Source organism: Trachypithecus francoisi, unplaced genomic scaffold, assembly GCF_009764315.1.
Source record: "Trachypithecus francoisi isolate TF-2019V2 unplaced genomic scaffold, Tfra_2.0 Lachesis_group5, whole genome shotgun sequence".
NCBI lineage: Eukaryota > Metazoa > Chordata > Mammalia > Primates > Cercopithecidae > Trachypithecus > Trachypithecus francoisi.
In genome coordinates, this window is record NW_022681470.1 from 18,957,850 (window position 1) to 19,213,403 (window position 255,554).

Below are 255,554 nucleotides of genomic sequence, written 5' to 3' on the forward strand. Positions count from 1 at the left end.
CTGACAGGATGATTTGGAAAGGTTTTGTGTGTGTTTGTGGGTTAGTGCAGAATCTCCATTAAACACAAACTGTATGAGATGAGTCTTCACCTCACCAGTCATGTCCATACCTTGTGATTTAACTTCAAGTTCTTCATGAGCATAGTGGGCTTTGCATTTTTTTAAAGGAACATATTTTAATGTAGGATAATTTGACTTTATAGACTGCCCATCAAAACTCCCAAATTCCTAGAAGTAACAAGAGGGATGTGTGCATGTGCCTGTGTCCACTCGAGTGCTTGAGGGTGCGGTCACACTCTAGAGATTGCGCTCTTTTCTCCGAAGGGTAGGCGTATGGGACTTGCACCGTTTTGTAGACGACATACTTAGTGCGCAGCAGCGCTCTGTTATTCTTCCATATCTGACATGGAATAGTCACAGGTCTTGAATATGCTCCATAGATTCAGTATCCTTAGGTTCTAGCAGGAGGGTATAGCCATAGATATAGAAAAATATTTTTTAAAAACCTCCAAAAAAGAAATAAGGATATTTAATAAGCATGTAGGTAGTACTTACCATGGGCCAGAAACTGCTCCAAGAGGTTTATGAAAATTAACTTATTTTATCTCAAAAACCCTCTGAAGGGAGTGTATTTTTATCCCCATTTCACAGATGAGGAGTCCGAGGTGCTGAAGGATTAAGTCACTTGCCAAGCATCACAGCTGGTTGTCGAGGAGGCCGGATTGTAACCTGGGCATTCTGGCTACAGAGCTCCTGCTTTTATCCCTACTGTGTTGTCTCCCTTCATTCCTGCAGTATCAGGTAAAGACGGAACTGAATTAGGAGTATCCAAATGTTCCCGGCCAAAGTTACAAGACTCTTGCTTCCCTCTGCCCAATAAACTAGCAGCAACAAGCAGGATTAGGACCTGGCAGTAAGAACAGACCTAAATAATATATGGCTAAAAGAAACTTCAGGCCATACGCAGTGGCTCATGCCTGTAATCCCAGCACTTTGGAGGCCAAGGCGGGCAGATCACCTGAGGTTAGGAGTTCGAGACCAGCCTGGCCAACATGGTGAAACCCTGTGTCTACTAATATTAAAAAATGAGCTGGGCCCACACGGTGGCGCATGCCTATAATCCCAGCTACTTGGGAGGCTGAGGCAGGAGAATCACTGGAACCCGGGAGGCGGAGGTTGCAGTGAGCCGAGATCATGCCACTGCACTCAACAGAGCGAGATTCCGTCTCAAAAAAAAAAAAAAAAGAAAGAAACTTCGGAATATTTTGTTACTCTGAACCACAGTGATAAATCCCTGAAATGTGTATAAGGTGAGAAAGTGTTTAAGCAGCTGAGGCCAGACATGGTGGCTCACACCTATAATCCCAGCACTTTGGGAAGCTGAGGCAGGATTACTTGAGCCCAGGAGTTCAAGACCAGCCTGGGCAACATAGTGAGACCCTATCTACAAAAATTTTTTTAAAAATAGCAGGGCATGGTGGCTCACTACTGTAGTCCCAGCTACTTGGGAGGCTGAACTGGGAGGATCACATAAGCCTGGGAGGTTGATCCTGCAGTGAGCCATGATGACACCACTGCACTCCAGCCTGAGAGACAACACAAGACCCTGTCTCTAAAAAAAAATTTTTAATAAAATGTGAAAATAACCAGCTGAAATTTCTTAGAATGACAGACTCAGAAAATCGGACTGTAATGTTAATTTAGCAAGAGACTGGTCAAATGGAAGAAAATTAAAGCAATGAATAAAGATGAAACAAGGAGCAATTTAAAGTTTTTGTATTCAAGATTCAGCTTCTAAGGATATGATTACCACTTTCTGTTTGTTTTATTTACATGTTTAAAATGTCTTGGTGGCATAAGAAAATGTATTGAGCATGGTAGGCTTCTGATTTTGTTATTGCCCAGATTGGTGTTTTAAGTGTATAGATTAAAAGATTAGTCTGTGCTTCAACTTGGCTCTCAGTCACATATTTTAGAAAGGTATTCATTACCCAGCCCAGACCAAAAATTCTTTTTTTTCTTTCTTTCTTTTTTTTTTTTTTTTTTTTTGAGACGGAGTCTTGCTGTGTCACCCAGGCTGGAGTCTAGTGGCGCGATCTCAGCTCATGCAACCTCCACCTCCCTGGCTCAAGCAATTCCCCTGCCTCAGCCTCCTGAGTAACTGGGATTACAGGTGCACACCACCATACATGGCTAATTTTTTGTAATTTTAATAGAGACAGGATTTCACCATGATGACCAGACCAGTCTCGAACTCTTAACCTCAGGCAATCCACCTGCCTCGGCCTCCCAAAGTGCTGGGATTACAGGAATGAGCCACCGCACCTGGCCAAAAATTCATATTATTGACACCTACATAGCAGCAAAGTGAGTCTGAAACTGCATTGTGCTAAACAGAAAGTCTCTATTATAGAATTTAAGGAACACACTTTTTTTTTTTTGGAAACGAAGTCTCACTCTGTCACCCAGGCTGGAGTACAGTGGCATGATCTTGGCTCACTGCAACCGCTGCCTCCCAGGTTCAAGCAATTCTCCTGCTTCAGCCTCCCAAGCAGCTGGGATTACAGGCATGTACAATCACACCTGGCTAATTTTTGTATTTTTAGAAGAGACGGGGTTTCACCATGTTGGCCAGGCTGGTCTCAAACTCCTGACCTCAGGTGATCCACTTGCCTCGCCCTCCCAAAGTGCTGGGATTATAGGCGTGAGCCACCATACCTGGCCAGGAACACAAATGTTTCTTGTCAATTTGACCAATTGAAGGACAACTTATTAACTTAGCTATGATCGACTGAAATCTCTAAAAGAAATTTTTATTTAATCTTTTTTTGAGACAGAATCTCACTCTGTCTGCCCAGACGAGTACAGTGGTGTGAACACGGCTCATTGCAACCTTCGCCTCCTAGACTCAAGTGATCCTCCCACCTCAGTCCCCAGGTAGCTGGGACCACAGACTTGCACACCATGCTAGGCTAGTTTTTTAAATTTTTGTAGAAATGAGGTCTCTCACTATATTGTCCAGACTGGTCTCAAACTCCTGGGCTCAAGCAATCCTCCCACCTCAGTCTCCCAAAGTGCTGGGATTATAGGCCTGAGTCACTGCACCTAGCCTAAAAGAAATTTGTATATAAAAAAGTGAGTTTCTGCTATGAGTGGACATTGTATCTGTGGGTAGAAATATAGTGGAAAGCAAAACTGGTATAGTCCCTGACTTGAGTTTATAGTTTAGAGAGGGAGACAGGTTTTTGTTTTTGCTTTTGTTTGTTTGTTTGTTTTTTGAGATGGAATTTTGCTCTTGTCACCCAGGCTATAGTGCAATGGTGCGACCTCGGCTCACTGCAACCTCTGCCTCCCAGGTTCAAGCTATTCTCCTGCCTCAGCCTCCCGAGTAGCTGGGATTACAGGTGCGCACCACCACGCCCGGCTAATTTTTGTGTTTTTAGCAGAGACGGGGTTTCACCATATTGGTCAGGCTGGTCTTGAACTCCTGACCACAAGTGATCCACCTGCCTCAGCCTCCCAAAGTGCTGGGATTACAGGCGTCAGCCACCGAGCCCAGCTGAGAGACAGGTATTAATCAAAAACACCATAAAGATATAATTTCAAACTATAGTAAGTACAATCCAGTGTGTTATGGAAATACATACCAGGGGATCTAATTTAGATTAAGTATTCAGGCCGGGCGCGGTGGCTCAAGCCTGTAATCCCAGCACTTTGGGAGGCCGAGGCGGCGGATCACGAGGTCAGGAGATCGAGACCTCCTGGCTAACACGGTGAAACCCCGTCTCTACTAAAAATACAAAAACTAGCCGGGCGCGGTGGCGGGCGCCTGTAGTCCCAGCTACTCGGAGGCTGAGGCGGGAGAATGGCGGGAACCCGGGAGGCGGAGCTTGCAGTGAGCCGAGATCGCGCCACTGCACTCCAGCTGGGCGACACAGCGAGACTCCGTCTCAAAAAAAAAAAAAAAAAAAAAAAAAAAAAATAGATTAAGTATTCAAAGAAGGCTTCTCTGAGGAAGTAGTAATTAAGCTTATACCTGGAGGATAAGTAGGAGTCAGGCAGAGTTGAATGGCGTGCAGACCCCAAAATGAGAAAGAGACTGGTTCACTCAAAGAAGCCCAGTGGGACTAAGGCAGTATAAGAGAAGGTTGGACAGTTGGCAGGGCCTTGGGCACCAGCGGGAGTTTGGTTTTATCTTCAATGGCATGGAAGCCATTGAAGGATGTTGAAGAGGACAGTGATATAATCCAGCCTATCCCTGAGTGTCATCAGTGACAGGAGGACAGAGACAGCAGATTTACAACCGCAATTCCAATTTAACATCAGGATAACTCAACATTCACTGAGCCTGATCTGTGCCAAACACGTCAGGGCGCAGCTGATGATGGATACCAGCAGCCCATGGGGCAATCGACTCAATGAGGCCTCCAACCAGTAACTCATAAGGACGTGAATCCTGTCACCAACCACTTGAGTGAGTGTGGATGCAGATCCTGCCCAACTTCAGCTTTCAGATGAGACCAAAGCCCTGGCTGACACCTTGATTGCGGACTTGTGGCAGGCCTGGAGGCAGAGGCTCCCAGCTCAGGCATGCCCAGATTCCTGACCACAGACGCCATGAGGTGACCAGGTGACTCATACCTGTAATCCCAGTACTTTGGGAGGCTGAGGCAGGCAGATCCCTTGAGCCCATTAGTTTGAGATCAGCCTGGACAATCTGGTGAAACCCTGTTTCTATTTAAAAAAAGAAAAAAAAATTAGCTGGGTGTAGTGGCATGCACCTGTAGTCCCAGCTACTTGGGAGGCTGAGGTGGGAGGATCACCTGAGCCTGGGAGGTTGAGGCCACACTGAGCCAAGATTGCACCACTGCACTTAAGCTGGGTAACAGTGAGACTGTCAAAAAGAAAAGGAAGGAAGGAAGGAAAGAAGGAAGGAAGGAAGGAAGGAAGGAAGGAAAGGCAGGCAGGCAGAAGTGATGAGATGCAGCAGTATATAACTATCCCATCTGTCTGGCTGCACAGCCCATTCTTTTTACTGCTATGCTATAGAAAATAAAATAATTACTAATTTTTTTAAATCACTGGCAACTGTAAGGAACGTAAATTGGAGGACATAAGAATGAGAGCAAGGAGACCGGTTACAATCGTCATAAAAGGAAGGGACAAGGGTGATGTGGACCACAATGGAAGTGGAGAGCATGGACAGGTCCAGTGAGCACTTTAGAGGCAGGATTAGCTGGACGTTGTATCAAGGTTGAATGTGGGACGGGAGGAGAAAAAAGAATTATGGCTGACCCGCATCTTTCTGTTATGAGCAACTTGGATAGGGCTGCCATGTATTGTGGTGCACAACTACAGAAAGAGGAGGTTCAGGGAAACGGATCAAGAGGAGGTTCAGGGGAAAGGATCAAGAGTTCAGTTTTCAACTTCCTAAGTGTGAGATGCTTTATCAGAGAACCACGTGAAGATAGTAGATAGGCACTTGGGTAGACATACCTGGAGCTCAGGAGAAGTCTGGGCTTGTGCTCATTTGGAAACTGTTTCCGTTTGAGTGCTTTCTGCTACAAGGGACCGAAATCTGACTCCAGGTGGCCTTTTTAAGTAAGGAATTTTACTGGTTCACATAATGGAAAGTCTGAGGGCTCAGGAGGGTTTCATGTGCAACTCACTATGAGCCCACCTCTGTTCTATACCCCACCTGTGCCCTCTTCCGTGGCTGGCTTTTCCCATGGTTGTAAGAGGGCTACCAACTGCAGCTAGGGCCAGTCCTCACTCATGTCTAGGGGGAGTGTGAGCTCCTATTCTTCACTCTTAAGAGCAGCCCCTTAAACCTCTCCAGTTTGGATTAGGCCTTCAGTCATTGAACCAGTTCCTGACAAGATATGGTCATACTGGCTTATAATAAGTTGAGGGCAGTCCCCCAATCCTGACATAATAGGGGAAAGTGAACATTGGAGTCAAGCACAATATCTTCCCCAAGAGTCACTGGCATGTAATTGGAATTTGAAGCCTTGCAAATAAATGTGATGACCAACAATAACAGGATAGAGAGAGAAGGGATAAGAACTTAGACGTATGCTGTGGAGTCCACTAAAACTCAAGAGATCAGAAGGGAGTAGCCAACAAAGGAAGAAAAACAGAAGAAGGCCATATAAAACTATGAGGCACTTAAAAGCGTATCCCTGTGACCTTGAAATAGGAGGAAATTTCTTTTTTTTTTCTTCTTGAGACAGAGTTTCACTCTTGTTGCCCAGGATGGAGTGCAATGGCGCGATCTCAGCTCACTCCAACCTCCACCTCCTGGGTTCAAGTGATTCTCCTGTCTCAGCCTCTCTAGTAGCTGGGATTACAGGCACCTGCCACCATGCCCAGCTAATTTTTTTATTTTTAGTAGAGATAGAGTTTCACTACGTTGGCCAAACTGGTCTCCAACTCCTGACCTCAGGCAATCCACCTGCCTGAGCCTCCCAAAGTGCTGAGATAACAGGTGTGAGCCACAGTGCCCGGATTTTGTTTTTGTTTTTGTTTTTGACAGATTTCTGCTCTTGTTGCCCAGGCTGGAGTGCAATGGCGTGATCTCAGCTCACTGCAACCTCCGCCTCCCAGATTCATGCAATTCTCCTGCCTCAGCCTCTCAAGCTGGGATTACAGGCATATGCCACCACACTCGGCTAATTTTGTGTTTTTAGTAAAGACAGGACTTCTACATGTTGGTCAGGCTGGTCTTGAACTCCCGGCCTCAGGTGATCTGCTCACCTCTGCCTCCCAAAGTGCTGGGATTACAGGTGTGGGCCACCGCGCCTGGCCAGAAATTTTTAAATAAACGAAAAAGCACTAACCAAAAGGGAAAAGATGGATTCAATTGTAAAACATCTCTTACTCAAAGACACCACAAAAAGAATGAAAAGGCATGCTACAGAATGTGAAAAGATGCTTGTAAAACACGAGCAACAGCAAACTAGTGTCTAGAGAGAGCAAGCCCAGTAGGATGTGCTGTGATTGTGGCATGTTCTGCAGGTCTGCTCCTTCCTGTAGAATGTGATGTTGGCAGGGGACTGTTATGTTGTTGTGTGCCTTTGTATGGAATGTGACTGCAGTAGAGGAACGTTCTACAGCTCTGTCCTGTCCTATAGAATGTGATGTGAGGATAGGAATGTTCTGGAGTTCTGTCCTGTCCTATAGAATGTGATGTGAGGATAGGAATGTTCTGGAGTTCTGTCCTGTCCTATAGAATGTGATGTGAGGATAGGAATGTTCTGGAGTTCTGTCCTGTCCTGTAGAATGTGATGTGAGGATAGGAATGTTCTGGAGTTCTGTCCTGTCCTGCAGAACGTGCCATGAGGATGGGAATGTTCTGTAACTTCTGCTGTCCAGCAGAATAGCCACTAGCCATGTGTTGCTACTGAGCATGTGAAATATTGCTTATACAACTGACCAACTGAACTTATTTTATTCATTTAAATTTAACCACATTAGGCTGGTCGCCGTGGCACACACCTGTAATCCCAGCACTTTGGGAGGCCAAAGTGGGTGAATCACCTGAGGTTAGGAGCTCGAGACCAGCCTGGCCAGCATGGTGAAACCCCAGATCCACCAAAAAAATACAAAAATTAGCTGGGTATGGTGGCACATGCCTGTAGTCCCAGCTACTTGGGAGGCCGAGGCAGGAGGATCACTTGAACCCAAGAGACAGAGGCTGCAGTAAGCTGAGATCCGTGGGCGACAGAACAGGACTCCGTCTCAAAAAAAAAAAAAAAAGAGTAAGAAGGAGATGAAGAATGGAGAGAGGATTTGGGGTTGCAGACAATTTCAGGCAGCTGAGGGGAGCAGAGATGAAGAGATTACTGAAGGTGGCATGGAAGCAAGAAATAATTGTTCTGTCTGCTCGTTGGTTTTGTTTTGGTTTTATGTATTTGTTTTAATGAAGGTTCCTAGAGCAGGGACTTTCACACTTGTTGACTTCAACCCACATTTGAAGACTTCAACCCACAGTAACAAATGTATTTCACACTGTGTCCTGACATACACATATGCTATGTTTACTGAATCTAAGACTCCTTTGATTAGAAGATGCATTGTTATCTTATGTACCATTTTTTAAAACTGTCAGATGATGAAGAATGCTTTCTCTTCACTTAGAATTTAATTTTATTTTATGTCTGTGTTTGCTATTTTTTTTGAGACAAGGCCTCACTAGATTGTCCAGGCTGGTCTCAAACTCATAGGCTCAAGCACTCTTCCTGCCTCAGCCTCCTGAGTAGCTGGGACTACAGATGCACTCCAGCACACCCACCTTATTTTATGCTTATTTAAAGTCCTTTCCTTTAGACTGTACATTGTTTTTATGATATAAGTGAAATCCACTAGTATTGGTGTTCCTAAAACTTCCTCACACCAAGTCCAACTTTTTGAATTGGTTGTCAGTGTCTAACTGTTCCCCTCTATGCTCCCCAAAACCTTGATCTTAGCGGAAGGTGTTAACAGAGACTTTCATGCTTTACATTCTTTCCTTAAATTGTCATTCAGTATTTTTCTGACCGAGCTAATGAAGATGGGAGTGATGCAGTCCCACCACCTGGACTAACAACCCACGTCAAATGTCACAACCACCCTCTGGCAAGATGCCATCCCATAATACGTCCTATCCTCTCCTGATTTCAGAAATGTTCCCCCAAATTTTTAAATTACATGTGAGGCTCAACAAAGGGTAGTATATAAGAAAACCATTTCTGGCCAGGTGCAGTGGCTCACACCTGTAATCCCAGCACTTTGGGAGGCTGAGGTGGGTGGATCACTTGAGGCCAGGAGTTCTAGACCAGCCTGGCCAACATGGTGAAACCCCGTGTCTATCTACTAAAAATACAAAAATTAGCCAGGCACAGTGGTGTGCACACCTGTAATCCCAGCTCCTTGGGAGGCTGAGGCACAAGAATCACTTGAGCCCAAGAGACAGAGGTTGCAGTGAGCTGAGATTGTGCCACTGCACTCCAGCCTGGGCGACAGAGTAACTCTGTCTCAAAAAATATATGAATAAATAAATAAACCATTTCTATGTGAGATGTACTGTGAGATAACATTTTTAATATTGGTCACTTCCCACTAATTAATTCCATGGCCCACAAGTGAGGTCATTATGTGCAAGCTGGAAAGGGCAATAGGGACCAGCTGAACACCAATAAGCAGTGTGCAGAGTGGGGAGGGAAGTGGGGACAAGAGGCTGGTATTGGAGTAGGCTGGGGTCAGAAGTCCTGGGGGCAGGCCTGGCCTTGAATTACCAAGGCTCCTCCTCAGTGTTCCATGTGGGAAGAAGGAAAGAAAAGAGACAGGGAGGTAGGTTGTAAATAAAAGAATAAGCTTGTGAGACCATTCAGTCTACACTCACTTTAGTCAACGTGGTTTATTTTGGTTCACTCAGATTAATGCTTATGCATCTTTGTTCACAACATTCAGCTTTGATAGCCTTTTTTAAAACAAGAGGGTAGGTCGGGCGTTCTGGCTCACTCCTGAAATCCCAACACTTTGGGAGGCCAAGGTGGGCGGATCACTTGAGGCCAGGAGTTCGAGGCCAGCCTGGCCAACATGGTGAAACCCCGTCTCTACAAAAATTAGGTGTGGGCCGGGCGCGGTGGCTCAAGCCTGTAATCCCAGCACTTTGGGAGGCCAAGACGGGCGGATCACGAGGTCAGGAGATCGAGACCATCCTGGCTAACACGGTGAAACCCCATCTCTACTAAAAATACAAAAAACTAGCCGGGCGAGGTGGCGGGCGCCTGTAGTCCCAGCTACTCGGGAGGCTGAGGCAGGAGAATGGCGTGAACCCGGGAGGCGGAGCTTGCAGTGAGCTGAGATCTGGCCACCGCACTCCAGCCTGGGTGACAGAGCAAGACTCCGTCTCAAAAAAAAAAAAAAATTAGGTGTGGTAGTGCGTGCCTATAATCTCAGCTACTCAGGAGGCTGAGGCAAGAAAATCGCTTGAATCTGGGAGGTGGAGGATGCAGAGAGCCGAGATCGCACCTTTGCACTCCAGCCTCGGTGACACAGCGAGACTGTCTCTAAATAAACAAATAAATAAAAAATAAATAAATAAATAAAACAAGAGGGTGATGGGCTCTAGAGAGCTCAACTGATGCTGGCTATTGTCTGGTAAAAATCACAGTAATTCTAACTCCTTTTGCCTGGACTTGATTTTCACATAGCTCAGCAGCCTTTGCTGTCCATCTGGTCTAGGAAAAACCATAGTATGCACAGTTTACTCTCTGCAGCACTGCAGACACTGAATTCAAATATTATGAAATGCGCACATCTATAGAAAAAAGCTGGGCTTTTTAAAAAGGGAGGGAGGAAGGGAGTTTTACTTGGCTTGCTGAGTTTGGGCTGGTGCAGGGAGAGGGGTCCGGTGTTTATTTGCAGAGTATGGAATGCTAAGGCCGGACAGGTGACATGTGCTGTTGAATTCCAGCTTGAGTGAGGTGTGCCCGTGGCATTGGGTAAGTCCTTGGCCTCCCTGAGCCTGTTGGCTCACCTGTGAATGTGGACATATTTATACCTACCAGGTATGTTGGCAAGATTAAATGACAGAAAGAATATAGGCCCCACCCATAGCACATACTCAGTGTTTTCCTGCCTCACAATAACTCAATCATCTGGGGTAACTTCTTCAAAATATGGAGGTGGAACTGTGCCAGAACAGTGCGGGAGGAAGGAGAGCCTGCTGGGCTTGACTTGGTCCTCCCTGGGATTTTGCTGTGCTTCCCAACCTTCCTGGCTGAGGTCCACCACCGTATTCCCTCCTCTAGTCACCAGCTATGTCAGGCGCTCTGCTGGGCAGCAGGGATTCAAGAGCACAAGCGGACCTGGCCTCTGGTTCCGCTAAGCTGTAGTCCAGGTCCCTCGTTTCCTTGACGCTTTGTTCTGCTTTTGGCTATACAAGAAGATGCTCAGTCTGAATTGACCGTGGGTTTGGGAGGTGGGGAGAGTTGTAATATTTTGAGAAATCAAGTGAAAAAATGAAGGAATGTTGTTAAAATGGTAATTTTTATGTGATTATATTTTCCAAGGATAAAAAATTAAAGAAAAGATCAAGCACCCTTCATAGGTATGCATTTAGTTATTATGTAAAACCCTCTGCTTCCTTAGATCATATAAAAAATTCAATTCAAGTCTGAGGGAAGAAAATAATTGAGGTAGCATTTAAGAGGGTTAAACTTTAATAGTCAAGTGACACCATAATGTAACTTAGAAATGGTAAGTGAAAAGTCTAATCTCTTACTAAAAATATGGGAAAGCCAACAATGTTGCCTTGAGAAAACATTAAATTTGGAAGGTCATTTGAGGTAATGAAAATTGATTTTGGTGATATTTGCGCAATACTGAATATATTTAAAACCACTGAGTTGTACTGTTTTGTTTGTTTGTTTGAGACAGAGTTTCGCTCTTGTTGCCCAGGCTGGAGTGCAATGGTGCCATCTCGGCTCACTGCAACCTTCACCTCCTGGGTTCAAGCAATTCTCCTGCCTCAGCCTCCCTAGCAGCTGGGATTACAGGCATGCACCCCCCACGCCCAGCTAATTTTTGTATTTTTAGTAGAGACAGGATTTCGCCATGTTGATCAGGCTGGTCTTGAATGCCTGACCTAAGGTAATCCGCCCGCCTCAGCCTCCCAAAGTACTGGGATTATAGGCATGAGCCACTGTGCCTGGCTGAGTTGTACATTTTAAGAAGAGGAATTGTATGGTATGTGAATTCAACCTCAATAAAGTCGTTAGCCCCCAAAATTGAAAAAGTAAGATGCAACGGCCTGTAATTGGCAATAATTCAATAATGCTTATCGAATGATAGAGTAAATGAATGTATGGCAAAAGATAGCTATTCATTTATGAAACAAAACCAGTCTGGGTTCCTTTTGACTTTGAGGAGACTTCAACTCAACTACCTGTAGGACTTTTAAGGATGAATTTATTGGAAGAGGATCACAAATATTAACTCAATGCACCAACTTTTGTGTTTTGAATTATTCTTGTTTCTTTTGATGTTTTTTAAAATGAGACTTATGCTTCTAAAAGTATGTCCAAAATTTTTTTGAAAGGCAATTTTTAATGCCTATCTACTCCGTGCCATAAAATGCTCTTTCTTGATTAAGCCAGTATTACTGGATTTATCAATGTCTCAAAGTTTGTGACTTTCTATAAAACAAAGTTCAAATCTGAACTAACTCACAAGTTGTTCTGATGGCTCATAAATTTATGTTGGTAAAATACTTTTGCCTCCCAGAATAAAACCAGACCAGGTGCAGTGGCCTGTAATCCCAGAACTCTGGGAGGCTGAGCTGGGAGGATTGCTTGAGGCCATGAGTTCAAGACCAGCCTGGGCAACATAGTGAAAACCTGTCTCTACAAAAAAAATAAAATAAAATAAAATAAAATAATTTAAAAATAGCCAGACATGGTGGCATGTGCCTATAGTCCCAGCTACTCAGGAGTTAGAGGTGGGAGTAGCATTTGAGCCCAGAAGTTCAAGGTTGCAGTGAGCCATGATTGTGCCACTGCATTTCAGCTTGTGCAACAGAGGGAGACCCTGTCTCTAAAAATAAAATTTAGATTTTAAAAAAGAATAGGCCAGGCATGGTGGCTCATGCTTGTAATCCCAGCACTTTGGGAGGCTGAGGCGGGTGGATCGCCTGAGGTTAGGAGTTCAAGACCAGCCCGGCCATCATGGTGAAACCATTTGTAAAACGATTTGTAAAAATACAAAAATTATCTGGGCATGGTGGCAGGCACCCATAATCTCAGCTACTCAGGAAGCTAAGGCAGGAGAATCATTGCTTGAACCTGGGAGGCAGAGGTTGCAGTGAACAGAGACCACGCCATTGCTCTCCAGCCTGGGCGACAAGAGTGAAACTCCATCTAAAAAACTAAATAAATACATAAAGCCATAGGTAAGTATAACGAGGGACAAGATACTGCAATTTCTGCTCAAGCTAAGAAGAAAAAGGTAAAGCAATTTGGGGAGATATCAGGCTATAAGTCAATGCCCAGAAGCATAGTGTGCTGTACACATAGGAATCTACTTCACGATCATTACCTTTGCTAAGGGCTAGTTATATAAAGGCACAACAGAGAAATCAAAAACAAACAAACAAACAAACCCCGTCTCCCAAAGGAGAGAAAACTGTCTCTTTAGTTAGAAACATTTCTCTTTCATTATAAACTTTTTTGAATCCTCAAAAAAAAGTTCGTGGATTTTGGTGCCGTTGAGAACCTGTCACAACCAAAGGTCAGCTCACTCTTTGGAGAGCCCTCTTTCTTTCTTATCTTCCTCTCTTTCTCGGCCATTTCCCACATTGTTTTCAAGCTGTATGTCTTTTCTTTCCTTGCTGAGTTCCCAAATCGTGATCATCACTTAGTATCTGACTTGAGACTCTGTTAGGGGTGGGGTCCTGCTGCCTGAAGCACAAAGCATGGCAGGGTCGGGTTCTGGCCTGTGGTTCCCAGCAAAGGCACTGAAGACAGGCAGCTCTTCCCTGGCGTTCTGCCCTAGCACAGAGTGCGCCATAGATCCCATGAATGGCTGTCCTGTGAACAATGAGAGGACAGAAGGGAGCTGTGCAGGCTTCCTTCCAGCTGCAGACGCCAAAGCACACAGAGGGCCTGCTGACTGCAGCTGGGGAGTCCTGAAATGGCCTTGCATTTATATGAAGTGCCCATCCAAGCCGTGATCCAGAACAGTGCCATTATAAGGACACCTGAGATTCTCTCATTAACTGCAGCACAGCCTCTTGCCAGTGTCTCTCATCCCACTCTGCTGAGCTCTGAGCAATATTTAAATGAATTGGAGGCAGGCCAGGAGTTATTTTCCCTTCCCCTCTTCTCTATTTTCTGACTTATTCTCCCAGGGCTTTCTGTTCTCATGACACAGTTTTTACAGCCAAAGGTCAGTACATTTTCTTTTCAAAGGTCCTGTAGATCCTCCTCGCTCCTGGCATCCTTTCACCTTCTTGTGAATGATGAAGGTGAAATAGAAAAGGTGAACCTTTTGAGAAGGAGGAAACACAATTTCTCGCCTGCTCTCCCAGACACTTCATTTCTTTGCTGCCACACTGTGGCAGCAGATTTGCCTTTAGGTTACAATCAATGTTAAGCCAAAACAAAGCTATAGTAAAATGCTAATAGATTCTTGGGCTCTGGGACATTTTCAGAGGGAGGGTGGGAGTAGACACAAGAAGAAATCAGGGGCTGGGCATGGTGGCTCATGCCTGTAATCCTAGGACTTTGGGAGGCCAAGGCAGGCGGATCACCTGGCCAACATCAGCCTGGCCAACATGGCGAAACTCCACCTCCACTAAAAAAAATACAAAAATTAGCTGGGTGTGGTGGCGTAAGCCTGTAATCCCAACTACTAGGGAGGTTGAGACAGGAGAATCGCTTGAACCCAGGAGGCGAAGGTTGCAGTGAGCCGAGATTGTGCCACTGCACTCCAGCCTGGGCGACAGAGTGAGACTGTGTCTCAAAAAGAAAAAAAAGAAGAAGAAAGAAAAGAAGAAATGAAGAAATCAGGGAATAATAAAAGCTACCACTTGTAAAAATACATATTGTGTGCCAGGCATTGTGTTAGATACCAGATATTCATTGATAAGTTAGGTAGAGGTGGTGTTCACCTGATAACTCCATTTTTCAGTTAATAGATGCCCTGCTTATAGTGGAGCCTCAACATCATTGAATTGAAATGTTTGCTAGTAGGTTGAACATCAGCAATGTTTGCTCTAGATTCTCCTGCTTGTGTGTGCAATAGTTCAAGAAATTCCTTTGGACAGTAATACCGTGGATCTAGCCTCTTAATGAAGAATACCCAAAGTACTCCTGGCAAAGAAACTGGCAATCACTTTGGGAGGTGGAGCATAGCCTCCTACCTCTAGATACAGTGTTCTGCAAATTCAAAGAGGAGAGATTTTATTTTATTTTATTTTATTTTATTTTATTTTATTTTATTTATTTTATTTTTTATTTTATTTTATTTTTTGAGACGGAGTCTCTGTTGCCCAGGCTAGAGTGCAGTGGTGCAATCTCAGCTCACTGCAACCTCTGCCTCCCGGGTTCAAGCGATTCTCCTGCCTCAGCCTCCTGAGTAGCTGGAATTACAGGCGCCCACCACTACGCCCAGCTAATTTTTGTATTTTTAGTAGAGACGGGGTTTCACTACGTTGGCCAGGCTGGTCACAAACTCCTGACATCAGGTGATCTGCCCGCCTCAACCTTCCAGGGTGCTGGGATTACAGGCGTGAGCCACAGCACCTGGCAAGAGGAGAGTGTTTAAGTGCGGTTCAGAAACTATGAGAGAATTTAAAATGCTGTTACACTTAGCACTACTTCAACTAAGCCCTCCAACTGTTCCTAGATGGCAGCCACTTCAGAAAGAAGTTTATGAGTCCTATTTGATGGAGAGTGAATATTTCACACATGTGGATTTGTTCAATTGGTACCTCCATTATTCAGTTAACAGAGAGGCTGACCTTGCACATGATAGCTACTCAGACATCTGTTAAACTGAAATGTTTGCTAAGCCTGCCTGATAAATTGTTTGGGTTTGCTAAGCCTGCTTGATAAATTGTTTGGGTTTTGCTGTTTCTTGATAAAAATGCCCAACAGTTTAAGAAATCCCCATTAACATTAATGCCCTGGATCTAGACTAATAAGGATACACAAATTTCCTCTCTCTCTTAAACTCAGTTTCTTTAAAACATTGCTCAAAATCAAGTTTTATGGAAAACTTCATCACTTAGTCTGAAATGTAACTCTGATTTTTGTCATGTTTCATGTGGTCTGATCAGATGATATGGCCCCAAACATCAGCATGGCCAAATATTTTCCTTAATCACTCTTATAGTGCTTTAAGACCACATGGTTGGCCAGGCACGGTTGCTCACACCTGTAATCCCAGTACTCTGGGAGGCCGACGCGGGCGGATCACCTGAGGTCAGGAGTTTGAGACCAGCCTGACCAACATGGAGAAACGTCATCTCTACTAAAAACACAAAATTAGCTGGGCATGATGGCGCATGCCTATAATCCTGGCTACTTGGGAGGCTGAGGCAGAAGAATAGCTTGAACTCAGGAGGTGGAGGTTGCGGTGAGCCGAGATCACGCCATTGCACTCCAGCCTGGGCAACAAGAGCGAAACTCTATCTCAAAAAAAAAAGAAAGAAAAAAAAAAAAGAAAAACACACATGTTATGGTGGAGATATTTGCCATGTTTTTCTGCCTTTCTATGAGCCTGACGCAGTCAGTGAGGAGGCAGCCAACCTTTCCAGGTATTTCAATGTTCTAAGGCCTCAAAGAATCCATTTATTAAACTATAAACTCCCTAACTCAAGCTACAGCTCCTGAAAAGGCGGGAGGGTGGGGTGGGAAGAGCAAGGTCTTCACTGCAGAGCAACTTGGGGCAGCACTGTGACTGACAGCACTTGTCTGGAGTCAGACCCATCTACATCCCAGGGCCACTACCTACTTAAGCAAACCACACATGATTTCTGTGCCTCTGTTTCCTCATCTGTAAAATGCAGATTATCAGGCTGATGATATTATAAAAATTATATTAGTGCCAGGCTCAGTGGCTCACACCTGTAATACCAGTACTTTGGGAGGCCAAGGTGGGAGGATCACTTGAGGCTGGGAGTTCAAGACCAGCCTGGGCAACATAGCAAGACCTTGTCTCTAAAAATAAAAAAAAAATGACAGGGTCATGCCTGGATGATGGGGGTCACACTTGGGTCATAATAGGTTGTGGTAGTGCACACCTGTAGTCCCAGCTACCTAGGAAGCTGAGGCAGAAGATTGCTTGAACCCAACAGCTCAATGCTATGGTGAGCTATTACCACACCACTGCACTCCAGCCTGGGTGAAAGAGCGAGACTCTCCAGCATGGGTGACAGAGAGAGATCCTGTCTCAAAAAAGAAAAAATAAATAAATAAATTATATTAGATCTATAATGGGTTAGCTTATGAAAAGCATTCAGTAAATTACCATTGATAGCATCACTCCAGCAAAAGTCACTTCTCTGGGCTTCCATTTCCTCACATGTGAATTGGAAAGTTTAGGCAATCATGTCTAAAGTCTGTTTCAGCTATAATCAAAGTGTCTGGTTATAAATAACACCACTACAAGCAAAGAACTGATAGGCATCGCTTTTTCTCTATTCCAGTACACAGTATCAGAGCCTAGACAACAAAGGGGGACTTCATCTCTACTAAACATTTTTTTAAAAGTTAGCCAGGCATGCTGGCACACACGTACAGGCAGGAGGATCACTTGAGCCCAGGAGGTTAAGGCTGCAGTGAGCTATGAAAGTACCACTGCACTACAGCCTGGGAGAAAGAGTGAGACTCTATGTCAAAACAAACAAACAAACAAAAAATATATAAAAACAATACATAGTATCAGTACTTTCTTAAGTTTGTGATTTTAAATGCTGTCTCTTAAGTAATCCACTGAAAGAAGATTTTTTTTCTGCTGCCTGATGATTGTAATCAGCGCTATATTAGTCTAGGGCTGCCATAACAACATACTACAGACTGGGTGGGTTAATCAACAGAAATTTATTCTCTCTAGAGGTTCTAGAGGTTCTAGAGGCTGGAAGTCTGAGATCCAGGTGTCAGCAGGGGTGGTTTCTCCTGAGGCCTCTCTCCTGGGCTTGCGGATGGCCGTCTTCTCCCTGTGTCTCCACATGGGCTTCCTTCTGTGTGCATCTGTGTCCTAATTTCCTTTTATAAGAAAACCAGTTATATTGTATTAGGGCCCATCCTAATGGCCTCATTTAGCATTAATTACCTCATTAAAGGCCCTTTACAAATACAGTCACATTCTGAAGTACTGGGAATTAAGACTTCAACATACGAACTTTTGCAGGGGACATAATTCATCCTCTAACTAAAGTGCTAACAACAGTGTCTATGCTTAAAAGAGATTGCAGCAGAGTTCTTTACATCCCTCAAAACATTGGTATATTAAAATGATGACATCATGCTGATCCCAGCAGGATGAGCAAGAAGTGGCAAACATGCTGGAGGCATGCTGTAAGGTCTCTGTAAGACCTGCTTTGGAAGGTGAGAGATAAACCATAGAAAGATTGAGGGGCTTGCCTCATCAATACGGTATTTAGGGGCATGGCGGTCCGGGGCATACTGAGATACTCCTGCAAAGCAAAAGACAAAATGCTACTTTTTGCATCCCTCACCACAAAGAATGAAGCCTCACTGGATCCTGGAGGCAACAGTTCCACACTCAGGACTACTTTTCCAGTCCACATGCCAAGTGACACAGAACACTCCTCACTTTGAATGTGGCCTAGACAGGAAGGAGCTCTGCCGCAGGCCCAGGCTGCAGGCAAAGAAGTCTTGCTTTGGACCATATGGTTGGGCAGGCCCAAAGATGCTGGAGGTACCAGTAGTGGAGGATATTCAGTAAGGAGTTGATGCCAAGCTCTAGAGGGAGAGTCACAGTGCAGGCTCAGAGGACCTGGAACAAGGATATCCTGTCTGTTACTGGGCCCTGGAAGAGACTGAATGTTTGACCATGGAACAGCAAGTGCCTGTGAATCCAGAACTGCTAGTCATGACTTCTGGCTTCTGACAAACTCATTAAATCATAAGATCAGAGAAGCCCAGACACAATCTATCATAAAATGGAAATCATACATCTGGACTGAGTTCAAGCAGGACAACAGGGTACAGGTGAGCCACATGAGCAGGTAGCCAGACGTTGGTCATCCACCATGGTCACACCAGTACCCCTCCCTCAACTTGCACTAATGGCCATATGCAAAGAGGGGAGGGCCTCATACTACCACTTGAAGCAGGAAGAAAATGCGTGAAATTGACTTATCTTGGGTTGGCTCAAGCCACAGGTGGATGGCAGCACCACTGTAGCCACACTTGGGGGTGACCTTGAAAGACAGTGGAGAGAGGAACCCTTCCCAATGGGCAAAACATTGAGCATGCACCTGGGTATGTGTGTTGTGTAGAAAGAAAAGCAGCCCAAGATAAAAACACATCTGGACTCATGGGAAGCAGCAAGTGACCTGTGTCAGGGACCTGGAAGGCCAGGGACATGGAGGTCTGGGGAAAAGGCATTTGTGTGGGCATATGGGAATGGGTAAAAAGAGGGATGATCTCTGAAGTACATGCTGTGCTCAGTGGAAAGCGTCCACCTCTGAAGACGCACCGATAACTGCACAGACAAAATGACTTCCCCTGTTGACATTAGCCAACCCTTGTCATCAGCCACCCCACAAGTGGAAACATAGGCACATAAATGGAGTGGCCATATTGCCAGAGATGGACGCCACACATGGGCTCATCTTCATGGACAGTCAGTGCCCTTTCCTGTTCCTGATTTTAATAAACATGCCTCTAGCGTTTCTCTTTAAAATGCTGGTTTAGAACTAAGGCATATAGGCTGGGTGCAGTGGCTCACTCCTTTAATGCCAGCACTTTGGGAGGGAGACCAAAGTGGGTGAATCACCTGAGTTCAGGAGTTCAAGACTAGTCTGAGCAACATGGCAAAATCCCATCTCTACAAAAAAATACAAAAGTTAGCCAGGCATGGTGGCATGCGCTTGTGGTCCCAACTATTCGGGAGGCTGAGGTGAAAGGATGGCTTGAGCCAGGAGATGGAGGTTAGGAGGTTACAGTGAGCCAAGATTGTGCCGCTTGCACTTCAGCCTGGGTGACAGAGCCAAACCTTATTTAAAAAAAAAAAAAAGGAGCTAAGACATACGTATTTTAGCACATTAAGAAAGGGTACATCAGACTGGGCACAGTGGCTCATGCCTGTAATCCTAGCACTTTAGGAGGCTGAGGTAGGCAGATTGCCTGAGCTCAGGCATTCAAGACCACCTTGGGCAACATGGTGAAACCCCATCTCTACTAAAATACAAAAGAAAATTAGCTGGGCATGGTGGTGCATGCCTGTAGTCCCAGCTACTTGAGAGGCTGAGGCACAAGAATTGCTTAAACTCAGGAGGCGGAGGTTGCAGTGAGCCAAGATCATGCCACTGCACTCCAGTCTGGGTGACAGAGAGAAACTCTGTCTCCAAAAAGAAAGAAATAAAAAATATACATCAATTTTTATTTTCTTCATGTTTTCAAAAATCAGAAATATGTTGAATTATTTTTCAGATTCTATGGAGGTAATCATATTTTTTCTTAAATCTATTAATATAGTATATGGTATTAATGCATTTCCAAATAGTGAACCAACCTTGCATTCCAGGATCAAATGGTATTTGGATATGATGCATTATTTTCTTAATGAGGTGTTAGAGTCTGTTTACTAATTTTTTTTTAAATAGGATCTTGCTCTCTTCCCTGGGCTAAAGTGCAGTGGCACAGTCATGGCTCACTGCAGCCTCAACCTTCTGGGCTTAAGCAATCCTCTCCCTTCATCTTCCCTCACTGCAACCTCCACCTCTCGGGTTCATGTGCACTGTCTCCTGGGTTCAAGCAATTCTCCTGCCTCAACCTCCCAAGTAGCTGGGATTACAGGCATCTGCCACCACACCCAGCTAATTTTTGTATTTTTAGTAGAAACAAGGTTTCACCATGTTAGCCAGGCTGGACTCGAACTCCTGACCTCAGATGATCCTCCCACCTCAGCCTCCCAAGGTGCTAGGATTACAGGTGCAAGCCACCATGCCTAGCCCAAATTTAAAATCTCTGGATTATGAATGCTTAACTTGTATTTAAATTATAATTTATTTATTTAAATTCTGTAATTTTTATTCATAATTTCCCTTTTAAGAGTTGTTTAATAGAAACGTGTTTTTTAAAAAAAAATTTTCGCTGTTAAGTGTACTTTTATTTTCTGATTTGTTATTAATTCTGAATTATATTGGATTGTAATCAGAGTGTGTTGTTATGAAACTTATGCTTGTTAGTGACATAACGTGATTATTTTTTGTGATCATTATATTTGCACTTGAATCTCTATTATATTGGGGTATAAAGTTAAATATATATATCCATAAACTCCACCTTATTGATTTTGTTGTTTAGATTTTCTGTGTCCTCATTCACGTTTAGTCAACCTTGGTCTGTCTTCTAAGAGTGACATGTTAAAGCATGCTGTCGTTGACATACTTCCGTTTCTCCTTGCATTTCCTGTTCTTTTTCCTTCCAAAGGTACTCGTTGTTGGTAATTGTGGCTTTAGCTTTAAAACATGTGCTTCTTCATATTTGATGCATTTTGGCTTAAGTTCTACTTTAATATCAAGACCACAGCAGAGTCCGGGCATGATGGCTCATGCCTGTAATCCTAGCACTTTGAGAGGTCGAGGCAGGTGGATCACTTGAGCCCAGGAGTTCGAGACCAGCCTGGGCAACATGGTGAAACCCCATCTCTACAAAATAAATACAAAAACTAATCGTAGCCAGGCATAGTTGTGTGTGCCCATAGTCCCAGCTACTTGGGAGGCTGAGGCAGGAGGATCATGTAAGCCTAGGAGGTTGAGGCTGCAGTGAGCCGTCATCGCACCATTGCACTCCAGCCTGAGTGACAAAGCGAGACCCTGTTCCCCACATCTCCCCCCAAGAAAAGACCACAGCGTTTGTTTTCATTTCCCCATTTCTTTATTTTTAGCTTTTTTCTTACATGCAGAATATAATTGGTCTTGTTTTGTATCCAATTGGAAATATTTTCATTTCATAGATTAATTCCATTCCCATTTATTTAATTTTTGTTAAAATTTTACTGTGTACATGATTGTTTGCTTTGTTTTCGCCCATGTGATGTGTTTTCTTTGCTCTATTTTAAAATTTTCTCTTGGCATTTAGGAATCTTTGTATTTTTCAAGCAATTCTTTGATATCTTTACACTTTTCTTCCCTTTTTACTATAATATATAGGAGATTATCCTTTATTATTTTTTATTTTTTAATCAATAAATTTATTTATTTTTGAATAAATGGTATACAATTTGAAAGCTACAAAGGAACACATACCCTTATACTTCAGATATTTACTTCCCCCCAGAGGTCTTGGTGTATCCTCCCAAAGATATTCAATGAACACATGAATATAAGTGCAAGTATGTGTACATTGATACATTTTTAATTTTTTACACAAATATAGCTATATTTGTGTAATATGTGCTTTGCCTATTCATCCTGTGTGTACAATACAGCATGCTGTACACACAATCCTGCACCTTGCTTTTTCATTGTACATGTTAGGGTATGGTACCAAGTGAGCACATGTACAGCTGCCTCGTTCTTTCTGAGGATTGCATAGTCTTCCATTGCCTGGGTATACTACAAGTTATGTAACTAATGCACTAATGCTGCAAAGTAGTTTCCAGTCTTTTTCCAGTCTTTTGCTATTACCAACAATATTACAGAAAGTTTCTTTGTATATATTTATCATTCTACATATGTGGGAGTTTAAATGTATCTTAAATTCCTAGAAGTGGCACATTTTTTGTTTTTTTTTTTAAATTTTGAGATGGAGTTTCACTCTTGTTGCCCAGGCTGGAGTGCAATGGCACTATCTCGGCTCACTGCAACCTCTGCCTACTGGGTTCAAGCAATTCTCCTGCCTCAGCCTTCTATGTAGCTGGGATTACAGGTGCCTGCCACAACGCCCAGCTAATTTTTTGTATTTTTAGTAGAGACAGGATTTCACCATGTTGGCCAAGCTGGTCTCGAACTCCTGACATCAGATGATCCACCTGCCTCAGCCTCCCAGCACTTTGGGAGGGTGCATGAGCTGCCACACCCAGCCGGCACACCTTTTAGAATGACTCATATCCAAAACTGACAACACCAAATGCCGGTGAGCATACGGAGCAACAGCAACTCTCATTCATTACTGGTGGAAACCCAAAACGGTACAGACACTTTGGAAGACAGTTTGGTAGTTTCTTATAAAATTAAATACACACTAACCATACAATCCAGTAACTGCACTCCATGTAATCTACCCAAATGAGCTGAAAACTCATGCCCGAAAAACCTGCACAAAGATGTTTATAGCAGCTTCATTCACAATTGCCAGAACTTGAAAGTCACCAAGATGTCCTTCAGTCAGTGAATGGATAAACAAACTGGTACATCCAGACAATGAAATATAATTCAGTGCTAAAAAGAAAATTAGTTATCAAGCCACATAAAGACATGGCAGTAACTTAAGTGCATATTACTAAGTAAAAGAAGCAGCTCTCATAAGGCTATATGACTTCAGTTGTATGACATTCTGGAAAAGAAAAAACCATAGTGACAGTAGAAAGATTAAAGGTTGCCAAAGGTTAAGAAGAAGGGAAGGGCTGGGCGTGGTGCCTCATACCTGTAATCCCAACACTTCGGAAAGCTGAGGTGAGAGATTCGCTTGAGCCCAGTATTTCAAGACTGGCTTGGGCAACATAGATAGGGGTTTACATATAAGACCCCATCTCATATATATATATATATATATACACACACATCCATACACACACACAAAAAAAAGAAGGGAAGGGTAAATAGGCAGAGCAGGGAGAATGTTTAGGGCAGTGCAGCTGCTCTGTATGACACTCTCAAGGTGAATACATTTGTTTCCCTTAGAAATGAATAAATTTTTGAGCTCTATTGCACAGCAGGATGACTATAGTTAATAATAATGTACTGTGTATTTCAAATAGCTAAGAGTAAGTTTCAAATTTCTCACTACAAAAATAAGTGGGGTGATGGAAATGTTAATTAGCTTGCTTTTAATCATTTCACATTGTATACATTTATCAAAACATCACATTGTATCCCATAAATATATACAATTATGACTTGTCAATTAAAAATAACATTAATTAAAAAAACAAGTGATAGGGTATGGACGCTTTTTCTATTTGTCTGAGTCCAACCTCAGACTCTTAACATATGAAAGAATACTGTATCTAATTTTTTTCAGCCACCCCGCTATGTATCTAAATATTGTAAAACATATAGAAGCAGGCTCACTGTCTTGTTTGTAGTAGAAGAGTCCTGAGCTACATTTCATTACACCCTGCAAGGTTCTTTGTGTAGTCTGAAATCTGGATGGCTGTTGAACATACTTGCGGTAAAATGAAGGTAAGTGTTGTAACAGATATGATCAGCAAACTGACTATCCAAAGCACCCTCAGTAACTCAGTTGCTTTTTTGGCCAAAGGTGAGTAAATAGACAAATACTGAACATCTACTGCAGTATTATTCAAGATACTGATGCCAGGACTTTGTATCCGTTTGCTAGGGTTGCCGTAAGCCATAACAAAGTACCAGGAACTGGATAGCTTAAAAAAACAAGCAGGTAGCTCAGCCTGTAATCCCAGCACTTTGAGAAGCTGAGGTGGATCCCCTGAGGTCAGGAGTTCGAGACCAGCCTGGCCAACATGGTGACTCGGTCTCTACTAAAAATACAAAATTGGCTGGGCGCGGTGGCTCAAGCCTGTAATCCCAGCACTTTGGGAGGCCGAGATGGGCGGATCACGAGGTCAGGAGCTCGAGACCATCCTGGTTAACACGGTGAAACCCCGTCTCTGCTAAAAAAAAATACAAAAAACTAGATGGGGGAGGTGGCGGGCGCCTGTAGTCCCAGCTACTCGGGAGGCTGAGGCAGGAGAATGGCGTAAACCCAGGAGGCGGAGCTTGCAGTGAGCTGAGATCTGGCCACTGCACTCCAGCCTGGGCGACAGAGCGAGACTCTGTCTCAAAAAAAAAAAAAAAAAAAAATTACAAAATGCTAAAAATACAAAAATTAGCCAGGCCGTGGTGGTACCGGCCTGTAATCGCAGCTACTCAGGAGGCTGAGGCAGGAGAATCACTTGAACCCGGGAGGCGGAGGTTGCAGTGGAGCCGAGAGGCACCAGTGCACTCCAGCCTGGGCAACAAAGTGAGACTCCGTCTCAAAAAAAAAAAAAAAAAGTCTCACAGTTCTGGAGGCTAGAAGTTCGAGATTAAGGTATTAGCAGCCAGATGCAGTGGCTCACGCCTATAATCCCAGCACTTTGGGAAGCTGAGGCGGGTGGATCATGAGGTCAAGAGATCGAGACCATCCTGGCTAACACGGTGAAACCCCGTCTCTACTAAAAATACAAAAAATTAGCTGGGCGTGGTGCCAGGTGCCTGTAGTCCTAGCTACCCAGGAGGCTAAGGCAGGAGAATGGCATGAACCCCAAAGGCGGAACTTGCAGTGAGCTACTGCACTCTAGCCTGGGCAACAGAGCCAGACTCAGTCTCAAAAAAAAAAAAAAAGAGAGAGTAAGGTATTAGCAGCAGGGCTGCAGGGGAGTCCTTCTGTGTCTCTTCATAGCCTCTGGTGATGTGCTGGCAATCCCTGGCATTCCCCCTGGCTTGCAGCTGCATAACTCCCACCACCTCTGCCTTCCTCATCACATGGCGTTTTTCCCTGTGTGTGTCTGTCTTTGCATAGCTGTCTTATAAGGGCACTCTGCTCCAATATGACCTCACCTTATGTGAACTAATTGTATCTGCAATGACCTGATTTCCAAATAAGGTCACATTCTGAGGTCCTGGGGAGTTAGGAACTTCAACATATCTTACTTGGGGGGACACAATTCAAACCACATCAACCTTTCTTTGGGCTCTTTTGGGAGAAAGTGAGAGAAAGAAATGTAAAAGCTAAAGATGCTGAAGCCTTCTATCTACAGTGCACTCACCTGCCTAAGTCATAGAGCTAAGAGGTTAAGGTGACAGCCTCAGCATTCACTGTAATCACACAGTACAGGTGAGTTACCAAAAGCTTCGATCCTAACCTCGTCAGAGGAATTTACAAAGCACTCCTGTCCCATGTGGATTCCACGCCTTTGCTGTGCATGCTTTACCGAGCTGCTTGGTTCATCTTCCACCACCGTCCTGACACCCTACCCTTGACATGATGAGCTGCAGGCTTGAGTTGAAAGAAAAAGAATGTACCAATAAGGGTCAAATGACATCCCCAATCAGCTTGCAAACTCCGACCAGAGAGCCTTTGTTTTGCTGCTTGTGCTATCGTGTACCGTTCCTGCTGTCCACATGGGTTCCCTCCTTTGCCACACTTAGAGAGGGACAAGCACCCACGGGTGGAATTGCTCTTGAAATAATCCCAACAGCTCTCAAGTTACATCAAAAGAAGTCCCTTTAGAATTCAATACCTGTTAGCCACTAAACCTATTAAGAGTCTATTCAGAGGGCCAGATTTTACCTCTTGGTTCAGTCACATCTCCACCAAGAGCCTTCTGTGTCTTTCTTGTGGGCAGGACTTAAACTTTTGTTTGTTATTCTCTTGGCATTAATACACAGTCCTTTCTTATTTTGCTCTGGTATTTTATTTATCCAATCACATCTAACTGGCTTGTTTTATTCTTTTCCAAACACACCTTAGAGCATTTTTTTTTCTTTTTTTTCAGAGGCCTAGGAACTTTATCCTAATTTCTAAAGAGGCAGTGAAGGGTTGGACGTGGTGGCTCATGCCTGTAATCCCAGCACTTTAGGAGACCGAGGCAGGCAGATTACCGGACGTCAGGAATTTCAGACCAGCCTCGCCAACGTGGTAAAACCTCTTTTCTACTAAAAATACAAAATTAGCCAGGCGTGGTGGTGTGCACCTATAATCCCAACTACTCAGGGGGCTGCGGCAGGAGAATTGCTTGAACGTGGGAGGTGGAGGTTGCAGTGAGCCGAGATTGTGCCACTCCACTCCAGTCTGGGTGACAGAGTGAGACTTTGTCTCAAAAAAAAAAAAAAGAGGCAGTGAAGGTATTCTTATTTTCAAGTGAGAAGAGAAGGTCATAGAAATACAAAGCAATAATTCATATATATGAATTATATATGTTATATAAACTATATATATAATTAGAGTAGGTCATCTTTCTTTTCCTTTTTTTTTTTTTTTCTGGCTATATAGGTCCAGGTGATCCTTTTGCTAATATTCACCCCCATTGTAAAAAAGAGCCATTGACTTTTTTTTTTTTTTGAGACGGAGTCTTGCTCTGTCACCCAGGCTGGAATGCAGTGGTGTGATCTCTGCTCATTGCAATCTCCACCTCCTGGGTTTAAGCCATTCTCCTGCCTCAGCCTCCCCCGTAGCTAGGATTCCAGGCACCCACCACCACACCCAGCTAATTTTTGTGTTTTTAGTAGAGATGGGGTTTCACCGTGTTGGCCAGGCGGGTCTCAAACTCCTGACCTCAGGTGATCCGCCTGCTTCAGCCTCCCAAAGTGCTGGGATTACAGGCTTTTTTTTGTTTTTTTTTTCTCTTGAGACAGGGTCTCACTCTGTTGCCCTGACTTGAGTGCAGTGGCCCGATCACAGCTCACTGAAGCTTTGACCTCCCAGGCTCAGGGAATCCTTCCACTTTAGCCTCCCAAGTATCTGGGACTACAGGCACACATCACCACATCCAGCTAAGTTTTACGTTTTTAGTTTTTGTACAGATGGGCGGGGGGGTGGTCTCCCAATGTTGCATAGGCTGGTCTCAAACTCCTGGCCTCAAATGATCTTCCCACCTTGGCTTCCCAAAGTGTTGAGATTATAGGCGTGAGCCACCACACCTGGCCAAATTTTGTCTTTTAATCAGCTACACTTGAGTTATTTTTCTATTGACCGGAGGCCCTAGAGAGCAATGGCAGAAAAAGGCAGTGGGATGCCATGCCGGGGAAGGCAGGAAGGGAAGGCCAGTCTGACATTTCCTGGCCTTTGCAGCAGCAGGAGTTTTCTGGAAAGCGGGTAAGAGAAAGATGAAGCTTAGGTCTGGGTTAAAATTGTCACTTTCTCTCCAACTGGGAGAGTGTCATTCATTGATGTTTCTTCAGCTGGACTCAAAGAAGAGGTAGCAGGATGCATGATGAGGAATGATCCCACTTTTCAGAAGTCACTGCATAACATATTTGCTAAAATGAACACGCTTATTCATAAATATCAGTGGAGCAGATTTCACACTACACCTGCAATTCTAGAACTTCTGCACTGATGAGACTAGCTTGAATTGTAGTCACCTTGGGGGCAGGAAAGTAGAGAGGGGTGTGGGGGAGGCAGGCGAGACTCCATGTCCCCTGGGTTTAAGATGTTGGATTTTAGAAGATTACATGCTTCCTGTTCACTTCACAGGCCCACTTAAGGCCCAATTAACCCCACACTTTCTTTCTTTTTTTTTTGAGGCGGAGTGTCGCTCTGTCGCCGGGACTGGAGTGCAGTGGCCGGATCTCAGCTCACTGCAAGCTCCGCCTCCCGGTTTACACCATTCTCCTGCCTCAGCCTCCCGAGTAGCTGGGACTACAGGCGCCCGCCACTTCGCCCGGCTAGTTTTTGTATTTTTAGTAGAGATGGGGTTTCACCGTGTTAGCCAGGATGGTCTGGATCTCCTGACCTCGTGATCCGCCCGTCTCGGCCTCCCAAAGTGCTGAGATTACAGGCTTGTAACCCCACACTTTCTATTATCGATCCTTTCCCCACCTCACTCCTTACCTACCAGGACCATATACTTAAGGCACTCTACTGGGGACAAAATTTAAAGATGTGCTAAAAAGTCTCATTAATCAAATAATGCAAAATTTATTTTAATTGAAAAATTTTTTAAAGTCAGGTTTTGGGAGGCCGAGACGGGCGGATCACGAGGTCAGGAGATCGAGACCATCCTGGCCAACACAATGAAACCCCGTCTCTACTAAAAATACAAAAAAAACTAGCCAAGCGACGTGGCGGGCGCCTGTAGTCCCAGCTACTTGGGAGGCTGAGGCAGGAGAATGGCGTGAACCCGGGAGGCGGAGCTTGCAGTGAGCTGAGATCTGGCCACTGCACTCCAGCCCGGGCGACAGAGCAAGACTCCGTCTCAAAAAAAAAAAAAAGTCAGGTTTTATGAGACTTCTGAAAAGAAATGGGATTGTTTTCATCCTGCATCTTGCTACCTCCTTTGTTTTGTTTTTGTTTTTGTTTTGAGATGCAGTCTTACTGTGTCATCCAGGCTGGAGTGCATGGAGTGCAGTGACGTCATCTCAGCTCACTGCAACCTTCACCTCCTGGATTCAACCAATTATGCTGCCTTAGCCTCCCCAGTAGCTGAGACTACAGGCATGCACCACCAAGCCTGGCTAATTTTTGTATTTTCAGTAGAGATGGAGTTTCACCATGTTGGCCAGGCTGGTCTCGAACTCCAGACTTCAAGGGATCCGCCTGCCTCGGCCTCCTAAAATGTTGGGATTACAGGTGTGAGCCACCGCCAAGCCGCTACCTCCTCTTTTTCTTTCTTTCTTTTTTTTTGAGACAGTCTTGCTCTGTCTCCCAGGCTGCAGTGCAGTGTGGCACCATCTCAGCTCACGGCAACCTCCACCTCCCCGGTTCAAGCAATTCTCCTGCCTCAGCCTCCTGCGTAGCTGGGATTACAGGCGCGCTCCACCACACCTGGCTAATTTTTGTATTTTTAGTAGAGACGGGGTTTCACCACGTTGGTCAGGCTGGTCTTGAACTCCTGACCTCGTGATCCACCTGCCTCGGCTTCCCAAAATGTTGGGATCACAAGTGTGAGCCACTGCGCCCGGCCGCTACCTCCTTTTTGAGCCCAACTAAAGAAACATCAAGGATTGATATTCTCCAGTTGAAGAGAAAGTGACAACTTTAACCCAAATCTAATCTTCCTCTTACTTTCTCTTTCCCATTTTCCAGCTGCCAAACTAAGGGCAGCTGCTGTCAGTTTTTGTAAATAGTTTCCAGGGTTGGGATTAGAGCGAGAGAAGAGAGGCAGGATTGTGAAAGGTCAGGAATGGATACTCAATTAAAATTTTTGATATTTTGTTCATTATGGATTTTTAAAATTAATTTTGAGTTTTAAAAATATTGCACGAAAATATTTATGTTGATTATTGAGGTTTTCTTGTTTTATGAACCCATAAAATTTGCAATTGACAGTACCCTATCCAGGTCCAGTAAAAATACCTAGGAGTCCACAAAAATCTACCCACGACTTACTGTGCCCCAGGTATATATCCCCCACCATGAAGTCTCCATAAAGTGTCCCAGTGAGTTTTAATGTTCTCTCCTGTCTTTCCATGCACGTGTATTAAGATGCATTGCCTTCTGATTGGTGTTTTTCACTTCCAGCAGCGGGAATGCCTCGACCACGTCTGTTTTCAAATTTCTGCTCTAGTTAAGAAACGATCTCTGGCCCAGAGCGGTGGCTCACGCCTGTAATCCCAGCATTTTGGGAGGCCGAGGCGGGCGGATCACCTGAGGTCGGGAGTTCGAGACGAGCCTGACCAACATAGTAAAACCCCGTCTCTATTAAAAATACAACATCAGCCGGGGGTGGTGGCGCATGCCTGTAATCCCAGCCACTTGGGAGGCTGAGGCGGGAGAATCACTTCAACCTGGGAGGCGGAGGTTGCAGTGAGCCGAGATCGCGTCACTGCACTCCAGCCTAAGACACAGAGCAAGACTCCGTCTCAAGAAAAAAAAGAAAAGAAACGATCTCTTCCCTTCTGAAAGTTATATACATTTCACTATTCGCCAACCACCTCCTCCACGCCGTCCAGAGCTGAGCTGACACGCAGTGAAGTCCTCTCAGTGGTCCCTCCGCACCTCAGCCCTGTGCTTGGCAGCGAGACGGGTGACAGGGCCGCCCCAGCATGGGTCTCCCGGGCCGCGGACCCGCCCCACGCCGTGTCCAGAGCGCTGTCCTCCCGCCCCATCCTTGTGCTGGCCATCGTGTGGTCGCGTCTGCGCGCTCCGCCGGTCTGCCGGCGTGAGAAAGAGCTCGTGCGGCTCCCGAGTTCAGACCAGAGGGGACGGCGAAGCGCGAAAAAAATTCCCTGCGCCCAGTACGCAGGCGCAGCCGTGCTCCTGGGCTTCCTGGGCCTCGGACCAGTTGGCGCGCCTGGCGCTGCTCCGCCAGCGGGGAGTTGGGGGCGCTGCAGGGAGGGCACCCGAACGGGTTGGGGGCGCTTGGAAGGGTGGCTTGCATGGTCCGGGTAGCTGCAGTCCCCGGGGTGGGGCGGAGGGGCGCGGCACCGCGCGGACTAGGATGGGGCGGGGGCGGGCGCAGCCCGGGATGCAGGCACGATAAGGCGAGTGACAGCCAGCAGGGAAGGGCGGGCGCCACCGCGTCCACGCCCTTTGCTCGGGGCAGGTCCGGGAGGGTCCTCGGGCTCTGCGCGCGCCTGGCCCGCGGGCTGAGGCGTACGGGTTGCACGCAGCGCCATGCGCGGCCCCCCTGCCTGGCCGCTGCGGCTGCTCGCGCCACCGTGCTCAGCCGAGCCAGGTCGGCTACTGCCGGTAGCCTGCGTGTGGGCCCCGGCCATCCGCGCCCCTGGATCCCTATCGCCGTTCACTGGCCTGAGGCCCACACGGCTATGGGACGCGGGGCCGGCGCTGCTCGGGGGAGTTGGAGCCGCGCGCCGCTGGAGGAGCGGCTGCCGGGGCGGGGGTCTGGGCTACTCTGGGGGCGGCCTGGGCCTCGCGCGGCTCATGGGGCTGTGGGCTCGGGCCCCCGGCAGCTGCACGTGTGGGGCTTTTGCTGGGCTGTGCGCTCCTCGGCTCCCGCGCGCCGGGTTCCCGGGCGGTCCCGCAGCCGCTGCCTGGGCAGGGGACGAGGCCTGGCGGCGCGGGCCAAGGGCGCCTCCCGGGGACAACGGGCGGCTGCGCCCCGGGGCAGCCGAACTCCCGGAAGCCCGGAAGCTCCTGGGGCTGGCGTACCCTGAGCGCCGGAGGCTGGCAGGTAGGGCCCTCCCCGACCACTTCCCTCCGCCGGGCCGCTTCTTCTCCACGCGCGGGGTCCCGGGGCGCCGAGAGGAAAACGGCCGGGCCGCAGAGCGCCTGTCACCGCCGCCTCTCCTGGGCCACACCTAATCCCGGAGGAGGGAGGGGATAGCTCTCCTCGGAGTAGCGTTGTCAAGATTTCGCCTTAGCTGGGGACTCGTTTGCAGATTTTACACTTTTTTTCTTGTTGACACACATTGTATATGTCATTATTGGAATCTTTGGGTCTGTGCGCCACCAACTTAGTGGGAGTATCTGTTTTGGCTTAGGCAGCAAAATGAGCTGGAGGTTTTTCCTTGGAAAAAAATAAATGTAGCCAAAAATATGCCTTTTTTTTTTTTTTTTTTTTTTGAGACGGAGTCTCGCTCTGCCGCCCAGGCTGGAGTGCAGTAGCCGGCTCTCAGCTCACTGCAAGCTCCGCCTCCCGGGTTCACGCCATTCTCCTGTCTCAGCCTCCCGAGTAGCTGGGACTACAGGTGCCCACCTCGTCGCCCGGCTAGTTTTTTGTATTTTTTGGTAGAGACGGGGTTTCACCGTGTTAGCCAGGATGGTCTCGATCTCCTGACCTCGTGATCCGCCCGTCTCGGCCTCCCAAAGTGCTGGGATTACAGGCTTGAGCCACCGCGCCCGGCCAATATGCCTATTTTGTTATTAGGCATTTATACTTTTTTTTTAACCAAAAAAAACTATTTGCTTTAAGCGAGTCTGTCAAGCAGTCACCAATGCTTTCACACTCATCTCTTGTGCTAAGTGGTTAGCAGGAAGTTATAGCACTGTGTTCAACAGTCCACACCAACCAGTCATCTGTTCAGTAATGGAGTAACTTTTTTTAAAGAAGCCAAAATGAATGTTTTTAGAAACAAAATTTAAATAGAACAGTTTTCTATAGCTCCTCATTTTTTAACCATTAATTGGAGGAGTGTTTAGATGCAAGGGCCTTGTAAGATCTAAAATTTTTTTGATTTCTCTAAATTTTCATTCCTTCTATAAACATTTGTTGAGCCGTCATTCTGAACTGGGCCCTGGGGTTACAGTGGCACGCACAAGGAAACATGGTTCCCGCTTCTGCTGGGGCTTCTGGCTTAGTGGGGAGAAGCATCTATGAACTATTCATATGTAGAGAGATCAACCTGCACCTGTGGGCTGTGGAAGGGGGCCTGTGAGGTTGTCAGGTGCAACACCAGAAAAGCATTCTTTGCTGCAAATCCATTGCTTTAGAAAGGACCCCCCTGAGTAGTGATTTGGGATTTAGAGTAGGTTTGCACAGTGGAAGAGAGCAGTTAGGGTGGCGACTTTTCATCTGCCAGTTACTATGAAAGCTTAGGGGGACTCTTGGTATCACTCGGGTATAAAGAGAATTATTTCATTTTTCAGTTGGTTGAGTGTAGATTTTGATGTAAAAATCTTTCTTTTTCTCTCTCTTTTTAAAAACATTGGAGACTAGGAGCTCTCACTGGACTTTGAGCTGCTTGAGACAGGGACTGTCTGATTCATCTTTCTGTCTCCAGTTCTGAGCATGTGCACAGCACAGAGCAGGCACTCAGAGCGCCTTCAGTGAAGAAATACATGACCATACCACCAGGCACAGAGTGAGGCCTTTAGAAACCCTAAGCATCATAGGGTGCGCCCACCACTTCTGTATGTGACTCAAAGTAAGTGTAAGGGAATCCAGTTCTGTTTTGTTTGTGAAATACTAGATGTCAGGAATGGTGTTTAGATGTCAGGCTTTGGTGGTGCCTACAGGTGCCCAGTCCTGCTTATCCCATGACCATTGTTCCTGTGAGCCCTTACTCAGTCCCCCGATATCCTGCCATGCTAGTATGTTTTGGTGACAGCCTTAAACAAGGCAAGACTGTGTCTCCTTTTTTCTTTCTGCCTTTTGTTTTTCTGAGATAGGGGTCTCACTGTGTTGCTGAGACTTGTGTTGAACTCCTCAGCTCAAGCAGCCCTGCCTCTACCTCCTGAGTAGTTGGGACTACAGGCATGTGCCACCACACCCAGCTTGTACCTTTTTTTTTTTTTTTGAGCTGGAGTTTTGCTCTTGTTGCCCAGGCTGGAGTGCCATAGCATGATATCGTCTGACCACAACCTCCGCCTCCCAGGTTCAAGCAATTCTCCTGCCTCAGCCTCCCAAGTAGCTGGGATTACAGGCATATGCCACCATACCCAGCTCATTTTGTATTTTTAGAGACAGAGTTTCTCCGTGTTGGTCAGGGTGGTCTTGAACTCCCGACCTCAGGTGATCTGCCCGTCTCAAAGGTGCTGGGATTATAGGTGTGAGCCACCGCACCCAGCCTTCTTTCTATTTTAAGAACAGGATATATTTTGTTCCACCACATTGAGAAATTATGAACGTATAATTTGAAGAAACAAGCCTAGGGTTGCCACAATTTTTTTTTTTTTTTGCTTTCAAACAGATAAATACATATTATATGTTATGAGGATATCTGATAAAAAGCCCTTATTTAGATGTATGATTTCCTGAGAAGTCATTATATATTAAAGCCAGTTAGGATCAAGAGGAAGTAGGGGTCATTGTTAATTTGTAATTTAAAAAAAAATGTATAATTCTAAGAGCAGCCTGAGGTGTTGGCACATCTCTTTGAAATGCTGGAGGTAAAGAGCAATTGTGTGTGTGTATTTTCTTTTTTTTTTTTTTTTTTTTTTTTGAGGCGGAGTCTTGCTCTGTCGCCCAGGCTGGAGTGCAGTGGCCGGATCTCAGCTCACTGCAAGCTCCGCCTCCCGGGTTTACGCCATTCTCTGGCCTCAGCCTCCCAAGTAGCTGGGACTACAGGCGCCCGCCACCTCGCCCGGCTAGTTTTTTGTATTTTTAGTAGAGACGGGGTTTCACTGTGTTGGCCAGGATGGTCTCGATCTCCTGACCTTGTGATCCGCCCGTCTCGGCCTCCCAAAGTGCTGGGATTACAGGCTTGAGCCACCGCGCCCGGCCGTGTGTGTGTATTTTCTAATCAAAACACTAAAAAAGCTGAGCTGAAAAGGAATTGCAATGTTAATTTGTTAATTTTTAGAAAAATACAAAAATCTTTTTTCAAAAACACAGCTTTATATTTTAATAATAATACCTCCATCTGTCTCAGCATTTTGCTGAATATGCCTCGTAAATTTTGTGAACAGAAAACTTTGATAAGTAGTTTGTATCAGAAACTTTAAAAACGCAGTCTACCATGAACTATGTACAGACGTGCGCCGAAAGCAGCTTTAGCATCACTGTGTTCCATTCCTCTCCTAAGGCAGGGCTAACCGCCCCTTTGGGGAGGGATTTGCAGCTATCTTCATACAGATGTAAGGTCCCTTTTCACTGATAATTCTCCATCTTATCACTCTGGCCAGAAGGAATCTTAAAAGATGCAGGTGCTTGAGGAGGAGCAGGGTGTGGACTGATGGGATAAGCGACACTGCGTCAGAACCCTCTGGCTGTGCCTGGCAGATAGAGGAGACTGACCTGAATGAGTTAGGGGCAGGGTTTTAGGAACAAATGTGGGCCCCTACAGTACTGTGAGATTACAGCAAAGCTGCCTCCTGGAGGTTCTTTATGTGGGGGGCTCCGGGGGTGGGCAGCATGCCTTCCCCACACCTCCCAGGCAGGCTTCTCGTTAAACTGGACTGTACACGTCTATTCCCTCCACTGGGGCGTGTTCAGTTGGTGCCTGTGTGGAGGACTCGGGAGGGCTCCTCTCACTGCAGTTACTGATAAGGGTGTGTGGTTTGAGAGCAGGACTGCTCTGAGAACCTGAAGCCTGCTGACAGCTTTTGCTGAGTTTGTAGTTACATTTTATGAAGATGGACCATGAGTGACCACAGTGAATATAATGACAAAAGCTGTGGGTATGGTGGGCAAGGAGGCCAGAGTAGCTACTTCCTGAAGCCCAGTGAGGATGGAGATCCCACAGGGACAGTGCCCTGTGGGGGCTGGGGAGGATGAACCTTTGAAATCGGAACTGCCCCCGAAAGCCAGGGATGTGTGTGTGCTACGGAAATACATTGTTTCAGAGAAACTGAGCCTTCTGTAGCTGTGCTGTCACACCAGATTCCAGAGAGAAAAAATGTAAAATACCTTACCAATTTTTTATGTTGATCATGTGTGGGTAATATTTTGGATATATTGGGTCAAGTAAAATGTCATTAAAATTAATTTTACATCTTCCTTTTTACAATGTGGCAGCTAGAGAAGTTTAAATTACCTAGGTGGCTCCCATCATTTGTCTGTTAGAGTCCACGGCGAGCCCCCCATGGGTCATGGGGCAGGTACCCCTAACTGTTTTTTTTAATTTTGTCTTTGGGGTACCCCTAACTCTAGAGCATGCTAATAGCATGGACAGAGACAGTCTGATCTCGCACCAGACACATGGGGGCTCGGATCTTCTCCAGATTTCCAGAACCTGGAGTCTCTGGATTCTTCTTCTATTCCCTTCTCATCTGTTAGCCCCTCATGTCCTCACTTATTCTTTACCCAGCGCAGATGCTGAGTCCCTTCACTCAGCCTCCATCTCCCCTACACCCTTGACTCCTGTGTTCTCCAGCACATCGCCTGCATCTGTGGAAATGTGTCCCAGACTCCAGCAAACCCAACGTGTCTAAAAACCAAAGTTACGTTTCTCCACAAAGTATCTTTCCTCTTCTGTCTCTAGGCTCAGTGAGAGAGACTGCAGTATGAACCTCCTGGCCTTGGCCAGAGGCATGGGTCATTCTTACAATGATAACAATAGTAGTTAAGATAATAGTTAATATGTCTTGTGTACTCAGCCCTGGACATTGTACCAGATGCTTTGCATATGTGTCTAGTTCACTCGTAATTCTATTAGGGAGGGATTCTATTAGGGAGTATTCTATTTTTACTGCCATTTTTCAGATGAGGAAATGGCACAGAGAGATGGAGTGACTTAAGCAAGGTCAAACAGCTAGATGGCAGAGCTTAAAAGGAGGATTTACGATAATGAACGCCTAACCTAGGAGGGCTGGTTCTGAGGTTGAGTTGGTCAGGGTTCCAACCCAATCCTGACCACTCAACCTCAGAACGCCCCCCCTAGGTTAGGCCTTCATCATCCTAAATCCTCCCTTTAACCCTCATCTTATCCTCATTTTTCAGAGAGGAAAAATGCTCACATCCAACCAGTCATCACGTCCTAGTTCTTAAAAATTTCTCCAGTCCTTTTCTCTGCCCGTTGTCCCTCTGTCCCCAACCTACTTCACCCTAAGTTTGCTTCTCACCTAGGACTCTGGAACAGCGCTCTCATGGCGACTCCTTTCACTCTGTGGCCGGAGTGGATCATTTAAAAATGCAAATCTGGCCAGGCACGGTGGCTCACGCCTGTAATCCCAGCACTTTGGGAGGCTGAGGCAGGCGGATCACCTGCGGTCGGGAGCTCAAGACCAGCCTGACCAACATGGAGAAACCCTGTCTCTACTAAAAATACAAAATTAGCCAGGCGTGATGGCATATGCCTGTAATCCCAGCTACTCGGGAGGCTGAGGCAGGAGAATCACTTGAACCCAGGAGGTGTAGGTTGCAGTGAGTTGAGATCATGCCATTGCACTGGGCAACAAGAGTGAAACTCCATCTCAAAAAGCAAAAGCAAATCTGGCTGTATCATTTCCCAGTGTAAAGCCTTTTCAGGCCAACCTTGCCAAAAAATCCTTCTGTTCTATCATCTAGAGCCTTCATTTCATTTCTCAGTTCTCCTTCCTGTGCACCCATGAGGTCTCTGCCCCTGCTCCATCCTGCTAGGCTTTCTGCTCCGTTCCGTGGCTCCCAGGTGAGGCCTGTGCTGCTTCCTCTGCTTGGGACATGGGAAGACACCAAGGACAGGTTTTGTCGCAGAATGTGGTTCTGCATTGTGTAAACGGGGAGACCTTGCATAGGCTCCCTCTCTCTGTGTTCGAGATTCCTCTCTGAAAAAGGAGGATAAGAGGAGGGTGAAAGGGAGGATTTAAGATGATGAATGCCAGATCCTTCAGATAATGGTGAGGGCTCTGAAGTGCTGCCTTTGAGTTCTTGAATGACAGTGGGGATTGCTGTACCTGCCTGATACAACCAGATGGGTGCCGTGTTCAGCAGTGGCAGGTGGTAGGCACAGTGTACAGCCTCCTCCAACCACCCCCAACCTTTGTCCTTCTATCCAGCCCTGATGTCCAGCAATCTGCATTTCAGATTTTCCTTCCCCATTCTTTTGAAGGATATTTGTTTCCATCTTTGCCGCAATTTAGTAGAATGAGGTAACAAAGATACTTGAAGGTATCTCTCAAGAAATAGATAATGGGAGAAGTTGCTGGGGCCACATCAGGCAAGGGTGGGGGCAAGCAAGAGACTTAACTATGGAGAAAAAGTGTGGGAGAATTTCAGAATTGCAGTATGCTCAGTTGTGTCCAGGGCTTGTGGTGGAATCTGAAATGATGTTTATGGAGCAAGTCTAAAGTATTCATTAATATCAGAAGACAGTGATATGTAGTCAGATCTTCATTAACAAGAATCCGCTTAACTAAAAGCTGAAAAATATCTTTTGTTTTACATTTCTTATTCAAGTTGGACAAAGAAGCAAATGTCAACAAAACAAGCTGATAATTTTTAAATGATTATTAAAAAGTAAAAGTGTGGAGAGATATCCTGAAATTAATTTGGATTCAGCTAAATTACTTTCTCTTTGTAATCAGCATCATTACTATGTGAGAACAAGACTCAGAATCATAATCAGGGGGCATTTCATTCATGTCATGTAGATTCTTATCGTAGAATCATAACTGATTTAGAAAACTAGAGGAGGAGGGAAGAGGTAGACCTTTATATAGCAGGTCATGCACACTATGCTTTCGGAGTTACTCACTGAGGCGAAAGAATAGAGATTAGCTACTGATGAAGGACAAAAGGAGTTTTCTGCTGAATCCCGAATTTGCCAGGATGACTCCTTCTGGAGCTGTCAGTTCATCAAGGCTGAGGTATTCGGAACCTCAGGTTAGACACTCTCCCCGTCCTTTGGGCCTTCGGGCCCCCTTGGGCACTGTTGGAAGAAGCATGGTGCTTTGAAACAAGACCCCGGGCTTTACGTCAGAATGAAGTGGCCCTTGCCCAGCTTCCTATTTTTCAGTTAGATTGTGATTGTGGGTTTTTAAGCCAGGCATATGAACTTTATGAGCTGCCAGAGCTCACATTTCTGCTTAGGTTATTGAAGAATTTTGATCTGATAGATGTTATTGCTCTATTGCCAAAGTTCAATTTATTTGTTTGTTCATTCAACAAATAGTGATTGAGATTTTCCTATGTGTCTGTCAATGTAGGCAATCGGTGACAAACCAGGCTAAAATCTTTTCTGTCCTAATGGAGAGAGAAACTAAAGAAACAAATGAAACATTTAGAGTGCTGAAAGGTAGGAGCTTCGAGAACACAAATGGAGAGGGAGTGAGGTGAGCAGTGTAGGGTGTCTGTATTTTAAGTGAGGCTGTCAGAGCAGGCCTCTTTGGGGAGGGGACTTTAGAATAAAGACCTTAAGGAGGGGCAAGAGCAATTGTTCAAAATGTTCCCCACTTAAAAAGGCCTATGTTCTTCCTAGAACTCTGTCGACTAAATGTCCAGTTGGCACTGAGTTTGCTCTGGACTCTTTATGAAGGTTATATAAAAATAATACTTTTGGCTAGGTGCAGTGGCTCATGCCCGCAATCCCAGCACTTCGCAAGTCTGAGATGGGAAGACTGCTTGAGGCCAGGAGTTTGATACCAGCCTGGGCAACAGAGTGAGATCCCCGTCACTATCTTTTAAAAAAATTCATTTCTCTCATTATGAATGCAGTTATCTGTGATATGTGTTGTTACTAATTGGGTTTTCTTTTCTATTTTTTATTTTTTGAGACAGAGTCTTGCTCTGTCACCCAGGGTGGAGTGTAGCAGCACGATCTTGGCTCACTGCAACCTCCACCTCCCAGGTTCAAGCAATTCTCCTGCCTCAGCCTCCCAAGTAGCTAGGACTACAGATGCGCACCACCACACCTGGCTAATTTTTTGTATTTTTTTTTTAGTAGAGACAGGGTTTCACCATGTTGGCCAGGGTGGTCTTGAACTCCTGACCTGAAGTGACCCACCCACCTCAGCCTCCCAAAGTGCTGGGATTACAGGCATGAGCCACTGTGCCAAGCCAATATTTCTCTTCTGATAAGACTCTTGTTTGCCTTTTTTTAGGTGCATGAACAATTCTGTTCGTATTTATTTTCATATCATGTTGATATTTCCCAAAGCAATAATATAATATTAAGAAGCAATATATCACGTTTTATTGACATTTGCTTCTTTGTAATGATCCGTGAAACTGTTTTCCAAGAGTTATCTAGAATGGGTTGTTTGTTTGCTTAAGGCCTACAGCGCCTTGTATTCCCAGGCAGTTTCCCATCCAGGTACTAATGAGGCCTCACCCTGCGTAGCTTCTGAGGTCAGACAGGATTGGATGCGTTCGGAGTGTATGGCCGTAGACAAGAGGGTTTTGAGATACTAGATGTAATCAAGGGCTTTAACTAGACAGCTTGATCTTCAAGTTACAGTACAGTTAGATGCCAAGGAGTATTGCATGTATAGCATGAATGGAGGAAAAATGTGATCTGAGATGAACACCAAAATCAAGAGACAGGGAGGGAGGGGCTGGCCAGAACGGGTTCCGTAGTTGGCTCCCAGTTTTTGTTGGTGAGGAAGAGTTGATCAGACTAAGAAGTCATCTTCTCTGGTTCAGATATGATCACTCACTTCCTTAGCCTGCTTGTTCTCACCTGGAACCATTTGGTTCTTCCCTTGAGTCAGGGGTTGAGGAGCAAAGAGGAGGAAACTGCTAGAGACTGAGATCAACGCATACTCTGAAAACAGCTTATTTGGCAAGGAAACCTCCTGGACTCAGCACCCCAGCAACAGCCCCTTTGCTGAAGCACCCTGAGCATTGAGAGTGCTTGTGTTTTCTAGCTGCGGTTGGATTTCTCACGATATCCAGTGTTATCTCCATGTCTGCCCCTTTCTTCCTGGGGAAGATCATCGATGTCATCTATACCAACCCCACTGTGGACTACAGCGACAACCTGACCCGCCTCTGCCTTGGGCTCAGTGGTGTGTTTCTGTGTGGTGCTGCCGCCAATGCCGTTCGTGTCTACCTCATGCAAACTTCAGGTAACAGTCTCTCCTCTCAGGGATGTGAGTCATCCTGAAGAAGATGTAGAGTCCTGTGGGTTTGTTCAGGCTCGAATCTCATGTGCTCCAGGCTCCATTCTCTTCCTCTCTTCCTGGCATCCCGTTAAGTGGGGATAGAGCCCAATGACTGCCCAGATGTTGGAGGTACAGATTATTTTAGATCAAGCACTGTTCTCAACTCTTCTGTTACAGTTGAAGTTGAGCTGTAAGGGCAATAATGTTGGTCTTACGGGAGGTTTGGAAATAAGCCCCTCAGGCTGGGTGCGGTGGCTCACGCCTGTAATCCCAGCACTTTGGGAGGCCGAGGCGGGCGGATCACGAGGTCAGGAGTTTGAGACCAGCCTAGCCAACATGGTGAAACCCCGACTACTAAAAATACAAAAATTAGCCGGGCGTGGTGGCGTGCGCCTGTAATCTCAGCTACTTCAGGAGGCTGAGGCAGGAGCTCACTTGAACCCAGGAGGCGGAGGTTGCAGTAAGCCCAGATCACACCACTGCTGGGGGTCCTCCAGCCTGGGGGACAGAGCGAGACTCCATCTCAAAAAAAAAAAAAGGACAAAAGAAAATGAGGCCAGGCCGGGCACGGTGGCTCAAGCCTGTAATCCCAGCACTTTGGGAGGCCGAGACGGGCGGATCACGAGGTCAGGAGATCGAGACCATCCTGGCTAACACGGTGAAACCCCGTCTCTACTAAAAAATATAAAAAATTAGCCGGGCGAGGTGGCGGGCGCCTGTAGTCCCAGCTACTCCGGAGGCTGAGGCAGGAGAATGGCGTGAACCCGGGAGGCGGAGCTTGCAGTGAGCTGAGATCCGGCCACAGCACTCTAGCCTGGGCGACAGAGCGAGACTCCGTCTCAAAAAAAAAAAAAAAGAAAATGAGGCCCCTGGCCATGAAGCTGGACTTCTGAGGCTTCCTGAAGGCTTCAGAAACCCATTTACATGCCCCATGCTTGTGTTTCTCCTTAAGTAGCAGCTGGGATGATAACTTTGTTAGTATTTCTGTGAAGAGATCTCCTTGGTACAGGCAGGTCACTGCCACAATAATGAGAGAACTCGGGACACCAACTGGAAGTTGGTTGCTCTCCATTTAACTCTGTGGATGATTAACTGTTCTTGCCATTTAAAGGTTCAATACAGGAAAAGGTTTCCAGGGAGGAACAAAATGAGCTTTTGGAAGTTAATGTAGTAAAACTTCTTTGTAAATAATACCTTAAAAAACTCTCGGCCAAATGTGATGGTTCACGCCTGTAATCCTAGCACTTTGGGAGGCTGAGGCAGGAGGATTGCTTGAGCCCATGAGTTTGAGACCAGCCTGAGCCATATAGCAAGACTCCGTCTGTACTAAAAATAAGTTAGCTGGGTGTAGTGGCAGACGTCTGTAGTTTCAGCTACCTAGGAGGCTGAGGTGGGAGGATGGCTTGAGCCACAAGGTTGAAGCTATAGTGAACTATGATCATGCCACTGCATTCAAGCCTGGGTGATAGAGCAAGACCCAGTCTCTTAAAAAAAAAATTTAAAAAGTAAAAATAAAAAAAGCCTCTGAGTCATGTTATATTTATTTTATTCCTATATCCTCTCACTAGCCCCCACAGTCTGTAGTTAATAAGAGAAAAGTGCTGTTAGTAGTGCATGACAGTTAATGTGCCTGGTTTGGGAAAGGCTCTTTCTCCCCATGGGATACGGTGCAGCAGACACGCTCAGAGGCTGCATTGCTCAGAAGGGTTACAACTCCAGGCCAAGCTGCTGCACAGTAGGTGGCTGTCCCATAATGGTAATGGATGTCTTTACCCCTGGTGAGCCTGTTCGTGTTTGCTTTTGCAGGTCAGCGCATTGTGAATAGGCTGAGAACTTCGTTATTCTCCTCCATCCTGAGGCAGGAGGTTGCTTTCTTTGACAAGACTCGCACAGGAGAATTGATTAACCGCCTCTCATCAGACACTGAACTCCTGGGGCGCTCAGTGACTGAAAACCTCTCAGATGGGCTCAGGGCTGGGGCCCAGGCTTCTGTAGGCATCAGCATGATGGTATGTTGGCCTGGTTCCCCTTGGTACCTTCCTGCCAGGGCTTGGCTTGCACCAGGCCTCTCAAGTGTGAGATGAGCTCAAGGTGAGCGATTCGCATCATTCTGTAAGTGCCTAGAGCCAAAAGTGCTATTGCAGAGGCTGCTGGAACATGGGGATTGCCTCTACCTGCATGGCCTGTTGTACCTTCATTTCTCCAGAATGAGTGATTATCTGGAAAATGGACTCTTGTGTTACTGCTGGGTATTCTAAGATGTGTGAACCCGGGGTATTATGGCAGAAAAGAGCATCAGGTAGAAGGAGCACTGGGTACTACCCTGTGGGTGGCGCCAAGCAGTGACTAAATTCCATTCCTCTGTGTGTATAAGTCGAACTGTGCTGTTTTAAGGGGAGAGCTCTTCATTCCCACGGCCTTTTTTTCCTTTCCTTAACTGGGTGGCTTGTGCCTGTCCTGTCTGCTTGCCTTACCTCTCCAACCAGTATTTCTATTTAGCCCAGTGCTGCAGGTCGGTAGAGAGGCAATGCAAGCCACATATGTGATTTTAATGTTTCAGTAGCCACATTTAAAAAAGCAAAAAGAAGCCAATCAGATTAATTTTATTTTTTTAATTTAATTTTTTTTTTAGAGACAGAGTGTTACTCTGTTACCCAGGCTGGAGTACAGTGGCAAGATCATAGCTCCCTGCAGTCATAAACTCCTGGACTCAAGTGATTCTCCTACCTCAGTCTCCCAAGTATCTGGGACTACAGGCCCACACCACCAAGTCTGGCTAATTTAAAATATATATATATATTTTTTGTAGAGGCAGGATCTCTTTATGTTGCCCAGGCTGGTCTCCAACTCTTGGCCTCAAGTGATCCTCCTGCCTCGGCCTCCCAAAGTGCTGGGATTACAGGCTTGAGCCACCATATCTGGCTGAGATTAATTTTAATAATGTTTTGTTTAAGCCAGTATAAACAAATTATTGTCATCTCAACATGTAATTAATATCAAAATTATTAATGAGGTATTTTATATTATTTCTTTCATATTATAGTTGACCCTTGAACAATGCAGGGGTTGGGACACTGAACCCCACACAGTCAAAAATCAAAGTATAACTTTTGACTCCCCAAAAACTTAACTACTAGTAGCCTACTGTTGACCAGAAGCCTTACTGATAACATAAACAGTCAATTACCATGTATTTGGTATGTTATATGTATTATATACTATGTTCTTATAACAGAATAAGCTAGATAAAAGGAAGTGTTATTAAGAAAATCATAAGGAAGGTAAAATATATTTATTATTTATTAAGTGGAAGTGGATCGTCATAAAAGTTTGTTTTGTTTTGTTTTGTTTTTTGAGACAGAGTCTTGCACTGTCGTCCAGGCTGGAGTGCAATGGCGGGATCTTGGCTCACTGCAAACTCCGCCTCCTGGATTCAAGTGATTCTCCTGCCTCAGCCTCCCGAGTAGCTGGGATTATAGGCGCCCGCCACCACACCTCACTAATTTTTTTGTATTTTTACTAGAGATGGGGTTTCACTATGTTGGCCAGGCTGGTCTTGACCTCGTGACCTGCCCACCTTGGCCTCCCAAAGTGCTGGGATTACAGGCGTGAGCCACCGTGCCTGGCCCATCATAAAAGTGTTTATCCTCATTGTCTTCATACTAAGTAGACTGGGAAGAGGAAGAAAAGTTGTTCTTGCTGTCTCAGGGGTGGCAGAGATGGAAGAAAATCTATGTTTAAGTTGACCCATGCAGTTCAAACCTATGTTGTTCAAAGGTCAACTGCATTTCCAAATCTGGTGTGTATTCTCTACTTATGGAGCATCTTAATTCGGATGCTAAATTTTCATTGAAAGTACTTGATCTATATTTAGATTTTACAAAATGTACAATTGAAAAAGTAGTTTGACATAGTCATTTTTTCCAGACATACTTAATAGTTTGCCAATAACTGAATGGAGTATAGGCTTTTACATTTTAATTAAACCTAAATACCATTAAAACTTCAGTGTCTCAGTCATACCTGCCACATTTCAAGTTTCCAGTGGCCATGTAAGGCTGTCGTTTTGGGCAGTGCAGTTCTAGACCTGTGGAATAAGAACTGTAAATAGTCCTTTCTCGCAAGTGGAAAAGCTTGGATTTTATCCTTCGTGTCCCATGAAGCACTCAGTTCAGAGAGGAAGGTTGTGTTGCCTATTAGATCTGACTTACGGAATGAAAAACAGCTTTGCAAATTAGCCGGGCGTGGTGGTGCGTGCCTGTAGTCCCAGCTACTCGGAGGCTGAGGCAGGAGAATGGCATGAACCCAGGAGGCGGAGCTTGCAGTGAGCTGAGATGGTGCCACTGCACTCCAGCCTGGGCGACAAAGCGAGACTCTGTCTCAAAAAAAAAAAAAAAAAAAGAAAAGAAAAACAGCTTTGAAAACTCATGATTTTCCAGCTAAGAGAGAAGCAAACCTCTGGAAGAGGACCCTTCCTGCACTAACATGCCATTTTCCAAATATGAATAGTTTGGGGGATCAGGAAGAGTTCAAGCTGGGAAAAAATCACTTGGGGTACTTTTCGTAACAAGGAAAGGGAATTCAGTGTAGGATCAGATGAGCAATTCAAAGGGGTCTGTTTGGGCTGCCATAATAATACCACAGACTGGGTGGCTGAAACAAAAGAAATGTATTTCTCACAGTTCTGGAGGTTGGAAGTCCAGGATCAAGGTACTAGCAAAATAGCTTCATTCTGAGGCTTCTTCTCTTGGCTTGTAGGCAGCTGCCATCTTGCCATGTGCTCACATAGTGGAGAGAGAGTGTGCTCTAGAGTGTCTCTTATAAGGACACTAATCCTGTTGGATTGTGGCCCCATACTTATGACCTCATTTAACCTTAGTTACTTTCTTAGAGGCCCCATCTCCAAATACAGCCGTGCTGGGGGTTAAGGCTTCAACACATGAATTTCAGGGGGAAACATTCAGTCTATAAAAGGGCCTCAGGAAGTGGCTTCACCTAGCATCTGATCTTTGGCTCTAGGGGATCAGAAATGTGACTTTGTTTCTCCTGCACAAACTCATGGACCTGACATAGGAGATGTCCAATTATGAGAACCTGATACTGTGTATGCCATACTGCCAATGTATCAGTTTACATAGTGGGCCTTCCTACTATTAAGTTGTGTTTCTGCTATTCCAATTTTGTGTGTGTGTGTGTGTGTGTGTGAGACAAGGTCTCACTCTGGTGCCTAGGCTGTAGTGCAGTGGTGTCATCTTGGCTCACTGCACCCTCCACCTCCCGAGCTCTAGCAATCCTCCCACGTCAGCCTCCCAAGTAGCTGGAACTACAGGCGTGCACCACCATGCCCGGCTAATTTTTGTATTTTTTTCTATAGAGACAGTGTCTCACCATGTTGCCCAGCCCACTGGTTTTGAACTCCTGGGCTCAAGCGATCCACCCACCTCAGCCTCCCGAAATGCTAGGATTACAGTTGTGAGCCCCCATGCCTAGCCCATTTCTGCTATTCAAAACACTTCATTATGGTGCCAGGACACTGTATTAGTCATCAGAAGGTTTTTTGGGTTTGTTTTGTTTTGTTTTTTTTTGAGACAGAGTCTTGCTCTGTCTGGCTGGATCTCAGCTCACTGTAAGCTCCGCCTCCTGGGTTCAGGCCATTCTCCGGCCTCAGCCTCCCGAGTAGCTGGGACTACGGGCGCCCGCCACCTCGCCCGTCTAGTTTTTTACATTTTTTAGTAGAGACGGGGTTTCACCGTGTTAGCCAGGGTGGTCTCGATCTCCTGACCTCGTGATCCGCTCATCTCGGCCTCCCAAAGTGCTGGGATTACAGGCTTGAGCCACTGCACCTGGCCAGAAGGTTTTTCATTAAGTATGGAACCACAGTGAAGGAAGGGGGTGGTTCTGGGACAGTTCTAGGAGAATCTTGATGAACTGCCTGCCCCACACAGAGGACACCTGTTCAGTTTGTTCATTTGACATCAGTTGTGTTCAGGCCCCAGAAGTGTTAGACCTGTCCTCTTGGTCTCATGTCCTGATGGTGACCATCAGAGATATGATTATGCTCCGCGAGGCTCACCCCAGGTGTCCTGATGGACTTGTCTTCTCAGGGTGGGACATTTGTGTACACATCTGCTTGCCCCTCTGTGAAGGTGCCAACCTCCTTTCTGCCTCAGGGTCTTTATGCAATGGCTCTTCCCTGTGGGTGGAGAGGTCTTCCAAGATCATGTTACATCTGAAGTGATACTTTCTCTCTCTTATACTTGTCTATTATCTAAGTCTCATCTCTTCTTTCTTGCATGAAAACTCTGTGAGGGTTGGTTATCTCCCAGGTGCCTGGAATAGTGCTTGCACTCAGTAACATAGGCACTCAGTAACAACTTGTTGAATGAGTAAATGAATGAGTGAATGATTGGTTGATCCATCCACTTACATGTCAGTTTGCGGCTTTTTGTTAGTATTATTTAGCCTTGTACTGATTATACTATTTTCTGTGCAAATGAGATATGGTAGATTTTAGGAATTTGTCAAAGAGATGCTGGTACTATTGAAAGTACAATCACCAAATTGCAAGGTTGACAGGGAAACCCTCTGTTACTTACTTCTAGAAGTTAGGTTATCCTTTCAGCAATTCAAGTTGCTAGAAGCTTCTCGGTATGTTGAGCCCAGATCCATCCTACAGACTTCAGTCCACTGAGCCATGAAAGCAGCTTTAATTCTTCTTCGACTTGGTGGTTGTGCCCTCCAAGTCCTCTGTTGACTGTTTGTCATGCAATGTGTGGTTTTTGTTTTTGTTTTTGTTTTGAGACAGAGTTTTGCTCTTGTTATCCAGGCTGGAGTGCAGTGACTTAATCTTGGCTCACTGCAACCTCCACCTCCCGGGTTCAAGCAATTCTCCTGCCTCAGCCTGCCGAGTACCTGAGATTACAGGCGTGCACCCCAACACCCAGCTACTTTTTGTATTTTTAGTAGAGATGGGGTTTCACCATGTTGGTCAGACTGGTCTCGAACTTCTGACCTCAGGTGATCCACCTGCCTTGGCCTCCCAAAGTACTGAGATTACAGGCGTGAGCCACTGCACCCTACCCAGTGTGAGGTTTTTTGGTAACTTCAGCATCTTGGTCATTTTGATGGGACATGTTGCTCTGGTTGTTCAGTGCCTGCAGGTGGTTCAGACCTGAATATACAACTCCTGATATGGTCTGGAGTGTGGCGCAGAGTGGGCCTCTGCCACACTCATTCTGTCTCTTCCCACTCTGTTGTTAAACAGCATGGTCTAATCTAGTATTGGCCTGAGGATTCTTTCTTCAGCAATTGCTTGTCACATTTCTTCTGTGTGGCATGCTGAATATTTATGGGGTTTTGTGAAGAATAAAGATGTCTGAAAAATTCCACCCAAACAGGATGTAACAACTTGGGGATAGTACCTTCAAGCCTGCTGTTAATTTAAACACTCACACACACACAGACACACCCCTACACACACTCCCCTATCGTAGGTAATGAGAATGTCTTGCCACCCTATGTAACAAACACCTCTCAATTTTTTTTGTTTTTGACAGTTTTTTATCTCACCTAATCTGGCCACCTTTGTTTTGAGCGTGGTGCCTCCAGTGTCAATCATTGCTGTAATTTATGGACGATACCTACGGAAACTGACCAAAGTCACCCAGGATTCCCTGGCACAAGCCACTCAGGTAAAAGCCCCTTCTCATCCGCGTGGTTTCCAGCAGAATGGGGTCACGGCCAGGATCCTAGATGGCAGATCCTAAGGGATGTGCTTAGGTTTTTCAATAAAGTGCCTTCCTTTCCTTTCATTAGAAATTACCCCAAGATCCCAGAAACTTAAACTACTCTGTTTTCTAGACTAGGTTTCTACCCATATCTCAAAGTAGATCCAACTCGACTAAACATTTTGTGGAGTCCTCACTTCTTACTATCACTATTTCTTTTCTTTTTTCTTTTCTTTCTTTCTTTCCTTCCTTCCTTCCTTCCTCCCTCCCTCCCTCCCTCCCTCCCTCCCCTCCCTCCCTCCCTCCTCCCTCCCTCCCTCCCTCCCTCCCTCCCTCCTTCCTCCTTCCTTCCTTCCTTCCTTTCTTTCTTCCCTTCCTTCCTTCCTTCCTTCCTTCTTTTCTTTCTTTCTTTCTTTCTTTTTTTTATTTTTTATTTTTTATTTTTTATTTTTATTTTTATTTTTTTTGAGACGGAGTCTCGCTCTGTCGCCCGGGCTGGAGTGCAGTGGCCGGATCTCAGCTCACTGCAAGCTCCGCCTCCTGGGTTTACGCCATTCTCCTGCCTCAGCCTCCCGAGTAGCTGGGACTACAGGCGCCCGCCACCTCGCCCGGCTAGTTTTTTTTTTGTATTTTTTAGTAGAGACGGGGTTTCACCGTGTTAGCCAGGATGGTCTCGATCTCCTGACCTCGTGATCCGCCCGTCTCGGCCTCCCAAAGTGCTGGGATTACAGGCTTGAGCCACCGCGCCCGGCCTTTCTTTCTTTCTTTCTTTCTTTTTTCTTTCTTTCTCTCTTTCCTTCCTTCCTCCCTCCTCCCTCCCTCCCTCCTCCCTCCCTCCCTCCCTCTCTCTCTCCTCTCTCTCTCTCTCTCTCTCTTTCTTTCTTCTTTCTTTCTTTCTTTCTTATTTTTTGAGACAGGGTACATGAGAAAAGTCTTTTTCATGCACTCTAGGCTAGAGTGCAGTGGTACAATCACAGCTCAGTGAAGCTCTAACCTCCCAGGCTCGAGTGATCCTCCCACCCCAGCCTCCTCAGTAGCTGGGACTATAGCCACATGCCACCATGCCCACTGATTTTTAAAATTTTTTGTAGAGACAGGGTCTTACTGTGTTGCCCAGGCTGGTTTCAAATTCCTGGGCTCAAGTGATCCTCCCACCTCAGCCTCCTGGAATGCTGGGATTACAGGTGTGAACCACCATACCTAGCCACTATCACTATTTGTTATGGGACAAAACAGTTAATCAGGTTTTGAAAATAGTTGCTAGATAACACTGTGTTTCATTAATTTAATAAATCTGGCTTTGCAATGCTGTGCAACGTTATCTTTTCAAAAATTAAAAATGGCCCGGTGCAGTGGCTCGTGCCTATAATCCCAGCACCTTGGGAGGCCAAGTCGGATGGATCACTTGAGGTCAGGAGTTTGAGACCAGCCTGGCCAACGTGGAGAAACCTTGTTTCTACTAAAAGTACAAAAATTAGCTGGACGTGCTGGTTCCTGCCTGTAATCCCAGCTGCTTGGGAGACTGAGACAAGGAGAATTTTGAACCCGGGAGGCAGAGGTTGCAGTGAGCCAAGATTATGCCATTGCACTCCAGCCTGGGTGACAAGAGTGAAACTCCGTTCCAAAAAAAAAAGAAAAATTAAAAATAACCATTATACTTTCACGGTACAAAAACCATGCATGGGGCTGGGTGCAGTGGCTCACGCCTATAATCCCAGCACTTCGGGAGGCCGAGGCAGGCAGATCACAAGGTCAGGAGATCAAGAACATCCTGGCTAACATGGTGAAACCCCGTCTCTACTAAAAATACAAAAAATTAGCCGGGTGTGGCGGCAGGCGCCTGTGGTCCCAGCTACTCGGGATGCTGAGGCAGGAGAATGGTGTGAGCCCGGGAGGCGGAGCTTGCAGTGAGCCGAGATTGAGCCACTGCACTCCAGCCTGGGTGACAGGGCGAGACTCCATCTCAAAAAAACACACAAAAAAACATGCATGTTTATTGTTGAAAAATTTGAAAATAGAAAACAAAAATACGCATAATCCTGTCTTTTAGAATTAACATTATTAACATTTTGGAGTCTGTCTTTTTCTCTGCATAAAAATGTATTTCTGCATCTACATATGCTCCTATTTTTCTGTCTATATATATGATATGTTTAGGTATAGTTTTTTCCCCCAAAACTAGGATTGCTTTGTGTACTCTGCTGTCACTCTTTTTTGACTTAGTCATGTATCAAGAGTGGTTTTCCATTGATAGTGTCTTTTAGGGAGTTCTCACTTCTTACTATCACTATTTCTTTTCTTTTCTTTTTAATAAATAAATAAATGAAATGAGAACCACATTTTATTTTTGCTTCTAGAAGCTCTTGAAATATGACCCTTCTCTTCCTGAAATGTATTTATTATTCTCCCAGCTAGCTGAGGAACGTATTGGAAATGTAAGAACTGTTCGAGCTTTTGGGAAAGAAATGACTGAAAGAGAGAAATATGCCAGCAAAGTGGACTATGTGATGCAGTTAGCAAGGAAAGAGGCATTCGCTCGGGCTGGCTTCTTTGGAGCAGTAAGTAGATAATTTTGGAAAAAGTGAAAGTGGCAGATGTTAGAATGGTGAGCGTTTTATTCTGTGGTGTTCAGCATAAGTAGAAAATGATTTTAATTTTTAACATTTTAGTCTTAATTTCAAGGCTGAGAATGACTTTCTTTAAAATATTTTTGTGAAAAAGGAAGAAAGAAGTAAATGTCCTTAGAGAAAAGTCAGTGCATGGTGCGATCGGACACGGATTATTTGTGCGGTGCAGGCCAGCAGCATCAGCGTTGCCTGGGCCCTGATCAGCCTCGCTGAGACTCAGCTCCATCGCAGATCTGCTGGGTAGGAAACTGGGGCCAGCAATCTGTTTAACAGGCCTTCTGGGTCATTCTCATGCCAGCAAAGTCTGAGGATTAACCAAAATCACCTCAATGTGTTTCAAGAAAGAAGTATAAAAAATCAATCACAATGCACTCAAATAGGACACGGAAATAGAAAATCACCATGAGGGCAAATTCAAGATATGTGTAAACTGAAAAGAACTTCAGAGACAATTCCATCATTGCTGTGATTAACAGATAAGGAGCAGCGGCCCGGAGAAGGCTGCCCCTATGCCTAAGACAACCACACATGCAACCAAGGTAAAAGCAGGCCACAGATACAGGAGGCCAGCTCCTCAGGCTTGTGTCCTTGCCCACAACATCTCATTGTATTATATAAACCCACGTAGTAGATATTTGTTTCCTCTAGTTAGGGAAGGAACCTTTAGTATTACTTTTATCCTTTGCAAACTGAGTAGATGGGATAAAATCGGGATCTGATGGGAGACAGCTTATTGGTTTTCATGGTGATTAGATTGTTTTCTTCATTATTGCAATATTACAAAACCATTTTTAATTTGAAACTCAGGTGAAATTAATATTTTGGAAAAATCTTGCTGTGACAGTTGAATGAAAAAGGTACATTACAGGTTGTGTTCACACTTTTTGCATTCTGGGTCCTTGATCCCCACCTGACTTCTGTGTTTTGTTCATTCGACAGACTGGGCTCTCCGGAAACCTGATTGTGCTTTCTGTCCTGTACAAAGGAGGGCTGCTGATGGGCAGTGCCCACATGACCGTGGGTGAACTCTCTTCCTTCCTAATGTATGCTTTCTGGGTTGGAATAAGCATTGGAGGTAAATAATTTAAATAGGCTTGGGGTGTTACAAATTGAAAATCAGAGCATCATTTCTGAAATAGAAACTGAAATTTCACATTACTTCAGTTAACTTCGACTGAAAAAACATTTCCTAGAATGTTATTATTCCAACTGGGCTTTTAAAGAAGTAAAATGAGTGTGACCCTCCGCAGAAGACAAGCAAACACCTCCTTGGTTGGGAAATTTGGGGATCTTTGCAGGCCTCAGCATTGCTCTGGAGTGGTATTTCCCAACCTGTGTCTTCAGACTGTTTGTTCACTTGCTCACAGGTGCAAGCAGGAGGAGGACAGCACTGAGCAAGTGTGGACACAGAAACCCATAGTCCTGTGTTAGTGATGGTTTCGTGATTAGCAAATCAGTGGAGAATAAAATTCCTTTTGTACAAAGTCAACCATATTCAAAACTAATGAGCAATCAAAAAGTATTTATAAATTATCAAGTGCATGAAACAGAGTTGCTTGCTTTTATTAAGACCGTCAGAGTTCAGCTTTTATTTTTCATTCCCGGATGAAGGAAAGCAGGAATGCATCCCCAGTCAACTTGGGACAAACGATTTCCTAGTTTTTGTTTCCCTTCTTGTCTTTGAAACTCAAGATGGAAGGGTCAGGTAAGTAGCTTAAGGTCTGATTAATGGAATATTATCAGGTATCCTATGGTGTTGCTTCAACCAGAGGGTTTTATTTTCAGGGTTTTTTGTCTAATTGTTGAAGGTAGAGGCATTTCTGTAGACATCTGCAGGCAAGTGAAGATTTTTTTCTGGAATGATATTTTCAGAGACCCCTGAAAAAAGCGTTTTAGGGCCGGGCGCGGTGGCTCAAGCCTGTAATCCCAGCACTTTGGGAGGCCGAGATGGGCGGATCACGAGGTCAGGAGATCGAGACCATCCTGGCTAATACGGTGAAACCCCGTCTCTACTAAAAAATACAAAAAACTAGCCGGGCGAGGTGGCGGGCGCCTGTAGTCCCAGCTACTTGGGAGGCTGAGACAGGAGAATGGCGTGAACCCGGGAGGCGGAGCTTGCAGTGAGCTGAGAGCCGGCCACTGCACTCCAGCCTGGGTGGCAGAGCAAGACTCCGTCTCAAAAAAAAAAAAAAGAAAAAGCGTTTTAGTTCTGCTGGCTGGTCTTAAATAAAAACTGATTAAGATGTTTCGGGGTGCTGGATGGTTTGGGAAGCAAGAAGGCAGACTGGTTCAGGAGGACCCACAGACAGTATGTAGCTCTTCCCTCTCCATTTCTTGGATTAAGCCTGCTAAGCTGGAGGTTTCACACCCCATTATGGTCCTGTTCCCTTAGGTCTTCTGTCCTCCTTCAAGTGGACTACCTACCCCTCTTCCCTTCTCCCTGGCCTTTCTGTTCACATTCCAGATTTCCTCCCTGGCCTCCCCTCATCTTAATGTTTTCTGCCACATTTGACATAATCTTTCTCAGCCCGTCCTCTTCCCTCCTCTGTACCACTTGGCATGATAGAAGTTATTTCTGTTTGTGGTTGTTCTATTGTCCTCTCTATTCACAAGGGGCAAGTTCACAACTGTGTCTTGCACAGAATGGGTTTTAAAACAGTTCTAATCCATTGCTATAGTCAGTTACCACCACTGGTTATAGGAGGTGCTCCTAAGGCTTTGTCTACATGCAGAGATTGGGTAATTTGGCTTTCTTAACCACAGGCTAGCCCACAACTCTGGTCAACTGTCTTGTTCAGGATCTGCCATCTGGTGCGAGGAGGGATGAAAGAAAATATGGGTAGGTCAGTGTATACCTGTTGCCACCGGTTCTTCCACATTTATAACATAGATGCCTGAGGTGATAGGAATTTAATCCAGCAACTTGATTTAGCAGGTGAGAATTCTACCACTGAACCACCAATGCCCAACAACTTAAATTGGATTTTAAGTGCTTGTTTGTTTATTTAGAGATGGAGTCTCGCTCTGTCGCCCAGGCTGGAGTACAGTGGCATGATCTCGGCTCACTGCAACCTCTGCCTCCTGGATTCAAGCAGTTGTCCCGCCTCAGCCTTCTGAGTAGCTGGGACTACAGGCACATGCCACCACACCTGGCTAATTTTTTGGATTTTTTAGTAGAGACAGGGTTTCACCGTGTTGCCCAGGCTGGTCTTGAACTCCTGAACTTCGGCAATCTGCCCGCCTCAGACTCCCAAAGTACTGGGATTACAGGTGTGAGCCACCGCACCCAGCTGTGCTTTTATGTTTTTAAAGTAATTTTATACTTTTATAGAATCACTATCCAAAGTGATTCTATAATAAATCTACAAAGCAAGAAATTCTATTTTATTTATTAAATAAGAATTTTTATTTTGATTTCGGCTTAGAAGGGCATACTAGGGGTAAAAACCCCAGTGATTCTAAGTACATTCTCTTCTAAGATGAAGTCAGAAGTACTGTATGAAGAAAAGCAAAACCTAACCATTTTCAAGTTTACAATTCAGTGGTGTTTAGTACATTCACAATGCTGTGCAACCACTACCTCCATCTAGCTCTCAAACAGTTTCATCACTGAAAAGAAAACCAATACTCATTAAGCAATCTATCTACATTACTTCCTCCTGCCAGCTCCTGGCAACCACAGTTTGCTTTCTGTCTTTATGTATTTACTTATTGTAGATATTTCATATAAAACGGATCATACAATATATGTCCTTTTGTGCCTGGCTTCTTACACTTAGCATAATGTTTTCAAAGTTCATCTACATTGTAGCACGTATCAGTAGGTCATTCCTTTTTTTTTTTTTCCCCCGAGACAGGGGCTTGCTCTGTCACCCAGGCTGGAGTGCAGTAGTGCAGCCTTGACCTCCTGGGCTCAAGCAGTCCTCTCACCTCAGCCCCCTGAGTAGCTGGGACTTACAGGCATGTGCCGCCCTGCCTGGCTAGCTTTTGTATTTTCGTAGAGACAGAGTTTCACCATGTTTCCCAGGCTGGTCTTGAACTTCTGGGCTCAAGCAGTCTACCCGCCTCTGCCTCCCAGAGTGTTGGGATGACAGGCATGAGCCACCACTACTGGGCTAGTGGGTTGTTCCTTTTTATGGTTGAATGTTACATTGTAAAGAGAGATCACATTTTGTTTATCCAGGGCCATTGTGCTTTTGTTCTTCAGAGTCAAAGCTCTTTACTATGTTAAACTACTTTTTACTGTTTCCCTTTACTTCTTTTTTGTTTTGTTTTGTTTTAGAGACAGGGTCTCACTCTGTCTCCAGGCAGGAGTGCAATGGCACAATCCTAACCCACTGCAGCCTCGACCTCCTGGGCTCAAGTGATCCTTCTGCCTCAGCCTCCTGAGTAGCTAGGACTGCAGGCATACACAACCATACTCAGCTAATTATTTTTTTTTGTAGAGACAGGGTCTCGCTATGTTGTGTTGCCCAGGCTGGTCTCAAACTCCTGGGCTCAAGTGATCCTCCTGCCTTGGCCTCTCGAAGTGCTGGGATTATAGGTGTGTACCACCATGCCCAGCCTTAATTTTTTTCTTCTTCCTTTCTTCCCTCCCTGCCTTCTTTTTAAAAATTAATACCATTTTCAAAGTAGTTTTACATTCATAGCAAAACTATGTAGAGAAAGGGGTGCATACCCATGCCCCCCTATACACACAGCCTCCCTATTAACATCCCCTGCGGAGTGGTACATTTGATACAATTAGTGAATCTACAGCCGGGGGCAGTCACTCACTTCTGTAATCCCAGCATTTTGTGAGGCTGAGGCGGGCTGATCACTTGAGGCCAGGAGTTCGAGACCAGCCTGGCCAACGTGGCAAAACCCTGTCTCTACTAAAAATACAAAAATTAGCTGGGTGTGGTGGTGCATGCCTGTAATCCCAGCTACTTGGGAGGCTGAGGCAAGAGAATTGCTTGAACCTGGGAGGCGGAGGTTGCAGTGAGCTGAGATTGCGCCACTGCACTCCAGCCTGGGTGACAGAGTGAGACTCTGTCTCAAAAGAAAAAAAAAAAAGCCTACATTGACACAGCATTACACCCAAAGTCCACAGTTTACATTAGGGTTCACTCTTGGTGTTGTACATTCTATGGGTGTGGACAAATGCAAAATGACATGTATCCAACATTACTGTACCATACAAAGTATTTTCACTGCCCCAAAGATCCTCTGAGCTCTGCTTATTCATCACCCTTCTGAAACCCCTGACAACCACTGATGGTTTTTACTGTTTCCATGGTTATGCCTTTTCTAGAATGTCATATAGTTTTAATCATACAATATGTAGCATTTGATTGGCTCTTTTCATAGAAATATGCATTTAAGATTTCTCCATGTCTTTTTATGGCTCAATAGCTCATTTATTTTTAGCACTAAATAATATTCCATTGTGTGGATGTACAACAGTTTATTCATTCACCTATTAAAGGACACTTGGCTGCTTCTAAGTTTTGGCAATGATGAATAAAGCTGCTATAAACATCCATGTGTAGGTTTTTGTGTAGATAGAAGTTTTCAGCTCATTTAGGTAAATACCAAGGAGTACAACTGCTTGATTGGATGGTAAGAATGTGTTCAGCTTAGCACAGTGGCAGTATCATAGGCACTGAGGTTTATCCGAGGCATGATTATTGCTAATTGAAAACTTTTCCCAGTACCCTGCTGTGATGACTTGCAGCGTAGTCAGCATTGGCAAGGTTTTTTTTTTGTTTGTTTTATAAAGGGAGTCTCATTCTGTTGCCCAGGCTGGAGTGCAGTGGCACCATCTTGGCTCACTCCACCTCCCAGGTTCAAGGAATTCTTGTGCCTCAGCCTCCCAAATAGCTAGGATTACAGGCATCCGCCACCATGCCTGGCTTTTTTTTTTTTTTTTTTTTGAGATGGAGTCTCGCTCTGTCACACCGTCTAGAGTGTAGTGGCGCAGTCTCGGCCACTGCAACCTCCACCTCCTAGGTTCAAGCCATTCTCCAGCCTCAGCCTCCCAAGTAGCTGGGACTACAGTTGCGTGCCACCACGTCCAGCTATTTTTTTTTTTTTTTTGTATTTTTAGTAGAGAAGGGTTTTCACCATGTTGGCCAGGCTGGTTTCGAACTCTGACCTCAAGTGATCCACCCACCTCGGCCTCCGAAAGTCCTGGGATTACAGGCATGAGCCACCCACGCCTGGTCTAATTTTTGTATTTTTGTATTTTTTTTCTTTTCAGTAGAGATAGGGTTTTACCATGTTGGCCAGGCTGGTCTTGAATTCCTGGCCTCAAGTAATCTGCCTACCTTGGCCTCCCAAAGTGCTGGGATTACAGGTGTGAGCCACCACACCCGACCAGCATTGGCAATTTTTGACATCTCTATGGAGACTGAATGAATTTTTTCTTACAAAAAAATTTTTAGTTTTGTAAGAAACTCCCAAACTGCCTTCCAAAGTGTGTGTCCCATTTGCATCCCCACCAGCAAGGAATGAGAGTTCTTGTTGCTCCACATCCACCCCAGCATTTGGTGGCGTCGATGTTCTAGCTTTTAGCCATTCTGATAGATGCGTGATATTTCATTGTTGTTTTAGTTTGCATTTCCCTGGTGACATATGATGTTGAGCATCTGTTCATATGCTTATTTGCTCTCTGTATATCTTCTCTGGTGAGTTGTCTGTCTGTTCAGGACTTTTGACCATTTTAAAATAAGTCTTCATGTTTCCATATTGTTGAGTTTTAAGAGTTCTTTGTAAATTTTGGGTAGCAGTCCTTTACTGGATAGGTCTTTTACAGATATTTTCTCCCAGTTTGTGGCTGGTCCTCTTCTTTTCACATTGTCTTTTGCAAAGCATACATTTTTAATTTTAATGAAGTCCATCTTCTTTCTTTCATGGATTATACCTTTGGTATTGTATCTGAAAAGTCATCACCAAATTCAAGGTCATCTATACTTGCTCCTGTGTTGCCTTCTAGGAGTTTATTGTTTTGTGTTTTACATTAGGTCTGTAATTCACTCTAAATTAGTTTTTGGGAAAGGTGTAAGGTCTGTGTCTAGATTCCTTCTTTGCATGTGGATGTTCAGTTGTTCTAGACCCATTTGTTAAAAAGACAATACATATATTGCCGTTGCATCTCCATTATATTGCGTTTGCTTCTTTGTCAAAAATCAGTTGACTATTTGTGGGGTCCTATTTTTGCCAAATGCATTTTTAATTCAGCCTAAAAATTTTAGTCCATTGTATCCTGCATAAATATTCATACCATAGAATATTCTAATTGTTTTTTTTTTCAGTATCTTCACTGAGGGAAAATGTTACAAATATATGTCCTCACATTTGATGTAGACCATTGCATTTGGGTTTTAAGTTGTTAAATAATGGTTCAGGCCGGGCACAGTGACTCACACCTATAATCCCAGCACTTTGGGAGGCTGAGGCAGGTGCATCACTTGAGGTTGGGAGTTCGAGACCAGCGTGGCCAACATGGTGAAACCCCGTCTCTACTAAAAATACAAAGATTAGCAAGATTAGCTAGGCATGGTGGGGGATGCCTGTAATCCCAGCAACTCGGGAGGCAGAGGTTGCAGTGAGTAGAGATTACACCATAGCAGAGCAAGACTCGTCTCAAAAAAAAAAAAAAATCATGGTTCAAAGCTGACTTTAAAAAGTGATCGCTAGAGGCCAGGGAAGGAGACACACACTTGTAATCCCAGCGCTTTGGGAGGCCAAGGCAGGAGTGTTGCTTGAGCCCAGGAGTTTAAGACCAGCCTATGCAACATAGTGAGGCCCTGTCTCCACACAAAAAAATAAAAATAAAGAGATTGCTGGAATGTTTAACATTAACCAAATTTATTTCAGTGTTTGCTACTGTGAAAGTTTTTTTTTTTTTTTTTAGACAGGGTCTCGCTCTGTTGCCCTGAGTGCTGCCAGAGTGCAGGGGTGCAGTAATACCTCATTGCAGCCTTAACCTCTTGGACTCAAGCGATCCTCCCGCCTTAGCCTCCCAAGTAATTAGGAATATGGGCACATGCTACCAGGCCTGGCCTTAAAATTATTTTTTGTAGAAACAGGGTTCTCTCTGTGTTGCCCAGGGTGGTGTTGAACTCCTGGGCTCTAGCAATCCTCCCACCTTGGCCTCCCAAAGTGTTGAGATTACAGCCAGGAACCACTTTGCCTGGCCTCATTTTTATTTTATTTTATTATTTTTTTTACATAACATAACATTGTATTAGGTATTATAAGTAATCTAGAGATTACTTGAAGTATATGGGAGAATGTGAGTAGCTTATCAAAGTTGTATTTATTGATCGCCTGAAGATGAGGTATTATTTTGTGGATTTGTCTTTAAAATCAACATTGAAGTATTTTATATTTTTTTAAATTATGAGATAGCATTACAGTTAAATTGCTCTGCTTTTAACTAGGTAGACTTCCTCTGCAGCATTGTGATTTTAATCCAGTGGTTGATGAGTATGACTATATATGTTTTTCAGTCCCTGATCACATTAAATCCTTATTAGAAATCAATGAAATGTGGCTGGGCGCAGTGGCTCATGCCTATAATCCCACACTTTGGGAGGCTGAGGCGGGGTGGATCACCTAAGTTCAGGAGTTTGAGAGCAGCCTGGCCAACATGGCGATACCCCATCTCTACTAAAAATAAAAAAATTAGCCAGGCCTGGTGGTGTGCACCTGTAATCCCAGCTACTTGGGAGGCTGAGGCAGGAAAATCACTTGAACCGGGGAGATAGAGATTGCAGTGAGCCAAGATCGTGCCACTGCACTCCAGCCTGGGTGACAGAGTGAGACTCTGTCTCAAAAAAAAAAAAAAAAAAAATCAATGAAACTGGAGGAGGAAAAGCCAAAGGAAAACTAGAGTATGAGATAACGGAATTTTGAGTATCAGTTCCCAGGAAGCTGCTTCAAGTTGTTTTTTGAAAATATTAGTAACAGATTTCATATTACAAGCAATTATTGTCACTGCTCTCGGAGGTGTGGTGGTCAGTGCCGGTGCCAGTGGCGGACATGTGTGTGGATTCTTCTTCTCGTCCTCAGGTCTGAGCTCTTTCTACTCGGAGCTGATGAAAGGACTGGGTGCCGGGGGGCGCCTCTGGGAGCTCCTGGAGAGAGAGCCCAAGCTGCCTTTTAACGGTGGGTCTCAAAACGGGTTGTTTCTTTGCTAGGATTAGACAAATGTGGCTTTGAACAATGAAACTAGCTCTTCCCCTGCCTGTGAGGGAGTGAGGGATGAGCCACAATAAAGGTGTGGCTCCTGCTGCGTGGCGGGCGGGGCAGGGGGTGGTCAGGTTTTCTATGAGAAGGGGAGGGACAGCTGCTGTGGCACTGTTGTGGGCCGGGATGCCCCTGGATGCATGGGCTGGCCACATAGTGTGCTGCCCTCTGTTCCCCTCCCTGCATCTGTGCATTACTGCCAAGGGCAGGATGGAAGTCACTGTGGACCAGGGCTGTGACTAGGAAGGGTCCCGGCTAGTCCACCCAATTGATCTTCCCTAGTGATTCTGACATCTCTGTGGAGGGCTAGGGTGGGAGGAAGGGAGGAGGAATCAGACATAAGAAAATATCTAAGTTTCTTGGCTTTTTGGGGTGCAGTAGGGGAGGCTGGTACTCATTGGCTGGAGCCATCTCCTTATCAGTGACTTCCCTGGAGCTGTAGGGTCTAGACCAACTAGCCAGGAGTCAGGAGAAATGGCTGAGTAGTAACCACTCCTAACTGCTTATTGACTTCCTAGGACATTGTTAGGTAGCCCCAGGTCCATAAGTGAAAGCCAAATATTCTCCAATGTGATAGGCCTAGGAAATAGACCCAACTGAGAGAGTTTGAGTGGTGTCTGCCAAAGCAGAGCAGGTGAACACCAGGGCAGAACAGACCTCTGACCCCCTCCAGTTCTGCAGCTGTTGGGCGGTGCTCCCCTATTCATCATAACTTCCAAAATATTTATTCGGGGTAGGTAAAATAAACTCTGGAGCTACACAGGGGCAGTGGCACAGACAGAAGCCACTGGATTTGAAACCAGACTACAAGGGTGGATCTTAACTCCACTACTTGTTAGCTTAACCAGGTTGTTGTCTGTGGCCTTCAGTGTCCTCATCAGCAAAATTGGAATCAATTTCTACCTTGCAGGGTTGTCAGGATCAAATAAGACCATCTATGTGTAGTACTTTGGATATAGTAGGTGCGGAGTTGGCACGTGGTAAGCATTTAGCCTGCTTCTGACTTGCCCTTTAAGAGCTCATATGCCAGCACTAGCTATGATAGAGTCACCCATCCATAGCCAGATGAGTAGGAGAACTGAGTTCAGCTGTGAATTTAATTTTTTGCTTTAAGTAATTAATATTCCATTTTATGTTTCAGAGGGGGTCATCTTAAATGAGAAAAGCTTCCAGGGTGCTTTGGAGTTTAAGAACGTGCATTTTGCCTATCCAGCTCGCCCAGAGGTGCCCATATTTCAGGATTTCAGCCTTTCCATTCCATCAGGATCTGTCACAGCACTGGTTGGCCCAAGTGGTTCAGGCAAATCAACAGTGCTTTCGCTCCTGTTGAGGCTGTACGACCCTGCTTCTGGTAAGTGATTCACCACACTATAGCACCAGGGGACTCTCCCGAGCTCTGCTCTCACTTTTGTGCCCTGGGAGACGCTCAAACCATGCAGATACCTTCTTTTGTGAGAGTACCTTCAAACAAACAGAAGGTGTCATTTGCAGGGGCATGACAGCTCATACAGAGGCCTTTAGAGCATTTTCTATATAATGTGTCCTACCTGTTCAAGCCCAGAGTGACTTCCCCAGTTCTACGTCCTCATCTCCCATGTGGGTATCTCCTCTGGACATGCCCTCTACTGGGAGCAGGTGGACGAGGCTGTGCTCAGCAGCCAGGAGAAAGTGCCGGGGCTGCTGCTAGACATCCCTACACACCAGCAGCACCCTGGAGCACCGCCGTTTGCCAGCGTGCGTGCTAGGCGCAGGAGTGATGGGGAGCTCCTGGAGAACCTCTGCCTCTGCCTGTGACCCACTGAGTGCTTATTATAACACAGTTAACTTGGCAATCAGTGATTCGCTTCTTTTTGTTTCACTGTGTCACCCAGGCTGGAGTACAGTGGAATGATCTCCGCTCACTGCAAGCTCCGCCTCCTGGGTTCATGCCATTCTCCTGCCTCAGCCTCCCGAGTAGCTGGGACTACAGGCACCCATCACCACGCCCAGCTAATGTTTTGTATTTTTAGTAGAGTTGGGGTTTCACCGTGTTAGCCAGGATGGTCTTGATCTCCTGACCTCATGATCTGCCCGCCTTGGCCTCCCAAAGTGCTGGGATTACAGGCGTGAGCCCTCATGCCCGGCCAGTGATTCGCTTCTATGTGACTTTTCCATTGAAACTATTTTGAGCTAGTAGGGATTTTTGTAATGGATGATTTCTCTCATTCTGGTTTTTATTTTATTTTTAACGGGATTATAAGATCTTTAAGAGCAAAGATTGTCATGATTTTACTTCTTTATATCTTCCCTATAGTAGACAACAATATCAGCAAGCAAACAACTCTTAGTAAAAATCAAATCATGAATTTAGAAGAGTATTTTGGCCGGATGTGGAGCCCCACACCTGTAATTCCAACACTTTGGGAGGCTGAGGTGGGAGGATCACTTGAGGCCACAAGCTGGAGACCAGCCTGGGTAACATAATGAGACCTTGTCTCTATTAAAAAAAAAAAAAAAATTATTTAATTTAAAAAATGAAAAGAATGTTTTGTGTCTTTGTGCTTATGCTTTTTGGTTAAAATAATGTGGGAGCTGGTTACATGTCAGATAAATATGTGACTTGCAAATCCTGACCCACGGAATCACTACCTGTGTTAAAATGGGGCTTACTATATACTGTTTGCCTCTGGAATTACTTTCTTGATTCACCATTGACTTGCTATAAAATTTGGAGTTTAAAAAAAATCCTAGTTAGCCAGGCACAGTAGTTCACACCTGTAATCTCAGCTCTTAGGAGGCAGAGGTGGGAGGATAGCTTGAGCCCAGGAGTTTGAGACCTGCCTGGGCAATATAGTGAGACCCTGTTCTCCACAAAAAGGAAAAAAAAGACAAAAAACAATCCTATTTAGGTTGCTGTAATTTAAGTAAAAATACTGAGTCTCTAGTTGCTTCATCACAATGAATAAATCCAGGACAAAGCAAGCTGCAGTTAAATGTCTGCCACGTGTAGTCTATAGAGAGCTCTGTGCTTTTTCATCAAAGACCTCAAGTTTTTGCCAGTTTGTGAAAGTTTCCCCCTGGCTCCTATAATTCCACAACATTAACTGAGAAGAAATGGCATTTCTTATGCTGTCACTGTTGTCATCATCCCCAAGTATTGTTGAGCACCCTCAATGTGAAGAATTATGTTACTGAAAGTCATAGAGATAGCGTCTGATTATTTAAAAGCTCTGCCATGGTATCGACCAGATTCTTAGTTGCAGACAACAGATTCCTCACCAACTAAGCTTATGCAGAAAGGGATAATTTTAAGGAGTAATAAAAGAGCTCAAAAATCACTGGCAGGGGTGACAAAATAGATTCTAGATTGTACGTCCAGGACAGTTCCCAGAACTCCACCCCAGAACCAGGCCTTCAGGGTAGCTGCTGACACTGGCATGGTCAGGAAGCTGCAAATTTAGGCAGTTGCCATCGTGAGTACCAGATTCAGAACTGTGCCACCTCTGCCAATATTCGTGCCAGCAAGTGGACACCTCATGACTTGTCCCTCCTTTCTTAATTAAAGCTTTGCACAAGTGCATCTTATCGGTGGAATCCTAAGTCACTAGGGAGTTTTGGGAAAACTCCCTCCAACTTCCGGGGTACAGGAAGGCAAGCTGGACAGATGGACTAGGTGAGATAGTCATCCAGCTACTATCGGGAGGCAATAAGTTGGACAATCCAGAAAGAACCTTTTAGCTTTGAAATGCCATGAAATATGTTAGTTTTAGAGTCCATCTGGAGGTTTTCCATACATTTTCATCTTTAAAAAATGAGTCTGGAATTTTCCCACCGGATCTTTTCTGTGTTGATCATCAGCCTCATCACACTCAGTGACTCTTTCCTTTCCTCTCAACAAGGAACTATTAGTCTTGATGGCCATGACATCCGTCAGCTAAACCCAGTGTGGCTGAGATCCAAGATTGGGACAGTGAGTCAGGTAAGAAGAGAGGCTTCCATTTCTATTTCACTTTCTTTTAAAATTACTTTTTTGTTTTTTGGTTTTTTTTTTTTGTCTCGATCTTCTCAAGAGAGAAGCAGTGGAAGTCTTCGGGATGTATTAAGCTCATCTCACATGGCAAGTTGCTTAGGTTTGCAAGTAGCACTGTTTCCTGAAAACCCTAAACCCTTGAGCAGGAGCAAAACATTGACTTGTTGAAAGCTGGAGACTGCCATTACTAGATAGTCTAGAGGATGGGGAGGAAATGATAGAAGATTTTATTGACTCTTTTTTAGCTTTTATTGATTCTTCCCCACTTCCCATTTTTATCACCAGCCACAGTCTACTATTCTGCATAATGAGTTTCAGGGAGAAGTGAGCAAAGACTGGCAAGAGCCAGAGTCCTCCCTGCAAAGAAGCTGCAGATTTCAAAGCAGAGTGTTAATGTAATGTGGTCACTTTGATAAGGCCATTTTCACAAGACCCTTTGGGGCAGGGAAATGTTGCTGCAGCTGTTTTAATTTTTATTGAACAGGCTGTGCACACAGCATACAAACCTGAGCCTCCCCCCATTTCTGAACCTCTCTTTGTAATTAGCCCATCCTCTCCCCACTCCACTTGGGTGAGGGCAGGTGGACAGTGATGGGTGCTCAGGAGTGTAGGGACATCAGTGGTGTATATTATTAGGGAAGGAGAAAAGAGCCTGGAAGTTTGCTTATTTTTTAGGACTACTTCATACAGTTCTGTCAGAATTATTTATTCCTATCTGGTTTGTGTGTATTTCAAAAAGTAATGGATGGGGATGGATTCCCCACTTTGTCCTGAGCGGAAGGCAGGCAGCTGGAAAATGCAGAGGGACTCGGGGTCTCCCGGTGCCTCCTGATTCCTAAGGCAGGGGACTGACATTTATGAAGTTCCTACGATGTGCCAGGTGCCTCGCGGGCACCTGCTGTGAGGTCTCATTGTCTGCAGCATGGTGAGAACTACAGATGATAAAATCCTGTTTATGGCAAAACATAAATTTTAAAAAAGACTGCTAGGTCTCAATTTATTAGACATGTTGGAAGTCTGTTGAAATTCGTGATATGTTTTATTTCCAATTTGTAGGAACCCATTTTGTTTTCTTGCTCAATCGCTGAGAACATTGCTTATGGTGCTGATGGTCCTTCCTCTGTGACCGCTGAGGAAGTCCAGAGAGTGGCTGAAGTGGCCAATGCAGTGGCCTTCATCCGGAATTTCCCCCAAGGGTTCAACACTGTGGTTGGAGAAAAGGGTGTTCTCCTCTCAGGTGCATTTCTTTACTGCTTTGTAGCAAAATCTCTATATCCAAAGAACTTTTCACATGTTTCTTGTTTTGTTTTTTGTCTTTTTTTTTTTGAGGCGGAGTCTCGCTCTGTCTCCCAGGCTGGAGTGCAGTGGCACGATCTCAGCTCTCTGCAAGCTCCGCCTCCCAGGTTCATGCCATTTTCCTGCCTCAGCCTCCCGAGTAGCTGGGACTACAGGCGCCTACCACCAAGTCCAGCTAATGTTTTGTATTTTTAGTAGAGAAAGGGTTTCACCGCGTTAGCCAGAATGGTCTTGATCTCCTGACCTCGTGATCCGCCCACCTTGGCCTCGCAAAGTGCTGGAGCATGAGCCACTGTGCCCAGCCCACATGTTTCTGTATTGCAGTATTATTTTCTAATTAGGTTTTCATCTTTAGAGTTTTTGAAATTAGCCTTACCACTTGCTCTCTTACATGTGGAAAACTCCCCAGTCTTTCTTTTCACTTTCTACCCCATATGTGTTCCAAAAATTCTGAGTAGTACTCAGCCACAGCAAGCTTTTTTTCATCTGGAAAAAACAAAACAAAAAAAAACAAAAAAACTGTGCTTTGCAACCTGAGACCCTCAAAAATTAAAGAAAATAAGATAAGAAGTGGCAGGATGATTTGCCCAGGGAGTCAGGGAATGTGCATCAGGAACAAAGCTGAAATTGAAAGAGTTATTTACTCCCTACATACTAGACCAGGGTTTGACAAACACTTCTTTAAAGAGCCAGAGAGTAAATATTGTGGGTTTTGTCCAGGCACGGTGGCTCATACCTGTAATTCCAGCACTTTGGGAGGCTGAGGCGGGTGGATCACTTGAGGTCAAGAGTTCAAGACTAGCCTGGTGAGCATGGTGAAACCCCGTCTCTACTGAAAATACAAAAAGTTAGCTGGGCGTGGTGGTGGGCGCCTGTAATCCCAGCTACTCGGGAGGCTGAGGCATGAGAATTGCTTGAACCCAGGAAGCAGAGGTTGCAGTGAGCCGAGATCGTGCCATTACACTTCAGCGTGGGACACAGAGCAAGACTCTGGCTCAAAAAAAAAAAAAAGAATCGTGGGTTTTATGGGCCACATATGATTGCTGTCACACATTCTTCTTTGTGTGTGTGTGTTTTTAAAAGAACTCTAAAAATGTAAAACACATTCTTAGATTGAGGGCCGTGCAAAAACAAGCCATGGTTCAGGTCAGGCCTGTGGGCCATAATTTGCTGAATGGACTCACAGCTGTAAGGCAAAGTAAGCGGTTCCCTGTGATGTCAGACCACACCTATCATTCTGGATCACATTATGGGTGCCATATTTTGAGGAGAGAAAAGACTTACTTTGTATTTCTTTAAAGTGCAGAAATGGAACCAATAAGTAGAACTTAAAGAGAAATAAATTTTCAGCTAAACACTTTTTTTTTGTCCGTGCAAATATTGAAATGTTTCCTTGCAAGATAACAAGCTCCTGGCCAGGCACGGTGGCTCACGCCTGTAGTTCCAGCACTCTGGAAGGCCAAGACAGGCTGATTGCTTGAGCTCAGTAGTTCGAGACCAGCCTGGGCAACATGGCGAGACTCTCTATCAAAAATACAAAACAATAGCCAGGTGTGGTGGTGTGCGCCTATGGTCCCAGCTACTTAGGAGGCTGAGGTGGGAGTACTGCTTGAGCCCAGCGGGGCAGAGGTTGCAGTGAGCTGAGATGGCACCACTGTACTCCACCCTTAGTGACAGAGTGAGTGAGACCCTGTCTTAAAAAAAAAAAAAAACAACTCCTTGTCTCTGCTTGAGCAGAGGGTGGGTGCCTCCTTATCACAGTGAAGGCTGGCAGATTAGACTAAAACAATAGTCTTTTCCAATGCTAAACTTTTCATTTGAAGTTAGACCACAGAAAATATAAAACAAAAGGGTTTTAAGCTTATTGTATATGATTAAAAAACATACATAAGCAGTAGATGAAAGTGCATCTTTGATAGATCTGAGATGTTCCAGGAGTAGAATTCCTCTCTGCTGTGTAAAAGTGAACTGCTACTCCATCTCTGAAATGTATCTGAGAAACGGGGCAGAAAACCAGTTTAAACTGCTTGTGGTGAAATTATTGAACATTGAAGTATGAGGCTTGTCCCAAGAGCACATCACCTTCCTTGAAACAGATTCTGCATGTCTTTCCCTCTGGTAGGATCCTCCAGCTCTGTTTCTCAGTGAAGTAACCAGAGGTTCCAGTCTGCTCTTACTTTCTGGGAGGAAGACAGAGCACCTAGTAATAGATTATTCCCAGTGTGCTGACTGGCACCACAGATGACTCACAGGGGACCTAAGCCATCAGCAGGCTGCTCTAAGGACATACCTCAGGGCACTCAGGCATCCTCACCAATCAGAGGCTCAGGAGAGGGTTTTCCTCACTGCTCTCTTTGTGTGCACTGGTTTCCTGTTTGAGAGCAGCATTTAGCAGCACCACACACCTCAGATGTAGAGGATGAACCTCTCTTATATGAAATAAAATGATGTCCAGCAACTACTGTTGATAAGTATCTTCAGCCAATAAAATCAACCAAAAAGGAATGTTTTTTATCCCCAGAAGTGGAATTGGGTTTTATAAACAATGTAAGTTGGGAGGAGTGAGCACTCTGAGACTTTCCAAGTGTGACTTAGGAGTAGCGTCCCTGGAGAAGAGGAGGGAGGATGGGGTGAGACAAAGATAGGGAGGGAATCAACACAGATCCTGCTGACTCAACTCCATCCCACCTTCTCCCACACCTACTTCCAGTTTGTTTCCTCACTTTTAGTAGAATTTGAGCTTAAAAAGACAGGGAGGATTAGAGTGGCCTACTGTAATTTTCAGTGTCATACATACACACATACTACTATTTGTTCCTCTAGAGGAGGGGAAACAAAGAACATCGTAAAGAATAAGTGCTATGTTAGCTGGGCATGGTGGCACTGCCTGTAGTCCCAGGTACTGGGGAGGCTGAGACAGGAGAATCACTTGAGCCCAGGAGTGAAAGGTTGCAGTGAGCCATGATTGCACCACTGCACTCCACCTGGAAGACAGAGCAAGACTCTTACCTCAAAACATAAAAATAAAAAATAACTGCTATAATGTGGGAATATTAGAATTATCAGTCTCAGCACCATTGATGTCCTTTGCTCCCAGACATTTCAAGTGTACTTGGGAAACCTGCAAATATCTTGAGTTTCTGGTTTCCTTGCTACATTGGATATTCTGCTAGGGAGGAAGTGTGTGTAGCGCTGAACAGCATAGATCTTTACATGCTTTTAAGAGCATACCCCTTGCACTGTGTAGGTTCAGATCTCAATTCCATTACGTACCAACTGTGAGATCTTGGTCATGTTACTTTGTATCTCAGTTTATCATTTGTAAAATGGGAAAAATTATAGGGTCTATCGCATAGGATTTTTTTAAAAGATTAGCCAGGCACAGTGGCTCACAATCTCAGCACTTTGGGAGACCAAGGCAGGAGGATCTCTTGAGTCCGGGAGTTTGACACCAGCCTGGGCAACAGAGCAAGATCGTCTCTACAAAAAATTTTAAAAATTAGCCAGGTGTGGTGGTATGGGCCTGGGCTCCCAGCTATTCAGGAGGCTAAGGCGGGAGGATCAATTAAGCCCAGGAGGTTGAAACTACGATGAGCTGTGTTCATGCCGTTGCACTCCAATTGGGTGACAGAGCAAGACCTTGTTTGAAATTATTTAAAATAAAAACATTAAATGAGATAAATGCATGCAGTGCATATAGAAAATGCCTGGTATTGGCTGGGCACTGTGGCTCCCACCTATAATCCCAGCACTTTGGGAAACTGAGGTGGGCAGAATGCTTGAGCCCAGGAGCTTGAGACCAGCCTGGGCAACATGGCAAAATCCCATCTTTACCAAAAATTAGCCAGGTGTGTTGGTGCACACCTGTAGTCTCAGCTACTTGGAAGGCTGAGGTGGGAGGATCACTTGAGCCCAGGAGATTGAGGCTGCAGTGAGCAGTGATCACGCCACTGCACTCCAGCCTGTGTGACAGAGCGAGACCCTGTCTCAAAAATAAAGAAAAGAAAATACCTGGTATATAGGAAGTCCTCAACAAATGTTGGCTATGATAATAATTGTTATTAATTTTGGGATTGATATATTTTAAACCTATATTTTAAAATAAGTTTCTGGTCTATCTGTGTCAGCTATGACTAACTAGAAGAAGCTTACCTTCAAATTGCTATATGGTTTATCATAAAAGCCTATTACTAAGATTTTTTGTTAAGGCTTTCCTTTTTTAAATATTGTCTTTGTCAGGTGGGCAGAAACAGCGGATTGCAATTGCCCGTGCTCTGCTAAAGGTAAGCCTGAAGCAACTTGGATGTTTTTAAAATTAGGGATTATTTTTATTAGGGACCTTGTAATTTGTAATTTAGTATTTATCTTCTTCCTTTTCTGTTTTTTTTTTTTCTTGGAGGGGGAGGGTGACAGTTCTGGTGAAAGGTAAATTAGTGTAGTGTATTGTCCGAATTTAAGAAGTGTTTCTTAGGTATCATGAGCCCAGTACTGTGCTAAGGTTGTTGGAGGTAGAAGAATGTAACACATGGACCCTCCATCAAGAAGCATACACTCTAGCCAGTGAAACAGTGATTATTAATGCAAAATATAAAACAGCACAAGTATGCATATTTGTACAATCTGTAATCAGCTGCTAAAATGAATAGTACAGACTTGAAGTACTTAGGCAAGATTCCTAGAAGGAAAGGGAAGAGCCATTTTAGCTGAAAGGCAGGCATTCTCTTTTTAAGGAAGCAATAGCCTTCCCTTTGTTATACAACTGTTCTCCTCAGACTTATAGGTGATTTTTTTTTTTTTAAAGCAGCTTTACTGAAGTGGAATTTACATATGTAAAATTCATTTATTTTAAATGTACTTCTAGTCACTTTTTTTTTTTTTTTTTTGAGACGGAGTCTCGCTGTGTCACCCAGGCTGGAGTGCAGTGGCCGGATCTCAGCTCACTGCAAGCTCCACCTCCCGGGTTCACGCCATTCTCCTGCCTCAGCCTCCCCAGTAGCTGGGACTACAGGCGCCCGCCACCTCACCCAGCTGGTTTTTTGCATTTTTTAGTAGAGACGGGGTTTCACTGTGTTAGCCAGGATGGTCTCGATCTCCTGACCTCGTGATCCGCCCGTCTTGGCCTCCCAAAGTGCTGGGATTACAGGCTTGAGCCACCGCGCCCGGCCTCCAGTGACTTTTAGTAAATTTGCGGAGTTGGTTGCACACAAAGTCCCGTTTCAGAACATTTCCGTCACCCTAAAAAGATCTCTCGTGCCCACTTGCAGTCGTTCCTTGTTTTCAGCCCCAGGATGCCATGAATCTACTTTCTGTCTAGATTTGCTTTTCCAAACATTTCAGATAAATGGAATCAGACAATATATGGTTTTTGGCATCTCGCTTCTTTCACTTAGTACAGGTGGAGTGTTTTTGAGATTTCTCCAATTTGTAGCTTGTATCAGTACTTTATTCCCTTCTACTGTTGAGTAGTATGGATGGATCCCTATTTGTTGATTTGTTCACCAGCTGATGAATGCTTGGGTCATTTCCAGTTTGGGGCTATTGTGAATAATATATGAAGACTAGTAGCCACCTTTTTGTGAGGGTGTGTGTTTTCCATTTGCAAAGCTAGAATTGTAATGTTTTATCGACATCAGATTAGTAGTTTTTTTTTTTAATCTTACATGTTAGCTTTTCTTTTTTATTATTATTTTTCTTTCTTTCTTTCTTTTTTTTTTTTTGAGACAGAGAGTCTCGTTCTATCACCCAGTCTGGAGTGCAATGGTACGATCTCAGCTCACTGCAACCTCCGCCTCCCAGGTTGCAAGTGATACTCATGCCTCAGCCTCCCAAGTAGCTGGGATCACAGATGCATGCCACCACACCAGGCTGATTTTTGTATTTTTAGTGGAGATGGGGTTTCACCATGTTGGCCAGGCTGGTCTCAAACTCCTGACCTCAAATGATCCACCTGCCGCGGCCTCCCAAAGTTAATTATTTCTAAATTATAAGCAGGACCTTGAAAATTATAGACTGTATCTTTCTAATTTTATTTTTTATTAATTTTTAAATTTGTGACAGGGTCTCATTCTGTCACCCAGGCTGGAGTGCAGTGGTGTGATCATGGCTTACTGTAGCCTTGACCTCCTGGGCTTCAGTGATCTTCCTGTCTCAGCCTCCCGGGGAGCTAGGACTATAGGTGCATACCATACCAAACCCAGCTAATTAAAAAAAACATTTTTTTTGGTAGGGATGGGGTCTTGCTATTTTGCCCAGGCTAGTCTTGAACTCCTGGGCTCAAGCAGTCTTCCCCTCTTAGCCTGCCAGAGTGCTGGGAGTACAGGTGTGAGCCACCATACCCAGCCTTACTCATTTTATTATTTATTTATTTATTTATTTATTTATTTTTTATTTATTTATTTTCTGAGACAGAGTCTCAGTCTGTCACCCAGGCTGGAGTGCAGTGGTATAAGCTTGGCTCACTGCAACCTCCACTTCCCAGATTCAAGTGATTCCCCTGTCTCAGCATCCGAAGTAGCTGGGATTACAGGCACGTGCCACCAGGCCGGCTAATTTTTTTGTATTTTTAGTAGAGATGGGGTTTCGCCATGTTGGCCAGGCTAGTCCCAAACTCCTGACCTCAGGTGATCCACCTGCCTTGGCCTCTCAAAATGCTGGGATTACAGTCGTGAGCCACCAGGCCCAGCCACCTTACTCATTTTAGATTCCCATCTCACTGACCAGCAGGATAAAACTGTGCTATAAACGATAGCTGGTCTAGTGATTACTCTGATGATCATTTAAAATAGTCCCTAATTCTTTCATTTATGTACTTATCCCAGACACTTAATAATTTGTGGGGTTTTTAATAACAGTTTGAGATATAATTCACATACTACATAATTTGCCCATTTAAAAAATATAATTCATTGGTTTTTAGTTTATTCAGTGTTGTGCATCCATCATCTCAATTTTAGAACATTTTCATCACACCCCACCCCCGCCAGGGACTCTCTACTCTTTAGGAGCCATGCAGCTCCCCTTCCTTATTTCCTGCATTGAACCCAGCCCCAGGTATCCACCAATCTGCAGAAGTGCCTGTTGTGGACATTTCATATAAGTGAACTCATACACTGTGTGATCCTTTGTGTCTGGCTTCTTTTACTTAGCATAAGTTTCCAAGGCTCATCCACAATGTAGCATGTGTCAGAATTTTATTCCTTTTTATTGCTGAGAGTTTGTGTTTTTCCAGTAAAATTGTTTTATCTTTTCCTTTTTTTTCCTTCTTCAGAATCCCAAAATTCTTCTCCTAGATGAAGCAACCAGGTGAGGATATCTTAATAACATATGGGATTATGTGTATTAAACCAAATTATTCTTCAACAAAACATTTTAATTCTGTACCTCAAAGTGATACAACTGAAAATGCTTTTTTTCCCCCCTTTACTTTAAAGTGAGGGAGGCTGAATTAATAGTGACAGTTGAAAAGGAGTGGGCAGTCTGAGTCCTAGTTGAGGGTTCTAGGTCCACTTCAGACATGGTTGCCATCAATCCCAATCACTCTGTAAGCCGTAACTGTGCAGAATGCTTTTCTCCTTATATTACAGTATAGTTTTATGGAGATCAGAAAGTCCCAAACAATTGAAATTTTGATCATAGTAAAAATTCATTGCTCAGGAAGGGCTGCAGTGTGTGTATCAGGAAGCACATGAGCCTGTAGTGTAGGTGTCACTGACGTCTTTGCTTTCTCGTGTATGCTCCTGAGCAGTGCGCTAGATGCTGAAAATGAGCACCTTGTTCAAGAAGCTCTAGATCGACTGATGGATGGAAGAACGGTGTTAGTTATTGCTCATCGTCTCTCTACCATTAAGAATGCTAATATGGTTGCTGTTCTTGACCAAGGAAAAATTACTGAATATGGAAAACATGAAGAGCTGCTTTCAAAACCAAATGGGATATACAGAAAACTAATGAACAAGCAAAGTTTTATTTCAGCATAAGGAAACAATTACTGGTAAACAACATGAGAGACTTTAATGCAAAACAGTGTTACAGAAAAAAAAAAAACTCAAGAGACTGTATGAAATATGTAAACCATATATCAAGTTATTTGAAAAATACCTATTTTTTTCAAAGTGTGTAAAATATTGTTTTGAAATGTACCTGTTCTCAAGATCTTTTTATTCAGAGTTTTAAAAATTGTAACTTTTTAAATGTCTATAGCACTGAAGTTATTTTCAGGTTCTATATTTTCTTTTATTGTGGAATATTTTAATTAATACAGCATGGCACCTCATTTTCTTTTGCCTACTGTTAAAGATTAAAGCTATTGTCAAATGACAACTTTAAAAAGGGAATTATACATAAAAAGCCTGATTATTTTAGGCCAGTTTACCAATCACTGTGTAATTCTTCTGGTAGTATTCTACCTACTTTTAAGTCTAATTTTACTAGATAGAGTAATAGAAAATGAAAATTTAACCCTTTATTCTGATAATCTCGTGAAGCAAACCTAACTATTTAACATCAGCTGGAAAGAAGGGAACATTTCTATTGCCTGTCTCCTTTGTCTTCAAAGGTGTGAGAGTTGAGGAATATGTGTTCCTGTGGGAACTATGTTTGAATATGTGCAGTTTTCAACATTGTGGCACATGAAAGCCTGACAAGTTTTTAAAAGGGCAGAAGCTTTATTTTTTGAACAGGAAAATGTATTTTTTAAATTCACATGTTTGTATGAGTACTTTTGGGAAGCAAGGCATGAACTGCTAGGTATTACTAACAATGAATGATTTTTGCATTTAAGTTGTTTGAAGGCTTGTATTTTGAAAGATATCTGTTACAAATTTATATTTTCAAGACAAATTGAATCTTATTTTGGAATACTTTTGGAATTTCATTAATAAGGCTAAAATCTGGGGAATATTTTCAGCCTTAAGAAATTTAAGTTTGGAAGTCCTTGCTATTCAACAGAATAACAAGAAACCTTCAGAATGTATCACTCTCCTGAAAAGAAGATATTAAGAAGCCCTTTTATTTATGGTTATAGTTTTATTTATAGTCTCAAAATTCCTAAAGCAATGCTACAACCATTCAATTTGCCATATTTTGTGTCAGTGCTATTAATTTGCTGTTGCCTCAAGAAAAAGTGCTTTTTCTCCTTTGATGAGGCTAGACCCTAAGAAGTAATTAAGCCAATGGAAATCAAATGGAAGTTTTCCCATGAACTAAGCATTTATTAGTTCCCTGATTAGACTGGAAGAAGAAACTATTTCATGAAAAGCATGGAATATTATATTTTATTCTTCATAATTAATAAAATTGATATGAATGTAGTGTTCTTTGAATTAGTAAACAGTACAGCTGTGACAATCATTTTTAACAAGCTCTACTTGTATTCTTTATAAAGTGTGATTTTCAGAAAGCAAACAAAACACAATTACAAGGTTGAATCTGAGGAAAATAATCCTTGTGCCATAGAAGTATTTACAAAATTGCATTTCATTGTTATGTTTTATTTTCTGATACATGATGTTCAATTATCTCTTTAGGTAATATTTTATATCATAGATTAAAATTTATAGTGAACTTTATCTGTGTCTGTCACTTTTTTTTTTTTTAATGACCCCGGAACCAAAGATGCAGTCTGTCATTTCTTATAAAACTTCTCACTACATTGTTTCTTACTAGAATTTGGCTGCGGAGATTCAGGAATAAAGAAAAGACTAACATTACACATATAGAAAAACATGTTGTAATTAAAAGTTCCATTCATTCCTCCGTATCAAGTTTGTTAATGTCATCACCTGTTTCCTACTTACAAATGTTCTGTTGAGTTGTTTCAGTGCAGTAAATAAGTATCTCCTACCCACATCAGGGACAAGGCACTGTGCTGTGAAGTTGATGACAGATGAGGAAGGCACAGTTTCTGCCCTCAAGGAACTTCTAGTTTGGAAGGAGCGGTAAGGCAGGGGAAAATTAATAACAAGAATGCAGCTAGGCACCATAAAGAGGTGTAGTTGTAACACTGTTCTGGTATCACTTTTTTGTCTCCAGAGTGTTTGTATGTTACATTTGATACTTTGACAAGCCTGTAATTTAGACAAATATTTATCTTCCCCATTTCACAGAGGAGGAAATAAGCATAGGCAAGGTGTGAATTAATTCAGCATTAAAGACATACAGTTTCAGGCAAGAAGTGGTGAAACAAGATATTAGTGAGATAGGCAGAGGCCAGCTCAAAGCTATGCTGAAAATACTACCTTTTGTCTTAGTCCATGGAGCCTTTGAAGGGATATGTATCTTCATGTAAACAATTTAGAAAATAAGCAAAAAAGAAAATTTACCTGAAATCCTCCATGTGAAGATAAAATTTCACATTGTTGACTGGGTGTGGTGGCTCATGCCTGTAATCTCAGCACTTTGGGAGGCTGAGGCGGGTGGATTGTGAGGCCAGGAGTTCGAGACCAGCCTGGCCAACATGATGAAACCCCGTCTCTACTAAAGATACAAAAAATTAGCTGGGCGTGGTGGCAGGCACCTGTAATCCCAGCTACTTGGGAGGCTGAGGCAGAATTGCTTGAACCCAGGAGGCAGAAGTTGCAGTGAGCCGAGATCGCACCACTGCAGTCCAGCCTGGGTGATAGAGTGAGACTCCATCTCAAAAAAAAGAAAATGTTCACATTGTTGAGCTCAGCGTTTTGTTATATACCCTCCCAGGCTTGTCTCTATGTGCAAGGTCTCCCCTGACCCTGGGCCTGACAGGTTCTCAAAGAATAATCGCAAGTTAAACCATTGTAGGTCAAACCCTTGTTAAGTGCACTCTTATAAAAGTAGGGCTCCATTTTGGGAATTCATCTTTTTTTTTTTTTTTTTCTTGAGACAGTCTCACTCTTACCCAGGCTGGAGTGCAGTGGCGTGATCTTGGCCACTTTAACCTCCGCCTCCTGGATTCGAGCGATTCTCTTGCCTCAGCCTCCCGAGTAGCTGGGCCTACAGGCGTGCCCCACCATGCCAGGCTGCTTTTTGTATTTTTAGTTGAGACAGGGTTTCACCATATTGGCCAGGCTCATCTCGAACTCCTGAACTCAAGCGATCCGCCTGCCTTAGCCTCCCAAAGTGCTGGGATTACAGGCGTGAGCCACCGCTCCCGGCCTGGTTTTAGTTTATTTTTGATAAGCTTTGGCAGTTTTATAAAATAAGATGAATTCCCGGCCAGGCGTGGTGGCTCACGCCTGTAATCCCAGCTACTCAGGAGGCTGAGGTAGGAGAATCGCTTGAACCTGGAAGGCAGAGGTTTTAATGAGCCGAGATTGCACCACTGCACTCCAGCCTGGGAGACAGAGTGAAACCTTGTCTCAAAAGTAAATAAATAAATAAGCGAAAACCAGTACAAATGTTATAAAACAAATATAGATGAAATAATTATGTGAAAACTGCATTGTAAATGTTCCTTTGGAGTGTATTTCTGAGGCATCATGGGGTTTTCCTGGTCATCTCTGTCCACTGAATTCATTCAATAAACATTTACTGAGCATCTTCGATTTTGCTAGGTCCTGTGCTAGGTGCTGACTGTGCCTCCCTCACAAAGCTAGTGCAAGGGTTGGCAAACAGCTGTTTTTGTATAGCCTGCAGGCTAAAGGTAGTTTTTACAGTTTTAAATTGTTGGAAAAAATCAAGAGAAGAATATCTCATGACACATTAAAAATACATGAAATTTGGCCAGGCTCACGCTTGTAATCCCAGCACTTTGGGAGGCCAAGGCGGGCAGTCACGAGGTCGGGAGATCAAGACCATCCTGGCTAACGTGGTGAAACCCCATCTCTACTAAAAAAAAAAAAAAAATTAGCTGGGCATCGTGGCCAGCACCCGTATTCCCAACTACTCCAGAGGCTGAGGCAGGAGAATGGCGTGAACCCGGGAGGCGGAGCTCGCAGTGAGCCGAGATCACACCACTGCACTTCAGCCTGGGCAACAGAGTGAGACTCTGTCTCAAAAAAAAAAAAATCATGAAATTCAAATTTTTAGCTTACTCCTTCTCGTACGAATTGTCTACGGCTGCTTTCACACTACAGCCACAAGGGGGAGGAGTTGTGACAGAGAATACATGGCGTACAAGCTGAGGTGCCTGACAGAAAACCTCACTGATGCCAGAGATAGTGAAAAAATTCTGCACTACTTGAAGGACTTCTAAACCACACTGAAATTTAGAGCCATCTCAAAAAGTTCCATTGACAGGATTAGATGAGTGCCCGGAAAATGACTGGGTGTGGGTAATTTCCATATGTGTTCTTCATTGTTCCTGTGCCTCTCCATTTTAACACACTAATTACCATGCTGTGAGAATGGGAGTCTAGTAATTCCACCACATCGGCAGGGAATCATTCTGGCTGCTTTCCTATTGTCGACTGCAGTTGTTAGTCCTACATAAATTAAAGTTTGATCTTAACTGCAAAGGTGATATTTTGGGAAGGACGTACAGAGGAGAGGCACATCTCCAAGTGGAACCACAAGTTGGCTGGGCGCCTCACACATACACACATGTCTACACTGGGGAGGTATTTTTCTATTTATTTTAATAAAATTTAAATGCGCTTATATTGCATGTAGGGGAAAAGAAATACCTTTTCTTCCCATCTTAGGTTCATGGCTAAGGCCCTTATAACAAAAACCAGATTCACAAGAGAAAAGCATGCAAACTTATTTAAAAGTTTAACGTGACATAGGAGCCTTTGGAAATGAAGACCCAAATAAACAGGGAAACTTGTGCATTTTTATGCTTAGGTTTGATGAGTGGACAACTTGCGGAAAGGTATGACTGGACAAAGGTCTGATCTAATGTAATAACTGGGGGAACTTGGTAAAGCCTGTTTGTTCAGACTCTTCTCTGTGGCGCTGTGTCTTCAGAGATAAGGAAGGGTGTTTCTCTCCTCCAGGTATGGGGAAGGCATCTCTCAAATGAAGGTCTTATGACCTGCTTTAGGGGAGAAGGGTGGAAGAAGGTCAGAGAATGATCTTCCTACTTCTACTGTGTTCTCAAATGCCAAGGTGCCACATTTTGGGGTGGTAGGTCCTAAACCCTGTCACTGCACACACTTTTTTATTCTATATATTTAAGGTGCACATGATGTTGATATGTGTATGCATAGTAAACTATAGTCAAGCAAATTATCCTATCCATTATCGTCCATAGTTGCTTTTTGGGGGGTTTTTTGAGGAAAGAGTCTATAAAATCTCCTCTCAGCAAATTTTTAGGATATAATACAATGTTGTTAACTATAATCCTTATGCTGTACATTAGATCTCTAGACTTATGCATCTTACGTAACTGCAACTTTGACCTAATTCTCTGCACATACTATTTTTAACCAAACTGCTTTTTAGAAAATTTGCACGAATATTTTCCTACATCGTTAAGTGTTCATTACTCACATCCATATGTATTCTTTTAAATACAGCTTTTCATAATGCTTTCTTTTTTCAGACTCAGGACCTTAGTATTTTTTTTTTTCAGTTTTCCATAATGTGGATGCACTATAAATCTATAGTTGGCCATTTATGTTACTTTCTACTTCCTTCACTATTATAAACAATATTGTCTTTGTTATTTGATTTTTTTCACATAAATTTCTAAGGTGAAATTGCCAAGTAATTATAAGGCTTTTTGATAGAAATTGTCCTCTTAAAAGATTGTACTTTTACAGTCCCACCAGATAGATATGTAAGCAGTGCTTGTTTCCCCACAGCCTTTTCAATATGAACTGCTACCATTTTTTTTTTCTACTCTGTTGCCCAGGCTGGAGTGCAGTGGCCGATCTTGGCTCACTGCAATCTCTGCCTCCCGGGTTCAAGCGATTCTCCTGCCTCAGCCTCCTGAGTAGCTGGGATTACAGTTGTGCACCCACGATGCCCAGCTAATTTTTGTATTTTTTTTCTTTTTTTTTTGGAGATGGAGTCTCGCTGTGTCGCCCAGTGGCGCAATCTCAGCTCACTGCAGCCTCTGCCTCCTGGATTCAAGCAATTTTCTGCCTCACCCTCCCGAGTGGTTGGGACTACAGGTGTGCGCCACCACACTCAGCTCATTTTTGTATTTTTAATAGAGACGGGATTTCACCATATTGGCCAGGCTGGTCTCAAACTCCTGACCTCGTGATCCACCCGCCTTGGCCTCCCAAAGTGCTGGGATTACAGGCGTGAGATACACACCCGGCCACTGTTACCATCTTAAAAAAACATCTTTGGGAGGGTAGCGGGAGGAAGAGCATCAGAAAAATAGCTAATGCACGTGGGGCTTAATACCTCGGTGATGGATTTGATAGGTGCAGCAAACCACCATGGCACATATTTTATTTTATTATTATTATTTTTTGAGAGGAAGTCTTGCCCTGTCACCCAGGCTGGAGTGCAATGGCGCGATCCTGGCTCACTGCAACCTCCGCCTCCCAGGTTCAAGCAATTCTCCTGCCTCAGCTTCGTGAATAGTTGGGATTAAACGCGTGCACCACCCCACGCCTGGCTAATTTCTGTATTTTTAGTAGAGACGGGGGGTTCACCATGTTGGTCAGGCTGGTCTCGAACTCCTGACCTTGTGATCTGTCTGCTTCGGTCTCCCAAAGTGCTGGGATTACGTGTGTTAGCCACTGCGGCCAGCCTATTTACTTTTTGAGACACAGTCTCGCTCTGTCGCTCAGGTGGGAGTACAGCAGCACAATATCAGCTCACTGCAACCTCCACCTCCAAGGTTCAAGTGATTCTCCTGCCTCAGCCTCCCAAGTAGCTGGGACTACAGATGCGCACCACCACGCCTGGCTAATTTTTTTTTTTTTGAGACGGAGTCTTGCTCTGTCACCCAGGCTGGAGTGCAGTGGCCAGATCTCAGCTCACTGCAAGCTCTGCCTCCCGGGTTTATGCCATTCTCCTGCCTCAGCCTCCTGAGTAGCTGGGACTACAGGCGCCCGCCACCTCGCCCGGCTAGTTTTTTGTATTTTTTAGTAGAGACGGGGTTTCACCGTGTTAGCCAGGATGGTCTCGATCTCCTGACCTTGTGATCCGCCCGTTTCAGCCTCCCAAAGTGCTGGTATTAGAGGCTTGAGCCACCGCGCCCGGCCTAATTTTTGTATTTTAGTAGAGACGGGATTTCACCAGGTTGGCCAGGCTGGTCTGGAACTCCTGACCTCAGGTGATCTGCCCGCATTGGCCTCCCAAAGTGCTGGGATTACAGGTGTGAGCCACCGCCCCCAGCCTCTAACATTCCTTTATTAAATTCTTTTAACTACCTAGCTTGAGGGTACCATCTGTTTTCTCTAGGATTTTTTTCTTTTCTTTTTTTTTTTTTTTGAGACAGAGTTTTGCTCTGTTGCCCAGGTTGGAGTGCAGTGGTGCCATCACGGCTCACTGCAACCTCCACCTTCCTGGCTTAAGCAATTCCCCAGCCTCAGCCTCCCAAGTAGCTAGGATTACAGGTGCACATCACCATGCCCAGCTAATTTTTTTGTATTTTTAGTAGAGACGGGATTTCATCATGTTGGCCAGACTGGTCTTAAACTCCTGACCCTCAGGCAATCCACCTGCCTGGGCCTCCCAAAGTGCTGGAATTACAGGCGTGAGCCACCACGCCCGGCGTTCTCTAGGATCTTATTTGACAGAGCCTAAAGGCCCTTCATAGTCTCTCCTTATTTCTCCAATTTCCTTTACTTTTAGTCTTTCAGATTGATTTGTTTGTTTAAAGTCCCTGGTTCTAATCCCAGCTACTCAGGAGGCTGAGGCTGGAGGATCACTTAAGGCCACAGGAGTTTGAGACCAGCCTGGGAACTATAGCAAGATCCCATTTTTTAAATTGTATTTTTTAAGAATTTAAAATAAAATTTCTTGGGAAGACAGGATCTCGCTGTGTTGCCCCGGGGCTGGTCTTGAACTACTGGCCTCAAGCCATCCTCCCACACCTTAGCCTTGCAAGGTTCTGGGATTACAGATGTGAGCCACTGTGCCTGGCCGTGAGACCCCATTTCTAAAAATGTACATATAAATAAAAAATAGGCAGGTGTGGTGGTACATGCCCATGGTCCCAACTCTGAGGCTGAGGCAGGAGGATCACTGACGCCCAGAAGGTCAAGGATGTGGTGAGCTTTGATCACGCCACTGCACTCCAGCCTGGGCAACAGAGTAAGACCCAATCGCTAGAAAAATAATAAAGTAAAATAAAAATAAATCAATTCCCTAGAATGCACCAAGTCCTTTGCTGCTTCAGGACCTTTGGCCAAGGATCCTCTGCCTGAAGTATTCTTCCTCGTATGCTCTTATGCTTCATGTCTCAGGTGAAATGTCCTTTTCTCCCAGAGGCCTTTATAGACCTCCATCCAAAAATAGGTAGCCCCAGTGATTCTCTCTCATACACTTTGCTCTTTTATTTCATTGTACGCATCTCAGCTTGTAGCTGGATATTTGTGTTCATTTTTTCAGTGTCTGTCTTTCTCATTGGTCTGTAATCTCCATGAGGGTGGGACCCGTTGGGCTTTGTTTAGTTATAAACCTTAGCACTTACCACATAGCCTGACAAATAGTAGGTACTCACCAAATCCATAACAAATGGATGACTTTTAGTGCTGTCTGCTCACTATCCTTCAAGTCATACATTTGGACTCCAGGAAAGTTCTTGCTCAAAGGTGCCAGCAAGTCATTCTAACTCCTGCAAACAACAGCTTTTACAATAGGATGGTGGGGAAACCACTAACCAGTCCAACAAGGCACAAGAATAAAATTGATCCCACCAATCCTCTCAGACACAACTACTAATAATACTCTTTATTGCCTATTTCACACCCCTCCTTGTAAGAATGAAACAGGAGGGAAATGCACTGGGCTCTCAGAGCCCTAAGACTCAACAAGCTGCCAAGTTGGATTAGACACCCAGGTTGGAGAAGGAGTAAAGCAGCTAGCCTATGGAACCTTGGCAAGGTAACTGCTCAGATGCCACTGACATGCATAGATCGATGACTGGCTTCCCAGGGGAATGTCAACAACTGACACCCACACTGTGGTCTCCCACATGTGGATACATCAATGTTTACTTAACCATTCCCTTATTTCAACATGTGTTGAATGAAAGTCTACTATATGTCTGTTACTGTGTGCCACAAAGGTAACAAAGTCACTGCTCCTGCTGCTTTTAAAAGACATTTAAAAGGAGGTACTTGAGAGACAGTTATGAAAACAAACTATTATGCAGGATAAAAATACAGTCCACACAAAGGAGCGGAGAAGACAAAAAGGATAAGGGCTATCTAATCCTGTGGAAGGTTTCAATGAGAAGGCAGCACAGAACTGACTTGATGCGTAAGGTAGGCGCCTTCTGGACCAACAAGGCACGGAGTGCATTCCAGGTGAAAGAAACACGTACATGCTCATTGGAAGGGGATTTGGGTTTTTAAGTTCTTGGAATGTGGAGTACAAGTGGGAAGTGGTGGAAGTACAACACGGACAGAAAAGCCAACCTGACTTAGATCACATAGGACCTTGCAAAGGAGCTTAGCAAATAACTACTGGCAATGGTCAGCCACTGAAGCATTTACAGGCCCAAGAGCAGCATTAGGTTTGCCTTAATTCATTGGGTTGGCAGCGAGAAGATAGAGTGGAGTCAGACCAGACACAGATAAGGAACCATCTCCCCGTCTCTCGTCTCTCCCACTCCCTCCCGCTGGCAGTAAAGAGGCTACGCAGTGGTTGAAGAACAGTACCAGAACCAGAGCAGAGGCGGTGCAAATGTGTGATCTAACACAGATACGCAGGAGCTACAACGTACATCAGGATCTTAGGGTGGAGGTAAGTGTGAGGGATGACTGAAGATAGAGCTCCTCTCTTTGCCTTGGACAACTGGCCAGTCTTACCAAGCTGGAACAGAGATGGTGGCAGGAGAGGGGTCCTAAAGGAAAACATGAATGCGCTTTTCATAAGCGGATTGTGAGGAGGCCGCAGGACTTACAGGTGAATGTGTCCCCTAGGGAGCTGATTTGATAGGGGTCTGGGGGTTTTGAGCTGGATCCAGGTTAGAGACACGGATTTATGGCGTCACTAGCGTGGATGAAACTGTGCAAAGTTGAATGGGAAAATGGCAAACCTAGAAAACAGCAAATATCAGTGCGATACCAGTGTCAGCTTTACGGCTTTTCTCCGTCCTCAGCTTGGACTGAGGAACATCTTTCATTTCACAAGAGGCTCAGGTGTGAAAAGAGGCTGCGTTCAAGCTGCTGGAGGGCCAGTTCCAACTAGGCGCAGTCAAGAAGGAGGCCTGGCTTTGCGACTTCATGTCCCTGGAAGCTCTGCACTCCAACGGTTCTGGATCTGGGGCCACCAGCCGCCTTCCCGTCCTCCCCCGCGGGCTGGGCGTTGCCCTTAACGTCACGATCACGCCCCCGCCAGCGCTCCGACCGCAACCCGCGAGAGCCACTGCGTTTGACGTCATCATCGCGCGCCATCCCTCCCCTTAGGCGTTTAATCTCCGCGCGCAGGCCGCCCTGAAGCCCGACGGCCGGATCCCTGGTTGTCTTAGTTGCTGCTCCTTCGAATCATGTTCCCAGCCGCCCCTTCTCCGCGGACCCCGGGTCCCGGGTCCCGAAGGGGGCCCCTGGCCGGACTCGGGCCCGGCTCCACGCCTCGGACGGCCAGCAGGAAGGGTCTGCCCCTGGGGTCTGCAGTCAGCTCCCCAGTGCTCTTCTCACCGGTGGGCCGGCGTAGCTCGCTAAGCTCGCGGTAAGTGATCTCCTTGGTTGGGTCTGGCAACCAGCGGACTCACCGGCCGCAGTGGGCCGGATCGGTTAGTGTCTTCAGACGCCTTCGGAACTGGGGGCGGCGGAAGAGAATGCCAGAGTATTGGAAAATAGACGTTTTCCACTCTTGCAAGTCATACCTGCTTCACTTTTTGAGTTGATTCCCCACTTTGCATTTTTCATGAATACCTTTGTGCAGAAGTGAAGTACAAACCGGATTCGCATCCGTGGTTACCCACTTCCCACCTACTACCGCTGTGATCTGGCGTAAGTCACTCGTGATTTTCTTCATCTGTGAAATGGCGATAATATATGTCACCTGAGCCAGAGGAGTTAGTATGAATTGCCACGGTGCAGATGTAAGGTGATGGTGATAATGAGGACCTGCAACCCTGAAAGATCATTGTTTAATGCCTAACGTACCAACTGACATTAATATCTGATGATTGGTAATTAAAGGGTTTCTAGCTACGGAATTTAACTTTCTAGGTAAATTATAGGGAAAAGGCTTTACGTAAGTAAGATAAGAGTACTGTGGTAATGTAGTTACTAAAACTGGTTTGGAACACCAGTAAAATCACACACATCCTTCCCCCCGCCCCCCAACACACACCATGTTCATAATTAACCTAAAACTTTAGAAGATAACGTGTTTCTGCATAGTTTTCTCTGAATTCATCTATAATAAATGAATTTTTCGCTGCAGGAAAACACTGAGTATTGTGTCTTGAAATTATGGTTAAAATTTATCTGTAAAATTTTGCAGTACTTTAAAGGAGAAGTGGTTTTTAAAGAATACACTGTATCTTTGACTTTTTTTGGCATATTTTGAAAAGTACTTTACAAAGTGCTGATCTTGGCATTGTTTTCTATTCCTTTTACGAAAAGTTGGAGAATAAAAGCGTACTTTATTTATTATGTGTGTTGTTTTGTTTAAATCTCTTTTTTCTGGTGATCATTTGAAGAAAAACCTTTGTTATCCTCTGTCAGGAAACGAAGCCCTCAGCCATTCTGTATGTGCATCTCCTCATTTAATTCTCATAAGACACAGAATAACTTATTCTGGTGGCTTTACAGTATTCTAAATGTTAAGAAGAGGGTGAGCAGGAAATAAAGTTTTTACTCTGATATCTGCTGTTGAAGACCATGTAACAGCTGATGCTCATAACCTGTTTGATTTCTTGCTTGGTTGTACAGATCTGATAGATTTTTTTTTTTTTTTTTTTTTAAGAGACAGGGTCTCACTCTCTGTCGCCCAGGCTACAAGCTGGTGCCACAATGCCTGGCTAATTAAAAAAAATTTTTTTGTAGGCCGGGCGCGGTGGCTCAAGCCTGTAATCCCAGCACTTGGGGAGGCCGAGACGGGCGGATCACAGGTCAGGAGATCGAGACCATCCTGGCTAACACGGTGAAACCCCGTCTCTACTAAAAATACAAAAAAAAACTAGCTGGGCGAGGTGGCGGGCGCCTGTAGTCCCAGCTACTCGGGAGGCTGAGGCAGGAGAATGGCGTAAACCCGGGACGCGGAGCTTGCAGTGAGCCGAGATCCGGCCACTGCACTCCAGCCTGGGCGAGAGAGCAAGACTCCGTCTCAAAAAAAAAAAAAAAAAAAAAAAAAAATTTTTTTGTAGAGACAAGGTCTTGCCATGTTGCCCAGGCTGGTCTTGAACTCTTGGTCTCAAGCAGTCTTCCCACTTCAGCCACCCAAAGTGCTGAGATTATAGGCATGAGCCACTGCCCTGGCCATATCTGGTAGATTCTTAAAACCCTAAAGCCAAATGAGAGCTTAAATCTCATCTAAGCCAATATTTGTAAAATATATTTGACCACAACATATGGTAAAAGCTGATGTTTTATATTGTCTTTCAAAAATATTGATTGAGGCCAGGCGCGGTGGCTCAAGCCTGTAATCCCAGCACTTTGGGAGGCCGAGACGGGCGGATCACCAGGTCAGGAGATCAAGACCATCCTGGCTAATACGGTGAAACCCCGTCTCTACTAAAAATATACAAAAAACTAGCCGGGCGTGGTGGCGGGCGCCTGTAGTCCCAGCTACTCGGGAGGCTGAGGCAGGAGAATGGCGGGAACCCGGGAGGCGGAGCTTACAGTGAGCTGAGATCCGGCCACTGCACTCCAGCCTGGGCGACAGAGCGAGACTCCGTCTCAAAAAAAAAAAACTATTGATTGAGATCTGCAAAACGACCCACTTTTTGAAAAAAACACTGGTCTAGTTAAGCCTTATTTCACAGCTAAAGAGGCAGAATTATAAGGAGTTTAGGTGAATACAGGCATGCATTTTATTACTAGAGCATATGGAATTGAAGCCAAGTTTTCCTAAATCCTTTTTTTACATGAAAAATATTACATTTAATTACATGATAAATATGAGCCAGTGTTAATTTTTTTAAAGAACTTATTGTGAAAATACATACATAAATAATTAGGATAATGGAAAATTTTAAGTTATAAGTAAGGTAATTAGACTTTTTTCTTTAGAGGAACACCAACACGAATGTTCCCACACCACTCCATAACTGAGTCTGTGAACTATGATGTGAAAACGTTTGGATCTTCTCTTCCTGTTAAAGTCATGGAAGCCCTAACATTGGCTGAAGGTAGGTGTCATCTTTCCATTTACCTATATTAGCAATTTAGGATGGAGCCTAGATGCGGCATAGAGGTTAAATTTATGTTTTCTCATGTATACCTTTACGTAAATGGAGAGAGATGGGTAGCCTTTTTTTTTTTTTTTTTGAGACAGCGTCTGACTCTGTCACCCAGGCTGGAGTCGTGGCACGATCTCAGCTCACTGCAACCACCACCTCCCAGGTTCAAGCGAGTTTCCTGCCTCAGCCTCCCAAGTGGCTGGAATTATAGGTGTGAGCCACCATGCCAGGCTAATTTTTTGTATTTTTAGTAGAGACAGGGTTTCACCATGTTGACCAGGCTGGTCTCGAGCTCCTGACCTCCGGTGATCTGCCCACCTTGGCCTCCCAAAGTGCTGGGATTACAGGCGTGAGCCACCGCACCCAGCGACCTGTCTAGTTTTTTATTTTATTTTACTTTTTTTTTTTGAGACAGAGTCTCGCTCTGTTGCCCAGGCTGGAGTGCAGTGGCGTGATCTCGGCTCACTGCAAGCTTCTCCTCCTGGGTTCACACCATTCTCCTGCCTCAGCCTCCCGAGTAGTTGGGACTACAGGCGCCTGCCACCATGCCTGACTAATATTTTGTATTTTTAGTAGAGACTGGGTTTCACTGTGTTAGGATGATCTTGATCTCCTGACCTCGTGATCCACTTGCCTCAGCCTTCCAAAGTGCTGGGATTACAGGCGTGAGCCACCGTGCCCAGCCCTAGTTTTTTACTGTAATTGAGATATATAATAAATTTGAGAAGGAGAGTGAGTTCATTTGAACACAATCAAATTAAGTCTAATGGTTTTAGGTATTGTACAGTAGTCCCCCATTATCTTTGAGGGATATCTTCCAAGATTCCCCAGTGGATGCTTGAAACCTTGTATAGTACCAAACCCAAAATATACTCTTTTTTTTAATACATACACACCTATGATAAAGTTTAGTTTATAAATTAGGCACAGTAAGAGATGAACAGCAATAACAAATAATAAAGTGGAACAATTATAACAATATACCAGCACTACTCTTGTATTTTGGGGTCATTAAATAAGAATACAAGCATTGCATTACTGCAACAGTTGATCTGGTAACTGAAACAGCTACTAAGTGGCAAACAGCTGGATAGTCTCAGGGGTGTCCAATCTTTTGGCTTCCCTGGGCCACACATAAAATACACTTAGCCTAACAATAGCTGATGAGCTAAAAATAAATAAATAAATAAATCTGTGTGTAAATCTCATAATGTTTTAAAAAGTTTACAAACTTGGGCCGCATTCAAAGCTGTCCTGGGCCACACATGTCCCTGTGCTGTGGGTTGGACAAGCTTGGTGTATACAGTATGGAAATGCTGCACAAAGGGTTGGTTCACAACCTTTAGACAGGGCAGTATGAGATTTTTATCACTTTACCCAGAACAACATGCAATTTACAACTTAGGAATTGTTCATTTGAATTTTCCATTTAATATTTTCAGACTACAATTGACCACAGGTATTTGAAACTGCAGATAAAAGGGGAAAATACTGAATATGCAAAATTCAGTCCTGTTTGAAGAGTTGATCAGGTTTATGAAGCTTACCATTAAAAAAACCCCAAAACTGGCAAGTTATGTTATTGGGTTTCATAATACAGTAAAATCAAGTCCTACCTCTATTTCTGGATCCTATGTAGTATCCCAGAGGCTGTGTGCACAAATTTATGATGTTACCATTGTGGTGGTGTACCTTTAGAACAGTCTGTTGGCAGAGAATTAGTGTGGAATTTTGACAGATACAATCAACACAAGCTTAGAAAGGCAACTTTAAAGATGAGCAGTTGGATGACACTGGAAGAGCAAAGTTCAGAGCATCCTTAGTATCTGCTGAAGTCATTTTTATTAAGGATTGAATTCTAGATCTTTGTGATTTTTCTGGAACAGCGTTTTTTAAATTGTAGGAGTGACCAAAATTTAGCAGTTCTTGACCAGCATTTAAAAAAAGAAGAAATAGAATGCATCTCGTATAATGTTTAGTAAATTTTCTTTGTTTTACTTAAATTGTATATGGGTGTATCATGAAGTAAAATATTATACTGTGAATAACTCTGTATTTACTGTATATATTACTGTTAACAGTAAAAAAAAAGCTGAAAATACTCTGTTTTAGAAGAAGGAATATATCTCATCAACTGGAACTTGCACATCTTGCCTATAGGTCCTTGGGAGCTTTAGGGATAGTTGTTTTCAGACAACTAAACTACCAACCTCTGTATACATTGTTCTGTTTTAAATAAATAAATAAATATACATATTGCGTGTATATATATGTATATTTTTCTCCTCTAAAAATTTCAGTTTAAATTACATTGAAACCTTTTAACGTACTCCTGGTATTTTAACAGACTAGATTAAATAACACAGCCCCACATCTAGAAATTCAGAGAGTCCCTAGGAGTCAGGATATATAAAACAAAGAGATGCGTCAACTTGAAGAACTCTTCCGCACTTAGAAACCTGCCAACTACTGTTAAGTCAGCCCTTAAGGGCACACCAGTCGAAGATCTGGAGTGATTGTAGTGCTTTCAAGAAAAAGGAAATTACTGAGCAGATAGTTCAGTTGAGCAAAAAGTCCTCACTTAGCCTGGGCTTGGTTTGATATTTTCACTTGTACATTATGCCTTTTACTTCACCCTTCTACCTTTCTTTAAAGAGCAAAGTTCGACTTAATAAAATTTCCAGGGCTGTTAACACGTTTGTGGAGGTTTACCACCAATACTAAGACGTATGCTAATTTAGTTTTGTCACTTAATAGAGAATGTAACTCTTTGTATCCATGTAATAAATAGTTTATCATTTCTTTAAGGAGCTCTTATTTGAAAATTATGTGCGTTTGAAGGAACATTATTTTCCTTGAAATGTTTTATGTAGTTAAGGAGGAGTTTATTATTTTTGTTACTTTATCGATATAAATGTTGCTAAATATTTCTTTTTTGTTTGTTTGTTTGTTTTGACATAGAGTCTCGCTCTGTCTCCCAGGCTGGAGTGCAGTGGCGCGATCCCGGCTCATTGCAACCTCTGCCTCCCAGGTTCAAACCATTCTCCTGCCTCAGCCTCCTGAGTAGCTGGGATTACAGGTGCACGCCACCACGCCTGGCTAATTTTTTTTTTCTGTTTTTGGTAGAGACGGGTTTTCATCATGTTGGTCAGGCTGGTCTCAAACTCCTGACCTCATGATCTGCCCACCTCGGCCTCCCAAAGTGCTGGGATTACAGGCGTGAGCCACCCCGCCCAGCCTTTTTTTGTTTTTGTTTCCGCTTATTTATTTTTTGATGTGGAGTCGTGCTCTCTTGACCAGGTGGAAGTGATGTGATCATGGTTTACTGTAGCTTCAGTCTCCTGGTCTCAAGTGGTCCTCCTGTGCCTCAGTCACTCTAGTAGCTGGGAAGTGCAACACCAAGCCTGGCTGTTTTTTTTTAGAGACAGAGTCTCACTTTGTTGCCCAGGCTGGCCTCAAGCAGTCCTCTCACGTTGGCCTCCCAAAGTATTGGGATTTATAAGCATGAGCCAGCATGCCTGGCCTAAATATGTCTTATAGGAAATAAGCTATCTGGTCTGTTTGTAACAAAAAAATTAAGGAATATTAAATGTCCCAAATACAACTGTTGCCTTTAGATATGTTTCTTTTTTTTTTTTTGAGATGGAGTCTGACTCTGTTGCCCAGGCTGGAGTGCAGTGGTGCGATCTTGGCTCACTGGAACCTCTGCCTCCCAGGTTCAAGCGATTCTCCTGCCTCAGTCTCCTGAGTAGCTGGGAATACAGGCATGTGCCACCACACCCAGCTAATTTTTTGTAGTTTTAGTAGAGATGGAGTTTCACCGTGTTAGCAAGGATGGTCTCTATCTCCTGACCTTATGATCCACCCACCCTGACCTCCCAAAGTGCTGGGATTACAGTCATTAGATATATTTCTAAAGCTGGTTATCAGAGTTAAATAGATCTGTTGTTTTTGGTGTTGATAATTTTGGAATATTCAAAAGTATTTGTTGTGAATTAGTCCTTTCTGAGTGTGCCAATTACTTTTTTTTTTTTTGATAAAGCGTGTGGTAATAAAGATTTATACTATATGATTAGTCACTCACCTCATCTTTTCCTTTAGTCGATGATCAGCTGACCGTTAACATAGATGAAGGTGGATGGGCTTGTCTGGTGTGCAAAGAGAAGCTCATTATTTGGAAGATTGCTCTGTCACCTATTACTAAGGTAATGGCTCTTTAGAGAGCTGGAAGGAGATGGAGGAGAGGAATGCCAATTGACTTTTTTTACCCTAATTTTTTTACAGTTGGAGGATAGTTAATATGAAACTACTTAGGCATTAAGGGTTTGCATTTTCATAGTGATGTGAAATAATAAGCATGCATACGGCCGGGCGCGGTGGCTCAAGCCTGTAATCCCAGCACTTTGGGAGGCCGAGACGGGCAGATCACGAGGTCAGGAGATCGAGACCATCCTGGCTAACACAGTGAAACCCCGTCTCTACTAAAAATACAAAAACTAGCCGGGCAAGGTGGCGGGCGTCTGTAGTCCCAGCTACTCGGGAGGCTGAGGCGGGAGAATGGCGCAAACCGGGAGGCAGAGCTTGCAGTGAGCTGAGATCCGGCCACTGCACTCCAGTCCGGGCGACAGAGCGAGACTCCGCCTCAAAAAAAAAAAAAAAAAAGCATGCATACACATTTGTATATTGGGAAAAAAGTTTCCCCCTTTTAAAGATCTGTGTTTACATTTAATAAAATTAGAGACATTGAAATTTTCAATGAATATTGTGCTAATCCGTCTGCCTAATGAAGTATCAGACTAAATGCTATCCATATAAGCAAATGAACTTTGAGTTTGCATATTTCCGAGAAGATAGAATTATGTTTTGTTGAACCTACTGAATGATGCTTAATAAAATAAGAAAATATACCAATTGCTAGTTAAACTTTTCACTTGTCCACTTCCAACAGTGGGATTATCATTTGCACGTCTAGTAACTTATCCTCAGCAACCTTTTTCTGTTCGTTACAGCTTAGATGCACTACTCTCTTCCACCACTCATTACTCACTTGGCCACGTTCCATTGGAACTCAGGGCTCCTGCTTACCTCAACTCTTCACTTCTGCTGAACTGTGTTACTGCTGCCTAGAAAAGGGTATATGTGGTTAGGAGTAATAGGTGAGGGAGAAGTCCTGGGGGACATACTGAGTTAGCTGAGGGATCCTGATATTTGGCTGAGAGTCTAAGAAATATTTCCTAGGTAACTTGGTATAATTACTCTTTGTTCATGCTAATTTTAAATGTCAAATAAACAAATCAGTAGTCGATTGGGAAAGTTCCATAGGAAGCCTAAGCACTTCTCTTAACCTTATTTAGCCTTCTCTTAAGTGGACTTTTCTAGCCCGGGAAGAGGTTAGGATAGTTGTTCTTCAGAGTTTGGTCTAGCTTTTTTTTTTTTTTTTTTTTTTTTGAGACGGAGTCTCGCTCTGTCGCCTGGGCTGGAGTGGTGCAGTGGCCGGATCTCAGCTCACTGCAAGCTCCGCCTCCCGGGTTTACGCCATTCTCCTGCCTCAGCCTCCCAAGTAGCTGGGACTACAGGCGCCCGCCACCTCGCCCGGCTAGTTTTTTGTATTTTTTTTAGTAGAGATGGGGTTTCACCGGGTTAGCCAGGATGGTCTCGATCTCCTGACCTCGTGATCCGCCCGCCTCGGCCTCCCAAAGTACTGGGATTACAGGCTTGAGCCACCGCGCCCGGCCCAGAGTTTGGTCTAGCTTTAAGTTTTCATGATTCAATATCTCTTAAGATACTTTGTTTTAAAATTACTGAAAGCCTGATTAAAAGGAGATGTGAGAAGAAAGAATATTTGTAGAATGGTGTTTCCAGCAATGAGTCAGAATCTAAAGTATGCAGAGAAGGGAAATCAGATGCATCTTCAAAATATTGGATTTGATGTGAAAGATTTTCTGTTTGGGTTTGTTCTACAGTTATCGGTTTGCAAAGAACTTCAGCTGCCATCTAGTGATTTCCACTGGAGTGCCGACTTAGTGGCTCTCTCTTACTCTGCTCCCTCAGGTGAAGCACATTCTACTCAGGTAGGTGACTTAAAAGCTTATTGAAATAAGCTTTTTACAGTAAGGACATCCTAAAGTTGAAGGAATCATCCTATTTGATTTTGAGACATAACTATAAAGCTATAGAAATCAAGACATTGCGATATTGGCAAAGAGAGCTACACACATAGGGCAGTGTAACAGAACAGAGAATACAGTTACAGATCCACATAAAGGCGCCCATTTGATCTTTGACGAAGGTGCAAAAGCAATTCAGAAAGAATGGTCTTTTACAGTGATTTTTCTCTGTATCAATGCATAGTGTAGGAACATTTGTAATTTTAAAATTACAGATGACCAATTTGTATTGTATTGAATTTTCCCTTAAACCTCATACTTTGTTATAAAGATTAATTTGAAATGGGTCATAGATCTAAATGTAAAACAGTAAAACTTTTAGAAGAAAACAGGAGAAAATCATTATGACCTGAGATTAGAGTTCTTGGAAATCACCAAAAGCATGATCCATAAAAGAAAAGTTTGATAAAATTAATATTAAAATTAAATAAAAATTTAAAGCGTTGCTTTGCCAAAGACAAGAAAATGAGGAGACAAGCTACAGAATGAAAGAAGACATTTGTAAATCATGTATCCAGTAAAGGACTTGTATCCAGAATATTTTTTAAAATTCTAAAAACTTGATAAGAAGACAATCCAGTTTAAAAATAGGGACTAGGACTTGAACGGACACTTTGTGAGGACATAAGGATGGCAAATAAGCACATAAAGAGATGTTCAGCATCATTAGCCATTAGAGAAATGCAAACCAAAACCCTAGTGAGTTCTTATTTCTGATTTTTCTTGATCAAATAGTAAATTGTTCTGTTTTTTTGTATCAGTGTCATCAGACTCCTGGTTTTGGGGTTCTTCTTTTATTGTGATTGCCGATTGTTGTGATCTTGTTTTGAGGCTGTTGCTGTCATGGTTGCCACCAGAGAAGGATCCATCCGCTATTGGCCAAGCCTTGCTAGTGAAGATACCTACACAGAGACTTTTGTTGATTCGGGAGGTGATAAGACTTACAGTTTCCTAACAGCAGTGCAGGTATACCATGGATATTCCTTTATGTTTATTGGAAAGCTGTGATTTGGCTTGGAAATGAGATTTTTATTTATTTTTTAAAATAGAGACCAGATCTCCTTATGTTGCCCAGGCAATTCTCAAACTCCTGGGCTCAAGCAATAACTCCTGCTTTGGCCTCCCAAAATACTGGGCTTACAAGCATGAGCCATTGCACCCAGCCGTGGAAATGAGATTTGATGACTAAAAATGTGGAGTTTTGAAGAGACTATAGAGACCAGGGAGGAATCAAAAAGAGACAAGGAAGAGAAGAATGTAAGGATCTATGATTTGAACAGTTAGACGGGCTCTAAAATACCAATTTCAGATAGTAGTTTGTGATATGCATTTCTTTTAGAAACATTTTATGAGAGTGGCTTGTTTTTAAGCCACCATCAGACACTATAAAGAATGGTTTGCATTATCTTCTCTGTAGGTTCACAAAGAAACAAAATCTGGCTGAGCATGGTGGCTCATGCCTGTAATCTCACCACTTTGGGTAGCTGAACTGGAAGGATTGTTTGAGGCCAGGAGTTCAAGACTAGCCTGTGCCACATAGTGAAACTTTGTCTCTACAAAAAAATTTTAAAATTATCTGGACGTGGTGGTGTGTGCCTGTAGTCCCAGCTGCTCAGGAGGCTGAGGCAAGAGGATCTCTTGAGCCCAGGAGATTGAGGCTGCAGTGAACTATGATCTCACCAATGCACTTCAGCCTGGGTGACAGAGCGAGACCCTGTCTCTAATAAAATAGCAAACAAAAAATATAAATAAAAATAAAATCTGATAACCTGATTTGTTGAATCTGAAATATGAGCGTGTAGTTTAAAAATCAGAATTTAAGAAACATGGACTTTTTTTCTGCTACAGAAGTTTTTTTGTTTTTTTTTTTCTTTTTTCAAGACACAGTTTTACTCAGTCACCCAGACTGGAGTGCAATGGTGCAATCTCAGCTCACTGCAACCTCTGCCTCGTGGGTTCAAGCAATTCTTGTGCCTCAGCCACCCAAGTGGCTGGGATTACAGGTGCGTGCTGCCACACCCGGCTAATTTTTGTATTTTTAATAGAGACTGGGTTTCACCCTGTTGGCCAGGATGGTCTCTATCTCCTGACCTCAAGTGATCCACCCACCTTGGGCTCCCAAAGTGCTAGGATTACAGGTGTGAGCCACCATGCCCGGCCAGTTTTTCTTTTTTCTTATGAGAGTTTTTCTATGTAGGATTAATAATATCAACTGAATGGATTCTGAAATGTATTACTTTAATAAAATAACAACATTCTATTTTGTATTCTTTTAGATTTATTTCAATTACAATGATTTTTCTCTGTATCAAAGAATTTTTTTGTTAGTTTTCTTTATCTTAGCGTTAGATGCTAAACTGAACTGATCTCATATTTTTTCACAGGGAGGAAGTTTTATTCTGTCCTCGTCAGGAAGCCAACTAATTCGGTTGATACCTGAGAGCTCAGGAAAGATTCATCAGCATATCCTGCCTCAGGGGCAAGGCATGCTTTCAGGAATTGGTCGGAAGGTTTCTTCTCTTTTTGGAATTTTATCTCCTAGTAGTGATCTCACAGTAAGTTTATAAAATAACTATTTTACAAGCTTATTTCTTAGTTAAATCAGTAAGTTGAAAGTATGCTCTGAAGTTAGTGTTGCCTCCATATGGACGAAAGTGTATACAAAATAGAACCTTTGATCTTTTTAGTGAACTGTTTTTATTATGATGAAATGAGTTCATACTAACCTTTTCCCATAACTTGTAACAGTAATATCTTTAAATCAGATTATCTCACAAGTACATTTTTGGAACTAAAACTATTATGTAAAATTTAAAATGTGTTTCTTAAAGATTAATTTGACTTTTTAGATTTAACTGGAAGCGTGTCTCTACTGCCATGCCTCTAGCTGTCTGTGTGGGTGACTGAAATCTAGATCTGTTGGTTGGATTTCTCTGCCCCATACTCTAGTATAGTGAAGGGAGGATGATGGCAACTAATATTTATGGACCATCTACTCACTGCTCGGTGCTCCGTAGTTGTTATATTCATATTGTGTAATCATTGTGACAACCTGTAAGATAGTGCACTTTCCCTCCAGTTTACAGATGAGGAAGCACCCTCAGCGAGAAGGTGTGTAACTGCTGAGTGGCAGAGCTGGGAGTAATACCCAGGCCTGCTCTTTTTACTGTGCTGTTGTCCTCTTGTTTCAGATAATTATCATCACCTGCTTCCTTGAATGTTCTTTAAACCTAAACTTAACATGTTTAAAAACAAATTTATTGTATTCTTTCATCTCTCCTATTGACTACTCACTTACCCCTATAAAACTCATTTCTCTTTTGATCTGTTTTTGTTAAGAGCACCATCACTTTTTCTCAGTGACCCAGGTGTAAAACCTTGTTATTTTTTGTGTCTCGCTCTCCTTCTATAGCAAACTAGTTATTTACCAGGTGCTGTAGATTTAACTTCTATCCAGTCTGGTTTCCATCCCCATCTTTCTGCTTTTGATTGTTATGCCCTAACCTATATTCTTGATAAATTTTACCTAAATTCCTGGTACCTGCTCAGTTTGCTTACTGTTGACCTTTCTGCCCCATCGCTGATGGGTTTTAACACAAAGCAATCATGTATATCCAGCTTTAAAAAGCCAAATATCTGTACTTCATGATTAAGCGTATACTGAAAAGGCAAAATAATACTCTTGTGTGTGACTACATACATTCTGCCAAATGCATTCGAACACAATTCTGTGTTCAGAAGCTATTGATAATATCTCCCTTGATTGCTATACTTACAGATTCACATTCAGCACTCTCTGCTGTATGTCCCTGATTTTTCATTATTTTTTATTTTTATTTATTTTTAAAAATAGAGACAGGGTCTTACTGTGTTGCCCAGGCTGGTCTCAAGCTCCTGAGCTCAAGTGAGCCTCCCTCCTTGGTATCCCAAACTGTTGGAATTATAAGCATGAACCACCACACCTGGCCTCATTATTTTTCAAAAAATCCTTATTTTTGCTTCTTTTCGACTTGTCATCTTCATTCCGATGTTAGAGGATGACTTCTTATTCTCTAAAGACGCTGTAACTTTCCCACCTTTCAGCTCTGCTCTTCCTGGGCCTTCCACCTATATCCTTCCTCTAGAGTCCAACGTTGCCCTCAAACTCTATTTCAGGATCACTTCTGCTGCTGTTGTTGTTGTTGAGATGGAGTCTCACTCTGTCGCCAGGCTGAAGTACAATGGTGCGATCTTGGCACCTTTGCAACCTCTGCCTCCGGATTCAAGTGATTCTCCTGCCTCAGTCTCCCAAGTAGCTGGGATTATAGGCGTGTGCCACCACACTCGGCTACTTTTTTGTATTTTAGTAGAGATGAGGTTTCATCATGTTGCCCAGGGTGGTCTTGAACTCCTGAGCTCAGGCAATCCACCTGCCTCAGCCTCTCAAAGTACTAGGATTGCAGGGGTAAGACACCACACCTGGCCCAGGATTATTCCTTTCTTTAAATCCCAAAGGAAGAATTCTGCTAGGATTACTAATCACATATGTGAAATTTGAGTTTTAAAACAATAATTCCTTAACATTAGAATTTAATCTATGAATTTGACTTCTTTTTCTTTTCTGAATAGCTTTCAAGTGTTCTTTGGGATAGTGAGAGATCAAGCTTTTATAGCTTGACAAGTTCAAACATCAATAAATGGGAATTAGATGACTCTTCAGAAAAACATGCATACAGTTGGGATATAAATAGAGCCCTGAAGGAAAACATTACCGATGCTATTTGGGTAAGAAACAATAATGTTCATCTCTGTAATTCACGCTGTGGTTGTATGATAATGCTGGTTCCCTTAATTATGCATTTCAACACATTTCAGTGTAATAAACAACATAATGTATAGTTATCAGATTAAGTGGAAATGGGGTAGTCAATCTCTAGAAATATTGGAATTGCTGGTTTACTTGCTTAGCAATTTTTTTAAATGTATACATTATTCATTCATCAACTGAGTTATCATGGGTGAAGCACTTCACTAGGTGCTAGGGGTATAAAGGTGAAAATAAATCATTCCTACACTCAAGCTTACATTATTGATATTTTCATGTAGGGATCTGAAAGTAACTATGAAGCTATTAAAGAAGGAGTCAACATTCGATATTTGGACTTGAAACAAAACTGGTAAGCAATTAATTTGTCATAAAGAACATAGATAAGAGTTTGGAAAAAATAAGTTGATGTTTATTATAAAATGATGCGCAATCTCACTGTCTGCTCTTTTTTTGGAGACAGGGTCTCACTCTGTCACCCAGGCTGGAATACAGTGGTGTCATGATAGCTCACTGCAGCCATGACTTCCTGGGCTGAAGTGATCCTTCTGCCTCAGCCTCCCAGTAGCTTATACTGCAGGCATGTGCCATCACACCTGTATGATTTTAAAATTTTTCGTAGAGATAGGGTCTCACCATGTCACCCAGGTTGGTCTTGAACTCCTGGGCTCAAGCAACCCTCCTGCCTCAGCATCCCAAAGTATTGGGATTACAGGTGTGAGCCGCCATGCCCAGCCTGTTCTTTTACTGCTGATCTTCTCATGCTAGCTATTAAGCTTTACTGAATGGTCTTGCTGTTGTTTATTGAGTGATACTAGTTCATTTGGGGAATTGAGACATTTTTCAGCCTTAAATGGTATAATCTTACATTGGTATCTCATTCATTAGAGACAAAGCTTTTCTGCTCTTACAGCTAGAACTTCTCTTCTTTGCTGCCAAGAGATACCTGAGACCCTGTCATTGCCCACTGCTGTGGGTGCCCCATGGTGTGATCTTCCTCTTATTGGATGTATCAGGCACATGTTTCCCACTCTCTGTTGCTCAAGGAGCTTTAGGCCTACGTTTGTGGCTATGCTGAGTTAAGGATGGGATAAGGCTTTGTCTCGTTAGTACAAATTAGAGCTTTATCATAGTTCATACTCAGAGTAAATTTCCTCATAGAAACAGTGCTCTAAGTGGTGCATAGGATGCCAGGTTAGTCTGATAAAGCTAATTATCCCATGTTACTATTTAACTTTAATGCTCAAGGTCACATGGAACTTAAAAACCATTTGTAACATTGCTTGTAGTGAATCCAAATATATAACTAGTAACCCTTCAGAAGACAACTTCTCAGAAGTTGAAGACTATTTTTTATGAGTTTTAGAGTAATTTTTACTGTTCTTGTTACATGTTTTGGGTTAGTAGAACAAATTCTACTTGTTCCTTGGAGAGACATTGCAGTTGTACTACTTTGTGTAATTTTTCTCTCTGTTGGGCTGTTTAGACTCTTAGTAGGCTCCTTTACAGTCTGGAAACCTTATTAAAGCTATCAAAGAGATAAAAGTAATAGTACTGTTTAATTTCTGTAAGCATTTTAATTAAATACAATTTACCTGTTTTTATTTGTCTTTACCAGACTTTTGGAAATGTAGGACTACTGCTAGGACAGCCTGCTGTGGGCATATAATGCAGACATTTTTCTTTTTTATTTTTTTTTTGTGACTGAGTCTCACTCTGTCACCCAGGCTGGAGTGCAATGGTGTGGTCTTAGCTTACTGCAACCTCCTCCTCCCGGTTCAAGCGATTCTCCCGTCTCAGCCTCCCAAGTAGCTGGGACTACAGATGGGTGCCACCACTCCCGGTTAATTTTTGTATTTTTAGTAGAGACGGGTTTTCACTCTGTTGGCCAGGCTGGTCTTGAACTCCTGACCTCGTGATCCGCCCGCCTCGACCTCCCAAAATGCTGGGATTACAGGTGTGAGCCACCGCGCCCAGCGATGCAGTCATTTTTCACGTAATTTTCTGAATTGGAGGCATGGGGTTGAGAATGAGAAGCATGCTTAGGAATTGCTATGCAGGGTCCACCCAGGGCTTCTCTCCCCCAGTGTCATGCTGACCAGCGGGGTCCCTGTGAGGTGCAGCCCTCATCCTCCTTGACCTTACTCTCCACCTTTACTCAAAATGATCCAGTTAGTACTCTATTATGTCCTTGAGGCCTCGTGATCAGAACTGTACAGAGAATTTCTCATATGGGTCCATTTTCTTTATTTTAAGAATAGTGTCTGTCTTCCTCATAGTCACTCACACCTACTGATTTGTTGTCCATTTGGGCAGAGCTACAATCTGAGCTTATAATTTCAGTGAGTAGCTGGGCTGGGTGGCTCACCACTTTGGGAAACCAAGACAGGAGGATTGCTTGAAGCTAGTAGTTCAAGATCACCTGGTCAACAAAATGAGACCCTTTCTCCACGCAAATAAAAATAAAAAATTAGCCAGGCATGATGGCGTGTACCATAGTCCCAGCTTTTCAGGAGGCTGAGGCGAGAGGATCACTTGAGCCCAGGAGATTGAGGCTGCAGTGAGCTATGATCCCACCACTGCACTCTACCGTGGGCAACAGAGAAAGATCTTCTTTCTGAGACAAAACAAAAATAAATAAATTATTTTACTAGATGATTACTAATACGAAGTTTAGATATCTTCATTTTAGATATAAAGTTTGGAATTTTTTTAACCTTAACTTCATTACTTTGGATATACTTACATAAAAACTTGTCAAGCAGGAGGATCACTTGAGGCCAGGAATTCTAGGGCAGCCTGGCATTGTAGAGAGAGGGACACTGCCAATATGTTACAAGTTTGGGCCAATATTCTTTTTTTAAAATTGATTTAAAAAATTTTTTTATTTCATGGGTAAGTTCTTTAGTGGTGATTTCTGAAATTTTAGTGCACCTGTCACCTGAGCAGTGTACACTGTACCCAGTATGTAGTCTTTTATCCCTCACCCTCCTTCCCACCCTTCCCCTTCAAGTCCCCAAAGTCCATTATCATTCTTATGTCTTTGTGTCCTCATAGCTTAAACTCCCACTTGTAAGTGAGAACATATGATATTTGGTTTTCCATTCCTGAGTTACTTCACTTAGAATAATGTGGACCAGGCCGGGCGCGGTGGCTCAAGCCTGTAATCCCAGCACTTTGGGAGGCCGAGAAGGGCGGATCATGAGGTCAGGAGATCGAGACCATTCTGGCTAACACGGTGAAACCCCGTCTCTACTAAAAAATACAAAAAAACTAGCCAGGCGAGGTGGCGGGCGCCTGTAGTCCCAGCTACTGGGAGGCTGAGGCAGGAGAATGGCGTAAACCCGAGAGGCGGAGCTTGCAGTGAGCTGAGATCCGGCCACTGCACTCCAGCCCAGGTGACAGAGCGAGACTCTGTCTCAAAAAAAAAAAAAAAAAAAAAAGAATAATGTGGACCAATATTCTTGAATTCCTTTCAAGAGTCCAAGCAGAAGTGATAAAGTTTGGGGAGCTAGGGGAAGAGAACCGTGAAGAGGGAAAATGAGAGCTGTGCTAGGATTGCTTGCTTTGAAATGTCATGTCATTTAGTTACTTGCTTGGTTTCTTGTTTTTAATTGTCAGTAGAGGGTGCTTTGCCACCCTTTTAATATTTCTGAGACTTGAATGAAAGTTGCTAGTAATAGGGCTGGACGCGGTGGCTCATGCCTATAATCCCAGCATTTTGGGAGGCTGAGGTGGGCGGATCACCTGAGGTTGGGAGTTTGACACCAGCCTGACCAACATGGAGAAACCCCATGTCTACTAAAAATACAAAAATTAGCCGGGCGTGGTGGTGCATGCCTATAATCCCAGCTACTCGGGAGGCTGAGGCAGGAAAATTGCTTGAACCCGGGAGGCGGAGGTTGCAGTGAGCCGAGATCACACCACTGCACTCCAGCCTGGGCAGCAAGAGTGAAACTCCACCAAAAAAAAAAAAAAAAGTTGTTAGTAATAGATGTTTTAGAAGAGCTAAAATAGGAACCATTTAATTTATTGGGGGCAGCAAGTTTGCTAGACTTAAGGGACAAATAAGCTTTAAGATGCAAAATGGTTTGTTTTTACATATACAGCAGTTTGAAATTTCTATAACCGATTGTTAAAAAGCCTTTACATATATATGTATATTTTTAAACATTAGAGACAGGGTTGCCCTGTTTGGTCTTGAACTACTGGGCTCAAGCGATCCTCCTGCTTCAGCCTCTCCCAAAGTGCTTGGATTAAACACATAAGCCACTGTGCCTGGCCTAAAATTATTATTATTATTTTTTTAAGAGTCTCACACTGTTGCCCAGGCTGGAGTGCAGTGGTATGATCTTGGCTCACTGGAACCTCTGCATCCCAGGTTCAAGTGATTCTCATGCCTCAGCCTTCCGAGTAGCTGAGATTACAGGCACATGCCACCATGCTGGGTGTTTTGTATTTTAGTAGAGATGGGATTTTGCCATGTTGGCCAGGGTGGTCTCGAACTCCTGGCCTCAAGTGATATGCCCACCTCGGCCTCCCAAAGTGCTCGGGTTACAGGTGTGAACCACCACACCTGGCCTTTTAAATTTATTTTAGAGATACATGGTCTCACAGTGTTGCCCAGGCTGGTCTTGAACTCTTGGGCTCAAATGATCCTCCTATCTCAGCCTCCCAAAGTGTTGGGATTACATATGTGAGCCATCGTGCCTGGCGGTAAAATTTTTTTTTTTTAATGTTTTTCCTCTGGACAAAAGCGAGTAACCTTTAAATAACTGAGTACATCAGGGACTGGCAAACCTTTTCTGTAAAGGGCCAAAAGTAACTGTTTTAGGCTTTGGTGGCCATATAGTCTTTACTGCAGCTACTCTATTTCACCAATAGTATCATGAAACATCCCTAGAAAATGCATAAATGAATGTGTATGGTTGCCTTCCAACAAAACTTCATTTATAAAAACTGGTTTGAGATCAGTTTCACTGGAGGGCTGTACTTTGCTAATCCCTGGATCAGATAGTTGTTTTGATCTTTTTTTTAAAGTCCAGTTTATTGAGCTATAATTTATATAGAGTAGAAAATTTACCCTCTGTAGTGTATAATTCTACAAAATTTTTTTCTTCTTTTTTTTTTTTTTAAATGGAGTGTTACTCGATCACCTAGACTGGAGTGCAGTGGTGTGATTTCAGCTCACTGCAACCTCCATCTCCCGGGTTCAAGCAGTTCTCCTGCCTCAGCCTCCCAAATAGCTGGGACGACAGGCATGTGCCACCATGCCTGGCTAATTTTTGTAGAGACGGCTTTGCCACATTGGCCAGGCTGGTCTTAAACTCCTGATCTCAGGTTATCTGCCCACTTTGGCCTCCCAAAGTGCTGGGATTACAGATGTGAGCCACCGCACCCGGCCCTAATTCTACAAATTTTGACAGATACATAATTTAGTCATTTAATCACAACAGTCAATACAGAACAGTTGTATAACCCCCCAGATTCCCTTGTGCCATTCTGTAATCGACCCCTCCATCCACCCTTAGCCCCTGGAGACCACTGATGTGGTTTCTGTCTCTATAGTTTTGCCTTTTGCTTAATGCCATAGAAATGGAACATACAATGTAAAGCCTTTTGAGTCTGGCTTCTGTCACTTAGCATAATACATTTCAAATGCATTTGGTAATTTTTTTTTTTTTTTTACTACTGAATAGTACTCTTTTGTGTGGATATACCACCATTTGTTTATCTGTTCAGCAGTTGGAAGACATTGGGTTGTTTTCAGTTTTAGGCAATTATGAATAAAGCCACTACAGTCATTGGTACACGGGTTTTCGTGTGAACATATTATTGGTTTTTGTTTTTTTTTTTTAATTTTCTCTTGTATAGGTATCCACGAATGGGATTGCTAGGTTATATGGAAGCATATGTTTAATTTTATAGGAAACTCCTAAGTTGTTTTTTAGGGAGGCTTTACATCTTTATTTTTTATTAATTAGTGATGGGCTGGTGATTTTGGCAGCAGCATGGCACTCAGCAGACAATCCGTGTCTCATCTATTACTCTCTGATAACAATAGAAGATAATGGTTGCCAAATGTCAGATGCAGTTACTGTAGAAGTCACTCAATATAATCCACCTTTTCAGGTAAGATTTATGTTGGTTAAATTAAAAAGCAATAATATGTTGAGTATTTTTCTTTTTTTTTTTTTTTTTTTTTTTTTTTGAGGCGGAGTCTCGCTCTGTCGCCCAGGCTGGAGTGCAGTGGCGCAATCTCGGCTCACTGCAAGCTCCGCCTCCCGGGTTCACGCCATTCTCCTGCCTCAGCCTCCCAAGTAGCTGGGACTACAGGCGCCCGCCACCTCGCCCGGCTAGTTTTTTGTATTTTTAGTTGAGACGGGGTTTCACCATGTTAGCCAGGATGGTCTCGATCTCCTGACCTCGTGATCCGCCCGTCTCGGCCTCCCAAAGTGCTGGGATTACAGGCTTGAGCCACCGCGCCCGGCCTGTTGAGTATTTTTCTAACTATTTCAGGGTCTTATTTATTTGTTTGCAGAGTTTTGCTCTGTCACCCAGGCTGGAGTGGAGTGCCTTGATCTCAGCTCACTGCAACCTCTGCCTCCCCTTCCAGGTTCAAGTGGTTCTCCTGCCTCAGCCTCCCGAGTAGCTGGGACTGTAGGCGTGTGCCACACGTTATTTGGGTTGACGGTCCCAAATTTTTCAAAAAAAAAATGAATTATGCCCAGCTACTTTTTATAGTTTTACTAGAGACAGGGTTTCACCATGTTGGCCAGGCTGGTCTCGAACTCCTGATCTCAAGTGATTCCCCCAACTTGGCCTCCCAAAGTGTTGGGATTACAGGCGTGAGCCACGATGCCCGGCCCATTTCAGGGTCAAATTTCTTGACAGATTTCATCTGCAGGACTTGGCAATATTTTAAAATAGATTGTTTCTAGACATTGTTGCATTTTCTTTGCCATCTCAGGCTTGTTCTTTTGCTTAGTTGGCTAAAGGAAAATTAGAATGGAAGCAACTAGCAAAAAGCAGTTTGTTTATTCTGCTCTAGGTCTTTGGAGGGATTGTCATCTCTGTATTTAAGTAGAAAGAAGGTATTGATTAATTTCAGGGTGAAAGGAAGGAAGAAACCACACTGGGCATGATGCATACATGCCTATAGTCCTACCTACTCAAAAGGCTGAGGCAGGAAGATCACTTGAGCCCAGGAATTTGAGGCTGTTGTGTGCCATGTTCACACCTGTGAATAACCACTGCATTCTAGCTTAGGCAATATAGTGAGACCCCATCCTAAAAAAAGAAAAAGAAAAGAAAAGAAAGTTGGTAGGAATTAGGGTTTGGTTTAGAGCCTTGCATATTATAGAAAAATCCCCCTTTTTACCCAAAGCAAGATTATATTTGTATTCAGCAGTGTTACATAGTCATCAAAGTTCTTGTAAACAACTGAAAGACAGGCTTTCTAATTTTAAGTTCATTAATAACAATTAAACGTGTTTAATAACATATTCGTGAAGAAAAAGTTGAACATCTATAAATTTATTTACTCTTACATGGTATCTAATTCTGTTAAATCCTTGTTTGTTTATTTTTGAAGAGGGAAAGTCTCGGAGTGCAGTGATATTCACAGGTCCGTCAGTAGTGCATGGTAGCCTCCAACTCCTGGGCTCAAGCAGTCCTCTCAGGTAGCTGGGATTACAGGTGTGCACCACTGTTCCTGGCTTAAATCCTCACTTTTTTTTTTTTTTTTTTATCCTTACTCTTAACATGACTTGTTTAATTGAATTCTGTAAGAAAATCTTTTGATTTGTTCTTTTATGTCAAACAGAAATAAACTTTATCGTGTGTTCTGATTATGCAGTGTGGAAAACATGCTCAGTGTTAGAAAAAAATTCAGCCAGGGCAGAAGTTTATAAAGAGAATTTGAGGATTAAAAAACAATTCTAGGACCTCACATTTAGTGTTTCTGTAAAATTACTTCTTTAATAACAGCTTATTTTTAGCATATTCTAATTTTATTTAATGAGATTTATTTTTATTTCTGCCTCTGATTTTATGTGTAAACAAATCAACTAAGTTTTCTTGTCATTAATATCTTGCCAGTAAAGTAAGAACCAAAATGTTTGTTTATCAGGGATCATTTATAAAAAATTGCCAGTTCTTAATACAATGAATTAGTGCTTTCATTTTCTCCCTTGAATTTGTCATAGGCTTCTAGTTATAGTCATCATCATGGAAATGTTTTCAAAATTTGTTAATTTTGGACATTAACAAATTAGGCCAGGTGTGGTGTCTCATGCCTGTAATCCCATCACTTTGGGAGGCTGAGGTGGGTGGATCACCTGAGGTCAGGGGTTCGAGACCAGCCTGGCCAACATGGTGAAACCCTGTCTCTACCAAAAATACAAAAAAATTAGCTGGGTGTGGTGGCATGCGCCTGTAATCCCAGCTACTCAGGAGGCTGAGGCAGGAGAATCATTTGAACCTGGGAGATGGAGGTTGCAGTGAGCCAAGATTGCACCACTGCACTCCAGCCTGGGCAACAGAGTGTGACTCTGTCTCAAATAAATAAATAAATAAATTTTAAAAAAATAAGCAAATTATAAGCAAGTTAACAAAATATGTGTCTAATTGATGTTTATAAACTTTGTAACGTTTTGTTAATCATCTCATGGGTAGTGTTTAGATTTTTACAAAGAAAATAGGTGAATTATTTTATCATTTTTATGAAATGTACAAAAATGAATTTAAAAAATCATACAAACAAATATTTTTGTTTTACTTCTTGTTAAATGTAATCTTAAATTTAACTTTCAGTCTGAAGACCTGATTTTGTGTCGGTTGACGGTCCCAAACTTTTCAAACCAGACTGCCTATCTGTATAACGAAAGTGCTGTCTATGTGTGCTCCACAGGAACTGGGAAATTTTCTCTTCCCCAGGAGAAAATTGTCTTTAATGCACAAGGTATGGTAGCAGTTTTAGAAAGCATGATGGGTGAGCTCGTTAGTCATTCTGAGTGCTTTTTTTCTCTTTCCCGAGTGTCACTTCAAGCATGCTGCCCTCAAATGTTACTGAGACATTTCATACCACAACTACAGCAGCTGAAGCCACAACCCTACTGAGAAACCAAAAGGGCACTAGAATTTCCAAACTATTATATTCACTGGCAAAAGTAGTAACATTTGTTCCAGGAGAAGATGCCAAGAAGCAAAGAACTAATGCCAAGAGAAGTAATTGCTCATTCCTAGTTAGTAAGAGTGACTTATTCTGAGTTGATGCTCTTTAACTTTTCCACACCCCTGGATAAGAGCCTCAGGTGCTGGACTCATGCAGGTGGGCTGGTCAGGATTAAAGAGAAACCAAGCAGATACTTAGCTGAAGGGGTTGGGCAGAGGACAGAGTCCAGGTAGGCAACAGCATGGAACCCAGGTTTTCTAGTCCCAGCACAAGAACCTTGACGGAGGGTGGGTAGGCTGTTACTAAGGCGCAAGGTAGGCTTAGACTTTTTTATTTTTTTTTCAGTCCCCGTTGACTGATGTGATAAGTTAAAGTCAGAATTAAGCAAGAGAACTCCACAGGATTGAAAAAGCTCTTCTTCTGAGTTTTGCAGAATGAATAATTTTCTTTTTTGGCTTACTAGATTGCTCTCTGGCAAGGCTAGTTTTTATTGTCTTTAAAGCTGAAAGACACAGAGCCTGCTTCTTCAAATAGCAGCCGGTTCTTAACATTTGATTCTGGGATTTAAAGGATGAGTTTGAAGTAGGAATAATACTGTAAAGGAAAAAATGTGCTTAATATATCATCAAGATGATTTTCTGCCCAGGGTGGTAGATTTTACAAAGCATTTTGTTGTTGTTGTTAAATGTATTTGACTCTGTGTTTTTCTTTCTTTTAGGAGATAGTGTTTTAGGTGCTGGTGCGTGTGGTGGTGTTCCTATCATTTTTTCTAGAAACAGTGGACTGGTGTCTATTACTTCACGGGAAAATGTGTCCATATTGGCAGAAGACCTGGAAGAGTCCTTAGCATCTTCATTTGCTGGACCAAACAATGAAGTAATGTGATTCTATAAGATTTTGAAGTTTTTATGTTATTTATTTTTTAGAGATAGGGTCTCACGCTGTCACCCAGGCTAGGGTGCAGTGGCACAATCATAGTTCACTGCAGCCTCTAACTCCTGGCCTCAAGCAATCGTCCTGCCTCAGACTTCCCAGTAGGTGCCTGGCTAATTTGTTTTGGTTTGGTTTGGTTTTTGAGAGAGTCTCACTCTGTTGCCCAGGCTAGAGTGCAGTGGCATAATCATAGCTTACTGCAGCCTCATCTCAACCTCCCGGGATCAAGGAGTCCTCCCCTCTTAGCCTCCCAAATAGTTGGAACTACAGACATGCGCCATCTCACCTGACTGATTTTTTATTTTTTGTAGAGACAGGATCTCCCTATGCTGCCTAACCTGGTCTCAAACTCCTGGGCTCAAGCATCCTCCCGCTTCAGCCTCCCAAAGTGCTGGGATTACTGGCATGGAGCCACCGTGCCCAGCCTAATTTTTATTTTTATCAGATTATTTTATACAAATGGTCTCAACACTGAGACAGTTTTCAAAGACTTAACGATGCAGACAGTTCTTTTTGTCTTCCTCATCCCCTCTGTCCTCTTTGCCTGAAGCAACTACGTTTAAGCCTTTTAGTGATTTATTCTGGTGTTTTTCTCCATATATCTAAGTAATGTACATATATTCCTGTCTCCTGATTCATCTGTTGATTTTCTACTATAGAAAATGAGGTTTTGGGTTACCTTATACTCCTTCCTCTATCATTCTAACATAAATTTTTTCCGTTGTAATGACAATGTGAATATTGTTTATGGTTTGCTGAGCCAAATACTGATTACATTTCCTTTATTATACAACTTTGTGTGACTCTTGGAGTGTGTCATGACCTCATTTTATATTTTCTCACTTTCCTTTCATATGTGACTTAATCTTTTTACACACTCTGGGAGTTCTGTAGAGTGCCCCTCAGTGTAGTTTTTCTCAAAGTCAAGTCTCCACAAACCTTCCATCTGCACAGCTGTCATCCCGGAACTTCTCTCTTCCACAGTCCTCAAATCCTCAGGAGCTGTCCCTGCACCATGCATAGGTGGCCTCATCTCCTGTCGGTGCTGCCATTTCCCGTTCCTTCTGCTTTCTGTCTTCCTTTGTTGTAGTTGGAATCGCAGATATTTCCATGGAACTTGTATTTCTGTTTCTTTTTATTCTGGGATGATTTTTTGAGAGGAATAGCCGGGTAAAAATTACCAATTTTTTTTTCTATTGTCTTGAAACCTGAAATATCCCATCCATGAGGTTTTTATCATTCATTTACAGAAGACTAAAAATAATTAATACTGTTTGGGGTAATTTCCATTTGAATAGTGTATGAAATATACAGACTACCTCTATAATTCAAAATTAAAATGAGTATAGTTTTAAAGGAAAGTAGCACTTTTTTACTTTTTTTTCTTTTCACAAAAAGGAGTAATACTTTGGTTATTTTGTAATTGTATGGTTATTGTAATACTGTTACACATTCTGAAGCAATTTTATAGTGTTCCATTTCTTTAAAATTTTTCTAAATCCTTGTTTAAATTTGTAATCAACCATTATGCTTAGGTAGTATACACTGTGGTGAGTCATGTAAGAGCAAACCTGTAAAAAGATTCTGTTAATTATGACGAAATCTCCAAATTGTTTTACTTAGAGCATAATCCCCGAATTACCTGTACCTTTACTGTATGACTGGTTGGTCATTTGGTGCTTTATAGTGTTTCAATAAGTATATGAATGACTGGTATAGACCAAGCTTGTTCAACCCATGACCCATGGGCTGCATGTGGCCCAGGATGGCTTTGAATGCAGCCCAGCACAAATTCGTAAATTTTCTTGAAACATTAATTTTTTTTTTAAAACTCATCCGCTCTCATTAATGTTAGTGTATTTTATGTGTGGGCCAAGACAATTCTTCCAATGTGGCCCAGGGAAGCCGAAAGATTGCATACCCCTGGTACAGACAATATGGCAAACAGCTTGTGTATATACAGAGTTGCTGTCATAGGATGGGTACAGTTTTTAGTCCAATAATTAGGAATATTCAGATGCCTTTACCTCTAAACTATGCTTTGTTATTTTGCAGAGTATGATTTTTGAGACCACTACAAAGAATGAAACTATAGCCCAGGAAGATAAAATCAAGTTGCTGAAAGCTGCCTTTCTGCAATACTGCAGGTATAACATGTTTTTTAAATTATGGATTATTTTATGTGTGAAGATACGTTTTACTGACATGTGCTATTTATTTATTGACTGGTGGGAGCAAGTTGGAGGAATGATGCTATCAAGAGGAGAATTTTTTTTGAACTTTAGCACTTTAATAGACTGTTCTTCTAAGGTTAGTAGCCATGGGAGGTTTCCAGCTAGCTCGGCTAGGGAAAAAAACATGGGATCTAACATACTCTCTCCACTTCATGAAAAACAACGTACCATTAAAAATGGTGATCATGAAGACATCTTGCAAGGGTCTTTTATGAATAATGTTAAGGTGCAAATAAGTTGCTTACCAAGTTTTTTCTTTTTTTTTTTTTTGAGACACAATCTCACTGTGTCACCCAGGCTAGAGTGCAGTGGCGTGATCTCAGCTCACTGCAACCTCTGCCTCCTGGGTTCAAGCGATTCTCCTGCCTCAGCTTCCCAAGTATGCGGGACTGCATGTGTGTGCCACTACGCCTGGCTACTTTTTTTATTTTTAGTAGAGACGGGATTTCACCATGTTGGCTAGGCTGGTCTCAAACTCCTGACTTTAGGCTGACTCCTAAAGTGCTGGGATTACAGGCGTGAGCCACCACTTCCAGCCACATACAAAGTTTTATTGGTAATATGAAAGAATTATGGCCTGATGTAGTGGCTCACACCTGTAATTCCAGCACTTTGGGAGGCTGAGGCAGAAGGATCTCTTGAGCATGGGAGTTCAAGACCAGTCTGGACAACATAGAAAGACTTCATCTCTACGAAGAAAAAGTTTAAAAATAATTAGTGGGGATGGTGATGCATGCCTCTAGTCCCAGCTACTCAGAGAGGCCGAGTTGGGAGGATCATCTGAGCCCAGGAGGCCAAGTCTACTGTGAGCCATAATCACACCACTGTACTCTAGCCTGAGTGACAGATCAAGACCCTGTCTCAAAAAAAGCAAAATAATTAGACCTGGCCTATTAGTTGAGTTTTGCTTTATGCAAAATCACCACAAACCTTAGTGACTCATTTAACATAGCTGATGATTCTGCAGTTTGACTCCTGGGGCTGGGCTTGTGGGGGGTAGTTTTACTGTTCTGAGTAGACTCACTCATTTTCGTCTGCTGCAGGGCTGACTGCTCTTTACCGTACTCACATTTTTGGGCCATTGACTGGCCAGCTCGCTTTCTACTTTCTGTGACATCTCCTCAACTAGCAGGCTGCCCTGGGCTTATTCACGTATCACAGGGTTCTAGAGTGGCAAGAGAGCAAGTGTCACTCTAAGTCTTTGCTTAGATGGCGTTTGCTAGTGTCCTGTTGGCCAGAGCAAGTCCAGTTGTAGTGAAAGCGTGCCTAAGCAGATGCGTGTATGGGGTGGGGAGTGATTGTCCTCACTTGGTCACACTTGCTGCTCTAATTCTCTTCTGGGTTTAAGGCGAATGCAGATTTCAGTTTATCTTAGATATGTATTCTGCTCGTGTATTCTGGTACTTTCCTTTAAAGGTATGGCAAATTCACATTTGAATAAATACTCAGGAAAATGGTGATCCAGCCCCGCTGTGCTCTCTGTTGTTAGCTGTGGGAAACTTTGGACAGATTGCTGAACATTTCTGCCATTCTGTTTGTATTTCTTCCTTTTTGAAGTATTGAGTGGGGAGCGAGTTAGAATGGCTAAAGGATCATTAGTTTATCGTCAGATCTTTGTTTTGAAGGAATATGCTGAGTTTACTACCTTCATTTCCCCCAGTTCTCAGCCCATGATCCCGTAATCCCACTCATACTGGTGTCTGAGGCATAAGGGCTCACTCACAGAGACAACAGATTCCGAAGTGCTTTTTACAGTTCCAACATTATGTGCCTCATGAACTACAGAGCTTAGTTTGTCGCCAGAAGGGGGCATCATTAGGCAAGTTTTTTGTTTCCTTTTAAAATTGTGTTCTTTTAATCTTGTTCTTTTACATGGTTCAGTCTTCAAAAATCTTGGTTGAAATGCTGAGTTTTTATCTTTCACAAGTTTATCCTGTAATGAAAATTCTGTCAGATTTGTGGCATCTCAAAATGTAAATGATAATGCAGCAAGTGACTAGTCATGAGAGTTGTTTCCTGTGGCTGCCATAACAAGTCACCACAAACCAGGAGCTTCAAACAACAGAGGTGTCTTCTCTCACCGTTCTGGAGGCCAGAAGTCTGAGAGTGAGGCATGAGCAGAGCCCTCTCTCTGAAAGCTCTGGGAAAGGATCTGTCCTCACCTCTCTCAGCTCCTGGTGGTTGCTGGCAATCCTTGGCTTGTAGATGTGTCACTCCAGTTTCTGCCTCCATTGTCACATAGCTGTCCTCACATTCACGTGGCCTTCTTTTTTTTTTGAGACAGTTTCAGTCTGTCACCCAGACTGTAGTGCAGTGGTGCGATCTCGGCTCACTGCAACCTCCGCCTCCCTGGTTCAAGCAATTCTTCTGCCTCAGCCTCCAAAGCAGCAGGTGCGCACTACCATGCCTGGCTAATTTTTTGTATTTTTAGTAGAGACGAGGTTTCACCACATTGGCCAGACTGGTCTCAAACTCCTAGACTCGAGATCCGCCCACCTCAGCCTCCCAGAGTGCTGGGATTACAGGCATGAGCCGCCATGCCCGGCCCACATGGCCTTCTTGGAAGGACAACAGTCATTGGATTTAGACTCATCGTAATTTAACACATTGTATCTGCAAAAACCTTATTTCCAAATAAAGTTGCATTTTGAGGCACTGGGTAGATGTGAATTTGTGGGAGACACTGTTCAACCTGGTGTAGTCATCTTAAGATTTTTTTTTTTTTTTTTTTTGAGACGGAGTCTCGCTCTGTCGCCCAGGCTGGAGTGCAGTGGCCGGATCTCAGCTCACTGCAAGCTCCGCCTCCCAGGTTTACGCCATTCTCCTGCCTCAGCCTCCGGAGTAGCTGGGACTACAGGCGCCCGCCACCTCGCCTGGCTAGTTTTTTGTATTTTTTAGTAGAGACGGGGTTTCACGGTGTTAGCCAGGATGGTCTCGATCTACTGACCTCGTGATCCGCCCGTCTCGGCCTCCCAAAGTGCTGGGATTACAGGCTTGAGCCACCGCGCCCGGCCAATCTTAAGATGTTTTACAGGGGAAAATTAATTAGGCACAAGAAGGGACCCCTGGTCTAAGTTCTGAGCAAGCAGTAGCCTCAGGAACAGTGTCATGGGCCCTGTAGCACAGCTGTGCTGAACTTATCCTACCCAGCATGGGTGAAGTATTGTGGACTTAACAAGGGATGATTTCTGGGGAAGTGTCAGCTAGCTCTCTTAAAGATGTAGACTCCTTACAAACAGAATTGTGGTGCCTTTAAAGCAGGATTTCTCCACCCCATTAACATTGACATTTGAGGCCAGACTTGGTGGTTCACACCTGTAATCCCAGTACTTTGGGAGGCCAAGGCAGGCAGATCATTTGAGGTCAGGACTTCGAGACCAGCCTGACCAACATGGTGAAACCTTGTCTCTACTAAAAAAAAAAAAAATTAGCTGGGTGTGGTGGCACATGCCTGTAATCTCAGCTACTCGGGAGGCTGAGGCAGGAGAATCGCTTAAACCCAGGAGGCAGAGATTGCAGTGAGCCCAGATCCCGCCACTGCACTCCAGCGGTACAGTGTAGGCTGTTTAACAGCATCACCAGCTGTTTCCTGCTAGATGCCATTAGCACCCTTCCCCCCAACTTGTGATGACCAAAGTTATTGTCAGACATTGCCAGATGGTCCCTGGGGTCACAATTGGTAGATAACACTTTTAAGTGTTACTATCTGTTTAATTTTTTGCTAAGATAGTATTACTGTTTTTATAGCATTATTTCTTTGAAATTAATTTTTATGTTATTTCGGTTTTCATTTTACTTAGCCCAAAAAATACAAAATCTTTTGTTCATGAGAGTTTTGGGTAACTTTTTCTGTAATTTTTTATTAAATCTTGCCATAGTCACCTTTGTATTTCCATAATCTGTAGCATGACTGGGTCACCAGCTTCACCCTGGCCTTTCATTTTTTCAAGAGTTTTTCTGCGTTTCTCCAGTCAGCTGTGTCTCCTGTTCTACCAAGGGACCATGACAGCCCTTTTCCAATCTCCTCCCACTTCCCTCAGACTTAGCAGAGGACTTAACTTCATACTTCACAGAAATCACAGAAGCCCTTGATAAGAGCGCCCTGTACCTCCTAGCTTACTAGCTATGAATGTATCTGGATCCCAAATCCTCTTCCTCTTTCCCTCCCAATAAAGTAGGAAGGTGTGCTCTTCTTCCTATCAGAGATTGCTCTTTGTTTTGAAGGCCACTCTCTCCTGCTTCACTTAAGACTACATCCTTTCAGTTCTCCCTCTCCTCTGTCTTTTGACCTTTCTCGTGCTGGCTCCTTCTCATCAGCAATTAATCATATGTAGTCTGCCATTTGTAAAAAGAACAGTCTTTGACTTTGCATCCTTTGAGCTACCACGTTATCTGTTTGTTCCCGTTAATGGCTAAACCACCTGAAATGTTGTCTACATTCGTTATTGCCGACCACATTCCCCCTCTCTCTACTCCCTTGGTGATCTTTTCTCCTCCATGGCTTCATTTGCTGAAGAAACAGATGTACCGTGAGCTGGGCCATTATATGAAAATGGAGTGTCCAGCAGCAGTATATATTTCACAGGCATCTGCATTTCAATGTATCCAAAACTGAGCTTATCTTCTCCAAAGCTTATTCTTCCATCCCTACCTCCTGCTCCAGTGACAGGCACTACTATCTCTTCAGTTCAAAGCAACAACAGAGGAGTCATCCTTATACAGGCATTCCCCCTTACTCACAGGGAGATATGTCTTAAGACCCCCAGTGAAAACCTGAAACTACATATAGTACTGAATCATATATATACTGTGTTTTTCCTATACATACCTATAATGTTTAATTTATAAATTAGGCACCCTAAGAGATTAAGAACAATAGTAATAAAACAACAATAACAATATACAATTGACCTTTGAACTGCGTGTGTCTACATAATATGCAGGCTGTTTTCAACCAAATGCAGATCAAAAATTCACAGCATGTTTTCATCCAAAAGCAGATCAGAAATTCACTTACCTATACAGAGGGCCACCTTTTTGTACACTGGAGCTCCACACAGCCAGCTGCAGGACTTGAATATGGGTGGATTTTGGTGTATGTTGGGGGTCCTGTAACCATTCCCCTATGTATACTGAGAGATGCTGTACTGTAATAAAAATATGTGAATGTGGTCGGTCTCTCCTTCTCTCTTTCTGTCTCTGTCCTCTGTTTTCAGACTGCAGTTGACTTCAGGTAACTGTGACTGTGGGAAGTGAAACCATGGATAAGAGGTACTGTACCTCTGATCCAGCAGTAACCTTCTAACTGGATTTTTCTCTTTCCTGTCTTTTCCTTTCTGCAGTAACCTCCTAACTGGATTTTTCTCTTGTCTGATCTGACATCTGATCCCCTCTCCATATGATAGAGCAATCTTTTGGGACACTGGAACAGACTGTGACACTCCTTTACAGTGCCTGTCCATCGTCCTTGGTATTAGGTTCAAACCCCATAACATGGTTTACAAGACTGTGTCCTCTAATTTTGTGATTCATCCCTTCTCAGTATCCCTCAGTTCTTCAGATGTGCCATGGTTAATCCCCTGGTGGGTTCATGGACACCCTGGTTGTCCCCTAACCTCTCTAAGTTAGAAGAGTCTGCTGCTTTTTATGGGCTTGCCCTTCCTTTAACTGGTTATCCTGCAAGCTTTTTTCCAAACTCTTGCTCCCTGGGTGATCTCAGCCTCTCCCGTAGGCTCAGTTCTCTCCTGAGATAGAGGCTTACTTGCTGACGAATGTGGATGTATGTTCTGTGTGTAGCTATATACCCCTGTCCCAATTCTCCCCAGCCTTCCATGACCTCCTCTTTACCAGTTAGGAAGTTTTCCCCATCTCTGTCAGTTTTTATCACCTGTGTCATTGCTTGTTCAATTGCCTGGACTATTTTTTAAGTCTTTTTATCTTTCTGTGTCCACAGCCTAGCACGTTGTAAGTATTCCATGTGTATTTATTGAATTAATGAATGGATAATAGTTTTCTCCCTTTTAAATAAATAAATTTTATTAAAAGTAACTTTGAGCCAAAACCTATAAATGGTTTTTAGGTTACATTTAACTTCACAATTAACTTTAATTTTTTTTTTTTTTTTAATTTTTATGGGTACATAGTAGATATATACGTTTGTGGGGTACCTGAGATATTTTCATACGGGCATACAATGTGTAATAATCACATCAGGGTAAATGGGATATCCATCACCTCAAGCATTCATCTTTTTTGTGTGTTATGAACATTCTAATTATGCTCTTAGTTACAGTACAATAAATTGTTGACTGTAGTCAGCCTGTTGTGCTGTCAGATACTAGCTCTTCTTCATTCTGTCTATATTGTTTTACCCATTAGCCATTTCCACTCCCTGCCACTGCCACTTCTCTTCCTCCCTACCTTCCTACGCTCTGGTAACCATCACTCTGCTGTCTATCTCCATGAGTTCAGTTGTTTTAGTTGTTAGCTCCCACGAGTAAGAACATGTAAAGTTGGTTACATGCCTTTCTGTGCCTGACTTGTTTCACTTAACATGTCCTCCAGTTCCATCCATACTGTTGCAAATGACAGGATCTCATTCTTTTTTTTTTTTGGCTGAATAGTACTCCACAATTAATTTTTTTTCTTGGTGACTTTTGAAAATATTTTGCCTTCCTTAATACTTGTGGTTTCTGATTTTATTTCAGAAAAGATTTAGGTCATGCTCAAATGGTGGTTGATGAGCTCTTTTCCTCTCACTCTGATTTGGATTCTGATTCTGAACTAGACAGGGCAGTTACCCAAATCAGTGTAGACCTGATGGATGACTACCCAGCGTCTGACCCACGGTGGGCTGAGTCTGTCCCTGAGGGTAAGAACGTTTCAATTATGGAATGGTGTGTTTTGAACATACTCTGGTTTCTGTATTAGAGGCATCTCTTAAAGCGTGTTTTTTAGCTTCTCAAACAATTTAATACTAATTCAATATTTTTAAAAATATTATAACCTTCCTTATAGTATGTTTTGAAAAAGGCTCAGAACAGGTCTAAATAACAGAATAAGAAACTAAAGGAACATTGGGGCAAATCCTAATTATTCTATCTGAGGCAGATTAATTAGCTTTACTTAGCTTTCCTGGCTTTTATTTCAAAAACAAAATTGGTAGCATAGGTAGACAGTTGGCACTTAACTGCCCCCCAGTTTGTTTTTGTTTTGTTTTGTTTTGTTTTTTTTGAGACGGAGTCTCTCTTACTCTGTTGCCCAGACTGCAACCTCCACCTCCTGGGTTCAAGTGATCCTCCCACCTCAGCCTCCTGAGTAACTGAGATTACAGGTGTGCAGCACCACGCCTGGCTGATTTTTGTATTTTTAGTAGAGATGTGATTTCACCATGTTGCCTGGGCTGGTCTCGAAGTCCTGACCTCAGGTGGTCCACCAACTTTGACCTCCCAAAGTGCTGGGATTACAGGTGTGAGCCACCATGCCCAGCCTACTTACCCCCAAATTAAGTAATTTTGGCATAATCAGTATATTTGACTAATAGAAATGGTCCATTCCCCTAAGAGCAGCAGTGATCAAATGTCAATATGTAGAAGTAGGCGAGACATGTCTTGCTGCCTATCCCAGGTGACTGCCCCTCTTACACTTACTTCCACTTCAGCAACTTGAGGGGAACTCTGGGGTCCCCAGGTGCCAGGGAACTGTCTCAAACATATTTCTCTCCCTAATTATCCTACTTCTTAGCAAGTTCACTAAACTGCATTAGAGATTTAGGAAGAAAACATCAGAGTTCATCTCCTTTCTTTGACTGTTTTTGTTGGTGCTGTCAAGCTTAAATTGTTATAAATGATTAAACTAAAAATAACATATTTTGCCTTTTGAATAAATACAGCATGAATTATATCAAGCCTCCAGAATTTTCTCCTAAATTTTTAAAACTCCTGAGTAATGTTATAAATAATTGTATTATAAGTCGATATTTTTCTTTTGTATAGACTTTCTTAACTTCTTTTCTTTTCCTTTTCTTTTTTGAGACAGAGTCTTGCTGTGTCGCCAGGCTGGAGTGCAGTGGCGCAATCTTGGCTCACTGCAACTTTTGCCTCCTAGGTTCAAGCAATTCTCCTGCCTCAGTCTCCCGAGTAGCTGGGACTACAGGCGCATGCCACCATGCTCAGCTAATTTTTGCATTTTTAGTAGAGACAGGGTTTCACCATGTTTGCCAGGATGGTCTTGATCTCTTGACTTCGTGATCTGCCTGCCTTGGCCTCCAAAGTGCTGGGATTACAGGCGTGAGCCACCATGCCTGGCCTTAGCTTTTTGTTTTAATAGCAGTTGTCCACTAATATTAAAATAGCATAGTTGTAAAACCACTACGTTCTATGTTTAAGTTTTATCACTATGTTTTAACAGAAGCACCTGGGTTCAGCAATACGTCACTGATTATCCTTCACCAGCTGGAAGACAAAATGAAAGCTCACTCTTTCCTTATGGACTTCATTCATCAAGTAAGAGCCTGGGGTGCTAGGCACAGGGCAGACCAGGATGTCTGTCTGCTCTACCTTTGTCAGTCTCTCCAACACAGTGGGAAGTCCCTTCTCTCTATTTTGAGGTGTTTCACTGGGTGGGGCATGACTAGTATTTTCCATTTTCTGTGCTGATTTAAAAGTCCATAATTCCTGGGCTGGGTACAAGCCTGTTAATCCAGGTATAAGAAGCATGATTTCATTCGGATTTCCTGTGTGCATTTGTGGAAAAAGTTTTCATGAGTCGATTTTGTATTTGACAGATTTTTACATATGACTTTTAGTTTTGAGGTGCCATTAGAATCAAATCCTCATTTAAAGTATTCCTTTTCTTTTTTGTGTAAAGGTTATCCTCATATATATTGTGCCTTAATTAGAAAATGTTTTTGCTACTGGACAGAATTGTTACATAAATTCACCCATTCTTGCCTCATCATTAAAAGTGACTTGCAGACATATTACATAGCCAAATGAATGAATTTCAACCTGTTTTGGGTTTTGTTTGTTTATTTTTTGAGACAGGGCACTCTGTCGCCCAGTCTGGAGTGTAGTGGCACAGTCTTGGCTCACTGCAGCCTTGACCTCCTAGGCTCGAGCAATCCTCTCAGAGCCTCCTGGGTAGCTGGGACTACAGGTCTGTGCCACCATGCCCATATAATTTTTTTTTTAATTTTTGTAGAGACAGAGTCTTACTACGTTGCCCAGGCTGGTTTGGAACTCCTGGGCTCAAGCAGTCCCTGCACTTCAGCCTCCCAAGGTGCTGAGGTTTACAGGCATGAGCTACCAGTCTCTTCCCTGATTGTTTTTCAAACTCAGTAGTGCCTACTCACTACTATACCTGGCTAATTTTTTATGTTAAGGAGATTCTAGTGAGTGCTGTCCAATCCAGTGCTTTCTGTGATCATAGGAATATTCTCCTAGTGTGACGTCTAGTGGGACAGCTGCTGGCCACGTGTAACCTGAACAGTTGAAATGTGACTAGCAACTGAACTGAATTTTAACTTATTTAAACAGCCACCATGGGCAGTGGCTACCTTAATGGACAGTGCAGCATTGGATAATTTCAGAAATGACTGATTGTTCCTAATCCCACATTCTTTTTCAATTTTGTGCATGGTTTGCTCCTGTCTACTCTTGTATCGCCTTGGCAAGAAAACTCCAATCATTCATTTAGTCCCTCTCTTTTTTTGTTGGTATTTTAGGTGGGATATGGATTAATGAGGAAAAAACACATTTTCTCCCGATATGGTCGCGTTTAATTAGCCAGGTGTATCAGTTAACTATTACTGCCTTATAAACCATCCCAAAACACGGTGGCTTAAAACAATTCTGTGGGTTAGTCAGGCAGGTCTTCTGTTGGTTTCACCTGGAATCACTCGAACTCCATTTAGGATGCACTGAGCTGGAGAGTCTGCATGCCTCTTCCCGCTTTCTGACAGTTGGTTCTAACTGTCAGCAAAGGCTATGTGGTTCTCCTCCATTTAGTTGCTCATCCTGCTCCGAGCTGGACTGGCTTGCTGTGGTCTCAGTGGATGAACATAGAAGCTGTAAGCTTCTTAAGGGCTCATCTCAGATGTCACATAATGTTACAGTAAAGTGACATTGGTCGAAGCAAGTCACAAGCTCAGCTGGGATGAAAGATTAAATAATTGATTATACCTCTTTTTTGCATGTGTGTGACAGGGTTTCACTCCCACCGCCCAGGCTGGAGTACAGTGGTGCAATCTCAGCTCACTGCCACCTTTGCCTCCTGGGCTCAAGTGATTCTCCTGCCTCAGACTCCCCAGTAGCTGGGACTACAGGCGCATGGTGCTGAACCTGGCTAAATTTTTGTATTTTTTGTAGAGAAGAGGTTTTGCCATGTTGCTCAGGCTGGTCTCGAACTCCTAAGCTCAAGTGATCCGCCTGCCTCTGCCTTCCAAAGTGCTGAGATTACAGGTGTGAGCCACTGTGCCCAGTGTGATTGTACCTCTTGATGGGAAGAATGGCAAAGTCATTCTCATTGGAAGAGGATGTGCATATTGGGCCAGGAGGAACTTGCCCTGACCTGATTTGGCACACTGAGAGCATGGATGTATCAGAGGCCCAAAAGCCATGAGGGCATGAGCACTCACGGCTCAGCCTTCCTGGGTTCCAGAGAACCCTGACAAAGTCCCACGGCTGCTGGTAGCAGTATCTGTCCCAAGGCAATCTGTAGCTAGTTCTGAAAACCCCATTCCAGCCATGCCTTTTATGTTTCTATTTCCTTTACTATTTAGAGCTCATTTTACTAATCAGGAAGAATTTATGTTAATAATCAGGAAAGCCGGGCGCTGTGGCTCACACCTGTAATCCCAGCACTTCGGGAGGCTGAGGTGAGCAGATCACAAGGTCAGACCATCCTGGCTAACATGGTGAAACTCCGTCTCTACTAAAAACATAAAAAAGCCGGGCGCGGTGGCTCAAGCCTGTAATCCCAGCACTTTGGGAGGCCGAGACGGGCGGATCACGAGGTCAGGAGATCGAGACCATCCTGGCTAACACGGTGAAACCCTGTCTCTACTAAAAAATACAAAAAACTAGCTGGGCGACGTGGCGGGCGCCTGTAGTCCCAGCTACTCGGGAGGCTGAGGCAGAAGAATGGCCTAAATCCAGGAGGCGGAGCTCGCAGTGAGCTGAGATCCGGCCACTGCATTCCAGCCTGGACGGCAGAGCGAGACTCTGTCTCAAAAAAAAAAAAAAAAAACATAAAAAAAAAAAGTTAGCTAGGCGTGATGGCGGGCGCCTGTATTCCCAGCTACTTGGGAGGCTGAGGTGGAAGAATGGCGTGAACGGAGGAGGCAGAGGTTGCAGTGAGCCGAGATTGCGCCACCGCACTCCAGCCTGGGCGACAGAGCGAGACTCCATCTCAAAAAAATAATAATAAATAATAATAATAATCAGGAAAAAGCATAACTGGATACTTCTAAGGAAAGTTTTTTTTGGTTACAGGGTCTGTATTGCCCAAGATGGAGTGCAGTGGCACGATCACAGCTCATTGCAGACTCAACCACCTGGGCTCAAGCAATCTTCCCACTTCTGCCTCCCCAATAGCTGGGACCACAGGCACTCACTACCACGCCCGGCTAATTTTTTTATTTTCTGTAGAGACAGGGTCTCATAATGTTGCCCAGGCTTGTCTCAAATTCCTGGCCTCAAGTGCTCCTCTTGCCTAGGCTTCCTAAAGTGCTGGGATTATAAGCCTGAGCGACTGCACCCAGCCCTAGGGAATACTTCTGAATATAGAGAAATATTCCTTTTCTCCTTGAGCCAAACTTGGCATCTGCGGGGCCATATCCTCATTCTGAAGGGAGTGGAAGTAACACCAGTGCCTCACAACAGTACCCTTGCCTCTAGTTTTCTGATGTTGAGGAAAGCCTCTGTGTTCATACATTGTGTCTCCATACAATACAGAAGCAGGGAGGTAATCTGATCATATTCACTGTGTGACTAGAATGATTTTTTTTTTTTTTTTTTTTTTTTTTTTAGTTTTTTAATTTTTTTGAGACAGGGTCTCACTCTTGTCACCCAGGCTAGAGTGCAGTGGCATGATCATAGCTCACTGTAGGTACAGCCTGCCTGGGCTTAGCTAATCTTCCCATCTCAGCCTCCCAAGTAGCTGGGACTACAGGCATGTGCCACGAAGTCAGCTAATTTTTGTATTTTCTGTAGAGACGGGGTTTTACCACATTACTCAGGTGATCGCCTGCTTCTGCCTCCCACCAAGTGCTGGGATTACAGGTGTGAGCCACCATGCCTGGCCTAGAGTAGTTTTAATCTAGAACTGTTGCTTCCCTGTCAGTGCCACAATCAAAGCAAAGTAGAGCAGGCAATTGGGATAACCTTGCGTGAAAACTACACCTAAAATTTTTTTTTTTTTTTTGAGACGGAGTCTTCTCTGTCACCCAGGCTGGAGTGCGGTGGCGCAGTCTCTGCTCACTGCAAGCTCCGTCTCCTGGGTTCATGCCATTCTCCTGCCTCAGCTTCCAGAGTAGCTGGGACAACAGGTACCCGCCACCACGCCTGGCTAACTTTTTTTTTATTTTTAGTAGAGGCTCCTACCTCAGCCTCCCGAGTATTTTTATTTTCACTGTGTCCGCCAGGATGGTCTCGATGTCCTGAACTCGTGATCCGCCTGCCTTGGCCTCCCAAAGTACTGGGATTACAGTTGTGAGCCACCACGCCTGGCCAACTACACATAAAATATTTTTGAGGGAACCAGGAAGTAAATTCAAGTCAGGAAAGACCATGTAACTTTTATTTTAAAATAATAAGGTGAACAGGTTGAATACATTAGGATTCAGTGAAGTATTCCACAGTCATTAAAAATAATGAAGAATATCTAAATGTGTTTTAAAAAATACGATACTATCAAATAAAACAAAGTACAGAACAATATATATAGTGTGACCCCTTTTGTATTATAAAACAGATATCTCCTAGCATGTAAATACTGCAAGAGCATGCAGAAAATGAAGGATAAGAAAATCAGATCACTTATTAACGAAAGAGAATTATACTTAAAGTGTGAAAAAGTATTCATTATTTATGCCTGTCTTTTGGCTTCTTCCAAGTTCAGGTTATTGTAATGTCGTATGCAATGAGAAAGTTTGGGAAAACCCCTAGAAGATCATAACACAGCACAGATGGGCACCAAGCAACTCAGTAGGAGATGCAAAGGGTTAAAGACGTCTTCACCCTCCCGGCAGCGTTAGGAGTATGGAATCAATCCTTGAAGGTGGAGGTTGCTGAGTTTCTGATTCCCGAAAGTCTGGAATCTAGGGGAGTTAATTGATATAGCTAGCAAAGGGCAGTGTGAGGCTAGGTGCAGTGGTTCACACCTGTAATTCTGAGAGACCAAGTCAGGAGGCTCACTTGTGGCCAGGAGTTCAAGATCAGCCTTGTAGAGACCCCCATCTCTACAAAAATAAAATTTAAAAATTATCCTGTTGTGGTGGTGTGCTGCTTGGGAGGCTGAGGTGGAAGATGGCTTGAGTTGAGGGTTCAAGGTTAGGGTGACCTGTGATTGTGATTGTACCATTGCACTCCAGCCTGGGCAACAGAGCAAAACCCTGTCTCAAAAAAGGCGAAAAGAGCAGTGTGACTGTTTTGATAACCATAAACAATAATTTGGGAAACATGATATGTAGAGACAATAGTAGTGGACAGAAGCCCTGGAGTGTCCCTGCTCTTAGAACAGGAATATCTGCACTTCCTTGTGGGTGTTACTGGCCTGGGTGAAGTGTGCCTGTGTGTTAGAAACAGCTAAAACAAGAGACAGCTGGAGGGACTTGCTGGGGGAGAGCTGGGGCCAGTGACTGCCCAGGGTGCTTCTGGGGAAAATACAGCTATGGTATTTTGTATGTTACCATAATTGCTTTCTAAGAATATATGTTTGCCTTTTTGCAAGGTTGGCTTATTTGGACGTCTAGGCAGTTTTCCAGTTAGAGGGACACCAATGGCCACTCGACTGTTGCTCTGTGAGCATGCCGAAAAGCTGTCAGCCACCATTGTTCTCAAGAACCACCACTCCCGGCTTTCTGATCTCGTCAACACGGCCATATTGATTGCTTTGAACAAGAGGGAGTATGAAATCCCATCCAACCTGACTCCTGCAGATGTCTTTTTCAGGGAGGTAAGATGAGTCCTCTTTCATGTGGCTGTGTAAAACTATGCCATTTAGTGATCATGCCCTAGGCAGGAAAGAGGGTGAGGACAAGTTAAATCACAAAAGATCTCACTGAAATGTTAAATTGGACCCCAGATTTTCTGGCTAACGTATCAGTATCACTCAGAAGTATCATTTATCAGTTACCTATAAAGAAGAGCTTGCAAAGTTGACTGAGAAGTGCTCCCTGTTGACTTTTTTCCCCCTTAGTAACTATCTCCAGGTACCTATTTGCTTTGCGTGCTGATCTTCTCCTTTTTTTTTTTGAGATGGAGTCTCACTCGGTTGCCCAGGTACCTCCGCCTCCGGGGTTCCAGCGATTCTCCTACCTCAGCCTCCCAAGTAGCTGGGATTACAGGTGCCAGCCGCCACGCCTGGCTAATTTTCATATTTTTAGTAGAGGTGGGGTTTCGCCATGTTGGTCAGGCTGATATTGAACTCTGACCTCAGGTTATCCACCCCTTCAGCCTACCAAAGTAATGGGATTACAGGCGTGAGCCACTGCATCCATCCTGATCTTCTCCTTACTTTGTCTCTCGATCTACTGTTTTGTTTTTTTTTTTTTTTTTTTTTTTTTGAGACTGAGTCTCGCTCTGTTGCCAGGCTGGAGTGCAATGGTGCAATGTCGGCTCACTGCAACCTGTGCCTCCCGGCTTCAAGCAATTCTTCTGCCTCAGCCTCTCAAGTAGCTGGGACTATAGGCCTGTGCCACCACACCCAGCTAATTTTTGTATTTTTAGTAGAGACCCTGTTTCACCCTGTTGACCAGGCAGATCTACCCTTGACTCTGCCACAGCCAAGTGACCTTCCTGAGTGGGCTCCCTTGCCCTCCTGCTTCTGCCAGGTCAGATGAATGGGAGGCCCTGCCAGAAGGCCGGAAGTTGGAGTAGTTATTCCCCCAGCTTTCTTCCTTGCCTGTGCTCACTTTATATTGGCTGTGTACTTCTGTCAGGGACCATGCCTCCTGTCCAACTGCTTTCTCTTATTTCCAGTAGCTGTCCCCTCCTCTTGCCTCTTCAGGCCCGAGGTTGATAATGCCTCATCTTAGGGTGCTGCCCCATCCCCTTTTGGACCCCTTAATCTTGTCCACACCTTTGCAAACAGTCCCTTCACTGAACTCCTCAGCTACCTCCTAGGATCCTGTTGCTACACTTTACTTGTAAAATCAGATTTATTTTCAGAGAAAAAGTAAAGTCTGCTACAAACTTCAAAGACAGAAATGGTTAAGATGCTGGTCAGCCAGTGACAGCTGGACATTGTGGAAATAGTGTCACAGTCCTCACGCTTTTGTGAAGCTTCACAGCCTGTTGAGGCAGCAGGGTAGACTTCACTGTCTCCCTTTAAAGGTGTGACATCAGGACTTAGACCTATTGTCTTAGACTGCAGAATGATCTAGTTTTAGCAACAGTGCCAACTCTTCCCTCAGCTCAGTGAAATTTGGAATTCCTTATGCATTTGAGGAACTTCAAACTCTATTTGGTGTCTCAGATTTTGCTTCCTTCCTCCTATAGCCTAACTGTATTCTAGCATGTAACACATTATGCCAACAGGTCTCTTTTTCTTAATGTTTGATGTACTGTAACCTAAGTTTGATGTACTATAACCTAAGTTCAGTCTTCTGTTGATTCCATAAATGTGTTTAGTGTGAATTCTTTGTTTTTATATACGTTTGGGTTAGTTCCTAGGGAATGGAAGGAAAAGTACTTTGTTATGTTTTGTTTTTAATCTAGAGAGTATGCCAGAAATCTGAAAGAAAAATCACCTCAAGCTTCATGATCTAACAAATCAAATTGTTGTCTTTTTTGTGTCCTTTTTGGTCTTTATTCATACATAGTTTTATATGATAAGACAATGAATTTTTTTTTTTTTTTTTTTTTGAGACGGAGTCTCGCTCTGTCACCCGGGCTAGAGTGCAGTGGCCAGATCTCAGCTCACTGCAAGCTCCGCCTCCCAGGTTTACGCCATTCTCCTGCCTCGGCCTCCCGAGTAGCTGGGACTACAGGCGCCCGCCACCTCGCCCTGCTAGTTTTTTGTATTTTTTAGTAGAGACGGGGTTTCACCGTGTTAGCCAGGATGGTCTCGATCTCCTGACCTCGTGATCCGCCCGTCTCGGCCTCCCAAAGTGCTGGGATTACAGGCTTGAGCCACCGCGCCCAGCAAGACAATGAATTTTTAAAAATTAATGACAGACTGCTTGTAAGAACTGAGCAAGAGCCTAGTTTATTATTCTGCATTTGTATCAAAGGGCAAAGTGTAATTGTCAATGCAGTGTATGTACATGTTTCAGTTAGCTGAATTATTAGAGAAGGGTCTGGAAATTATCAGTTGGATACATAATATAGAATAGTATTTTAGGAATATGATACAGCAAAACTAAAAATGTGATTGGCTCCTCAAAAGAATGTTCCATATGAAAAATGGTAATGTTTAGGACTGTTCACATCACTATTTATCTTCATTTCTCATGATGTTCATTGGTCTTCAGCTTCTCTGGGGTGTAGTTCTAAAGGTTTTCTCCCCTGTCATAATCATCATGAAAAGAGAATATAATAGCTATGTACGTATAGTAGTTTTTCTTTTTACCTGTCCTTCCCCTTAGGGGTGACAAAGTACCTTTCTAAGGAGTATTTGTGTTTTGGGACGAGCTGGTTAACCAAAATCAATCTCTGATTGGTGGGCCATATAGAAAGATATTTTGACTTGGCAGCCCTGATAGAAAGTAAAACAATACAGAGCCTGCCTGAGGGTGCACTCTCCACTTTGCCTCTGTCTCCAGTTTGGGAAGGCCTTGTACCTCCCAGGGCTCTGGAAAAGCAGAGCTCACTGCTTAAGAAACAGACTATGTTGACACGGCATATGAGCAATATTTGAAATCACTGAATATATACATGATAAGATAATTTAACAAGTGTTTTGGCATTTTATGCGCCTTTATGTTATTTTCTGTCTTTTATGCTTTCCTTTTTTTTTTTTTTTTTGAGACAGAGTCTCATTCTGTCCCCAGGCTGGAGTGCAGTGGCACAATCTCTGCTCACTGCAACCTCCGCCTTGGTTCAAGCAATTCTCCTGCCTCAGCCTCCCGAGTAGCTGGGACTCCAGGTGTGTGCCACCATGCCCAGCTAATTTTTGCATTTTTAGTGGAGACGGGGTTTCACCGTGTTTGCCAGGATTGTCCTGATCTCTTGACCTCGTTATCTGCCCACCTCCAAAGTGCTGAGATTGTGGGCGTGAGCCACCGCGCCCGTCCATTATATAGGCTTTCATTGTGTTTTTCATGTTAACAATGTAAAATATTCTTATGCTTAATCTTACAAATTAAATGTGCTGAAGATTTCTTGCCTGGGCTGTTAGGATGCCTTGGCTAACATCAGAAATGCAAAAGGAAGAACAGGGTTTGCAAAAGGGAGGGATTTTGTTTGGGTCATGTTTTATCTGTGACTATGTATCTTGTTCCTTCAGCCAGTTTGTGAGGTCCTTGAGGGCAGCTGATCTGATTTTTCTTTCCTCTTATCTCTGTCCGTTGCTATGCAAACTCTAATAACGGGGGCAAGCTCAAATGCAGACTTGAAACAGGAGTTTCAGTGCCTGATGGTATTTTTGCATTGTTACCTCCATGTATTAATTAATGACAAAGGAAGAGTTAGAAGTTATGTATTTAGTTCATTATTCTCTTATGTTGCTTCTATTCTGCAAACATTTCTGTTATGTCTGAAGAAGGGGAATTCCTCAAAGAAAGAAATTAGCAAGTTGATGTTTTGAGGTCATTATTTTAGTCTAGTAGTGCATTAGTTTGGGGATATGACGTTGTAAAGTGACGTCATCTGTAACCTAGTGCCATTTAAAGGTGCCCGGAGCAGAGTAGCTATAATAAATAATATCGTTGTTTAAAGAAAAAAATCTACTTGGTAACAATCCAGAATTTGCCTGTTTATAAGACTTACTTGGGCACTCTTAACTTTTAAAAGTTAGGAGATCTGACTTTTCTTGATTTTTGAATTTATTTTTACCATCAACTGTCAATAAATTTTCTTCCGTCTGTAGGTCTGAGGATATGGCTTAATGAGTACAACTCACTGGGTAGTTGTTACCCATCACCATAATTTTTGTTGTAAGTAGTTGACTTCTGTGTATTCTCTCAGGTGTCCCAAGTAGATACCATCTGTGAGTGCTTACTGGAGCATGAGGAGCAAGTCTTGAGGGATACACCTATGGATGCCATTGAATGGGCTGAAGTGGTGATCAATGTGAACAATATTCTCAAGGTACAAAAATACAGTAAAGGTTTCAGCATTTCAAAGCCCAGAGCATGGATAGACAAGGAAGTGGTTTCCATATTCCTACTCTGTATTGCCGATAATTTGTAAGGTTGTAGACATTTGTTAATCCCAAAAAAAGTTAGAAAAATGTCAGTCATCTTATTATTAATCAGCTAATGAATATTTTTAATGTTAGCCTGGTGCCTATTAATAAATTTCTATAATCCTGAGTTTCTATTTGGTAGAATAATAAACCTTTCATTTGGGAAGATGTGTTTGTATCTTTGCAGTTTTTTTAGTTGGTTTTTTTCGGAGAGAAGGTCTCACTGTCACCCAACCTAGAGTGCAGTGGCACCATCGTAGCTCACTGTAACCTTGAACTCTTGGGCTCACAAGTTCCTCCTGCCTCAGCCCCCACGAGTGTTGGGATTACATGCCTGAGACACCATGCCTGATTGCAAACGTATTGTTAATGTAACTGTCTAAATATTTCTCATTTCTATTTTTTTAATTACTCAAAACCTTGCTACTTTTACTATTGACTAAAGTGTTGCATTTAATTTTAGCTAGTGGACTTATAGTAATGATTTTCCTACTTTGGTGACTATTGTTTGCCAAAACCTGAAGTTAAATTATGGAGTAAAACAAACTTTAGAAGCAGAAAGAACCAAAAAGTTATCATGCAGATCTGTGCTGACTTTTTTCTCTTATTTTCTTTTCTTTTCTTTTTTTTTTTTTCATTTTTTAATTTTTTTTGAGACATGGTCTCACTCCATTGCCCAGGCTGGGTTTGCAGTGGCTTGATTATAGCTCACTGCAGCCTCCACTTCCTGGGCTCCAGCAATACTTCTGCCTCAGTCTCCCAAGTAGCTGGGACTGCAGGTGCACACCACAATGCCCAGGTGATTTTTAAAATTTTTTTGTAGAGAGGGGCTCTCACTATGTTGTCAGGCTAGGAGCAATCCTCCTACCTCAGCCTCCCAAAGCACTGGGATTACAGGTGTGAGCCAACATTTCTGGCCCCTGAGTATTTTTTCTTACTAATTTACTTTGATGTCTTAAATTATCTTCAGAAATACTGTGATCCATCACCTTTTGCGTGTGATAACACATTAATTTTTTTTCCAGGATATGCTGCAGGCTGCTAGTCATTATCGCCAAAATAGAAACTCTTTGTATAGAAAAGAAGAATCACTAGAAAAAGAACCTGAATATGTTCCATGGACGGGTAATATACTGATTTATTAATGGTTGTTCAAAATATATTTCTAATGACCCATCATTTTTAGAAGTTGTGTTATTCCCCTAGTGTAGGTTTGTAACTGAAATGAAAATGTGCCATCTCCAAAATGAGCAGCTCTTGCCAAAATCACTTTATTCTTCCCTTGCTCTTATTTATTGATCTCTCTATAATGTATGTATTTAACTGGTACTTTTGCATTTACTAGGTTTTAGTTTAAATAGTTATTCGTAGAAGCAGGTCCTGGCCTCGGAGGTATGAACTATATTTTGTGTTGATTTAATACAAGAAAGTAAGTGGAGTAGTGAAGTTGCATTAAAGGAATTTGGATGGAAGAAGAATCATGTTTACCTGGCTTTGCTGAGGAAATCTCTTTAGAGAAGATGGGGTTCAAGCAGGGCATTGACAGGTATCACCTGAATCCCTGTTTGATTTAATTTTCTAGCAGTGATGAAGAGGCATAATTTTTATGCAGTTAGTCTTTCCCTTAGCCGTCACTAGAACCCTTACTTAACCGTATTATTTTGTGTAATTTCACAGCAACGAGTGGTCCTGGGGGCATCCGAACAGTAATAATACGCCAGCATGAGATTGTCCTGAAGGTGGTTTATCCACAGGCAGACAGCAACCTCCGAAACATCGTGACCGAGCAACTGGTAGCTCTGATCGATTGCTTCCTGGATGGTTATGTTTCTCAGCTTAAGTCGGTGGATAAATCCAGTAATCAGGAAAGATATGATAATCTGGAGATGGAATACCTACAGAAAAGATCAGATCTCTTATCTCCTCTTCGTAAGTTCATGATACTTGGCAAGAGTTTTAAATTTGCTGAATGGATGACAGGGTCGAATAGTTAATGCAATATATTCAGTGTAGTTATGTTAATCCAGCTGTAATAAAGAACTTAAAGCAAATATGCACAGCTTTCTGTTCTCATGTATTCAACTTTTGTTCCAGTACTATCTAGGTATAAGAACCATAGATGATACTGAAGATGATTAATAAATACATAAATAAACAATATGTGGAGACTACCCTTGAAGAGCTTAGCATCACAGACCTTTACATGAGTAACTGGATTGCAAAGTAGAGCCTCATGAGGGCTGCTTGAGGGGGACGGATAAATAGTATGGCTGTTCAGCCAAGGACACATTATACTCCAGGCTAGGATTGGGAAGAGTTTGCTTTACTCTTACACGAAGGAAGGGAATAGCATTTTGGGGAGGCAGTGATGAAACAAGGGTCTGAATTTGCATCTTTTTTGTTGTTGTTGAGGCAGAGTATCACTCTCTCGCCCAGGCTGTAGTGCAGTGGTATAATCTCAGCTCACTGCAACCTCTGCCTCCTGGGTTCAAGCAATTCTCCTGCCTCAGCCTCCCAAGTAGCTGGGATTACAGGCGTGTGCCACCACACCTGGCTAATTTTGTATTTTTGGTAGGGACAGGGTTTCACCATGTTGGCCTGGCAGGACTTGAACTCCTGGCCTCAGGTGATCCATCCACCTCAGCCTCCCAAAGTGCTGGGAGCCACCACACCTGGCCTGAATTTGCAGCTTTAAGGAATTGATGTGAATTGTGAAACTAAGTGCCAGTAAGTGGGAAGGTTTCCATTCCATTAATGATTCTTGATTTATAATAGGAATAAAGATAAAATTTCAAGTCATATTTTTTATTACAGATTTTAAGTTTTGTTAACAGGATTTTTTCCCATCTGTTCTCATTTCCACAGTTACACTAGGCCAGTACCTGTGGGCTGCTTCTCTAGCAGAGAAATACTGTGACTTTGATATCTTGGTACAAATGTGTGAGCAGACTGACAACCAGAGCCGACTCCAGCGCTACATGACCCAGTTTGCTGATCAGGTGATGAGTGTTGGGTGTGTGGCCACTGAGTCCTTTAGTGGCCTTTTCTTGAAATGGTCTTGCCATTTCAAATCTGTAATCGGGGCTTTTGGAATATGATACGATCTTTTTGTAGTTAACTGATGAGAAGATACTAATTCGTATGTTGTGTTTCTTTGTAAATTTTGTGCAGTAGTGAGATCACAGCTCACCACAGCCTCAACCTCCTGGGTCCAATCACGTCTCCCACCTCACCCTGTCCCACACCTCCCGCCTTCCAGTTGATGGGACCACAGGAGCTCGCTACCATGCCTGGCTAATTTTGTTTATTTTTTAGTAAAGACAAAATCTCACTATGTTGCCCAGGCTGGTCTCAAACTCCTGGGCTCAAGCCATCCTCCTGCTTCAGCCTCCCGAAATGCTAGGATAACAGGCTTGAACCATCGCCTGGCCACACAATTCTTTATATATAAATATTACTGAAAGATTCTTTGACCTTTGGAAAATATGTTATAACTTTCATTTCTGTTTATATATTTTCTAGTTATAAAAGTACTTAGGTACATGAATGTTGATAAAGTTCTTAAAAATTGGATAGAAGATATTCGGGAGCATAGAACACTACTTTAAGAGAGCTTAGCTTTACATACACCTAACATTCTCATTTTCCTTGAGGGATATTATGCTTCCTGTTTAAAAAACAAAGTTCCCAGCCAGCCTCAGTGGCTTATGCTGTAATCCCAGCACTTTGAGAGGCCAAGGCGATAGGATCACTTGAGGCCAGGAGTTTGAGGCCAGCCTGGGCAACATAGTGCGACCCTGCCTTTACCAAAAAAAAAAAAAAAAATTTTTTTTTAAACATGCCAGCACACGCCCATGGCCGCACCTATTCAGGAGGCTAAGGTGGGAGGATCATTTGAGCCCAGGAGGTCAAGGCAGTGAGCCAAGATTGTGCCACTACACTATAGCTAGGTGACAGAGCAAGACCCTATCTTTTAAAAAAAAAAAAAAAGTTTCCATTGTGACACTATCTTAAGTGAATTTAAAGTTGTTTCTTAAAGCCAGTCTAGTCAGTTGATTACTATGAAAAGCTTATTTTTTTATTACTGTAAAAGTGATACTGTATAAAATTTAGAAAACCACTATAAACACAAAAGATAAAAATCACTCAAAATGCCACCAGACAGAGAGAACCTTTTAAACATTTGATTTATATTTTCAGTCTTTCCACTCTATGTATTATAGACAAACATGCTTTGTCAATTGCTTTTTTCACTTGATACATTGCAAACATTTGTTCATGTTATTAAATATTCTATAGCAGCATTTTTAATGGCATTATAGAATTTCATTGACTGGGTATGACTTACTTGATTAACGATCAGTTGTTGGGCTGGGCACGGTGGCTCATGCCTGTAATCCCAGCACTTTGGGTGGCCGAGGTGGGTGGATCACCTAAGGTCATGAGTTCGCGGCTGGAGGTTGAGGCAGGAGAATCACTTGAACCCAGGAGGAGGAGGTTGCAGTGAGCCGACATTGTGTCACTGCACTCCAGGCTAGGCAACAGAGCAAAGACTCCGTCTCAAAAAAAAAAAAAAAAGTCGTTGTACATGACTTATTTAGTATTTCAAAACATTGCTAAATAAATATTTTTTGCACTGATCATGATTTTAAAATTATTTTTATGGATTTTCTTTCTCTTGACATTTTGATGCATTTTTGCATTTTTTCTTATATTTTCTTTAGCATGTTTAAATGTTATTTTAAAGTCCTTTTGTGCTTACTCTGATCATCTTTGAGTCTGTTTCTGTTGCCTGCTTTTGTTGCTTGAATCATATTTTTCTGCTGCTTATATCTGGCAATTTTTAAATTGTATTTTAGACATTGTATATTTTTAAAACTCCATAGTATGGAAATTGATGTTATTTGTTCCCTAGTGGATTTTCCTTTTTCTGTTAGGCAATTTAGAGGAGAGGAAGATTACTCAGTCCATTAGGAATAAAGGTGGCCCAGGACTCAGTCTCAGCTTTTGTAATATTCATTTCATTTCTGGTTTCAGAAGTCTTTCATGGCAGGATCCCTGCTTTAGGGGAAGTATCTCTTAAACACTGTGAGACTGTAGGACGTCTTGGTCTTCCTCTCCAGCTCAGCCTCCACACTACCCCAGCACTCCACAAATAGCCAGTGGGGAAAACTGGCTGGGCATTTGGGCCTTTCTAGATTCTGATGTATCGTGCCAGCCCATGTGGCCAGCTGGCACATAATTCTGGAATGTTGCAGTCTCAGTGCTGTCCCACAGAGCTTTCTGTGATAATGGCGCTGTTGATATGTGCTGTCCAAATGGGAGCCACTGGCCAAATGGGACTACTGAGCACTTGAAATGTGGCTAATGTACCTGAGGAACTGAATTTTAAATTTCAATCTAATTTTTGATTTAAGTTGCTACCATATTGGCCAATGCAATCTAGATTCTGCCATTAATCTTGTCAGTGATCTTGAGCGAGGTGCCCTTTCTGAATCTGAATGTACACATTTGTCAAATGAGGTGATTGAATTAAGTGATCCTACAATATAGGAAATTATTGTTCAGAACAGGTTTTCTGTTTTGGGGGCCTTTAGAACAAAGTTATGTTTTGTTATCAGAAATGTATTTTTTAAAACTATTATGAATGAATTATATGTTCTGTTATTTGTAGAATTTTTCAGACTTTCTCTTCCGTTGGTATCTGGAGAAAGGAAAGCGAGGCAAATTATTATCTCAGCCCGTTTCTCAGCATGGACAGTTGGCGAATTTTTTGCAAGCTCATGAACATCTTAGCTGGTTACATGAAATTAATAGCCAAGAATTAGAAAAGGTAAGAAGGATTTTTATATGGAGCAGATGTGTGCAATTTAGGTAGTTTTAATTAGTTTTGTTTTTAGTAATTAAAATACTGTTTACTGTCATACACCTGAGAAGGGGTTACTATCCAAAATATATAAGGGAGCTGGGCATGGTGGCTTATACCTGTAATCCCAGTACTTTGGGAGGCTGAGGCAGGTGGATCTCTTGAGTGCAGGAGTTCAAGACCGGCCTAGGAAACATAAATACAAAAACGTTAGCCAGGTGTGGTGATGCACGCCTGTAGTGTCAGCTACTTGGGAGGCTGAGGCAGGAGGATCACTTGAGCTCTGGAGGTCAAGGCTGCAGTGAGCTGAGATTGCACCATTGCACTCCAGCCTGGGCAACAGAGTGAGGCCTTGTCTCAAATGAATGAATGAATGGCAAAAGAACTGAATAGACATTTCTCAAAAGAAGACATGCAGATGACCAGCAGATGTGTGAAAAAAATGTTCTGCATCACTCATCATTAGGGAAATGCAAATTTATACCACAATGAGACATCACCTTACGTTTGTTCAAATGGCTGTTATCAAAAAGGTGAAGGTAACAAGTGCTGGAGAAGACACGGAGAAAAGGGAACTCTGATGCACTCTTGGTGGGAATGTAAGTTAGTACAACCATTATGGGAAACTGTATGGGGGTTCCTGAAAAAGTTAAACTTAGAAATACCATATGATCTGGCAGTCCCACTTGTGAGTATATATCCAGAGGAGTTGAAGTCAGTATGTTGAAGAGATACCTGTACTCCCATGTTCATTGCAGCATTTTCACAATAGCCAAGTTATGGAATCTACCCAAGTGTCCGTCAATCAGTGTAAATGATAAAGAAGATGTTGTATGTAGAATACACAATGCAGTAATAGCCTTAAGAAAGAAGGAAATTCTCTCATTTGCAATAACATTGATGAAGCTGGAGGACATTACACTAAACCAAATAAGCCAGACACAGAAAGGCAAATACCACATGATCTCACTCATATCTGGAATCCAAAACAGTTGAACTCATGGAAGCAGAAGAATGGTGGTTGTCAGAAGGGTGAAGGGATTTTATACACACACACATAAACACACATACACATATCCATATATACATATATAAGGAACTCAGCTCAGTTGCAAGGAAACAAATAACCCAATTTAAAAATGGGCAAAAGGGCCAGAGAAGTTGGTCAAAGGGTACAAGTTTCAGTTAGGAGGAAGAAGATTATTTTTGTTTTTGTTTTTGTTTTTTTAGAGACAGAGTCTCACTGTGTTGCCCAGGCTGGTCTCGAATTCCTGGGCTCAAGTGATCCACCCACATCAGCCTCCCAAAGTGCTGGGATGATAGGCATGGGCCACTGCACCCAGCCAGGAAGATTTCTGCTACACATTGCACAGTATGGTGGCTAAAGTTAATAATAGTGTATTGTACATTTTAGAATTTCCAAGAGAACAAATTTGAAATGTTCTCACCACAGTAATAGGTATTTGAGGTGATGGGCATGTTAATTCGCTTGATTTAATCATTCCACATCACATACATATAACATTACTTTGTATCCATAAATATATACAATTATAATTCGTCAGTACACAATAATTTTTTTAAATGTAAAAGCATTTATTATGGATTATTTCGAATGTGTACTCCTATTCTCTCACATAATTTGCATAAAACTTTCTTAATTTGTGATGATACTGCCATTACGTCTAATATCTCAATGAAAATATGCAGTCCATGCTGGGTGCGGTGGCTCATGCCTGTAATCCCAGCACTTTGAGAGGCCAAGGTGGGCAGATCACTTGAGCTCAGGAGTTTGAGACCAGCCTGGCCAACATGGTGAAACTCCGTCTCTACTAAAAAAAAACAAAAATCAGCCAGGCATGGAGGCACATGCCTGTGATCCCAGCTACTCAGGAGCCTGAGGCAGGAGAATCACTTGAACTGGGAGGCGGAGGTTGAGTGAGCTGAGACTATACCACTGCACTCCAGCCTGGGTGACAGAGTGAGGCTCTTTCTCAAAAAAAAAAAAAAAAAAGTAGTCCATCATGATTTGACATCACATTAAAATCACAAAAATTTTAATGATGTGTCTGTAACAGTCATTGGCCTTTTTGCAATGAGTATATTGTTAAATATGCAAATTATGAGTAAAAACACACACATTAATTTTAAAATTTGTTCTTGACATGATGTTCAGGTGAATATGTAATTGTTTTAGAGCAAATGTTTTGTACATGTCTCTTTTCCCAGTGCTTAGTGAGGATGGTTGATATTTTGCTGTGTGATTACTCTCAATGTTATGGTACTGCTCAGTTTTTAGGTTTGCTAACTGTTGACTTTTCATTCATTGATATGGCTTAGGGGAGAAAAACAAGTTTGGGGTTTACTTACCTTTGTTTCAGCTTGAATTGGTACTCAGTATCTTACAGTGGTTTGCATATTTTATTGTAGGCTCATGTAACACTTCTGGGTTTGGCAAATATGGAAACTCGTTACTTTGCAAAGAAGAAAACCCTTCTTGGCTTGAGTAAATTGGCTGCATTAGCTTCAGACTTTCCAGAGGATATACTGCAAGAAAAAATTGAAGGTGAAAGAATTTGAACAAAAAGATTTACAAATTGGTCGTGCCATCAATTAACTCATGATGTGTTCCTATCATCAGTTAGCAGGATCTGTCTGTTAGAAACAGGACCTGTCTCTAAGAGGAATGCATTTAGTTAATGTCCAGGTGTAGTTACTCAATTATATACTTGGAATTTTTTTAGAGAAAAGTTATTTGGGCCGGGTGCGGTGGCTCAAGCCTGTAATCCCAGCACTTTGGGAGGCCGAGACGGGTGGATCACGAGGTCAGGAGATCGAGACCATCCTGGCTAACACGGTGAAACCCCGTCTCTACTAAAAAATACAAAAATCTAGCCGGGCGAGGTGGCGGGCGCCTGTAGTCCCAGCTGCTTGGGAGGCTGAGGCAGGAGAATGGCGTGAAACCGCGAGGCGGAGCTTGCAGTGAGCTGAGATCCGGCCACTGCACTCCAGCCTGGGCGACAGAGCGAGACTCCGTCTCAAAAAAAAAGAAAAGTTATTTGTATTTTAAGAATTCCTAAAGAATGAATTCAAATGGTTTTGAATGGAGAGGTCTGATTATGTACCCTTAGTGATACATATTCCAAGGTCAAAAAGAATTACAAAGCAATCTTGACCTTTACACTGTGGGTTTGTTGTAGGTAGTGTGGTATAGGTGCAATAATTCTGAACTATTTTGTGTATATTGTAGATGAAAACTATTACACGTAGTACAGTTGACCCTCCATATTCTTGGATTCCACATCTGTAGATTCGACCAAACATCAAACATATTTGGGGAAAAAAAGAATTAAAAATAATTCGACAGCAGTTAAAATTACAACAACAGAATTAACAAAAAATTAAAACAACAAAAATAATGCAAAATTGAAACAACAAAAGAGTATAAATTTTAAAAAACCAGTACAGTATAACTGCTATTTACATCTCATTGACTTTGTATTAGGTATTATAATCTAGAGGTGATTTAAAGTGTATGGGAGGATGTATGTGGGTTATGTGCAAGTAACTACCATTTTTATATAAGGGACTTGAGCTTTTTGGTATTCCCAGGGGTCCTAGAACCAGTTGTCAGCAGATATTGAGGCATGACGGTATTATTTTTTGAACCAAGGAGAAAGGAGATACAAAGAGAAAGACAGTGAAGAAGAACTCTGCATTACTGAATTTGCATTGGAAATACCAGATAGAATCTGATTTTTAAAAACAATGTATTTTCTTGTTTGAGGTGATGGATATTCTAATTACCCTGTGATCATTACACAATGTATACATGTATACATGTACATTGTACCCCATAAATATGTATTATTATTGTGCATCAATTAAAAAAATACATTGGCTGGGTGTGGTGGCTCACGCCTGTAATCCCAGCATTTTGGGAGGCTGATGTGGGAGGATTGCTTGAGCCCAGAGATCGAGACCAGCCTAGGCAACTTAGAACCTGTCTCTACAAAAAATTTAAAACTTAACCAGGTGTGGTGGTGTGCGCCTGTAGTCCCAAGCTGTGGGGAGACTGAGGTGAGAGAATCACTTGGGCCTAGGAGGTCGAGGTGGCAGTGAGATGTGATTGTGCCACTGCCCTCCAACTGGGGCAACAGAGTAAAAACCCTGCCTCAGGGAAAAAAAAAAAAAGTCTCTCTCTCTCTATATATATAATATATATAATATAAAATATTATATATTATATATAAAATGTAGATATAGATAGCAAAATGTGTATCTATAATAAAATTGTGTGTATATATGCAATACACATATATATACATTTTATTATATATACACACACACATCTTGTCTCTTGCAGTGACACACCAGTAGCATGAGTATACCTAGTTCCGTATTTTGGTTTCTGAGTACCATTTTACAGTAAAAGAAATGAGGGCTAATTGAAGAAATCTTGGAGAGTCTTACTGGGCCAGAAAGCAAGGTTAATGTACAGATACTAAAAGAATACAAGAGCCTTGAACAGCTCCCACTGTTCAAGTTTGGGGACAATTTTAACATCGAAAGAATGGTAGTAAAGGGTAGATTCCACAGTCTATAAAAGAAAATTCATGAATCTACAGTGATTTTCAAAAAGGGAAAAGGTCAGTGAAATGCTTCTTTACAGGAGAATGCCAACTAATAAATGTGGAAAGAATGGCAGAAGTCACTATTACAACCACAGTGAATAACTGTCACCAAAGGATACTGAGACCATTGTGTTTAGGGGCTAGGGGAACAAGATATTCCCATGTTTTTGGAGTATCAGTAGACAGATCTAATAGACCCTGTCATCAACCACAAAACAAACCCACATTGTGTACTTCTGAAGCAATGTACTACCATCATCTGTGTCCTGTTCTTGCCAAAATGTTCACCATGATTCTAACCACACGAGAACAATCAGACATAACCTGCTGGTGAGACATTGTATAATACAGTTGCCCTAGACTCTTCAAAAATTTTACCAATATGAAATGAAAGACAAAGACAGAGGCTATTTTAGATGAAAGGAACCTAAGAGCCATGACGCATAAGCAAATGCAGGGTGAGATTCTCGATCCTGAATCACCCTCAGAATAACCCTAACAGTTATGGTGAATGTTATGGAAACAAGTGGGAAAGTTTGAACATACTTAATATTAGGTGATATAACTGAGTTGATGTTAAATTCTATAAGTCTGATGATCATATTGTGGTTGAATGTCCTTGTTTTTAGGAGATGATGCTGAGTATTTAGAAAGGAAATGTCATGATGTCTGCAACCTTCATATGCTAAAAAAAAATTACCTGTATACATAGAGAAAGCAAAAGGGACAGAGTGTTAGCAACAGATGACTCTAGCTGGAGGATATAAAGTGCACATTGGCATTTAAATTTTTTTTTCTGTAGATTTGGACTTTTTCTGTTTTATTTATGTATTTATTTATTTTCTTTGAGACAGGGTCTCACTCTGTTGCCCAGGCTGGAGCACAGTGGCACAGTCATGGCTCACTGCAGCCTCGAACTCCTGGGCTCAGGTGATGCTCTTGCTTCAGCCTCCCCAGTAGCTGGGACTACAGGTGCATACTCCATGCTCAGCTAATTTTTTTTTTTTTTTTTTGAGACAGAGTCTCGCTCTGTCGCCCGGGCTGGAGTACAGTGGCACGATCCCAGCTCACTGCAAGCTCCGCCTGCCGGGTTTACGCCATTCTCCTGCCTCAGCCTCCCGAGTAGCTGGGACTACAGGCGCCCGCCACCTCGCCCGGCTAGTTTTTTGTATTTTTTTGTAGAGACGGGGTTTCACCATGTTAGCCAGGATGGTCTTGATCTCCTGACCTCGTGATCCACCCGTCTCGGCCTCCCAAAGTGCTGGGATTATAGACGTGAGCCACCACACCCAGCCTGGAATTTTTCAAAATAAAAATTGGAATGGGGAATTTCAGCTATGTGGTTTGGATCAAGTATATGCAGATATGGATATCTGGTTTTGTGACTTATCCACAGAGTCCAGCCTAAGATCTGGGTTTAAATTTTACTGCTGTCATTTTTTTCCTTTTGAGGGAGTGGATATAGTAGAAAGAATCGGGATTTCAAATATTTTCTCCAGAACTTACTAGCTTTGTGACCTTGGATAGTTGATTTGTGCTCCTTCATCTGAGTTTGTTCATCTATAACAAGGGTAGTCGTAAGGATTGAGGACACTATCTTGAGAAAAATGGCTTACATACATTAAGTACTCAGTAAATTCTAGATATTAGCCCCTTTTATTATTAAAATTATTTTTCACTGTTTGGGATAATCTTCCTTCAATCTTTTTATTTTTTGCACTAGTAGTGTCTCTTCTAAAAAACGTGTGTTTGTATTCTATAGGACTGGCTGATAGTCTGAGAGGGGAAGCCATATTTTAGCCTGGCCACCAGAGATAGATCATGTTAATCAAAGTATTTTACCACAGGGCTTTCCTGTTTCTTCTTTCTCCCTGCTTTGCATTTGATCACTTCTTAGCTTTTACTTCTTAACACAATGGGAACATTTGCAGGTCTCAGTGATTCTACAGACTGTTAGCACAGTGTATCTAATCAGGGGATAGGCTTTTTAAAAATAACTCTTGTAATTAAGTAATTCCTCATGGAAAATGTGTAAATTATAGAAAAAATACAATAGGAAAAATAAGTTGTCTATAGTCCCACCTCCCCAGAGATAACCACTGGTACTGTTTTGTAGATATCCTCCCAGTCTGTTTTTCTAGGTATAGAAATGGACAAAAATGTTCCATTTAATTTTTCCAAAACCAGGATCATGGGAAATGCTGCCAGTATTTGAATGAAAGTATCTGTGCTTTGGTCACTGTTTTGCTGTGAATGCTACTTATTATGAAGCTACCTAGCAGTTCTCACCCTTTCCTGCAACTGAGCGCATTCCCTGGGGCGGAGCCAGGTCATGGGCTGCAACCTGGGGAGTTTATGGCAAACAGAAGCCCCTGTTACCTCTTCCAGTGGAGATAACCCTTGCTGCCTAGGATATGTGCTGTATATTCTTCCAGGTCTTGTTTTTCTTGATAGACTCATGGTAGCTTTTATATCATTTCCATTTGTGAGTGAAACTGCAGTTAACCCTTGAACAACATGGGTTGGAACTGCATGGGTCCACTTACATGCAGATTATTTTCAATCAATATATTTCGGAGATTTTCAACAACATGAAAATACTCATAGATATACACCATGTATAACTGTGTAGCCTAGAAATACCAAAAAAAAAAACCAAAAACAAAAACAACAGAAAAAAGACAGGTTCTATGAATACATAAAACATGTAATCTATTTTATCATTTACTACCATAGAACATGCACAGATCTGTTATAAAAAGTTAAAATTTATCAACACACAAACACAGACCTCACATAGCACCATTCACAGTGGAGGCAAATGTAAACAATGTAAATACATAGCGTTAAATCACGAATGCCTGAAATTAACTGTAATGCTGTACTTACTATAGTAATTTCATAGCCATGTCCTGTTGCTATTGTGGGCAAGTGTCTACTTGTTCAAGTGTTACCAGTATTCAATTAAAACCCCAATTAAAGTGATGATCCAGTTAAAATTATTCTGGTCATCTCTGTGTGAGAAGTTTGTTGACACTCCAGTAAACTGCCTATTGCAGCAAGAAGTAAATTTCCTATTGCAGTAAGAAGTGATTTCTCATAGTTCTCAAGTATTTTTTCCTGTGTTTAGTGCAATACCATAAACCTTTAATAACATCTTGGGACTCATATGAAGTGCCACTAAGTGATGCTTGGCATGCTCCCAAGAAGCATGGGAGAGTCATGACATTACAAGAAGTGGAATTGCTTGATAGGCACCACAGATTGAGGTCTGCAGTTTTGGTTGCCCCCATTTCAATATAAATGAGTCTTTCTTAATGACCATTGTTTAAAAAAAAAAAAAAAAGGAAATTTATGAACCTGGCAGCAGCAGTTAAGTTTTTTGGAAGTCAAAAGTTACCCTCCCAGCACTTTGGGAGGCTAGAACAGGAGGATCACTCAAGCCCAAGAGTTTGAGACCAGCCTGGGCAGCATAGCAAGACTCCATCTCTTTAAAAAGTTTTGCTGGGATTTTTGACAGCACGGGAGCTTAGTGGCCCATCCTCCTTGTTATTTAAGGGCCAACTATATACTAAAAATTCCAGTGGGAAAAATTTTACTGAATTATAAAATATGATTGAGAGATCTCCACATTTAGGAAGTTTATACCTCATGAAATAGCTATCTGCTTTCCCACTTCTTCAAGCAGTAGAACGTATTTCCTTACCTGTTCTCTCCCTTCCTATTTCTCGTTGCTGCGATAATTTATAGGACTTTGATCAAACCATGGATATGTTGTAAACATAACCAGCAATCAAGAATAAGAATTAAAAGCATTCTAAGATCATTGAATAACGATGGGATTACCTCTGGAGCTATTTTTTTCTTTTAAAATTCAGATTTGTTTTATGACAGCAAAAATGAGAGCAAAAGTCAAAGTTCCATCATTTTCTCTTTCCCTCTCTCTCATCTTGAATACTAGAAATGGCTGAGCAGGAACGCTTTCTACTGCATCAGGAGACCCTACCTGAACAGCTGCTAGCGGAGAAACAGCTACATCTCAGTGCGATGCCAGTATTGACTGCACCACAACTCATTGGTGTATGTGCTTTTCAAATCCTTAACACCGTTTCTTAAACTCAAAGCATTGTTGGTGTTTGTTGGGCCATGTAGTATAATTCCTAAGAGGAGTTATCGTTCTACTTCCTACCTTCCAGAAAACTCTCCTAGAAAAATGTTTTTGGAAGCTGTTTGGGAACAGAAAGTTCATTAGAGAACAATTCATCAGCATCTGCCTCCCCATACATTCCACCTAAAGGTGCTGTATCTAGGCGACCAGGAGAAATTACTGATATTTTGCTTTTCTAGTGTAGGACAAATAAGTACCATGAGATAACTTTTATTTCCCCCACAGAATTACTTTTCAAGCTCTTCTATAAGAAAAAATAAATTAAGGAACTCAGTTTACATGGTCTGGCAGCGCTGTCCTTACCCCTTTCCTCTGCAACCCAATACATCCCGGAGGGCAGGACCGGAATACGGGCTGCAGCCTAGAGAAAAAGCATCTGTTTGCCAGAGTGATGTTGTAGGATCACCTTAAATTTGTCCTATCTGTATGAAAAAGAAAGCAAACAATTTTTAAGTTAGCATTTTAGCCATTATTGGTAGCAGATTTCCTGTTATAACTGAATTTACAACAGCCTTTCCTGATAGAATATATATTTAATTTAGAAAAGCAAGATACTGTCTATTGTAACTCACTATTATATATCACTAAGAAAAAAGTAGTGCCAATTTTACTCTGATACATCAATTTTAATACCACAGTCCAATTTCAGAGATGGTGGGGTAAAAAGGATGTTTAAGAATAACAAAATAGTATTTTTTGACTGCTGTAAGACAGTGAAAACAAGCAGATAGCTTTTTTTCTGAAATGGTCTGAGTATTGTTGCTGTTAAAGGATTATATATACAATTTTTTAAAAGGAAGATGGGAAAAATTCAAATTGATATTTTTAATAAGGCAAGTATTTTTCTGACCATAAAAATTACAGGAAATTTGAATACAGAAATGAATACGCAATCAGCTGTAATCTAACCAGGGATAAGTGTTGGTAACATGTTGATATGTTTTTTATATTTTAGGTAAATATAGATCAACTGTACACTTTATTATAGGTCTCAATTTTTTTCTTTTTTTTTTTTTGTTTAGAGACAAGGTCTTGATGTTGCTCAGGCTGTCAGGCTGGAGTGCAATGGCATTGCCACAGCTCACTGTAGTCTTGACCTCCCAAGCGCAGGTGACCCTCCCACCTCAGTCTCTGGAGTAGTTGGGACCACAGATGAGCACCACCATATCCAGCTAATTTTTATACTTTTTGTAGAGATGAGGTTTCGCCATGTTGCCCAGGCTGGTCTCGAACTCCTATTCTCAAGGAATCTGTCTCCCTCAGCCTCCCAAAGAGCTGGGATTATAGACATGAGCCACTGTGCCGTGCCTAAAATACGCGTTTTTTAAAAAGACAGTTTAAGGTAGATGCAATTCAGTTTCCAAATATGAGACTGTTTTTACTATAAAAATATAGCTGGCCAGGCGCAGTGGCTCACACCTAAAATCCCAGCTTTTTGGGCCAAGGCAGGCGGATCACTTGAAGTCAGGAGTTTGAGACCAGCCTGGCCAACAGGTAAAACAAACCTCTTCTCTACAAAAAATACAAAAATTAGCCAGGTGTGATGATGGATTCCTGTAATCCCAGCTACTCAGGAGGCTGAAGCAGGAGAATCGCTTATACCTGGGAGTCAGAAGTTTCAGTGAGCCTAGATTGTGCCACTGCAATCCAGCCTGGGTGACAGAGCAAGAGTCTGTCTCAAAAAACAAAACAAACCGAAAAACTACAACTTCCTTACAAGACATAATGACTTCTTTTCTCCATAAATGTCTCTAGTATTAGTTATATGATTGTATACAGTAATCTTCTACCTTATTTTAACTTGTCATAGCTATATATCTGTGAAGAAAATAGAAGAGCTAATGAATATGATTTCAAGAAAGCTTTGGACTTGCTGGAATATATTGATGAGGTAAGTAAAACCATTTGAGATGATCTCAGGCAACTGAATACATTTATAAAAAGAGGGAGATGCCTCTTCTAGTCAATCATGAAAATGAATTAAGCAAAAAAGACTGTATCTGTGGTTCAACTACCTTTAATCCTTAGAATGTATATAACTCTTGGGAAAAGCTGTCAATATCAAGAGACTCCTTTCGTGATAATTCTCACACATTCCTGGATATTTTTTTTTATGCACAAGTACTGCTTTTAAAAGTCCTGAGATTTTTTTTCTGTTTCATTTATTAAGTCATTAGTTTCTGAATCTAATATATGACTCTATCAATTTATTCTGGCTGGGTGCAGTGGCTCGTGCCTGTAATCCCAGCATTTTGGGAGGCCGAGCCAGGTGGATCACCTGAGGTCAGGAGTTCGAGACCAGCCTGGCCAACATGGTGAAATTCCACCTCTACTAAAAATACAAAAAAAAAAAAAAAAAATTAAATGGGTGTGGTGGCGCATGCCTGTAACCCCAGCTACTTGGGAGGCTGAGGCAGGAGAATTGCTTGAATCCAGGAGGCAGAGGTTGCAGTGAGCCGAGATTGTGCCACTTGTACTCCAACCTGGGTGACTGTCTCAAAAAAAATATATATATATATATAAAATCTTCATAGTATTAATCCTAAGAGTAGCTGTTTCTTGTGTTTCAATAGGTTATAGTGAAAATTCTGTAGGATAAGTAGTTCTATTACCTGTCCATGCAATTGAAAGTAATTTGGTAGATTCTATAAAACATAATATGTTGACTTTTACATTACCTTATTTTAAAATGTTACCCCTCTCAGGCTGGGCGAGGTGGGTCACACCTGTAATCCTAGTACTTTGGGAGGCCAAGGTGAGCGGATTGCCTGAGGTCAGGAGTTTGAGACCAGTCTGGCCAACATGGTGAAACCCTGTCTCTACTAAAAATACAAAAAAAACTAGCCAGGCATGGTGGCGTGCACCTATAGTCCCAGCTACTCGGGAGGCTGAGTTAGGGGAATTGCTTGAACCAGGGACGCAGAGGTTGCAGTGAGATGAGATCGCGCCACTGCACTCCAGCCTGGGCAACAGAGTGAGACTGCGTCTCAAAAAAAAAAAAAAAAACACAACTCTTAACCTCTCAAGGTTGCTGATAAAATCATCACAGAGTAACCTGAAAATAATTCATAGATATTAATTGGCTTCTATGTATATAGTATTAGCATAATGAAAATTTAAGCACGTACTTCTTTCAAAGCCAGGATTTAATCAGGATTTTTTGTTTTGCTGTGAAGGAAGAAGATGTAAATATAAATGATCTCAAACTGGAAATCCTTTGCAAAGCTCTTCAGAGAGATAAGTAAGTACTCATGGCATCTCTTCTTTGGAAAGTATAGAAACTGCTTTTCCGGCCGGGCGCGGTGGCTCAAGCCTGTAATCCCAGCACTTTGGGAGGCCGAGACGGGCGGATCGCGAGGTCAGGAGATCGAGACCTTCCTGGCTAACACGGTGAAACCCCGTCTCTACTAAAAATACAAAAACTAGCCGGGCGAGATGGCGGGCGCCTGTAGTCCCAGCTACTCGGGAGGCTGAGGCAGGAGAATGGCGTAAACCCGGGAGGCGGAGCTTGCAGTGAGCTGAGATCCGGCTACTGCACTCCAGTCCGGGCAACAGAGCAAGACTCCACCTAAAAAAAAAAAAAAAAAAACACAACTCTTAACCTTCTCAAGGTTGCTGATAAAATCATCACAGAGTAACCTGAAAATAATTCATAGATATTAATTGGCTTCTATGTATATAGTATTAGCATAATGAAAATTTAAGCACGTACTTCTTTCAAAGCCAGGATTTAATCAGGATTTTTTGTTTTGCTGTGAAGGAAGAAGATGTAAATATAAATGATCTCAAACTGGAAATCCTTTGCAAAGCTCTTCAGAGAGATAAGTAAGTACTCATGGCATCTCTTCTTTGGAAAGTATAGAAACTGCTTTTCCGGCCGGGCGCGGTGGCTCAAGCCTGTAATCCCAGCACTTTGGGAGGCCGAGACGGGCGGATCGCGAGGTCAGGAGATCGAGACCTTCCTGGCTAACACGGTGAAACCCCGTCTCTACTAAAAATACAAAAACTAGCCGGGCGAGATGGCGGGCGCCTGTAGTCCCAGCTACTCGGGAGGCTGAGGCAGGAGAATGGCGTAAACCCGGGAGGCGGAGCTTGCAGTGAGCTGAGATCCGGCTACTGCACTCCAGTCCGGGCAACAGAGCAAGACTCCGCCTAAAAAAACAAAAAAAAAAACAAGAAACTGCTTTTCCTCTGCTGTCACCACACGACAGTCAATACAGAAGACTTCTGTAACCAAACGTGTTGGGATTTCCTGCCTCCCACACTGGGCAACCAGTGAGTTCTGTTGGTGGACACCTGCTGAATGTCCTTTAATTTAGTTCCGTCCTGACACTGTCTACAACCACAGGTTGAGGGCTCAGACTGCCCCCGACTTCGATGCCAGTCTAAGCCCCAGGTGGTTTTGCCTGTGCTTCTCACCGACCAGCTATAAATTGGGGTTCCCACAACCCCCTCCTTGGGTTTAATTTGCTAGAGCAGCTCATAGAACTCAGGAAAACGTGCCCGCCAATTTATTATAAAGGGTATTGTTACCAGAAAGGGATCCCGATCCAGACCCCAAGAGGAGGCTTCTTGGATCTCGTGAAAGAAAGAATTTGGCGTGAGTCCACAGAGTAAAGTGAAAGCAGATTTGTTAGAGAAGAAAATAAAAGAATGGCTACTTCTTACACAGAGCAGCGCATGGGCTGCTTGACTTGAGTATACTTATGGTTGTTGATTATGTGCTAAACAAGGGGTGCATTATTCATGAGTTTTTCTGGAAAGGTGTGAGACATTCCCAGAACTGAGGGTTCCTCCCCTTTTTTTTTAATTTTTATTTATTTATTTTGAGACAGAGTTTAGCTCTTGTTGCCCAGGCTGGAGTGCAGTGGTGTGATCTTGGCTCACTGCAACCGCTCCCGGGTTTAAGCAGTTCTCCTGCCTCAGCCTCCCAAGTAAATAGGATTACAGACATGTACCACCATGCCTGGCTAATTTTGTATTTTTAGTAGAAATGGGGTTTCACCATGTTGGTCAGGCTGATCTCGAACTCCTGACCTCAGGTGATCCACCCACCTCAGCCTCCCAAAGTGCTGAGATTATAGGCATGATCCACCTCGCCTGGCTCCTCCCCTTTTTAGACCATATAGGGTAACTTCCCAACGTTGCCACGGTATTTGTAAACTGTTATGGCGCTGGTGGGAGTGTCTTTTAGTATGCTAATGCGTTACAATTAGTGTATAATGACCAGTGAGGACAACTAGAGACCACTGTCTTGGTTTTGGTAGGTTTTGGCTGGCTTCTTTACCACAGCCTGTCTTATCAGTGGGGTCTTTGTGACCTGTGTCTTGTGATACTAGTCCTGCTGACCTCCTGTCTCATCCTGTGACTAAGAATTCCTAACCTTCTGGGAATGCTGATTCTAACACATCTGAAAGCCTCACATAGAATACAGATGAAGAATTAATAGGGTGAGGTATGGGAGAAGGGGCTTGGAGCTTCCAGACCCTCTTTGGCCCTCCACCTTCCAGGAACCTCCACCTGTTCAGCTATTAGAAAGCCCTTCTAACCCTGTCCTTTTTCATTTTTATGGAAGCTTCGTTATGTAAACATGATTGGTTAAAGTTAGTGACCAACTTAACCTTCAGCCCCTCTTCCCTCCCTGGATATTGAGGAATAGGATTGAAAGTCCCAACTCTAATTATGCTCTTTCTGCTGACCAGCCCCTATCCTGAAGCTAGCTGGGGGCTGCTGGCTATCAGTCAATTCATTAGTATTAAAAAAAAAAAAAGACATCTCTGGAGATCCTAAGGATTTTAGGAGTTGCAAAGCAGGAAGTAGGGTGAGGAAGAAGACTAAATACATATTTCACAGTATCACAGGAAGATTATGATATTATATGTCAAATGGTTTTATAACCTAACCATATTGTAACATATATTATGACAATTTTAATGGTTACATTAGTAATATTTATTTAGCCTTGGTCTTCTCTATTTTAATAATTAAGAATAACCTAAAGACTTAGGACCACTGATATAATAAATCACTACTTTTGATTTTAAAATTTAGATTGTCAGTTTGCATAGAAATACACATCCCTTATTTTCTTTATTTTTTGTGGTGGGGTTTCACTCTTGTTGCCCAGGCTGGAGTGCAGTGGCACAATCTCAGTTCACCGCAACCACTGCCTCCCGGGTTCAAGTGATTCTCCTGCTTCAGCCTCCCAAGTAGCTGAGATTACAGGCATGTACGACCACACCTGGCTAATTTTGTATTTTTAGTAGATACAGGGTTTCTCCATGTTAGCCTGGTCTCAAACTCCTGACCTTGTGATCTGCCCGCTTCGGCCTCCCAAAGTGCTGAGATTATAGGCGTGAGCCACCATGCCCGGCCACATCCCTTATTTTCACAGAAGCAAGGTTTATCATGCCAAACGAGACTTGAAACTATGATTTTGTTTTTATTTATTTATTTTTATTTTTATTTATTTATTTTTATTTTTTATTTTTTTGAGACAGAGTCTGGCTTTGTCACCCAGGCTGGAGTTCAGTGGCACAATCTTGGCTCACTGCAAGCTCCACCTCTCGGGTTCACACCATTCTCCTGCCTCAGTCTCCTGAGTTGCTGGGACTACAGGCACCCGCCACCACGCCTGGCTAATTTTTTTATGTATTTTTAGTAGAGACCGGGTTTCACCGTGTTAGCCAGGATGTTCTCAATCTCCTGACCTCGTTATGCACCTGCCCTGGGCTCCCAAAGTGCTGGGATTACGGGCTTGAGCCACCATGCCCGGCCTATTTTGTTTTTTAAGTTACTACAATTTGAGGGTCAGTGCCCTTTTCTAAGGCATTAAGTACTACTTTCTCTTTTTTTGTTGTTGTTTTGCTTTTTGTTTTTGAGACAGTGTCTCGCTCTGTCACTTAGGCTGGAGTGCAGTGGCTCAATCTCGGCTGGCCGCAACCTCCGCCTCCCAGGTTCAAGCGATTCTCCTACCTCAGCCTCCTGAGTAGCTGGGAATACAGGCATGCACCACCACGCCCAGCTAATTTTTCATATTTTTAGTAGAGACTGGGTTTCTCCATGTTGGTCAGGCTGGTCTCTAACTCCTGACCTCAAGTGATCCATCTGCCTCGGCCTCCCAAAGTGCTGGGATTACAGGCCACCTCTCCCGGCAAGTACTACTTTCTCACTATCATATCCTTTCTGCAGAGGAGGACTTCCACCTATGGAAATGGTGTTTATGTTACGATTCAATGGCAAAGACTAAGAATAATCAGTTGAAGGAATGAATTCTTTCCAGGAAAAGAAGTTTAAACAAAGCATGACTTGAATGCTAAAAGCCTTCTCCTAGTCACAATTTTCCTTTTTCCTGTGGTAAAATATTATAGAAGAGCTATTTTTACTAAACCATTTCTTCCCTCCTCTGATCACTCCAAAGTAGTTAAAATTGCTGTGAAGTTTAGTCTTAGAGGTCAGTCCCTGAAGCTTCTAGCTTTATGCCTACTTGATTGTTTTGTCCCTTCCCAGTCGTGCAAAAGGATGCTATCATTTTGATTAGAATTCCTTGTCTTAGTTTCTTGTTTAAAAATTTTAAAGGTATCATGTCCATTGATTACAGAGCAGTGGTTTGGTATTTTTAATTTAGTAGTAGATAGTCACAACTACATAAAGAAAGCTTCTGGTTGGGTCCAGTGGCTCATGGCTGCAATCCCAGCACTTTGGGAGGCCAAGACAGGAGGATTGCTGGATCCCAGGAGTTCAAGACCAGCCTAGGAACATAGCGAGACTTTGTCTCTACACAAAGTGGTGCATGCCTATAGTCCTAGCTACTTGGAATGCTTTGTGATCTTTGAAGGAGTTCAAAGCTACAGTGAGTCATGCTTTGGAGTCCATACTGAATATGTTACTTACTAATTGAATTTTCCTCAGAAAGATACCTCACTACTTGGTTTTTGAAATCAAATACATCAGAGTTATACTGAGTCAGTAGCTACCTTGAGTGTAACATCTTTTTTTAAATGTATTTTCCTTGGCTTCTCTTGCATGTTCCCTAGAGTGTAACATCTTAATCTAATGTAGAAACTGTCAGTGTATTCAACATGTAAAGTGCCTTTATTTAAATGATTTGAAACAGTATCACAAAACTCAGATTCTCCATACCCCACAGCCATCAAAATAAAACCATGATAGCAAGCAAATCATTTATTTCAGCTATATCAGTGATTTCATTTTTCCCTCATAATGATTTTGTTTTCTAGCTGGTCCAGTTCTGATGGCAAAGATGATCCAATTGAAGTATCTAAAGACAGTATATTTGTGAAGATCTTACAGAAACTTTTAAAAGATGGTAAGTGGTTTGTTACTATACTGTTGGAAATTACAGTGTCACTCTTCAGTTTTTTTGGTTTTTTGTTTGTTTGTTTTTGAGATGGAGTCTTGCTCTGTTGCCTAGGCTGGAGTGCAGTGGTGTGATCTCGGCTCACTGCAACCTCCACCTCCCAAGTTCAAGCGAATCTTCTGCCTCAGCCCCCGGAGTAGCTGGGACTACAGGCCTGTGCCACCAAGACTGGCTAATTTTTATATTTTTAGTAAAAGCAGGGTTTCACCATGTTGGCCAGGCTGGTGTTGAACTCCTGATCTCGTGATCCACCTGCCTCAGCCTCTGTCTGAAGAATAAAAAAACCAAGAAGCTTTCATTTGGAGTCTATCCACACTGATCTCCATGCATTAGTTTTCAGATTTGTAGCTTCCATTTGTAGCTGTAAAAATGCCACAGACTGAATTGTGTCTAAGTATCTAGTGCTAATATTTAAGGGCAGCTTTGCAGTTTTTGTTATTCTTAGTGGATCATAAAACAGGTGAAAAACAGAAATGGAAAGTCATAATTTCATAAAGGATAAGAATAGTAGAAACTTTTTTTTTTTTTTTTTTTGGAGATGAAGTCTCATTGTGTTGCCCAGGCTGGAGTGTAGTGGCTCAGTCTCAGCTTACTACAACCTCCGCCTCCCGGGCTCAAGTGATTCTCCTGCCTCAGCCTCCTGGGTAGCTGGAATTACAGGCACGCACCACCATGCCTGGCTAATTTTTGTATTTTCAGTAAAGACAGGGTTTCACCATGTTGGTCAGGCTGGCCTCGAACTCCTGACCTTGTGATCTGCCTGCCTTGGCCTCCCAGAGTGCTGGGATTACAGGCATGAGCCACCGTGCCCAGCTGAAACTTTTATTTAAATAAAAATATAGGCAGGTGCAGTGGCGCACACTTTGGGAAGCCAAAGTGAGAGACTCACTTGAGCCCAGTAGTTCAAGACCAGCCAGAGCAACGTAGGGAGATCCTGTCAGTATATTTAAAAAAAAAGAAAAAAGGAATTAGTTGGACACAGGGGTGCATGCCTGTGGTTCCAGCTACTGTGGAGGCTGAGGTAGGAGGATTGCTTGAGCCCAGGAGATGGAGGCTGCAGTGAGCTATCATGGTGCCACTGCACTTCAGCCTGGGTGATAGAGTGAGACCTTGTCTCAAAAAAAAAAAAAAAATATGTATGTGTGTGTGTATTATATATGTATATTTTACCTATATAAGGCGTGTGGTTTTTTTTAAGAACAGGACAAATGTATTTTTGGAACCTTCTTAATAATATGGCTTTCATGCACAGTAGTGTTTTTAAAGGACAGATTCTGAAGGTAGGGAGATACAGATAACCTTGCGTTATATTTCATAGGCATTGACAGTGCAACAGCTACGTCAGCCTGTGCATTCGCCCTGCAGACATATTTCAGTTACCCACAAGGTTTGTTTTTACATGTTACCTGAAATACATTATACATATTGAACAAAATCCCTGTCTCATTAAGTGAAGTTTAAATTTTTTTCTAGTCACCAACATTTAATAGTTGAGAATAGTGTTATGAAAGTCTTATTTTGCCAGGTGCAGTGGTTCACGCCTGTAATCCCAGCAGTTTGGGAGGCCGAGGTGGGCAGATCACGAGGTCAGGAGATCAAGACCATCCTAGCTAACATGGTGAAACCTCGTCTCTACTAATACTACAAGATAATTAGCCGGGTGTGGTGGAGGGCGCCTATAGTCCCAGAAACTTGGGAGGCTGAGGCAGGAGAATGGTGTGAACCCGGGAGGCAGAGCTTGCAGTGAGCCGAGATTGCACCAATGTACTCCAGCCTGGGCGACAGAGCGAGACTCCGTCTCAAAAAAAAAAAGTCTTATTTTTCTGGCTTCACTTGAAAATCAAAGATTTGCCTATATGAGACTGAAACTGTTACACTGAGCAGTCAGCTTGGGCTGAAGAGTGCTGCCCTCCTGCAGCCAGGCCATTGGCTTAAGTTTACCAAGATGCCCTATGGCTGCCTTCACTCATACAGTCTGTTACCTACCAAGCTTTTGCAAGCATTTGAGTTTTAAAAGTCAAATAAAATGTTACTTTTAAAAGAGAATTTATGTTTTACAAATTAATGTGGTATCTGGCCGGGCGCGGTGGCTCAAGCCTGTAATCCCAGCACTTTGGGAGGCCGAGACGGGCGGATCACGAGGTCAGGAGATCGAGACCATCCTGGCTAACACGGTGAAACCCCGTCTCTACTAAAAAATACAAAAAAACTAGCCGGGCGAGGTGGCGGGCGCCTGTAGTCCCAGCTACTCGGGAGGCTGAGGCAGGAGAATGGCGTGAACCCGGGAGGCGGAGCTTGTAGTGAGCTGAGATCCGGCCACTGCACTCCAGCCTGGGCGACAGAGCGAGACTCCGTCTCAAAAAAAAAAAAAAAAAAAAAAAAAAACAAATTAATGTGGTATCTTTACAAGTATATCATTTTAGAGAGAAATAACTTTTATTGAAAGTGTGTTTGTTAATCATAATAAATGATATACAAATATTTTGTTTGGATTTAGTCTCATAACACTTATCAACTCAGATTTTTCTTGTATAACAATTAAGTACCAGGTGTGGTAGCTCAAACCTGTAATCCCAGGACTTTAGGAGGCAGAGGCAAGAGAATCCCTTGAGCTCAGGAGTTCAAGACCAGCCTGGGCTACATAGCAAGACCCCACCTCTACAGAAAAAAAAAAATTAGCCAGGCTTGGTGGTGCATGCCTATAGTCCTTGCTACTCAGGAGGCTGAGGTGGGAGGATCACTTGAGCAGGGAAGGTCAAAGGGTTGAAGTTACAGTGAGCTATGATCATACCACTCCACTCCAGCCTGGGTGACAGAGTGGAGTCCTTGTCTCAATAAAAAATAAAAACTACAATTAAGAACCAAAAAATAGGCTGGGCACAGTGGCTTACGCCTGTAATCCCAACACTTGAGGAGACTGAGGTGGGTGGATCGCTTGAAGTCAGGAGTTCAAGACCAGCCTAGCCAACATGGTGAAACACCGTTTCTACTAAAAATACAAAAAATTAGCTGGGTGTAGTGGTGGGCACCTGTAATCCCAGTTACTGGGGTGGCTGAGGCAGGAGAATCATTGGAACGCAGAAGGCAGAGGTTGCTCTGAGTTGAGATAGCACCTTCGCACTCCAGCCTGGCCAGCAGAGTGAGACTCGGTCTGAAAAAAAAAAAAAACAAAAATGATGCAAGACCCTTTGAGGGTTTTTTTTTTTTTAAACCAGTATTTGATTTTGAGAATCTTATGGTAATGTAGCAAATTATAAAATACTATTGGCTTATTATTTAAGGGGAGTTGCGCTTATTTTTTTTTTGTCTTTTTTTTTTTTTTTTTTTCCTTTTTGTGGAGAACGGGGTCTCACTGTATTACCCAGGCAGGTCTCGAACTCCTGGGCTCAAGCTATCCTCCCGCCTCTGCCTCCCTGAGAGCTGGGATTACAGGCGTGAGCCACCGCGCCCGGCCTATTGGCTTATTATTTTGAAAATTTTCATCCAGTTTTCTCTGTCAAATGAGAAAATTGTATATGCTTATTTGTAACCACACAGATGTCAGACAATCCATTTAGTTCATGTTCATTGGCTTTTCAGCTCTATGGATGACTTGTGAAGAAATGATTCTTTTGCCTATCTAATTTTAGATTTATACTGTAAATACATTTTGAGATACTGTAGCTAGCATTCATAACAGTGTTTCTACTAAATTATTCCCTAAATAGGGGATCATATAAGTGTTTGAAATACTTGTTTTCAAGCTTGGGAATATGTGAAAGCGTTTCAGATCTTACTAAACACTTTAAATAGAATGGCTCTTTTGACCACTGGAGGGAAAAACACTCAGGCAGCCCTGTGAAGAATATCACATTGTTAGACTTGAAAGTATGTTTGACAGATGGAAGGAATTTAGAAGAGAGTATTTCCCAACAGCGAAGTGACGTTATATTTAAATAGAAGCACAGGTGTTTTTGTCATCAATCATCTGAATTCATTTGAGAGTTTTATAATAATTGAAAAATGACTTCTTGTGTTTGTGTTTATAGGCATTCAGCTCAGTGAGTACTTACCGGAGGTGAAAGACCTGCTACAGGCAGATCAGCTTGGAAGCTTAAAGTCCAATCCTTACTTCGAGTTTGTTTTGAAAGCAAATTATGAATATTATGTTCAGGGACAAATATAACTTTTTCTTAAAATGGCCATTGTTTATGAAATTTGTGTAAGTGTGTCCTTATAAGAATTTTAGGCCATAAACAAGTATAAGTTTGTACAATTTCAGAACATGTATAGCTGAGTTTTTACACTTTATATGTAGGAAGCTAATATAAAATAGTTATGTAACTGTGATTTTGGTTTTCAGTTACGTGACTTGTTTTTTCCACCTGAAATGTGTCAGTTGTTGTTCCTGTACTCGGTGCCCTTTCTTTTTCCTCTGACGTGGTCCCAGGTTCTGGAGTTCTTGTCCTGGTTCTAGCTACTCACATGCACAGATCACTTCTAGGCCTCAGTTTCTGTGACCATGAAAATTACTAGATTGCACTAGCATGTCTCTAAAATTCTGTGACTCCAGATACTTTGCACCAAAGAGAATCTAGGGTGTTTGGTATCTATTTCAGTTAGGGCTAATGGGAAATGTCCAGTAAAGTAAATGTCAACTTTTGCTGACTTATTATGAGATGAAAAACAAAAGCAAAGCAGGCTTAGCTCATATGAGCTTGATAATTATGAACTCATTGGGAGCATTTTAAACTTTTCTACAGAAATAATAAATGAGCACTAATGAAAGTATTTTAGTGAATGAAACATTTATGTGGTTTTCTAACCTATCTATAAATTACTGTTGATGTTTAGTTCTTTCAGTATGGGGATTCAGTCAGCCTCATGTATTTTCAGAATGACTTTCATGAATCTTGACCACAGTCGGCCTAGTTAGTCAAAAGCGTGAATGATACTGGAAACCATTATAGGCTGTCCTAATATGGCAATCGATGTGACTAAAAGGTACTGTTCTCTCTGAGCTTTGTCCTGACCAGTGTCATCACTCACTCGATGTTTATCTGTGTTTTAAATAAAGGCCAGAGGTTGGACAGGGAGTTGCTGGCATGTCTGCGCCTTAGCCCAGTCGAATGCCCACTAACCAGCTTGCTCCAGCATCTGAAAAGGTCAGAAGTTAAACATGGTGAAGAGTCCAGTTCCTGGATTCACAGAGCCCAGCATCAGGCCTTCTCCCCCGCAGGCTGCAAGGCCAGCCCTTGAGTATATTTGGAAGAGCAGGTTAATGGAGCTGTTTGTAAATCAAAGAGAAGAAGCTAGCAGCCTGGTCTTTTTCTCTTTGCAGCTTGTGTGTTAGGACAGCATTAGGGTCTGGGTTGGGCACATGTTGGAAGGTACTAGGAGAAGTTAGGAAGAGCAGCTTGTCAGATGACCGGTAAGAAACTGCTGAGTACTTGTGTTGTAAGATAAGGCTTTGTTTTTACATGGAGGTCAGCTGTCAGTGTTCACTTCTCACCTGTAGGACCCTGTCAGGTGATAATGTGCTCTGGGACACACAGGTTCCCACCACCCTCCTTTACAGCTGCAAACCTAGTGATCCCTGGTGGATGGGACGGTATCACAGGAAAGCCGATCTGATCATGCCCCAGAACCCACTGATTGTGTGGATGTAAAACGACTGCTCTTATGGTGTGAAGTGGAGCATCCTGTCAAGGGAGGAAAAAGCTCACTCTTCTAATCCTCTTTCTCTCTATCTCATAGTTAGTAGCTGTTACACCCAAACAGTTGAGTTTTTAAAAATTATTTTAACAGTGAAAATGAAATTAAGACCTAGGATTTTGAATAATTTTTTCTCTAGAATTTTAAAAAGTGGTTTCACAGCAGAGTCTTCATCAAAGAATTATTAATAGTTTTTGTATAAAGTAGCTGATAATTATACAGGTGCTGTGTGACATTTCTATGGAAAGAAGACACTTTACTGACTTGGAAAAGGTTTGCGATCACGCCTATGTTTACGTGCTGCCCTGAGAGTCCCAGCTTGGGACCTTGACAGAATACAAGAGGAAAGTGTTCTGTGTGGTTGTGAGCAGAGGGGAGTGTGCGCAGGCCTGGGCATGTCTTGAGAATTTGTGAACAGAATGGTGTCAAGGATTGCGGCAGACCTGGAGAGAGACAGTAAAAACTTGCTGAACTCCTGGAGTAAGGTAAAGGCTACTGACGCCTCTCTTTGAGGGCTTTCATTTTTTTTTTTTTTTTTTTGAGATGGAGTCTCGCTCTGTCGCCCAGGCTGGAGTGCAGTAGCGCGATCTCCACTCACTGCAAGCTCCACCTCCCGGGTTCACGCCATTCTCCTGCCTCAGCCTCCCGAGTAGCCAGGACTACAGGCGCCCGCCACAGCGCCTGGCTAATTTTTTGTTTTTAGTAGAGCGGGGTTTCACCGTGTTAGCCAGGGTGGTCTCGATCTCCCGACCTCGTGATCCGCCCGTCTTGGCCTCCCAAAGTGCTGGGATTACATAGGCGTGAGCCACCGTGCCCGGCCGAGGGCTTTCATTTTTAATGATTGAACTGTGTTTCTTTTTTTACTTTAGGGGCTGAATTGTAGTTTTCCTAACATCACCCACCTACATCCTACACACCTGGACATTTTGAGGCTAACTACAAAAACAGTGTAGCCTGTTCCTGACATTTTATCCTGAGGATGCCTGAAAAAAAAATATATATATATATATATTATTTTAATATATATATTATTTATATATATATATTACACCCGTGTAAACAAATCCACTCATTAAAAGCCAACATACATTTAAAAAATATAATACTGGGTCAGGCATGGTGGCTCACACCTGTAATCCTAGCACTTTGGGAGACCAAGATGGGAGCATCGCTTGAGCTCAGGAGTTCACAAGCAGCCTGGGCAACATAGCAAGACCCTGTCTGTACAAAAAAAATACAAAAATTAGCCAGGCATGGTGATGTGTGCCTGTGGTCCCAGCTACTTGGAAGGCTGAGTTGGGAGGATTGCTTGAGCCCAGGAATTTGTGACTACGGTGAGCCGTGATCACACAACTGCACTCCAGCCTGGGTGACAGATTAAGACCCTGTATCAAATAATATGTAATTCTAAATTTTAAGAAACTAGAAAATGAAGCACCCCTCCTGAGGAGCCTTTTTAGACAGTTTTTCCTAATCACCTCCCACTCCAAAGAAAGTGTAATACCACAGACCTACTATATATCATTCATTCGTTCATTCATTCATTTATTTATTTGGAAATGGAGTCTTGCTCTGTCACCCAGGCTGGAGTCCAGTGGCGTGGACTCAGCTCACTGCAACCTCTGCCTCTTGGGTTCAAGCAATTCTCCTGCCTCAGCCTCCCCAGTAGCTGGGATTACAGGCACTCACCACCACGCCTGGCTAATTTTTGTATTTTTAGTAGAGTTGGGATTTCACCATGTTAGCCAGGCTGGTCTCGAACTCATGACCTCAGGTGATCTGCTTGCCTCGGCCTCCCAAAGTGCTGGGATTATAGGCGTGAGCCACCACACTTGGCCGACTATCTTTTAAATATACTGTGGCCTTTGGAAGCCACAAACCATTGTACTAGCTGAATTTTTTTCACTCCCTAAGAACCAAGTTTTCCCCCTTTGAGAATGCCCATCTTAATTATTCTTTAGAATACAATTTTTTAAAATGCGTGATACTTTACCATATGGCAGAACCATAATTAACATAACAGCCCTTACCCTCTTGCTCTCTCTCTGTCTCTCTCAAAAATTAAGACACATGGGGTTTTGTTTCTTGTTTTTGTTTTTTTGACCATTTTAAATACTAGAATAAATCTTTGTACAAAAATCTTGATGCCCTCCAAATACAGTGAACATGACATTGACTCTCTCTGCTCAGTTGTGGTGACATTGATGTGTGTATACTGAGCAGGCCAATTTCTAATATTCTTTTCTCACCTTTCCTGCCACTGCACTGTGTGCATCTGCCCTAAGCCCTTAGTTATTGGAAGCAAGACATGGCATCATGTGTTGAATGTTTCATATGTCTCAGGTACTCACCTACTTTGTTGTTTTGTTTTTGTTTTTGTTTTTTGTTTTTTGTTTTTTTTTGAGACGGAATCTTGCTCTCTCCCTAGGCTGGAGTGTAGTGGCGTGATCTCAGCCCACTGCAACCTGTCTCTTGGGTTCAAGAGATTCTTCTGCCTCAGCCTCCCTAGTAGCTGGGATTACAGGCACCCGCCACCATGCACAGCTAATTTTTTTGTATTTTTAGTAGAGACCAGGTTTCACCGTGTTGGCCAGGCTGGTCTCAAACTCCTGACCTCAGGTGATCTGTCCTCCTGGGCCTCCCAAAGTGTTGGGATTTCAGGCGTGAGCCACCGCACTCAGCTCTCCCCTACTTTTAATCCTCAAATCAGTCTTAGGGAGTATCGTGAGTTGAGAATGCTTTCTGGAAAGTCACTTGTCCAAGATCACATAGCCAGTCAGAGGGGAAGGTAAATGTAGCTCTGCTTGACTCGAGAATGCAAGCTCCTAACTAGTTCTTGATATTCTGGGTATAAAGAAGGTTGAAGAGGGAGCACTACTTCAGTGAATCAACAGGCTCTTGGAGGTGGCCATGAGTGCACACACCACCAGCTTCAGGAGGAGGAAAAAGTAGAAAATCCAAGCCCTTTTTTTGCGACTGCCAGGAGTTGACCCAACCTTTTTTTTTTTTTTTTTTTTGAGATAGGGTTTCTGCTGCCCAGGCTGGAGTGCAGTGGTAGGATCTCGGCTCACTGCAACCTCCACCTCCCAGGTTCAAGTGATTCTCCTGCCTCAGCCTCCCGAGTAGCTGGGATTACAGGTGTGCACCACCACGCCTGGCTAATTTTTGTATTTTTAGTAGAGATGGGGTTTCACCATGTTGGCCAGGCTGATCTTGAACTCCTGATCTCAAGTGATCCACCCGCCTCAGCCTCCCTAAGTGCTGGGATTATAGGCGTGGGCCACCACACCTGGCCAACCCGACCTTTTTAAGTAGCTTGTGAGGAGAATGAGTTTGTCTTTGTCTAACCAGTCCCTGGAATGTCTCTAACTTGGAGTGCCCAGCCAGCCCCTCAAAGCTGAGTTTCTGGGGAAGCCATGACTTTTCATATTAGGATGTCTTTGGCTCATTACTGGGAAAGATCCCTCCAGGGCCTGTTCTGTTTCGAACTGTACTCAGTGTTGGGGAAGATAGAGAGAAGCAGCAGTCCTTGTCCTCCCTGGCCACTGGCAGTAGGAGGAAGGACAGCCCAAGCCTGTCTCCTCCACTGGCCGCTGTGGAACCTGGGGTGTGTTTTAACTCATTAAGCCTCAGTTTTCTTTAAAAAAAAAAAAAAAAAAAAACTGGAATGAGTAATACCTATCTTATTTACCTTAGGATAGTTAAAAGGTTAATTGAAACATAAAAGCATATTATGAAGTGTTTTACCAGTTCCTGTTGAAATTGATAGGAAACACAGTAGGGAAGACTGGGACTGAGCGAGATTGGGGTACGGGTGTGTGGAGTGTTGAGTGGCACGATTGGAGAGAAGGGAAGTGTGAACACACTGGCGTAGTGGTAGCAGAAGGGCCCCACCAGGGTATGAAGAGCTGAGACTGCACCTGAAAACTTAGAAGCAGGAACTCCCTGTGAAGCACACCCTACATGGCTGACCTTTACTTAGTGACAGTTCTCAAAATGCTGTGCAGGGCGCCGCTGCGCTCCCCCAAAACGTACATGTATGGAGACGTGGCTCTGCCACCCACCGTTCAGTCTATTCTCTAAGCCAATGAGAATGCAACAAGACCAGAATGGGACTGAGGGTGGCCTGTGGTGACCTGTCAGGGACTATTTAAACCAGCCGCAAATCATGTGGGCAGGGAACAGATGCCTGAACTGGCCACCTCAGGGGCCATCTCCCACAGTTTGCTGTACTAGCAGATCTCTGTTTGCTTGTGAGTGTTTTTAATCACGGTCAGCTTTTAGTGTGGGTTTGAATGTAACAGACTGAGCTTAGAAAAGCTCTCTGTAAGGAAAGGTAAGAGTTGGACTGAGCAAGAGTTTTGAAAAATAGTGACAGTCTCATTCTCCTTTGGAATGCGAACAGATATTGAGGTATCCAGTGAACCGCCGCAAATTTCCTACCTTCAAGGCCCAAACGTAAGCTAGTGCCCTTATGTTACATGCAACTCATTTGCCAGGTGGTTTTCTTCAAGTACCTCCACTACTCGCTGACACAGGAGGACACAGGATATTAAAAATGAAATACAGTTCTGTCAGTTATTCACTTATTCTCCAAAATACTTGGAAGAACTAAATATGATACCATAGGAACCTTTATACTCACCACGTAGTCCCTATACTAGCCAAACTCCTTATTTTTTAATTGTTTTTAGGAGGATAGTATTTTATTCACTAAAACATTTTTGTTAATACTTCTTTAGGATAAGCTGCCATGATGTGGGCTACAGAGGAGGGTCACATATGCTTCTATCCCCCTTTTAGAGAATCCGCACCTGTCCCAGTTGCTGATTTCCACTACCAAATGTGAATTGCAACTATTTTAGGAGCACTTCAGCACACCAGAAAAATGAGTGATTCTGTTCTGGCCCACACCGCATCACTGATGTACCCCCTGAAAGCATGCCACTGAGTTCATCACAAAAGACTGCTCCTCCTCTGCCCTCCACAAGCCTCCACAAGGTTAGAACTGTCCTTGTCTTAGGGAAAAAAGAGAGAGAGACAGGCACCAACTGGGTAACCTCTGCTGACCCCCACTGTACTTTACCATAAGTAGTCCCAAATCCTTCTAGAAAATCTGAAAGGCATAGCTCCATATATCAGTGATATAAATAGAACCTGCAGCAGGCTTTGGTAGGTGATGACTCTAAGGTGGACTGGGAGGCAGCCCGGCCTTGGCAGGCATCATCCTCTAAATATAAAGATGAGTTTGTTCAGCCTTTGCAGAAGGAAAAACTGCCACCCATCCTAGAGTGCTGCGTCCTTGCCCCCCCCCCTCCCCCGCCCTTTATTGGCAGGAAGGACCAGCAAAGCCTCATCTAGGAAGAGCCCCTCACCCATCTCCACCTCCATTCCAGGTCTAGCCAGTCCTGGGTTATGACCCTCGTCTTTCAGCCCCAGGAGAGGGACACACATAGTGCCACCGAAGAGGTTGGGGGAGGGCCTCAGCCCACCAAAACCTGCGGCCAGTGCGTCCTAGAGGAGGGGAACCCTCACCCCTTCAATCCCTTTAGGAGACCCAAGTACGCTGCGCGTCCCTGAGGCGGACGGCTCCGTGTGCCCAGGCTTTGCGTCTGACGGGCCTATCCCCGGGAGCCCCGGCGCTCCGCCCTCGCCTCCCCCCGCCAGTTGTCCATCCTGCGACAGCTGCGCGCCCTCCGGCCGCCAGTGGCCCTCTGTGCGGTGGGGGAAGGGGTCGACGTGGCTCAGTTTTTTTGGATTCAGGGAGCTCAGGGGTAGGAAGAGAGAAATGGAGTTCCAGGGGCGTCAGGGGAAGGGAGTTCGCCTTCCTTCCCTGCCTGAGGCTCAGGAGTGACTGCTTCTCCAATCCGCCCAAGCCCACCACTCCACACGTCTCCCTCCTCCGGGTAGTCGCAAGTGGGAGTTTGGGAATCTGAGCAAAGAACCTGAAGAGGAGTTGAAATATTGGAAGTTAGCAGTCAGGCACCTTCCCGAGCTCCCAGGGCGCTCAGAGTGGGCATGGGTGGGGAAGCCTTCGGGACAGGTGTGGTTCCCAGAGCGCAGGCGCACACATGCACCCACCGGCGCACGAGGTGACCCTCGCCCCACCCCATCCCCTCCAGCGGGCAACTGGGTCGGGTCAGGAGGGGCCAACCCGCTAGGGAGACACTCCATATACGGCCCGGCCCGCGTTACCTGGGACCGGGCCAACCCGCTCCTTCTTTGGTCAACGCAGGGGACCCGGGCGGGGGCCCAGGCCGCGAACCGGCCGAGGGAGGGGGCTCTAGTGCCCAACACCCAAATATGGCTGGAGAAGGGCAGCGACATTCCTGCGGGGTGGCGCTGAGGGAGTGCCCGCGGGCTATATAAAACCTGAGCAGACAGACAAGCGGCCACTGCAGCGGACAGCACCAAGTGAAGCCTCGCTTCCCTCCCGCGGCGACCAGGGCCCGAGCCGAGAGTAGCAGTTGTAGCTACCCGCCCAGGTAGGGCGGTAGTTGGGAGGGGACAGGGGGACAGGGTAATATCGAGGGGAACCTGAAGAACTCCGGGGCAGAACCCAGTCGGTTCACCTGGTCAGCCCCAGGCCTGTGCCCCGAGCGCTGTGCCTCGTCTCCCGAGCCACATGCGCTTTAAAAAGGAGACAAGACAGCCTCTGGAAATTAGACGTCTCCAGATTTTTCTCTAGCCCCTCTGGGCTGCTTTATGCGGCATGTAGGATGTGCCTAGGGAGATAAACGGTTTTGCTTTAGTTGTCGCCAAGGCAGTTGCCTTCCGAACTAGCGCTAGAGCTAATGAGCGAGCAGCCAGGACCACCCACGCTGGGTTTCCAACAGGCAAAAAGGCCCTTTCTGAGTTTGAAATGTCGTAGGGTTCCTAACAGGTCACTCTTCCCTGGATGGGGTGCCAATGCCTTTCCCATGGGCATCTCCTTCCACCCTCACGCTGGCCCAGCGAGCAGGCAGTGCCCAGGCCTTATCTTCCTGGGTGACAGATGTGGTCAGGGAGGTGCAGAGAGCATGGGCACCAGCGTCCAGCTCCTGGAGCAGGTTTCAGGCAGGGAGGGCAGACAGGTCTTGGGGGACATGTTCCCCTGGCTGTGTGGACAGAGGACTTCTCAGTGTGGTCTCACGACCCTGTGCCCCTTTTCCTGGTGCAGGGCAGCCCTTAGCCAGGGGCAAAGCTCAGGAAGAGAACCCCTGGTCGCCGCCCTGGCAGAATTTGAGTGGTTCTGGTAGGGGATATCCCTAGGTTCCTGGGGAGGGAGGACGTCGGGGCCGGCCAGGTCTCCCCCGCTGCCGCTGAGACGTCTGCGCTGATGCACCGCGCGGTCTCCTTGTCCTTGCAGAAACTAGACACAATGTGCGACGAAGACGAGACCACCGCCCTCGTGTGCGACAATGGCTCCGGCCTGGTGAAAGCCGGCTTCGCCGGGGATGACGCCCCTAGGGCCGTGTTCCCGTCCATCGTGGGCCGCCCCCGACACCAGGTCAGGCTGCCGCTCCGCGGAGGGAGCCGGGTCGGGGTCACCGCGTAACCCAGCCTGGTGCCACCCGGAGCGGCGTTAATGGGTGCGTGGTGTCTCGGATCCGCAGGGCGTCATGGTTGGTATGGGTCAGAAAGACTCCTACGTTGGCGACGAGGCTCAGAGCAAGAGAGGTATCCTGACCCTGAAGTACCCCATCGAGCACGGCATCATCACCAACTGGGACGACATGGAGAAGATCTGGCACCACACCTTCTACAACGAGCTCCGCGTGGCCCCCGAGGAGCACCCCACCCTGCTCACCGAGGCCCCCCTCAATCCCAAGGCCAACCGCGAGAAGATGACCCAGATCATGTTTGAGACCTTCAACGTGCCCGCCATGTACGTGGCCATCCAGGCCGTGCTGTCCCTCTACGCCTCCGGCAGGACCACTGGTGAGTGCCCCCTGCGCCCAGGCCCCTCTCCCGTCCCCGCCCCCGCCCCCGCCCCTAGCGCTGAGCGCCCAGCCTCGGCCTCGCCCCCAACGACTCACTCACTCCCGCGCGCGCACAGGCATCGTGCTGGACTCCGGCGACGGCGTCACCCACAACGTGCCCATCTATGAGGGCTACGCGCTGCCGCACGCCATCATGCGCTTGGACCTGGCGGGCCGCGATCTCACCGACTACCTGATGAAGATCCTCACTGAGCGCGGCTACTCCTTCGTGACCACAGGTGCGCGGAGCCCCGGCACCCCGGGAGGGAGGGCCGGCGGTGGGCCCTGAGTGAGGGCTCCTCTCCTGCTTCTACCCTACGCAGCTGAGCGCGAGATCGTGCGCGACATCAAGGAAAAGCTGTGCTACGTGGCCCTGGACTTCGAGAACGAGATGGCCACGGCCGCTTCCTCCTCCTCTCTGGAAAAGAGCTACGAGCTGCCAGACGGGCAGGTCATCACCATCGGTAACGAGCGCTTCCGCTGCCCGGAGACGCTCTTCCAGCCCTCCTTCATCGGTGAGCCCCGCGCGCCCGCGCCCCGGCCCCCAGGCCCCGCCAGCCCCCGGCGCCCGGAGCTCCCGCTCACGCTCCCCTCCGCGGTCCCCAGGTATGGAGTCCGCCGGCATTCATGAGACAACCTACAACAGCATCATGAAGTGCGACATCGACATCAGGAAGGACCTGTATGCCAACAATGTCATGTCTGGAGGCACCACCATGTACCCCGGTATTGCTGACCGGATGCAGAAGGAGATCACTGCTCTGGCACCCAGCACTATGAAGATCAAGGTGGGCGGCGGCCTGCGCGGGCTGTCGGCGGGGTGGGCTCTGGGGTGAGATCTCCCCACCTCACGCTCTGTCTTGCAGATCATCGCCCCGCCAGAGCGCAAGTACTCGGTGTGGATCGGCGGCTCCATCCTGGCCTCCCTGTCCACCTTCCAGCAGATGTGGATCACCAAGCAGGAGTACGACGAGGCCGGCCCTTCCATTGTCCACCGCAAGTGCTTCTAGACACACTCCACCTCCAGCGCGCGACTTCTCAGGACGACGAATCTGCTCAATCGGCTGGCAACTGACCTCCAGCCACCCCACATTCACTTTCTTCGTAACAACTTCCTTTGTTGCCATCGTAAACTGACACAGTGTTTATAACGTGTACATACATTAACTTATTACCTCATTTTGTTATTTTTCGAAACAAAGCCCTGTGGAAGGAAATGGAAAACTTGAAGAAGCATTAAAGTCATTCTGTTAAGCTGCGTAAAGTGGTCGTGTTTATTTGCTTGGGGTGGGAGTGGAGCCGGAAGAGGGATTCCCATCCCCCCACATCCTCCTTAGTCACTTTTCACAATACCCCAAATGAATGGGCTCCCTGGAAGACAAAAGTTACAACTTCCCATGCTCCCCTGCCGGTTTCCCCAGTGGATCAGATCCATCCCAGATCACTGGCAGCTGTTGGTGGCCTGACCTGACCCTCTGGAGTGTGGCGAGGCAGCTTTCTTCCTCTGCGCAGCGCTCCCAAGAGTTGCCAGCCCTGCCGGGGCGGCCTCGGCTGGTGGCCCTGGGCCCTTCAGGCAGCGGGCGCTGACCATGGTGCTGGGGCCGGAGAGCTGTTTCTCAGAGAGCATCTCAGCTCCGCCTATGGTGTTTGCTTACTGAATCTCCAGATCTGAGAGGGGACTGTGTTCTGTATTTAACAAGTTATTTTGGTTTTGTTTTTGTTTTTAATAGAGACAGGGTCTTGCCCCTGGGTGGAGAGCAGTGGTGCGATCAGAGCCCAACTGTATCCTCTAACTGAGCTCAAGGGGTCCTCCCACCTTAGCCTCCCCAGTTGCTAATATTTTCGTATGTGCCACAGCGTCCAGCTAATTTTTTATATTTATTGTAGAGACAGAGTCTCAGGGTCTTGTTATGCTGCCCAGGCTGGTCTCAAACTCCTGGCCACAACCAATGCTTCTGCCTCAGCCCCCCAAAGTTCTGGGATTACAGGTCTGTGCCACTATGTCCAGGCTTAATAAATGAGTTTTAATTTGCAAGTGAAGACCGTCACTGTCTGTCTCCAATTGGGAAGTCCTTTGCTTCACACCAGGTGCTGCTAGTAGACAGAAACCCCCCCTCCTGCAGGGCCTGGGAAGGAAGCAAGGAAGGGCCAAGTGAGAGCTCCAGAAAGAAGGGCAGCAAAGAAGCATCAGGGAGGTGGGAAGCTGAGGCTGGCACTGGAAGATGGGGAGGTAAGCAAGGGAAGGAGGTACACCCTCCCCCCCCCGAAAAAAGTTTTAAAGGCACCAAATTTATCAACAGTTTGAATTTCTGTGGGAGAGTGCAATACCTATTCCTTAAAATGAGCTTAAAGTTTCCTAGTCAATGTTCTCAAGAGCAGTGGCCCCTAAATACAACGAATTCAGACTCAAAGTAATAAACTCGTTTGTAAGTAAGTTTATAGCTGCAAATGACAAAACAGCTATGTTATATGCCACATAGTCAAATGTTTAATCCCTCATTTTCTGGCTTATTTAAAAACTTCAGAAATCTTTGAGGCCTCCAAGGGTGTGGTACTGTCAAATCCAGATATCAAGAGAATTGATAATAATCCTAAAATTTAAGATTTTAATAAAACAATTATATAATACCATGTTCATTGAAAACCTTGTATTGTCCCACTCAGGGTGGATGAAGGTTAAAAATGGGCTAAATGCTAGTCTTTCAGAGAGATACGGCTTTTGCTGATAATACTAACCGCTATAGATATATCTGATATAATAATACACTAGCATATTGGTAATATTGAATATGCAAAGGCATATCTGAGCAAACACAACCTATACACACATAGCTTAAATAGTTCATTCGTGGCCAGGTGCAGTGGCTCACACCTGTAATCTCAGCACTTTGGGAGGCTGAGGTAGGAGGATCACGTGAAGCCAGGAGTTCGAGACCAGCCTGGCCAACATGGTGAAACCCTGTCTCTACTAAAAATACAAAAATTAGCTGGGCATGGTGATGTGCACCTGTAGTCGCAACTACTCGGTACGCTGAGGTGGGAGAATCACTTGAGCCCCAAGAGGCAGAGGTTGCAGTGAGCCAAGATTATGCCACTGAACTCCAGCCTGGGGGCAGTGAGACCCTGTTCATAAATAAATAAGTAAATTCATGCAGCCATCAGCCTGGTAAAATATCACTATTACATGTGTTAGCTGACTGTCATGCTAATGATGTTTGAACTAGAGCCCTAAATCAACTGGGATTTAAGTAAGATATGTAAGGCCTGTTTCTCCTATGATCATAATCTGTAAATGACTCATAATAGTTTAGAACTGACAGAAGTTTTCAGTATACTGTGATAGTATTTTGTCAAGTGCCGATTTTTAAAACCCATCATTGACATTACTGTTTTACCAAAATAAGTGCAAAAATTATAAATTACATGTTTTCACTGGAAATGCATGAAATCTAAAATATGTCATTTACTATTTATTTATTTTGAGATGGAGTCTCGCTTTGTCACCCAGACTGGAATTCAGTGGCTCGATCTCGGCTCACTGCAACTTCCGCCTCCTGAGCTCAAACAATTCTCCTGCCTCAGCCTCCCGGGTAGCTGGGATTACAGGTGCGCACCATGCCTGGCAAATTTTTGTATTTTTAGTAGAGACAGGGTTTCACCATGTTGGCCAGGCTGGTCTTGAACTCCTGACCTCAAGAGATCTGCCCGCCTTGGCCTCCCAAAGTGCTGGGATTACAGGTATGAGCCACCATGCCTGGCCAAAATGCCATTTCTCTTCTGACACTTCTCTAAAAGGAAACAAGCGTCTTGCATTTTATTAGTATTCCATATCTTTTCTGCTCTCATATTGGGTTGTGGCCATAGATATTTTGTAAATTGTGTTACCAGTATTAGGCCCGAAAGAGGATTTTTTCTGTGGTATGGTGTGGTCAGGAATGAATCTTTGAAAACAATCCAGAACATATACAAATATTTGTACTATGTGAGGACAGAAATAACTATTTTCTGCAGCTACACGGGTGTTTGTGGTAACAAGAACCAAGACCCTGTGTGGCAGCGCTGTGCTGGGCCCTGCAGAGGGGATTATACCACAGCGGTCTTCCCACCAAAAAGCCCTCTCAGAGCATCCATTTAGAGCTGTGAGAGAAGTGAAGGCCACAGAGATTCCCCCCACCTATTGCTTATCATGTTTCCTTAGACGTGGCAAAAGGACTCATCAAGGATCTAACTGGACTTATTTCCTTCTCATAAAAGCTCATTAAGTTGCCACTAACATTTTTCCCCACTAAATCTATATGACTAGTGCACAGGAGGAGAAAGATAGGGGAAAGAAGAAAATGGAAAGAGAAAAGGTGTCAGGATTAAAGCGTGGGACTAGGATTGAGAAAAAAGACTGAAAGGTCTCAGGACTGGGTGCACCCTGGGCTCTCTCATTTAAACCTTTGAAGATTAGAATTTGGGAGTATCAAGGTCCTTCCTGCTGCATCTGTCCCAAGGCCTATCACATTCACCTCAGATGTGGCAGAATGTACAAAGGGTTAGTGAACTATTGTATTGCTCAGCTTCTTGGTTTTTTGTTTTATTTTTCTGGAGACAGAGTCTAGCTCTGTTGCCCAGGTAGGAGTACAGTAATGTGATCATAGCTCACTGCAGCCTTGAACTCCTGGGATCAAATGATGCTCCTGCCTCAGCCTCCCAGGTAGCTAAGACTACAAGCATGTACCACCACACCGGCTAATTTTTATTTTATTTCTGTAGAGATGGGGTCTTGCTATGTTGCCCAGGCCAATCTGAACTCCTGGGCTCAACTGATCCTCCTACCTTGGCCTCCCAAAGTATTGGGATTGCAGGCGTGAGCCACCATGCCTGGACATACTGCCCAGTCTCTATGTGCAAGGGGTACAGAGAAGGCCAAGATATGTCCCATCCTTAGGAGTCTGCTGCCATGATCCTTACCACGACTAGCCTCTCATCCCTTGGCTCTTCCTGTTAAAATTCATTTTCAGGCCGGGCGCAGTGGCTCAAGCCTCTAATACCAGCACTTTGGGAGGCCGAGACGGGCGGATCACCAGGTCAGGAGATCGAGACCATCCTGGCTAACACGGTGAAACCCCGTCTCTACTAAAAATACAAAAACTAGCCGGGCGAGGTGGCGGGTGCCTGTAGTCCCAGCTACTCGGGAGGCTGAGGCTGGAGAATGGCGTAAACCCAGGGGCGGAGCTTGCAGTGAGCTGAGATCCGGCCACTGCACTCCAGTCCTGGACGACAAAGCGAGACTCTGCCTCAAAAAAAAAAAAAAAAATTCATTTTCATTTTTTATATTTTAGAGACAGGGTCTCACTCTCTCACTCAAGCTAGAGTGCAGTGGTCCAGTCATAACTCACTTCAGCCTTGATCTCCTGGGCTCAAGTGATCCTCCTGCCTCAGCCTTCCAAAGCACTGAGATTGCAGGTGTGAGCCACTGTGCTTGCCCCCCACCCCGCTCCCTGTCCCTTTGTTAAGACAGGGTTTCACTATGTTTCCCAGCTGGTCTAGTAGCTGGGATTATAGGCATGGGCCATGGCACCAGGCTCTTCTTGAGTCTCTTTCTGGCACAGAGCACACTGGGGGCTACTGGTGGAGAGGAGGCAGGGGCACACCCTGACTGTGAAATGTTTGGATTCTGTGGGTTCTGTGCTGTGTCTCATTCTGTTTGGTTAGTTGTGGCTGTGAGGTTGCTCCACTGCACGGTATTGCTTTCTCTTTTTTTTTTTTTTTTTGTTGAGATGGAGTCTCGCTCTGTCGCCCAGGCTGGAGTGCAGTGGCCGGATCTCAGCTCACTGCAAGCTCCGCCTCCCGGTTTACGCCATTCTCCTGCCTCAGCCTCCCGAGAGCTGGGACTACAGGCGCCCGCCACCTCGCCCGGCTAGTTTTTTTTTTGTATTTTTAGTAGAGACGGGGTTTCACTGTGTTCGCCAGGATGGTCTCGATCTCCTGACCTCGTGATCCGCCCGTCTCGGCCTCCCAAAGTGCTGGGATTACAGGCTTGAGCCACCGCGCCCGGCCGGTATTGCTTTCTCACAAGATGGGATGAGTTCCAGATCCTGGTTCTTGTGGAGGAAACACATCTCTTGTTGTGCTCAAGAAGGCCTGCTTCTCTCTCTGGCTCCAGGGACACCGAAAGTGGCATGGCCTCACCCAGCAGTGCCTCAGCCAGAAGGACTGGAGGGAAATGGGCTCTGCCCATGGGGTCAGCCTGCCTGCCTGCCTCTCCTCTTTGACTCCCTTTCTGTCACTTCCATTTCCTTTCTGCCCTGCTGTGTCCTCTGGAAAGCATTTGTTTTACCACTGTTGCTATGTCCTAGGGCTTTTGAGGAGCTACCATGAACTTCTGAGCTTCAATGTGGCTCTCAAAAAGAAGCTGAGGAAGCCTGCTTTGTTGTTTAGACAGGTGGCACGGTGGGAACACCGGGGTCCCATGTCCACCTGCATCCTTGTCACTCCCAGCCAGAGCCCTGTTCAGGCAGGCCATGGGCTGCAACTTCCAAAAGGGGTGTGAGGTGGCAGAAGCAACTGCAGGGTAGCTCATGGGAGACAGGAACATGGGTGGCTCCCCCAAGGCCATCCATATCACACAGGAAGCTGGAGGGCCTGTCACTGGGTAAAGGAGCCCCAAGCCCTTGACTGGCCCTGCCTTCCTTGTCAGTTTCTTAATGGCTTATTCTGATATTGAACCATTTCTGGGGATGGTGAGTGAGGGAAAGGGAAATTTTGAAGGGTGCAAAGATGATATTGGTGGTTCTCATGGGTGTGGATAGAATCAGGGTTACCTTTTACCACCCCATTTTCTCCAATTTCCTACGTGGTGCCTGTGTTCTGTTTTGGCTGCTGTAACAAAGTACCACAAAATGGGTGGCTTCAAACAACAGGAGTCTATTCTCACAGTTCTGGGGGCCAGGAGCCTAGAATCCCAGTGCTGGCAGGATAGGTTCCTTCTGAAGGCTCTGAGGGAGAAACTTTCCATGCCTCTCCCAGCTTCTGGTTGTTGCCAGCAATTCTTGGCATTCCTTGGCTTGTAGATGCATCACTCCAACCTCTACCTCCATCTCCACATGGTCTTCTTCCCCATGTGTTTCAATGTATCTCTGTGTGTTCACCTGGCTGCTGCCTTCCTCCTTGCCCTCCTCCTCCTCCTCTCCTCCCCTCCTCTTCCTCCTCCTCTCCTTCCCTCCTTCTCTTCCTCCTCCTTCTCTTTTCTTCTTCCTCCTCCTCCTTCTTTTCTCTTCTTCCTCCTCCTCCTCTTCTCATCCTCCCTGCCTCCTCCTCCTCTTCCTTCTCCTTCCCTCCTCCTCCTCTTCTTCTTCAACCAGAAATCTTAAATTTTACACCTATTATGTCACAATTTCATAGAGAATAGGTTCCAGCAGCTCAGGCTTCGGTTCTCATGAGGTGTGCTGTTCCAGATGAGGTAGGCTGGTGTTTCAGTTGAACCTAGGTACCTTTCTCTTTGGCTTCTTTCTTTTACTGTTTTTTTTTTCTTTTTTCTTTCTTTCTTTCTTTCTTTTTCTGAAACGGAGTCTCGCTCTGTTGCCCAGGCTGGAGTGCAGCGATGCAATCTCAGCTCACTGCAAGCTCTGCCTCCCAGGTTCAGGCCATTCTACTGCCTCAACCTCTCGAGTAGCTGGGGCTACAGGTGCCTGCAACCATGCCCGGCTAATGTTTTGTATTTTTAGTAGAGATGGGCTTTCACCGTGTTAACCAGGATGGTCTTGATCTTCTGACCTCGTGACCTGCCCACCTCGGCCTCCCAAAGTGCTGGGATTACAGGTGTGAGCCACCGCGCCTGGCCATGATCTTTTTTTTTTTTTCAATGTGTTTTAGGAATTTATTTTGTGTGCCTAATATTCTCAATAACAACATTTATTATCTTGGCAAGAATCTTGTCCTTAACTTGTTTGTTTGTAACAATGTCAACAGCATGCTGGGTAACACTGTATTTGTGGGACATTCCCCCCACCCCTTTTTTTGAGGCGGAGTCTCACTCACTCTGTCACATAGGCTGGAGTACAGTGGCATGATCTCGGCTCACCGCATCCTCCGTCTCCTGGGTTCAAGTGATTCTCATGCCTCAGCCTCCTGAGTAGCTGAGATTACAAGTTCCTGCCACCACGCCCAGCTAATTTTTATATTTTTAGTAGAGATGGGGTTTTGCCATGTTGGCCAGGCTGGTCTCAAACTCCTGACCTCAAGTGATTCACCCACCTCAGCCTCCCAAAGTGCTGGGATTATAGGCATGAGCCACTGCTCCCGGCTGACATTCCCTTTTGAACAGTGCCCATTCCCTTGATGTCATCAGAAAGATTCAAAATAAAAGATATATCAGACACTCCTATACATCCATGATTATGGCTAAAATTAAAAAGACTGGTAACACTAAATATTGGCAAGCATGTGGAGTAACTGAAATTCTCATACTCTTTTAAGTGGAAATATAAAATAGTACAACAACTTTGGAAAGGCATTTGGCAGTTTCTTATAAAACTAAACATACAATTATTCTAATACCTGAGAATTTCACCCCTACGAATTTACCCATGAAGCATGAAAACATATGTTCAAACAGAGATTTGAGCAAGAATGCTAATAGCAGCTTTATTCATAAAAGTAGAAACTGGTAACAGCTTGGGTATCCATCAACAAGAAAAGGAAGAAACAAACTGTGTGTAGGCTTATAATGAATACTATACAGCAATAAAAAGGAACAAACCATGGATACACAAAACAACATGATGGATCCCTAGAACATGCTGAGTAAAAGAAAATTTACACAGAGCAGTATATACTGTAATATTCCATGTATATGAAATTTGAGAATAGGCAAAACTAGGAAAAAAAATTAGAACTGTGGTTGCCTCTGGAAAGTAGAGAAGGAGATTAAGAACTGGCATTATGAAACTTTTGGTGGTGATGAAAATGTTCTGCATCTTGATAAAGGATTGGGATATACAGGTTAAATTCAGGACTATACCCTTAAGATGTGCATTTTACTTTACATGCCTTTTAATAGAAGCAAATTTTTTTGTAAGCAAAAACTAGGATGTCAGAACTTCTTGATATTCTTTACATTTATTTAATTTTTATTTTTTATAATTTTTTTTTTTTTTTTTTGAGGCAGGGTCTTGCTCTGTCACCCAGACTGGAGTGCAGTGGCGTGGTCACAGCTCACTGCAACCTCAAACTTGGCTCAAGTTATCCTCCCACTTCAGCCTTCCAAGTAGCTGGGACTACAGTTATGTGCCATCAAACCCAGCTAAAAAAAAAAAAAAAAATGTAGAGACAAAGCCTTACTATGTTTCCCAGGCTGCTTACATTTTACAATTTTACAACTTCTTTTCTGTGTTTTTATTGGGGGGTTTGGCTGAATGGCATTGTAGGTAATTTCCTCCAGCTGATCTTCCAGTTCACTAACTCTTCCTTTAACTTGCTTAATATCCTGTTAACCAATATCATTGGGTTTTAAATTTCTAGTATTAAATTTTTTTGTTTTATAAATTGTTTTGTTATTTTCCAAATCAACTGGGTCACATTCTTATAGTTTTCTGTTTCCTGAAAAAATGTGTTACTTTATCTTTTACTTCTTTAACACAGCAAGCATAGTTTCTTAATAATACAGATATGAGGCCAGGCACAGTGGCTCATGCCTGTAATCCCAGCACTTTGGGAGGCCAAGGCAGGTGGATCACCTGAGGTCAGGAGTTTGAGACCAGCCTGGTCAATATGGTGAAACCCCATCTCTACTAAAATACAAAAATTAGCTGGGTGTGGTGGCACGTGCCCATAATCCCAGCTACTCAGGGGGCTGAGGCAAGAGAATCATTTGAACCCAGGAGGCAGAGGTTGCTGTGAGCTGAGATCACACCACTGCACTTCACCCTGGGCAACAGAGTGAGATTCAATCTGAAAATAATAATAATATTAATAATAATAATAATACAGATATGATAATCCCAGTGGCTGAAATCATTGTGTTTGTTTCTGTTATTTCTGCTTTAGTTCTTACTCATGCTTCCTTATTTCCATGTGCACTTAAATGTGCCACGTTCATTGTCCTTGAAGAATTATTTGTGGGACACTTAGAATAAAGGTGACTCTCCCCAGAGAGGGTTTGAATTTGCTTCTCCCAGAAAAACGCTTCTAATCCAAGACCATGTTAAAGTAAATTCAAAGCTTTGAGACTCTTGGTCCCCCAGGTGATATGAATTATGAATCTGTCCTGCAACTACACACGAGAACTGAGTTTATATTTACCATTTCCCAGAAGTTTGCATTCCATCCCATACCATGACCATCAGCATCCCATACCATGAGCATGCGCTCAGTGCCAAGACAAGTTGCAAATTCCCTGAGTGTAGTTGTAGGGTAGAGTTAGCTTACAGTTCACTCCTATAAGCTTACCCAATGGTGTAGACTTTCAGGGTCTTAGTTTCCTGTAAGGAGGTCCCAGGCTTTGCAAAACTGTTAAACCCCAGTGCAAGGTAGTTGGAATAAGCAAACACTCTCTGAACAAGAGCTATTGCTAGTATCCTTGCACTTATAGCTTTTCTTAAATTTTGGCTAATTCTTTTTTTGGTCTGAATTTTTAAAACATTTTTATTTATTTATTATTTTTTAGAGACAGGGTCTCATTATGTTGCCCAGGCTGACCTTGAACTCCTGGGCTCAAACGATCCTCCTGCCTCAGCCTCCTGAGTAGCTGCCACTACAGGCACATGCCATAATGCCCCACTCTGGCTTAGTAATTCTTTACCATCCGTCAATTCTTCAGTGTTTATAAGAAGATTAAAAAAAATCTTAGGCCAGGCATGGTGGCTTATGCCTGTAATCCCAGCACTTTGACTTTGGGAGGCTGAGGCAGGAGGATCATGAGCTCAGGAGTTCAAGACCAGCCTGGGCAACATAGTGAGATCCTGTCTCTACAAGTATACATGCATATATATATATATAATTTTTTTTCTTTTTTATTGTAAGTTCTGGGATACATGTGCAGAACATGCAGGTTTGTTATATAGGTATACATGTGCCATGATGGTTTGCTGCACCTATCAACCTGCCATCTAGGTTTTAAGCACCACATGCATTAGTTATTTGTCCTAATGCTCTACCTCACCTTGCCCCCCACCCCCTGAAAAGAATTTTTTTTTTTTTTAATTAGCGGGGGTAGTGATGTGCACCTGAAGTCCCAGCTACTCAGGAAGCTAAGGAGAAAGGGAGAGTCATTTGAGCCTGGGAGGTGGAGGCTGCAGTGAGCCGAGATTGTGCCACTTCACTCCAGCCTGGGCAGCAGAATAAGACCCTGTCTCAAGAAAAAAAAAAAAAAAAAAAGTTGTATCAAGCATTTTTAGTTGGTTTCAATAGAAGTGTTAGTCCCAAGAATTTAACCCACCATATCCCTAAGAATATACCTCAACGTACCCTACTTCCCGGGTTTGTCTTTAGCCACTCCTGAAAAACGTCTCAAATCTCACATGTAGGCTTCGGAAAGTGTGCCCCAAATTCTGATGCCTTATTTTAAAGCTGTTGCCTTTTTCCTGGGCCTAAAAATGCACTGAATCTGAAAATTTTCCCAGGATGACAGGCCACCAGCTGGGAGGCTGAGATGCCTGGAGTCCTTGCAGCCCAAAGCTAATGTGCCATGTGTCAACAGGGATCAGTTGAACCATGAACATAAAAATAAATAAATAAATAAAAGAATGAAGGGCGAAAGGGACGAAGAAAATAGGTCAAAGTGATAAATCACCATGACAGCTTCCGTGGGTGGAAGAGTGGGGGACTTTTTTCCTGATCTTTTTGTACCTCAATGTTTCCACCAATGTTATATTTTCAACAAATACGTGTTATGTTAACATTAAAAATATTAAATCAAAAGGCACAAATGAATAATTAAACAGAAAAGAAAGGCTCTACTAGTCCGGCAGCCCAGAATTCTCTTTCCAGTAGCAGAGACAAGTTTGGGCGGATTCATTCACAATCCTGCTGATGACCAGAGGCCAGGCTTCCGCGACAGATGGAGGAGCTTAGGGGCTTGGGCTGGGCAGGGGATCAGAGGATCATACACAGTCATACACGTGTATGACACACGGGATCATAGGTGATGCAAGGTGGCACCTGCTGGAAGGAGCTCAAGTTGCTGCTTTCGTTGACCTGCCCTGTGCACCAGAGCAATTCTGGATGTGCTCAGCAGACATCAGCGGAAAGAGAACACTTGGAGTTCAGGAGACTGAGTTCTAGTCTCAGCTCTGCCTAGCCCATTGGGTTTCCCCCTCCAATACCATTCTGCCATGGGAGAGGGAGGAGCAGCTTTTCTGCCGGTTGAGGGAGCGAGCTAGAAGTGGGAGAGTCACATTTTTCCAAGGGCATGTTCCTTGAAATCTTCGGAAAAGGCTCCACTGTCCTCTTTCTCTTTCCAATGCTGCAGAGCTCAAGATTCTCCCCGACTTTCCTCCCTCTCTTTTGTTTTGTCCATTCATCAACACATATTTATGGAGTATCTCTACCATTGCAGGCACGGAGAGGCACGATATGGAATATAGTTATATGGAGTAACTTAGCCCTACTTGAACTTCTTCTCAAGTAAATGCTTCAAAAGGATGCCTGTCATCCCTGGGCACATGTCAGGGCGCATGTCATCTGTTTCTAGAATCTGGATTTTCCACTAATGTTAGTTTCAGCCTCTAGGGCTCAGTGCAAGGCAGGCAGGTGGAAGCAAGTCCATGCAGGTACAGCGAGGCCCCAGGAAGACGCATGCTCAGATCTCCAAGTGCCCTGGGGCGGAACCTACCAGGGTCATTCTCCCTGGGTTGGGGGATGGGGGAGCTGCATGTGTTTTCCCACACCATGCTGGAACTGCAGACCAGGAATTTGAAAACCAGGAAACTCAGCATCTCTGAAATTATCATGGGATCTCTTCCCGACATGGGCAAAGCAAACACTGGTTCAGGCTGGGATGAGGATGAGAGGAGAGGCCCCAGAATCCTCACGTGCACTTGTACCACCAGCAGAGAGGATGCGCCTCACTCCCCATACCTAGTCCCAGCCCTGCACTGGGTGGCTGTATTTTCTCCAAGGGGCAGCCCTGGGCACCATGAGGCAAAGCAAATTGTTCCAGGCTACAGGAGAGCACAGGCACTGTGGCCCCCAGCCAGGGAAGTGGCTGTGTCCTTTTTTCTCCATGTACTTTCCTGGTTATGGGACTACATGGGAGGGAGCTGTGCTGCTCCTCAGCCTGAGAAATTATTCTTCAGCTTATTTTCCAAACAGAACCAGAACCTCCTCCCTTGCTATTGCCCTTCTTATTGGCACCCACTCCAATCCCCCATTAATTCACCAATTTATTCAACTGACACTTGCTGAGCACCTACAAATCAGTGCCTCGGCCCTCAGGGAGCCAGCAGTCTAGCTGAAAGGTGGATATTGATCAAACAGCAACATGGGCTGGGCGGAGTGGCTCAGGCCTGTAATCCCAGCACTTTGGGAGGCCAAGTCAGGTGGATCACCTGAGGTCAGGAGTTTGAGACCAGCCTGGCCAACATGGTGAAACCCCATCTCTATTAAAAATAGAAAATTAGCTGGGTGGATCACCTGAGGTCAGGAGTTCGAGACCAGCCTGGCCAACATGGTAAAACCGCATCTCTCTCTCTCTCTCTCTCTTCTCTTTTTTGAGACAAAGTCTCACTCTGTCACCCAGACTGGAGTGCAGTGGCGCAATCTCGGCTCACTGCAACCTCCGCCTCCCAGGTTCAAGCAATTCTCCTGCCTCAGGCTCCTGAGCAGCTGGGATTACAGGCATGAGCCACCACACCCGGCTAATGTTTATAGTTTTAGTAGAGATGAGGTTTCACTATGTTGGCCAGGTTGGTCTCTGTCTCATATGTCCGTGTGAAGAGACCACCAAACAGGCTTTGTGTGAACAAGGCTGTTTATTTCACCTAGGTGCAGGTGGGCTGAGTCCGAAAAGAGTCAGCAAAGGGTGATGGATTATCATTAGTACTTATAGGTTTTGGGATAAGTGGTGGAGTTAAGGCGCAATGTTTTGCGGGCAGGGGGTAGATCTCACAAAGTACATTCTCAAGGGTGGGGAGAATTACAAATAACTTTTTAAGGGTGGGGGAGATTACAAAGTACATTGATCAGTTAGGGTGGGGCAGAAACAAAGTACAATGGTGGAATGTCATCAGTTAAGGCTATTTTCACTTTTTTTGTGGGTCTTCAGGCCATCTGGATGTATACGTGCCGGTCACAGGGGATATGATGGCTTAGCTTAGGCTCAGAGGCCTGAGAGTCTTGAACTCCTGACCTTGTGATCCACCCGCCTCAGCCTCCCAAAGAGAAAGGATTACAGGCATAAGCGACCGCGCCCGGCCCATCTTTCTTAAAAATACAAAAATTAGCCAGGTGTGGTGGTGGGTGCCTGTAATCCCAATTACTCGGGAGGCTGAGGTGGGAGAATCCGTCTAACCCAGGAGGCTGAGGTTGTAGTGAGCTGAGATTGCGCCACTGCCCTCCAGCCTGGGCAATAGAGCGAGACTCCGTCTCAGACAAACAAACAAGCAATAGCAACCTGAACCTCTGTGCACATTTCACACATGCTACAAAGGAGGGGTGTGGCATGACAGAGCATTGACCGAGCCTCAGGTCAGGGAGGGCTTTCAGAGCAAGTGCAGCTCTGAAAGGCAGGTTGAACGGCTCTAGCAAGGTCCTGAAGGGAGGTCCGTGTAGCTGTGAGAGAGGGTGGGGTGGCGTGGGGTTGTGGAGGAGGCACAGGTGGCAACCCAGCCTGTGCAGACCCTCCACTGCTGAATGTACATATAATTTTTATTTGAAGAGCAATGGAAAGCCATTGAACTGTTTTAAGGAGAGAGAGGGACAGAGAGACACGTACGCACATACACACACATACACAGAGAACCCGGCCTCGGTGGGTGTAGGAGGGAGAACTGAATGACAGCTCGCAGGTCTCTGATTCACACATTTGGATGCTCACCGAGGGCACCTTCCTTTGGGAGCTTTGACTGGTGTGGGGAACCAGTCAGGATGGGCGCCCTGGAGATGGCGTGCCTAGTGGGGAGAGGAGGGCAGGCTGGGCCTGAGATTGCGGGATGACCTGGGTCCCAGGCTTTTTGCTTCCTCTCAGTCTGTTGGAGCCTTGGGGCTGGCAGGGAGGGTCATTAGAATATTCTCTGTAGAAAACTCAAAAAACCCACAGGAGAATGAGAGTCTGTGCTATTTCAGCATTCCCTCCCATTTGACTCACTGCCTCAAGGGAATGTAAATGATAAATGAGAAACCGGCTCAAATAGCCTGGCTGGACCCAGGGTCTGCTTGAAGGCCTGTGCTCTGGCGCTGGAAAGGGTAGCGGGGAGGGGAGAGGGAGGAAGAAGAGATGAAGGAGAGGGACAGGAGAAGAGAGAGGGAAAGGGGAGGAAACGGAAGGAAGGGAAGGAAGGGAGAGGGAACTAGGAGGGGAGGAGAGTGGAGGAGAGGGAGGGGCGGGAAAGGGGAGGAGGGGACACGGAGAGATAGGTGAGGGGAGGAGGGGGAAGGCAGAAGGCCTGCAGCTGTCTGCAGAGCCCCACGCCTGCCACACGGTGAGTCACGGTGCCAGCTCCCACTGCCTGCCTCTATTTTTATATCAGCGCCTGCTCATATCTGACTCGTTAACTAAGCCTTCCAACTGGTGGAGGGGAATCTGGTGGCAGAGGATGAGGGCTGAGGGAATAATTTAGAAGTCTACATAGGAATTATAAAGCGATCCCTCTCTCTTATCAGGAGCTCTTCGCCTTTTTAATAACCAGGGGCTTTCAGCTGCTGCTCTAGAGGGCTGTGGGGAGTTGCCAGCCCTCCCAGCAGTAATCAGGGTTCTGGGAAGGAGAACAGAGAGTCAACCAGAACAACCGCCTGGGCTTTGGCACCAAAGGGTGGTAGCAGCTGCAGGAGGGGCTCAGGGAAGCTGTGCTAATAGGCACTTACATGTGACACCCACATAATAAGGATCCTAAACAGATGGTGGGGGGCTGCTGCTATCGTTCGGTGCACATAATAGATGATGAGAGTGAATGACAGGCACGAGGCCTGGGGCTACCATTCTGCAGAGGGTTGATTCCAATGGGTTGACACCTGCTGGCTTAGGCAGGCATCCCTTTCCTCCCTCACTGCTCCATGTGAATCTCTCCTGAAGCTGCATGCTGGCTGGAAGAGGAGGATCTTCTCTGATAGAGGACACTATTCTGTGGTCAAGTGTATACCATTCCCTGCTAGAACCGCGGAACAAGCTCAAACTGAAAGGTGAATCTTGAACATGTACATCCTGTTGCCTTCAAAGTACTCAGAAGAGGGGAATTCAGAAGAGGGGAATTCGGGTTTTCTTTTGCTAAGAGAAACTTGGGGTGAGCTGGGAGCCCTGTGGCACCCCGCTTTCTGCAATGCTCAGAGAGAGATGGGCAGCCAGAGCTGATGCATGCTCCTGTGTACCTGGGATGGATGCCGGCCCTGCTGTTCTCTCCCAGCTCCTGGGTTTGGTGGAGAAGAGGCATGGGCACATGTCTGCTCTGTCCTCAGGAAGAATCCCCGTGTTCAGATCAAGATGCTGGAGACCCAGGTTCCCAGGGCCTGCCTGCATGCAGAAGCAGAGTCCTGGCCCCAGCATAGCTCCAAGGGCCTGAGGACCATGCCTAGAGGGGGGCACCTGGCCGTGTCACAGACCTCTCCTTTCTGGAGGCTCCTGGGTGTCAGCTGTCCTCTCCTTCCCACACTCTGCCTGAGCATAGAAGGAAGAAGAGGGCCGCTGACAGAGGGCTTGTTCTTTCCCCCAGCCGCTTTGACATGTAAGCACAGCTTTAAATCCAAACTTAAGAGCCAGGAGAGCGGCTCTGGTGGGCATCTCCCCAGGGTTCTCATGCTCTGGGGGAAAGACAAGAGCATCCAGACCCTGCCTGGGAGCTCCCTGGGCCCACGGTGCATACCCTGTGCTCTCCTGTGCCACCCTTCCCCATCCCCTGCACCACCCCCTCCTTCTCTGCACTTTGGCCCCTTCTCGGGGACATTGTCTCTCAGTGCCTCAGGTGCCTGGCTCCAGGGAGGCCTGGGAGCTCACTTCACACTGTGCTCCCCACCCTTCTGATCAGGAATTCAAACTGCTTTGCCTTTCCTCCACAAGCACACAGAGCTGTGTGTGTGGGGTCCACGACTCTGGGCAGAAGGTAGCCTTGAACTGCTTGGACACCCTCCCTCAGCACCAGCTTTCTGACTTAACGTCTTGTTAATCTCAGGTACTCCTTGAGAGCAGTGACCAAGTTTCCTTTATAACATGTCCCTTAGGAGCCCATGTAGGTCCTTACACCCAGGGCTGGCTCAGGGAGGGCCTGGTGACTGATCAGCGAGTCTCCTGGCATCTTTGTCCACCCTGAACTGAGTGAAAGGATCTTTCCTCTGGGGCCAAGAACTTAATGAGCTGCCTGCTTGGGAGGAAAGCTAGACGTATTCCCATTGAGTAGATTTGAAAAACAAGGCTGATGGTTGATCATAAAGTCATGGAGCCTGTCTCTAGTGTCACGGAATGTTTGGAGGGGACGTGGTGGTGGGGATGGTGGGCAAGTCTGTAGCATGGAAGCTCTCACACTCCTTCCTGGGTGGGAGATAAAAGGGAGCGTTTCCCTCTAGACCCCATCAGTCAGAGCCAGTGTTGAGAACAGTACCCTCCGCCTTCCATAAGCAGGTTTTTACGTTTGCTCTCCTCTAAGCGACCTCGACCTCCTCCCGTTTCATTTCACAGGCTCCCCATTATCAGGCTGTATTTATTCCCCTTCCCCTCCCTACAGCTGCCTGGTCCTCCTAACTAGGCTGAAAGTGCCTGAGCTGGTCTGACCGCAGCTCCTCTGCTGGCTCCAGACCCTGGGGCAGGAAGGAGGCTGTGGAGTGGGAGAAGCCTGAAGCAGGCAGTGGGGGCGGGCCCACGGGGCTGTGCTCACTGTGACAGCTGGGCCACATGCCTGCCATTCCCTGCAGCATGCTCATCCTCTTGATATAGGGCGCTATTGGCTGCCCAGCCAGTGAGTCCTTGGGCTCTGGGACCAGATGCCCTGCTGCTTTTAGGGCAAGCCAGTGGGGACAGGCTAGGACAGGCGTCAGCTTTCTTTCTCTCCTTGCATGGCCAGGGCCTGCAGCCCGCTTTCTGATTTGTGTGTATAATTAGGTCCCAGGGATTCCTGCAGCCTGGGTGAGCCTCAGTGGGTGGGGCCCACCCGGATTCCCACCAGGCTTCCCACCCCATTCTGTGGAGGAACTGTATCCGGAATCTGCGCTCTGTCCAGGGTCCTCAGCCCGGCTGAGAGAGACCTGGCCCACTGCCTGCTTCCAGGCAGAATGAAGAAGGTGCCACTTCTCATCCCCACTGTCCCTGAGGCCACATGCGGCCTGCCTTGCTCAGCTGTCCCTCCGGCACCCTGCACCTGATGGATCCTTTCTGTTCTCTAGATTATCCTAGCTCAGGGCTGACAGGGGTCTAACAACTTTCTCCTCTTGGTAACATAGGGGCAAGTTTACCAGGGTGGATAATGTCGGGACCCACTGCTCCTGGAGGGGTGGGTGGGGTCCCATCCAGGGCAGAGCCCACCTTGCCCCACAGGCAGGGCCCTGTTAGGCTGAGCTTCGGGCTGGGAGGAAAGCAAACTCTCCTGCCCTTTCCGACGCCTAAGGACCATTGACTGGAGGGAGAGGGGCCCTGCGTCTTTGCCCGGGGGATACGGGCAGGGCCCGGCGTATTTAGGCAAGTGAACCCCCTTCATTGACTGCGTTTAGCCAGGGGAAGCAAGCCCCTGCCCAGGCCCATCCCAGGGTCGTAGAGGTAACGCTAAACAGGGCGCCTTGGAGCTGACCCGGTGGGGCGGGTTCGCGCTGCCTCGGCCTCGCCCGCCTCTGAGCGGGAGGGTGGGGGCTTAGGGCCCTGGCCAGGCCTAGGAAGCAGATCTGGTTGGATCTGATCGCTCCTCACCTTGGTTCTAATGTTTGTGTGAAGAGCTGATTGCCCTGGAGGCGAATTCCCGAGAATCCGCTGGAGAACCGCGTAAGTGCGCCCAGCTGGGGCATCCGAGGGCGAATCCGGCTAGGGTGCCTTTCCTGCGGGGCGGAACTGCAGCACCACAACCCGCGTGGGGTCGCGATCGCCCGCCTTCCCTCCACAGACTGCTTTCCCCAAAGCAGGCACCCCTCAGGCCAGCCTCATCTGCGTGCCCTCACCACCCTAGGGTGTCACCTCCCCGCGGTAACCCCTCTGCCGCGCACGCCAGATGCTCAGTCCGCGGGGCGCTCCGGGCAGGGCCTGCTCCCCCTCCCCACCTCACTCCCTCCCTGCACAGCCCTTCAGGAACCAGGGCTCCCTCTCGGGCTTTATCTGCCACGTTTGTAAAGCAAGGGGCACGTTAATCACTTCCAGGGTCTCTGTTTCCCCCCAGCTCTGAGCTCCTGCCTCAGTTACCGCTCCATAGCTCCGGGACGCGCAGGTCCGAATGCCAGTTTTGATGGGGGCGGCCTTCAAATCCCAGAGGACGCGCTCGCTCTGCGTCCCCGACTGGCGGCGCGGTGCCCCACTGGCCTATGCAGCAGAGTTAACTCGGGGCCTTTTTTGTGTACAGGAGTTGTTCACGTCGTATTTTGCCTGTTGAACTCCAGACTCTGGGCACGTCTCTTCACTGTGGGGAAGAAAGGACACTTGTGAAAAACTTCTCCCCCGTGGCATGGACTGCGTAGGAGACAGTGAATGAAAGAAGCGACCAACCTCAGCATGAACTAAACCTAGAGACCAGGGCGGGAGGGGAGGAGAGAGGGGAGAAGGGTCAGAGGCCAGGCTCTCTGTCTGGTGGAGAAGCCCAACCACTGCTTCGGAAACAGCAGAGACATCTGATACACACAGAGGTCTTTTGTGAATGGCCTTTGTTTGGTTTTGGGGAGGTGTGTGGAGGACGCGACACTGTTTTTGATGGTGATCGGAGCAGGGGCTGAGACCAACCTTGGTTGATATGGTGCCGACCACAGGCTACAAACATGAGCTGAGAGGTAGGATAGTAAGTGGAGGGGAATGTCCCGCTGAGCCAGACAGCAGCAGAGGGGTTACATGTGATAACAATACCACAATGAGGAATTAACGTTTGTGCTGCACTTGGAACAGTGCCTTGAGCAGGTGAAGTTCTATATGTGAGTTCATTGAATGCATTTTTAAAAGGATACATTTTTAAAAACCTCAATTAGAGCTCAAGTTTTTATTCAAATAAACTTTTATTTTGGGCAAATTTGAGATTTGCAGAAAAATTTGAAGTTGTCCTGGTAGGACATAGGTTTCCACACACCCTGCACGCAGTCCCCCTTGTTCTTGACACCATGCCTTACCTTGCTATAGCCATCACACTGAAGAATCAGTTGTGGCGAATTCTATTTTTTCGTTTGCTTGTTTGTTTTTGAGATAGAGTCTTGCTCTGTCACCCAGGGTGGAGTGCGGTGGCACAATCTAGGCTCGCTGCAGCCTCCACCTCCTGGATTCAAGAGATTCTTCTGCCTCAGCCTCCTAGGTAGCTAGGACTATAGGCACACACCACGATGCCTGGCTAATTTTTGTATTTTTTAGTAGAGATGGGGCTTCACCTTATTGGCCAGGCTGGTCTCGAACTCCTGACCTCAAGTGATCCACCTGTCTCAGCCTCCCAAAGTGCTGGGATTACAGGCATGAGTCACCCTGCCTGGCCTATTTTTTTAATTATAAAAAAAATTATTTGTAGAGAGAGGGGTCTTGCTTTGTTGTCCAGTTTGGTCTATGAACTCGTGGCTTCAGGGGATCCTCCCACCTTGGCCTCTGAAAGTGCTTTGATCATAGGTGTGAGCCGCCATGCCCTGGCACACTCACATTACTTAAACTCCAGGTTTTACTTGGATTTTTCCTGTTTTCCCATAGAATGCCCTCTTTCTATTCCAGGAGCCTATTGAGAATGCCACGTTATACATAGCCATCATGTTTTCTTATTCTCCCTGGTCTGTAATAGATTCTCAGTCTTTCCTTGTTTTTCGTGACCTTGACCGTTTTGAGAAGTCCTGGTAAGACTCCTTTGTAGATGGAGATTTGCAGAATGTCCTCAATGTGGATTTTCTCTGATGTTTCTCTCATGATTAGTCTGGGGTTATGGGTGTTTGGAAAGAACACTAAAGAGGTGGAGTGCCAGCCAGGTGAGGTGGCTTGTGCCTGCAGTCTCATTACTTCGGGAGGCTGAGGCTGGTGGATCACGAGGTCAGGAGTTTGAGACCAGCCTGGCCACATAGTGAAACACCATCTCTACTAAAAATACAAAAAATTAGCTGGGTGTGGTGTGGCAGCCGGCACCTGTAATCCCAGCTACTTGGGAGGCTGAGGCAGGAGAATTGCTAGAACCCAGGAGGCAGAGGTTGCAGTCATCTGAGATTGCACCACTGCACTCCAGCCCAGGCGACAGTGAAAAACTCCATCTCAAAAAAAATGAGGTAAAATGCCCTTCTCACGGCGTCCTAGCAATGGGTATGTGGCATGCCATCCCTGGTAATGTTCACCCTAATCATTTGGTTAAGATAGTGTCTGCCAGATCTGTCTACTCTTAAGTCACTATTTTTCACTTTTTCTACCACATTCTTTGGAACCCAGGCTTGTTGGGGGTGGGGAGATTAAACTCTACCTCCTGGATCGGGATGCATCTAATATATTGTTTGGAATCCTTTGTAGGGAGGAGCCACCCCTTCTCCCTATTCAGTCATAATTTACATCAGTATAAACGTATGTATATTTATTTTGTACCTTGGGTTATAATTCAATTATTTGTTCTTTATTTTGTTGCTTAAATGGTTCCAGCTTTGCCCATCTGAAGCTCTTTTGGACTGGCTCCTCTGTTCTTTTGACACGCCCTAATACTCCTGCTTATCCAGCACTTCCTTACTAAGGGTGTTGATCTGTCTCTCGGGCTGCAGTGCCATGGTGTGATCCTGGATCACTGCAGCCTCAACTGTTCGAGCTCAAGCCGTCCTCCCACCCCAGCCTCCTGAGTATCTGGGACCACAGGTGTGCACCACCACACCCAGCTAACATTTTTAAAATTATTATTTTTTTCTTTCTTTTTTTTTTTTTTTTTTTTGACTTTTTTTTTTTTTTTTTTTTTTACATACCGCTCAACTGGGTGTTTGGCACACAGTAGCCATTCAGTTACTGGTAGTAGCCGTCATTGTTATTTAGAAAGAAAGGGCCTTTCTAAAAGGGTGTCAAGGCTCACACCTGTATTCTTAGCACTTTAGGAAGCCAAGGTGAGAGGACTGCTCAAGCCTAGGAGTTCGAAACCAGCCTGGGCAACATAGCGAGACCTCTCCATCACTACAAAAAATTACAAAATTGGTGGAGCATGGTGGCATGTGCCTGTAGTCCCAGCTACCTGGGAGGCTGAAGTGGGAGGATCAGTTGAGCCCAGGAGTTCAAGGCTGCAGTGAGCTATGATTGTACCACTGCACTCCAGCCTGGGCAATAGAATGAGACCCTGTACAAAAAAAAAAAAAAAAAAATCCCTAAATAAATAAAAAGGAAGGCCAAGTCCAAGGCCACACGCTCCAGCTACTCTCATCCCCCACACTCTCGATGCTGCATCTTCCATGACGCTCCTGGAAGAACAGGACCACAGCCTTCTGCGCTTGCCTCAGATTGGAGCAGGCACAGCGGTCTCCTTACCTGTTCTCTTGGAAGCAGAAAAGGCTACAGTTGAATGGTAGACACAATAATGACCCCCAAAGATGTCCATGTCCAAATCCCCGGAATCTGTGAACTTGTTATCTTAATATGGCAAAAAGGACTGGTAAGGACCTCTGTAGGTGGGAGACCATCCTGTATTTTCTGAATGGGCTCAATTTAATCACAAAGGTCCTTATGAGAGGGAGGCAGGAGGGTCAGTCAGAGAAGGAGGTGAGACAATAGACACAGCGTTGGAGGGGCAATGGCAGAAGGAGACCATGAGGCCAGGAGTGCAGGTGGCCTCACTCCTGGGCTCATGGATTCTCCCCTAGAACACAGCCTTCTCAACACCTTGATTTGAGACCCATTTCAAACTTGTGACCTCTAAAATATAATACATTTGTATTGTGGAAGCCACTAAATTTGTGGTAATTTGTTACTGCAGCAATAGAAAATGAATACAAGTGTGTTATGAAAAATGAACCTTTCCTGGGCTGATTTTCCTCTTCTTGGGATGGGCCAAACCTTCTGCAGAGGCTAAATAGAGACTATGTTGCAAAGGGGCATGTTTTTCTTTGGGATCCCTATTACAAACTTGTTACCCTGGGATAATTAACATTGACACTTTCATTTCCATCACTTCCACATCAAAAGCAAATTTGTTATATGCATCAGTCCTACTTGGATGGAGGCAAACTCGGTTTCCCTTCTTTGGAGTTCTTGCCAATTCTCCTTGGAAGGCAGTAATGATCTGCCTTTGCTATTTAGAGCATCTTCATTTCCTGAATATCAAGATGACTACAATATCCTATAGATAGATCCTCTGCAACCTGAAGATTTATTTTCACACATTGCTTTTTCTTTCCAAATAACAAAGCATCTCCAAGGGAAAGGCAGCTTCCTGGAGCTGGGCATGCGGGACGGTGGAGTTGGTGTGTGTGTGTGCACATGCCTGTGAGTGTGGGGGCTCCATGTGTTCTCAGCCCTTCCAGAAATAGATGGGCTGAGCTTTCAGTGAGTTTGAGGAAGCCTTGAAAAAAAACCAAAAAAAAAAAAAAAAAAAAAAAACCCTGCTCTATTCTTTGGCATTGTAGCTGGTTTAAGATTAAACCAGAAATATGTCCCTTGATGTAAGGTTCCTCCGCCAGCCAGCAGGACTCTCCACAAATAGGAATCCTTGGTTATCTCACAGACATGGCCAGTGAAAAAACTGGCAGAACCTCGGTCCTTCATCTGGAGCTCATGAAGCTACATTGAAATGGCACTAGGGAGTTTATGTAGCAGCACTTGCACATGTATAATCTCAAACCTACGAGGTAGATGTTATTATTCCCTTTTACGAAGAACAGTTCCTCTTTTTTTCCTTGTTTTTTTTTTTTGAGACAGGGTCTCACTCTGTCTCCCAGGCTAGAGTGCAGTGGTGCGATCCTAGCTCAGTGCAGCCTCAAATCTCTGGGCTTAAGCGATCCTCTCATCTCAGCCTCCTGAGTAGCTAAGACTACAGGAACACACCACCATGCCCACCTAGTTTAAAAATTATTATTTTTAGTAGACACAAGCTCTTGCTATGTTTCCCAGGCTGGTCTCAAACTCCTGGGCTCAAGCAATCCTCCCACCTCAGCCTCTCGAAGCGCTGAGATTACAGGCATGAGCCACCGTGTGGCTTTTTTCCTTTTTCTTTTTTGAGAGCTTGAGATTTGGCAGGGCCTCTGTTAGGCTCCTTACTTAGTTGCTTAGTACAAGTACCTTACTTAATTAGTACAAGTTGAGCATCCTTAATCTGAAAATCCAATACCCGAATGCTCCTGAATCCAAAACTTTTTAAGCACTGACATAATGCCACAAGTAGAAAATTCCACGCCTGATCTGGCACGGTGGTTCATGCCTATAATCCCAGCACTTTGGGAGGCTGAGGCGGGCGAATCGCCTGAAGTCAGGAGTTCAAAACCAGCCTGGCCAACATGACGAAACTCCGTCTCTACTAAAAATACAAAAAAATAGCTGGATGTGGTGGCACACACTTGTAATAGCAGCTGCTTCTCAGGAAGTTGAGGCAGGAAAATTCCTTAAACCTGGGAGGTGGAGGTTGCAATGATTGTGCCACTGTACTCCAACCTGAGTGACAGTGAGACTCCATCTCAAAAAAAAGAAAAAAAAGAAAATTCCACACTTGACCTCTGACCTCATGTGATGGGTCACAGTCAAAATGCAGTTGCACTACACAGAGTTTATTCAGTGTCCCTGAGGGGGAAAAGGCCCTCCCAGCCCCCTTTGGCTGCAATATATCTTTTCCACACATGCCCAGATTCCCCCATGCAAGCATGCTCACAAAGAGTAACGAAATAAAAACTGTTTCATGCACAAAGTTTTCTAAAACATTGTATACAATTGCCTTGAGCCTATGTGTATAAGATGTATATGAAACAAAAATGAATTTCGTGTTTAGAAATGGGTCCCATCCTCAAGAGATCTCGTTATATAATATATGCAAATATTTCAAAATTCAAAAAAATCTGGCTGGGCACAGTGGCTCACACCTGCAATCCCAGTGCTTTGGGAGGTTGAGCTGGGCAGATTGCTCGAGCCCAAGAGTTTGAGATTGCAGTAACGTATGATGGCATCACTGTACTCCAGCCTGGGCGACAGAGCTAGACCCTGTTTCAAAAGGAAAAAAAAAAAAAAAAAATCCCACATCCAAAACACCTCTGGTCCCAAGTATTTCAGATAAGGAATACCCAGCCTGTATAGTGTTTGGGAGCCCAAACATGGGAGCCAAACTGCCTGGGTTTGAGTCCTGATTCCCCCTCTTACCAGCTGCATGGCTTTGCTCTCAAACTTCGTCACCTCTTAGTTCCTTCGTTCCCTCCTCTGTTAGGTATCCTGGAGATGGTTGTGCGGATGACGTGAGATGATATTTGTAGGGTGCTCAGAATGGTGCCAGGCATGTAAGAGATGCTCACTGTATCCTTTCAAGGCGGGTATTTGTAGCTGGCGCTTAGGTTCCAGTTGGACAGAACTCACAACGGTGTCTTGCTGGCCTCTCCAAGAAAGACTTCTTTCTCCCCATCAGACAGAGAATTTCCTCCTAGGTTAGGTTGTTTGGCTGTGAGGCAGTAACTCTAACGGGATTAGTCTGTGTCTTGTATAATCTGTGATGCCCAGTTGATTTTCAACAGAGGCGCCAAGACAATTCAATGGGAGAAAAGAATAGTGCGGCTCCTTTGGAAAACAGTTTGCAGTTCCCCCCAGATTAAATATAAACTCATCATAGGACCCAGAAATTCCACTCTTAGGGATATGCCCCAAAGAACGGAAAGCAGGGACTCGAACAGATGTTTGCACACCCATGTTCATACTAGCACTCTTCACAACAGCCGGAGGGTGGAAACAACCCAATTGTCCCCACCAGATGAATGGATGGACAAAATGCGCTCTGTCCATACAATGGAATATTATTTAGCCATAAAAGGAATGAAGAGCTGATACACACTGTACCGTGGATGAATCTCGAAAACATCAGGCTAAGTGAAAAGCCAGACACAAAAGGCCACATATTGTATGAGTCCATTTGTATGGGATGTCCAAAACAGGTACATCCTCGCAGACAGAGAGCAGACAGGCAGCTGCTCAGAGCCCAGGGGAGGGGAGGAATGGGGAAGAACTGTCTAGTGGAGGTGGGGTTCATTTGGGGTGGATGAAAATGTTTTGGAACCAGGGGTAGATGGTGGCTGCACAACACTGTGAATGTACTAAATGCCACTGAGTAGATTGTTCACTCTAAAATGGTAAATCTTATCTTAATTTCATCTCAATAAAAAGTTAAGGTGGGAAAATCGCTTGAACCTGGGAGGCAGAGGTTGCAGTGAGCCGAGATTGCACCATTGCACTCCAGCCTGGGCAACAGAGAGAGACTCCATCTTAAAAAAATAAATAAATAAGACAGTGATTACTCATGGGAGGATATGATGATGGAAAGAGGACAGTGAAGGGCTTCTGGGTTGCCAGTTACATTCTGTTTCCTATTTAGGGCGTGGAATATACCAGTGCCTTAACCGTGTGTGAAAATTCATCAAGCTATGCACATGATCTGATGCTTTGCTGAATGTATATTATACATCTATAAAAAAGTTAAAATGGAAAAGAAGTGCCCAAGACAGTGCCTGGAGCATATGAGGGCTCCACAACTCTTCATCTCCACCCGCGCCCCCCAGCTCCCTCACCAGTCCTCCTCCCTCACCTGCCGGTCTTCCTGATTTCTTTCAGAAGTGCAGTTTGGAGAGGAAAGAAGCCGTTATCTCAGTACTCCCACCAATAGCTGATGTGATCTCAAGAGAGTTGCCTTGCCCACCGTGGAGACTTCACACATCACAGCTAAATCCTCCAAGAGAACTCGGTTGTGGAATCCTAATGAAGAATGCAATAGGTAATCTACTGAGGGAAGAGTTTACTAGACTCCAGATGGCAAGAAAAATGGGCATGAATGTTTAATATTTGAAAGGTTCTTTCTGCTTCAATTATTAAACACCACGCTAACTGGTACAAAATATTCTCTTAAATCATTTTCATGAAAGTTTCAAAATAATTTTCTCCTATGTCAGATTGCTTATGAGCAGGAGCTCATGCAGTTCCTCTCCAGAGGTAGAAGGCCGAGAGCCCTGCTCGGGCAGTGGTGGGTGGCGTGAGGAGCTCCCAGTGGAGCCTTAGGAGGGCATTCTGTGTGGATTTGTATCACCGCTCTTTTCATCAATGACTCCAAGAAGGAGCTGCAAGTACCACAGGCTTCCAGATCTTCAGGTGTGGCCTGGGACAGTGTTGCGTGCCTGTAGTCTCAGCTACTCGGGAGGCTGAGGAGGGAGGATCACTTGAGGCCAGGAGTTTGAGGCTGCAGTGAGCTAGTGTCACACCACTGCATTCTAGCCTGAGTGACAGAGACCTCACCTCTAGAACAAACAAACAAATAAAACACTTGCGGAGGATGCGCCTGCTGGTAGCTCCCTGTTCACCATATTCTGCCCACTGGGATCTCTTTCAGAACCCCCAAAAAGCAATCTCTTTCCTGACCTGAGGCCTTTGCACAGCTGCTCCCTCTGCCTGTGAGTCTCAACCTTCCTCCTTTCTGGGCATCCTTCCCACCCTTCAGCGATCAGCTGAAGCATCTCCTTGCAGAGAAGCTGGTTTAAGTGGACCTAGGATTTGTTTCCTCAGGTCTGGCGAGACACATGAGCACAAGAATGACTGTCACGAAGGAGGAAGTTTATATGCGCAGGTCCCTAGAAACAGGAGGCCCGGCACACCACTCAGAGCCGCACGGGGAGGTTCCAGGTGGGTCAGGAGGCAGAGGGGGAGTGAGGGAGCAGTGGGCAAGAGTTTTTGCTGTGATTTCCATGGGAAGGAAGGAGGGGGCAGGATACGCGGGCTGAGGATGGGCTGGTTTGGATCACCTGAGGGCTGTGGGGCATAGGGACTATACCTAATTGTCTGGCTGGGGTGATTAGGGCAGGAGAGAGTGGCCCAGAGTGTGAGAGCCCCAAACGGGAGGTGGTTGGGGTGTTGGCTCTGGATGGGTTGGTTGGCATTTGAAAGGCTTGTTCACTTGCAGACGAGTTGTTTACTCTCTGTAGGAATTGACTCACCCTGGGAGGGGCAGTCCCTCCAGAATCAGCAAGACCCCGGAGAAAATGCATCAGAAGAATCACAGATAAAAGGCATGCGTAGTCCAGAGACCTTCCCATAAGCACTCCCTGTCTCTATAATGTTCATCGTATTTCCTCTGTCTCCTATAGTTTTGTCAGTTTCCTTCACTAGAACACAAGGTCTGGCGGAAGGGGCCGCATGTGTGTTTTGTATTGCATCCCGTGTCTAGCTAATGCCTGGAACTTAGTAGATGCCTAATAAATAGTAGGGAATTAATGAATAAATAAATGAAATTATATGTTTGCTGTGGCAAATTCTGCATTTTTTTTTTTTTTGAAACAGAGTCTTACTCTGTTGCCCAGGCTGGAGTGCAGTGGTATGATCTCAGCCCACTGCAACCTCTGCCTCCCAGGTTCAAGCGATTCTCCTGCCTCAGCCTCCCGAGAAGCTGGGATTACAGGCATCTGCCACCAAGGTCGGCTAATTTTGATTTTTTATTTTTAGTTTTGTATTTTTAATAGAGACGGCGTTTCACCATGTTGGCCTGGCTAGTCTCGAACTCCTGACCTCAGGTGATGCGCCACCGCGGTCTCCCAAAGTGCTGGGTTACAGGCATGAGCACTGCGCCCACCAATTCACAATTTTATTTTTTTTTTTTTTTTTTTTTTTTTTTTTTTTTTTTTTTTGAGACGGAGTCTTGCTCTGCCGCCCAGGCTGGAGTGCAGTGACCGGCTCTCAGCTCACTGCAAGCTCCGCCTCCGGGTTCACGCCATTCTCCTGTCTCAGCCTCCCGAGTAGCTGGGACTACAGCGCCCGCCTCGTCGCCCGGCTAGTTTTTGTATTTTGTAGTAGAGACGGGTTTTCACCGTATTAGCCAGTGGTCTCGATCTCCTGACCTCGTGATCCGCCCTCTCGGCCTCCCAAAGTGCTGGGATTACAGGCTGAGCCACCGCGCCCGGCCAATTCTACAATTTTAAAGGCTATTCTACTAAACCCCTAATTGTGTGTGCGGTATATTTTTTAAGTTGGATATGCCAGTCTCGGCTGCTGACAGCTCTGAAAGGAAGCATATTCTTTCCCTGTTGTTGCTCTGCCCTGAGTGCTGTCAAATTTCCCAAGTGTTTTGACAAATCTTCCCACCCATGACTTCAGCATTGAAGTGCTGCCTGGAGGGGAAAGTGAGGGAGGAAGTAGACTGGCGCACCTGTAGCCCACATCTTATTTTCTTTCTTTCTTTGTTTTTAATTTGCATTTTGTGTTTATTTTTTTTGAAACAGAGTCTTGTTCTTTTGCCCAGGCTGGAGTGCAGTGGCGCGATCGTAGCTCACTGCAGCCTTGACCTCCCAGGCTCAAGCGATCTTCCTGCCTCAGTACCCCTGAAGCAACTAGGACCACCGGTGTGCACCACCACACCAATGGCCAGGTTCATTTTGTAATTTTTTGTAGAGACAGGATCCACTCTGTTGTCCAGGCTTACTATTTAAGAACTTTTTTTAGGGCTGGGCACGGTGGCTCATGCCTGTTATCCCAGCACTTTAGGAGGCTGAGGCAGGCAGATCACGAGGTCAAGAGATCAAGACCATCCTGGCCAACATGGTGAAACCCCGTTTCTGCTAAAAATACAAAAATTAGCTGGGCATGGTGGCATGCCCCTGTAGTCCCAGCTACTCGGGAGGCTGAGGCAGGAAAATTGCTTGAACCCGGGAGGCAAAGATGGCAGTGAGCTGAGATCACGCCACTGTACTCCAGCCTGGTGACAGAGTGAGACACTATCTTAAAAAAAATTTTTTTTTTTTTTTCTTTTAGAGACAAGGTCTCATTGTATCGCCCAACTTAGTAGATGAGGCTGGAGTGCAGTGGCTATTCACAGATGTGAAAATTGCACACCACAGCCTCAAACTCCTGGTCTCAAGTGATCCTCCCACCTCAGCCTCCGAGAAGCTGGGACTACAGGCATGCATCATGGCACCCAGCTCTCCTCTTTTCTTTTTAAATTGACTCTTTTTGGGAGTGGGACCCTGAAAATGGCTACAGAGAGTGGGAAGGTGACACTATTACCAAAAAGGTGTGTTAGGTGCATCGTCTCCAGCTGAATTTTTTTCTAAACCAAGTCGCTACTGGGAAATAACACTTGTTCTAATTCTTGTAGAATTAACTCCCTGACCACACAATTCTCCAAAGTACCCTAATGTGTGGCTGGCATTTTCCCAAACATAGATGAATTCCCTTTGGCTGTGGAGCCAAACAAGTGACTTCCTGGACCAGAAGAAAACGAAGACTCAGGGGAGGTGGGCTGCCAGCCCCTAGCTGCAGAAAAAGTGTAGAAAAGAGTCAGTCAGTAAAACAAAAAGGGGGCTGGACATGGGAGTGGCGTGAAGGGGCCAACCCATCCCAACACTGGTTATTATCATTGTTTGGACCTTTAGAAATCCAATGTGTGAAAAAAATGTAACTGTTGACGTCACTTGTATTTCTTTGTTTACTAGTGAAGTTGAACTTTACTTTTCTTTTACTTTTTTCTTTATTTTATTTTATTTTTTTGAGATAGTGTCTCCCTCTTGTTGCCCAGGTTGGAGTGCAATGGCGAGATCTCAGCTCTCTGCAACCTCTGCCTCCCGAGTTCAAACGATTCTTCTGCTTCAACCTCCTGAGTAGCTGAGATTACAGGCTCCTGCCATCACGCCTGGCTAATTTTTGCACTTTTTAGTAGAGACGGGGTTTTGCCTTGTTGGCCAGGCTGATCTCGAATTCCTGACCTCAGGTGATTCACCTGCCTCGGCCTCCCAAAGCGCTGGGATTACAGGTGTGAGCCACTGCGCCCAGACTATTTTATTTTATTTTTTAAGTTCTGGGATACATGTGCAGAACATGCAGGTTTGTTACATAAGTATACATGTGCCGTGGTGGTTTGCTGGACCTATCAACCTGTCATTTAGGTTTTAAGTGCCACATGCGTTAGGTTTTTGTCCTAATGCTCTCCCTCCCTTTGCCTCCCACCCCCAGACAGGCCCCATTATGATGTTTCCCTCCCTGTGTCTGTGTGTTCTCATTGTTCACCTCCCACTTATGAGTGAAAACGTGAAGTGTTTGACTTTCTGTTCCTGTGTTAGTTTGCTGAGGATGATGGTTTCCAGCTTCATGCATGTCCCTGCGAAGGACATAGTTTCATTCATTTTTATGGCTGCATAGTATTCTGTGGTGTATATGTGCCACCTTTTCTTTATCCAGTCTATCATTGATGGGCATTTGGTTGGCTCCAAGTCTTTGCTATTGTAAATAGTGCCACAGTAAACATATGTGTGCATGTGTCTTTATAGTAGAATGATTTATAATCCTTTGGATATATACCCAAGAATGGGATGGCTGGGTCAGAACTTTATTTTTTTGTGGCGTGTGTGTGGAAGATGCTTATTGGCCAGATTTTTTCTCTGGTGGCTTGCCTGTTTGTATCCTTTCCACATTTGTTGAAGGGCATGTCCATTTTCCTTATTAGTTTGTAAAGACTATTTGCGTTCTAATATCCAGGCTGGTCTGCATGTTGTACGTTGTTTTTTCTGGTTCATCAGTGCCAGGCAACTTCTTTCTGAATGGCCACGTTGAGGTGGATGTGCAGTTATTTACACACTATCAGTCAGCGTAGGTGTGCATTTCTATGGTTGGAGCCAATTTTTGGATTGCATGCTGGCAAGGAAAACTCTTGTCACTAGGGATGATAAATTTGCTTCCCTCAAGTGTCTTTGAATGAATGGGGCTGAGAGTACTTCATGGGCTTTACCAGCTGTTAAGACACTCTTGCTTGTTGGGTGTGAAGAGAAATATTGGGTGGTTCAAAGCCCTGGGTGACAGGGAGAATAATGATGAGGGCTTAGACTGGGAGGTAGAAGCCTCGTAACTTGCAATGAGATCCTGGCAAGAAATGGAATTTCTCCAGGGCTCTTCTAAAAAGTAAGGCAGTGACGTTTAGGGGGTTTGGCTGGAGGTCTGCAGCGGTTGACTTGGGGAGACCAGTGAGTGTGGAGAGCAGATATGAAAGGGAACTTGTACTGTTTCCTTTCTATACTTCTGTTCCGCTTGAGTTTTATTTTATTTTTTTGAAATTGACTCTCACTCTGTCACTGCTCACTGCAACCTCTGCCTCCTGGGTTCAAACAATTCTCCTGCCTCTGTCTCCCGAGTAGCTGGGACTACAGGCGTGTGCCACCACACCTAGCTAATTTTTTTTTGTATTTTTAGTAGCGACGGGGTTTCATCATGTTGATCAGGCTGGTCTCGAACGCCTGACCTCAGGTGATCCACTTATCTCGGCCTCCCAAAGTACTGGGATTACAAATGTGAGCCACTGCACCTGGCCCTTGAGTTTTATTTTTGTTTATTTATTTATTTATTTTTGAGACAGTGTCTCACTCTGCCTCTCAGACTGGAATGCAGTAGTAAAATCATACCTCACTGCAACCTCAAACTCCTGGGCTCAAGCAATCCTCTCACCTCAGCTTCCTGAGTAGCTGGGACTACAGGTGTGCATCACTGCGCCTGGCTAATTTTCAAAATTCTTGATTCTTGTGGAGATGAAGTCTAGCTATGTTACTCAGGCTGGTGGTCTCGAACTCTTGGCTTCAAGCTATCCTTCCGTGGCCTCCCAAAGTGCTGGGATTATAAGTGTGAGCCACCACACCTGTCCCACTTGAGTTTTTATCACCTACATGTATTTGTGAGTTTTCTCAATATTGTATTATGAAACATTTCAAGCAGACAGAAATGTTGCAAGGATTGTACACAAGCATCCTGCACTCAGCATCGAGAGTCGACTGCCAACATTGGCCACACTTGCTTTATCACCTATTTATCCACCTGTTAGCCCTCTACCCACTGATATTTACATGTATTTTAAGGTAAGTTGCAGGTATATAACTTGTCCAGATATTTTTGGAATTAGTTCCTCAGTCTGTTCATAAAAAGAAGTGTTTAAATGAAATGATCCTTAAGGTTACATCTGACTTCAAAAATGGCAAATATAGCACTCTTTCAAGAAAAAGATTTCAGGCCCCCCCACTGAGGAAGGTATTTTTTCTTAATTTCTTTTTTATTACTTATAATTTTTTTAAAATGTCAGAAAAAGGCTGGGCTCAGTGGCTCACGCCTGTAACCTCGGTACTTTGGGAGGCCGAGGTGGGAGGATCAACTGAGGCCAGGAGTTTGACACCAGTCTGATCAAAATGGTGAAACCCTGCCTCTACTAAAAATACAAAATTTAGCCTGCTGTGGCGGCGCACGCCTGTAATCCCAGCTGCTTGGGAGGCTGAGGCAGGAGAATTGCTTGAGTCTGGGAGGTGGAGGCTGCAGTGAGCCGAGATCACGCCATTGCACTCCAGCCTGGGCGACAAAAGCCAAACTCCATCTCAAAAAAAAAAAAAAAAAAAGACAAGAAAGAAGGGAAGCAGAGAAGGGAAGGAGGTAGAGAGAGACAGGTGAGGGGAAGGAAGGGAGAGAGAGAGAATCACAGAAATCACAGAGTAAGTCCTCCTAATTTATTTGATACAAGTAATGTGTGTTTTTGTTGAAAAATGAGAAAATAGAAGCGAAAAAAAGTGGCAATCACTCAGGGATCTGATTTTACTGTGTTTAAATGTAGATTTTTTCTAGTGCAAGTAAATATGAGTAATTAAACAAATGGTATCATACTTCTGTAACTTTATCCAAAATAAATGATGAGATTGTGGATATCTTTCCACGTGACTAGAGACATGCCTGCCACACTGTTTGTGAACCTGATTTCTTATGGCAACCTATTGAGCTAAGTGCCTCTTATCATCATCCCTGTGTGATACACGAAGAGGCTGAGGCTAAGAGAGGTTAAGAAACTTGTCCAACATCACCCAGCAAGTAAGTGGCAGAGCTGGGGCTTGGATTCAACTCGGACTTAATACAAAGCACATACATTTAGCTATTATATTTATTTCCAACCAAAAAGAAATTGGCATTTCTGTACTTGTACTAAGAACTGGTTGGGTGCGGTGGCTCACATCTGTAATCCTAGCACTTTGGGAGGCAAAGGCAAGAGGATCACTTGAGCCCAGGAGTCCGAGACCAGCCTGGGAAGTAAGACCCCTTCTCTACAAAACAAAAAAAATAATAGCTGAGCATAGTGACAGGCACCTGTGGTCCTAGGTACTTGGAAGGCTGAGGTGGGAGGATTGCTTGTGCCCAGGAGGTTGAGGCTGCAGTGAGCTATGATGGCACCACTGCCCTCCAGCCTGGGCGACAGAGTGAGACCCTGTCTCACAAAACAAGAAAAAGGAGAAATGGATCAATGTTTTTGGATTATGCAGATTGCTTTCAGCTATTTAATTAGTATTTGGAGGTATTTAGCTACATGAAGAGAAGGAAGTATGTTAGAGATTTGGTAGTGAGAACAAAGAAAGTAGCCCAGCTGGCTTAAGCAAAGCGGGGTGGGTGGGAGCCATGATGAGGGTGCAGGAAGCCAGCCTCCAGGACTGGCCTGAGCACCGCTCCCCACTGCTGCTTTCTCTTGGCACATCTGCTCTGTTCCTCCCTTTGTGCAGGTGGTTTCCTGGGCTCCTCCGGCCTCCCTTAGGGAACGGGAACCCTTCAGTTCCAAATTCACGTCCAGGTCCAGTCATACACAGAGCTCAGCCGTCTCTCAGTTTTAGTTGATGATTCCAGGAATAAGAAAATCTAGCTGGAATCAAGATTCTGTCCCTGGTCCAGTAAGCAATGGCTGGGGAAGGGGATTCCCTAGCATAATGTGGCTGACGGGAGTTTGGTCTCACAGATAGAAGGAGGAGAAGAGAAAAGCTCCCAAAGAAGAGGATCACTGGCCTGTGGGTGGGCAGGCACTCCAACAGATAACCCTCAAAAGAATGGGTGGGACAGAAAGTTCAGCAATCCAAAGCCAAGAGATGACACAACCTACCCACCCCACACACTGCTGGATTCCTCTTCACCTGTACTGGGATGAGGGGGGTCCGTGAAGTCTTTGGTGGATGCATAGACATTAAAACACAATAGACTTCAGTCTGCTCAGGGCATCTGCACTTAATCATGAGACAAAAGGTTTGAAGGGCTGGAATTGGTGCCTGTATTCAATGGCTGAGGCTGCCGTAACAAAGCACTACAGACTGAGCGCGCTAACAACAGAAATGTATTGTCTCAGTTCTGGAGGCTGGAAGTCCGAGATGGAGGTGTCAGCAGAGTTGGTTTCTTTTGAGGCCTCTCTCCTTGACTCGCAGGTGGCCTTTTTCATCTTCACAGGACATTCTTTTTCTCTGGATGACTGTCTCCAAATTTCCCCTTTTTATAAGGACACAGGACGTATTGGATTAAAGCCCACCCTAAATTAGACCAACTTCATTTTAACTCCACTATGCCTGTAAAAACCCTAACACCGAATAAGGTCACACTCTGAGATACAGGGGATTGGGGTTTCAACATGTGAACTTGAAGGGAGCACAATTCAACCCATAGCAGTTCCCCTCTGAGTCCCCCTCCAAATTAAGTGGAGGCAAGTGGACCAGATAACACAAAGCAAGGGTAGTATCCCCATTGGCATCACACTCAGAGTGAGCCCCAAATCTGTTCCTGAATGCTCCATGAGTGTCAGGGAGCTAAAGTCAACCCAGCTCAGTGTCTCTATTTTGGAAGGGATGAAATAGATGCACCACAACTACGTGTTCAGTGAATGAGTGAAAAAGGCCAGCAACTTCTCAGAGGCTCCAGGAGCCACGGCGCAGAAACCAGGATCAAAGTTGGGTCTTCTTGGCAGAACAGGCCCTCAAGTCTCCACCTGGAAAATCTTTCTGTCCTCTGAAAGTGGTAGGAAAACAGTCTAAGCATGAGCCCTTCCAAAACTCTGTGTGTGTGTTCATGTGCGTGTGCAGGTGCATGTGTGTGATCCTTTTACCTTGAGTCTTGTGAGATTTCAATACCCTTATTATTCTCAGGTAAGGCAGGTGCCTGCAAACAAAGATGCTGATTTTTGAAACTATCTCTGGTATGGGTTTTAGGAGCCTGGTTTCGAAGTCAAAGTGAGCATACACACACTCTGGCGTCTCTGAGTTCAGCCTCTTTAATATGAGAGTCATAGGGTAGAAAGGAAGTTCCAAGAATAGTGATAATTCCAGATATTCTTCTGCTTCGTTAAGATCAACAGATGTAATGACTCATATGTCTCAGACTGTGTTCAGGGAATAAGAAAAAATCTGAAAGAACCAGAATTAAGCAACCTTGGTATGACGGTCTCAACTTCTCTAACGCAAAATGACAGATGTCACTTTTGTTTAAGTCACTTTTCCATATGGTCCCATGAACTTCCGATATGAGTAGAAGAAAAAGGTGTCCTCTTAGGAATGACAACTGATTTTGATTATGTATTTGAAGGGGCTGAAATGATATTGCAATGAGAAAAGAAATGGGTAAAAATGTAAACAAATGATTCATCATGTTGGAAATCGGCACGTGGCTCAGCCCTTCTTACAATGTGTGTGCAGATCATTTTCCACAGACAGGGATTAAAAAACACTTTGTGTCTTTAGAGAAAACAAAAGTAATACCGCCACTCTGTCTAGCTTGGGTTTCCAAAGAACAAAATCTTGAGCATTTCCTGTGAGCCCAGACTCCCGAGCAGAAACAACCTCACTCCGACTTTTGCAGGGTTGATGTTGGAGGAAGTAAGACAGCGTTGTGCATGATAATTATGAGAGGACTTGGTGGTTTTCCGCCATGAAAAGGTGGGTATAAACATGGTGATCTTGCGGGCTTTAGACACAAAACATTAAGGGCAGGCGCGGTGGTTCACGCCTTTAATCCCAGCACTTTGGGAGGCTGAGGCAGGTGGAGCACAAGGTCAGGAGATCAAGACCATCCTGGCCAAGATGGTGAAACCCCATCTCTACTGAAAATACAAAAACTAGCCGGGAGTGGCGGCACGTAGTCCCAGCTACTTGGGAGGTTGAGGCAGGAGAATTGCCTGAACCCAGGAGGCAAAAGCTGTAGTGAGCTGAGATCGTACCACTGCACTCCAGCCTGGGCAACAGAGTCAGACTCTGTCTCAAAACAAAACAAAACAAAACCCAAAAAACGTTAACTACTTGTTGGACTTTTTGTTGGATGAGCTAGTCTTAGTGAAGCCTAGTTTCCTTCCCCTTTTTTGCCCGCAAACTTTTCTCCTTTTGAAAGACTTTGTCTGTGAATATTCCCTTGACAGATAAAATAAATGTTATGATCTGAATAGTCATACTTCTTCCAAATTCATATGCTGAAGCTTGAATCCCTAAGGGGATGGTATGAGGAGGTGAGGCCTTTGGGAGGTAATTAGGTCGTGAAAGTAGAGCCTTCATGATGTGATTAGTGTCTTTCTAGAAGAAGAAGCAGGCCAGGTGCAGTGGTTTAACTTCTTGGTGTGCCTCTCCATCTGCTCAGACATCTCCAACCAGCTACCGTCGCTGTCCTGGTTGAGCAGAAGAACATAAACTGGGGCCGGGTGTGGTGGCTCATGCCTGTAATCCCAGCACTTTGGGAGGCTAAGGCAGGAGTTATTGCTTGAGATCAAGAATTCAAGACCAGTCTTGGCAACATAGTGAGACCCTGTCTCCCCAAATAGTTTTTTTTTTTTTTTTTTTTGAGACGGAGTCTCGCTGTGTAGCCCAGGTTGGAGTGCAGTGGCACAATCTCCACTCACTGCAAGCTCTGCCTCCCGGGTTCGTGCCATTCTCCTGCCTCAGCCTCCCATGTAGCTGGGACTACAGGCGCCCACCACCACGCCCGGCTAATTTTTGTATTTTTAGTAGAGACAGGGTTTCACCGTGTTAGCCAGGATGGTCTCGATCTCCTGACCTCGTGATCCACCCATCTCAGCCTCCCAAAGTGCTGGGATTACAGCCGTGAGCCACCGCGACTGGCCCCAAATAGTTTTTTAAAAATAGTTGGGTGTGGTGGTGTACACCTGTAGTTCCAGCTACTTGGGAAGCTGAGGTGGGAGGATCACTGGAACTCAGGTGTTTGAGGCTGCAGTGAGCTATGTTTGTACCACTTTAGCCTGGGCCACAGAGTAAGACCCCAAATCGAAATAAATAAAAAAGAAGAAATGAGAGAGCTTGCTCTCTCTCTCTCTCTCTCCGCTCTCTCTCTCCACCATGGAGGATACAATGAGAAGATGGCCATCTGCAAGCCAAGAATCGACCCTCACCAGACACCAGATCTGCCCATGCCTTGATCTCGGCCTCCAGAACTGTGAGACATAAATATCTGTTGTTGGAGCTGCCCAATTTGTTGGTTTTGTTATGGAAGCCTGAATAGATGAAGACAACTACCATTCCTGTTTCTCCAGAGATCTCTTTAAAGAAGGAATTCCGGCCGGGCGCGGTGGCTCAAGCCTGTAATCCCAGCACTTTGGGAGGCCGAGGCGGGCGGATCACGAGGTCAGATCGAGACCATCCTGGCGAACACTGTGAAACCCCGTCTCTACTAAAAAATACAAAAAACTAGCCGGGCGAGGTGGCGGGCGTCTGTAGTCCCAGCTACTTGGGAGGCTGAGGCAGGAGAATGGCGTGAACCCGGGAGGCGGAGCTTGCAGTGAGCTGAGATCCGGCCACTGCACTCCAGCCTGGGCAACAGAGCAAGACTCCGTCTCAAAAAAAAAAAAAAAAAAAAAGAAGGAATTCCTCCTCACCCCTAAAACTTGCTGTTACATTCCAGGACAGAGCTATTTTCAACTAAATGTGTAACAAATACCCATTTGTGACTGTACAATAGGAGGTCACGTTCATGACCTAGCTGCAATGCCTCTTTTTTTTTTTTCGAGACGGAGTTTCACTCTTGTTGCCCAGGCTGGAGTGCAATGACTCCATCTCGACTCACCACAACCTCCGCCTCCCGGGTTCAAGCAATTTTTCCTGCCTCAGCCTCCTGGGTAGCTGGGATTACAGGCATGCACCACCATGCCCAGCTAATTTTGTATTTTTCAGTAGAGACGGGGTTTCTCCATGTTAGTCAGGTTGGTCTCGAACTCCTGACCTCAGGTGACCTGCCCGCCCAGGCCTCCCAAAGTGTTGGGATTATAGGCAGGAGCCACTGTTTCTGGCCTGCAATGCCTTTTTTATGAGCTGCAGGATGTTGTACTGTAGGGTTCATGATTATTTCTTATAAAATTATCGTACGTCTTTTTTCATAAGGTGCAAATCCTCGCAAGAGGCTGCAATGCTTTTTTTCCTTTGTTTATTTATTTATACATTGTCTCATTCCAGGAAGGATTTATGATAGTTTATACAAGATTATAGAAGATAAAATAAGAATAAGTGAAGAAACTGGGATATAGAGATTGGAAAGCTAAGGTGCATCTAGGAGTGGATTAGTAGTACACAGGCAGGTGCAGAGTGAACCACAAATTTGGTTCTGAGATTATTAACAGCTATGCTGAGAGGGACATACAAGCAGGTTTATGACTGATTTATCTTTGTGTGTGTGTGTGTGTGTGTGTGTGTGTGTATGTGATCGAGTTTCACTCTTGTTGCCCGGGCTGGAGTGCAATGGCGCGATCTCAGCTCACCGCAACCTCCGCCTCCCGTATTCAAGCGACTCCCCTGCCTCAGCCTTCCGAGTAGCTGGGATTATAGCACCTGCCACAGGCCTGGCTAATTTTTGTATTTTTAATAGAGACAGGGTTTTGCCATGTCAGTCAGACTGGTCTTGAACTCCTGACTTCAGGTGATCCACCTGCCTTGGCCTCCCAAAGTGCTAAGATTTCAGGCATGAGCCACCGCTCCCTGCCAATCATGACTTTCTATTCTGATGCTTAGACATTTTGGGAGCCTTACTGACCCTGGAAGACTGTCCTTCCAGGGTTGGCCAGTTTCCAAAGACAGTAAAGGGCTAGGACTCTCAGCATGCCCTTCAGAAGCAAGCCAACTACTCCAGAGCCCACAGCCCCAGCCACCTTCTCTGTGGGGCTGTCATCCTCCGGACCACTATCCCTTACCCAAATCACCACAGGGCTGGCTACCAGACAACCAGGGACAGTTTCTATGTCCCAGAGTCTGCTGAAATAAGACACCAGCTAAGCCCAAGCCTGCATGTGTTGCCTTTCCTTCCCTAGATACCACAATCAAGGCTCTTCCCCATCATTCTCTCCTGCTCCTGCCTCCTGACCCACGCTGGTGCTTCCCCAGTGGCCCTGCATCCTGCGCCCTGCCTCCTGTTTCTAGGGACCTGTGCATATGAACTGCTTCCTTCCTGACAGTCATTTCTGTTCCTGTTTTTCTTACCATCCCTGAGTAAGACAATCCAGGTACAGTTTACAATAATTCATGGTGTCCAATGAGAAAAAGAAGCCAATTGCTTAGAAGTACAATGGTTCATAAAACTGAGGCCAGACGTCACTGCCTCCTGTGAGCCCTCTTAAAGAAAGTGTCATGAAGTAAGCAAAGTCCTCAAAGCCACATCCATAGTGGAGCCCCTCCGGACCCATTAGAATGCTTCCTCAGCAAGGAATAGGAAACTGACTAAAAGGGACCTAAAGGTGAAAGTTCAGAGGTAGAGTGGTTCCAGGGAATTTACAGCTCCAGCAGAGCTTGGCTTGTTTAGGATTTTTTGTTTTTTTGTTTTTTTGTTTTTTTTTTTTTGAGATGGAGTCTCGCTCTGTCGCCCAAACTGGAGTGCAGTGGCCGGATCTCAGCTCACTGCAAGCTCTGCCTTTCGGGTTCACGCCATTCTCCTGCCTCAGCCTCCCGAGTAGCTGGGACTACAGGTGCCCGCCACCTCGCCCGACTAGTTTTTTGTATTTTTTAGTAGAGACGGGATTTCACCGGGTTAGCCAGGATGGTCTCGATCTCCTGACCTTGTGATCTGCCCGTCTCGGCCTCCCAAAGTGCTGGGATTACAGGCTTGAGCCACCGCGCCCGGCCGATTTTTTGGTTTTTTATTTGTTTGTTTTTGCTTCACCCCTGAGCACTTTCTGAGACCTAATAGATCTGTTTAACTCAATGTTATGGGAAAATATTCCCTCTGTCCTCTAGGCTGGAGGGCAGTGACGTCATAATAGCTCATTATAACCTCGAACCCCGGGGCTCAAGTGATCCTCTTGCCTCAGCCTCCAGAGTAGAAGGATTGGGAGGCAGGGGGTGAAGCCCCGCAGAAGGGCAAGGCAGGCAGAGGTGGACTGAGGCCAGCACCTGCTCCCTAAACCTGCAGCATTGCCTGAGTCTCCCAGAGTCTCCACACATCCCCAGGGCACAGCAGGGTGAGGATGGGGGAATAGCTGAATTTAAATCCTGAAACAACTCCATCGTTAATCACTTAATGGAGTTGGTATGGAAATAACGATTATTTGCTCTTGGTAGAAAATAGGGGGCTCAAAACAAAAGTAAAACTTGATTATAGAAAAATCCGGGGCCGGGCGCGGTGGCTCAAGCCTGTAATCCCAGCACTTTGGGAGGCTGAGATGGGCGGATCACAAGGTCAGGAGATCGAGACCATCCTGGCTAACACGGTGAAATCCCCGTCTCTACTAAAAAATACAAAAAAAAAAAAAAAAAAAAAAAAAGCCGGGCAAGGTGGCGGGCACCTATAATCCCAGCTTCTCAGGAGGCTGAGGCAGGAGAATGGCGTAAACCTGGGAGGCGGAGCTTGCAGTGAGCTGAGATCCAGCCCCTGCACTCCAGCCTGGGCAACACAGCGAGACTCCGTCTCAAAAAAAAAGAAAAAAAAAGAAAAATCTGGTTTTGTTTTTGCATGGTTGAGCTCTCAGGTTCCAGGTAAGCTTGGTGCACAGTATTTTGGCATTTGCTGTGCAAACAGTTGTCTTGTGCTCACTAATACCCAGTTCTATAGCTGTAGACAGGACTCAGGATGAGCCTCAAACTTTCTCTTTTGTTCTATAGGAAAATAGTTTGTCTATATTTCTTCATTTCTTGACAATGGGCATTATTGCTGTGGCATTTATTTAGTAAGTAAACACTCCTGAGGCACTGTTCTAGTCAGTGGGCACAGGTGAGTGAATAAGGCGGAAAGTGTGCACCCTCATTGAATCCTCACACGCGCACGAGAAACAGTGTTTTAATCCCAGCTCAACCATTTACGAGCCGTAGAACCTTCGGCCAATTATCAAATATCTCCGTGTCTTGGTTTCCTCATTTGCCAAATAGGAAATGGAAATAATCAAATCGGAAATGGTAATAATCAAAATTTGTTGTTTAGAGTAAGTGAATCATAACAGTATCTGTTCTGTAGTAAGGAGGAATGAATGCTAGCTATTATAATGTGTAATCTTATGGCCGGGGTAAATTTATTTGTGTTTTATTGGAAAAGTGTCAGATGATTAGGGATATTGTAATCCCTAATGGCATGGTACATCAGTTTGGATTAGATGCGGCTGTGAGTAAGAGACACTGTTAGTGACAAGATATAAATGTATTTCTCCTTCCTATAAAAGTCTGGCAGTAGGTAGTCCAGGGCCAGAATTGTGAGTCTACTCCACAAAGTCCTCAGACACCCAGGTTTCTTCTATGTTGTTGTCCATGATCTCAATTCATATGGTTGCCTCCTGGTCCAATATGGTTGCACAGGTCCAGTCATCACACAAACATTCCAGCCACAAGGAAGGAGGAAGGGAAAGGACATGAGCGGCTGTCTTTATGGAAAACTTTTGGAAGCTGCCATGGGATACTGCCACTTACATCTCATTAGTCAGAACTTGGTCATATGACCGTATGTTACTTCAAAGGCGACGAAGAAAAGTAATTTTTATTTTGGGGGTGCATATGCTCAAATAAAAAGTGGGGGTTCAATGAAGATGGAAAAAAGGAGGATGGTTTTGGATGGCAACTAGCAATCTCTGATGAACACAGTAGTTTAGGTATATTTTATGTATGTCCATGTACTTAAGAAAACACTTATTGAGACCAGCCCTGGGCAATAGTGAAACCCCATCTCTACAGAAAATACAAAAATTAGCAGCCAGGTACGGTGGCTCATGCCTGTAATCCCAGCACTTTGGGAGGCCAAAGCGGGTGGATCACCTGAGGTCAGGAGTTCGAGACCAGCCTGGCCAACACGGTGAAACCCTGTCTCTACTAAAAATACAAAAAAATTAGCCTGGCATGGTGGCAGGTGCCTATAATCCCAGCTTCTCAGGAGGCTGAGGCAGGAGAATCGCTTGTACCCAGGAGGCAGAGGTTGCCGTGAGCGGAGATTGCACCACTGTACTCCAGCCTGGGCAAGAAGAGCGAAACTCCGTCTCTAAAATAAAATAAAATAAAATAAAATAATTAGCCAGGCGTGGTGGAATGTGCCTGTAGTTCCAGCTACTCAGGAGGTTGAGAAATGGGAGGATCACTTGAGCCCAGAAGGTCAAGGCTGCAGTGAGCTGTGATGGTGCCACTGCACTCCAGTCAGGGCAACAGAATAAGACCCTGTCTCAAAAAACAAACTTATTGAGCATCTAGGCAAGGTGGGTCTAAGAGGTTCCCTTCTGGGCAGTCTTTTGTTCAGTCTCTCATGAATGATTGAGGCAACATTTCCCATCTGATTTGCTTTTGCAGACAAATTTATTTGTTTATTCTTTTTGGGGACGTTATGCTAATCTTCTCTGTATCGTTCCAATTTTAGTATATGTGCTGCCAAAGTGAGCATTCCGAGACAGATTTCTTAAAAAAAATTTTCCACTAGCGATGTTGTCTGATGCTGAACTCTGAGGGTAAATCATTCCGTTTTACTTGCCTGATACTTTGATTTTTGCTGGGGAGTCATCCTTAGCCTATAATTACCCCTAGTCCTTCAGTGAAAATAATCGACCAATATTAAATTTCAGCCAGATGCAGTGGCTCATGCCTATAATCCCAGCACTTTGGGAGGCCAAAGGGAGTGGATCACTTGAGCCCATGAGTTCAAGACCAGCCTGGGCAACATGGTGAAAGCCCATCTCTACAAAAAATACAAAAATTAGCTGGATGTGGTGCTGCCTGCCTGTGGTCCCAGCTACTTGGGAAACTGAGTGGGGAGGATCACCTGAGCCTGGGAGGTCGAGGCTCCTGTGAGTTGTGATCACACCCCTGCACTCGAGCCTGGGTGAGAGTGAGACCCTGTCTAAAAAAATATATGTATAATATATATAATATATAATATATACAAAATATATAATATACATATAAAACTTTAATATATATATATTCTACTAAAAATACAAAACAATTAGCTGGGCATGGTGGCAGGTGTCTATAATCCCAGCCTCTCAGGAGGCTGAGGCAGGAGAATCACTTGTACCCGGGAGGCAGAGGTTGCTGTGAGCCGAGATTGCACCACTGTACTCCAGCCTGGGCAAGAAGAGAGAAACTCTGTCTCTAAAACAAAATAAAATAAAATAATTAGCCGGGCGTGGCTAATAAAATAATTAGCCGGGCGTAATATCCCTTCCTTATTCACATGCTGAGGGAGGCAGTGGCTTCCCAGGGCTCCCCTTGCTAGTGCTAGGGGCGTGTGGCCCCATCAAAACCCCTCTGCCTCTTGACACCAGGGGAAGGGTCAGCATTCAGGCCGAGGCCAGCAGGCCTCAGTCACGAGGCACCAGGCTGCGCTCAGGGAGGTTGCAACTGACGCTTGATTCTCCCTTAATCCCCCAGTGACCTGTCCCAGTTCCACAGGTACACATTTCTGAGCCCTGCTTGAGGCAAAACTCCGCTTTGAACTTGTATCCTTTTGCTCTCTGAGCATTTCCTCCTCCTCCCTCCAGCCGCCCACTCCACTGTCTGCCCCACTGCACATGCCAACCTGTCATTGTTCCCATCCCTGGGGATGGGGAGGAATTCCATGCCCTCTGGCCAGGTCTAGGTGCCCTGAATAGCTGGATTGCATGTAGTCTGTTGCCCTAATAGTAAACAATCCAAAGTGATTAATAGTAATAATAAACCATCTGCTAATGATTGAGCCTGTGTCTGATGGGTTAAGATGGTCCCTCGATTGATGCCATTCTGACTTGCATTCTAACTTTTTCAGGGTGGGCCAGAAGGGCTGGAGTTAACCTGGCACTGGCGCCCCTGGACAGGCTGTCACAGAGGGGCACTCCAGCCTGGGTGACAGAGTGAGACTCTCTTCTAAAAAAATTTTTAAAAAGCAAATATATGACCTGTTCTTAGAAAAACAACAGTTTTATAGTTACCTATGCTCCCAGTTAAAATATAACTCTATATTTAGAGTAAAAATATAACTCTAATGTAATTCAAATAAAAATACCAACATTAATTCCTTTTGGGGGGAAAAAAAACCCACTCTGGTTTGAACCATCCTTTAATGCATGGGGCAAGGAGGGACCTAATACATGTGGGGGGAGAGATAGTGTCTCTTTTGATCCAGAATGCGGTGGCAAAAGTGCTGCCTGATACGCTAGAAGCTCTTTTCCTCCACCTGCTGCTTACTGTGTGTGTCAGCCCAGTGAGGGTGGTGGTTTCTGATGACTGGGCCTCAGGCCGCCTCATCGGAGTCCCCTGGGGGGGGATGGGAACATGCAGATTCCAGGGCTCCCACCCAGTCAGCAGCTAGGGCAGGACACCTGGACCCTGAAGATTATCTAAGCCCTGGATGATCCTCACGTGGATGAATGTTGGTGAATGTTTGCTCCAGGGAACAGAAGTGTCCCATCCCCAGCAGAGCCTAGGTTGCTAAGGTCCCTGGGCTTGTACTGCTGCTATAACCCCAGGTCTTGGCCTCCTGACTCCTGGAACTGGGAGATGTGCTTCCCAGGATGGCTCTGACAATTAGCACTTCAGATCTTGGGATAGGGAAGGCCTACAGGGAGTGCTGCCTTAAGGAAAAAACAACTCAGAAGGGCCTGATGCAGGGACAAGATGGGGAGGGCCCTTCATGAACGTCGCTTGCACCTCTAGTATTCGTCAAAGAGCAGTTACTCATGCGGGACGCAGGTGGCAAGGCGGTGGCCCCTGCAGAGCTGGCAGGCAGGACCCTGGATACTAACCCAGGATGCAGCATTGATGTCCTCTGAGGTGGCGGGTGGCAAAGTCTCCCAACAAATCCACCTTCAACACTGCAAAGAAATGCGTTTTGGCACGGCAGGCTCTGCTCTCGCCTAGCCCCTGGCAGGGCATTGTCTTGTGACGCCCCTACGCCCCTACGGTGTACACACACTCTATCCTGTGCTTGTAAAATGTGGGTGACATGTCATATACAGATCTAATCACAGGCTCCCCAGAGAATCATCGAGCAGATGGTGTGGTCCCCTTGACATTCACACCTGGTGGCTGCTGAAACCCTAGAAAGAGAGTGCAATTAGCAAACAAACCACCTTGGCTTCATATATTCGTTTCTCTTGCCAAGTGAGAAATTTCACCCTTCAAGAAAGATTTTTCTTCCATGAAGGTTGTGTTTTTCTGCCTGCTCAGTGTGAGACTTTACAGATGGTTCCTACTTTAATTTTAAAGTAGATGATAGTAACAACCCCAATATGACCGCTGCCGCCAACAGCTACTAAGATGCCCTGCGTGGGTAGAAGGACTCACACTTTGGAAAGCACTCTTCTGTAACGTAAAATCTATAGAGACAGGGAGCAACCAGATCTGCTCCCTCCCCTCATTCCTTCTGCAAATTTGCATTGCGTGCCTACTACGTGCAAGTGGGCTTCGCAGAGAGAAGAACTCCAGCTCCTGGTGCCAAGCCAGACACAGCATGTTGGCAGGACAGAAGCAAACAAACAACGCACGCCACTGTGATGAGGGCAAGGAGAGAGGTGCATGTGGACAGAGGGAGACTTCCGGAAAGGGGAACTGCCTCCAGGGAGCCCTGGACATGGATCAGTAGCTTAACAGGGAAACTTACTAAGGATAGAAGGTTTCTCACCCAGAGATCTGTGGATGAGCAACACAGCATTGCTGGAGCTTAGGCTAAGCGTGGGCTGGAGGAGATGGGGATAGAAAGGCAGGCAGAGGCCAGAGCAGGAAAGGTTTTTTGTATCCTGCCAAGGGGTTTGGCTTTCCCTCCGCAGGAGCTGCCTAAGACCTGAAGCAATGGGGCACCTTAAGTAAGGTTGCTGAGGAAGATGCTGGAGGAGGCGTGTGCAAGCCTCATGCACAGCTGACAGCCAGAAAGAAAGACCTGGCAGATGAATTCGTTCTGCACTTGATCCAGTAGAGGGAAGTTTGCAGACTTCAGTGTCCGTTACGGATCAGTTTGCCCATTACCCTTCAGGCTGTGTGTCAAGAAAGATGTCAGTGTCCTGGATAGATCTATCTCATGAAGACATCCCTCAAGCCTGAGACAGAGGTGGCAGGACTGACAGAACCAGCCACCAAATTCATCTTCAAACAATCAATGGGGAAAACACTTGCCACAATCTGAGAGACAGTTAATATATTCCTACCTGAAGAAAACATAAAATTAACCTTAAAAAGACCCAAACAGAAAAGCAAGCACATATGTAAGCAAGGACATATGTAAACAAATAAGAGCTTAAGGTAAATAATATATAGAAGCCCTGGGAACATAAAATAAGAAATCTCTAAATCAATACACATGAAGAATATTTAACACTAGGAGTGACCGAGGTAGTGATCATCTAAGCAGCTTAATCAGTCCTTTCACAAATCAGATTGACAGACTAAGAACCAAACACAGACCTCTGAGACGTGCTGGGGAGCTGCAGTGAGGTGGGCCCTCCCCCACACTGCTGGGGGCATGGAAATTGGAAACGTTTCTAGAAAGCGATTTGGAAAATGAAAGCCAAAAGCCATAAAAATGTCTTATTCTGTGTTCTTACTTTCAGAAATCTATCTGAAGGGAATAATAAATGAGGCAGCAAAGATGTGAATCTGAAGACAATGAGCGTCGTGCTGTTTATGCTAATCCTGAACTGAGCAGGAAGTGATGGGTCATGTAAGGATACAGCTAGCATGATAGTTTATGGCCTGTGGTCTATGATGTACTGCTGTGTGGCCACTAGAGGCATATACTCAAAGGTTTTGAAGTGATATACGAAAATGACTGTGACGCCATATTCTATAAAAAAGCAGCATATTACACCATAAAATCAGCATGCTCCCAATTTTATTTTTTAAAATGTGTATAAGCTAGGTGCAGTAGCTCATGCCTGTAATTCCAGCACTTTGGGAGGCTGAGAACAGAGGATCTCTTGAGCCCAAGAGTTTCAGACCAGCCTGGGCAACATAGCAAGATCACATCTCTACAAAAATCAAAAATTAAAAAATTAGGCAGGTGTGGTGGTACAGGCCTGTAATCCTAGTTAGAGGCTGAGGCAGGAGGATCACTTGAGCCCAAGGTTTCGAGGCTGCAGTGAGCTATGATTGCATCACTGCACTCCAGCCTGGGGGACAGAGCAAGATCCCTGTGTATCTTAAAATACATAAATTAAAATTTAAAAATAAATAATAGGTCGGGCACAGTGGCTCATGCCTCTAATCCCAGCACTTTGGGAAGCCAAGGTGGGCAGATCACCTGAGGTCAGGAGTTCAAAACCAGTCTGGCCAACATGGTGAAACCCTGTCTTTACTAAAGATACAAAAATTAGTCAACTGTGGTGGCCAGCACCCATAATCCCAGTTACTCAGGAGGCTGAGGCAGGAGAGCCGCTTGAACCCAGGAGGCAGAGGTTGTAGTGAGCAGAGATCTCGCCGCTGCACTCCAGCCTGGGTGATAGAGTGAGGCTCTGTCTCAAAAATAAATAAATGAATAGATAGATAAATAAATAAATAAATAAAAATAAATAAAAAATAAAATGTGTATGAAATAAACTTAAATAAATACTAGAAGCACATGTCTCCACGTGGGGAGGTTATGAGTGTTTTCTTTTAAAGGAATATTTCTATTTCTCTACATTTTGCCAGTTTTCTTTTTCTTTTTCTTTTTTTTGAGATGGAGTTTCGCTCTTGCTGCCCAGGCTGGAGTGCAGTGGTGCGATCTCAGCTCACCGCAAACTCCGCCTCCCAGGTTCAAGCTATTCTTTTGCCTCAGTCTCTTAAGTAGCTGGGATTACAGGCATGCGCCACCACACCCAGCTAATTGTGTATTTTTAGTAGAGATGGGGTTCCTCCATGTTGGTCAGGCTGGTCTCAAACTCCTAACCTTAGGTGATCCACCCGCCGTGGCCTACCAAAGTGCTGGGATTACAGGCATGAGCCACCGCGCCCGGCCTTTGCCAGTTTTCTACAATAAATATGATCTCTCTAATAATTATTTTTAAAAATTTAACCTAAAATGCATGTTTACCACACTCAAGTGGCCCTGGTGAGTCCCTGACACCAACAGCAAGTTGGTGCCACCTTCAGCTGCAGTTGGGCCAGATGGAGTGTGGTGGGCTCTTTGGTCGGCCAGGCCGGGAGAGGGTTCTGTTCGGGCTGCCTCATCTGCCCTGCAGAGCGCCTGCGCAGAGGTGGCCACTCAGTGCTCCCCCATGGGCGAGGGAGAGACTACCCTTCTCCCTGCAGGGGAGGTGAGGGCTTGGGTGCAATTATACCGCATGGGGCAGGTTCTCTGGGCCCTCTTGCTTCCTTTTCTGTACCCGTCCCTTACTCCCTGCATCCTCTCCTACCCCACAGGCTGGCTTCCAGGGCCTTCACGATGCCAGCTGGCTGATAAGCACCCTCCTGCGTGTGCACCTGTGCCACCTGTGCCCCAGTGAGCCGGTCTTAATTTCTAATCACAGAGAAAAGGGAGCGGATTACACTCGCTCTGGATAGACATAAATGATAAATTGACTGACTTACTAAGCCAGGGATTCCTTGTATTTTAGAGTGTTTTCCAAAAACCACAAAAGTCATGATCTTAGTCCGTATAGATGACTATAACAAAATACCACAGACTAGGTTGTTTATAAACAACAGAAATGGATTGTTGACAGTTCTGGAAGCTGGGAAGTCCAAGATCAAGGTACCAGCAGATGTGGCGTCTGGTGAGCACTTCTCTGCTTTACAGATGGCTCCTCCTTGTTGAGTTCTCACACAGCAGAAGGGGTGGACAGGCTCCCTCGGGCCTGCTTCATAAGGGCACTGATTCCATTCATGAGGGCAGAGCCTATTCATGAGGGCAGAGCCTACTTCCCAAAAACCCTGGCTCTCAATCAAACACATTGCGGATTCGATTTCAACATATGAATTTTGCGGGGACACAAATGTTCAGACCAGAGAATCATCTTTATGGAAGCATTTTAGGCCATGGGACGGGCCGATGAGAGCTATTTTGGAGCTCGGGCTGTGGGACACTAGCTCATCACTCACCACAGAGGACTGGAGGGAGGTTTCTCCTTACCTTTCTGCCCTGCAGCAGAGGCAGGGGAGGCTGATGTCAGAGTGGACTCCTTACCTTTCTGAAGGGGTTAGGGAGTAGCTCTGAAAGCCTGACCCAGTAGGATAGCTTGAATATTTGACCCTCCAAATCTCATGTTGAAATTTGATTTCCAGTGTCTGAGATGGGCCTGGCGGGAGGTGTTTTGGTCATGGGAGCGGATCCATCAGGAGTGGCTTGCTGCCTTCCTCACAGTAATGAGTAAGTTCTCACTCTTAGTAAAAGAGCCTGGCACCTCCTCTTTCTCTCTCTTTTTTTTTTTTGAGACAGAGTCTCACTCTGTCACACAGGCTGGAGTGCAGTGGCATGATCTCAGCTCACTGCAACCTCCGCCTTCCAAGTTCAAGCTATTCTCCTGCCTCAGCCTCCCAAATAGCTGGGATTACAGGGGTGCGCCACCACACCCAGCTAATTTTTGTATTTTTAGTAGAGATGGCATTTCACCATGTTGGTCAGGCTGGTCTCGAACTCCTGACCACAAGTGATCTGCCTGCCTCAGCCTCCCAAAGTGCTGGGATTACAGTCGTGAGCCACCGTGCCTGGCCCTTCTCTATCTTCCTTTCTCTCTTGACGTGTTATCTCTGCACATGCTGGCTCTCCTTCCCCTTCTACCATGAGTGGAGGCTCCCTGAAGCCCTCACCAGAAGCAGATAAATTGACTGACTTTACTAAGCCAGGGATTCCTTGCTTAGTGCCATGCTTCTTGTACAGCTTGCAGAGCCGTGAGCCAGATAAGCTTCTTTTCTTTATAAACTACCCAGCAAAAGGCATTCCTTGACATCAGCAGCACAAACAGGCCAAGATACCCAGTGACCCTGGGATGCTGTTGGGATTAGCCCTGGACCGCCCTGAGAAGTTGACTCTTGTAGGGTGCCCTTGGGTTTACATTAACAGTCATGAGGTGTCTGCCGAGCGCCAGCATTGTCACAGGCATTAGTAGTACCTATGGGCAGCTGTCTTTTCTGTTTTGCTCACTACCTGGAAGAATGTCTGCAGAGTGAACATACAGTGGCAGTCATATCCAGCTTCCATAGGCTCACAGCACAGACAATTTTGGAGGGCTTCTTCTTATTCTTTTTTTTTTGATATGGAGTCTTGCTCTGTCACTCAGGCTGGAGTGCAATGGCACAATCTCAGCTCACTGCAGCCTCTGCCTCCTGGGTTCGAGCGATTCTCCTGCCTCAGCCTCAAGTAGCTGGGATTATAGGCATGTGCCACCACACCCGGCTACTTTTTGTATTTTTAGTAGAGATGGGGTTTCACCGTGTTGGCCAGGCTGGTCTTGAACTCGAGACCTCAGATGATTCGCCCACCTTGGCCCTCCCAAAGTGTCGGGATTACAGGTGTGAGCCACCACACCTGGTCTGGAGGGCTTCTTTAAGAAAAGGAGGCCAGGCGCAGTGACTCGTGCCTGTAATCCCAGCACTTTGGGAGGCCGAGGTGGGCGGATCACAAGATCAGGAGTTCGAGACCAGCCAGGCCAACATGGTGAATTAACATGGTGGCCAACATGATGAAACTCCGTCTCTACTAAAAAAATACAAAAAACACCCGGGCATGGTAGTGTGTGCCTGTAATCCCAGCTACTTGGGAGGCTGTGACAGGAGAATTGCTTGAACCCGGGAGGTGGAGGTTGCAGTGAGTGGAGATCTGGCCACTGCACTGCAGCCTGGGTGAAGGAGCAAGACTTCGTCTCAAAAAAAAAAAAGTTCAAAATAATTTATTTAGACTGAACGATCATAACAATTGCAGGTTTTAAAAAGCCTTGCAGGCCATGTTATCCTAAGATGTAGGACAATCACATTTTTTTTTGTGAATTAGCTTACTTGCCTGTCTCTGAAGTGCTTGTCTGCAGACTAGCTTCTGGCACCATTGATTTCCACTCTGTTGTGTCACCTTTGCTCACATGCCCAGTGCTGGGCTCAGTAGGGGACATTCAGGCCATGGTACAGCTCCTGTGCTGCACCGTGGCCTCGGGGTGCCCAGTGAGTCAGCATAGTGGGCAGGAGGAGGTGTAGGAGCTGTACCCAAGATGGCTACGTGTGGAAGTGACTATCACTTCCTGCTCATCATCAAACAGCCCGCCAGACCCAAGTTAAAGGATCTCCATCCCAACATCCCTCTAGCTAGATCCTGAATCCCCTGTGGCTACCCCATCCCATGTAGAGGGAAGTGTAATCAAGGGAAAGTTGTAGGGAAGATATCTTACTTTTGCAAACTTTAGGAAAGTTGTAGGGAAGATACCTTACTTTTGCAAATTTTACCAAAACCTGACCTTTTACATAAGCATTGAAAAGTTCCTCCCAGAGTCTTGATAGGTACCTGTGCAAATAAGGGTCCCTAAAACTGAAGCTTAATTAGCTTTACTATACAGTCACATTGGTGAATATTTGCTGCAAATATTTGTTGAATTGAGTAAAAGACATGGGCCCAGGCTTTGAAAAGCTCACAACACAGTGCAGAGACCCAAACTTGCAGAACCCAGGACATCTTGTCCCAAGCTAGGTTCCTGAGTCTACCTGAGCACGGCCTGTGCAGCAGACCGCAGAACCAGAGAAAGCCTGGATTTGGCCTGACCACTTAGAGAGTCGAACACTATTTACCCTTCTAGAGCCTTCTTTCATAGTGTCTCTTCATACTCAGATGTCAGGACCCAAAGCCTTGAAGCTGAGGGCTGCTGTGGAGAACAACAGGACCATTTGTCCTAGTTTCACAAACAGTGTGTTTTTAAGCAGTTTTAAGGAGCAGACCACAGAGGGGACCAGCAGTTTTAAGGAGCAGACCACAGAGGGGACCAGCAGTTTTGTTCAGAGGACTTGGTAAAGTCTAGGGGCCCAGATTCCTGAGCTTGGATTAAAACAGAGCCCAGCTCTTTTTCTTTTTTGTTTTTTCTTTTTCTAAGTCAAGGTCTTGATTGGGCACAGTGGCTCACACCTGTAATCCTAGCACTTTAGAAGGCCAAGGCAGGTGGATCACTTGAGCTCCAGAGTTTGAGATCAGCCTGGGCAACATGGAGAAACCCCCTCTCTACAAAAACAAAAACAACAAATAAAGAGTCAGGGTCTTGTTGTGTTGCCCAGGCAAGGCTCGAACTGCTGACCTCAGGCAATCCTCTGGGCTCAGCCTCCTGAATAGCTGAAACTACCAGCCATGCCCAGCTCAGAGCCCAACTCTTGGGGTTGGGGTTGAGGGTGAGGGGCAGACACAGGGAAGGTATTTTCATGGATTCCTGGGGTGAGTTTGGAAACCAAGATTCTTACATAGGTAGGTATTAATCATGATTTAAAGTGTAGCTGGGGCAGAGTGGGAGGAAGTGGATGGGGTCAGGGCCTGAGAGACCAAGCCGGCTCACACATGCAGCTGGGTTCCCCGTGGACACCAGGTGGTGGATCCCTGTCTCTGGCAGGAGGTTCTGCTGTGTATTATCTGCTTGTCCCATTGCAGGCAGGAGAGAATTTCTAGCCTCTTCTTTAGAAATCAACACTCTTGGCCGGGCGCGGTGGCTCAAGCCTGTAATCCCAGCACTTTGGGAGGCCGAGACGGGTGGATCACGAGGTCAGGAGATCGAGACCATCCTGGCGAACATGGTGAAACCCCCTCTCTACTAAAACTACAAAAAACTAGCCGGGTGAGGTGGCGGGCACCTGTAGTCCCAGCTACTAGGGAGGCTGAGGCAGGAGAATGGTGTGAACCCGGGAGGCCGAGCTTGCAGTGAGCTGGGATCGTGCCACTGTACTCCAGCCTGGGCAACAGAGCGAGACTCCGTCTCAAAAAAAAAAAAAAAAAAAAGAAATCAACACTCTTCCTCCCAAGAGGGAGATGTATCCTTGGTTTTGTACTGTTCTGTGGGGACCTGAAGCCCAGACTGTGTTAGTATGCTTACTACTCTTCCTGTAAGCCTGGGCTTACCCCAACCCTACCCCACAGCACTCCTCAGGCAGGGAGAGGGACAAGGGATCACAGAACCCTGGGTGGCCTCATCCTCCCTGGGGGCTTCTATGGGGCTCCCCACCTTGCTCTGACCCAGCTGCACCCTCACTTCTTGTGGACCTACAGGTGGGCAGCACAAACTGGACCCTGGCTCTGCTACCCTCTTGCTGCTGGGCACTCAAGCCCTGAGCTCTGGTGTGCATGCTGCCTGGGCAGGGAACACTGCTCAGTGGCCTAGGAATACAGTGCCTCTGGGGATGTGGTAAGTGGTAAGTATTGATAAGGGCATCAGTGTGGTGGTGTCCTGCAGAGGAAAATCAATCCTTAGAGCAGCATTGCTCTGAGCTCACACTCTTGATCATGCAGAGTGCTAACTGGATGGGTCAGCATCTTGGATGCCTTAGATCTGCACTTTGGGTGTGTAAAGGAAAAAAGATGTCAGGACCTCCCAAATTTAGGCAAAAGTGAAGATTAAGCCCTGAGGCCGAGTCATTGCAACATCCTCTTCCAAATGAACAGCGGTTACTGATTTAGGCATCAGCCAGGTCCCCATGGAAAGGTAAAGGGAAGGCCTCAGGCATCTGCGACGGACCAGAAGGGCTCCACCTCTACAGATCACTCATAAAGGAGTTCTTTGCTGGCCTCCCATAAAAGAGGACATGCCAGTTGTAACGTGAGGTCTACAAGCTAAGTCTAGCTCCTAAAATGAGTCTGTTCATTCCATACTGAGAATGTGGATTACGTGCTTATCTTCCCAGGTGCAGAACAAAGTCAAGACTCCTTCCTCCACCTTCCCTTCCTCCACCTTCCTCGCACAATTGACTCTTCCTTTACTCTCTTTTTTCTCTTATGTAAAAACGTAGATTTACTAGACACTAACTAAAGTCTCACAAGAATGTATTAAGTTGGGGCAAACTAATTTGGTTTTTGCCATTACTTGTAATTTTGCACCAACCTAACTATAAAACTATTCCCGCTTGTCTGCCTCTCTTCCTACATGCCTGCCCCCACCCTCCTTTAAGTAAATGTATAAATACAAAACTTCCTGAAAGCCTCTTTGGAAAAACAGCCACAGATGTGTCTGTGGCTTGTGTTTTTACGGATGTTCCCTAAAGTGGCTGAATAAACCTATGCCTCAGTCCCTCATTTTGGTTGTCAGGTAATGTGTGTCATGTTTCAAACCACAGCCCTTAGTGTTCTCTGAGCTGTGGATGGAAGCCGTCTGCCCGGGTTTAGGTGGAATACCACCAGGTAAGGATGTTTGTTCTCTGAATCACTTCTGCCAGGCACTCTCCAATTAGATTCCATTCCTGTTTCTCAGGAGAAGCTGGATCTAGTCCTCCGTCAGTGGTTGTGAGAAGATGCTGTTGAGCTGTCCGCTGACGTGTTGCGAGAGGACTGGGCTGAATGCAATGGCAAATCAGAAAGCTTAGAAAGGGGCCAGACACAGTGGCTCATGCCTGTAATCCCAGCACTTTGGGAGGCTGAGGTGTGTGGATCACTTGAGGTCAGGTGTTCGAGACCAGCCTGGCCAACATGGCAAAACCCCATCTTTACTAAAAAAAAAAAATTACAAAATTAGCCAGGTGTGGTGGCACACACCTGCAATTCCAGCTACTTGGGAGATTGAGGCAGGACACTTGCTTGAATCCAGGAGGTGGAGGTTGCAGTGAGCCCAGATATCGCACCACAGCACTCCAGCCTGGGTGACAGAATGAGACTCCATATCAAAAAAAAAAAAGAAAAGAAAAAAGAAAGAAAGCTTAGAAAGGGTTTCCAGCTTCTCAAACAAATTAGGTCATCAGTGTCTTTAGGAACTAAGTCATATATTAACATTCTATTTCGCATCTCAATTCTTTACATCTTCCCCTCAAACTTAGTTCCCCAACCTCTAAGGAATTTTTCCATCACGTGCTGACTAAGCCATTATTGTCATAAAACCCAAAATCCAAATCCCAAAGGAAATTAATCTGAAAATCCTTGATTCTATAACAGGCTTGGTTTGCTACTTTCATTTCATGCAAACTGCCTGCCGAAAAAGAACTGTAAAATTTCTCTGCTTTCTTATCCAGTGAGTGCCCTTTTTTTGTGTGTGCAGGAAGGCTCCTAAGCTACTGCAGAGAAGTGGGGAGCTATTTATAAATGCAGCACACGATGATGCTGGGCTCGGCAAGTGAATCACCCAGAACTGGACGTTTAGGGAGGAGGACATGGTATCATTTACCCGCTAATCTGCCCTGGCCTGCTGCCCAGGGAATGCCATCTGAGCCCTTGAGGGAGCCCCACGGGAAAGTTCAGTCCCTGAGGACCCCAGCTGGTTGGTTTGAAAATGTCTGCAGCTGTAACTTGCACTGGGCATGGAGAACTCACTGGCACTCAGTTTTCTGTGTCAATTCATACCCCTAGAGAAGTTTTCATGAGTTACAATGGAGATTGGAGTTTCCCACAGCCCCAGCATCCTGCGCTGTCCTCTGAGGTAACAGCAGAGTGCAGGGCAGAGTGAGATGTTTTAACCGAGCTGCAGACTCCAGGCCCAGATGATCCAGAACTGGGCTTTCCTATGGTGCTCCGTGCTCCTGGATATAATTTGAAACTTTTTTTTTTTAATGATTTTTAATGCATCACAGGGAATGGTAGAAGTACCGAAAAGATTAGAATCAGGTAGGCATCTCTTCCTTTTTTTGAGAAGGAAAATAGAGTAGATCGTAAGAAACTGTCGGGTTGCTTGATGTAGCTTCCTGAACACTCCTGGGGTTGATTGCTGAGCATATGATTTATGAACATTAGGAAGAAATACAGATTGCCAGGAATCTGTGCTAGTTCAGAAGAGCAGGCCATGCCAGACTCACACTGTTTCTTGTTTAGAGGGTGGTCCTTGGTTCATACCTCAGAAGAATCCCATAGAAAGCATATTTTAACATTTTGTCAAGCATTTGACATAAAATCCCATGTATAAAATAAAGAAATATGGTCTTGGTGGTAGCACAATTGGACAGGTGAAAGATCAATTGATTGAACATCTACATTAAAAAACCTGCACTGTCCCAATTACCCTGATTTGCTCATTACACATTGTACACATGTATCCCCAAAATATATACATCTATGATATATCAATTTTAAAAATAAAAAATAAAATAAGAGTGGAAAAAACCCTTGAAGGTGAGAACATGGGTCATGTTTAAGGATCTCTTGATGTGGTTGCATAAGAGATTTTAGTTTGGGGTAGGTTAAATTTTAATCACTAAATTCCCTTCCAACCATAGAACATCTATTCACAGTGTAAATTTAAAAGGAGAAAACCACCTTGGGACTTTCAAAAATACTGCGACGTGGTTAGAATCCTAGAGTTCTCAGATTTAAATATGTCTACCCCATATGTCATTTCCACGCTCCTTTTTGAAGATTTGCTGTATTTTAATTTCTCACTAACTTTGCATGGTGGCAAGTGTAATTATTTGTACATAATAAATTATATAATACGAGAAAAAAAACTGGATCAGTGTTATCCTGGAGAATGAAGTAGTCTATTTTTGAATTTCAATGTTCAGAAGTATTAAACTTGCTGCCAAATCTGTCAATAATAAAAAACTTATAGGGAAGGCTAGTATGTCAACGACGCAATTCAACTTAGAAGCTTGACAGGCCTGGAATGATGGGCTCAGACCCACAAGTCAAATGCGAGCCCGGATAAATGTCAAGTTTGGATTTAGATTTTTAACCTTGGGGAAAACACCTTGGCAATTCATGTGAAAAAGAACTGGGGAGTCACATATAAAGAATTTTTTTTTTTTTTTTGAGACAGGGCTTCACTCTGTCGCTCGGGCTGGAGTGCAGTGGCGCCATCACAGCTTACTGCAGCCTTGACCTCCTGGGCTCAAGGGATCCTTCCACCTCAGGCCCCTGAGTAGCTGGGACTACAGGCACGCACCACCATGCCTAGTAAACTTTTAAACTATTTTTGGTAGAGATGAGGTTTTGCCGTGTTGCCCAGGCTGGTCTCAAACTCCTGGGCTCAAGTGATCCTCCTGCCTTCGCCTCTCGGAGTACTGAGATTACAGGCATGAGCTACCATGCCAAGCCAGAAACATCTTAATGTTTAAAACATATGTATGTTTTTAGTTTTTTACTTTAAGAAAACCAACAAAATGCATATTATAAAAATCAGGAAAACATAAAGAAGTGGCGGAGAAGAAAATGCCCACATTCCCACCAAGGAGAAGCCCTTTGTAAAGGAGCAAAGATGAGGCTGGGGAGGCGAGGAGTGAGCTTGGCCAGGGCTCAGGGGCACAGATTTGGCTTCTGAGGTTCCATTTCCTCATCACTAAAGCGAAGGGCTTGACTCGATGATCTGTTAGGACCCTTCTCATGATAGGAATGAATGACTTACTGATAGGCTATGGCTGTCTGCAACAGCTGAAAGGCTCTGAGGCTATCAAGGGAAGCAGATGGAGCAATGCTGTTCTGAATTTCAGAAGATGAAACCCCACAAGTGGGTGAGGTGATACTTAAGCAAACCAAGAAAACTTTACTCTCTATTTCCAGAACTAGAGAGGGCTACTTGTGCTATGGTTTGAATATGGTTTGTTTGGCCTTGCCAAGCTCAGGTTGAAATTTAATCCCAGTGTTGGAGGTGGGCCCTGGTGGGAGGTATTCATGACCAGGTTGGTGCATCTGGCCTCACAGTAATGAGTGAACTTTCCCTCTACCAGTTCCCACGAGAGTTTCCCTGAGAGCAAATTGTTAAAAAGAGCCTGGCACCTCCCTTCTCTCTCTCTTGCTTCCCTCCTCTCACTTTATGATCCCTGTTTCCCCTTACCTCTCACCACGAGTAGAAGCAGCCTGAAGCCCTCCCTAGAAGCAGATCCTGGCACCATGCTTATTGTACAGCATGCAGAACTGTGAGCCAAATAAACCTCTTTTCTTCATAAATTACCCAGTCTCAGGTCTTCCTTTATAACAACACAAACTGACTAAGACAAGTTGTCAAGTGTCAAGTACACTGATATGGGGTAAACCAATGATCACCTGTCACTTTCAGTTTGGCTAAGAGAAGATTTCTTTTTTAGACGGAGTTTCACTCTTGTTGTCCAGGCTGGAGTGCAATGGTGCGATCTCAGCTCACCACAACCTCCACCTCCCAGGTTCAAGTGATTCTCCTGCCTCAGCCTCCCGAGTAGCTGGGACTACAGGCATGTGCCACCACGCCCAGCTAATTTTGTATTTTTAGTAGAGACAGGGTTTCACCATGTTGGTCAGGCTGGTCTCGAACTCTCAACCTCAGGTGATCCACCTGCCACGGCCTCCCAAAGTGCTGGGATTACAGGCGTGAGCCACCACATCTGGCTGGCTAACAGATTTCTGAAATAAATTCCTGAATCTCAACCCCTACAAAAGCCTCATTTGGCAGGGCACAGTGGCTCATGCCTGTAATCCCAGCACTTTTGAAGGCAGAGGCAGGTGGATTACCTGCGGTCAGGGGTTCGAGACCAGCCTGACCAACGTGGTGAAACCCTATCTCTACTAAAAATACAAAAATTAGCCAGGGTTGGTGGCACATGCCTGTAATCCCAGCTACTTGAGAAGCTGAGGCAGGAGAGTTGCTAGAACCTGGGAGGCAGAGGTTGCAGTGAGCCAAGATCATGCCATTGCACTGCAACCTGGGCAACAGTGCAAAACTCTGTCTTGAAAAAAAAAAAAAAGGAAAGAAAACCTCGTTAATCCAGACACCATTTATTAAGAAATTGCATTTGTTGAGAAAGGAAATTCCTTCCAGGCAGTGACTCATGCCTGTAATCCCAATACTTTGAGAGGCCACGTCAGGTGAATTGCTTGAGCCACGTCAGGTGAATTGCTTGAAACCAGCCTGAGCAACATGGTGAAAATTTGTCTCTACAAAAAAACACAAAAATTAGCCAGGTGGCGTGGTGTGCACCATGGTCCCAGCTACTCTGGATGCTCAGGTGAGAGAATCAGCTGAGCCCAGGGAGGCTGAGGCCGCAGTGAGCTGTGATTGTGCTACTGTACTCCACCTGGGTGAAAAGTGAGACCCTCCTGTCTCATAAAAAAAAAAGGGAGAGAAATTCTTACTCAATGCTAAAGGTGTTGAAATAATTCTTCCTCTGCATTTTCAAAACACTCCGAGAGGCGAAGGCAGGAAGATCACTTGAGCCCAGGAGTTTGAGACCAACCTGGGCAACACCGCAAAACCTCATCTCTACCAAAAATAGTTTAAAAGTTTACTAGGCATGGTGGTGCACGCTTATAGTCCCAGCTACTCAGGAGCCTGAGGTGGAAGGATCCCTTGAGCCCAGGAGGTCAAGGCTGCAGTGAGCCATGAAACATAAAAACATAAAAAAGGAAAACATTATTAAATAGCAAGACTTTTTCTTCTTTTGAGACGAGTCTCACTCTCATCCGGGCTGGAGTGCAGTAGTGTGATTATAGCTCACTGCAACCTCAAATTCCTGGGCTCAAGCCATCCTCCTCAGCCTCCTGAATAGTTGGGATGACAGGTGTGCACTGCCATGCCTGGCTAATTTTGTGTGTGTGTGTGTGTGTGGAGATGAGGGTCTCACTATGTCGCCCAGGCTGATCTCAAATTCCTGGCCTCAAGTGATTCTCCCACCTTGGCCTCCCAAACTGCTGAGATGACAGATATGACCCACTGTGTGCCTGACAACACCAAGACTTTTTCAAAGAGAGCCCAATAAATCGAAGACCATTGCTGTACCTTTTCATGTTCCTGGTCTAACTACAAATGTATACATATGAAAGATTTTTTGTTTTCATAGCATGCCATTACATAATGATGTCTAACTATGAAAGCCTGGTTATGCTCATTAATTAGTCCTACAATTAGCTGTACCATTGCAAAAACATGTAACCAACCTAAATACTCCTCAATTGATGTGTGGATAAAGAAAATATGGTGTATAGATACACCACGGAATATTACTCAGCCATAAAAAACAATGGAACAATGTTTCTTGCAGCAATTTGGATGGAACTGAAAGCCACTGTTCTAAGTGAGGTAACTCGGGAATGGAAAATCAAATACCATATGTTCTTACTTATAAGTGGGAGGGGAGCTAAGCTATGGGTACACAAAAGCATACAGGGTGGTATAATAGACTTTGGAGACTCAGAAGGGGGAAGGTGGGAGGGGAGTGAGGGATAAAAAACTACATATTGTGTACAATGTACATTATTCGGGTGATGGGTGCACCAAAATCTCAGACTTCACTGCTATATGTTTCATCCATGTAACCAAAACCCACTGGTATCCCAAAAGCTATTGAAATAAAAAAAAGTATGTATTAGTCCCTTATCGCATTGCTATAAAACCTACTCAAGACTGGGTAATCTATAGAGAAAGAGGGTTTAATTGACTCACAGTTCCACAGGCTGTACAGGTAGCATGGCTGGGACTGCCTCAGGAAACTTACAATCATGATGGAAGGTGAAGGGGAAGCAAGGGAAGTCTTACGTGGCCAGAGAAGGAGGAAGAGACAAAAGGGGGAGGTACTACACACTTTTAAACAACCAGATCTCGTGAGAACTCTCTCACTATGATGAGAATAGCAAGGAGGAAGTACGCCCCCATCATCCAATCGCCTCACCTCCCACCAGATCCCTCCTCCAACGTTGGGGATTACAATCTAACATGAGATTTGGACGGGGACACAAATCCAAACCATATCAATATATATAATAAAAAATAAAAAGGTGGATAATAAGGAGAAAAAATTAATTATCTGTACCCAGATGCATTTTAATTTGCATTATACATTACACTAACGTCCAGAAAAATATAGCCCTTTAACTACTATAATTCAAAAATTTTCACAAATTTTCCTCTCCTACTGGCCTTCTTCCTGTTTTTTCCTTCCTGCTTTTAAGTTTTCAGTGATAAGGAATTCTCAGTAGATTTTAGTATCAGCCTTGATTTTAAGATGGTGATTTGCTTTGAAAATGCCGGTATTCCTGCAAGACTGGAAATTAACAACTCTTGGATAAAGTTCAGGGAGGATAACTACATGGATGACAGCTCTTGGATCCTGCTCTCTCACAAATGTCACACACGTCACAGGCTGGTGGGAATCAGGAAGACACGGGGGTCTCTTTACGAACTGTCTGACCACTCTCCTTCCTCCTCTCCCAGCCAGCAGTGGCATTTCTTCTCTCAGGCCTTTCATTTACTGTCACCCGTGCCTGGGACTCATTTCCTTGCCAGGTTTGCACAGCTTCAGTTTCTGCTCAAATGTCCCCTCTTCAGAGACGTCTTCCCCCGGTTTACATGTCCTTCAATCCCAGAAATTATCCTACTTGCTTTTTCACTTGTTTGTTCTGTGACCTCCTGGAGGGCAGGTCTTGTTCATGCTGTACCTTCTGTCCCTACACGGGTGCCAGGAACCCAGTAGGGGCTTCATCAGTATCTGTTGAGCAGATGTCAGGTCCCTGTCTCGAAGACCTTGCAGTCGGGTAGGGAGAGGCAAACAACAAGGATTCCACAAGGTAATTCCTGAAATGCAAGTATGTGCCAAAAATCGTCTGGGAGAAGAAGTGCTCCGTGTTTCCTGAGAGTTGGTGCTGGTCAGGGTATTGAGGACTGAATTCCTGAGTTGAGTTTAAGGACAAGTCAGAGCCCGGTCACCTGACACCAGGACAAGGGGGTTGCAGTGGGAACAGCGCATCCAGACAGAATCCCAGAAGTGTGGCGGCCCATCCCACATTGGAAGGCCCAGATGGCTGCCCTTGGCAGAGACAGAGCTCAGTGAGTAAACCCATGGGCTCCCTTGTACTTTCTATTTTTTCAATTGAGTCCATGTGACCAGATCTAAAAGTGATGCGTGGTACTTCCTGGCCAAGGATGTTAAGAGCTGGTGTATCTCCTCCCTCCCTTCCTTCCCTTTCTCCTCCCTGGGACCACGGATGGCCATGTTGGGATGGCCGTGTGACAAGAAGGGGTCCTGGATCTCTGACTCACTGCCTGGTGGAGAGCCTGCTCTTTGTCTGGGTGAGAAATAAATCTGGAATTCGCTTCTGTAGATGCTGGCGGTGAATACACCCATCTGATACACTGACTGAGTAGAGAATGCTCACAGGCATTGTCCTTATCCAGATGAGATGAACAAAAAGTAAAAACCTCATGTAGCTTTCTCTACCTTTCTAGAGAGTGAGCATTCTCACCTCAGTTTCATCTAAAACAACACTTTTTCTATCTATCTTGCTTTGTCTTAGATCATTCGTGTTGCTTTAAAGAAATATCTGAGACTGGAGAATTTGTAAAGAAAAAAAGGGTTATTTGGCTCATGGTTCTGCTGACCAGAAGCCTGGGCATCCGGTGAGGGCTCACGCTGCTTCCACTCATGTGCAAGTCAAAGGCGAGCTGGCATGGGCGGAGATCACATAGCAAGAGAAGCCAGAGAGAGAGCGAGAGGGGAGGTGCCCGTGTCTTTCTACCAATCAGCTTTCACAGCAACTAACAGAGTGAGAACTCGTTACTTCAAGGACAGTACCAAGCCATTCATAAGGGATCCATCCCCAGGACACAGACACCTCCCGTTCAGCCCCACCTCCAACTTTGGGGACCACATTCCAACATGAGAGTTGGAGAGAACAAGCATCCAAACTATAGCACACTTGTTTAAGCTTTATTGATCAGATTTTCTTTTTCTTCTTTTTTTTTTTTTTTTTTTGAGACCAGGTCTTGCTCTAGTTGTTCATGCCAGAGTGCAGGACATCATCTCATCTTACTGTACCTCCACCTTCCGGGCTCAAGTGATTCTCCTGCTTCAGCCTCCCGAGTAGCTGGGACTACAGGCACGCACCACCATGCCCTGCTAATTTTTGTATTTTTAGTAGAGATGCGGTTTCACCGTGTTGTTCAGGCTGGTCTCGAACTTCTGACCTCGTGATCTGCTGGCCGTAACCTCCCAAAGTGCTGGGATTACAGATGTGACCCACCATGCCCGGCCAATCAGGTTTTCTTTAATAAAAGACTCATTTGCAAAAAATAAAATAAAATAAATCAATAAAAATAAGAAAAACTCCAAGGCATAAAGTAATTGAAATTAGTGTCAATGGAGGCTGGTTAACCACCTGCTCACAGTGAAGTCTTCAGTGTGTGTTATCTGGCTTACTCCTCGTAACACCTCTGCGATGTAGATATTGTCACTATCTGCATTTTTCAGGTTTGGAAACTAAGTCTTACCGAAGGGAATGGCTAGTCTGGGTGACACTGGGAGTGGGTAGGGAAAGCCGGGGTTTCAGTCCAGCTCTGTCTGACTGCAAAGTGCTTGCTCCTAACTCCTGAGTGACTCCACTGGTCTAATTCAGTCGTCCACTGAAGGCTCAAATCTTCAACAAGGATCTTTTACTTCCTACCTGGTAGAACAGCCAATCACAGCTCTGGTCTTTTTTAATTTGTAAGAAAGTTCTTCTTTACCCAAAGGGAAAATCTGCCTCCCAGGACTCTTGTAAATGCTTCTTGACTAGAGTCATTTATTTCTTCCTATACTGGGACTGCTACGTTATGTATGTATCTTTCCATTTTAACAAAACAAAGGATTTGTCTAGGAAAAGGAAAGAGCTAATAAACTGTTTCCAGATATTATAGTTTTCCACTGCAGAGAGGGGAGTTATGCAACAGCAACGATTATTATAAAATAGTGCATTTCAACATCCTAGCAAGGAATGCATATGGTGTTGGCCGTTGGTTCTAGGATCCATAGCCCCGCCGATGCTATAGTCTTGTTGGTCTTTTAACATTCTGCACATCTAAATCACGTATTTGAAACACCTTTATTGTGAATCATGGACAGCAATGTTCCCCCTGAATCATCCTAGAGGCTTAAATCAGGTGCACACTCTCAAAATACAATGTATGTTCTTCCTGTGTGAATGACTAATACGATATCATTCGTAACAAATTCTAGTCTCGGCTCTGATTCCCTTTCACTAGGACCTTATAAATGCATTCTTGACTGGGCGCGGTGGCTCACACCTGTAATCCCAGCACTTTGGGAGGCCGAGGTGGGCAGATCACAAGGTCAGAAGATCGAGACCATCTTGGCTAACATGGTAAAATTCCGTCTCTATTAAAACACAAAAAATTAGCCGGGCGTGGTGGTGGGCACCTGTAGTCCCAGCTTCTCAGGAGGCTGAGGCAGGAGAATGGCTTGAACCTGGGAGGCGGAGGTTGCAGTGAGCCAAGATTGTGCCACTGCACTCCAGCCTGGGTGACAGAGTGAGATTCTGTCTCAAAATTAATTAATTAATTAATTAATTAAAAATGGTTCTCAGCTGCAGACTAAGGGGATGTAGAGGAACCAATATCTCAGCAGCTTCTGAATTTCAGAAGGTCCGCAAAAAGAGATTTGTTGTATGAGACCTCTTCAACAGGAATTCTAACCTAACTTTGTCCTATGGTCAGAAGCCTCTGATTCCTACAGCCACTGTGTGCTTTTGTTTAGTCTGTAGCAGTGTAAAGTTAGGGGGCATGGTTCACAAGACCACTCTCACTTCAAACATCGATTGCAAATTTGAGGCTTCCCAAGACCACTGTCAAGGTTTGATAATTCTCTAGAAGGACTCATAGAACTCACTGAAAGCTAAAATTCCCATAGTCACAGGTTACAGGTTTTTTTGTTTTGCTTTATTTTTGTTTTTGTTGTAATTTTTTTTTGACAGGGTTTTGCTCTATCACCCAGGGTGGAGTGTAGTGGTGCATTCATAGTTCACTACAGCCTCAGTCTCCCAGGCTCAAGTAAAATTCCTGCCTTAGCCTCCAACATGGCTGGGACTACAGGCATATATGACCACACCCAGCTAATTTTTTTTTTTTAATTTTGATTTTTAGCAAAGACAGGGTCTTGCTTTGTTGCCCAGACTGATCTCAAACTCCTAGGCTTAAGTGATCCTCCTGTCTTGGCCTCCCAAAGTGTTAAGATTAGAGGTGTGAGCCACTGCACCTAGCTGGTTATAGTTTACTACAGTGAAAGGATACAGATTAAAGTCAGCCAAGCCACGTGCCGTGGCTCACACCTGCAATCCCAGCACTTTGGGAGGTGGGGAGATCACAAGTTCGAGACCAGCCTGGTCAACATGGTGAAACCCCATCTCTACTAAAAATACAAAAAAATTAGCCAAGCATGGTGGCAGGCACCTGTAGTTCCAGCTACTCAGGAGGCTGAGGCATGAGACTTGCTTGAACCAGGTGGTGGAGGTTGCAGTGAGCCAAGATCGTGCCACTGCACTCCAGCCTGGGCAACAGAGTGAGAACCCATCTCAAAAGTTTATGTCTTAAGGAATAAGAAAAAGAAGAAAAAACTTAACCCACAGCTAACAAGCAGAAAGAAAAATAAAAATCACAGCAGGGACAAATAAAAAGAGAAGAAAAACAACAGGCCTATTGCAACCCCCATCCCCTCCACCTCCACTGGAACAGGCGCTGGTATCCACAGCTGAGAGACCCATAGACAGTTCACATCACAGGACTCTGTGCAGACAACTCCCAGTATCAGCCCAGAGCCGGCTAGACTCGATGGGTGGTTAGACCCAGAAAAGAGACAACAATCACTGCAGTTCGGCTTGCAGGAAGCTACATCCATAAGAAAAGGGGGAGAGTAGTACATCAAGGGAACACCCCATGGGACAAAAGAATCTGAACAACAGCCTTCAGCCCTGGACCTTCTCTCCGGCAGAGACTACCCAAATGAGAAGGAACCAGAAAACCAACCCTGGTAATATGACAAAACAAGGCTCTTCCGTACCCCCGCAAAATCACACTAATTCACCAGCAATGGATTCAACAAACCAAGAAAAAATCCCTGATTTACCTGAAAAAGAATCTAGAAGGTTAGTTATGAAGCTAATCAGGGAGGGAGCAGAGGAAGGCAAAGCCTGATGCAAGGAAATCCAAAATATAATACAAGAAGCGAAGGGAGAAATGTTCAGGGAAATAGATAGCTTAAAGAAAAAGCAATAAAAAGATCAGGAAACGTTGTACACGCATTTAGAAATGTGAAATGCTCTGGAAAGTCTCAGCGACAGAATTGAACAAGTAGAAGAAAGAAATTCAGAGCTTGAAGACAAGATCTTCGAATTAACCGAATCCAATAAAGACAAAGAAAAAAGAATAAGAAAATATGAACAAAGCCTCCAAGAAGTCTGGGATTATGTTAAACAACCAAAACTAAGAATAATCAGTGTTCCTGAGGAAGAAGAGAATGTTAAAAACTTTGAAAACATATTTGGGGGAATAATCAAGGAAAACTTCCCTGGCCTCACTAGAGACCTAGACATCCAAATACAAGAAGCACAAAGAACACCCAGGAGATTCATTGCAAAAAGATCTTAACCTAGCCACATTGTCATCAGGTTATCCAAAGTTAAGACAAAGGAAAGAATCTTAAGAGCTGTGAGACAGAAGCGCCAGGTAACCTATAAAGGAAAACCTATCAGATTTACAGCAGATTTCTCAGCAGAAACCCTACAAGCTAGAAGGGATTGGGGTCCTATCTTTAGCCTGCTCAAACAAAGCAATGATCAGCCAAGAATTTTTGTATCCAGTGAAATTAGGCATCATATATGAAGGAAAGATATAGTCTTTTTCAGACAAACAAATGCTGAGAGAATTCGCCACTACCAATCCACCACTAAAAGAACTGCTAAAAGGAGTTCTAAATTTGGAAACAAATCTGGGAAACACATCAAAACAGAACCTCTTTAAAGCATAAATCACACAGGATCTATAAAGCAAAAATACAAGTTAAAAAGCAAAAACAAAATACAAAAGCACACAGGCAACAAAGAGCACGATGAATGCATGTTGAATTTAATATTAACATTGACTGTAAATGTCCTAAAGACTCCATTTAAAAGATACAGAACTGCAGAATGGATAAGAACTCACCAACCAACTATCTGCTGCCTTCAGGAGACTCACCTAGCACATAAGGACTCACATAAACTTAAAGTAATGGGGTAGAAAAAGGCATTTCATGCAAATGGACACCAAAAGTGAGCAGGGGTCACTATTCTTATATCAGACAAAACAAACCTTAAAGCAACAGCTGTTAAAAGAGACACGGCTGGGCACGGTGGCTCAAGCCTGTAATCCCAGCACTTTGGGAGGCCGAGACAGGCGGATCACGAGGTCAGGAGATTGAGACCATCCTGGCTAACACGGTGAAACCCTGTCTCTACTAAAAAATACAAAAAAAAAAAAAAAAGAGACAAAGAGAGACATGGTAATGGTAAAAAACCTTGTCCAACCGGAAAATATCACAATCCTAAATATATATGCACCTGACACTAGAGCTTCAAAATTTATAAAACAATTGCTAACAGACCTAAGAAGTGAGATAGATAGCAACACAATATTAGTGGGGGACTTCAGTCCTCCACTGGCAGCACTAGACAGGTCGTCAAGATAGAAGGTCAACAAAGAAACAATGGATTTAAACTATATGGTGGAACAAATGGACTTAACAGATACATACAGAACAACATTTCATCCAACAACTGCAGAATACACATTCTACTCAACAGTGTGTGGAACTTTCTCTGAGATAGACCATATGGTAGGCCATAAAATGAGGCTAAATACATTTAAGAAAATTGAAATTATAGCAAGCACTCTTTCAGATCACAGTGGAATAAAACTGGAAATCAACTCCAAAAGGAACCTTCAAAACCATGCAAATACATGGAAATTAAATAACCTGCCCCTGAGTGAGCATTGGATCAAAAATAAAATCAAGATGGAAATTTAAAAATTCTTTGAACTGACCAAAAATAATGACACAACCTATCAAAACTTGTGGGATATGGCAAACATGGTGCTAAGAAGAAAGTTCACAGCCCTAAATACCTACATCAAAAAGACGGAAAGAGCACAAACTGACACTCTAAGGTCACATCTCAAGGAACTAGAGAAACAAGAGCAAACCAAACCCAAACCCAGCAGAAGAAAGGAAATAACTGAGATCGGAGCAGAACTAAATGAAATTGAAACAAACAAGAAAAAAATACAAAAGACAAATGAAACAAAGCGGATTCTTTGAAAAGATAAATACAATTGATTGACTATTAGCAAGATTAACCAAGAAAAGAAGGGAGAAAATCCAAGTAACCTCACTAAGAAATGAAACAGGAGATATTATAACTGACACCACTGAAATACAGAAGATCATTCAAGGCTACTATGAACAACTTTATGCACATAAACTAGAAAACCTACAAGAGATGCAAAAATTCCTAGAAACATACAACCTTCCTAGCGTAAATTAGGAAGAATTAGATACCCTGAACAGACAAATAATGAGCAGTGAGATTCAAATGGTAATTTAAAAATTACCCCAAAAACACAAAAAAGTCCAGGACCAGACAGATTCACAGCAGAATTCTACCAGACATTCAAAGAAGAGTTGGTACTAATCCTTTTGACACTATTCCACAAGATAGAGAAAGAAAGAACCCTCCCTAATTCATTCTATGAAGCCAGCATCACCCTAATACCAAAACCAGGAAAGGACATAATCAAAAAAGAAAACTACAGACTGATATCCTTGATGAATATAGATGCTAAAATCCTTAACAAAATACTAGCTAACTGAATCCAACAACATATCAAAAAGATAATCCACCATAATCAAGTGGGTTTCGTACTAGGGATGCAGGGATGGTTTAACATATGCAAATCAATTCATGTGATACACCACATAAACAGAATTAAAAACAAAAATCACATGATCATTTCAATAGATGCACAAAAAGCATTTGACAAAATCCAGCATCCCTTTATGATTAAAGCTCTCAGCAAAATCTGCATACAAGGGACATACCTTAATGTAATAAAAACCATCTATGACAAACCGGCAGCCAACATGATACTGAATGGAGAAAAGTTGAAAGCATTCCCTCTGAGAACTGGAACAAGACAAGGATGCCCACTCTCACCACTCCTCTTCAACATAGTACTGAAAGTCCTAGCCAGGACGATCAGATAAGAGAAAGAAATAAAGGGCATCTAAATCAGTAGAGAGGAGGTCAAACTGTCCCTGTTTGCTGACAATATGATTGTTTCCCTTGAAAACCCTAAGAACGCCTCCAGAAAGCTCCTAGAACTGATAAAAGAATTCAGCAAAGTTTCCAGATACAAGACTAATGTACACAAATCAGTAGCTCTTCTATACACCAATAGTGACCAAGTGTAGAATCAAATCAAGAACACAACCCCTTTTATAATAGCTAAACACACACACACACACCACACACACACACACAACAACTTAGGAATATACCTAACCAAGAAGTCAAAAGATGTTTACAAGGAAAACTACAAAACACTGTGGAAAGAAATCATAGATAACACAAACAAATGGAAACACATCCCATGCTCATGGATGGGTAGAATCAATATTGTGAAAATGACCACACTGCCAAAAGCGATCTACAAATTCAGTGCAATTCCCATCAAAATACCACCATCAGTCTTCACAGAATTAGAACAAAAAATTATAAAATTTGTATGGAACCAAAAAAGAGCCCACATAGCCAAAGCAAGACTAAGCAAAAAGAACAAATCTGGACGCATTACACTACCTGATTTCAAAGTACACTATAAGGCCATAGGCACCAAAACAGTGTGGTACTGGTATAAACACAGGCCCATAGACCAGTGGAACAGAATAGAGAACCCAGAAATAAACCCAAATATTTACAGCCACCTGATTTTTGACAAAGCAAACAAAAACACAAAGTGGGGAAAGGACACTCTCTTCAACAAATGGTGCTGGGATACTTGGCTAGCCACATGTTGGAGAATGAAACTGGATCCTCATCTCTCACCTTATATAAAAATCAACTCAAGATGGATTAAGGACTTAAATGTAAGACCTGAAACTGTAAAAATTATAGAATATAACATTGGAAAAACCCTTCTAGGCATTGGCTTAGGCAAGGATTTCATGACCAAGAACCCCAAAGTGAATGCAATATCAACAAAGCTAAATAGCTGGGACCTAATTAAACTAAAAAGCTTTTGCATAGCAAAAGGAACAGCCGGCGGAGTAAAAAGACAGCCCACAGGCCGGGCGCGGTGGCTCAAGCCTGTAATCCCAGCACTTTGGGAGGCCGAGACGGGTGGATCACGAGGTCAGGAGATCGAGACCATCCTGGCTAACACGGTGAAACCCCGTCTCTACTAAAAATACAAAAAACTAGCCGGGCGAGGTGGCGGGTGCCTGTGGTCCCAGCTACCGGGGAGGCTGAGGCAGGAGAATGGCGTAAACCCGGGAGGCGGAGCTTGCAGTGAGCTGAGATCCGGCCACTGCACTCCAGACCGGGCGACAGAGCAAGACTCCATCTCAAAAAAAAAAAAAAAAAAAAAAAAAAAAAGACAGCCCACAGAGTGGGAGAAAAATCTTCACAATCAATACATCTGACAAAGGACTAATATCCAGAATTGACAACAAACTCAAACAAATCAGTAAGAAAAAAACAAACAATCCCATCAAAAAGTGGGCTAAGGACATGAATAGACAATTCTCAAAAGAAGATATGCAAATGGCCAACCAACATATGAAAAAATGCTCAACATCACTAATGATCAGGGAAATGGAAATCAAAACCACAATGTGATACCACCTCACTCCTGCAAGAATGGCCATAATAAAAATAAAAAAATTAAAAAATTAAAAAATAAAAAAATAAAAAAACAGTAGATGTTGGCGTGGAAGCAGTGAACAGGGAACACTTCTACACTGCTGGTGGGAATGTAAACTAGTAGAGCCGCTATGGAAAACAGTGTGGAGATTCCTAAGAAACTAAAAGTAGAACTACCATTTGATCCAGCAATCCCACTACTGGGTATTTACCCAGAGGAAAAGAAGTCATTATTCAAAAAAGATAATTGCACATGCATGTTTATAACAGCACAATTCACAGTTGCAAAATCGTGGAACCAAATCAAATGCCCATCAATCAGTGAATGGATAAAGAAACTGTGATCAAATACCTATATGATTGAATACCACACAGCCATAAAAAGGAATGAATTAACAGCATTTGCAATGACCTGGATGAGACTGGAGACTGTTATTCTAAGTAGCTCAGGAATGAAAAACCAAACATCATATGTTCTCACTGATATGTGGGAGCTAAGCTGTGAGTATATAAAGGGGTAAGAATGATGCAATGGACTTTGGTGACTTGCGGGGAAGAATGGGAGTGGGCAAGAGGATAGAAAACTACAAATACGGTTCAGTGTATACTGCTCGGGTGATGGGTGCACCAAAATCTCACAAATCACCACTAAAGAACTTACTCTTGTAACCAAACACCATCTGTACCCCAATAACTTATGGAAAAATAAAATTAAAAAGAAAAACAACAGAGAAAGCCAATGAAAGGGGATTCTTGAAAAAGAGCTACAAAATTTACAAATCTTTAGGTATATTGACCATGAAAAAGAGAAGATTCAAGTTACTAAAGTGAGAAGTACAAGTGGGGACATATTGATTTTCCAGGAATGAAAAGAATTATAAGAGAGTAGTAGGAACAACTATATGCCAACAAATTGTATACACAACTATATGCATAGATGAAATGCACAAATTCATAGAAACACACAATGTATCAAGAGTGAATCATGAAGAAACAGAAAATATGAATAGATCTATAAGTAATAAGGAGATTGTATTGGTAATCAAAAACCTGTCAACAAAGAAAACCCTGGAAAAGATTGCTTCACTGGTGCATTTTACCAAATATTTAGGGAGGATTTAACACCAAATCCTTCTCACATTCTGCTGAAATGTTAGAGAGAATACTTGTTAACTTAACCTTTGAGGCCAGCATTACTCAAACACCAAAACCAAAGACAGCAAAAGAAAACCACAAATCTCTACTTACAAATATTGATGCAAATAAAAAGCTTCAACACAACGCTAAGAAACAAAATTAGCAGCATAGTAAAAGGATTATACCCCATGACCAAGTGAGATTTACTCTCAGAATGCAAGGATAGTTCAACTATGAAAACAAATCTGACCAGGTGCAGTGGCTCATGCCTATAATCCCAGAATTTTGGGAGGCCAAGGTGGCAGGATCACTTGAGCCCATGAATTCAAGACCAACCTGGGTGACATAGTGAGACCTCATCTCTACAAAAAAATCAAAAAATGAGGCAGGAGCATCACTTGAGCCGGGAGGTTGAGGCTGCAGTGAGCTGTGATAGTGTGCCACAGCATTCCCACCTGGGTGATGGAAGTGAGACCCTATCCCTGCCCCGCCCCCTCTAAAATCAATCAATCAGTCAATCAATCAATCAATGTATGCTCCATGTTAACAGAATGAAGGAAACAAATCCTATGAACATTTTAATTGATTCAGAAAAATATCGTTTGACAAAATTCAACACTTGTTTGTGACCAAAACACAGAAAAAACCTAGGACTGGAAATAAACTTCCTCAACATAATAAAAGCCATATATGAAACCCCACAGCTAGCATTGCCTTCAATGGTGAATAACTGAAAGCTTTCTCCCAAGATCAGACACAAGACAAGGTTGCCTTCTTTTGCTATTTCTGCTCAACATAGCATTGGAAGCCCTAGCCAGAGCAGTTAGGTAAGAAAAAGAAATAAAAACCATTCAAATTAGAAAGTAAGAAGTAAAATTACCTGTTTGCAGATAAATGATCTTATACATAGAAAACCCTAAAGACATATAACATATACATGAACTGTCAGGACTAATAAATGACTTCCACAAAGTTGCAGAATACAAAATTAACATAGAAAAATCAGTTGCATTTCTATAAACTGACAATCAACAATTCAACGAGAAATTTTTAAAAATTCTATTTACAATAGCAACAAAAAGAATAAAATACTTAGGAATAAATTTAATCAAGGATGCAAAAGGCTTGCACATTTAAACTACAAATTGTTGCCAGGCATAGTGGTGTGTGCCTACAGTCCCAGCTACGCAGGGGGCTGAAGTGAGAGGATCAGTTGAGCCCAGGAGTTTGAGACCAGCCTGGGCAACATAATGAGACCCTGTCTTTTAAAAAAAACAGATTAAAATTATAAAAGATTGGTGAGATAAATTAAAGAAGATACTAGTAAATGGAAAGACATCTCATGTTAATGGATTGGAAGACTTAATACTAATAAGATGTTATTACTACCCAAAATAACCTGCATATTTAATACAATCTCTATCAAAATCCCAACAATTTTTTTTTTTGCAGAAATGGAAAAACCCATCTTAAAATACATATGGAATTTTAAGGCACCTTGAATAGCTAAAACAGTCTGGAAAAGAAGAACAATGTTGGAAGACTCACGCTTCCCAATTTCAAAACATATTGCAAAGCTGTAGTAGTCAAAACAGTATGGTATGCACAAAAAGCCAGACATCTAGACCAATGGAATAGAGAGCCCAGTAATCAGCCCTCAGACATATGGTCAAATGATTTTTGACAAGGATGCCAAGACCATTCAATGGGAAAAGTAAAGTCTTTTCAACAAATAGTGCTAGGAAAATTGGATATTCACTCATAAAAGAATGAAGCTGGACCCTTACCTAACACCATAAACAAAATTTAACTCAAAATGGGTCAAAGACCTAAATGTAAGACCTAAACCTTTAAAATTCTTAGAAGAAAAAGTTGGGCAAAAGCTACATAACATTGGGTTTGGCAGTGATTTCTTGGATATAACACTGAAGGCACAGGCAAAAACATAAGAAATAGACAAATTGAGCTTTACAAAATTTTTTAAAAATTTGTGCATCAAAAGAAGCTATCACTAGAATAATAGGAAATCTACAGAATGGGAGAAAATATTTGCAAATCATATACCTGATAAGGGATTGGTTTTAAGAGCATAGAAAACTCTTAAAATTCAATAACAGAAAAACAAACAGTTCAATTCAAAAATAGGCAAATAACATGAATAGACATTTTGCAAAGAAGATATACAAATGACCAAGAAGCCCATTGAAAGACGCTGAACATCACTAACATTAGGAAAATGCAAATCAAAACGACAATGAGATACCACCTCACACATATCATGATGGCTATTATTAAAAAACAAAACAATATATTAAGAGTGGACAAGGATGTGGAGAAATCGGAATCCTTGTGCATTGCTGGTGGAGATCAAAATGGTGGCTCGGTGTGGTGGTTCATGCCTGTAATCCCAGCAATTTGAGAGGCTGAGGTGGGCAGATTGCTTGAGTTCAGGATGTCAAGCAGCCTGAGCAACATGGTGAAACCCCATCTCTATGAAAAATACAAAAATTAGCCAGGTATGGTGGTGCATATCTATGGTCCCAGCTACTTGGGAGGCTGAGGTAGGAGGATCACTAGAGCCCAGGAGGGAAAAGTTGCAGTGAGCTGAGATTGTACCACTGTACTCCAGCTGGACGCGAGACCCTGTCTCAAAAAAAAAAAAAAAAAAAAAAAAAAAGTACAGTTTCTGTCAAAAATAGTATGGCAGTTCCTCAAAAAAATTAAAAATAGAATTACCATATGATACAGTGATTTCACTGCTGGGCATATACCAAAGAATTGAGAGCAGGGTCTGGAAGAGATATTTGTACATCCATGTTGATAGCAGCATTATTCACAATAGCTAAAATACGGAGGCAACCAAAGTATCTGTTGACAGACGAATGGATAAACAAAGTGTGATCTATCCAGACAATGCAATATTATTCAGCCTTGAAAAGAGGAAAATGCTGACACATTGCTACAACGTAGTTGAACCTTAGAAGACATTATTTTAAGTGACATAAGCCAGACTGTATGATTTCACTAACATGAGGTACCCTAGAGTAGGCAAATTCATAGAGGCAGAAAATGGAATAGTGATAACTAGGGACTTGGGTCAGAGGAGAACGGAGAAATATCGTTTAATAGGCACAGTTTTAGTTTGAGATGATGAAAAATTCTGGAGGTGGACATTAGTGATATTTGCACAACAACATAAATGCGCTTAGTGTTACTGAATTGTACACTTACAAATGGTTAAAATGGTAATCTTTTTCTTTTTTTATTTCTTAAAATGGTAAGTTTTATGTTACATATATTTTACTACAACAACAGAAAATCATTTGCATTTTATAAGTTACATCAATCCTTACAGAATTTAAAATTTCCTAAGCAATAGCCAAACAAAGGCACATGCCTCTAGAACAGGGTTTCTCAAGCTCAGCACTACTGATGTTTTGAACCAGATAACTCTTTGTTGTGGGCAGTGTCCTGTGTCTTGTGGGGGTATGTAGTAGCATCCCTGCTGTCTTCCCACTCAATGTCAGTAGCAATCCCCTCCCCTGCTGTGACAACCAAAAATGTCTCTGGACATTGCCGAATGCTGCGCCCCCTGGGGCACAAAATCACCACCAGTTGAGAACCACTAATAAGAGTTCTGAAATCCCCTACTCAGTCCCGAATACTGACAGTTGTCTAGGCAGCATCAGCTTGCAAGTCTATAGTCATAAATCCATTCCTTGAGATATCAGTAGTTAGAAGTAAATGATACAGTCCTTTCCAACCAACACTCTGAGACAGTCCTTTGTTGTAGATCTAAGTTTTAGAATCTATAGCTTAGAGTAGAGCCAGTCCATATCACAAAGAATCATTTTCCTTTCCAGTGTGCATGAAATATTTTCTTAATTCATTTGAACTCATAAATAAGACAGACAAATGAGCAAGGTTATTTAGCCAATTCTTTGTCGTATCTCACATGGCAGAGAATAGGTTCACATCACCCTGCTATATCACAAAATGGTTGGACCATAAAACCACATTCCTAATCAGTGCTGCCACCACTGGGCAATAAATTCTTGGCCATGCGCAAATCTGAACTGGAAACAAACTTGTCTAAGGACAAGAAACAGAAATAAAAGTAATAAGATGGGGTGGCAGCAGGGAGGGGGTGGTGAGATGCACAGAGGAACAGAGTCAAGGAAGATAAATTCTGTTTGCATTTGAGATTCACTTCAGGAACCCACAAAAGGTGCTCCTGGGCTTGCCTGGCCAGGAAGTGCACTTTTTTGTCAATTAAGTTTAATTGGTTCTGGAAGTTGAGTCCACTTGGATATCTCAATGAGATGTCCACAACTGTCAAAGTATGTGCAATGAACTGAATTGCATATGTTGAAGTGCTAATCCAAAATTCTTATGTTGAAACCCTGACCTCCGATGTGACTATACTTGGAGATGGGGCCTGTGAGGAGGTGTTAAAGGTTGAATGGGGTCATAAGACTTTAGCCCTGATCTGATAGGGCTGATGCCCTCATAAGAAGAGGAAGAGACCCCACAACTCTCAGCCATGTGAGGATACAGGGAGACAGGGGCCATCTACAAGCCAGGAAGAAAACCCTTTGCCAGAAACCAATGATGCTGGCACTTTACTCTTGGATTTCACAGCCATAACTGTGAGAAATAAAGTTCTGTTGTTTAAGCCACCCAGTCTATGGTACTTTTTTTTTCATGGCAGCTCTAGCAGACTAATGGAGTATAATTCCCCAAAAAGTTATCAACATGACTCTCTTACAAAGTTTTTTTTTTTTTTTTTTTCTGATGGAGTTTCCCTCTTGTTGCCCAGGCTGGAGTGCAATGGCGTGATCTCGACTCACCACAACCTCTGCCTACCAGGTTCAAGTGATTCTCCCGCCTCAGCCTCCCAAGTAGCTGCGATTACAGGCATGCGCCACCATGCCTGGCTAATTTTGTATTTTTAGTTGAGACAGGGTTTCTCCATATTGGTCAGGCTGGTCTCGAGCTCCCGACCTCAGGTGATCCGCCCGCCTCGGCCTCTCGAAGTGCTGGGATTACAGGCGTGAGCCACCGCGCCTGGCCTGATTTATTTTAAGTCATCAATGATGGGATCAGCATGATAACAAGCCTGGTTCTGTATTAGACTTTTTAAATGAGTGACTTATACCAGCTACATTCATTTCCTCACTATTCACACATTCCTTAGCTTCCCAGATTTGACATTTACCCTCTCACTTTATTAAACCTCATTTTTTGTTTGTTATTTTTATTTATTTTATTTGGAGACAGGGTCTCACTCTGTCACCCAGGCTTGAGTGCAGTGGCATGATGTCGGCTCAGTGCAACCTCTGCCTCTTGGGTTCAAGCCATTCTCGTGTCTCAGCCTCCCGAGAAGCTGGGACTACAGGCATGCATCAATCACAATTGAATAATTTTTGTATTTTTTGGTAGAGATGGGGTTTCATCATGTTGGCCAGGCTGGTCTTGAACTTCTGACCTCAGGTGATCCACTCCCCTTGGCCTCCCAAAGTGCTGGGATTACAGGCATGAGCCACTGCGCCCAGTCAAAACCTCATGTTTTAAACAGATGGGTCTTGCTCTGTCACCCCGGTTGGAGTGAAGTGGTGTGATCATAGCTCACTGCAGCCTTGACATCCTGGGGTCAAACAATCCTCCCACCTCAACCTCCTGAGTAGCTGGGACTACAGGCGTGCTCCACCATGCCTGGGTAATATTTTTTTATTTTTTAAGAGACAGGGTCTTGTTACATTGCCCAGACTGGTCTTGAACTCCTGGCCTCAAGTGGTCCTTCTGCCTTGGCCTTCTAAAATACTGGGATTACAGGCATGAGCCACCATGGCTGGCAAAACCTCATTCTTGAAACTCACCGTGAACTATTCTACTGCGGAACCCAAGTTTTTTTCATTCCTCACTATCCTAAATTACATAGTACTAGTGACAACTGCTCACCTACAGTTCCAAGACCCTAACCCAGTTCTCTGCTTTTGTTTCTGGATACATCTGTTCTTTGCATTCTTTCTTATGTGGAGCCATCCCCAAAGCACTGGGGTCATCCTGCTTAACAATAAAAAGAGTTACCACGTATTGATTGCTTATTCAATGCAGACACACTTCTCACTATTTCATAAACTGCAATTTTATCCACTCCTCACGAGAACTGTTATTATCTCTGTTTCATGCCTAGGGACACTGAAACATAGAGAAGTGACCTGACCAAAGTCACGTAGTTAGTGGCAAAACCAAGACTCAAACTCAGGCAGTCTGGTTCTGCCTTGAGGCAGACTACGCAGTCTCCACCTTCTCTATTTTTTGCCTCGGAGTGCCTGGCCAATTATCCCTTGGCCAACCTCAAATGGCTATTAACTCCAGAGTCAGCCATCTCTGAGCTCCAATTCCACCACTGCTACTTATTAGCTGTGTAATCTTAGCTGAGTTCTTTATTAGGTCTAGTCCTCAATTTCATCACCTGTTAAATGGGCACATAATAGATTCTATTTCTAATTCTCACAGAGTTGCTATGAGAATTAATCGAGCTAATATGAGTAAAATGCCTGACATTGAGAAGGCATTGGATGCTAGTACTATTAGTCATCTAATTATATGTTGTTTGTCTGTGGAACAGAGGACCTAGGTTCTTTTCCTGGGATCCATAAGCCAGCATGGGGAAGGGTTACAGGCAGGCAAATGTTTTGTGTGTACATTTATTTTTTCTGGGGAGAAAGTCCATAAGTTCGATCATATTCTCAAAGGAGTATATGACCCCCAAAAGCTGGGAACCGCCGAGCATTAAATGAGTCTAAAAGGGCCCGGCATGGTGGCTCATGTCTGTAATCCCAGCACTTTGAGAGGCTGAGGCAGGCGGATCACCTGAGGTCAGGAGTTCAAGACCAGCCTGGGCAACATGGCAAAACCTCGTCTCTATTAAAAATACAAAAATTAGCCCAGCATGTCGGCGTGTGCCTGTAATCCCAGCTACTTGGGAGGCTGAGGTAGGAGAATAGCTTGAACCAGGGAGGCGGAGGTTGCAGTGAGTCGAGATCATGCTACTGCTCTCCAGCCCGGGTGACACAGCAAGACTCCATATCAAAAATGCATAAATAAATAAATAACCCTAAAGGTTGAGACCTGCGTCTTTTACATTCCTGCCCTCAGCACAGCCAGGGATACAGCAAGTTTTCACTAATGTGTGTGGAATTGAATCCTCACCGGAATGCGGCAGCTGTGTCAAGGCCGTGGACAGTAGGGTTCCTGACGTTGTCACCTGTCTTCATTCCACACAAAGATGCCCACTGTGAAAAGTTTTCTGAAATCACTTCTTCGGTCCAATAACAACATTTCAAAGCTGAGTATTTCACATGCTGCATTGAGAAACGGTGCTGATTACATCCCTCAAACTGCACAACTGTGACCTTCACTGCTGGCTGAAGTGTGCAGGGGGCAACTGTTGATGTGGCGGGTCTGTGTTAGCATTCTTTGCCTTACCTTCACTTGAGGACTTAAGATAATAGCAGCTACCACAGAAAGAATGGAAACAAAAACTCTTTTATTTTAATTTGTATCCATTCTTACGGTTTCTTTATACCCCTCCTCAATTCAAAATGAATCTAGGCACATTTAGATATTGATTCCAGTTAAGATATTTAATATGTCTTATCTTCTGTGAACTAGTCCATTTTGTGTTGATATAAAGGAATTCCAGAAATTGGGTAACTTATTTAAAAAAAAAAAAGGAGGTTTTTTTGGCTCATGGTTCTGCAGGCTGTAGAACGGTGCTGGCATCTGCTTTTTGCAGGGGGGTGGGGGGTGGCGGGGGGCAGGAAGCTCACAGCCATAGCAGAAGGGGAAAAGGCAACAGGTATGTCACATGGAAAAAGAGGGAGCAAGAGCGATGCCAAGCACTTTTAAACAGCCAGCTCCCACATGAGCTAACAGAGCGAGAACTCACTCATTACTGCTGGGAGGGCACCAAGCCATGCCTGAGGGATCCGCCCCTGTGAGCCAAACACCTCCCACCAGACCTCACCTCCAGGAGCGGGGATCAATTTTAACATGAGATTTGGAGTGTACAAGTACTCGAACTGTATCACCTTTCTATGTGGCATCTGTATAGTTTTATATGACATACTGCTGCCAGTTTCACTGAATTTTTTTTTTTTTTTAGATGGAGTCTTGCTGTATTGCCCAGGCTGGAGTGCAGTGGTGTGATCCGCAACCTCCACCTCCCAGGTTCAAGTGATTCTCCTGCCTCAGCCTCCTGAGTAGCTGGGATTATAGGTACCTGCCACCACGCCCGGCTAATTTTTGTATTTTTAGTAGAGATGGGGTTTCATCATGTTGGCCAGGCTGGTCTCGAACTCCTGACCTCAGGTGATTCACCTGCCTCAGCCTCCTGAGTAGCTGGGATTATAGGTACCTGCCACCACGCCCGGCTAATTTTTGTATTTTTATTAGAGATGGGGTTTCATCATGTTGGCCAGGCTGGTCTTGAACTCCTGACCTCAGGTGATTCACCTGCCTCAGCCTCCCAGAGTGCTGGGATTACAGGCATGAGACACCGTGCCCAGCTGAATTTATTAAAATGCTTACTTTTTACATTCATTGTAGAGAATTAATAACAATTTTCAAACATTTGAAAAAAGATTTAAGTAAACTTCCCAAAGTATACATAATACAAACGAATAAAATCAGCAAGAGAGGAAACCAGAGCAAGACTGAGATAAGCACAGAAAGTAGAAGAAAATTGTGATAGGTGAGTGCATAAAAGTGGGCCATAAGGTTGGCTGTCTACATTCTAGGAGTCAAAGCAAGCAAACAAACAGATGAACAAAAAATAAATAAACAAAAAGCAAAAAGACAGAAACCTAATTAAAACAAACAAACAACCTCAAAACCAAATTCAAACAAACAGGCAAACAAACAAAATCCAAAACCTGCAGTGTCCAAAGGTAAAAAATAAGTGCATTTGTCAATAGAGGACCGAGAAGAATTTCTCCTGTGGGTTTTGTGAAGGGGATAACAGGTGAAGTGGCAGGCCAAGTCGCACAATTTGTCTTGCACGATGTAGGAGGGAATTGAGTTTGGCCATTGCTTGTAGAGTGCGTCAGTGAAGCCAGTACCCTAACACTAAGTGCAATTCAGAAAAAACAATTTATTTTATTTTAATTTTAATTTAATTTTATTTAATTTAATTTTGAAATGGAGCCTCATTCTGGCGGGAGTGCAGTGGTACCATCTTGGCTCACTGCAACCTCTGGCTCCCAGCCAGGTTCAAGTGATTCTCCTGCCTCAGTTTCCCGAGTAGCTGGGACTACAGGTGTGTGCCATCACCCCTAACTATTTTTTTTGTTGTTGTTATTTTTATTTTTATTTTTTAGTAGAGACGGGGGTTTCACCATGTTGGCCAGGCTGGTTTTGAACTCCTGACCTGACCTCAGGTGATCCATCTGCCTTGGCCTCCCAAAGTGCTGGGATTACAGGCATGAGCCACCTTGCCCAGCCCAGAAAACTCAATTCCATGAGGGGTCAGAGAAATGTTCTTAAAGTACCTTGCTTTCTAATGATTTGGCCTAAAGCAATGAGGCAAGTATATGCATTAGGCCATCTTCCATGAAAATTATTTTCTTGTTCTCCAGCTTAATGGAGTTGAAGGCTATAATCTCTAGTAGAAAAACAAACAAACAAACAAAACAGGCCGGGCGTGGTGACTCACGCCTGTAATCCTGGCACTTTGGGAGGCCGAGATGGGCGGATCACGAGGTCAGGACATCGGGACCATCCTGGGTAACACGGTGAAACCCCGTCTCTACTAAAAATATACAAAAATTAGCCGGGCGTGGTGGCGGGCGCCTGTAGTCCCAGCTACTCGGGAGGCAGAGCTTGCAGTGAGCCGAGATCACGCCACTGCACTCCAGCCTGGGCGACAGAGGGAGACTCTGTCTCAAAAAAAAAAAGGACGCTGGAGTGCAGCTACACTGCTTAACTAAGTGGACAATGGAATGTCCATCCACTCATGAAAAGTCTGAAGTTTCATAAAAAGATTGGTATCCTGATCTGCATGTGGCAGACTGATGGAGTCTGCGTAGATAGGACCAAGAATTTTCTCAGAAATGCAAACCAATAGGCAACCCTGGGCTCAGCATTCTACACCCGTAGGGCAAAGCAGGAAGCATTGCAGTCTGGGCGCTCTTTCAAAGCAGGCGTTTCCAATGAGACTGCACATAGAAGTCTATGTTCTGAACACTGCCATGGCAGTCACACTGTTCTTCTGGATTTGATGGCTTATTATCTGGTAGTCAAGGTAATTGGGGGAGATTTTTGCTTTTTGGTTAGATAGGTCCAAGAGTGGGAACATCAGGGAAAGGAGACTGTTCTGGAAGGAGACAGAAGCACAGTGCTGTGAAACTTAGAAGTGAGGAGAAGGTGGGGGAGAGAAAAAGGGGGAAAGGGATGGATGGATAGAGAGAGAGGGGAGGAGGGAGAGAGAGGAAGGGGCAGAGAAAAAGAGAGGGGAGAGAAGGGAGGGAAAAAAAAGCGAGGAAGGAAAGGGAGAGGAAGGGAGGGAGAGGGAAAGATAAAGGAAGGGAAGGAGGGAGAGAGAGAAAGAGGGAAGGAGGGGGAGAGGGAGGAAGAGAGAGAAAGAGGGAGAGGGAAAGGGAAAGGAGAGAGGGAGGGATGCAGAGAGAAAGAAAGGAAGAGAGGGAAAAGCCAATGGAGGGAGGGTGGGAGGTGGAGGGAGGGAAGAGGGAATGAAGAGAGGGTGAGAAGGAGAGAGAAGGCAGTAGAGAGGGAGAGGAAGAGACTCCGTCGGTTGCTCAGAGAAGTCGCTTGTAGGGAAAAGGCAGCACGGTGAAGGAAGGGCAGAGAAGAGGCATGAGGGTCCTCAGTAGCTTCTCAGGAGCTCATCTCATAGGAGAGTCTGTGGTTGGTGGGTCCTGGCCCAGAACATCCCTTTGCTTCTTCTCAGTGAGTTAAGGCCTCTTGTGGGGCTCCAGAAGACCCTGATGTAGGTGGGCGCCTTGGTAGCTGTGACTTCTGCATGGAGACAGGATATGTGGATGGTGCCTTTGCTCGGCAATCCTCTTCCTATTAACAGTGGATCCAGGCCACCTAGTTGGGAGTATTTCCCCAGGCTCCTTGATAGGAACTCAGGCTAAATAGTTTGCTGTTTCTAACACATATCCTTACTTTTTCCTGTGGCTAAAATGGCCTTGAGAAATAAGATTGTGACTACCAGGAGTAATCCAGTAGAACAAATGCTTAGGCTAAATCTTTTCCATCTAACAGTAACTACACGTATATGTTTTTCTTATGATAGTTCCTGGCTGTTTTCATGTAGACAAGAAGGAAAATAGGACAGTTAAACAGTGATGGTTGTAGTTTTTTTGCATTTTTTTTTTTTTTTAGGTCTTTCTCTTTGCTGCCATTTAGCAGTCTGGATCAGCCTGGGAGCTGGGAGCTCTGATAGCTCCCTCCTAAACCGCAGTTGTGGCTCCTATCAGCCGTGGATTGGAGGCCCTGTGAGTGCTGAAGCTCAGTTAGGCGGGCCCTGCCTGCAGACCCTTTGTATGGATCTGGCCTTTCCTCTCTGCAGGGCAATGAAGGGGCTTGATGTGTGTATGACTGTGTCCCACTTGGGACACTGTGGCTGGTCAGCCCGGGCCAAGGTGATAAGGGAGGGGATAGACAAGTGAGACATGGTCTGATAGACAAGACTCACCCTAGCAAGTTATTGCATGTAAGGCACCCAGTCTCAGAGGTGGGTCTGACATTCTGATTCTGCGACTGGGAGAAAGAAAGTGTCACTAATAGAAATCAGGAATATAGAAAAAGGGACTGTTGGAGGATGGAGGTGGGGGAAGACAAGAAAAATGTAGATATGATCACAGCAGAAGGTGTTGGCAAGCTGTGCACAAGGAGACAATGATTAATAAGTTGAAAGGGTGGTCTGGACCTCCAGAGAGGCCAGATATTGAGATATTTATAATGACCCTCATGTGGTCACCTGTGCAGAGATGGTATGTTAAGAGAGATGAAGAAAGGATGGGGAATCCTTGGTTTAAAATGGAGGAGAGGCTGGGCACGGTGGCTCATGCCTGTAATCCCAGCACTTTGGGAGGCCAAGGTGGGTAGATTACTTGAGGTCAGGATTTCGAGACTACCATGGCCAACATGGTGAAACCCCATCTCTGCTAAAAATATAAAAATTAGCTGGGCATCGTGATGCGCTCCTGTAATCCCAGCTACTCGGGAGGTTGAGGCAAGAGAATCGCTTGAGCCCAGGAGGCAGAGGTTGCAGTGAGTGGAGACTGCACCACTGTACTCCAGCCTGGGAGACAGAGGGAGACTCCATCTCAAAAAAAAAAAAAAAAAAAACAAAAAAGGGAAGAGAAGGCATAGGAAGCTATCAAAGAAACTGAGAGGCCAAGTCAAGAGGAAGGAGGCAGGACAGTCTGATGTATTAAACAAAATACTTAATTGCACACTATAGAAATCAACTCTGGGCTGGGCACAGTGAGAGGCAGGTGCCTGCAGTCCTGGAACATTGGGAGGTGGGGTTGCTTAAGCCCAGGAGTTCAAGACCAGCCTTCAACATGCCAAAACCCTGTCTCTACAAAATATACACACACACACAAAAATTAGTTGGGCATGGTGGTGCATGCCTCTAGTCCCAGCTACTCAGCAGGCTGAGGTGGGAGGATCATGGGATCCCAAAGAAGGTGATTGCACCACTGTGCTCCAGTCTAGGTGACAGAATGAGACCCCATTAAAAAAAAAGACAAAGAAAAAGAAAAAAATCAACTCTGGTTAATTTTAGGATAAACTACACATATCTAAAGGATTCTCTGGAAGGGCCAAAACACCAGGTTTGGTGCTCTGGAAAGAATACCTATAGAGACTGCCATTCTTTTGGGGTACTAGAGATGCTGTATCCCACCCCTGACGCCATTAGCTCTGGATGCTGACATTTCTCAGCACTGTGGCCACTGCTGCTCTAAGAGTTTGGTCTTTAAGTTGGCATTTCAGTCAAAGAGAGATCCTCCTGGTCTTTGTTTCTATGCACCACAGATCCTGAATCGAAGTCTGGGGATGGGGTACCTGGAGAACAGAGGTAGGTCTCACGACTGCACCCTAAGTACAAGGAAGGGTTGCAAATATCTGGCTTTTCTAGCTTCTACACTGGCATGGGAATTCATAAAAAGTGTCAAGTGGATAGGGGATGTCTCCTGAGTATGCTTGTATTTGGAAGGAGCGTTGGGGGGCCGAGAAAGAGAACAGCACCATCCAGAGACAAATGGGAAGGAGAGGGCAGTGGAGGGAGGGAGCACTTTGTGGGAGGAGTGGGTACAGAGCACGTGAATTGGGAAGGAGTCAGGAGGAGTGGGTACAGAGCATGCGAGATGGAAGATCAGCTTTTTCTCAGAAGCAAGGAAGAGGGAAGTCAAGGAAGTCCTCGGAGAATGGCTTCCCCTGGCTCAGAAGAAAAGTTATTCAGATAGTTTGGGCTGGCAAGCCGAGGGAGTGATAGTGCCAGAGGCTTAGGGTGGAAGGGCTCTGAGAGGTTCGGCCACACCCCCTGAGAGGTGGACAGCCTTCATGTCCCTGTGAGGCTGCCTGTTCTGCTCCTGGCAGGACTTGGTCGCCAGCAGGTTTTCTCATGTGGAATCTGTATGCCTATGTGGCAGATATCTATTGTTTATCTTTCAGATGTACAGCTCCAGATCTTCCTTTTTCCTTTTGGAGATGGAGTCTCACTCTGTCGCCCAGGCTGGAGCATGGTGGTGTGATCTTGGCTGACTGCAACCTCCCCTTCCTGGGTTCAAGCGATTCCCCTGCCTCAGCCTTCTAAGTAACTGGGACTACAGGCACCCACCACCATGCCCAGCTAAATTTTGTACTTTTAGTAGAGATGGAGTTTCACCATGTTGGCCAGCTGGTCTTGAACTTCTGACCTCAGGTGATCCATCCACCTAGGCCTCTCAAAGTGCTGGGATTACAGGCGTGAGCCACTGTGCCCGGCCAGATCTTCCTTTCTATTGGCTCCCCAATCTCCACCAGGGGGAGATGCCCCTCCTCACCCAGGGCTGCCTCCCGGCCAGGGCTTCCTCTGCTGAAATTAAGGGCACAGATCTTCCCTCTCCTGCCTATGCCTGGATCTTGCAGCCTGGTTTCTGGAGTCCCCATGGTGTCTCCTAAATTTCCACTCTTTCCATTTTTTTCTGTGAGCCTCTTAGGCTAGGGGTCCTGGTACCGTCAGTGGCCTGTTAGGTTCTGGGCCGCATTGCAGGAGGTGAGCAGCGGGTGAACAATTACCACCTGAGCTCAGCCTCCCATCAGATCAGCAGCAGCGTTAGATTCTCATAGGAGTGCGAACCCTTTTATGAATTGTGCATGCGAGGGATCTAAGCTGCGCACTCCTTATGAGAATCTATCTAATACCTGATGATCTGAGGTGGGACAGTTTCATCACTAAACCACGCTGCCTTGCCACCACCCATCCGTGGAAAAATTGTCTTCCACGAAACTGGTCCTTGGTGCTAAAAAGTTTGGGGACCACTGCCTTAGGCCATTCCTAAAAGTTCCCTCTTGCTTAAGAAACCAGTCTCAAGCCAGTAACGTTTGCCACAGTTGTATCTTTTATCTCTGCTCATCAGTCCTCATCTCATCTGCAGAACAAATTGACACCCTCATCTACTGTGTCTGTCCTTCAGTGCTGTATGAACGGGGGATTCTCTGGAGGAAGGCTTACCTCCTCTGATGTAGAAATACAATCTTAGAGGTTCTGCTTGTGACTATATTTGATTATTTAACAGCTGGACCTTACATATAGTCAATTATATCCCAGAAAGGAGTCCTTCCCACCCCACGAGTGCTGTCCAATTTGGTCTTTCTCATCATCTTCTTGTTATTTTAACACAAAGCAAATGTATAGATGGCCACTTATTGCTTCATCTGCGCACTGCTCTTCCCTGTCCTCCTGTGGTTCTCGTGGGGCTGTCGACCCCAGCTTCCCACTCTGTCCCCATCTACAGGGATAGGGATGTGACCTGGGCTTGGGCAATCAGATCATCTCATGCCCCTGGAAACAGCTGCGCATATGACCGGAAGAATCTTTGTCTATAATTGGAATACCAAGAAGTTCTCTTTTGCTGGTGGTCTTTGCTCAGACAATATAAGCTCGAGGTTATAAGTGGCACTTTCTCCAGCTATATGGAGGAAGTCCTTTTCCCGTGGGAGAAGAAGAGGCCAGCCTTCAGCAGGAAAACAGAGCTCAAAGACAAAGAGAAGGAAAGACAGTCCCAGTGACATTGGTTGAACCTCTGGCTCTAGCTCTGCCTGAGCCCACAAATATCCTTTCTGTTTAAGCTAGCTTGAATTTTTTTTGTCACTTCCAAACGGATAAGTCCTGACATAATAATATGCTTAAATATTAGAATGAAGTAATACATTTTAATTATGAAAAATAGAGACAAGTAAAAAGAAAAAACCCAAATCATTCCTAACCTTATTTATTTTTATTTTTATTTTTTTCTGAGACACAGTCTTATTCTGTTGCTCAGGTTGGAGTGCAATGGTATGATCTCAGCTTATCTCTGCCTCCCAGGTTCAAGCAGTTCTCCTGTCAGCCTCTGGAGTAGCTGGGACCACAGGCAGGCACCACCAAGTCAAGCTAAGTTTTGTATTTTTGGTAAAGATGAGATTTCGCCATGTTGGCCAGGCTTGTCTCAAACTCCTGACCTCACGTGATCCATCTGCCTTAGCCTCCCAGAGTACCCTTATATTCGTGTGTGTGTGTGCGTGTGTGTTGTGTTGAAGATTGTAAAATATGCCCGCAAATTCCTTCATCCAGTATGCAATCTCTTTTGGAATGTGAATTTTCCTCTCCCCTTATGCACAAGGGTAGTTTATTTCTCTCCCTTGACTCTTAGCCTTGTGATTTATTTAAACGTGAGAATGCAGCAGGAGACGTATATGACCTTGAGATGCCAGTCCAACCTTCCGGAGGGTGTGACCAAGACAGCCCAACCCATGGCCCACCCCACTGCCAGGTATGTGAGGGAGGTGTACTAGTTCGTTTTGTGCTGTTATAAAGGAATACCGGAGGCTGGGTAATTTATAAAGAAAACAGGTTTATTTGGCTCATGGTTCTGCAGGCTATACAGGAAGCATAGTGTCAGCATCTGCTTCTGGTGAGGCCTCAGGGAGCTTCCAATCATGGTGGAAAGGGAAGGGGAGCTGTCATGTCACACGGAGCGAGAAAGGGAGCGAGAGAGAGAGGAGGACATGCCAGGATCTTTTTGAACAA

The 255,554-nt window shown here is 44.3% G+C and overlaps 3 protein-coding genes, 1 non-coding gene and 1 pseudogene across 6 annotated transcripts; 4 read left to right on the forward strand and 1 right to left on the reverse strand.

Annotated features, from left to right (window-relative positions):
* Positions 1–30,946: 30,946 nt before the first annotated feature.
* On the forward strand, positions 30,947–75,384 carry ABCB10 (ATP binding cassette subfamily B member 10). Of its 2 annotated transcripts, XM_033200507.1 has the most exons (13): positions 30,947–31,698; positions 40,689–40,889; positions 42,732–42,934; positions 48,482–48,616; positions 51,064–51,210; positions 52,219–52,354; positions 60,337–60,432; positions 61,655–61,864; positions 64,392–64,471; positions 65,579–65,759; positions 70,058–70,101; positions 73,086–73,120; positions 73,563–75,384. In XM_033200507.1, the coding sequence occupies exons 1-13, from the start codon at positions 31,182–31,184 to the stop codon at positions 73,792–73,794; spliced, it is 2,217 nt and encodes a 738-aa protein (XP_033056398.1). In that variant the 5' UTR covers positions 30,947–31,181; the 3' UTR covers positions 73,795–75,384. The 2 variants fall into 2 exon arrangements, with proteins under 2 accessions (XP_033056398.1, XP_033056399.1); XM_033200508.1 differs by lacking the exons at positions 73,086–73,120; positions 73,563–75,384 and adding an exon at positions 70,989–71,071.
* LOC117076917 lies at positions 56,895–57,038 on the forward strand. Its single transcript, XR_004434535.1, has one exon. It is a non-coding gene; the product is annotated as a U4 spliceosomal RNA (small nuclear RNA).
* Positions 75,385–84,216: 8,832 nt separating the features above from the next.
* Positions 84,217–156,916, forward strand: NUP133 (nucleoporin 133). Of its 2 annotated transcripts, none has more exons than XM_033195600.1 (26): positions 84,217–84,535; positions 87,049–87,167; positions 91,320–91,423; positions 93,182–93,289; positions 94,217–94,351; positions 95,770–95,940; positions 97,994–98,149; positions 98,471–98,541; positions 104,174–104,321; positions 107,004–107,151; positions 108,083–108,240; positions 110,353–110,444; positions 117,239–117,402; positions 118,941–119,035; positions 124,482–124,706; positions 128,879–129,001; positions 130,124–130,223; positions 130,776–131,027; positions 131,964–132,097; positions 134,773–134,931; positions 137,395–137,530; positions 143,560–143,678; positions 145,577–145,657; positions 146,943–147,007; positions 152,007–152,095; positions 156,175–156,916. In XM_033195600.1, the coding sequence occupies exons 1-26, from the start codon at positions 84,354–84,356 to the stop codon at positions 156,309–156,311; spliced, it is 3,471 nt and encodes a 1,156-aa protein (XP_033051491.1). In that variant the 5' UTR covers positions 84,217–84,353; the 3' UTR covers positions 156,312–156,916. The 2 variants fall into 2 exon arrangements, with proteins under 2 accessions (XP_033051491.1, XP_033051492.1); XM_033195601.1 differs by lacking the exon at positions 146,943–147,007 and adding an exon at positions 147,527–147,591.
* A 7,261-nt stretch (positions 156,917–164,177) lies between these two features.
* On the forward strand, positions 164,178–167,065 carry ACTA1 (actin alpha 1, skeletal muscle). Its single transcript, XM_033196073.1, has 7 exons — positions 164,178–164,325; positions 165,189–165,329; positions 165,436–165,760; positions 165,879–166,040; positions 166,125–166,316; positions 166,408–166,589; positions 166,668–167,065. The coding sequence occupies exons 2-7, from the start codon at positions 165,201–165,203 to the stop codon at positions 166,809–166,811; spliced, it is 1,134 nt and encodes a 377-aa protein (XP_033051964.1). The 5' UTR covers positions 164,178–164,325; positions 165,189–165,200; the 3' UTR covers positions 166,812–167,065.
* A 42,674-nt stretch (positions 167,066–209,739) lies between these two features.
* Positions 209,740–209,830, reverse strand: LOC117077008 (annotated as a pseudogene).
* Positions 209,831–255,554: the final 45,724 nt, after the last annotated feature.

What these genes read in the sequence shown, in the direction of transcription:
- ABCB10 (XM_033200507.1), top strand. Translation starts at nt 31,182, where the DNA reads ATGCGCGGCCCCCCTGCCTGGCCGCTGCGGCTGCTCGCGCCACCGTGC. An exon ending in CCCTGGCACAAGCCACTCAG is followed by an intron (nt 48,617 to 51,063) that starts GTAAAAGCCCCT and finishes TTATTCTCCCAG; the next exon opens with CTAGCTGAGGAACGTATTGG. An exon ending in CTCCTAGATGAAGCAACCAG is followed by an intron (nt 73,121 to 73,562) that starts GTGAGGATATCT and finishes GCTCCTGAGCAG; the next exon opens with TGCGCTAGATGCTGAAAATG.
- NUP133 (XM_033195600.1), top strand. Translation starts at nt 84,354, where the DNA reads ATGTTCCCAGCCGCCCCTTCTCCGCGGACCCCGGGTCCCGGGTCCCGA. An exon ending in TTGGACTTGAAACAAAACTG is followed by an intron (nt 98,542 to 104,173) that starts GTAAGCAATTAA and finishes TTTATTAATTAG; the next exon opens with TGATGGGCTGGTGATTTTGG. An exon ending in GCCTTTCTGCAATACTGCAG is followed by an intron (nt 110,445 to 117,238) that starts GTATAACATGTT and finishes ATTTTATTTCAG; the next exon opens with AAAAGATTTAGGTCATGCTC.
- ACTA1 (XM_033196073.1), top strand. Translation starts at nt 165,201, where the DNA reads ATGTGCGACGAAGACGAGACCACCGCCCTCGTGTGCGACAATGGCTCC. An exon ending in CGCCTCCGGCAGGACCACTG is followed by an intron (nt 165,761 to 165,878) that starts GTGAGTGCCCCC and finishes GCGCGCGCACAG; the next exon opens with GCATCGTGCTGGACTCCGGC. An exon ending in CTACTCCTTCGTGACCACAG is followed by an intron (nt 166,041 to 166,124) that starts GTGCGCGGAGCC and finishes TACCCTACGCAG; the next exon opens with CTGAGCGCGAGATCGTGCGC.